The sequence below is a fragment of the Leuresthes tenuis genome, unplaced genomic scaffold, assembly GCF_036924035.1.
Source record: "Leuresthes tenuis unplaced genomic scaffold, fLeuTen1.0.hap1 SCAF_12, whole genome shotgun sequence".
In the NCBI taxonomy this organism is placed as follows: Eukaryota; Metazoa; Chordata; class Actinopteri; order Atheriniformes; family Atherinopsidae; genus Leuresthes; species Leuresthes tenuis.
In genome coordinates, this window is record NW_027325366.1 from 4,620,707 (window position 1) to 4,909,064 (window position 288,358).

The 288,358-nt window shown below is 40.5% G+C and overlaps 4 protein-coding genes, 1 long non-coding RNA gene and 1 pseudogene across 7 annotated transcripts in view; 5 read left to right on the forward strand and 1 right to left on the reverse strand.

Moving 5' to 3' along the window:
* The window catches only part of twist2, a 2,721-nt gene extending 460 nt beyond the window's left edge, over positions 1-2,261 (forward strand). The window contains exons 1-2 of the mRNA XM_072397616.1: positions 1-263; positions 2,001-2,261. The exon at positions 1-263 is cut by the window's left edge and continues 460 nt beyond it. Coding sequence (XP_072253717.1) covers positions 1-230 — 230 coding nt within the window. The 3' untranslated portion in view covers positions 231-263; positions 2,001-2,261. The remainder of the gene's footprint in view (positions 264-2,000) is intronic.
* A 9,901-nt stretch (positions 2,262-12,162) lies between these two features.
* Positions 12,163-140,945, reverse strand: hdac4 (histone deacetylase 4). Of its 3 annotated transcripts, XM_072397852.1 has the most exons (28): positions 140,821-140,945; positions 124,186-124,417; positions 69,514-69,714; positions 69,297-69,442; positions 67,271-67,421; positions 64,302-64,422; positions 63,560-63,678; positions 58,207-58,335; positions 56,482-56,588; positions 55,583-55,702; positions 55,177-55,198; positions 54,985-55,077; positions 53,632-53,849; positions 46,771-47,043; positions 45,045-45,231; positions 44,686-44,819; positions 43,219-43,321; positions 42,186-42,232; positions 39,674-39,781; positions 38,045-38,100; positions 37,853-37,940; positions 35,632-35,751; positions 35,444-35,541; positions 29,479-29,597; positions 27,381-27,514; positions 19,348-19,432; positions 18,454-18,595; positions 12,163-17,758 (listed from the first exon to the last, which is right to left on the reverse strand). In XM_072397852.1, exons 2-28 carry the CDS (start codon positions 124,205-124,207, stop codon positions 17,719-17,721), a joined length of 3,183 nt encoding a protein of 1,060 aa, XP_072253953.1. In that variant the 5' UTR covers positions 124,208-124,417; positions 140,821-140,945; the 3' UTR covers positions 12,163-17,718. The 3 variants fall into 3 exon arrangements, with proteins under 3 accessions (XP_072253953.1, XP_072253951.1, XP_072253952.1); XM_072397850.1 differs by having other exon boundaries at positions 54,985-55,198; XM_072397851.1 differs by lacking the exons at positions 124,186-124,417; positions 140,821-140,945 and adding an exon at positions 75,817-76,071 and having other exon boundaries at positions 54,985-55,198.
* Positions 47,039-48,787, forward strand: LOC140320089 (uncharacterized). Its single transcript, XR_011918007.1, has 3 exons — positions 47,039-47,648; positions 48,390-48,490; positions 48,717-48,787. It is a non-coding gene; the product is annotated as an uncharacterized lncRNA (long non-coding RNA).
* Positions 140,946-189,021: 48,076 nt separating the features above from the next.
* Positions 189,022-200,658, forward strand: LOC140319885 (lactase/phlorizin hydrolase-like). Its single transcript, XM_072397660.1, has 17 exons — positions 189,022-189,643; positions 190,069-190,139; positions 191,847-191,921; positions 192,027-192,120; positions 193,813-193,897; positions 194,028-194,706; positions 194,798-195,446; positions 195,534-197,069; positions 197,189-197,463; positions 197,542-197,832; positions 197,927-198,125; positions 198,299-198,501; positions 198,584-198,690; positions 198,908-199,039; positions 199,208-199,431; positions 199,624-199,860; positions 200,435-200,658. The coding sequence occupies exons 1-17, from the start codon at positions 189,022-189,024 to the stop codon at positions 200,656-200,658; spliced, it is 5,703 nt and encodes a 1,900-aa protein (XP_072253761.1).
* A 5,934-nt stretch (positions 200,659-206,592) lies between these two features.
* LOC140319886 (lactase/phlorizin hydrolase-like) lies at positions 206,593-244,646 on the forward strand. The gene is made up of 20 exons (XM_072397661.1): positions 206,593-207,214; positions 207,639-207,709; positions 208,105-208,179; positions 208,285-208,378; positions 209,161-209,245; positions 209,375-210,053; positions 210,149-210,797; positions 210,885-212,420; positions 212,547-212,821; positions 212,900-212,930; positions 212,972-213,231; positions 213,332-213,530; positions 213,702-213,904; positions 213,987-214,093; positions 214,310-214,441; positions 214,606-214,829; positions 214,915-215,151; positions 215,757-215,887; positions 244,290-244,416; positions 244,501-244,646. The coding sequence occupies exons 1-20, from the start codon at positions 206,593-206,595 to the stop codon at positions 244,644-244,646; spliced, it is 5,883 nt and encodes a 1,960-aa protein (XP_072253762.1).
* Positions 244,647-245,791: 1,145 nt separating this feature from the next.
* LOC140319887 (lactase/phlorizin hydrolase-like) lies at positions 245,792-256,554 on the forward strand (annotated as a pseudogene).
* The last annotated feature ends 31,804 nt before the right edge of the window (positions 256,555-288,358 follow it).

Below are 288,358 nucleotides of genomic sequence, written 5' to 3' on the forward strand. Positions count from 1 at the left end.
CCTTTGCGTCTTTGCGCAAAATCATCCCCACACTGCCGTCGGATAAACTCAGCAAGATTCAGACGCTGAAGCTGGCCTCCAGATACATTGACTTTCTCTGTCAGGTGCTGCAGAGCGACGAGATGGACAGCAAGATGTCCAGCTGCAGCTACGTAGCGCACGAAAGACTCAGTTATGCGTTCTCCGTGTGGAGGATGGAGGGCGCCTGGTCTATGTCAGCGTCTCACTAGCACTCAGGGACCTTCACTCACAATGCCAAAGCGGTGGGTACCACGACCTGAGAAAAACACAACAGGCTCGTTCGACTATTGCTATGCAGGGTCAAGATCTACATTTTTTTATATAAAGATTTCACCAAATCCAGCCAGATATCTTGATTCTTTTTTTGTAAAATGAGAATAGTTATGAGGGGTGGTTTGGCCCCATACTTTGGATTATGAGGGAATGTGGCTAGATGTCGAGGCGATTCTCAAAATGTCCCTACACATCAGGTGTTTACCAAAATTTAAAGGCATGCGCTCAGAAGCATCCCTGACCTGTGCGCGCTGCTGCTGTGTTCGGACTCGTGCAAGTCGAGATCTCACAAACCTCCAGCCAAACAACTGTCTAGTCCAGGACTGTGGTGAAAGATGTAAGCAGGGGAAGCGGTTGGATTAATACAAATAAGGCTGTGGGACACTAACCAGGCGCAAAGAACATGCCTTGTATTTTCTGTCTGTCCCATTTCTGCCCAGAAACGCATTAAATGAGCCACTTGTGACTTATGCGCCGCAGCCTTTCTTAGCAGCATTTGATAATGAGTGTGGTTATACGTTTGGGAGTACTGGGCTGGACCCGAAAACGCAGCTGTAATGCCACCACGGGTGATATATCCACAATAGACTGCTTTCCTGCGTGCAGACCGCTGGAATGGGCTGCTCGACTGGACATGAAAGTTCAAGCCAAAGCAAGACAATTCAAACAAGGGGGCCAGCATTAGCGAGCAGTTGTGATTCGGTTTGGGGGCTTTGCGGGTTCACAGCTTTTTGTTTAAGTTAACTGATAACAGCAGCTTAAAACACCAGAAGTTCAGATGCTGTTATATTTCAAATGAAGTCATTTTAGCAGGTAAGAGACTAAAGAAGAGGCTTGTTTCAGTCACTTTGAGTCTGGTTGTAAAATTTGACAGATTCTCTGACTGAACTGACGCTCAGCTGTGACAAACCACCAGTGTTTAAGAAAATAAATTGTCATGTGAGCTGTTTATTTTAAGGGACTTCAAATAAGACAGTCTGACTGCAGCTCTCCAAGAAGCAGATGACAGTAGGTTATACTTTTCAGTCGAAATAACTAGAATCGGGTTTGTTTAGTTCTCTCGAGCCCGTCTGTAGTCAGCAGACCGCCCAGTAACTGCACATCAGCGAGGCTTTGTTCCTGCTAAACCCAGCCTGCTGCACTGGGACACGAAAAGCTTCATTACAGTCATTTGTTTAAGCACATTCAGCTGAACAGAGTTTTTTTTTCTTTTTTTACTTTCTTACATGAACAGAACATTAATACTTTGGTAGATCAGACAAATTGTTGCGTTGATTCAAAGGCTGTAAAATAGGGGATACAATTCATGCAAAAGGCCTTTGAAAATAAACCTTACAAATCATGGCCTTGGTGGTTTACTCTTGGGCTTTATATTGCCCCGAGGAGTTGGATTTTTATTGTTTTAGGCTTGTCCACTGATCCGCAACCAAATGAAAACCTATGAATTTACTCAGGTGCGTCAAACTAAATGCCAGAAAAAAAGTAGGGGAAAAAGAAGCGTCTTTTTGCGTTTGGCTGCAGCTGTAGAACTCCAGTCAAACACAAAATGTTGCATGCGTCTCCGCAGCCATGTGGTTTTACTCAGCTGGGTGGCTGATAATTGATTCATTAATGACTTCCCGCGTGCGTAAAAAAATACCACCTTCATCCAAAGAAACAATATGCGTCTCATCAATAACGCTTCTCTACCTTTCTTGCTTCCACAGACTGTTTACTTCGACAAAGTTTGGAGACCGAAAGGGATTATTGAAGAACCCATCGACCTCAGAGGCATGGTGGAGAGACGCAATGTGACCCCACATCTACGTGTAAGAGAGTGCAGATGCAGACATCACACTTCTTCTGACTGTCTGGAACTGTGGAGAGAGGAGAACAGAAGACAGAGAGCGCGCATTCACGGCCTTTCCTTCAGCAAAGCCATCGTTTTAATGAGATATATTTAGTTTTTCAAAGACTTTAAGCCAAAGTATGAATATATATGTATAGAGAGAGAGAGAGCGAGAGAGAGAGAGAGAGCGAGAGAGAGCGAGAGAGCGAGAGAGATCTATCTCTCTATATATAGAGATAGAAATATTAATGAATGCGTATTGTACATACTCGTGTAACAATATCCTGTAAAGGGACCAATGCAATTTTAGAGTCTTTCGCTGCATAGATATATTTCACCGACCTTCTTTTGCAAGTCTCCATCAGAGCTCCGTCCAATTTACATTGTTTGTTTTGCTTATTTATTAAAACAGGTATTTTTTGAACGAAATATGCTTCTTTTTTTTACATGTACCCCTAAAACTACCGTGTAGTTCGTCCGAAGTCGTTATAATAAAATAAATTAAATTGAAAAAAAAAGTCAAATTTAGCCAATTATTTAGCTACAACAAGAAAAAACTTTTTTTTTCATAAATGTGTTTTCTTCTTGTTTAATTCTCTGCTGAGTCTCGGGTTCTGCCCTTTTACCCTCCCCTCCTGTCTGTTAAGGAAAGAAAACCCCGGCTCAAAAAAACAGGCCATAAAAACAAAACGACAGCTTCATTAACAGAGGAGGAAATTCGGAACAGTTTTAAACGCAGTCCCATAAAATGTTTGTCGACTCAAATAACGACTAAACATTTTAAATGACGAAGCCTTTGCGCTCCTTAACGAGCAGGGAGCCGCAGATAAGGGCAAAAACTCCGCCTGAAGCGTTCAAAAAAGGGACCTCAAGTAGACGACTGAAGGAATTCCTTTGAATCTTTCCCGCTTACTCTTAATACATTCAAACTGTTTACATGTCGCTTTCCCAGACGTGGTTAGATGAAATCTAAACAGTAAAAGGAGCCCATTGTTAACGCAGGGCTGCAACAGTAAATTGAAGGCTGACCTGCAGTGAGTGTTTTAGCTGAACGGTGCACTGCTCTGCGTCTTTTACTTTACCTTGTTCCTGCAGCAAACCAAGCTCTGATTTAAAATACAGTACTTCTGTTTTAGTCTTGGAATAATTTCAATATGTATTTAAACTCCAGTATCCAGAGTTTAAATACTGACATATAGGATGATAAAAATGAACCAAAGTCATTTGTTTTCTACATGTGCTCAACATCTACTTCAGTGCTGGTCTGTCAGATTTTTTTTAACGGTTTGTGAATGCGGTCTGAGGGGAAACACCTGCAGCCACAGTGGCTTTATCCTCCTGCTGTTTTTGTGTGGATGCTGATGCACTCAGCTCACATTATTCACCCTTTTATGAGAGATAACCCAAGTATGAGCCAGCTCTGTGGTGTGCTGGCTTTATGAGGCAGCTTTATTTTTAAAAATAATCTTAGTGCTGATCGTTGCCTCTGTCTAACTTGCTGCTCACTGGTAGCAAAGGAGGTTCTGTAAAAGAATGGTCATCTCCGTTCAGTTCAAAGCCTTTTTAACTCGATTGATTTATCAGACACAGAAGGTGGTGGGATCTCTGTGACTAATACTAATCTCACTGCTTCAGGAGTGACATGACCCGTCCGTGCATGAAATGAGGGGATCAAGCCCATGTTTATATGTGAATTCACACATGCTTAGGGTGATCCGAAAGAAGGTAAAAACAAGGGTTTTGACAATACCCACTGGCTTGAAATCTGATTTACTGTGTAATCAATATCTGTTTGAGTACTTTCTTGTAGAGAGTTTGTACAATAAATGGCAAAACCCTATCTAAAATCTTTCACAGTTACCTTTTAAAGACGAACAGATGCAATACGGTGCAGTCACTTTTGGCATGGTGGTCTTGGATGCTGCTGGGCAGCCCTTCCTACCAAGGCCGGCATATCCATAGGAGCCCGTTTGATACCCGCTCATTATCCCGGGCCCTCACAGCTGAGCAGCACAGAATCACCCGGGGGCCACTGCTCCAGTGGTGCGAGAGATCCAGATGTTTCCCGTAAAATCCTACGGAAAAAGCTACAAAACTTTAATTTGTAGTAAAAAGGGAATAAAGTAAAGGTTTACACTCTTTGTGCCTCAGACGGTATTTTGTGTTCATCTGGTTCGTTGAAAAAAATTCAAAGGTTAACCATATACCACTTTGGAGGCTGATCTCAGTTTTACTGAACTTTTCCGGTGTGTGTTTGTTTGTGTGTTGGCAAAGCTGAAAGTCAGCTGTGTCCACCACCACTATTATTAAATACACAAAGCCTCAGTCAGGATTCCTCCAGTGTAGGTCTTTCTTATTCTGTCTCCTGTTGTATGTTGTGGAGGATCATGTTATGAAGTCTCATTAAAGCAGATGAAATGAGTTAATTTTGAGTTTGACATGAAAGATCACTGTTTGACAAAGACATGAAGTTTTCAAATCAGTTTGTTAGTGCGCTTGATCATCTTTGTACCTGCAGAATAGAAATCTAAATAAAGATCAAGCATGAATTACAACCAAAGAATGTAATTTCATCTAAATGTTAGTCGCTGATATTTGTTGTATGAAATGAATATATGAAATAGAATAGATGAAAGCCTGACATATATTAGTGAATAGATTTTTTTCAATACAAAGGCTATTTCTCAGAATTGAAAGGGCACATTCAGTTTTACACATGCACCTGAACTCTGCTCAAAAAGCCTAATTGCTGAACATACCGTACTCTCTTTCTCTTTCGTTTCCTTTGAATTGCTTTAAAGTTCTTAAAATCTTCACTGACTGACTGTTTCAACTGGTTCCAGGCTTTCACTGCAACTTTGTGAAGATTACCCTGACAAAAAAACATCTGGATGAACAGCATTTGTTCACAATGGCCAAATTTCCTTAGGACACTCATTGTTACGATGCCAAATTTAACTTAAAAATGTATAGATTGACTAAGAGCCTCCAGCCTAAATACATATCAGTGTCAACCCATCGTCAATAATTCTATGAGAGTCAGAGGCATTGTGCCTGAAGCTTATCTTCCCAGTATTTGAAATATGCTTAAGCTTACAATATGAAGTATTTCCCGTGTTGGAATCCATGACCCTGTGAATGAGCATGAGGACTCATAGCAATAATAAATGTTGTCAGTGTTTATATCTTTATGCTCACACAAGGAAAAGTCTGCTTTTTCTATTTTTTATTTTATTTTTCATCTCTTGAGGCAGTGAATGCTGTATTAACAGGCATCCTCTCATCACCAGACTCTCACTCTTTACTTGAAGGCTCATTTGGGGATTCTTGAGGACTCCAGACAGGACTGGATGATATAGTTGTAAAAGTAGTCCCACTGGACCTAGCATGAGTCCAGGAGTGTGTGTGTGTGTGTGAAAACGTGTTTATTGCTTTCCTAACTGTGTGTGTGTCAACTATCCAGCATTTGATAGCACATGAACAGCATCCCCTGAATGGCAAATTGTACCAGCTCTACAATCCCAAATCCTAAAAAGTTTGGACACTGTAAAAAGTAAAAAGAAAAATAATGCATACATAAAAGTGTCCAGATTCACAGAGCCTATGATGATATTATGAACTGCGGACGATGGAATATTCAAAGTCTTCACATTGAGGAATATCATTGTGAAAGTGTTCCACAAAATGTAGATGTAGTTTTTTGCAGATTGCTGAATCTCTGCCCATTTTTATTTCTGAGAGACTCTGCCTCTCTAAGGTGTTCTTTTTATACTAAATCGAGTTACCGATCTGTTACTAATTAACCTAATTAGTTGCAACACCTTCCTCCAGCTGTTTCTTTTTTTAACTACTTACTTTGCTCCAGCCTTTTTTTGAGAGGCAAAGCTGCCATCAAATTCATGATGAACCAATATTTATCAAGCAATTGCAAAATATCTCACGTTGAACCCCTAATATCTTTTCTGTGTTCTATTGTATATAAAATTATGGGCTATTATATTGGCATTTGTATTAATGTGTGCGAGTGTGTGTGAGAGAGACATATTCCCTTGGTTGAGCATGCTGGGTTTTAGACTGCAGCAAGAGTAATATGAATCATTACATGCCAGAGTGCAAAGACTGCAAATATCTGACATAAGCGCCAATGTTGTGTGAAAAAAAAAAGTGGTTCAGACAAAGGACAGCTGGAAGATGTTATTTTCGTGGAAATGTTTTCAAGGCTTCACTGTTTACAGTGTTCACATATAAACAAGCACCCAAATAAAAGCCATCACAGCCTTATTTACCCCTGCCTGACTTTGAGTTAGGACCGATATTAATGAGTCACTGTTTTCACTTCCTCTGCTAGAGGAGCATAGTTATAGGATGATAAAATGAAATGGCACAATCTACCTGTAGCATGGCTGTGAACCAATCATAAGGTAAACTGTGAGGCAACACCTCGACCTCCTTTCAGTTCCAGCGTACTCTTCACCTTCAGCTGTGAAATTTGATTTGTCTCCAGGCTGGGGGGCTGTATGCTTGTAAGGTAACATGCCAACATGCTTCTCCTCCTCCTTTTCCTCTGTTCATCATTAGCACAAGTGATGATTCCAGGGTCAGCAGAGATCACCAGGTCACACCACCTCAGGGGCCAACTTTCTCATTTATTAACCTGAAGGTTTCACTTCACTCATGGGAGACAGAAAAAAACTGTCAGATAGAAATAAAAGTTGAAACTGAATAGGAAAGGTTATGTTACTTTATACTGGCAGAAAGAAAGAGACTACATATACCACCGGGCAGTGTGAGGCCTTCAAGGAGGTCAGACATTGTTTAATTAAACTCATGCAAAGTGACGAAAGCCCCCTCGTGGCACGGTATGAAACAAACAGCCTTTATACAACCAAATATCAAAATTATTTATTGGCAAAGCATTTATTTTGTTGTTCGATATCTTCAACCCTTAAAAACATGCATGTTGGGTTATCTAAGATTCTTAATCTAAAGTAGTTGTGAGTGGAAGGTGCATCGTTACATCTGAGATAGACTGGTGAACACTCCTCTGGGATGAGCTCAAGCCTCATCTGCAAACCAGTATCAGTAAGAGATACTTTCTTTTACTTTGTGAATCTAACTGGTATTAAGGGGAATTGATGTTCCAGTTATGTGATACACTGAAGCCTGGCAGTTATTGCCTGGTATTGAACCTTTTACTGTGCTCTTGACACGCAAGTTGACAGTGACCTTCTCTTTGTGCTGTGTTTGCAGGCGCTCTCCATTGCCGTGTCTCCCCTTGCCCCTTTAATGTAGGCACACACTGGACAGCAGACTAAACACGTATAGTGGCAAGACAAGTAAATTCAGCCCGGCTATTTAAATATGGATCAAAAGTGCCAACTTGACTAGTGAAACAAACCCATGGAAAAACACCAAACTGCTTCCAACTCTGTGTGCACATTTCCATTGTTTCTAAAGTCACATTCAGGATAAAGTAAGTTGAGGGCAACTGCTGTATTTGTTCTCGTTTTGAGTTGACTAATCCAAGAGTTCATAGCCTTTGCTTGGCTGCACCACCTCTGCATTCCCCCAACATAGATGTTTGCTGGAAATGTTTCTGTTTATGCATGTTTGTGTGTGTTGATGATCTAAATTTGATTCTAATAGCTCTTCTATAATTAGTTTGGCTTGTCATTCAAGCAGCTGGCCAAAGCCTCATCGCCCATTTGCAGTCACTTGAACCTGCAATTAAGATGCGCGGTGATGAGCACAGCTGGGAGGATGAGGCATTTTTATGCATGCGGGTGGCTGGGTAATAACAGAGCTAACTGATAACGACTGACGCTGCAAGAAGATGAGCAGGGCAGCAGAGCTGCCGCAGACCAGAATGTCACAGTGGTAAAAGGAGAAATAAAATAGCCATTTCAGTCCTTTGTTGTGGAGATGAGGCAGCCATCTTGTGGGTTGGACTCCAGGGAAGGGAGGTTGAATTTTATCAACCAGGGTTTCGCCTCTTCTCTGACTGTGCCGGTGGTTGCATGTCACACAGCAGAGATACAGTGAACTAAAGGTGAGCCGGTTAGTCTGTGTGTCATGAGCACCATCATTGGAGCATCTCCAGCCTCAGAGGAACCATAAAGAAGGTATATACCCAGGTTTACTGTCATTCACTTCTGGAGCCCTCAGAGTGCTCTCTTTCAGGCATGTGTAAGATGGTAAATATTATCTGTCCATTTAAACTTATTTCCTCAACAAACTGAAGAACGTGGTTTTCTTCATGGGCCTTTGACGCTGCACGGTGAACCCAGATCGTCATGATTTACAGATTGCGATGACCCTACGAAGCCTGTGGCAGAGGTCTTATTTACACTGTTACGCACTAAATTCAGTGTCTGACTGAAAGCAGTGGAATGTGTGTTTATTTGTTGGGAGCAAAGGCAGGATTGGTTTTGTTTGCTTTTGGACTGTTGTCTCAGAGTTAGCTCCACCATTGACAGGGATTCACTACTGTTTATTTGGACACAAGCTCAGACCTCTGACCTCTCCAAATGGGTGGCTAATCCAGGTCAAAGCTACTGTGGGACCCTTGTTCCCATTCTTGCAAATGATTACTCCCTCTGGACTTCAGGGGAAACACCTTCGATTTTCTCTCATAAACAACTGTTTACAGGTCTTGATGAATATTCTTTACATTAAGAAGTTGTATACACTTTTAGTATCTTAGAGGGACTGGTGGAAAGTGTATACACTGATTATCAATTACTGCTGATCATTATGTTTGAAAATACAAAGAATCTGGGGTTGTGGAGTTGGAGAGGCACGAAATAAACATCCCTCTAGCTTCAGCTCCTCATCTATGACAGAGTGCAGTGGTCTCTAAAGCCCATACTGTCTATAGTAAAGCTGAAATGTAGGTATGGTGTGCAACAAGATTTTAACAAATAAATATTTCTTGTGGAGTTAAGATCTTCACTTCTGCTGCATTGACTTTGACCCTTTCAAAACATCAATGTGTACAGAGACTGGTCAGCTCTGGTAAAACAACAAAACAAATAAAACAAAATAAAGACTAAAATGCCAGATCAAGCAAAAACTTTGACAGAGAGAAGCCATCTTGAAGAAGGAGAAAAAAGTGAGAAAAAAAGTGAGTCATCTACACTTCTTTAGTCAAAGTACAAAGTTATCTACCATAAATATTACACATTTTCTGGTAGGACTGACCTGGACTGAGTGCACTGAGGTCAGTGCTGCCAGTACACTGCGAACACAATTACAAGGCTTATTGAATTGGTCTCGATATAGCTTTTCAACAAAGCAAAAGAACATCTTCTCTAACATTTAAGAATAGACCTTAATCTAAAAAAGTACACCCATCTTTCACTTCTAGGGCTTTACTTTTAAAAAAGGCAAAATGCAGAGGAAGTGTGTGAAAAACTAAGCGCATCCTTGTTCCTTGCTTAGTAGTAAAAAGCTAAATTGCAGCTGATGCCAATCAAATCAACTTGATTAATTGTTCATCAGTAAGTGTGAGCAGATCTATAAAAAACAGATATTTCGTCAGTTTGCTGTTCTGGAGCATTCAGGTGTGCGTTAACACAACACCAAGGAGGAAAGACACCAGCAATTATTGTTGCCCATCAATCTGGGAAGGGCAATAAGGCCATCTCCAAACTATTTCCAGTTCATGATTCTACAGAGAGAAAGACTATTCACAAGTGGAAAATATTTAAGACAGTTGCAAATTTTCCCAGGAGTGGCTGTCCTAGCAAGTTCACCCCAAGGTCACACTATGCAATGCTCAGAGAAACTGCAAAATCCTAAGAGCTACATCTCAGACCACAGGCCTCAGTAACATGTTGGATTTTAAAGTTCATGACAGTACAATTAGGAAAAAAGTGAACAAATATGGCTTGTTTGGAAGGCTTGCAGTCCACAAGACTTCTGGAAAAATGTCCTTTGAACAAACAAGACCAAAGTGACCGAATGTTTGGTCATGATACACAGCAGCACATCTGGAGAAAACGAAACGCAGAATATCAGCACAACCACCTCATACCAGCTGTCTAGCACGGTAGTGGAGGGCTGATGATCTGGGCTTGTTCTGCAGCCAAAGCAACTGGACACCTTGCAGTCATTGAGTCAACCGTGAACTCCTCTGTATACCAAAGTATTCTAGAGTTCAATGTCAGGGAAAATTGCTCCACCATCAACCCTAAATGTGGTTCTACAACATAAATGACGTTTATGCATTTAGCAGATGCTTTTATCCAAAGCACCTTACACTGGAAGCAGGCAGGGTAAGGGAGTCTGGCCTAAGGATACCTACTGGTGGTAGTACCTTTCATGAAGGGGATTTGAACCAAGGTCACCCACATGAAAGGTGGATATCTAACCACTACACTAGCCAGCCAGAAAGTCATCTTCCAGGCTTACCCTTTCGATTAGATTTTTGTAGCAACACAAAATGAAGAAATATCTTTGGCCTTTCAAAAAAAGGACGAAAAAAGTCTGGAACCAGTGTAGACACTTGTGTTCAGTAACTATTATGATTCTTCCATCCAAGCACACTGTCAGTTCCATCTGTTCATGATCAACTTTCGCTGAAGCTGCAAGCACAGCCTTACAATGCTCTTCAAAGCCTTGAACTGTCTTTGCTTACAGTAAATGTCGTGTCTGAGAAGAGCTCAATAAGTCCTCGATAGGATTCAAGTCAGATGAGGAAGGTTGTTAGGCTGTAATTCCATCATCTCTGAGGTCTTTGCTGGAAGCCAAGTGGTAGGGTATTTTGATGCATGTTGTGAGGTATAGATTATCACATTACTATATGTTGCAGAATTCTTCTTGTAGTGCTGCTTGATGAAATGGGCATAAAGACAGCTTTGTGTAATCTTTTGATATTACTTGAAGTGAAGACCTGAAATTTGCCCAGCTGTAACTCGAGAACAGTCCCATTCATTTGCCAAAATCATTCATTATAGTCATTAATCATCATCACAAAGGTAAGCTGTATCTTTAGTGAAAGGGGGATTGTTTCTGATACGAGATCAATACGATGACATGTTTTTAACACTCTGGGGTCTGAGCCGTAATGACTCATGCAATCTGGTCATGCCGGCATGATCATAGACCTCAGAGTGTTAATCTGTGTTTTGCTGAGACCCTCTTTCCTGAAACTAACTTCACACGTAAAAAACGAGCCCCACCCTGAACCTCAAGATGTCTTGTGGCTGCAGCCATGTACAAATATTCCATTCTAATGTTGGGGGGGGGAAATAAAACAGAAATTCAAAGTCAAATGTTGGCTGAGACACTGTTGCTTCAATAGTTTTATCGCAACTCTCAATTGTCCCACAGAATCTGAAAAGTGATTCACTCAGAATCAACCTCAGGTTCTTTTCCAGACTAAGAACTACTAAACACACCATTAAGCACAACATTCACAACTGCCTTCTTTATGTCTCCACCACCTTACATGTGAAAGGGCTCCATATTTTATGACACTGATAAAAGATCATCAAATTCACCTGAGACTGTTTGCCTCTCCGACAGTCCCCGTCTGAGCCCAGCTCTGTTCTCTGTGCTGGTCTCTCCTGATGACACTTCTATGAAACATTTCTTAAGAAGACTTTATCAAACTGTCTTTTCATATCACTTGGGACATTTTTACTTTACCTGGGGTTTTAGTACAGACAAAAATGACCAGATGTCTCTTTCTTTACTTTGCTATTTTGACCGACCTGAGCTGAGAAATAGACACACACAAACACATATTATACACAGTGGCAGGAGAAGACTTCTTAAATTAGTTAAAACCAATAAATTAGGTTTCATTTTCCAGTTTCCACAAATCTTATTCAGTCAATGTGTCTACAACATTATGAAACATTATTTTTCAACAAAGACTTTTAGTTATTGTCTTTCATTTAGATCTTTATTTTACAGTTCAGACTAAACAACAGAATGTTAGTCTCCTAAGATGCAGTAAAAAAGAAAGAGCTAAAAACCTGAATGTTTAGGGTAAGTTAATCATTATAGACATAAACGAGACAGTGCAGACAATATTTTCCAAAACAATACTTTATACTGTTCATGTTAAAGACAACATGTTAGAGCAAAGATTTCCAGAGAAAAATGTACTATTTCTGTAACAATGGCAGCACAAGTCAAAAACAACTGATGAAAAAAAAAAAGAATATGCATTTTATACATATGTAAACCTAGAACTGTTTGTTTCTTAGCCACAGTGGTCAGAGATAACTTGCTTCTTTACTGGAATGGACCGCCATGACAATGACCCGGCATCTGGATGAAGCCCTTTAAAAAGTCCGCATGTGACAAAGAATGAAAATGTCATCCCAAAAAAATTCCATCAAAGTCACATCTTGGCCCAAATTGAAAACAATGCCCATTCTGTTACTGCAGATTACAAAGCGCCCTACTAGTACAGTTTGCTTTTCTACATAAACACAATAAACCTATAGTCTGTGCTAGATTATTTGTTTTTCTAAAATATGCAGTTTATGTATTCCAGGTTTGATGTTTCAGTATGCTACAGGTAAAATGACAACATGGAAAGCACCCAAACTTATCTAAACAAGAAACAAAACCGCAGTGAACGAGACGGTCAGGATACAGTGAAAGTAATGTCCTTCAGTGCTTCATCCCCTATGCTGGTATGTGGCAAGGGACAGACAGACAAACAGACAGGTAGGCAGTGCATGCAGACATACAGACCATGCAGAGAGAAAAGAGGAATGGAGTGAAGACAGGCCACCCAAAGAAACTAACAGCTCTTGGAGCTATGATGGTTTAAATAAAGCAGTTCAACCTCCTAACAAATGGAAATTCTAATAAAATGGAATGTAGCCTTTTTTTTTTCTTCAGGTAACCGGACATTGTTTTAAGACTAACTATGAGGACAGATGGCCAAAGTAGCCAGACTGTGCTACTTTTGGCTGCGTTTGAAAAACCGAAGCATTAAACAGTAGGAAAGCCATAACTGGCAGTGTTGCACAAAGGTTCTGGGAAGGTAGTCCTCAAGTGCATAAACATGTGCAGAGATGTCAGTGTGTCCAACAAGAGACGATGGGCCAGGACAGCCTGATTATAGATGTTTTTTAATGTCCCGTCCTGACATAGCCCTGTATGTATTAGATTTCACACAACAAATAGGTTCAAAATGACAAGAGAAAGTCTGTGTAGGTGCCTAGTAAAAAGAGGAATGTAGACAGAAACACACAAAAAAACAGTGATACCTTACGTTCCTCTGCAGATACGAGCTCTGCTATTTTTGCAATTTATGGTAAAGTATATACATTCATATCAACACATTCTCCCCATTCTTGTGAATCTAGCAAAAAAAAATCTTGACAAAGAAGGCGATTTTAACATGTGACTTTCTATGTGCATTTGCAGGATCCTACATCAATTCTGTTGTTAAAGGCCAGATACATTCTGTCAAAATGTGAAGAGATGCACTTGAGAAAAAAAAAAGAAATCAAACACCAAATATCAGCACATGATATGTAATTATATTCAAGATAGATAGTTGTTTATTCTATAAAATTGTCCACTTAAAATGAAAGCTCGGAAGAGTTTTGGTCTCCTATAAGAAACAAAGTTGTGATGCTGTATAAGTCAAACTGTTCTTTTTTTCTTTAAAATACAGGAAAGTCCTGCTAAACCTCAGGCCACTCTGAAGTCCCAGAAGCATCACTTAAATGCCACGGAGGATGGCTTTGACTATGCATGCAAAATTGACTTAAATTAAAACCCAAGAAAGGCCAAATAAATAAAAAATATTGGTGTGGAATCATTTTCAATCACATCACAGTGATTTCATCGACCTTATTCCAATTCAAATCCAGCCTTCCCTCATTCTTTCGAAGATGTTACACGATAAGGTGGTACACCTTAAAGGAAGAAGAACAAATGTGGAGAAACAAAGTGGAAACTCGACTGATGCAATCCAAGATCAGTGTTTCTCTACAGTTACAGCTAAAAATAAAACATCAAAACGTACAGAACGGTACAGATATGTGCATGAATATGTGAGGCAGAGTAGGGGTCAACTGCACCCCTCCTGTAACAGTGCTGTGGTACCAGTGGGATAAATAATGTAATCGCTGTCAAAAGATACAAGACAGGGTGAAAAAAGCTGCAAAACACTTAACTGTAACCCGGAACAGCAAACGGTGCCTTCAGGACCACGCTAAAAAGGGCTGACCGCAACTTCGACCCATGAAAAGTATCAATTTTTCAATGCCAACTTCAAAACAAGGTCAAAGTATTTCATTATGTATAGATATATATGATATACTCATTTCTTTTATATATAAATCTGTTATGAACAAATAGTAAATACACAATTGTCCATAATTTTACAAAGTAGAAACATTGTCACCCCAACAGTCCCACAAAAACCCTAAATCCAGAGACATATTCAGGTGATGTCCACAAAAAACATCCAAAACCTCTCCTGTTGTGAAGTATGTCAGCTTTACAATGCAACTGAGAAAGAGAGTGGACAGCATGTACAAGACAACAGGTAAATACATTTACAAAAAGGTACAAAAGTAAGTCATGAGAGTCCATAGAGGGGCAACAAAATGAACTGAAAATGTCAAAAAAAACAACAACAACACAAATAGTCACTGATGTGTGTGGCAGGAATCCTCAGGAAATCAGTGTCATATGTACAGTAAACAACAGTTAACACCACAGCACTCTGTTTTCTGTTCACTGGAAGAGGGAAAAAGTGGCAGAGGGTAGTAACACCGACGAGCGAGCACAAGTTGGAAGGATGGTTACAGATTGGATGTCTGCACGTTGGCCACAGTGGTTGCAATCCGATTCCAGTCAGTCACTGAGGCTTTTTAATCAAGCATGCTTACAAAAGTAAAACAGAGCTGGTATCCCCATTTAGTTTAAACTGGTCGAGGGAGATGGTCACCCTTCCTGAGTGGTTCTGCCAGAGGTTTCTTCCTGGGGGGATTGGACTGAAGACAAGTTACGGCGCAATCTTATTTTTGAATTGGCTTTGGGTTAGGGTTAGGTTAACCTAATTTGGACTCATTTGAATTTAATCAATTGGATTATGATTACAATGAATTGGACTCTAATTGGCTTGAACTGGACTGTATCATTGAAGTGTCTTGAGATGACATTTGTTGTAATTTGGCATTACATAAATAAACTGATTTAAAATTTAAGAGAGATTATGGGCTGATACTGTTATCATTTGGCCAGCTGCTAACAGAAAGAGTTTCTATAATCTATTTTCCCTTTAAAAAATATAAACGAGTACTATCTTTGAATGAGTACAAATTAATTCATACAAATGCATGTCAAAAACCTTTATAATAATCCTTTCAATAAAAAGATAATTCTGTAAAGACATAAATATTTCAAAAGACTGTTTTAGCCTGTTAAACCATGACCAAGTTAATGAATTTACAATTTACTTTTACTGCTCAACACAAATTCGTAAATTGTGTCAAAGTCAACATGACATAACCAGAACACAGCAGCAGACAAATATCAGCTTGTTAACTGCCACCGGTTGATGTTATCCTATTTGTTTATAGGCTGATCGCAGTCAAGAAAGTGAATATCAGCAAATACTGATATTAGGCCCATATAAAAAATAAAAAATTAATTGAAGAAATACTTTATCCCAAAGGGAAGTTTGATCAATTATCAATTATACTTTAATCAATTATGTATATATCTGTACATTAATAATTATCTAAACTATTATACTCAAGACTGTAATAAAACTTTTACCTTGTGGATTCTCCAATGTTTAAGGTCCAGTGTTTTGGTTTTAGTGACATCTGGTGGTAAACCTGGAAATTGCAACCAACTACACCCAATCACTCTTTCCAAGTGTGGAAGTGAAACCATGGTGTTCTCTAAAAGTGGAGTCAGTGTTTGGCTTGTCCCAAACTGGGCTACTGTAGTTGCATGGTGGCACGACGTGGGACAAGGAGCCACCATGTCTGTCGATATAAATAGCTTGTTCAATTAAACAAAAACAACTACTGATTCTACAATAAAGATAACCCAACTTTACAGTGCAGGAGATTAGGAAACTTGAAACCCATATGTGCTATTTTAAGTTGCTAATATGCTCAATTCACCTACTGCTAAGATCAAAGAAAATAAGGATTTCAAACGGAAAACCACTTTTAACTTGTGTTCAACAGTTTGGGTCTCACTGTATATTAACAGACAGACATATACACACACCTGTTTCATAGCACCTGCCATTTGGGGAGCAGATGTGCTTAACAAGGGCTTAAAGATGATAAACCAGCTGTAAGAGCCTCTGGAAAATTCCAGGTGGTAAGGGCCTTCTTACCATGGAAACATATTTGTCTTAGAGCAGGCTAGTTAAACAAATTAGCCCATTTCTGATTAATTACATCCTTTAATAATATGCAAAACGTGACACCAATATTACTATCACTGCTAAGTCTTTGCTGTTCTGCACATGTGGAATCATACAAGGCTCGACAACACATGATCATCTTTCACGTTTGGCTCCATCACTGTCTAATTATTAGATAAAGAAGATTCCAGTCTTGTTGCTCTTGTAAAGTGCTCGCTACTTAACTCCTTTCGATGCTCGTGTGATCCACAGACAAATTAAAAAATAAAATAAAATAAAAAAAATCCCTCTTAACTTTCTTCTCAATTGAACCACTTGTGACTGGGAACCTTCCAGGGTGAAAATGAGGGAAAAATGTAAAAGATGGTGGAAAAGACAGTTGGCTGGTTGCAGAAAATTTTACCAAGTTTCTCCAATTTATGTGCCAACAGCTTGCAGGCTTGCTGATGTCTTGCCAGGACAGAAATGTTTGAGGGGTAGGAGAGATGAGGCCTTGAACCAACATCTATGTTTAAGGCTAAATTCTTTAAGTGGAGTTCAACAGAAAATCAACCAGGTTTAAAAAACAGAGAAAAAGGGGGGAAAAGGCACAAATGCTCAGTCTTTTACTGTCAATAGTGCTGGAAACTTGCTGACCTTTGTCATCTGTAACGTTTTAACAATCTGGGAAAAAAATGCAGGAAACAGGACAACTTTGTTTCATTTAAATATTCTGAAAGAGCAGGAATCCATCCTTACTGCAGTGTCACAATCACAATAGCTCTGGTGGTCTTGATGAAAGCGACGAGATGAAGATAAAGCATAGAAAGACAGAATAATATGGAAAGTAGAGGACTGCAGAATGTCTGTGTATGGTTAAGACCGGCAGTCAAAAAGTACATCTGTCTAGTGTTTTAAAAGCACTGGCACTCAAAGGCGGTCACTGTGGGATAATTAACTCAGTCTTCACATATCTGACGTCATCAAGTGCAATGCATTTCAGCTGACTGTGACCCCGTGCACAGCTGATCAGTGAAAGCACCGCTCATCTTTTTCAGCTGTCCGCTGCCTCTGAGGACCACATCTGTCAGCTCTTCTTGTTGCCTCCCATGAAAAGCTGCCATTCTGGTACGGCAGTGGTGAAACGTGGGAGAGGATTCTACTGGTAATTTCAAGCGACTGACTGGATAAGGATGTGGTCAAAGACGAAGACTGGTCTGAGTGGTCAAAGGATAAGCATGTTCCTTTACATTGGAGCTTCTTCTTCCATTGGTTCCTCTTCAGCTCTGAGAAAAAGACGACATCATAAACAAAGACAGAATGTTATTCACTTAGGCTACAAAACTTCAAGTCTTGTTCGAACAGAAATCATTGAACTTTATTAAACCAAAAGTATAAGAGCACAATTGTTCACATAGGCATGTGATGTTTTAGAGCACACTATAAGAGGGTCACAGGTTTAAACATGCATTTTCTTTTTCAATACAATGATGTGGTCTTGCACACCAAAATAGTTGTAATTTTCTAGATATTTATTATATTTCACCATATTGGTGTTCACTTTGCCTGTCTTTGCTGTTTCATATTATACCGGAGCCTCGTCACAGTTTTGGCTGATGAGAGCTGCATGTGGCTGGAATTAGCTGACAGACTGAGTCTTTGAACCCATACAACCAGTTTGGCACTAATTATTCACGGCTTCATCTCTGTCAGTGACTCCATCGCATTATAAGATAAGAAGATGACATGCTTATTCATGTACTTGCAGAGAGTTAAAATAAAAATGCTGCCAATACTTTGGAGGTAGGTAGATATTCTTCATCACCTTTTTGACAGAGAGAGCTCTTTAAAACTAAACTGGCTGCTGGCTTCATATTTACCAATTCAGAGTCAGAAAGCAAACTCCAAAAATGTTACTTTTTTTTTTTTTTTTTTAAACATACAAGAGGGTGATCAGCCAAGTCACTAATGGAAACACCACCTCTTTCCAATGTTCTTGTTGGCGACAGACAATGAGGCCATGGCAGAGACGGTTTCAGCTTCATCAGTGTCACGTTGGAGGGCTTCGCTCAGTGAACATCCGAGTGTGGAGGCAGAGCGCTGCAGTGAGCGCCAGTTTTTACCTGCAAAAGCTTAATTTTAATTAAGTCCAAAACTCAAGGGTTTTCTGGAAAACACACTAAAACATTGTCTCTCTTCCTCTTAAGGAAGCTAAAAAAAAAAGACATGAAACTAAAAGGCATTTGAGAGGTTAAACATTTTTAATTTGTCTTAATATTTGAAAAAAATGATAACAGTTGGAAGGTAAAATGCTAATGCAACACAAGTCTTTCCAGGCTTGAAACACAAACACAATACATATGTCGCACAGCTCATTAGGGGTAAATGGGTTTTGCATGTGAACTTATGAGTGTAGTTATAAGAGACAGTTTGGCAAAAGCTTAATTTACCCTGAGCCCATTAGAACTGGATGCAACACGTCTCTTTCAGGCCTGCTGAGGTGGTTCTGTGCTTTTCACCTCACAACTGATGTGCATAAGAGCATCTTATATCATGTCATTGTTTCCACAATCAATGATGCTTTTATAAAATATCAATGAACAATAACTGCAATATCAGTAACTTAAGTTACGTCAAGTTATGTCAAGTTTCCATCTACTTCAGAAACAGAGAAATAAAGGCTTTGGGGAACTTTACAATTCTTTTTTTTTTTTATTCAGAAAAACCTTAGTTTTAGAATGCTTTTTCAGTGGCCACAATAGGTCCTCAAGGGTTAAGTGATGCAGTTGGACCAAAAAGTTACATGACACAAGGATGGAAAAATGTACATGCTGTCAGCTGGTGTGTCTACTGTAGGTGTAAGTGATAAACTCACCGTGAACTTCGATTACTTTCTCCATAGAGTGCACAGCGTTGGCATTTGGTCTCTGCTGAAGCACCTCGTCTGGAATGGAGTCCAACTGAAACAAACAGAAAACAATACTGAAAGTGTTTCAAATTTTTTCTGGCTTAAATCAGTAGCTCTGTCATTTGTTTCGACAGTAATAGGACCACACCTGTGAAAAAAAAACACATTTCTAACAATATTTAAAGTGCTTGTGCTAAACTTAACTACAATAAGTTGGCACTGATACGAGTGGCAAGGGGCAGATGTCTGCTGGGAACATCGGTTAAAAGCAATAAATCTCACATCACTCAAAATTTTTAAAGGATATAATGGGCGCAGCTACATAAGTGTTTCTATGAATATGTCAGACAGGTGTTAAGAGAAGTTTCTCCAAAGTCTCATTTGACCTCAAGTGAGTCCCTCCTGGTTTAAAGGATCATTTCTGAAATGTGGACCACAACCCACCGTTAAGTCGGTCCAAGAGGTCGGGAACGATCTTGAGCTGCTGACACAATAAAAAAATGTGCCTGCAGATGCACACCTCCTCCCACTCACTGACAGCTTTGCTACTCTTTGACACAAACTACAGTGTGTGCTTTGTTCTGCGTCCCACTCGAAAGACACATGTGAGTGCACAGATGCATATGCTTGGAAACTGCCTGCTCACACAAATGCATGTAGCCACACGCACGCACGCACACACCAGCCTATGAAACTTTCCAAACCACAATTCATGGAAAACATAGCTTTTCCCCAAAGTGCCTTCCCAACCCGGAATGATTCAATTTGCCTCTTTGGACGACTGCTCATACGACACTTTCTCATTTCATTTTGTCAAAAAGACTCATTGAGCTCTACATTCCACCACAGACAACACACATCCCTTCTCTACTCTGTCATAACCCCAGTAGAATAACACACCAACTGAGAACGACGTAAGGAGGGACATTGAAAGAAAGAATTAGAAAGAGTTTGGCTTGACATTTGAGAGCAAAACACCAAAGAGAAAAGGGAAAAAAAACCATTGTCGGTTGGTCTGGCCTAGTCAGGGCTAAACGTTTTCTTTTAATTAAAACAAATAGCATGTGGGAGAGGTCCAAGGGGGCCGAGGGAAAAAGGCATTCTGGGGAGATGGATACTTTAATCCTGCTGTGGCACGACAAACTACATCATGCGCTCAGGAACAGACTGAGGTGCATACACACATACAGTTTAGGCAGCAGTATTACATCTGGTTATCTGCCATCTGACTGACTGTACTCTGGAGCAACTGACAGATGGCACAGTCAGTTTGAAAGACATGACAGATAATGTTTGATGCAAGCAATACATACATTAAAAAGAAAAAATTGAGAGCGAGGCAAACAAAGACAGGAAAGTTTGTAGAATATACAAGTTACACCGCTCTGGGAGATTTTACTATCTGCAGATTAATTGGTGATAGGTTAGGGTGTCAGGATTGGGTATAAAAGGAGCATCCTCCAAAGGCTTAGTTTTTTCAAGGCATGATTTATCATAGCCTACTTTGTGTCAAACTACTCATCAGTAAGTTCCCAAAAATATTTCTCAGTGCAAGATTGCAAACAACTTTGGTTGATCAATATTTAAAGAGATTAATACTCTGAAAAGATTCAGAAAGTCTGGAGAAATTTCAGTGTGTAAAGGCCTGGACAGAAACCAGGGTTAAACGTGCATGACCCTCAAGCCCTTAGCCTGTGAGAGCCACAAGAAATAGTTATGCCACCATGATCAATGCAGCTGCATGGGCTCAGGAATACCTTTAGAAAACATTTTCAGTCAACACAGTCCGGCGCTGCATCCAGAAATGTAACCCGAGACTGTATTACACAAGGAGGAAGCCATCCATCAACTCTGTGCAGAAACGCCTCTGAGTTCTCTGTGCGTGAGGTCATCTTGGATGAATAGAAAAACACCGGACAGTGGAGACATGTTCTGTGGTCAGATGAGTCCACATTTCAGCTGCTTTTAGGAAAAAAAAGTCTCATTCTACATGCAAAGTTGAGAGAAACCATTCAGGCTGTTATCAGCAAAAGGTTCAAATGCCAGCATCTGCAATGGTATAGGAGGGCATCAGTGTCCATGGCATGGGTTTCTTGCATATGTGTGACAGCACTAATGATGCAGAGGTAAATATTGTGATTTTTAAGAGACATACTGCCATCATGGTGATGACTTGTCCAACGGGGTAAGTGGTTATTTCACTAGGATAATCTGTTTATATTTTCGAAATAGAATGGAGTTTGTCAGTGAAGACACTGAAGATGATTTCTTTGAATTTGTGACTGTTAAGTAAACTTTTATACAAAATAAAAATCTACAGATTAAAATATTACTGCATTCAAAAAAATGTACAATACAGCGAAATGGGATATGTACAGACACTTATATTCAACAACTTATCCATGTAGTTCATGAAACGCAATCTCTTTTTCTACACTGTTGAACTATTGTACTAAGAATTTAAATAAATTCATTTGATATGTATCTGTTTAACTGTCCTCTTTTACACTGGCCAGGAAAAGTGAGTGGAAGTGAATTTGAGCTGAATGGACAGTCTGAACGTGGCATAATATTACTTTAAGTAACTTTAGCATCACTCTGTCCCAAAATTTCCAAGACTGGAGAATCAAATCCTTACCATTATCTACTACAACCCAAGCCTATCCCAACCCAGTTTTGCCTGACCTGAGCTAATCCAGCTTGCCTGAGCTCCCAGTCAAAGCAAGGTCAGGGGTTCTCTGGGGTTTCAATGAGTTCACCTCAGAGCAGAGCTGGACAGGGCCAGCTTGTCAGTTTGATTGACAGCCGGGCCTCACACTTATAAACTTTAATGGCTCTTGTCATGGTACCCCAGGGGCCCCCACCCAGCAGGTATGGCAAACACACATGTGCAGACACACACAAGGATATGCAAGTGAACTACGTACAAGCATAAATTTGTCTACAACATCATCCATGGTGACATTTTGTTTTTATTTGAGTATGTAGTCCTGGCTGAGCCATTACTTCTTCATCATGGTAGCATCAGATCTGCTGCAGTCTTTGACAGAGACTGGGAGAAAGATGTTTTTTATGATGGTTTTGACTCATCTCTGAAGAAGTCTACTTCTGTGTGTGTGACACAGCTGTCCAAAGCACACAGCCCTGGCCAACGAAACCGAGACACCGTGGAAAGCCATGAGCTGAGAGTGAGGAATGTGCCCCGGTAAAAACATTCCTGAGGGAAGCTCAAACCAAAACAGTGGAAGGAGGAGGAATTCCACTTGTTCAGCAAAAGAAAAGAGCACAAGACATTCATTGTTTACAGATTTGTCCCTGCGTATATGTTGGTGGTCACTAAAATCGGTTGATTATGTTATGCTAACTGAACAAAGTAATGACGTATATTGTGCAAAGCAGGTGACCTTTTCAGATAAGGGCGGAGGTTTGCCTTGTAGTTGGGGGTGGTGGGGAACAGTCAGGCCCAAAGAGGAACAGGTGAAGTCAAGCGTCTTACTGTAACTAGAGTGTAAACACACACAACAACCTCACTGACAGCTGCTAACAATTAGCATATTAGCTAGTTGTTTATCAAATAATTGCTAACAACCGCGGTCCAGACTTAGCCAACATCTGTTTGCAAGCAATCATCAATTAGTCCTGAGTTCAGAGTTGACTAGTGTAGTCTCGAATGAATCATTCACGAACTATTTAAAAAGAAAGACTTCATGATTACGCAGTACAGCGTAGAGGGGAATAAAAGAGCTTGTAAAGTCCATTTAGCAATTTTCCTCCTTCTCTCTCACAGCTAATTTGAGCTGCTTTCAAAAGGAATCTAAAGCTCTATATAGCAGAATTTGTCCTTAGCTGCCAGTAAACACCCCCCCCCCCCCCCCCCCCCCAAAAAAAAGCTGTATTTCTTACACGAGAACGGCAAAATTCTCAAAGTACAAGCTACACAGGAGGGGAAGAGCAAGTAAGGAACTCAAGTGCAGCAGCTGCCAAAAATTGCTTTTAGTCTGTCACAAACTGACAACAACCGTTATAGCAGGTTTGATCACATAAAATGGATACCTTTGATACCGTAAATAAATTGATACAAGTTACAAGATTTGAATGTTGCAGCATGATGTAATTTTTTTTTATAAAATCCCAAATTCAATATCAATAAGACAATTTACAGTATTTGTCAGTCTAAACTGGTAAAACAAAGAAAAATACATCACTGCATACCTATTATCTAAGTGACTGTAGATACTATAATTGGATCAGAGATTTCTGATCTTGCACTCGGTTCAGGACGCCCCCAGACCATACAAATCCTCAGGCAGTTTGAAGCAGCATAAACAAAAGCACAGCTGACAAGCTAATCCAGCTGTGGTCTAAAACCGGTGCCCACTCAGCCTACACACACATTTTCACAAACTAAAACATATTCTCCAGGAAAAACTCACAAAGTGAACACATTCAAACGGGACACTGCAGACTGTCCATTTGTTGCCCAGATGGCCCTGTTGCCTGGCTGGTGGTTGGTGAGCATACACTTTCCCTTTTATGCCTAAAATCCCCTTACAGTTTTTCAGAGATGCTATCTGAGACCATAACAAGACAAAGGCAGTGTTTAAAAAACCAAAAAAATACACAAGCCTTTATTCTTGTCCCCTCTAGATCAGTCCCTTGCTGACGTTTTCCAGCAACATTCCCTGTCTATTGCAGAGACCTTTGCTGAGATTATGATAGAAGTCTTTCTGCATGTTGCTTTTATCTGATAAGGGACATTTACCCTTTTCCACTCACTGCTATCAGCTATCAAAGCTCCAAACAACTGAAAAATCTGCCTTTGTTCAAACAGCTGACATCACTTGCTGCCAAAGAGCCAGCCAGGCAAATCATGAGAACTCAGGTCAATACATCAATGTTTGTCTTACTCACCACTTTATCAAAGTAATCCAACTACCAAGTGACAGTATTGGACTGTTTTTGTACATCACTGTATATTTCAAATACATTTTTAACAGACCTCCATTAGATTAGTATTCATTCCAAACCTTCCCTGACTTTGAAAACCTGTACAGGTACAGCAGGTAGTGCAGCTGCTTAATAACAATAGTTTCCTCCCTCCCAACTTCAAATGATTGCTCCATTTCCTTTTATTATCTGCTCCCTAGACCCAGGCTGACCCTGCTGAAAGAGGTGTGAGGGTAAGCGTTTTCAGATGTGCATCAGTGAGGGGGCCCTGAGTTAGAGGGGTGCCCTGCAGGGCCGAGGCAATTCACGCCCCCTACCTCCTGCCTATTTTCAAATTCTCAGCTCCCTATGGTACTCATCCAGGGACCTCCTCCAAACTCCTGCCAGCAGGGAAGCCTAGCAGGTGGCCGAAACATAAGAAGCCAAGCCTCTGGTTCACTTCATTATTTGTCTTCAGAGAGGTGTTGTGAGTAAGGAGAGCGCCTTCAAACTACACACAAACTTCTGTGACAGCTAAAAGCATCCACCCTTATGAGGAGTCCATAAATTCCTGATGCCTTACCACATGTCGTGGTGGTGTTAGGCACCAAAGCTCTAAGTTATTGGTGGGTGCAATACAGGTACACATAATTATTAGATTAAAAGTGTTTCTTAGACTCAATAATGCTTCCTTATTAGGATGGGTCTTTCCAAATCACAAGGCTCCTTCCTTGAATTAAAAATAAATAAATAAAGGAACAGTTCTTAAAAGTATGCAGACTTAACAGTAATAGTCCCACTTACACTGCTCACTTAAGTGAGATTTGATGACATGGCATCCAAAAAAAATGCAACCTTTAAAGATCCTTCCTTGACTTTGACAAGCGCCCCAAGTCTATAAATGGCTGGCCCAGTCTCCATTACACTATGTAATGGCCAGGACTAAGACAGGGTTTATTTCAATTGTAGATGTTTGAAACTGACAGTGATGCTCAAGTAGATGGAGTTATGAAAAGTTTTATGCAAGTGGTAGAATCAGAAATGCTATAAACAGAACAGTCAGGTCTACCATCTTCACAACAAGTACAACAAACAAGTAGCTACTCCTCCTAGCTCCTGCTGTCTTCTCCACCAAGCTCATGGTAACTTATTCTCTAGTTTGTGCTAGTTCGTTATTTTATGGGTTCCTCAAAGCATGTGCAAATCATCTGTAAAGCCCCACAGAGCAAGTCGTCAGAATTGGTTAATCCAATCTCATACATTGAACATATGGTCTGTCTGACATCAGCTTCCTGAGACTGGAGGTGGTGCTCTGCACATTCAAAGCAGAGATTCCCGGCTACAGCACTGACGTGGCTAACATTAACATATAGAAAACATCTTATGAACATGTTAACAAGGTCAAGAATTAGATTTTTATTCCAGGTTTTTTTTTTTTTTTTACAAGGGTTAAAAATGCCAGAAAATAATGCCAAATCTTCAGTGTCACTTCAGAGTTCCTGCAAGGTTAATGTTAGCGCAAATTTATTCATGTGAAATAAATGTCATCTTATGTTGTTTAGTGTGTTTTGCTCTAACTCAGAGTTCCACGTGAAACACTGTATTTTTTAAATTTCCTATTAGTTTTTTATTTAACGCTTTCTCTTTTATAACTGTAGACATCTGTAGGAGTGGAACAAAAGACTTAGGGATGCACATATACTACTTTCAACATGGCTGATAGGGTTAGATCAAAACATACTGTGTAGTGCTTCGCCATTTGATAACTTTTGTTCACATATACACAGCAAGTTTTTCAACTTGTATAATAAATCAATGTAATTTCTATCTGAATATTCACTGTTAATGTAGTGTTTACTCACTAAGCTACAGTGGTATTGATGCACGCAGCTATTAAGTCCTATGGAAAGATAGATAAAGACGTAAGAAACGCTACTTTCAAGAACTTGAGAAAAAAGCTGCTCTCGACCAAAACTGGCTTCAAAGTGGGAAACGCTCCTTAATATACATGTGTGTACATATGAACATGAAATGAAAGCAAAAACAATATTTCCAGTCTATAAATGGCCACCAGAGTGTGCTGCTAATGTACAAGAAGGTCACTTTAATTAAAGGAATGCCAAGGCTTTCAAAGTACAACTAGCCACTAATTACATCAAATACTGTATTTCATTCTCTTATCCATCCATCCATCCATTTTCTATACCCGCTTAATCCGTCGGTCGGGTCGCGGGGGGGCTGGAGCCCATCCCAGCTGTCATCGGGCGAGAGGCGGGGTGCACCCTGGACAGGTCGCCAGTCCATCACAGGGCCACACAGAGACAAAGGAGACAAACAACCACACACACTCACACCCACTCCTAAGAACAATTTTAGAGTCATTCATTCACTTATCTCAGATGATAAATGTGACATGATATATTTTGGACACATAAGCTCCAAAAAGGACATTAGCCTCTAAATCAACTGCAGGAGAAGAGTGGGCATAAAAATGGTAGCTGCTCTGTTGTGTGCCACAAATCACAGAGCAGCCATGTTTGTTGAGTTTCACGGCACAGCCCACACACTTCCACAATTACCCCCTTCTGCCTGGAAATCCTCTGCCTCTGACGTGTGTAGTGTGTGAGAGGGTTGATGTCATCTCTTAGTGGCAGGAAAGACGAGGAAAACACAAAGAGGAGGTAGAGCTGGCTCAGATAGAAGAGCACCGCTGTTGCAGCAATGTTTAGTGTTTACAAGTGTTTTCAAGCCTAACTCTATATAACAGGAGCATCAAATTCAATTTAATTCAATGAGTTGAAACTCATTGCCCTCAATTAGTGTGTTCTCACATCATTAATGGAGAGGGTACACAAAATCATCCTGAACAAAAAGTAATCACATTTGTAATTTAGGCACAGATCTTTTGAGACACACTGTTCTCTGTATTTCATTCACTCAGAAACAGGAAGTCTATTCACAAGCTCAAAGTGTCATATGTCTCCAGATGAAGTTAACCTTGACTGCTTTTAACAATATTTCCAGGAGATATTTCGACAGTAATTAATCCCTTGTCCTCTTGCTTAATTTCTTACCTCATTGCCAAGCAGAGCAGAGATGCAGGCTTCAGACGCATCGCATATGGCTGTGAGGTCGTGACCCCCCTCCAAGGCAAGCACCAAGCGACCGCCTGCCAGACCCATCAGCTGCCTGGTCAGGTAGCCAAAGCCTGGACACACAGGAAATGACAACAAAGAGAAGGAGGGGAGAGAGAGCAAAAAGAATGAAATGGGTGAAAACTGCTGTTGAGCCTTTAACTTCCTCTTTGGATATTGATCAAAGCAAAAAAAGAGGGGGGGAAAAAAGGGTTTGAGTATGGATGAAGGCAGGGGTGACTGCATCAGAGAGGAAAAGGGAAACAGAGCGGACTGTGGATTTACTGGGGGCCAAAAAACAAGCCATAATACGAGCCAGGTTTAATTTTAATAAATACGGCTTTGCGTTCAGTCTTGGTCAAAGCCTTTGATGTTTTTTCTCTTAGGAGGAGGGGGGGTTCTAAAATATGCATTCAGCCACACTTTATTTTCTCCTGAATGCTACCCCAACCCCTCTTCCAGCAATCTTTTCTAAACCACCCATATCAGCCCCTTTGACAACCTAGACCACTGCTCTTTTTCAGATCAGCAGAGTGGTTTAAGAAAGGCTCGTTGCTGGCACGCATCGCTCTCTATTTGAATACAAAGTTAGTGGCAGAAAAGACTCGTGGATATGCGTGTGTGTATAGCAACCTTTCCTGCCACCAAATTTTGGATGTCACATTGCAATACATGATACAGATAATCAGCTTTTTATCTGGGCATAGAGCTAATTTGAAAACTTTAATCAACAACCCCAACAAACCTAATAAACCAACACTTATTCACAACAGAACATAAAAAGAAATCAAATGTTCCAAATTAGACATTTTACCATTTCATGAAATATATGAGCTCATTGTGAAATTTATGGCAGCAACAAAAAGTTGAGACAGGGCCATGTTTCCCACTGTGTAGCATCCCCTTTTCTTTTGACAACAGTCTGTAAACATCTGGGACCTGAAGAGACCAGTTGCTGGAAGCAACATTCCTTTCCGATATAGGATTGTAGTTGCTCAACAGTCCTGGGTCTTCTGTGTTGTATTTTGCAATTCATGATGCACCAAATGTATTCAGTTGGTGAAAAGTCCGGACAGCAAGCAGGTCAGTCAAGCACATGGACTCTTCTACTACAAAGCCATGCTGGTAGAATAGAGGTAGTATGAGGTTTAGTGTTGTCTTTCTGAAATATGCAAGTCCTTCCAGAAAAAGAAGGCTGTATGGGAGCATATGCTCTAAAACCAGTATCTGCCCTTCCAGATGTGCGAGTTTCCAGTTCCATGGGTATTAATGCACCCCCATACCATCAGAGATAGACGTATTTTGAGCTTCACATTATTACCGAGACAGATGGTCCCTCTTTTCTTTAGTATGGAGGATGCATTGTTTCCAAGAATAATTTCTAATATTGATTTGTTTGACCATAGACAAATACATGATAGATACCTGCATTTGATGGATGGCATGTGTCGAAGAGAATAATTTCCTGAACAAATTTAGTGACTTCAAAGACAGAATTATATCTGATTTTAATGCAGGGCCACTTGAGGGCCTGAAGATCATGTGCATTCAGTCTTGATTTTTGGCTGTGTCCCTGGCACACAGATGTCTTCAGATTTTCAGAATCTTTTGATGATGTTACATACTGTATATGATGCAGTTTTCATGATTTAACGAACCTCTGCTCATCTCTACTTCTAAGAGACTGCTGTTTTTAGGTGCTCTTTTTAAAAGTCAATCATGTTACTGACCTGTTGCCAATTGACCTAATTATTTCTAACATATTCCTTCAAATGTTTCATTTTAATACCACTTTCATTTCCCAGCCTTTTGTTGAGCCTATCCCAGTTTCTGAGAAATGTTACTACCATCAAATTCAGATTCAGAGTTAATACTTTCCATGAAAGAGTTAAATGTCTCATGTTACATACTGTTATTATTAATATTTAAATTTCACTCAATATCCTATCATTTTATTTGGAATTGGGGATATACAAAAAGATAATATGAGTTAGAAAAAACTGGCATATTCAACTATGAAGGTGTGATCAGTACTTACATTTGGCTGTGACTTTGTATCCTCCCAGGGGTGGGGCATGTCCTTCTACAGCATCAAAGCCAGAGGAAACCAGAACCATGTCTGGGGCAAACTCGTTGGCAATAGGCATCACCACCGTTCTACAGACAGAGAAAAACAATAAAAGTAAAACAATTCTTGCTTCCCTATTTTCTGCATTTAGGCTTTTTATAAAGGCGCCTTTGTATGAAGACAAATAAATGCATGGATTTGGCTTATTGCTTGCTGCCATGCACAGTAAGGCCAGAACGCAGAGAGTTTAGAGATCCAGTAAGTAACTTGACACTGTAATATAAAAAGCTTGGTGATAAGCGGGGTTAAAAATTATATACTGTTTTCCAAGACTTCATGATAACATTATCCGAAAAAATTCCATGTGAATATAAACTGTTGATTTTTTCCCCATGACTGCACTTCCCACAGACAATGTGAAGCTGACTTTCAGGTAAGTAGGTTTGTTTATGTGCCATAAGTAAGGATCCAGCTAACCGAGGCTGTCTTCTTCATGGGGGTACACAGAGTACTAACTTTTCAGAAATAATGCTTTTATTCATGCATTTATGCATACACTGTAGAACTACCCCCTGAAATAATGTCTCAGTTAATAACTACTTGACATAACAAAATGCACAATATATTTGTCCCATATTTGTACTCTGCACATGAAGAAAAACACATTTTTAACAAGTTTCTAGATTATAACATATCTTTAAAAACAATAAAGCAACTTAAAACAGCCACTGAAAAGTCATCATCACAGTGAACACACACCTAAATGTATTTGAAGCGCTATAATTGGTTTCCTTTCTTAAATGAAAGAAGGGGTTTGATTTTGCAGGGAATCTCATTATTTTTGCAGTCCATCTGTCAGAGCACTTTTAATTCAACTGACTTAAATTAGCAAAATTGATCAGATACTTCTTTGGATTTGTAACTTTCAGACTCATGCAAAGGGCATCAACTCAGTCCAAAAACATAGTTTGAAATAAGGGGGAATCTGAGCCGAGTTGGTGCACCAGGGTCAGTAATCCAGTGTATGGATTGAGATTCTTTTATTTATCTTGTTTCTTGGCTTGTTTCTCTCAGTGTGGTCAAGTTTGTTTCTTTTCCCCACCTCCATCAAATTTGACAACTTATCAATAATACTTTTAGCCAGATTAAGACAAATTAAACCAGGCTAAAACAATGGCAGGAGAGTGCTTCTTACAAGATGGCGCTCCTATTCCAACATCCAACCCAGCAATATACCCCCACACTTTTTTTTATATATTCTCAAGTGCGTCAAAGTATGTGGACTTCATAAATTGACATCGAGGAAAACGGAAGGTAGAAAAACTGATGCGGCTACTAATGCTACTGGTAGATGTTAAACTATGGAATTTTAAACATCTTACCCTTTGCAGCAAATCAGTAACTGCACTTCTGTGGAAGTTTGTGGAAGTTTGTCTCTCTCTCAGAGAAAACATCCACCTACTGTGTTTTTAGGAACTGTACAGTATGTGCCAGAGATAATGACCACAAATACCTCTGAAGTGGAAAGTTTGGAAATTTGGAGCCAGCAATACATTTCATGGTCCTTAAGTAAAAAGGAGGAGTGGAAGGACAGATATAATTGCATGGGTGTTGAGGATGGATGCTAATTTTTGCTCTGGGCGGGTGTGGCTTGTGTACAACCTTCATTTGACAACTAGTGAGGACGGAGTGCTTGTGTACAATGTGAAATACACAGAAATCGAATCAACAGTAGGACAGACTGTGTGACGATTCACTGCAAGCTGTGGTTGGAAAATCCAGTGCGGTTTATATGGTGCTCCTCTTGCGGAAAAAAGGATGTGTTTAATTTCAAGAACATTTTTGACAGAAGTAGATAAAATGAGATAAACTAGCTTTAACTTATCGACTTAATTTTATTGGGAGAAAAATAAAAAAACAAAACATAAACTAGATAAACATTTTCACAAGATTTGACAGAACAATTCACTAGAAACTTAGCCAACATTGCAGAAAAGAGTGTGTTTAGCATAATTCAACCTGTATCAGCGCATAAATAGTTGGACTTTCCAGATGGCAAAACAAGCGCCTCTTTCTGATTACTTGTGGGATGTCTGGCTCTACACAAGATTTCTTTTTTTTTTTTCCAAGGTTTCTGGTCTATTTAAGTAAGTTGTGAGGTCTATGAGTGATGGAGTACCGCAGGGTTATGTTGTAGGTCCACTGCACTTCACCGACCTCAGGAACACAGTGCTGGTTTGCTGGCTGTGGGCAAGCAGCTTTCCCTGAACTTTGTAGGCAAAAGGTTTTTCATCTCTTGCTGGCCACCAGATTATACCCCTGAGCTGCGCACCCCCCACCCCCCAACACCACAACACAACACGCCAACGTACACACAGCTGTCTGAGGGAGAGGCGTGAGGTAGCATTAAGAGGTTTTTGGGAGTCCCAGACAGCAACGATACATGGAGTGCATGCGTCACCGTGCTCTAGCGTGCATCTGGCAACATTTCAGGGGAAAACGTCATGCGAAAGAGATCAAGGAGTTTCATTGAGAAAGACAGAGGCTGTCTGGAAAGAGAACATGACATAACTAGAAGGGACAAGACATTAATGAACAGTGGGTGACAACCTGTTTCTGAGACAAACACACAGATATCTAAAATCATCTGCCTGCATAAACCCACTGCCTTGGCCTATTAACATTTGGGCAGTAAAAGACTCACACTAAATAAAGGGAGTCAACCACAGACACAGTTGTGGGCTGACACACAACGCAGAGGGAGACCTTGACTACCAAGGATACTTCAGCCACTCAACCTCCCACAACCCCTTCTCCAACCTTGAACACAGAAAAAAAAAAGTTCTGTTTGTGAAGCCGAATACTGCTGGTGTCATCAGCCCCGGCTCTTACACCATGAAATAATATCCTGACATTCAAAGAAATAAAAAACCACAGTAATCAATTAGCAGACTGGCAAAGAGGGAAGCAAGTGGTTTTGAGATGGAATAAATGGGTGTGAATCAGAGGCTATGCATGCAGAGATGAAAAAGACAGTTTGGTAATTAATGGAGGGGAGAGTTTACGACTGAGCCGTAGGGTATGGGACATCCTGAGCAAAGTGGTTAACAATCTTCAAAACTGCTGGCTGACTTCCAGTCAAATTTTACTGCAAATTAAGTTGCTTTTCAGTTATGGAGAGTCACCTTTTGTTTAGTGTTGTTTGGTTGACCCAGCAACAGGTGCACAAACCCTGGCTCTTACTCAACCCATGTCACCAAGCTTAGATAACCGTTAATACGTCACTGGGTTTGCTTAGTCAATCCCAATGGCTGATTGGTGTTTTCCATGATGTATGATTATTTCCAGGAAGGCTTTAAAGCTGTTACCATCAGAGTTATTTGGCCTCTTCTACCCCTCAAAGGGCCAGGAAGAGGAAATATAGACTCTGCCCTTTAGAGGGATGAATGCTCATCAAACCAGCAAACTAAAGGTTAACCTGCAAAGCTTGAAGGCTTTCCCCCTTCGTTCATAAAAAAGAAGAGGAGAGCAGGAGAAGAGGAAGAATAAGAGAGTGAAAAACTCACACACGCACACTTACACTTCAAAGCCCTGTCATCTGGCTCTGTGCAGAGCTGGTTTGAATTAAATTTAATTCTCCTCCTCTCTCTTCTTTCCAAGTTCATGGCAAGAGGGGAGAGAGAGAGAGAGACCGTGCTTCTGGTTTTCATTAGGGCCAATTTTCTTATCTTTTTTCTCTGTGCTTTCTTGAGGCTCAGACTTGATCCACTGCAAATGCAACGTGGCACAAGCCAGCAGAGGAATGGGAAGGTGCTGGCTGCAAGGCACGCATCAGTCTCCCACAGACGGAGAGGGAGGGAGGAAGCGACCACAATACACAGACAAACAGTGAAACTGAAACACAACAGAGACCCTGTGTATCAGGTGTCTGTATGTGGTTGTACGTGTGCTTTACAGTGATGGACGATAAAAAGGTGAGCATTTGCACTTGTTTTTTTGTGCTAACCATGCATGTTTGAAGGAGGACATGATGCATTTTCATGAGCTTTGTGACAAACAAAAGCATTGTAAAGACATATGATGATCCAGCACCTGTACCTTTCACTTTTTATTAACTAATATACAAGCAAGGAACACACATGTTTAATTATGAGTGAGTGTGATCCATGAGCTGCTAGATAGGTTTGCTGGTGCCCAATGGAGCCTATAAATAGTCAAATACTGCTGAAGCCTAAGGGGATTCATTGCACAAGGATCTATGTTGATAAGCAACCAAACTGCCGTATTTCATCAAATTCTCCCAGAATGCAAACAAGGTCATGCTATTGGGCATAGCACAGCTTGCGACTGATGAATGTCTTACTAGTTGCAACTAAACTAGTCACAAAGTACATAGTTAAATTCTAAGTGCCAGAAACGTCAACCTCTGGTCTCTGGGACTTTGGATTTCAGTCCAAATGAAACTGAACCATTGAGCCATTATGTAAAATATTTGCATGCTTGTGTAGAAGCATGTCAGGTGTCCTAGGTTTTTACCAATGTTTAGATGAGTGCTAAGTGTCAAAGTAATGTTTCTGATCAGAACATTGCAACGTGGCAATAATCAATATTACTCATTTGGTTAATCCCAGACAGAAGAAGTACAATGCAGGCTAAATGTAAGCATATTTTCAATAGCTTGGTGTGCTCTCTCGTCAAACACCTTTGTCTAAAATGGAAAGTTCTAGATTGTATCAGTCTCACCTCTAAATTAAGTTACAAAATGAACTGCAAATGATTCTGATCTCAGCTGATAAAATCCAAACATTATTGAATGTAGATTGTTTTTTCTGTAATATTTTAAGCTCCATACCTCCTATTTTGAATGCAATTCAATAGTAATTATTATCATTGGGTACAATAATTGTGTAGAAAAACATCTAATATCATGGCAGTATTATTCTGTACAGTCTTTTTTGCAGTTGGTGGCCATTTCTCTGAATAATTATCCCCTTTTTGGTTCAAGATGGTATGCGTGACAAGTGCTGCAGCAGCTTGTGTCTTCAGCGATGGATTTTAAACAATGTTTGTAGTATGTGGAAAGAGGAGGCTAAGGGTGAAAGGGAAGAATAAAGAAGAGAGAGGGTGAGTGAGAGCACAAAGGGTTCTGGGGCCCATTAACAGGTTAAGGTGTTCTTCCTGCAGGTTGCGTGTCGAAAGCTGCGATAAGACAGTGGCCTGTCAGATTTGATGTATCATACAAAGGTCAGATGGACACACGGTTTAAAACACGGATTCATCATCAAAGAGCGCTGAAACAAATCCAGACCTGACCCTTTCCAGCTGTATGAATCCAAAATGTGTAAGTGAAATGTTTATGTCTGCACTGAGACATGCCTGTATGTGTGAGTGTGGATTTGAGAGGTTATATGTAGCCGCACTATGAAGACCAAACAGAAATTACAAAGTCATACCTACTCAATAGCTCTTGACAGATCACTTGTCATATCTATAGGCTGTAGCTCAGGAGGAAGAGCAGTCACCCACCAATCGGAAGGTCGGTGGTTCGACTCTGGCTTCCCCGGGCTTCATGTCGAAGCGTCCTTGGGCAAGACACTGAACCCTATGTTGCCCCCCCAGTGTATGAATGTGTGTATGAATGATTAGAAAAGCACGTAGTTATGAATCTTAAGACGTGCTGTATGAATGTGTGTGAGTGGGGTGAATGCGGCATGTAGTGAAGCGCTTTGAGTGGTCAGCTAGACTAGAAAAGCGCTATACAAGTACAAGTCCATTTACCATATCTTGCTGTTTATTTTCACATTAAACGGCTGGCAATCCTTCCTTCCTCTGAGCATTTTTGAGGCAGATATTTAATGTAAAAAGGGACTGCATTTACAGTGTGACTATTCAGTAATGGAATTCTCTGTAAAGCAATAGATAATCACCATCTTACCTGAATGCAGCTAGATACTCTGCATCACCCATGGGAGGTTCCAGTCCTCCAGTAAAGGCCATGTTCACGTTGAAGCCCAAACCTGCTCCGCTGCCCACCTGCAGTACATAAACGCATCATTTGGTATGCTTAAATACAGAGGAAACCAGTGGGCAAGCGAGCACAAAGACAGACTGACTCAGTCTCACCTCATCAGGTGCTCCGCTGCCTGGGAAGAAGTTCCCGTCGTCATAGCGATGCAGAGACAGGTAGAGAACGCTGGGGTCAGTATAGAAAGCCTGCTGGGTACCATTACCATGGTGAACATCCTGAAAACATTAACAATTATTAGGTTAAGGCAACAATAAGAACAAACAAGCATTCAAAACTATTTAACACATAACTTTTCTTTGACTCCAATGATGTAAACAATCGGTTATAAGAGAAGCTGTCTAGTCTCTGATAGGACATCAACCTCTGCAAGTGCATTACGATCAGCTGAATGACGAACAGCGTGAGTTTCACATGGCTAGACACTCGGTCTGTATCTCAGCTGCAGCCTGTTGCAATGTTACAAAACAATGGTCAGCAGGATTCAATAAAACACTCAACTTCAATAGCTGCTCATGTTTGCCAACAACATGACATAAATTAAATGACCTCATTTCTATATTCAAAGAATGCTTTAAAACACAAATCCTAAAAATGTCACTGTTAGCTGGAGGCAAGCCACATGACAATGAGCCTGCGCTCTGTCTGTGACAGAGAGGAAATGAAAAAGCTCTTCAAAGGCTTTTGGAAATGGCCATGACCAGCCAGGGAAGCTGGTGAGGAGCACTGCTCCTGGACATGAGGAAGGCTTTGTCATACCTTCTTATAAATGACTCTTTGAAAAAACGGGGACAGTATCTGACCTGAATAGCAGAGACGAGTCACTTGGTAGCTGTTATATGAAAACATAATTTTGAATCTTTGTACACTTTTACATTTATATGTTATTTAGTTTTATAAAAGGGTTACTTTAAATAGAAGTGAAAATATGCCTATTAGTGATCTGACGTCAATTACTTAAGTTACCAAAGCCGACCCTTCTGGAGTTGGAGAATAGGAAAAGTGTGTGGACTGACCTGCATATCCACTCATTTTTTTTCTTAAAGGCCAAAATTAGTGAACGAGAGAAGGGTTTAGGTATCACAAAAAAAGGGACAAACTGGGACTGTTTACGGAGACAGCGACCACAGAGAATCTTCTTGCAGGTGTAATATCAGCTATCTCAATGTCAGCAGATACTCTATAAAGCTCTTTAAAAAAAGGGAAAAAGCAATACAATTTGGTCTATATTACTAAAATTATATGCCAACATTTTCAAAAATAAATAGAATTTTTAAAAAAATGAGCAGTGTTCACACACTAATGGAGACAGATTAAAAAGAAAGCCTCTTCCTGAGGTCATAGTTTGACTTTGAGAAGTCTCAGTACTGTGTTTTTATGTGAGAACTGGTATACTTTGATGCCAGATTGACAATAAAATCATGAATTATATTTAGTGATTATCTTGATTTAGTTTGAGAGTGGATAAAAAAGGATAAAGTACTTACAGTACTTACAGAAATTAATAGTTTAATTGACTTTGAGTTGTGTACTTTCTCAGTCAGTTCTCATCAAAAAGCTTTAGAATTTTTGTGCTTTTTAGTTTAAATAATGAACCTCGATCGAGCTAATGATAAAATGTCATAATCAAATGTCATTAACAAGTTAAGAGTTTAGCACCGTCGCCTCACAGCGAGAGGGTTCCAGGTTCAACTCCCGGCTGGTTCTTTCTGTGTGGAGTTTGCATGTTCTCCCCGTGTATTCGTGGGTTCTCTCCGGGTTCTCCGGCTTCCTCCCACCGTCCAAAAACATGCATGTTAGGTTAATTAGTGTCTCTAAAATTGTCCTTAGGAGTGAGTGTGAGTGTGTGAGGTTGTTTGTCTCCTTTGTCTCTGTGTGGCCCTGTGATGGACTGGCGACCTGTCCGGGGTGTACCCCGCCTCTCGCCTGATGACCGCTGGGATAGGCTCCAACACCCCCCCGACCCGACCGACAGATTAAGCGGGTGTAGAAAATGGATGAATAGAAATTAAAAGTTTTCTATTATTAGAATTACTGACCAAAGTGTTTGATGCAATGCTCTTTAATAAAAACCTCAGAGTTGTTTGTCCTTTTGTAAGTTTACAAACTCATTCTTTGACACTTAGGCCCCCAAAGCCTGGTTCAGTGGTACTCACTCTGGGTTTCAGACAGAAGATATGTTTGCATACTCTAAACCAAGGATGCCCAAACCTGGACCTTGAGCGCTGCTGTCCTGCAGGTTTTAGATGCTTCCCTGCTTCAACACACCTGATTCAAATCAATGCGTCATAAGCTCCCTGTGTTGCCAGGTAAACTCACCCAGTCCACTATGAGGATTTTGCTGACATTGAGCCTCTGCTGCAAGAGTTTGGCTGCTATGGCAACAGAGTTAAAATAACAGAAGCCCCTGCAAAGTAAAAAATAAAACCTGTCACAAGACAGCTTCAGCTGAAACACTTGAATGATAATGTCCGGTTAATTTTTTTTACATAAATATCTAAAATCACTTACATAGGCGTACTCTCCTCTGCATGGTGTCCAGGTGGTCGAACTACAGCAAAACCATTCTGTCAGGGAAGAAGCATGTTATAGTAAAAACAGATGCTCAGGGTTAATGGGAGTTTTAGAACAATTTCATAGAAATAAAGTTTAATCTCTCGACCATCCCTTCATTCATAAACATTTAAGTCAGTCAATACCAAATAAAAACCTATCCCACTAACTCCTAAAAGAATGTCACAGCATCTTTCTACAGTGGCATCTGAAACTGCACAGACAGCACAAACACATGGAGACAGACGCTGGTTTTGGGTCAGTTGAGGGGAGCTTTGTGAGGGCAGCGCTACCAGCAACAGTTTTGGGAGGCTCCAACTGCAATATGAGGACATTAGATAGATGTTTGGACTGTTGTAGAGCGAGGCAAACTGGACTAATGATGTTGAGTCAGCTGCTGTGGATTAGCAGCCAGTTGGAAGAATACTATGGTGACAACTGCCTCAGCTGATTTGAGGAAACCCACCAAAGAACTCTGCATTATACTGTATGTATGTATGTATGTGTGAAGGATACAAGAGGAGGGGATTGTTTACCTATATGGAGGACACATAACAAATCAAGAGGAGGTGAGAAAAAATTAGAGCAACAGACAGAGAGACAGAAATGTATGTGTGCTCGAGTGTGTGTGTATGTGCCTCAAGTAGATTTATGACATTCTGTTGAGCTCAGAGTTGTTGGTGCAGGTGGACTTTGGTCATTTGGCTATGAGGATCCTCACATGAACATCTGCATGAGTGTAAAAGCGTGTGTGTAAATGCATACATTAGTATTTGCACGTATTTGGATGTATGTATAAAGATTAAGTTAAGGCCATACCTGTGAATGGTAAAGCTGCAGCAAAGAAATAATTCATGTTCAAATTTCATCCTAATGTGTGCTATGCATTTGCTTTTAATTTTAAGTTCTGATAATACCAAATGTTCAAAAGGCTGTGCAGAAAAACAGATCATAGCCACGTGATGTGGGCTGAGTGATATCAATCCCAGCCAAAAACCATGTGGGTATTGGTGTGGCGTGCGTCTGTCTCCCTTTAAGGAATGTCATTAGTCTGCGGTATGTTGGTGTTAAGTTAACGCTAACTGCGTCGACTGCTCTGCAGGTGGCTTTGGTGTAATACTAATAAAAGGAGGCCTGTTAGTGGGGCCTGCTGGCATTTGCAGTGCCTGTGCACTGGGGCTCCCTGCTGGGTTCAAACAGTAAGCAGCCGTTGCCACAGACAAATGAAGAGGAGGGGGTGGTGGGGAGCAAGACATCACAGGGTGGGGATGTCTGTAGGGAAGGTGCAATGACAGAGGGAGGTTTCTCCTTTCCTGACATGTTTGGAGGGGTTGGATGGTGTACAGTACAAGTGCTAAAACAAAACAAACTAGGTACATCTTCATCTACTTGCATTTAGCATCCACCCTGCCTTGATCATGCAGAAGTAGACTGAACTCCAACTCCCAGACTTTTGATCATGGATTCAAGTAATGCATACATTTCCCCACACAAAGACATGACAAACATCAATTTCTTCAGTAAATCCAATCTCCAAAATTATACTGTGGCCCTAACAAACAGCCATGACTAATTTAACAAACCAACCTTCAGCTCTCCTGATGCTACTTTGAAAACCAGCTCCACCACGGAGCCGACGGCCAAACGAGCTGCACTCGATGAATGGACTTCATTCCAAATGGTGTCGCTGTCCACCTGCCAACACACATAAACACAAAAGCAGTCCCAGCTTGTTTATATGACATTTTACAAAGAGAAAAAAAATCTACTTTTTACCATCTTTTCTATTTTCATGCATTAAGGAATATTTGACAGGGTCAGTCACAGAGTTTCAGTGAAACAGAAATCATAAAACTGCGTGAACATTTGAAATCATTTAGTTTGTGCCATTTCAGAGGATCAAAGTCAGGCATTTAAAGCTGGAAAATTAATTGACCGGGAGAAAACAACGCAGAGAACAACGATGAAGCAGTAAGACATATTTAAAGGCTTAATCATGCAGACCTTCTGCATGTTAAACAACTGACTCAGTTCTACTCAGAAGAAAATGAAAATGTGACTTTATATTTTAAAGACAATAAAGGAATAAAGTTGGATATGACTCAACTGTATTCGCAATACATTACTCATCTTCATTTACAGTAGCTTCATATTGAGAAAACTTGTAGGAACAACCTAAAAACTTTGTATTAACTTGCTGATATTCAGTAAGTAAAGAGTCTCAGGTTGGTTGTATGTACAGTACATGATTGCGTTTGCATTTGAGTATACTCAGCCCCAGAGCAACAATTCAGTGGTCAAGCCTGATTAATGCTGAGGCACGGCTGGCCCTCTGCCCCAATCACAACAGTACATCCACACGTGTACACACGCATTCAAGCCAAACAGACCACAATATTCCATTTGATTGATTGTACACAGGGCCGTGCACAGGATAATATACACACCCTCCATCAGGCATGGCAGATACTGTAGGCAGATGGAGCGCGTGATAAACACAGAGAGAAGATGCTGGCAGGGGAAAAGAAGAAAAGGGAAGGTCTGTGTGTCAGTGTGTTTGAACTGTGCACACGTGTGGAGCAATCTATGCCAGAGCTCTGGCGAGCTTTTCTGATGTAAACCCAGGGCTCTACTCTTTCAGATATGGTAACTTCAACCTGCCTGTCAGACAGCCTTTCATCCAAGCTGATGGCCTGTGGGTCAGTCGGCTGGCCGAGTGGAACATCAACGTTAGCCACCCAGTCAGCCTCCTCAGTCCCACAACCAGTCAGTCAAACGCGTTTCAGCCAGCCGCTCTGCTTTCTTCTTGTCTCTAGTGACAGAACGGATCAAGGATGGATGATTACTCCATAATAACATCCACAGAGAAGAAAAAGGGTTCTTTTTAGTTGGGCCAAGAAAGACTTTGTCATGAAATAAAACTGTGGAGGTTTTAACAAACACTAAAAAACTAAAAAAAGAAGGGAGTGAGGCAGCATTAACTGCTGATGAGTGATTAATGGAGCCGAAAGGAAAGAAAGAAAATATTACAGTTTAGTGTCCCAGCAAATGATTGAGCAGGAGAGCAAGTGAATGAGAAACTGAATCATATATACAGTCAGATTAATGAGCCCAAACAGATGCTGTTCTTAAACAGCACGAGGAGACCGAGCAGTTTATCATTTCCCCCGTCAATGTTTGTTTCAGCCGGGAATTGGACGCAAGCTACAGTAGTCAGGAAAAAGTGAAAGGGAAGTGGTGAGTGTTTGCGTGTGTGCATTAGAGGTAGAAAAGAGCGGGAACGTGCTGGTATGACGGAATGATGGTTCTCCACAGGCTGACAGCCTAATTTCAGCCCCTTTCCTCTGTAAGTGTGTGTGTATTTGTGTGCATTTGACTTGTATGTGAGTGTATGACAGGAAGACAACAATTTGGTCTCATTTGCCATTAAAAAGAGCAGAGCAGTGCAGGGCTCAGGCTCCCCCTTTTCCGCTCAAAGGAGCGAGGAGGAGGTGGCTGAATGAGAGATAACCTGGAGGTTTGAGGAGGCCTGACAAACCTTCTTGAACCCCACCATTGAGGGAAAGACAATAAAACAGGCACATTACAGGTGCAAGGCTGCATGTTTGAAAAGTCTGCACTCCCAAATCTAAGCAGCTGTCGAGATTAACAAACATCCCCAAACGCACTGCTTAACATAGAAACACAATCAAACCCTCTGCCACACACACAAACAGAGCTAGAAACATCTGGTTATAATTACGGCGGAAAGGCAAGCAACAGCTTTTGTTGCCTCTGGTCCTTAAGGGGCGGTGTTTGTGTGTGTTTGTTTGGTGGAACAAGAACAAATGGGAGCATTATAGAGGCAGGGGGCAAAGTAAGAGAGCGACGTGGTTGTTATACTACTACCTGATGATGCTGAAACTATGCGTCAGAGTTAAATATTAGCAGTGCCAGAAGGGTATTGATTAAATTAACACAATGTTGTAAAAACGCAAGTCCATTGCAACAGTTTCCGCTGAATTAACCACCGTGACCAACACTAGCAGTTTGGAAGAAATATCATGCAAACAAATTAGAAACACTTTATTTAGGCAATGAATATTTGGGAGTGACCTACCCCTATGCCTCCGCAGGGTAACTTCACAAACATGGGATTGACCAAACCTGAGGGAGAAGGGAGTCAATTGAGAAATCAGAACAAATACAAGACAGAATGAGAAAAAGGGTTACAGAGTGAAGAGGTAACTTTGTGGACTCTCACACACAAATCAGCACATGACCTCTTAAACTGAGCATTTGACTTTCTGACCTTATCTAACAGTGAGAGTACACAGGGGGATGCTTTAATTTGGCTAGGCAAAGAAAAAAAAGATCCCATTGACCTCACAATCAAGCCTCTCCTTGGGGAGAAGCAAGATTTCAGGCCAGAGAGGGCTCTGTTCAGTCACTGAAAATGGAAATCAGTAAACAGACTAATTTGACTGTACTCCTGTCAAAAGAAATCTGTAATCCTGATCAGTTGGAGTTTGAATCACTTTTTGCAATTGCATTATTTTTCTTGTATGTAGTTCCAGCTGTAAACTTCATCTCACAGAGGACTATCTGATAATTCTCCTGTAATATTAAGAAGATGTCATGGCTACATGGGAAAGGAAAACTGAACTCACCACCAGGGTTTGTGCCATTGTTCTTTAAGTATGTACCGTGCACTCACTCAAACACATACACATTTACACAGACTACCTTGGCTACACCTGCACTTTAAGGCCAGATCTAAGTGACTAAGCAGCCTGTGTGACTTCTGGTTTAACAGCTTCAGCAGGTCCTCATCTTATTGTTATACATCCACCACTTTATTAGACTGGACATTTTGTTATGACATGGTTTGAGCATTAAAGCAAATTCCTTTAACAGACACTGCAGATTCATGTTGTTGGAGAAGTTAGCCTTTATAATTTCACAGTTACTGAAGACTCAATGTTGCATGTTTACATGTAAACTGAGCCTGTGCCCAATATGTCATGCCCTGTGAAACATATGCTGCTACTACAGGAAGTTCAACTGCAATTAGTTTTAATGTTAAAACTTCCCTAGTATATTACCATAAACTTGTGGTAAATCTATACGGAAGGTTGGGATACATGTCTTACAGTCTAGTTTCTGCCGCAGTGGGTTAGTTCCATACAGTAAGGCGTGGGTCTCAGAGTGGACTGTTTGTAACTCCTCCAGTGAGGCCTTCCTACCACGGATACACTGGAAGAAAACGAGAAACAGAGTAGAGAGACAGAACTTTTGATGTTCATGTTAAGCAGGGGGTGGTAGAAGTTACAATGTGTGAACTTCAGGATACCAAATAATAAAAAGCAGTGCATGTAAAAATTCCAAATTATATCTGGATGTCAAAGTAATAATGGAAGACTTTCAAAACATCAACATCCAAGTGTGCCGTTTTATGTCCAGATAATGGCTTAACACTGCCCCCTCGTGGTTGTATTAAAACCTGCAACTTTGTCAGTTTCTGACTTTATATCTCAAAAATATTTTCATTTTAAAGCCTCTTATAAGATTTCTATAAAATAAAACATCAACATTTTCTTTCAAACAGTAACAATGATTAATTATGATGCAATGTGCCTGCAATAAAAAGTTAATTTTACATACAGCTCAGCAACATTATATGCCCAAAAAAAAGAGGTCAGTGGACCACCTGAATATATTCAGGTTTTTCCATTAAAAGATTTCTTCTTCCATTATGTTACAGGTGTATTCCAAGATAAAAGTTCCAGGATTCAGCGGGCTCAAATGGTGAGAGAGTGGTTCAGGGAACATGAGACTTGATTTTCACTCATGGCCACCACTGAATCCAGAGCTTAACCCCACTGAGAACCAGAATCAGACTTTAGGTAGCGGTTCAACTCTCCCATCAATAATGCAAGATCTGGGTAAAATGTTAATGCCACTCTGGACAGAAATTAAGTCTTTGATATGCATGCGTTTATCCAAACAGTGGCATGGCAAAAGCTTAAGGTGGTGTATATTCATCATGACAGATTGCACACAGATTTAAGTAAACGCAGTATGTGACTTCTGAGGTTAATTGGCAGCATATGTTTGTTTTGTTTTTTTCCCCCTCCTTTTAATTTCATATAACCAAACTGAACAATTTTGTTTATGTCTATCACAAAAAGAAAATATATATGAATACTTTTGTAATGAACTAAATTACCTTAAATCTATATCATAACAGTTTTTTTTTAAAGTGACATATGTGTGGTCACTGGTGTTTGGCCTGCATGTGTGCTCTCATGCTGTGTGAACTCAGATGTAATCCGAGTCAGTTTGGCGTGCTCAGCTCATTTTGCGCCCTGTGCCATTGTTGCACCTGAGTGTATGAACAGCTTGTGTGATGATGAGATAATTGATCAGGAGTTTTTTGCATTTCCTCCCCCAAAATGAATGATTTTGGAAATGACATTGTTTTTAAATTACACAGCCAGATTATCATCTTAAAGGTGACTTTTGAAGCTGGAAATTATTTGATAAAACAGCAGCAATGTTTGTAGTTTCTTTTTTTTTTCCTGACAAAGGAACATGGGTTCCTACTGCCTTGGCCTTACCTCACAGTGTGCCCTGAGGCCTGTTTCCTGCAGTCGGGACCAGATACTCTGAATGCGGCCAGCATGCTCTGGATGACTAGTGGTGTTACCACAGATACACTGATGTTTCTGCATCAGAGAGTCGTACACTAGACCTGCAAAAGTTACAAACATGCACAAAATGGGTCATTTTACATGGCTGACCACAAGGAAAGGAACAGCTGTACCAAGAAGTCTCCTGTAATCACACTCTGAGACAAGATGTATTTATATGTTGGTGAATCTGTTGAGTAATTCTGCACACACAAGTCAAAAGCACCATCTAATATTTAGCTGCGATAAATGTAAGAATTCAAGTATGAATATGTAATTCAACATACCTGTAGTAAATTGGTGCTTGGCCGGAGGCTCCTGAATGACCATGGGGAAGGAGGCAGAGGCTGGAGATGACTGAGCCCTGGACAGAGGCCGGTGTCCAGCAATACTGACATTTAACCCTGCTGCTTCCATGGAGGCTCGGTAGTTCCTCAACTGGTGGATACGCTGCTGCTCTAACAGCAGCGCCTGCTGCTCTCAGACAAACACACACAGCAATACGTGCTGCATAACAGTTGGACTGCAATATAATGATCATTCCAGAAGATGGCACCAAACCCTTGCATGTTTAAAAGTGCTCTACTAAATTATAGAGTAAACTTCAACAAAATCAGTGTTTCCACTGGATTCATTTTCTGTTATGAAGAGGAAGCAGCAGAAATACAGCTTATGAGTTATTCATGTGAGTCTTCAGTTAATCATATGATGGTTTTACTTAAGGATAGTGTTTATCAATCACATTATTCTCAGCTTCATTAACTTTGTATTGGCTGACTTGTGTGATTACAAAAGAAGCTGCCTGAACCACTTGACAATTATGACCTCATGCTTACAAAAGAGAAAAAAAAGAAAAGGTAGTATGGGCGCCATGGCGACAGTGAGAGGAGTGCCTGATTGAATTTGGCTGAGCAGACAGCAGGGATGGGATGGGCATATGAGGACACAGTGTCCTGACTGTGGGTAAATGTGGCCACAAAAACTGAGTGTGAGCAACATACAGCTAAAGGAGGTACGTTGTTTACATCCATAGACAAATAACGCAAAATTAGAAACCCTGATTACTGTGTAATAGAGCATTTTTCTGTCGGTGTATACTATTTGTATTGAATACTTGCTTAAGTTCTGCTAGAGATTACCTTGAAGAAAGTATTTATCCTAGCCAATTCTAATAAGTTCACTATTCTTCTCTGTTCGTGTGTTTTGTATGACATGGATAAAAAAAATAATGTAGCTATAATTATGTTGGAAAGTGGGCTGATCAGATCGTCGGGAAGACAGGCAGATGGGATGAAGAGGGTACTGTTTCAGCCAATAACTAACAGCTCCATCTGTCACCACCACAGTTACTACAATTGTCTCTGTAAGGGTTTTCTGGTGCAAAATAATCCACCAAAATAACTAGTCACTGTCAGTTTTCACCATCATGCACGGTGATACACAATGAGATAATCATACACGGCTGAACTGGGTGCCACCTTTAAGTGCATAAAGGAATAAAAGCAGACTTTTCTTCTTCCTTCTTAGCTAATTTTACACTGCTGTGGTGAAATCAGATTGGACTTGTGGAATCTGTTCTATAACTGACTCAGATTTTATACCACTTCCATCAACCATTCTTTTTATCTAACAGCTTTTTATCTAACACCCTCTTCAAGCACATTCTTCTGTGTATCTTTTTTCCACCTAACCTGAGGTGTTTGTTTGCTACACAGACATATTTGAGTCTGGCCATGGAAAGTGCTCAGGCTTCAAACACCATGCTCCTCTTGTTGCCTCTGTTGACTGTTGTAACCCTGAAAAATTAACCACATCTGCCATCATAGGATGCTAAATGGTCCAAACTACTGTGCCTTGGCAGCAAACACATAGCCGCAGACCTGGCAGGATGGATTCTCTCCTGACAGATTTTCTCTTCCTTCTCTTTTTTTCCCCTTCATTAATCAATACGCTCATCTACCTCCACTTCAACCTGCCCCTGTCCTTCACCTGCTCCCCAGTCCAAACCCTTACCTGTTTGAACACAAAGTCCTGCTCTGCCTGTCTCTCCCTCTGTTCCCCGTCTTCCTGCTCTTGAGGGTCTGGAGGTTCCTGCTTGATGACCAGCCCCCGCAGCAAACCAGCCTCCTGCACAGAAGTGGAGGAGGATGATGACGAGGATGAGGAGAGTCCCTGGTGCTCTCTGAGCTCCTCTTCTGTCTCTTCTGGGTGACTCTGATGCTGCCTGCCTGCCACTGAGGCACTGGAACCTGCAGCCGAGACCTGATCACCGGGCTTGGACATCATCTGGAGGATAACGAAAAAAAGTAGTCAGGTTAAATATGTGTCAGAGCGTCATCATGGGTGGAGGTCTGATTTAAACATGGTGCACTTTCAGATCGAAACTAAATATTAGGGAATTAACTGAAATAATTTGTTACACAAAATAAAAAAGAAAATGACTCCAGTGAGTAAAAAGAGAACTTCACCTTCAAAAACATGAATGGAAGGGAAAAATCTTTTCAACTGAGAGAACAACTGAGACAGCAACATATGAAGGGAGGCAAACAGCCTCTCTTTAACAACTGTGTGTCCACCAAAGATGTTTTCATTCCAAAAATAACTGAACAGGCAAAGTACAAAAAACAATGTAAAAGACCTTAAGTTTAACCAAACAAAAGCCAACATTAACCAGTCCTTACTTTTTGTACACACAAAGATAAACTGAGCTGTACTCTGAACGCTGAGGCCAGAAATATACTCGCTGTTTGACCACACGCTCATGCAGGTGACTGGTTCCATCATGGGCATAATTGTACACCATGACCTTCACCAGAGTGTTGGACTTGGGAGCACACCAGAGAACTCATTTTTGCAGGGTGGAAACAATGAATATGGCAACAACAGAGGAGGTTAGTCTATGGTTGACGTTTAAATCACAACAGAGAATGTGACAGCTGCAGTATCATCGATAGTTTTAAGGCCCCCAAAAATCAAGGAAGTCAAAAATCAGGTCACATTTGTCCCAACACTGCCTCTAGTGTTCATCTGCATTTTGTATCTTGTGTACATGTAGCACTGATTTCTAAGGACATGCACAACATATTGTCAGCATAAAAATTGGTGGCATGAGGCAGTCTTTATGTGCACCTGAAAGCATAATTAAAAGCATGTATTTCTGGCCTGAGTGGTTATTTTTGACAGAATGCCTATAAGTACAAGTAATTTAAACAGCTAAGGTCATTGTGCCTAAACTAGTCAGAGAAAAGAAAAACTGAGCTAAGCGCACATGGGGAAAGATTGAGGGGCGACTTTTGTAATCTTGTTGTGGCAGCTGTCCCTGTCGCTGTCGTCAAAGACCTCAACCTTGATGTGCAGGTCATGATTGGAGTGGATCACTGCTTGTGCATAGGACACGCGCACACACACACGCACGCATACATCCACACACACACACAGCCACACACACACACACGGCTGGCATAGGGCCCAGGGAACAGTCCATTGACGTCAGAGAACAGGCTCTTGCCTCATCTCAGTCCCTCTTCTCCAAACAAACTCAAAAACACCCAACCAATCCTGCTGCACTGATTCTCCCTCTTCTTTTCTTTCATGTTTTGTTCCTTTCCCTTTTTCTACCCCTTCTTTTTAAGAGGGAATAGTTGCTGGGATATGAACCATGAGAGGGACTAGGCACTAAATAAGCCTGTTAAATCAGCAGGAAGATGAGAGGAGCATACAGTGGAAAGAGAAGGTGATTGTATACACAAACACTTGACACTTGTTGACTCAATGCATCTGCCCCTGTCTTGCATGCAGGAACTTGAATCACAATATTATGTGAGTGTATCACAGTACTGCCTTGGCTGTCGCAAGTAATTAATGGCAGAAAGCAGGTTCAGGCTGGAACTGTTCCAGGAATCTTTCACTTCTTTCTTTGCTGCCAATTTGACTGCTTCAGCCCAATTTTACACTTTCAGGAAGGACCCAGGTTCATTTCTGGCTTGACTAAAATGTGACCACGGAAGTGAAGAAAGGCTGCTGCTGAGTTGTGTTTTACAAGTTTAGTGGGCTAAAAAATGTAAATAAAAATAATATACAAATGAGGAATTGAAGATAAAAGATAAAAAAGTTTGTTACACCGGTACAAATTAAATCTAATGATCACAATCACTATCATAAGTGGAACTAATGGACAAGTTGGGAATTGAATTCCACATCTGTATAATGAAAACTCTGAAGGAATCACAAAGTGGGCACAAGAGTAGTGTCACCAGTTCAGAATCTGACCACTGTGAAATATGGTCAGTCATCTTCAGTTGCTCAGGTTTGGTGCTAAACTAGCCTGAAAAGTGTTTTCAAAGAAACCTCATGATAGAAGAGAAAAGTTAACCATTTTTACATCATCTGGGAGGAAGAAGACGTTACAGTGCCTTGGATGACATTCCCTTACAGAAGCATGAAACTGAGAAAAGCCTCCAAAATGATGCTGCACTTCATTGGAACATCCTGAAAGCCAACACTGCACTGACCAATACACCAGATCATGTTTGTAGACTGGAGTGGCCTTTTTCAAGGCAGGTGAAGAACTAGCAGACCGATTTAGGGCTGATCTCAAATATTTGTGTAAAGATGTCAATAATTGAGTATTTTCTTGGGACATAAAAACATTTTGTAAGGCCAAAGTGATAATCAACTAATACTAACCAGGTAATCCTGGGTTAAAGTGTTCGAGAGAGTAGGAAAAGTGAGAGGATGCAGGGATGCTGACCTTTGACCATCAAAACCTTAAATTTAACCAAAATTATTTTTAAAAATGATTAGAAATATCACGTGTTCACAAAAATTGGATGGGCAGGAGGATGTAAGAGATACGCACAAGTCAGTCAAAAGACTTGTTGTGCAAGAAACAACAACTGCACCAAACATCTAAGAGAATATTAGAAATCCATTTGTGCTCATGAGTCAGCTTTTACCAAGTGATATTTAAAATGATGATCTTGAATTTGCAGTTTCACAGAAAGATTACACATAATAGCATTACATAAAACAGGTAATTTAGGTAAAATTGTAATCTATAACTGAGCTCTTTATATAATACATAAAGTCCACAGGCTTATGCCTATCCTTTATCTCTCAACAGTAACTTCTTCAACTCGTCTCACGTACATCTTCTGAAAAGCATGCTGTGTATGTCTCGTTTAACAGTGAGTTGGTATAAAAAGCAGGCGATGACTCCAGCCTGCCCACACTGCATTTAAGGACACACAAACAGTACTGCGCTGTTGTAACTTCAAGTGTTAGATGCAGATGACCTTGGTGATCCAAACAGAGACTTGGGGCATGTGTTTGGAGGAATTCACCTAACACTGGTAGTAATTCACATTTTCACATGTATGGTTTTCATGTATAGAGATCATTAATGTATTTGTATGCAATGTGTATAATGTATTTAAATCCCAACAAGGATTATCTGAGAGAGGACCAAAGCCAATCTGTGCATCAATTAAAAAACAAAAGGAAAAAAACGCATTTATCTGGTGCCGATGGTCCTTGACCAACATTAAAACATAACAGACTATTTTAAGTAGCAAGTAATATTGAATCAGAATTTGAGGATGACTGCAAGTGTCTGTCATCCAAGATACAATAACGTTTGCTTGGTTACAGAGAGACAGGCCAGGCTCCCAGGAATGTCCTATGAACTTCAACACAGCCAGGCTTTCCGTGAGTTCGCTGCTCAAGAAACGTGAACACTTTTTCAGAGAGAAGAGATATTACAACAGTGATTCTGGGCTTTGTAAACCACATTTTTCTATTTAGGCTCTGTGTACACACATAAAAAGGAGTGTTTTACACATCCTATGCTTATTCAGCACAAAATACTGCTGACACAGGATGGTTGAGCAGGGTGGTGTAAAAATATAGAAATCATTAAGATGCTGCAATTAAGACATTGAGATTGATCAGAGAACGATTGCACAAAGTGGTGAGTTATAGTCTGCCTGCTGTCTGTGTCAAGCTGCACAAAGCTCTTAAACTTCTAACTCAATACTCAAGAAGTGCATTCAACTCAAAATTTTCTTATGATAGCCTAACATGGGAATAATCTTAGTATCAGACCAGATCAAAGTGACTGCCTCAAACCTAATTTATCAAATAGTCTGTAAATTCATTTTAAATTTACCAATTTTTAAATCTGCTTGGTCTAACATCAGATGTATATAACAGATGTTTCAGTCAATAGAGACAAATAAAAAAAAATGGCCAAAGAACTACGTCATACATTAAATGTTTAAAAGATGTCACTGTATTATGGTTTAATTTGGGGATTTGAGTGGCAGCGTTTGATCAATGTTGATTTTCTGTATGTTATTCGATTAGTTGATCAATCAATGTGGTTAATGCCAGACATCATCAGAGATTCAATAGTTCTGCGTGACAATATTTAGCTGTGTTTCAGTCTAAAGTTGCTGTCTGGGATATCATCAGGAACAGCACAAAGCTCTTTACAGACACTTTAATCTGAAACTCTGAACATGAACTGCTCCAGAGCAGCATCAGTTACAGCAGTAATTATCAGGAAAAAATAGTCAACTTTGTGACACTGAAAACTGACTTTCAGGTCAACATAGCTCGCTAAGGCACTGATCTCGATTTCAGCCCCCTGCCCTTTGAGTGCCCGATGAATATCATGGAAAGATTATACTATGTAATACAACCAGTTAAATAGTATCTACTCATGTTCAAGAGCAGCAAGAATACCTATATGTGCATGCAAACAGATGGCGCAAATTGTTGCCAACGATAAACAATTGATTCAACTGCTACAGTCACAGGTAACAACAAAAAACGCTCTGCTGGACCATTTAGCATTTTCTTAATGCACATGATAATAAATAGGAGAATTCTGCTTTGTGCATCTATTTATTATATTTACAATAGAACGTAGAGAACATGTTGAAAGTGAGATATCTTACTTTTTATGAAAATAATCACTCATCTTGATTTTGATAGCAGCAACATGTCTCAAAAAAATTGGGACGGGGGAAACAAAAGTCGGGAAAAGTAAGGCGTACTAAAAAGGAAAAGCTGGAGGAACACATCACAACTAATTAGGTTACCAGTACTAAGCAACAGCTCAGTAACATGATTAGGTATCAAAATAGCATCTTAGAGAAGGTCCAGTAATCTGCAAAAAAAGACTACAATGAGCAAACAAGCAATTTTTTTCCCCTGGAAATCATGGACACTGTGTCTTCTGAACTAAAGAGGACAGGGACCGTTTGCCTTGTTATCAACACTCAGTTCAAAGGCCTACATCTCTGATGACATGGGGGTGCATTAGTGCCAGTGGAACTGGCACCTCTCACATTTGGAATTTTTTAGGGAAGGCCTTGCATATTTCAGCAAGACAATGCTGAGGTGCAAACTGCTGCTATTAAAATAGCATGGACTTGTCCGTATCCGGTCCAGACCTTTCACCAACTGAAAACACCAACTGGTGCATCAATAAACCCAAAATACAACAACCAGGACCGTTGAGCATATAGAATCCTATATCAGAAAAGAATGGGACAAAATTCCTCTCTCAAACTTCCAGCAACTGGTCTCCTCAGTTCCCAGACGTTTACAGACTGTTGTTAAAAGACGAGGGGGTGCTACATCGTGGCTAACATGGTCCTGTCCCAACTTTTTTGAGACCTGCTGCTGCCATAAAATTCAACATGATCTAAAACTTTTTCATGATATTGTAAAATGTCTCACTTTTAACAGTTGCCATGTTTCTGTGTTCTTTTGAGAATGAATTAAATGGATTTATGTGATTTGCAAATTTGGTATTTATTAGAAAAAAAAAGATAAAATAGTCCAACTGTTTTTTAGTCAAGTTTATAACACACAAAATAAATCACTGACTCAAAGCAGACCAAAAGCAAACATTGCATTTTCAACTCCAAACTGCATTGTGTACTAATGTTTATGCTTAGGACCCAACTGAATGCCTGTATGAATGAACCTGAATGCCTTAAATGTCTTAACTAAAATGCCATTTAAATAAAAAGGCCTGTGATTTGACTCAATGAATTAGGGAACAGATCCTTTTATACATGCACAACACACTTTCTAGTATGTGCTCAGAGCAGGAATCTAATTATACTGCTGCTGATTTTAAAAGCATTTTTACATGAATAACAGCATTCAATTTTTTTCGTTTCAATAAAGTAGCTGCGCCTACAACATAAAGCAATGCAAATACCATCATAAAATAGCACATGATTTTATAACAATTATGTCACAAAAGCTATTTTTCTAATTATAAGTTGTATGAGCACAACTTTAAAACTAAATGAAAACAACCTGTTTGCACTCAAGCGTGACTTACTTAGTTGGACCCACAACAACCTGCAGTCGGGAATCAGAGGGACATGGCTGCAGCCAAACAACACCAGAACATTCACCATATTCCTTTAGGAACAAATGCATGTAAAAACACAACCGACCATCTCCATCTCCAGAATGACCCCATAACAAAGCAAGTCCCCACATCACCTAGCACACACACTTCCACAGTGAGTCACATTTCCTGCGTGAGCATATATGGAGGCAGCTCTCTCTCGTGCACAGTTGCTAGGGTGACAGGGAGCAGGAGGGACACAGGAACACAGACGATAAAAACTGGCTAAAAGACTGTTTGAAGGCTGATTCATCCTGCTCTTCCAGATCAGATAGAATTCTTACATGTGAACCACATAAGTCTCGTATAGATGGACAAAAGCATCTATTACTCAAATATACTTTTACATATTTGTACCCATGCACATACATATTCCTGGTTGGTTGCAGCAAGAGTTTAAATATTCCTTTGACACTGTTCGCGTGTGCATTTTGTGGTACCTTGTTCATGATGTGTTGCTGCTGCTGCTGTTGGAAGAGTTGTTTGTGCTTCTCCAGGAACTGCTGGTGCTGCTGTTGGACGACCAACTGCTGCAGGGCCTGAGCCTGTCCACACGGCTGCTGAGGCAGAGGGGCCGACTGGGTTCTCCCCAGGGGACGGTGGCCCCGCACAAGCTTGGAGACAGTGGGTGACGGTAGTGGAAGGCCACCCAAACCAACTGTTGAGTAATTGAAGAAAATCATTGCAAGCATCCGCAGGGGGTTGTCTCTGTTATTAAGTTATTCTTAGTCACTCTTTTTCTATCTATTCACGTGTGTACCCTTTACACCTGCTAAAAATGAAACACTTTTTTCTCATCTAAAAAGTCTGAATATTTTTGTGTGTTTTAAAGACCAAATTCACATAATCCGTAGTTCTTATTGTTACCATCACAATACTAAATGTGCACAGAGGTCCCATCATCATCCCAGGACGTTTTCTTTTAGGCTACGGTTAAAGCCAACTGGAGACTTGACAATGGGCTGCTGTCACTTTTACCAACCCAACATAAACAGTACATTTCAGCTACCTTGTACAGATACAGATTTCCTAACGTTACCCTGGCTTCCTTTCATTGAAATAACATTTACAATAGAAGATTAGATAAGAGAATTTGGGTACTTCTGTATTCATTTCCATTTCACAGCAGTAGGAAAGAATTACTTGGTTCTAAAATCTCTGAAATCCCTGAAGGGGCCTCTGTAGTGCCTTGTGCTGTGCAGGCTGGAGTGATGTGTCCTAAAATCTCTGAAATTCCATTGATGCAATATAATAGAATAATAATAAAGAGAATTACGAGCATTGCAGAAATTAAACAGAATGTAAAATAAATTCACAGAGTTGCTTTGACTTGTTTTGGGGTTACTGGACAGATCACCAGTCAATTACAAAGCCAACAAAGAGACATAAAAGCATGCATAACCATGCACCTACGGACAATTTAGAATTCCCAGTTAACTTTGCACACGTCTTTGGACTGCGGGAGGAAACCGGAGTTAATGGAGAAAATCCACACAGGCACAACTGTGCACTACAAAAAAACTAAACAGTTGCACTAAAATGTGTTAAAATCATCTAGATTCACTGTCTTTCATCAGAAAACCCTTTTCAATCTTCTCTGGTGGGGGGTTTCTCGGTGCATCACTGTCCAAATACTAGAACCTGAACTGTTTGTTCATATTACACAGGGAATCATACAACATATGGTTTTAGTATTTAACTATTGTGATGAGTCATAAGGTAGGAATAACTCAAACCCTAGCTACAGATGGATGAGAAGAAAAGAATGTAATGTAAATATTACGACTACTGACCTATTGGACTGTGGTTTTGCTCCATGAGCACCATGTGTTGAAGAAGAGGGCTGTGACCAGCTGTGCCCCCTCCAACCCCCTCCCTGTCCAGGGCTGAAGATGCCAAGTAGGAAGACAGGTGGGCAGTGGGAAGAAAAGGAGGGGTCAGTGGAATGCCCTGCTGTAACGCAGACAGTGCCAGATGACTCTCACCATCTTGATGTCCTGATACCATCTACAAACAAAGAGATTGAGATGAAGAGAGGGAGAAAACAACAGAAAGGGAGCAAGACGGTCAGAGTGGGAGAAGGGTCAAATGTGACTTGTGGGCAGTGAGATTGAGAAAGATGGGAAGAGACATGAAAAGCCCAAATAAAAATAAAAATCAGTGATAATGTAAACTCTGCAACCTCTACCCACCCTGCCAAAAATAGAACTCAGTGACTGTTTCACTCAGCATCATTCTCCGCTGCAAACAGTCAGTGACAGCAATTGGTCTATTTACGAACAAGCACATACCCTTTACCGGTGGACATTAAATGTTCTTCAAATTATACATGCTTTATCAGTAAGTTTTTATAGTATCAGTGTTTTAATATTGTGTAGTAGGTGTACTCACAGTGCTAGCGGGGCCCGTAGCTGGCAGTCCTAGGGTAATGTTGGGCAGAGAAGGTGAGGTGTAAAGAGACAGCTGGCTAACTGAACCTTCCCTCGCAGCCAGCCTCTGAAGCAGAGAGGTCTAAACACACACATCCACAATGACATTACAGGAAATACACACATAGAACAGTCACCAAGTATACACATTTTTATTAGTAGTACAGAATTTTTCACACTACATCATCCACTTCAACAGACACGCACCCAGAACAGACATAGCATTTGTGAGGGGGACCTCATCTGTCACACCTTTCCTCACTTTGCTCTCTTTTTCCCCCTGTTTAATTTCAAAATTGATTTTATGTACATGTGACATTATTGTGGTTATTAACCTATATTTCCCTGTTCCAACAGATATCCTTTGAATGGCGTTATGGTGTTTTTCCCCCCTCTTTTCCCTCTTTTCTGTCTTCTCAAACCCCAGCTGGTCGAGGTGGATGGCCACCCTTCCTGAGTCTGGTTCTGCCAGAGGTTTCTTCCTGTTAAAAGGGAGTCGTTCCTTTCCACAGTTGCCACAGGCACGCTCAGGACGGGAGATTGGACTGAAGACACATTTCGGTGCAATCTGTTGGTTTCCTTAGCTAGGATATTAATTTTTTGAATTAGCTCTATATGAATTAATTGGATTATGATTACAATGAATTGAATTCCAATTGGCTTGAATTGGACTATATTACTTAAGTGCCTTGAGATGACAATTGTTGTAATCTGGCGCTATATAAATAAAATTGAATTGAATTGAATTGAATTGATCTGGAACAAAATACATTGATAATCTCTACAAGGTGTCCTCTGGTGGGCGTAACAGAAAAAACACCAACAGACACATGCACATATGCCATGATACATGTTGTTTACCTCTCCTGGGCTGCTGGAGATCGGGATTCCATTCTCACTGGGGATGTTACTGGAGCTGTTGTTGGGGGAACTGGGACCTGAGCCGGGTGCACTGTTGCATGCAGACTCTGTCATACACACAACACAGAAAGTAGTCTAAAATATTTACAACAAAGAAAAAATAACTAAAGGAAAAACAAAACAAAAAAAAACATGAAATGCTAACAAGCACCTATCTGCTGGCAAGGACTAAAGAGTGTTTTGCAGTGAAATGTGACTGTGACTTCTATATGCAAAACCTAATCAAAATGAATAATTCAAAGAATTAATTCATTCATACAGGCTAGGCTGAGCAGAAATGGATTAAGACATGAAAATAGAGGTCAGTCCTACAGCAGGATTAATGTGACTGAGAACCTGTGGAATAAGCCGTCAATTAGGTAGTGATCACAGCTCTCACCTATCACTTAGTAATGCTGTGGCCTGAATTATGCATAAAATATGGTCTTATCCATACACAAATATATATGTGGATGTTGTACACTCATCGGCCACTTCATCGGGTACACCCGTACAATTCCTTGTTAACACAAACAGCTAATCAGCCAATCACATGGCCACCACTCAATGCATATAGGCATGTAGAGGTGGTCAAGACAACCTGCTGAAGTTCAAACCGAGCATCAGAATGGGGAAGAACGGGGATTTAAGGGACCTTGAACGTGGCATGGTTGTTGGTGGCAGATGGGCTGGTCTGACGAGTTGCTGATCTGCTGGCATTTTCACCCACAACCATCTCTGGGTTTACAGAGAATGGTCCGAAAAAGTGAAAATATCCAGTGAGCGGCAGTTGTGTGGACAAAAATGCCTTCTTGATGTGAGAGGTCAGAGGAGAATGGGCAGACTGATTCCAGATGATAGGAAGGCAACAGGAACTCAAATAAGTGCTCGTTCCAACCAAGGAATGCAGAATATCATCTCTGAACGCACAACACGTGGAACCTTGAAGAAGATTGGCTACAGCAGCAGAAGACCACACCGGGTGCCACTGCTGTCAGCTAACAACAGGAAACTGAGACTACAGCTCACACAGGCTCACCAAATCTGGACAATAGAAGATTGGAAAAACGTTGCCTGATCTGACGAGTCTCACTTTCAGCTGCGACATTCAGACGGTAGGTTTAGAATTTGACAAAAACAACATGAAAGCATGGATCCATCCTGCCTTGTATCAACGGTTTAGGCTGGTGGTGTAATGATGTGGGGGATATTTTCTCTGAGCATTGTTTAAATGCTGCAGCCTACCTGAGTATTGTTGCTGACCATATCCATCCCTTTATCACCTTCTGATGGATACTTCCAGCAGAATAGTGCAGCATGTCACAAAGCTCATATCATCTCAAACTGGTTTATTGAACACGACAAAGAGTTCACTGGACTCCAACGGCCTCCACAGTCACCAGATCTCAACCCAACAGAGCACCTTTGGGATGTGGTGGAACGGGAGATTCGCATCATAGCCGACAAACCTAACAAATCTGGACCAAAACCTCTGAGGAATGTTTCCAACACCTTGTTTAAAGTATGCCACGAAGAATTAAGGCAGTTCTGAGGGCAACAGGGAGTCCAACCTTTTACTAGCAAGGTGTACCTGATAAAGTAGCCGGTGAGTGAATATGTATATAGATATCTATATATAGATATATATCTATCTAATTGATAAAATTCTGCAAAAGGTGAACTCACCAGCCACGTCTAGGGATCGCTTTTTGGCAGCAGTGATGGGTCCATCTTTCCTGCGGAGCAGAGGACTGCTGCGGCGCTCGGTCACCTTCTGCTTTAGCCGGGAACGAAGCTTCAGGTTCGGCTCAGATGCTGAGAAAGTGCAAACATGTACAGATTTAACAAAGTGCAGAGAACTCAAAACCTAAGAGAAATTCAGTCTATTACTTTGAATGAAGAGAAAGAGTACAGCTCACACGCCTTTACTTCACATAGGCGAGTTGGGAGAGCTAAGCTGTTCCAGATCAAGCATTTGATTTTAAACTGAGACACTAATCCTGAAACTACAAAGGTGTTGCTGGCACCCAATAAATGCTTTAAAAAATAGAGCCCCTCTAAACACTGCTGGATTGTTTGTTAGTGTTTAGTGGTGCTAATGAGTTTGTCCCTATAGGCCACTGTGTATGTGCTGGCCAACAGACTCGGGGGCAGAGGTTAGCCATCTTCCTGTGACAATGGAAAACACCATAGCGACATAGGAGGCAGCCAACTGGCAGCCTTTTTGACCCATTACTTAATGATGCTGCCTCCATACTTTGCTAATGAACATTACCAGATTCCAGACATTTTCAATTACCAAAAAAAAATCGCGTTTGTATGCATTTTGTGTGAGCATGCATGGCCCCATATTTGTTAGTCCAAGTTTGAAAATAGATGTTCTTATTTGCTGTGGCAGGCATTGCATGCATGGTGTCAGGGACAGGACCTGGCCCTTTCTGGGCAATTTTTGCTGTGGTGTCTCACTGCCAGACAATAGCAAACACAAGCAGTTTTATCTCCTCCACCATGGGCTTCCCTCGGCTCATTCAGTTAAAGCTGGATGGTTGACCCACAGCTGACCCAATGCTCGTCCCATGACCTTGTATCAAACAGACTGTGCAATGTTCATTAGCCTCAGAGCAGGCGGCGGGGCATTTTGGTACAGCCAAGTGGAAGCAATTGATTCTTTGCGCACAGTAGTGGTTTATTCAGTATTACAATTATTTTGTGGAATTGGAATCAAAGAGTACTTTTTTGTACTTGTAGAGGTGCAAGTTGTCATCATACGTTTACGTGAGTGGCGATTAGAAAACCTACTGTGAATCTATCTCATCCAAGTATTTTTTCCAATCGTACTGTCAATTCTAAGAGGAACAATGCTGCTGAACTTATGAAGCTCAATTATTTAAAGCAGAGTGTCCTCTAAGTGGAGGGCACTCTTCTAAAGTCTTTGTTAAGAGGGACGAGGTCAGGAAGTGTAAAATACTACGCATTAGATGAAGTGAAGCACTATGGCAGACTGTAGGAGAAGAAGCATTAAAGTTTCATTTTAATCCGCTGAATGTACTATTATTATTAATTTGACATTAACGTATATACGTAATACGACATAACGTATTAATTTGACATTTCAAAATTATCACAGTCATAGTATCATCCGGTTCATTATGATTGATTAGACAAAATATTTCCCTCAAAACAAGTATCAATCCTTCTTTAAGAAATTCTTACAGATTTGTAATACGTTACAAAAAGAACTGGAGTCTACAGCTGATAATAACGGATAAAAGGAGGAAGGATACAGACAAGACATCTAAAAAGAGAGATTGAGATGAGACGGATGATAGGAGGACAGTGAAGGAGAAGTAGGCTGAAGGAAGGCCATGTGCATGCTGGACAACAGTCGCCACGGGAGTTTTCATCTCAGGACGCAGTGACTTTGAAGGGTGTTAATGCCGACAGGGCAAAAGCACACCAGTGTGCACATGTGCAAACACGCTCGCTGTAGAGGGCCCAGACTGGTTTTACTGCTGATACCGGCGTTTTCACTTCAGCCCTTTCTCCCCCCTTCACCTCCATCCGAGCTCTCCTTTCTCTCACTTTCTTTCATTCCCCACTCCTCTCTATTTTGCCGGAATTATTTCCTTTATGGTTTAATCTTTATGGGCACAGTGTGAGCAACCATTGGACAGGGAATACTGGTTCATTATAGCAACGATTACGTTCCTAGTTTAAGATATTTCTGGCACAAAAAAACTTCACATCCTTTCTTCTTCTGAGGTTAAGTAGCAGTGATGATGAATAAGACACACTTACTTAGATGGTCCCAAAATGATTGATGACATGTAAGAGACATGGCTGCGTCGCAACATTCCTGAATCCAAGGTAATTTATTTATGGTATTTAAATGTGAAAAAAGTCTAGTGACAAAAAAAATTGTGGCTTTAAATTTCAGAGACATTATTAAATGTTTTGATTTGCATAAGATGCTGAAGCAAAATATAAATCACTGAATATCTCTCTGCAAGTCATTAAACTAGACAGAATCCAGGTTAAACTTCTGTAAAAGAAAGTTGATAGGGAAACCGATTCTCTGATACAAAATGCATACATTTTCTGCTCTTCTGTTTGACAGACAGAGGTCCCAAGATGCTCAGTCATGCTGGGGGAAGCCGTGCTGCTCTGCCAATGAAAGGGAGGGGGGCAGATTTACTGTATGGAGATCAATAGGGTCGTTTTCTGAAACTCATCAACAGAGCTTCCGAGAAATAATGTACATAAATAGATTAGATGGACAGAAACAAGCAGAGATACAGCTATACAAACTGATGGATTTTTTACATTTCACTTTTCTGTATAACAGGGCATTGTGATTCAAATTACTCTAATATAATGAATCTTCATTTTTTTCCATAACACAATTATCCAACATCAAGCTTTTCAACTGTTTCACTAACAAAGAGCTGGCTGACATGTTCCCTCTTCAGTTAATGAGGCCCTCTCCTGGAGGTGACTTGAGTTTGTTAAAATCAGTGTCCATTATTGGCTGGAAGGTGGGTGATGGTAACCAGAGGACCTTATACAAAATCTGTCAACCTTGGAAACAACAAAACAGGGGTGCTTAGCTATTTAAAGGCTTTTTCAGACACTGGATATATAACATTAATGGCTTCATCAATTGTGTAAGTGACACCATTTAGTCATTCAGACTTAGTTCACTTTTCTATCCTCGGGGCTGCATTCGGGCATTTTGACAAACCGAATGTTCTGGGGATAACTTCTCTGACAACACTGCCAGGTGATCTGTCACAAAGCAGCTCACTCAAAGACAGCAGAGAAAATTCTATTTCCATTCTGCAGCAACAACCACTTTACTCCCAAAGCTGTCCCACCAAACAGGGGTCCAATTGTGCCTGGTTCTGTTGGATTCTGTAGCAGTGACATCAGCAGCTCTTTCTTATGCTTCTCTTCTTCAATAAAGCAGGTGACTAATGACATTTATGGGTAAACATAATACAAATAATGTTAATTACATTAACATTTGCCCTATTTTGCTGGCGTCTCATGTTGCCATGGCAACAAAGGTGAAATGAAACCAGATGAGATGAACATGAAACCAAAAACTGTGGCTACCCTGTTTACATGACAATACTACAAATGGAGTTTTTTTTATATATCTTTACCATGGCCAGATGTTTTAGGGATTGGCCATTTGTTTACAGGGCCCAGAAGGTTCTGCATTTGTCAAAATATCTGTTGTGTGTATGTATATTTGGCATTTCCAACAGAATAGGAATTTTTTTTGTTCCTGTAGCTGGGAGAAGTTCTGACTTCAGGCATAAAGTCGACCCATTCTGTTGTTGTCAGTTCTGTTGCGTTACATACAGTAACTGGAAGTCTAAACTGTCCACACAAGTTCACCAATCAGTGGGTGATTGGTTTTAATTGAGAGCAACAACAAAGATATATCCACATACATCAGGGGAGATGGGATTCCTGAATGACTGCTGTTTAGTGTTCAATATGAAACGTGGTATCTCGTGGAATCTCCGTGTTACAGAGTATGGAAGAAAGAAGGGGGTCAACTTGACAAGTCTGCCTCTGTCATGAAGGCCAAGGAGACTTCCTGTCACAGCACTCAAAGTGGCCCTCTGTGCTCTCAGAGCCATTATAACAAAGCCCCTCACACTTGGACAATGAAGCCCTGTTGTAACACACTGTAAGTCTCAACTCGCTTCACAGAAATAGAAAATGTAACGGGCATTCAGAATTTACGCGGTTAAAAGACCAACGTGGGGAAAAAATGTCATCATGACGTCAGAGGAGTGCACCGCTGGGGCGAGTGTGTCGCTGTCACTCATTTCCTCTTGAACACAGTTCATCTCTCTATGAGCCGGCCTAATCTGACCTGTGTCTGCTCCCTATTGGCACAACAGTTTAAAAGTTGTGTGCCTGCCTGTGTGCACTCAGCCCCTTCTCAGCCTCTCAAAATAATGAGCCAATGACTTCAAAACTCAAACTTCGCTGGAATCATTTTGTTTAAATGTGCACTGTAATATGTACTTTGTGCAACTTAAAGCTCAAACTTTCCGTTAATAAGAACCGTGATTCTGGAAGTCATGCATAGAGTCCCTGAAAGTTTAAACCCACAGTCTGAACCAACATACCAGGAAAAATCATCCCTGCCTGAAATTCATGGCAGGTGGACGAGATCGCAGAGTACACAGAGTTTGGTCTCCAGCTGAGAAAGCGGTCAGCACCAGCAGCAAAAGCTGATGCTAAGCGAATAATCACAGTTTGGCAATTCTTAATATGGATAGATGGAAACAGTCTGACACATCCAAAAAGGAAGAATTGGGATTTTACCAGGCTACCCTGGCACAAAGGTGCTCAAGAGCTGTTTTGTTCAGTACAATGATCTGTGATGTCCATCAAGGAGTGAAAATGTCTTTCATCACTAAAAATGCTGAGGCTGATGATGAAGCAAAAGGCTGACCATATATAACTGAGTAATGTCTAACATTAAACCAGGGACAATTACATTTTACAACGATTCAGAACTCCTCAAGTCTTGTTTGACTGTGTGACAGGCTATCATTCGAACAATCTAGTTTTTCACATTAAACACAACATGATGCGATTACAGTTTTCTTCTATCTCCAGTTTTTATTCTCAGATAAAATGAGCAAAAGCTTCACATCAACCTCAATTTTCTCATCAAATGCTCAGCAGGAAAGTGACTATGCCTTTAAAACGTTTTTACTTGTCTCAAGTTTTATCACTTTCCCATTAAGAGTGGCTCCGTTATTGTCCCCCCTCCCTCATTTACATTAAAACAATTTGAGAGGTCATGAAACAAATTTTGATGAGGTTCCTGATAATCCTCCAGTGGCTGACTCATGGTTCCTACCTCTGATTTATAACGAGCCAATTTTACTTCCAGTTGCTAAAGCAGGAAACAAAGAAGATTAGCGCTCCATTCTCAGCAGGCAAAGAAGAGGAGGAATGCGGATGCAAGGTAGCGGAAAAAAATGTCAAAGCCTTTCATTTTTTTTACCTGTTTTGCGGAGTGGGAAGTCATCTTTTGAGTCGTATGTGCCCAGCATTGGATGGTTGTACGCCAACAGTGCTGTTTGGGGGGGTGAGCTCTGGTCTAAAGAGCTATGCTGAGTTTTTCTACACATAAAAAAAGAAAAATCAATTCAATTCCACAAGCATAATCTGCGATTATTTACTACTGTACCTTCTTTTCTAAACATACTCACCCACATACAAGGGGAAGTGAAAACCACAGATTCTAACTTCCTTGCACGTTAAAAACACAGCAGTGTGAACAACTTTGAGGATGGAGAGAAGAAAGGAAAAAAAGGGACGAAGCAAGTCTGTTTTACTTTAAGACAGTGAAAAGGATGAGAAGAGAGATGAATGGAGAGCATACGTGTAAAAAAGAACTGAGGGGAAGAATAGGGAAATGGGGATAACTGTCATGTAGAGCCACATGTGTCACACCTGCCCATGCAGAAATGTTTGACTGCTTCAATTATTTAAAGCGCAGGAAAGACGCCATTGTTGCTATTTTCTTTTTCCTCCGTTCTGCCCTCTTCAAACATACACACACATCAAACACAGTCCACAAATGTGACATCAGCTACAGACGAGTTCATAACACCACACTGTTTGCCTGTGTAGTATATTTGTACTAACTTCACAATGCTAATCATTAGATGCATTACTCACAGCAGGATTACACTGCATGTAACATCCGAAGCGATAAGTTATTCTGTAGTGGTGACACTCACCCATACCAGTAGCGTGGGTCACTGGGCAGACAGTGGTTTAGGTTTCGCTGAGCCAAGGCTTTCTTCTTGTTCAGGACAAATTCCTGCAGTCGCATCTTTACCTCTGTGCTGGCCACTGCACCTGCAAAGGCACACAGAGAGCAGGGGAACAGTGCGTGAGGTTTTCTGCATAACTCAACTCTGTGCAGACACAAAGAAACCCTTTCTGCCTTTTTTTCTGCTGGAAAATGGTTCTAACTGAATTATTATCTACAGTCTTAACATGGAGATTATCACAATATCCATCCACACTTTGGCAGATGATGAGTGTTTAACCACTGTAAACATAGAGCTCAGTCTTGCATCAGAGTTTCATTGAAATTCCACAGATGGCAGGAGCGCTATGTAACTCAACTCAAAGACACACATCAGGAGTTACAGTCCCATCCTGGTCTCTACTCAATTACCACCCTCATTTCACAGCTATCCAAACAAACCGTCCAGGGAGGGAGACAGAGAAAAGGGTAAAAGTGTGAGGAGAGAAATTATTCTGGGAAAAACGTAAACGGAAAATCGGGACAAACTGCGATTGTATGGTTTTATTAGAGCACGACAGTAGGAGTGATGGGATGCTCAGGCTTTGATCAGGCTTGAGAGAGGAAGTCCTAAATTCACTAAGTGAAAGTGACAACAGCTAATATATGTTCAGTAAATCACAGTGCAGCTGGAAGTGCTGACATCCCAATACGTGTGCTTGCCACTGAAGCAAATAGGCTTTTATGAGACTGCTTTTTATGCAATATAGTGCAGTACTTAATGAAGCTTCCCGTTTACAACTCAATACTCATTCCATAGACATCAAGCTGTGCGCTCACTCTGCCAAAGGACTTTTCTGGTAAAATATAATCTACATAAATGGCCACAAAACAAGCAACTGAATGAAATCTCAGTCATGTATCAATATTAGTGGAGTTTTATTTCTCAATCCAAGTATCCTAAAAGCGCTCTGCAGTTAGATCATCATGAGCCTTGGCAGAGTACAGCTTTGGTTCGGTTGGGTTGTATGTTTGGCCTTGATGATTGCCAATATCTGGGAGTGATATTGAACACATTGCCTGGATACAAAGCTTTATCTAGAACAGGAGACAACGAGGGACAGAATTTTTTACCGTGAAAAAAAGTCCAGTGTAAACTTGGACACAATTTGTTTTTGCTCTGTCTGACCAATACCATTTTTATCAAACGACCCCCACCGCTCAGTCGGTACCTTGTCATCAAAAAAGAGGCAATGATTTCCAAAACAATATAAATAAAGCTGAAATGTTATTATCCTTTAGCCTGGTTTTAACTTTATTGGTTAAATTTTTTTTCTCCCCACAATCAACACAACAGCAGTAAGCAGAAGAAACTGTGAAACCGTGGACATGTGCCTCCTCAGTGTCTGGCTCCTCTAACCTTGTCTTGGCCGTCTCATTGTGATAGTCCCTGTGGTGAATGTGTGAGGTCAGGCTGCTCTGACTGCTGTGCCATAACTGCAGGTGCTGTGACAGAGGAGTTGGAAGGGCCAAGTCTCCCCGACACCTGCTGTGAAAACACAGCAGCGCTTCAACACAGGTACAACAGATGTTAGCATCGTACAGGAAGATGACTGTAGACTCGGTCAAACATGACAGCTTTATCCAGAGCTGGTTATTGAAACCTCTGAATCACTGGCACACAAATCCCTTCGAAGGGCTCACTTTTTATGTACCTCGAAGCATACATTTGGGTGTCTGAAGTTAAAAACTGCAAAGAAAAAAATAAGAATCAATGAAAACAATCCTACAACCTCAGTGCTTTGTTTGGAGTCCCCCACGTTTGAAAATATGGGATTCAGTGAGTGGTTTCGATTTGCAGTGGACATCTATGTCACATTCCCAGCTCAGAGTAGAATTATCCTGCTACTTCATCATTATGTCGATCCACTTCAAATCATCCTGCATCACTGTACATCAGAAGTGGAAAGGCAAAACCTTTTGGTTCTTGCCTTTTACTTTGCAACGGACAACAAATTCTCAACAGCAGCTTTATTGTTCACTTAACTTAGGAAATAGATAGATAAGATAGATAATAGAAAGGTAATAATGCTCTTCCAAGTCTCTGTCTGATATCTTATATACAAATTGAAAATCTGACCTCGAACTGTGACCTCAATAAAAATGTGAATTGCACTATTGGTGGTGCATCCATAATTAAAACCAATTAGTTAACTTTGGTGAAAGGTAGCCAATATAAGCAACTGGTCTTGATGTTAACCACTTAAAAACCTAAACAAAACACAGATGAATACATAACGAAGGAATTACTACATACATTTTGGAGTATAAAGCTGCCAGCTGCCCATTACAACCTGGACCAGTTCATGATGAGAATGTGCCATAAAGTGGAATCAGTACTACTGTCCATGGCTGAACTACAGATGAGGGAATTTTAAGTATTTGAGAATGAAATTGCCAATCGAGTAAATTCATGTGATTCTGGTGGGTGGTAGTCTCAGCTCACTTTGAGGTATATGCTCGTGTGAGTTCTAGGGCTTAACTGTTACGCTCTTTCATAAAGTAATGTGCTTCAATGGTTATTGAGAAGCACTGATCTAAAAAGAGGAAGACCCTGCAGAGGAGAGGGGTGGGTCACTCCAATCCCAACAACCGGTGCGTAAAACTCATGGTCCAAAAAGGAGCTGTTGGACTGTTGTTCTTTGGTATTTTAACCTAAAAGATCATAAACATTTCAGTCAGATCTCCACAAATTTTGTCAGCTTGTCAGTGAAGAAAAAGGAATAATATAGTACGTCTCCTTTTACACTGACTCCAGTGTACTCCGACTACACAATTTTCGTATTTCACAGCCATTAAACCTTATTGTATACAGACTGAACTGTTGCTCGCTCATTACCACATATTTACAGTCCCTTCATATGTTGCTTGCTTGCTACAGTAATTTCTTCTTACTCTCTTGTCCCCTCTCTTTGTTTTTGAGCTGCTGGAGCTTCTGTTCTCGCTGCTGCTTCTCCAGCTGCTGCTCGCGACGTTGCTGCTCCATCTTCCTGTGATGCTCCAACAGCTCTTGTTGATGCTTGAGTGCCAGCAAATCCTGTTGGTGCTGGTGGAAAGAAGAACACATGAAGGAAAAAAATAAGGGCAAAATGTAATGGATGACAGAAAAACAGAAAGAAGCAAGTTTCTTGAAAAGGTTCAAATGTTCAGCCAGGTTTGAGTGCACTTATGACAGTCAAGTTAATGTGGATACAGAGCAGACACACATCTGGGTTATTTTCAGCCCAAACTGATCATCCCTGCTGCCACACTTGCTGTGTGGTCAGAACAACACCAGAGTAAAGCTTTTAGCAGAGTGTCCTGTACAAAACTCACGCACACAGGGTTTACTGGGGCCAAGGTTCCCGTGGAGACAACCAAGCAGCAAAATACTGCCTCCAGATCAAATTACACCACCACACCCACTTTAATGTACACATGCATTTGTTTCCTCCTGCCCTTCACAATGTGCTGAGTACAGTTCTGCTGTAGCTGTATCCAAGGAAGAAGTCTGCCCACCCCTCACAAACAGAGAACCTTGACTTGCCCCGCCCACGTTACCACAAGGGAGGCACTGATCCAGCTTTTTTTATTCCAATACCGATTCCGATATCTGGGTTTTGCATATCGGTCGATACCCGATATCGATCCGATACCTTTGTTGAATTTTCCCTATGTGGAAGGTTTCAGGTTTGACTTAAATATTTGCTAACTAAACTTATCCTAAAATTAAACAAAATAATAGATCTAAATATAAGGAATGAACCATTGTTTATTTGTTAATAAAATGTGTGAACCAGCTGATAATAATGAAAAAGAAATAAAAGCTATAAATAAATAAAACGGAACACTGAAACAGAATAAGTACCTTTTTTTTTCTTTTCAGAAAAGTTTTTACATTGAAAATGTACATTCAACGACTCTGTCCACTGAGCTAAAAGGAAACCTCAAGATAATGAATATCACAATTGAATTTAATTAAAACAACAATAAAAAACAGAAACACTCATTGAAGGGCTGGGCTCTGTGGCGCTGAGCTGGACAGGACCTGCTTGGGCTGGACTGGGCTCAACGGCACAGTGTGAAGCTGTGGTCAGAGCACTTGATTTTCCTTGGCTTTCTGAAAAAGAGTTTGATTTGAGTTTTTGCTACCCAAGCCAGCCTTAGTGAGTAATGCACTTCTGGTCATTTTCACAAAAATAAAACACCCGTTTTCTTTTCTTATAAAGAAAAACGTAAGTATTGAATTTATGCTTTTATTTTATAAACAGGAAGTGAACCTGCTTTCTGTATTAAATTATGCTATAGCGCAGGTAACATCAAGTTTTAAAGCTTTTTCGTGTGAGAAAGTAGCCGTTTATTTCCCCATTGTGCCGCCAGTTTATACAAATAACGCTTGTTTGCACATTTGCTCTGATGTGGTGGGAGAAGTCCAGAGCAGCCGCACCTGTAGCAGAGCAGCCCAGCCCAGGTCTGCTGAGGGGATCTGTGGTCAAAACTTCCCCGTCATACCAGCAGAAGAACACGAGCCGATTAATTTACCTGCAGCTTTTTGGAGGGCTGGATAGCTTCATTTTGGAAGATAAATGTAGGTCTCATAAAAGAACATAAACATCTGTGGCAGCTACGTTAGCTTATTTGAATGAAAAGTGTAAAATGTAAATAGCATCCAACAGTGTGCAGAGAAACAGACAACAAGAACCTAGATTTTCCCGTCAAGGCACAGTAGTTTGTGCAGTCTCTCATATAACCTGTGTGAATCCTCTGTGATTGTTATGTACTTGTTGAGAAGTATTATCAATTTTTTTTTTTATAAAAAAAAAAAAAAAAAAAAATAATGGATCAGCTGTACTTTTCGATAACCGATCCATATATTTTGTCAATATCGGGACCAATGTCCGATCCAAATATCGGATCGATGCATCCCTAGTTACCACCTCACCTTAATATGGTCCTGCAGCTGGGCTTCATGTTGTCTTGACAGTTGTTCATGCTGCCTCTGAAACTCAGCGATCAGAAGCTGCCTCTGGAGCTGCTGCTTGTGTTTTAGAGCCACCAGCTCCTGCTGCAGGTGCTGCTCCTGGTGGCCTGTAGAGGGGTTTTGAAAACAGTGTTATTCAGAGCACAGTCTGGGACAACCAGAGATAATCAACACTTACTCAGGACGGGCCCACGGCCTGCCTCGGACGATGCAGGACAAGCTGTGGAAGGTGCCGGCGTGGGATGAGGTTGGGAAACCAGGCCAAAGGGAGGCTGCTGCTGGTGGTGGTGAGAGTGGTCCACAACGCGCAGGTCCATGGGAAGGATTGATGTTGTTGTGGGGGGTACCTGCGAGGGCAGCGCTGCTGTGCTCACATCCACTAAAAGAAGAGACAATGAATGAGGAAATCATGAATAGATGAAAATACTAAAACAAAATGACTATTTTAACTTCTGTCAAACTGTTATCTTTGGATTTTCTTTTAGATGCAATAAGGGAAATGAAAACAGAATCTTTATGGACTGTTAATTGTTAATTCAAAGTTTAGGGGGGTGGAGGGAAATAAATAACTCTGAAAACAGACGGGTACCAGGACTGGAGTGACATTAAGCGCAAAAGCTGGAAATGTCCAAATAGAAACTTTGAAAAACCTTCAGAAGGTCTCCAGACTGCTCAAGACTCTTTGAAGAGATCACAAAAAAGTTTTTTTGGTTTTTTTTGCATAGCACTGTGGTTAAATATTTTTCTCACAATCTTAAACAGCAAAAACACTTGTTCCTGTTATCAAACTCAGAAAATGTCCACATGTTGGATCAGTCTTGACAGCAGCGCTCAGTATAAGACTTCTTAGTAGTTTTGGCATACTTGGTACGTAAGTCTGTTTCATAGTTGTAATCGCTGGATAAGCATTAGCAAAACACCAAAACGTAAAAGAAGTGTGGTTCACAAAGCAACAGCTAAAGATGGCATCAATCTGTCTTGTAGTGGGACAAAATCATGTAGGATGCCATCCAAATGTAGCTTTTACATAAATCCATACAGCAGAAAGCAGAGAGCAAAAAACATCTGGAAACACAAGTCTTGCTGCAAGAATGTGCAAAGCAAGCTGACTTGTTGTGTATAAAATTGGACTTTGAGTGTGTGTGTGTGTGTGTGTGTGAGTGAGTGTGTGGGAGTAAGCAGCAAAACAGCATTTGTTTTCAAACTGTAATGACCATGCCAGAATCTTTCAATCAAATTTTTTTGATGAAATGATGACAAGAACAAGAAATATAACAGGATATACATGACAAGATACCCAACATCAAAAACCCACATACACACAATACTTTTGCACTGAAACTCTTAAGGTTGGATCTGCTGTAGCATTCTAAAATAAAAAGAACCCATCATGTTGGTTGGGTTAAAATACCTACATAACAGACAATAAAGCTGCACAAACACTGCAGCCATATGACTAAACTGTAAGATTTGCTTGATTAAAAAAAACAGACGTGTTTGTGGTACATTCCCTATGGATGATCCAACCTACAACATTTAATCTGCTTTATAGGAATAATCCTGTAAAACTCTAACAATAAGAGAGAGAAAAAAAGGAGGAAAGGGAATGGTCAACATGCAATATCTAGGACTGGTTCACTAGGATTGTTTCTCTTTAAAAAGCAAGTAAACCAGCAGCTTACACACAGCTGGAAAACCCCACACAATATTAGGAGAACAAGACAAATTAAAGTTTAAAGCCTTGATTTGTAGAACCGTCTGCACGCTACCTCACCTCAAATCCCAACAGGCTTCTTAAATCTACAACTGCTATGGTTCCTGAGTTCTACATGTGAAGGTTTGTGGAAATTTAAGTAATCTATTCATAGATTAAGCTGTTAAAGTAAACCAGATCTGATGGTCAACAAAAAGAACAGGGAGAAGTATAAATCTTAAATTCAAATAAATTCTTGAGCCCCTATGCATCATTTGTTCTTTTCTGATCAATATCTGCTCTGTGCCAAGCCTTCTGCCAGCGATCAATACTCTTAAACCAGTGCAAAACATCCCTGGCCTATCATGGATGTCCTGGCATCCCCAGTGAACAATAAGGTGGCGAATGGAGTGGCAGTGAACTTGCTGAGATAGCCAATGACATGTTTGGTACCAGGCAGGTTTTCAGTGCGGGAGGAAACTTGACACCACCCAAAGGGACAGCAGGGAGAGAAGAAAGGGTGTGGTCAGGTCAGACATGCTGGTGCTTTGCTGATGCATGTCAACGTACTTGTTAGGACTTATCTGAGAAGTGGACATTGGAAGAATCCATTCTCTTACGTTAGGTTGAGCAGGTGAACTTAAAAGGCTTAGAATTCATCCTCCACCTTTCCTGAAATAGTTTTAAGAATTAAGGTTTGCTATAAAACATTCTTCTCAAGGTTTATAAAAATGTCAAGTTAGACAGGCGACAGATGTGCGTCAATCTGCGTTATACAATTCCTGCTCCTCTCACCAACATTAAAAACTTGCCACTTCCAAATTAAAAAACCAACAGAAAGAAAGCTTCATTAGTAGTTGTCACTGATTGTCATTTTCACTTGTCCAAGCAAAGTCACTCCCAGTGAACAGTGTTAAATTCTCAGTGTGCACCTCTTACATTCGCTGTGAACACGTTGCACAAACATGCCCAACAACTGATGAGTCACATATCTAATAGGCAGGAAACATCAAGAATGGACAAACATTTGTTTTCCCATCAGCTGTGAATCCATTTCAAATGAAGTGCCAGTTCCCCTTTATCATCACCCCACAGTGACCGATAAAGCATGGAGCATTCTCTCAGTTTACACCTTCTTTACTCTATTTGGTCCTATATGGACTTAGATCAATTCTAATAAACAGTAAATACACTTAAGAAGTAATTAATGGCATCAACAAAATTTGAATATTTTTACAGATGGTACAATATAAATGGTAACAAAAAGACAGGTTTATTGTTAAAACTAGAGCACATTATCTCTGCTTTAGAATTAACAAAAAAAATGTCACAGCAAATATTACATCATTTTGCCAAATTTGAATCAAACACAAACATTAATAAAGAAAGCAAGAAGATGATTCATAAGACAAAAAGTTGGATTTAGAACCATTGCAAACTAAATCACCAAAACTAGAAAAAGCATTTTTAGGACTGCGTTAAAGCAGTAACTTGAGAAGTTGGACTTCCTGAACAAATAACTTGCAGGTCCCTCGTCCTCCCTCTCTGCTGTGCTTTAGCTTCCAGCTAGTAACCATAGAAACCGTTGAAGGGGCACCAACTGGCATTGGTTAGAAACTCCTCCTGTGGTTCTTGCAAAATTGCATCAGAAGTACCAGAAAGGGAACAGATTTTTTTTCAGAGATTATTTCAGGGCACAGTGCCAGTTCAAGAAAACTGAAAAAAGTCATTTCTTCACAGATATACAGTTCTAACCTCATGCTCAGGCAGTGTGCGCCTCACATGCACAGCAACACATAAAAGCGTGTGTCTTTGGTGTGGAGGTTTATAGAAGTGTGCATCACTCATCTTCTTTTTTCTTTTTAAATAAACAGACACATATTTACTTATATCACCATCTTACATGGAAGGCATGGACCTGGTGACATCAAAATGTGAATTTATAATGTGATGCATAAAAGGGTTTTGTAATTCTTTATCAGTTAGAACTTATTTGTACAAACACCTTGGTTAAGTAACCTGAAGCACTCTCTTTTTAGATTTCCAGTAGGAGAACGAGAAAGGCCCTGTAACCTGCTGCAGTTCTGGAGAAAATGTACAAAGTTATCAACTGACTAAACTTGACTGAAAACAAAAATGTTGAAAAGATTTTGCATGCTTTTGATTATAGTTCCAAAAGACAAAAACAGTTCCAGTTCATTCATTTTACAAAAACAAATCCGGAACACCTTTGCTTGTTTTACTCTGTTAACATGGCTGGTCACTTTCAAACCTTTGATCAATGATTGCCTGCAAGGCTAAAATAAGAAAGACAAGAAGAAAAAAAACAAACTAATTAAAGCTACACAGACTGAGGGGGGGTATCGGTGCAGGCAGCACAGAGAGACAGAGATTGAGAGTAGGAGTGAGGTGGTGTTATCACTGCTCCAACCCACCACTCGAAGGCTACTCCACACTGGTGGGCACATTAAGATTGCACTGCAAGCTGTTGCTGGCTATTGATAACACTCCATCCGATACTTGAACCACAAAGACAATGAAGTGTGTATCTATTGCCATTTAAGTGTTTAGAGCACATGCTTTTGCCTCTGTAGTTTTATTTGCAACAAAGGTTTCAGGGTTGTTAAAGACTCTGAACACTGGTGAAAGATAAAGAGATAGATGTCCCCTCTAATTCTTTTTGCTGCATAATTCTGCTCTGGTCAACTTAGGACAGCACACAGGACACATTTGTGTCACTGATAGTTCCCTGTCAACCTGATATGGCTCCTAGAGGGTCAGAAAACTGTATTAGTTACACTATAACACAAATGCTCAGAATACCAACCTTAAGAGGCATATTTACAGTAAACAAAGCTTTGCTAATGGCAGCAAACACATGTATGGTGACATACAGCAGACAACGGGAGGCAGGCACCAGCGAACAAATTAGCCCAGCTTACAAAGATGGCCCTCTGTGATTGTGGCATGAGGTTGTGGCGCTGTGCCAATGCAAGGAGAGGTGGTTGCACAAGCTCACTCACCATGACAGCACCTGACATGACCAAGCATGGCTGGTCACTTTAGAATAAAGGCATCTGCGTCTTAAAAGAACAGTCTAGTCTTATACAGTGATTTCTATGCAAAGTATGGAGACTTTATGTACCATTCTCACACTATGATCACATATTGTAGATCATATGAAAACTGTGCAAGCTGAAGAACTTCCAACCAAGCAGTTTCTAAATATGAATGTGTTTGAGCACGAGGACCATTAAAGCAACGAAGTGCGGATGTGAGATAAACTTTGTTGATTTTCTGGACAGGAAATTGTGTTTACTTTGAGAAAATCACAGAGTTGTGAGGTTTCCCTAAATTATGCACAATAATGTGAAATCTAGCTGAACTCAAGGGAAATTGGCACAAAAAAAGCCAGAGAAAATGCTCAACCCTTCCTCCTCCCTGTCTCCCTATACTGTCTCGGTTCATCCATCACCATCTCTGACTCAGTCCCTCCCACCGTCCTGTCATCCTCCTCTCAGGCAAAGATTATGGATCACACAGACATAGTTATTTATAGACTAGGATTCCCAAGGGAGTTCCTCGCCCCACTGGGCATCTGTGCACCACAGCTACTAATCACAACCCGAGAAGCGTGCACAACTCAAACATATATATAGCAACACTAAACAGAATATGCGTGATAAAAACAAAGGCACATATTTGTGACATCAGCATAATTCTCAGAGATTAAGAATGAATAGTAATCTCTGACATAATGTCAGCCTGGTGCAGGCCCCACAGATACAGATGCTCACAGAGGAGGGAGGCAAACGCCATGGCGAGTAGTGGGATAGTGGCCAGTGGTTGGTTGGACAGGGAGCAGGGGGAGTGACATGAGATGGTGGGTGAATCACTGATGATAGCCAAGTAATTCAACAATCAGCGTTCATGTGCTGCATAGGCTCTGTGCTTTACTTTAAAACCTGCAAAAAAAAAAGTGTAGTAGTTTGTAGTAGTGTATCTTTGTTTTCTTCAGCTCTTTCTTCACTTTATCCGATAACAAGTCAGCATCGTCAGATTGATGCCAGAAACGTAGCAAGACATTTCAAGTAATGTCTTAGCAAATATATTTTTTTAAATCTAGGTTTGTAATCTACCCTTTGACTGAACTGTCAAAGCTGGAGTCAACTGAGATGAAGTAGAGAACATCATCCAGAGAAAAAAGTCACATGGCAGCAAACTAAACTCTTTTTCCCCTCTGAAAACATACATATGACACAAGGTTTGAGCATATGAACTTACATTTGCATTTTTTTCATATACGGAAGTATAAACAATAGACTGTGTGGAGGGATAGACGCAGCTACACTGCCATCTGCTTCATTCAGTTAAAGGCTGCTCTGGTGCTGAGCGAGTCTCCATACATCAGAACCATTCAATAAATGCTGTCACTACTCAGAGCTGCACACCCACACAGCCAATGTACACACACACAATTCCCTCAAGTAAACATTCATACACCGTGACAAATCCTCCAAGGAAACAGGTGTGCTCTGTAAAACACGTACAGGTCTCTTGGACAGACTAATTTGAAATTTTATCAGTCAACATATGAGCACCAAATAAACTCTGCAAAAGCCGCCATTAGTGTCAACACATGCTTTACAAAGAAAAACAAAAAGAAAAAAAATAACAGTCTCCCAACAAACTCAATACAACTGAGTGAGGATATCGTATAGTATTTCACTATAGGCTATGAAAACTAGTACTGGTACAAAGTAATCCTTGCATAACAAGAGCTCTTACCCATCAGTTGTGCTGTGCTGTCCGGTTGTTGCACGTTTGTATGTGCGCAGAGAAAAATATCTGAGCAAAACGCAGAGAAAGTGTGTTTCCTGTAGCCAAAAGTAAGACTGCCAGCGCAGCTTTAAATTCCACAGCCGCGCAGAGACATAGCAGACGGAGCTGGTTTGCTCAGTGAGAACCAATCTCTCCCTATCTCCGTCTCTCACTCCGTCGCCTCTCTGCTTCTCTCACAGACGTGTTTTGCACTGCCCTCCAGCTGCCACCCTCTCTCTGTTCCTCCATTCATCTGGTCCCCTCCCACTCTCCCTCCCACTCCCAGTGACATCAGAGGGCAGTCTCAGGCATGTTAAGGATTTTACGAGCGTCACTCTCTCTTTACCTCCTAATTCAGCAACCAACAAAGAGGCTGCGTCAGCTTGTTACCACATTCTCGACTAGACTAAAGCTCTGCTTTTGTACACAGCCTCTTCGTGTTGTGACTGAGTAGTGTACTAGTCCACATATAATGTTCTACTTGTTACACATGCTAAACAAAATCTAAAACCATCCTACACAGCAGGAATCCAGCAGCACGGACAGATGTGCAGCTCTGCCTCTCAACTAAAACACTCTTCAGCTGAAGATTCACCCATGAAACAGACATTCATCTCTGTCCACTGTGCTCACAGATTCCTAAACCTCACAAATCTGCAAATAAGGGCTGCACTGTGTATTTCACAAACCTAAACTGATAGAAAGTGGCACAAGGGCTGCATCAAAGCAGTTGACTAAATAATTCTACACAGGAAGGCATGGCGAAGAAACGACGTGACTGAGTAGTGAAACAGATTAACAGTACATGTGGATGCCTGATAAATGAGATTAGGGATGACTTTTGGACTGAATGATGATGATGAACAATTAGGACAGCTGAGGGACTTGCCCATCGTGTCAAATCTGTCCATTCTTAAGAAGTGCTCCTCAGGGGGGAGGCACCTCACATATGTCTCACTATCATGTCAATGGCCAGCTTGATATTCAGCTAGTTAAAAATGAAAAGAGGCACTTGGTGTGTACATGGTGAGCATGCAGCTGAGTAAAGAGTCACACATAATGGCTTCCTGTCACACAAACTCAATAGCTGGAAAAGTCACAGCTGGCAGCAAAGACTCAGATACTCAAAGTGAGCTGCACAATGTAATAATAAGAGATATGGACAATATATGTAAATTAACAGTCTACGATGTGGGGAAAAAAAGGCACAAAGTTAATTTTCTCCTCCCCTTTACACCATGAGGAGCTAAATTCAATTGAGTTCAATAATACAGTATTCACTAGACCAAAAATATAAATTATATTGTTTCAGAATACCTAATAAATCACACAATATCACAATATTACATAAGGCCGTGTGAAGCTCCTCTAACAGTCAATATGAATTTAGATGCTAAACTAAGGCATGAGGTCACAATGAGGAACTCACAAATCACTGAGGTCACAGACATGGCCACAGGTCCTTTTTAATGTTGTTGAGTATCAAAAACTAAAACTTAACTTTTAGTCTAATCCATACAATAACCCAGAGAGCTCATATGAGTTGCTTGTGAAAATATCCCACAGAGCCAAGGGCCCACAGAACTACAGTTAAACATTGTTAAATCAATTCATCACCATGATTATCACCATGAGCCTATCTGATAGACGAATGCCAAGAATGAGACCATCTTTCACTATAACATCCTCAAACTCCACATTGCATTCACTGCTAGTAGTAACCCTGCCAAGTTTGAAGTGCATTAAATGGGTGTAGGGACAGGAAAATATTTAAGAAAAGGAGAAGACGCAGAGATTTTTATTTTAAGTTAAGGAGATAACGTCTTCTCCTGAAATGATAAGTAGCTCACAAACTTTTCTATAATATAGAAATGTGTTATGCTGATTGATTAGTTTGTATAGATGAATTTACCTTAAAACTAAACTAAGTGGCTAAACTGTCGAAGCTTGGCCCTCAGCGAATCCTAACAAAAGGCTCCCAGCTGTGGCTAAATTCCGTTCCATTCTGTGTGCATGTACCCAGTGTCACAGAAATCATATCTGAACTTGTGACGTCATAATGAGGATCTAACAGATGTGTGAGGGCCCAAATGTTGCCTCGTCTTCTGTCATAACGTTGGCTTTCAACAGCAGCGAGTTATGTTCTAACACTAAGCCAAACAAGTGGAGAAAACTCCCAAAATGAGAGCACTTCTCATCAGAACATCATCATCAAACCATCTACTGTTTCTTCACATAGAGCTGGGTTGGGATGTAATGTTTGTAATGCTTATTTTTTACACTTTTTTTCCACTTGTTTTTGCATTTGAACTCTGTAAAATACATTGTGCTACATTCAATTTGTGTGAAAAGTGCCACACAAACAAAGTCTAATAGATTGGTTGATTGAATGAGTTCTTTTGATTTCATACACATGTGAGTACTAAAATCCTACAGTAATGTGTTTGTGCATGTATGTGCAAGTTAGGTTGTCTGATACTGTCTGCATGTTTGCAGGAGCTATTTTTGAAGTTTAGCGTAGAATCCAGGAAGCCAAGTTTTGTTTGATCTGACAACACGCCCACACACCTGGCCGTGATAAAGGTCTATGTTATCAGCTTGTTGTATGGTGTTGACGTCAAAGGCTTAGCGAAGCTTCATGCAGCCACACTGATAACAGCTAATGCCACTGATCCCAAACCACAATGGCATATGCTCACACTCAGAGAGACAAACACATTTTCATTTTTAGAACAGGGAGAATTTCCCCAAGGGAGGACAGTGACCAGACTGTGAAACTGAGCATAGAAATGCCTCATGACCTTTGTACTGAAAATCAATACATGGACATAGGTTGGTGGGCAAGTAAAGACCAGTTGTGGGGAACCGGCAGTTTATCAAGTAAGAAAATAAAAAGTGGGACAGATATGGACAGTTTTGAAGGGGTTTAGGGCAAAAATAGTCATTTATGTACCGTAAATGTAATTTCCACTTGTGACCCGGAATAGAGTGTTCCTCTTTTTTGGTGGAGTTTGAAGGATGAGCTGTGGAGTATTTTATAACAATGTGACTACTACTCGTTGATCCTCAAAGGAAATGGTGCAAGGTATCCCTACAAAATGGAGGCGTATCCAAATGAAAGCATTGAGGTCGGGCCTAAGACTGCTACTGCAGTCAGACCAGCTTTGACAAACCATATATTAGTAATTCATAAGCATTAAAGTAATTTAAGTTAATCTGTTCACAAGTACACGAAAATAACTGCTTTGTAACAAAGAGAAAACTAGTAAGAATGCCAAGCATCCCAAAGTTACAGTGAATCTTGGAAAAAACAAATCATTTTACTGGAATCATCTGGATCTTTACACACAATACTTGCAACCAAAGGATGAACGCAAGGAAGCAAGAAAAGTCTTACAGTGAACTTGATAACAACTTTGGAACAAAGTAGCCAAGCCACAGGAAAGTGCAGCATCTTCAACACTGGTTGTTACATCTCAGTTCTTGGTTGTGCTACGCAATACTGCAAGTCTAAAGACACCGAATTTAAGAACCTCGTGCAGGGACCTAGAGCATATAAGTGATCATTAGGAATGACATAGGAATGAAAGTGTTCTGTGTGAAACCTTGCAGCCTTACAAAGGAGGCTATAGCTACAAGTGAAAGATTTGCAACAGCCATAGAGAGAACAGGCAATAAGTGTGTGTATCGGAGATGAATAGCTTGTGTAGCTATCCGCATTAGAGACAGCATGCACACGTGTGCCTTAAATAATGCATGTGGCATAATGATTGCAAGGCATGCTGAAATACAGTGTGGCAACCAGGCAGACATTACTGATGAATAAGTAATGGACGGCGTCCGGCTCATAATATACACACACATTCATGCATGCGCACAGATTAGCATTAGGCATGCAAGCATACATGAAGCAAAAGCCTGCTCATGCTTGTAGGGGGAGAAGACAGCAAGTCTTATTTTTTTTCTTTATAAAGCTTATGCCCTCATCTCCCCCCTTCTCTTTAAAGTGACAGGGAATAGTGGGAAGGAGGGAGTCTGCTTTTTTCATCCATCTCCTCAGAGAAACCCAGACCAGACTCAACATATGTGAGATATCATGTCGTTTATTATTGATTCGGGTTATTTATAATACACACACTCCCTAATGCTCTTCTATAGACCGAAAAAAAACCTCTACATCTTTCTCTGCCTCCTATCCAGGTAAGGTAGGCTCTTGAGCAATCTCACAATGCAGAAGTTAAATCTAACTCTTAACACAAACAAACAAATCAATAACTTTCTCATTCAAACAATAAAACTGATTTGTGAATTTATTATTTCAAATGAGCTCACAAAGAATATCCTAGTTTCCTTGTTTAATCCAAATATAAAGCACTCCATCAGTACATTTTATGACCAAAACAAATACTTTCTATACACGTACACACACACACACACACGCACATATACATTTATACCGTGCCAGATGGTTCTTTTGACAGGACCAAAAGGATCTGTCGTTAATGTCAAAGTGAACTGAGTTATCACCAGAATACGTTGAGTCTAAAGTATCACTTGCTAAAAGTCAGACATTTTTCTATTTAATTATCCACTCATCTAGAATTTGATGGTAGAAACAGGTTAAAAAAAAGCTTTAGAGCAAAAGTCAGGAAAAGTTAGTGGTACTAAAAAGAAAATGGGTAACAGGAAATATATTGTAGGGTAATGGGTGAAATTTGTGTTATAGAGTGTAAAAAGAGCACCTTAGAGAGGGTGAGTCTCTCAGAGGTAAAGTTAATCTACATATTGTGGAGTAATTTCAAGTTGTAATATTCTCTTCTACAGTACATACTATCAAAAGACTCCAAACATCAATACTGGATGCTCATGATCTCTCTGTCTGTGAACACAGTTCACTGTACCATCCACATACAGGTTAAAGCTTGATCATGCAAAGTAGAAGCTGTATGTGAACATGATCTAGATACACCGTGGTCTTCTCTGGGCCAAAGCACATTTAAAATGGTCTGCAGGAATGTGGAAAACTGTTCTGTCGTTGGTGGAATCATATTTTCAAATTCTTCTTTGGAAATCACAAAAGTTGCGTCTTTTGGTCTAAAGAGAAGAGGGACCATTAGGCTTGGTATCAGTGCTCAGTTAAAAGCATCTCTGCCAGTGGCAAACTCTGCATCTCTGCCAGTTTGGCACATATTGCATTTATTACAACAGTATGGCTTCGTAGTAGAAGAGTTTGGGTTCTGGACTGGCCTACCTGCAGTCCAGACCTTTCACCAACCAAAAACATTTGGTACATCATGAAACGACAGAATACCCAGGACGTCAGATTAAAATGGGACAACATTCCTATCCCAATGGTCCAGTCACTGGTCTCCTCAGTTCCCATCCGCTGGATATATATTCATGTAATGTTTTTTCACATTGTTTAAGCCTGTCTTTCTGTACCACTCGTCAGAGGTTGCATATATCAGCCATGTGTCAGTACTTCTATCAAAGACCTTTTTTTTTTTTTTTTTTTTAAATCAAACACCATCTTAGTTGGAGGTCTGACAAAGTTACATTTTCCATTTATTGTCCAAAATAGGATATAGATTAGAATAAATCTGAAAAAAAATAATTCATTTAAAAAAACATTTCACACCTGCACACAAAAACACGCTAACAATATTTAGATTATCTTTGCTTGAGGCTGTCAATCTGTTTTTTTTAAGTAGCAATGTATTTAAAAAAATATTGATTATTTTATTTCAAATTATTTCAAACATTGCTGAAGGATTCCTTGAAACAGCAAGACATCAAAAACCCTTCTTAAAAACCCACTAAGGAAACAAAATGAGAATATTTAAACCCCTGACTGCAGAGGGGAGCTCCTTTCATTCATATTTTACAGCCTGTCCTTCCATCTCAATGGTAATTCCCACCCTGTCTGCACCAGCTCAAAGCAGACACAGAGCCATTAGCTGTCAGCGATGCTGGGGGATGTCAGCACACCACACGAAAAAATCCTAAGTGGCCCTGCGTGCCATAGCTCAACTCTTTAACTCCTTGTGCAACCTGTCTATTGTGAAACGCAGGTTGTGAAGATGGTTACAGAAGTAAATGGGGAAACCATAAAAAACAAGTCTGTGCATACGCCTTATGAGAAAAGATCACTTCATCCAGATCTGTAAGCACCCAAGTATTTTTTCCTTCGTAACTTTTTCCAAAGCACTTCACTTAGAAAACTCTTAGACAATCACAGACAGCAAATCATTGTATATTTCTTTACTCAAATGAGTCTGTGGTAAAACAGACTCTCACTGAAACCCATGCCATAGCCATTAGACAGGGTCTGTAATAAACTCCTCTTCCCGGACCAAGGAAAGCTAGCCTCTGGTTGTAATGGTGTCATGCCCAGATGCTAAAGAACTCTTGCGAGCAAAAAGCAAAGGTCTGAACCTTGGAGTGGTCATCTATAATAGATAGCATCCAGAAGACTCTTGTAGACCCATATGGTCATGGCAGGGCTTTTAAAAGCCTTTACAGAACTGACCTCTGCATTAGCAGCTGACTTTAACAGGAAGAGAAGGCATGGCTGGTATCCCAAGCTAGCTGTAATGAGAACAATATTACTCTCTGATTAGCAGCAAAATATGTGTTACTGAGACTATAGCCTTCTGATAACATCATCCTTTGGTGTGTACATGTGCAAGTAGTGAGGCATTAGTTCTAAAATGGCTGTGAGGTAACAAAAAGCGAACTGCTGGTCAACTGAGTTAAAATATGTTCGAGACCACAGGCTGAGTTGCTGATGCAAAGATGCTTCAAGACCTGCCTAGAAACGGACTGTATGAAAAAGCTAAAGCTGCTTAATATAATCAGTAACATTAAAATATTTCATGTAAACAAAAAAAATTCCAATTTATCTTTCTTGCTCTGACACCTTTCAACCTAAAACATATGAAAGCAAACAAAGGCAAAGGAACGTTACTGGAACATCACATCCTCTTGACTCGAGTTTCCTTTGTGTGTAACATCTATACCATCTCAGGTGAAAAACAAAAATGAAAGAATTTCTATGTGTTCATGCAAACACACTAGTAAACAATACCTATATTTCCAGACAGCTGTTATGTTTTTGAAAGCTTACCCAGGCAGCCAAAGCAGCAAAACACACAAGGCCATATGCAACATTTATAACCTGGTAAAATCTTCTCCCTATCCACTACATTCTCACAAACTGTCTCACAACCTCCTGTAACTGTCAAGATACCGGTACAGATGCAGACAATGTAGGTTAAAGCATCGCCTGCTCTACTGGAAGACAAAAACAAGCTGGACTGTAGGCACTATGCCATACTTTCTAAGACCTGAATGTGATGAGTGTATCTCTCTTTAAGAGATTTGACAGGAAGGTGACAACCTTCAAGCTATATCTGTAAATTTTATTAGAAACTGGTATCCTGTCTCCTATATTCCTTTTATAACTCAGATTTTTGTGTTTTCTCATAATCTCTTTAGAAAATTGAACCTAGGTAAATTCTTCTATGGACACCGTGAGCCATGTTTAAAAAAAAGGTTCAGTAAGATGAGAGAGCAGAGGAAAGAGCAAAGAGCAGTGGAGCATATTTCAGCCCTGAGAGCAATTTGAAAACATCCCCTGGGCATTTACTCTGATAATGTTATTACTATGTATGCTTATGTGGATGTTTATGAGAGCAATGGTGGCTTGGCCGAAAAGTAGCAGCTGTCCACCAACTCCTGCCTTTACCAAACTGGCACAAGGCAGGGGTATGCATGCCAGGTCAGGGAGTGTTGGGGTGGGAGGTTTGTAGATGGCTCTGGAGGTCCATCTGCAGGTCTAGTAGCAGAGCTGATAGGCATGTAGGCTCCCTGGTGACCACATGTATACAAAACATGTAGTTTTCCATTACAAAAAGTTGTCATTATGAGCTGCGGATCAAGTGTCATTGTAGGGGAGTAGGACCTAAAATAAAATACAAATACAGTCCAATTAAAGAGCAAAAAGTCGTATTCTTTTATAAAATATGCAGTTTGATCGTACAACACAAATGAACTGCAGTGAATCAGGGATTTTCTCTAGTAAGTCTTGAAATTAATGAGAAAAAAATGCTAACATTATGAGCACCAGCTACAGTAAAATAAAAAAATATGGTGGTGTGCAGAAAATTGGGCACTTTATAGCGGATGAGCAAATACAAACACAACAAAATCAATGTCAGAATTGTGAGCAAATATTCGGCCATGTGCAGAGACACAAAATTGTGAGTTCCAGTTAGAAGGGGGGAGGCATCAGGGTCTGGCCAGCAGACAAGAGTCCGGTCATGGTGACCTACGGGGGGGGGGGGGCTCTATCTCTGGCTTCTCAGTACATTTGTTGTCCCCATTTAAGTCCTCTCACATACTGATGTGTCATATTAACTCTTTTCAATTACGAGAAGAAGATTTTGTGAGGACATTTCTTAGGGAGGGGGAGAGTTAGGCATTCGTTTACTTTAGGAATATATCACATGTCCAGAGTGCTCTCAAAGATATACAAACACAGATGTGGGCGTGAGTACAGATATGGAGATGCAGAGTCAGAAAGAATTTGGTACGGTCCAAAAAATGTTTCTCACCACTTTTGAGATTTGCTTTCCAGAGTTTTGAAATGGTTACGGTAATGGTAACACTACGGTAACAATGTTTGCATAATGCACCTTTATTGTGCCCTCTTTTCTGCTTTTTCAGAACCTCTTCTCCTAAAATACTCCTCATTTGCCATGTCCATCCGCCCCCACCCATCTCCATTCATTACATCTACACCTACTCCAGCTCCCTCCCTCTAACCCACTCTCAGGTTTTAAGTGCTCATAGATTATTGACAACTAGAAATAAAGATAAAATAAACTGTTCAGGCATAGGATGGGAGCAGGCTAACAGGTCTGCTGCTTCCCGTGTGAACCGCTCTTCATCTTCTGTCAGCTGGCTTGCAGTCTTTTATTCAGCTAAGCCTATCAGGGCTGTGCAGACAGAATGTGGACATGTGCACAAAGCTTTAAAGCAGAAAAAAACTTTTTAAAAAACTGTCACATTTCTTGCAGATAATGACGGTGCACGTCAAACAGGGACTGATGAAAGGAGCCATAACGAAGCCCTTTTGTGAGCTACAAAAACCACTTGCGCTCGACATTATCTGTCACTTCGGCACTTTCTCCCACTCTGCTCTGCTGTTTCTCCCTCCTCCTTTCTTAATTTGTCTTCCCCTCTCCATCCTCCTCCCTCATATCTTCTCTCACCTTCCCCTCCCTCCTCCTCACTCCCTGCAGCGTCTGTGCTCTGACAGTTATGTGTGAGTGGAGCGTGGGCTGCTGCTAATTTGTGCAGAGTGGGAGAAAGCTGTTTTGGCTCGTGGAGAAAAAAGGCCTGGTTTAGCTTGTGCAGCCGGATGGATGGATGGACGGATGGAGAGACATGCCATGCAAACACACACTCATTTATACAAGTTTGTTTAGTCTAGACTTTGCTCTCCGTCACCTAAAGTCACACACATTCAGATACCATCAGATGCTCAAACCTGTATGGACATCCAAGTGAAACGTGGCTTTGAAAGCTTCTTCCTCTTACAATACCTCATCCTGAGTGCAATTTACTCATCCTAATTAATATGCACTCAAATCTGTTTCCATCAGTCTTCTTCACCATCACCGTCAATGCTCTTCTCTCTCATTTTTAAGTTTCAGCTGCATAAATCATCCACTCAGATTGACACTACTTTTCATTCAAACTTTTTGAAAATTTCACAACCACACAGGCTGGTGACTGTAAGGTCATCAGCACCAGCTGCAGCCGTCTTGTTTGGGTCTGTGTCAGAACGGACTTAACAGCACAGAACACATGCACAGGAAGTGTCACTGTTGCTCTTGGCACCCAGTTAATTAATTCCAACACATCTTTTGAATGTGTTAGTAGACATTGCACCACACTACCTCCTATAAAATGTGCTCCTTTTTTGGCAGGCTTTAAACATTTGGTTATTATTAGGACTGTTTTTCAAGGGAATTTATGTAGAAATATAATCCAGTGATTTGAATATGTACGTACATAGGGTTAATGTAATAAGAGATAAAACTTTCTGGGCTTTGTATTGGGTAAATTTGATGCAGTCTCTCAGCGTTTCTAAGTACAATTGATGTTAAAAAGGCCAAATGCGATTTGTCCTCTAGGTAAGTTTTTTTTTTTTGATGAAACCTTTTCTTAACTATGCTGGCATTTAAAGTCATTTTAAGTGGAAAGAGATTGAGAGCTAGAAACTGTTTTTTTGTTTCTTAAAGATGTTTACTTCAGCTGAAAAATTACTCAAAAAGCACCAACAATATACAGTCAGGGCCTAATGGGATTTTTTTTCTTTTTAAAAATAGATGACCTCACAAAAAATAAAATAATCTGGCATATACAATACATCGCATATTCTAAAATGCAGAAATAGTGAAAATCTAAGTACATCACTACTGTTTCCATAGGAAGGACCTTGTTTGGAAGGGTTACCAGGACAAAGGTTCTTCTCTAAAGAAAAGAGATGAAACTACAGCTTAGGTTTACAAAGTGGCAATGATCTGAAGAAACCACAAGATTTCTGATACATATGTTCTCTGGACACACAAGACCAAAGTGAAGATTTGTTTGGTCATAATGCACAGCAGCATGTTTGGAGGAAACCAAACACAGCATATCAGCACCAAACACCTCATACCAGCTGTCAAGCACGGTGGTGGAGGGCTGATGATCTGGGCTTGTTCTGCAGCCACAGGACCTGGGCACCTTGCAGTCATTGAGTCCACCATGAACTCCTCTGTGCACTGAAGTATTCTAGAGTCAATTGTGAGGCCATCTGTTGGACAGCTATCGCTTGGAAGACACTGGGTCATCATCAGGACAATGATTTCATGTACATCAACAAATCTACAACAGAATGACTGAAAAGAAAATAATCAAAGTGTTTCACAGACTCAGTCAAAGTCCAGACCTCAACCTGATTAAAATGCTGTGCTGGAACCTTAGGAGAGCTGTACACAAACCACTTGCAGCAAATGTCGATGGATGAACCAACACTGTGTGGGCCAAAATTTCCTCAGTTATTTCTTCCAAAGATAGTTCTACAAGCTGTGAATCATTTTCAAAGCTTTCAAAAATCACTGTAATAATCAAAAAGCTTGTCATTTAGTAATATACAGAAGGTCTGCTTATTGATTTCTCCATTCATTCATTCATTAAGGAGGTGTGAATATTCCTTTGCAAATGTTTGGCACTCCCATGGAAAAGTCCCAAAACAAGAAACTTGCACAACAGGGGTCAACTGAAAAAGTGTTTAAGCCAAAAGACAGCAGTCAGAGGTTAATCCCTGATTGTTGACGTTTGTAAAAAGCTCCTCTGTAGCCCACAATTTCTACTAAACACAGAATTACAGTACATCACTACCAAATGAAGCTTCAGATTTACCTCAGCTTCTCAGTGTGCTCACTCACCCACACATTCACTTTTTCTCTGTTTCTCTCTCTTAGCAGGGAGTCACTTAAATGACCTGTGAATGCCAACATCATTCACTTTATTTCAATCTCTATTTAAGATGCAGACTCTTCAAAGGAAGATTTCTGATGTTTGACCGAGGACACGAGCAGGGCCATGAAGGGGGGTTAGATAATGTCAGTTCAACTGCTCAGACTCTTCTCGACACTTACAAAATATTTACAGAAGTGTACATGCATTAATCTTCTTTCAAAGTCCAAGAATGCCTTTTTTCAGCACAGCTTTTTTGGGGGGGAGATGTGTGCAAAACAATTAAACTATTTGACTAAATGCTGCTGCACCCACAAAGAGTCAAGAACATTTGAGGGATAAACTAATCATTGTAATGTACAGCAACGGTAACTTACAGAGCATATAGATTTCAAATACTGTTTGTTACAATATTTGTTAACCATTTTAAGTTGGGTTTAAGCAATAAAACTAAAAGGTTAGGTATTGGACAAGATTGTGATTCTCTTAGCTATTCAACCAAAGCCTCTGCCAGTCTGCTCGGTGAGTGGCGAGTGAGTAAAATAAGCACCTGATCTGGATGCGACTGTAAGTAAGAGAAGAAGATTTAGAACATTCTGTCAATATTTCACATCTAATGCAATAATATAAAATGTAAATATAGTGACAAACCATCTACTGAAAGACTCCTGCTTTTTCTTCCCATGAAAAAAAGGAACTTGTGATGCTTACAACTGAATTTGGGACCAATCGGGTCTCTCCATGAGGACAATAATCTTAAATCCTTAAAATGCCAAAACCTTTAGCACAATGCTGTGTGCACACACTTGTCCATGTGTTTATACCATTACATGCATCACCGCCGCAGGCAGTGAAACGTGCTATTAGCAGACTGAAGCTCAGGTCTTGGCACCTATACGTGTGACATCACTGCTGCATCAGCATTTTCTCTGGCCACATGGGACAAACATACCGCTTGTGGGTTGATGACAGGCTGATGTAGTGTGATCATCCTACCCTCCTGTCAACAAGAACATTAAGATCCAACAAAACTTGCCCGTTTTACACGTAAATGCACGTGTGCACTGACACACAGATTGCTAATTCTGATCCGAGGTTCTTGCTGAATGACACACAGTCATGTGCTAAAAACAACGTGCTATTTAAGCTGGTGGACTTTAATACATGCTTGAGAGTAAATGATAAGTTTCCTCACAAACAGACACTGACAGAATGTATTCCTAAGCTGCACATTAGCAAGCAAAGGCAACCACAATAACCTGATCCCCCACTGAGTGCTGATGTTCTGCTATCACCTGTGCTGCATTACACATGAGGAAACCCAAAGGCAGGACTGGATCAATCACTTAGAACTGGTATAAATGTCATACTGAAACACTCTTTTTTATTCTTAATATTTCCAATTCAAATGATAGGCAACAATGCAAAATAATAATTTGAGCCCCACATATCAAAGTGATTTTTGCACAAGGATGCTACAAGTAGTTTATATATAAATTAAATATAAATCAATGAGTTCACAAAGAAAAGCAAAATGAAGTCTCCATGGCCCCATCTGCCATTTAGATTTGGTCAACCTACAAGTAATCATGGTTCAAATCCGTTCAGGTTGTTCTTTCAGACCTGGATTATTGTAATCAGGAACAGCACCACAAATAAATTCCTGTTCTTCTGACTAGATAAGCAAATAAAAGATCCATTATTCCCATTATCAACTTTGTTACTTGAAGACAGATTAGTCTTGTATTTCCATTTTTTATTGTTGCAAAATAACAATAATGGGAAAAAGTCCAAAAGCTAGAAAACCCCACATGCTCAGTACTTAAGAACTACCGCAGCTTGCAAACTGCTGTGGATTTAGTTAATCAGGATTAATTGCTGCCATCTTTGCGAACGCCCATTGGTAAGAGCAGTTACACTTGGATTAAGATGTTGATGGAATTAGGATTAGTGAAATCTGAGGAAAAATCTGAAAAAACAACTGAAGAAGATTTAAAGGAAGCGTTCACAGGCAAAACGTCAAAGTAGTTTTTCAAAAGGGATCAATGTTTAAGACTGGATTTCTTATCTGGCAGTTGCTAACCTGCTCAAAACTGGCCTGATTGCAGTTGCTTATTATTATCATTATTATCATCATATATTTTCATTATTTTAGATCTAGTTATTCTAAGCACTTAATTTTTAAAGTTAATCTTACCACAGCTGATAAACTGATGCAATCTCAACACCCAAAAATATCATTTATTTAAAATAATTTGGTTCAAGCAACTCAAGGGAAAATTGAGATAAAACCAATTACCTCAGGATTTACAATAATGGGAGTATATTATATACTGTTATACAGACAGACAGGTTCAGCTCTAGCAATCAATTTTTTTTTATTCTTAATTTTTTTTTTAAGTACACCGAGGTTAAATAAAAAGCACCATTTCCAGTTTGAATTAGGAATTCTACTAAATATTCAAAACTAATTTCTTAAATCAGTAATTCATAGATCAACTTAATATATATGTGTGTATTTGCCAGCAACACGCATGAAAACAGTTATGAAACAGGAAAATAAAGAGAGACAGAAAAGCTTAAATACCATACAAGTAACACATTTCTGGAAGAGTCTACAATGAGGAGATGAGTTGTTGACAGGTGAGGGCGTCACGATTGGATATAAAAAGAGCATTCAAAGTGCTAAGAGACATTTTGCACCTTCATGGTGCACTTCTGACTTTTCCACAGGAGAGAACAAAACCAGCACAACTAAGACTAGTCATGCCACCATTATCAAAAGTCAAACTGGCTCAGGACTACCGTGAAAAATACATTTTCACTCAATACAGTCCACCGTTGCATAGAGAAATGCAACCTAAAACTATACGGAGGAAACCATATATCATTGTGCACGTGCTCATCTTCGATGGACGAAAAAACAGTAAACTCATGTTCTGTGGGCAGATGAGTCCAGAACTGGCATCTGATAAGGAAAAAACATCCAGGCTGTTATCAGCAAAAGGTGCAAAAGCCAGCATCCATGATGGCATGGGGGTGCATCAGTGTCCATGGCATGGATGACTTCATACTGAAGGTCATACGTTGGAATTTTGGAGATGTGCTACCATGAAGGTGACTTCTTTTCCCAGACGGTAAGTGGTTGTTTCAGCTGGATAAGGTTGGACCTCATTCTGCATGACTTACAGCAGCGAGGCTTCATAGACGCAATGTGTTTTTGACCTGTCTGCAATCCAGATCTGTCCCTATTGAAAATGTATAGAAAATCAGACAAAAAAAACACAGACTATTGAGCCCCTGAAATCTTGTACACTCAGCAAACTACAACAATTAGTATCTTCAGCTCCCAAATGAGAAAGAGGGAGGAAAAGCAAGGAGATATGACAAACTGTAAACATTCTTCTATCCTAGCCTTTTCTTAGCCTTTTCTCAGTGTGTTGCTGACAAAAAAAAAAAAATCTGGATTTTGAGCTTTTTATCAAGAGTTAAAGAGTTCTTGCTTTTGTGGTTTTCATTTGAATCTTATACCAAATGTGATGGAGTCCAGATAGCAACAGGGAGTACAATGAAATACAAGACAATTACATATAATTTATTGTCAAATTTCCTTAATTTGATATGCCTTGATGCAGCTACATAAATATATTAGTTTTTTGATATTCTAATATCTTAGAACCGGTTGTTTCCAGGAGAATGGTTTGACTTTTGTTTTTACAGAGAATAAACAGAAGTAAACAGCATTGCTCTGGTTGTTTCATGGGAACTTTCAACTCTATTGTTCAAAGCACAAATTGTTGCCATATTTCTGCTCCAACGAAACTTATGTAATCACTCAGCTTGTAAGTGTTGTTACAGTAGAATGTGCACTACAACATTGTCTAAATAATAGGCATTTTTCACAGACCTCAGTACTGTCAAAAATTAAAAACTAAGTGTGGTTTGAAATATCTCCCATCCACAGATCTGATCAGAAGTCTTAAGTTCCTTCATTCATTCAAGTAGAAAGCAGACAGGAGAGAAGAAAACCTAGTGTGGAAGTGAAAAATGACAGACTGCGTCTGCTGTGTCACACATGAAAGAGCAGAAACACATACCCACGCCTACTATGGATTTTGTTTTTCTGGGTTCTGAGGTGCTATTTTCAGCGTTAGCAGACTGCTCCATGATTAATACATGACGGAGGGCGGGGTTGAATAAAACATTCATATCATACACATCAACACACACACCAAATACATGAGAGGAGAGGAGTGGTGAGGAGATGAGAGGGTTAGGGTTTAAAATGTCCCTTTAATAACCATTGGTTGGAGAAAATACATCAGTCACAGTTTAAACCGTATACAAAAGAGAACTTCCCAAAATCCAAAAGTACAACTACAAAAAAGCTCATTTCAAAAGTTCAGAACCAGATACCCGTTCCCTCCCACCAATCACAAAGCCCCTCCCTCAGCCCACACACGACTGCAGGCCTGAAGATTGTCAGTCATGTGAAAATAGGCATATTCAACTCTCAGTCCTGCCTTTACAAGTCCCTTCAAAACTGAAACCGTCTCTACGCTACCAGAGCCCTGAATCTGGTTCTCTCTAGTCAGCCATAGTGGCAATTTTGCAGAACCCAATACAAAGTTCAACAGGCAAAGTTTCTCTGCAGAGTATTTGGGTCCATAGATGAACAAAGGAAAAGAGAAACGCTCTCCAAGGGCCTGAAACTAGAATTTTACAAGCACAAATAAATGTGACAGCCAGGAGCACTAAATGAACAAATGCATGAGTGTTTTATCCTCAAAACAGAAAACACACTCCCTTCCAACCCTAGGATCAATGTGTGCTCTGTATCTGTTTGTAGCTATAGACCCATGCACAATTCTCCCCTGGAGTTCTGCCGTTCATTTTTCAACAGGGTCTGCCAGCTGCCTTTAGGGAAAAAATATGGGCCAAGAAACTCAGTCCAACTCAACTCCCGAGCTTCTGACCAGGTCTTAAAGTTAAGGACCTTGACGCATACTTGCTACAGTTTCTCTATAACTGAAGACCTTCCAGTCGAGGAGTTTTGAGGGATAGCAACCAACCCCCCTTGTCCCTCCACTCCCCTACAGCTGGGTAAACCTTCACAAAGATTCTGACACATTGTGGCAGAGCAGCATGGACCTCCTCCACCACCCTGTGGATCAGCCTGACAGAGGTGAGATTACTCCCTCAGCAGGTCCACAGATGTGGATACATCAGGTCAGCCTCCCTTGGGCTGTCCCACAGAGGGGCAGACAGCAGAGCTTGAGTACCGATGAAGGTGTTGGGGAAAAAAAAGGCTCCTCAAACACCTACATGCCTGATCTCATTGGGTTTTCGTGGGAAAAGTTTGCCATGCCTGAAAGACCAAGCTATAAAATTGAGAGAGTCCAGTAAGATCCATATGCTCAATTTCCAACAGGAAAAGCTGCTTGTGGTAACCGCAGCATCCAACTCTCTTCAACAGCAGACACACTTTTTCAAGCCAGTGGTGACCATAGTCATAAAGGATTCTCTGTACAGTTTGAACCCTGAAACTGGCTATTTTGGATGTGATGTCGATGAGCCCCTGTCCTTCCTCAGACACAGGCAAATAGAGAACAGCTGCCTGAACCCAATGATGGCCAGATCAGAAAAAGTTCAAGATGGCCTTCTGAATGTCCTCTATGATGCCATTTGGTGGAGGCAGAGCAACAAGCTTGTTCCAAAGAGTTGAGGCAACCAAGTTATTAACAACCAGAACCCTCCCCCTATACGACAACTGTGGTAGCAGCCATTTCCATTTAGACGACATTCTCCTTTAATCCCTCCCAGTTTTTCCTTTGGAAACCCTTGGCATATAAAACTTTCTCCTCTGGGCTGAACTCAGGGAAGCCCTTCAGGAGCTTGCCACGGCACTCCAAATCACACTTCCCTAAAAAGGTCTGCATAAAACTCCCAAGCATGATTCCTCAGCTCAACAGTCTGTTGTAATTCCACCAATAATGGCTTCTAATAAAGCCTTCTTCTTCCTCTTCACCATTCTTCCCTGTATTTTTAGTTCAGTGGCTGCGGACAGAGAGCGTCCCAGTTCCAGCACAGCTGCAGACACCTGTGATAGAATGATTTTATGGCGGTATTAATGAATAAAATGGTGAAACAGGCAGTAAAGTTCATGGAAATGTCAAAGTCATGAACAATGTTTATTTAAAAGTAAATTCTTAAAAAGACTCATTGTAATTAGTATTCATAAGAGCTTCATATAGTTGAAAGGGCTCATAACCTAAAAAGTTAAGAATACTGTGTCATAATTCAGTTCATGATCGACTTGTTTAGCCTTAAAATTATAGATTGATTGATTTGTGCATGATTGATTAGTCATATGTGCAGTGAGCAGAATGCCTCATTCTCAGTGAAACTGCTGAGAGAGAACCATCGTTTTTATTCATTTATCCCCTTTTCAGGGTGTAACATTTTGAAAACACCGATGGGGTCAGTGTGATGAGGGTTTGCTGTAAAGGATAGACATAATTCAACCCCCCCATATCTATTACCAATGTGGAAAATACAGTGTGGTAGTGGAGTCACTTCACAGAGAGACTTGCATGTAACTTGAGCTTAACTACTGGTACCAGGGGAGCTGCACTGACAACTCTGCGAAGAGAAGGTCCTGCATCCAACTAATATTGTCCTCCAACCAGAGTCAGAAATGGATTCTTCAGAGCTAGAAGACCTGAAATTAGAAATTACTGGAGCTTTGTACACATTGACGAGAGATGCTTTGGTTGAACTCTGTGAACTCCTAAATATTGCTGGCTCAAAATATGATAAAGTATCAGGTAAAAGTCGCTCATTCCTTAGGTCATAAAACACTTAGAGGAGAGCTGGGTGAACTTGAGGATCGGGGAATGGCAGAGCTGCTGCTTTTGAAAGATAAAATTGTTGCACTGCAAGAGACTGCTCTGAATAGTACACTGAAACATGTCTCTAGAAGCTAGACAGACAAACGAGGTGCAAGAACAGGTCAGTCTGCCTTCAGAAGACGAGAGACTTAAAGAGAGATAGAGACACTCCAGCTAGCTTTAGGATTATCATAACAAGAAAAAACAAGCCAAACCAGTGGAGCCCAAATGCAGTGAGTGGGGAGAATGACACAGCCAAACAAACTTCTCAGCCTTGCCTGCCATTGCAATGGGGCAGAGAATTCAAAATATCTGGGCAGATTGGTGAACCAGGCCTAAAAGACAAACTTACCTTCTCCATCCTAGCACACCAAATTGAGCAGAGCATCAGTAAAGGAGTTCCTGAAATGGAAATAGCTGATGCAGTTATCAGGGCAATAGCACCAGGTCTACAATTGCACAACTACTTGGAAGGCAAAACCAATCTGATTGCCTATACTAGGATTAGGAGGATTCTTAGGTCCTACTACCAAGAGAAGGGATCAACAGAACTGTACAAACAACTAACCTCAGAGGTCCACAAACCTTTTCAATTCCTGTCCTAGATCTAAGGCAAAATCCTTTTTGCTTCACAAGAAGAAGAATCTGGGTAACAATATGATCCTGTTCTTGTGCAGAGTATGTTCCTCCATACGGTCTTGACATCAAGCATCCTAGAAAGGTGGATACCCAGTCTCATCTTGCCACTCTTGTAGGGAGCTGGTGCATGGTTGAATGTTATATACAAGGCTGCAGGATCCAAGGATTATGGGATTAAGGCTCTCAAATGTGTATTGTTGATGAAAAATGGAAAAGGAAACCTTTACCACAGTGAATGGACAAAGTATGCCATATAAGGGGTTCATTGAAGTTACTTTTGGTTTAGCTGCCAAAAGAGCCAACCCCAAAGAACTTATTGTTCCCATGCTAATGATGAAAGATGAAAAGTTTTCACAACCATTTGTAGACTTTAATGCCATTGAGCAAATACTGACAACCAGTGCTATAGAGCAAATGGATTCTACAAGAACAAAGCAGTTGCATGAGGTGCAAAGAGTAGTTTCCCCCTGCCTTGAAAGAGAAAATGTAACAACATTTATTGATCTAGTGACTGCTGAACAATCACATGATTATGTTGTGAGAACAACAAAAGAGAAAGTCATCATACCAAAACACACATCTCTTCACACTGACTGTAAGGTACAGACGCGGCCACTGAAGACAGACACTACTCTTCTTTCTGAGACTGACATAAACCCTTAGTGGACTGAGGGTCTGGAGTTTTGTGAGACTCTGGGAAAACTCAGAAAGGGTGCCCCTGCCTACATTGCTCTGATCATGATATTGAACTGTTAGGAAAAACTGTTGTGTGTGCAGTCGTAGTGGCAACTCATGGTTTTCATTGTTAGACCAAGGGAAGGCCTACCATCAGGGCTTTATGGATGAAGACAGCAGACCTTTGACTGCATAAATTTGTGACACCATGGGGTCTGTACTAATGGATAAGGATTCCATTTGGGATAATGAATGTACCTGCAGCCTTCCAACGCTGTATAGAAGAGTGTCTGGAAGAGGCGTGAGACAACATCTATGTACCCTACCTGAATGACCCTACCTGAATGACACATTGGTGTTCAGTCCTTCATTTGAAGATCATGTGAATGAAAGTGCTCCAGCTGTTAAGGAAGTATGGGATCAAGTTAAAACCCAGCAAGTGTGAATTATTCAAACGTGAGGTTCGCTACTTAGGTAGAATTGTGTCAGCTGATGGTAGCAAAATTGATAACAAAATTGATAATAAAATTAAATAACAGAATGTAATGAACTTCATACCTGATCATGCAGTTAGAGAAAAATCTAAATTACCAGTGAAGAGCACCAAAGCAAAATTCAAAACCCTCAACCCTCGTACGTACACCACCACAGTCACCCGAAACGGAACGGAGAGGAGAGTAGAGAAGAGAAGTTTTGAAATGACAGTATTATATTATAAGAAAGCTGGATAATATACGAGTGTCTGTGTGCTTGTGCGTGTGTGTTAGTCGGGTGATAACAGCAGATGGTAGAAAGATGACACCATGGCTTGATGGGCAAGACACAGGCCAAGTAATCACACACTCAAACACACACAAAGACAGATTTGATAGTCTAAGAGGGAGTTACACATCAGCCATGAGCTCATTTTAAAATGTTCTGTTTGGTCTCATCAATGCCTCTTGCAAAAGTCCCATTCAGACACATATATCAAGAGAAGGAGTGTGATAGAAAATCCAAGTCATGATGTCATGTGTGAGCGTATGGAAATGTGCATGTCTATTTGCATGTGTGCAGGAAACACATCTCATGGAAACCAGGCAGCTGTATAGGTTTCTAGCTATGACCACTGTGACCTATAGTGCCTCAGCAGGAAGACAGCTCAAGCGTTCACTGTCTAAAACACACAATAATGTGAGGAAATCTCCATAGAAACCACAGTAAACAAATATCCAGAGAGTGAAAGGGGGAGAGAAGCACACTCCCACACAGTTTTAGAATGATGTTGTCCTAAACTTAGAGTTACTGATACTACAACTACAGCCAAGTTGCCTGAACATCACATATCTATAACCTGAATACACATGGCGTGGTTAGACAAGCGGTAACAGTGGTGCCTGTTGTTAATATATTTTACAGCATACAAGCCAGGTGACCCAGCTGCCTTTGAGCAGAGCTTTAGAGCTCATAACATGCCTTTTACAGGTAGGTTTTTACATTTATTTTGGGGGTCTGCATACAACTGTTTATATGCTTAAAAAGTGAAGAAAAAAAGACTCCCAAATTCTCTTTAAAGGTCCAGTTTTTTGTTTTGTTTGAGGCAGTGGTTCATTTTTAGTCTTGCTGAGCTCGCCACAAGGATGACATTATGCAAATTAGTTAAATGGTGATATAGAAAGTTTACAAAAGAAAAGTCTGGACTACGGTTTCAGGTTGTTCGTGTTGTGTTTGTGGGACTCTAAGAAACTATCATGACATTTAATTTTCACAAAATGTAACAAATAATAACTTTAATAGGTTGATTTATAAACATCAAATTTAATCAGTCAATTCACTAAAGCCCTATTCCATCTTCAGGCCTGTCTTTTGTGAAAAGATTACATATGTAGCATTTCTCCAAAGGCATCTAGAATCTAGTTTTCAATTAATGTATCAATGGCTTAAATCTGGAGAGCAACACAGGTGACATAATGTAGCCATAGCTAGTGCATGTGTGCACAGTCCACTGGAAAATACATCATTTGTATATCTGCTCTGTAGGCTGGAAAAAAACAAAAAAAAAAACTCAAGTCCACTTCAGACAAGATACTTAATCACACCGTCTCACACCGTCTAAAGTTGTCTAAAGGGCCTAATTGAACAGCCGTGCACTCTACAGTACAGCTATTATCGGCAGTTATGTGATAACAAGTGATAAAGTTCAACAGAAAGGAGACCGAGAGGCTGATTCTGCCAACTCTGTTGTAGACTGTAAAAATAAAAAAGGGGGCATTTGAAACAGTCGGGACTTTCAGTGGGAGATAGAATCGTAAGAGAAATAACGAATTTTACATGATCAGTTTCTTGATCGTATTTCGATGACATGTCATAGTGCTTCAAGATGCACTTTACTGTATGCAGCAATAAATATTATCAAAGTAAGCAATGTCCAGCAGGGTGTAATTGTTGTGTGGAGATGTGCGGCTCGGTTACAGTGGAGAGCACCATGTGATGGATACTTTAATGTATTGACCTATGTGACCTGTGCCATATGCATGCCTCTCAGCCAGAATACAGCAGATTCCCAAGTGATATGAAGGAATATACATATGGCCTCTAAAAATAAATATGTGCTATGAAAAAGTATGTGTGCTTCTGAGCTCAGGCAGGACAGGGATTTGCTCTTTTTCCATGTGTCATATCTCATTTGTAAAGGCCTGGATGCATCGACAGACTTCCTTGTGGATAGACATACGTGATCACCACATGGAAAAGGAAGAGGGGCAGTGCCAAGTTACCGATGGCTGGCAGGACGACAAGTTGGCTCAGAGACTAGCAGGAAGCAGGAGTGCCTGATTCAGTGGATGCACACCCAGTGAATAATGCTGGAGCACCCCTCCACAATGCAAGGAGAGGCACCAGGAATACACGGACATTCATGAAAATGCGCTTAAAGACAATGGAGCAGTGTTAGCAAATCCTATGCAGCTACACACCTTCCTTCTGCTTAACTGTGAAACCGCTTTGTTCCGGGAAACCTCTCTTTCCACCTGACCAGCAGCCCCAAAACTGTGCCAGGCACACCAACCTGTCTGGTTCACTACAACTCAGTGTGGTGTATTCTGAGCCCTCGATATCGGTTTCAAAGCTTCGCTACTTATCCACTCTGCCAACTATGTCATCCTGTCTGCTGAGGCTACACCAAAACTGCCCTTCTGCTACAACCAAACTCTGAGCCAGTCTGAGAGTGTGCCAGCAACGCCAACCTGTCACTGTCTCTCTAAACCACAAGATAATCTGTCTGCCAACCAACATATGAAAAGATTCACTCCACAATCAGACATCCATCATGACTAATTGCTAGAAAAGTAGCCTTAATATGAGCAAGTTTTTTTTTTTAAAGACTAGGTTGCCAGCCTCTGTCCAGTTAGTGCATGTACCAGGTCTCTCTAGGTATTTCAATGGGATTTAGGTCCGGGATCATTTCTGGCCACTTATAAATAGCCACATCACAGGCCACTTTAAAAAGCGTCGTTTTCTTCTCTAAAAGTCAAAGATTCTAAAATCAAACACATTTTACCCTGAAATGCCTTGGCAGTCCTCTGATTTCACTGTTCATTTCATACATTCTCTGTATCAAAGGAATAGTATGACTGAACCACCATTTTCTGTCCTGTTTTACTGTAGGGTGCTCTTTTATCTTATGGGCCTTGATATACTGGCATACCTAAAGAATACTTACATACTTTGGTTTCTTCTGCCCTTGGAACACTTTTACACAGTAAACACTTTTTAGTCTTTACATTTGGTGTGTGTTGGGAGTCTAGCTTACTTACAGTAGAGACTAAAAGCATAATATCTGATTGTGTAGAATATAATAACGGTGAACTTGCAGACTGCAACAAGCTGAAAAAGTCTGCACTGCCAAGTCTGTAAGAGGAACTACAGTAGTTACTAAAAACATGAACGGCCATATGTAGCAACAGTGTCTGGTGTGTTTATTCTGAGCTACTACAGGAAATCTCTGTACGTGTGGCGATGCCTCAAGAAAGCAATGTTTGTCCAGGTAACATTTTATTGAAAGCTGTTCAGTTGTTGATGCCGAATAATAAACCAAGACATTTTTTAAAAAATATCCAAATGGAACAAACATTAAAAAGCCATTTTTGCTGGTAGGATATGGTGAAGAAATTGGTTTAATCAAATATGATCAAATAGGATTTATTTATCTATGATAAATAAATGCTTGGCTGTTATACATGTATTTCTTCTTTGCACAAATGCACCAAATTAAGAGATTAATGGATCAAATGGGACGTACGAATTGTGAATGATATAGAATTTTTCTTTTTCAACTCTGTCTACATAGAGGATTAAACCCTCAAATAATTTCCCATCAATACAATGCCAAAACCCACTTCTTGGCCTTGTGGCCATGTTTACCAAGTACTTTTCCTTTTGTCATTTTAAACCTACAAGACTAATCACAGTCTTTGACTTTATTTTTAATATTTAGCTGCAGGACATTTTTACATTTGTCTGCCAGAGTGCATGTGATTTGTGTGGGTGTTAAAGGGACAAAACATGAAAAATCAGGTGTTTACAGTAATTAAAGGTCGTGTTTGTTTGTGAGAGATGGAAAGCACATTGCTGACATCTTTTCCATTCATCACTATGAAATCAATTGGTATTTTTCCAAATAGCGTTGCTTTGTTTTTAAAGAGAATCAAATGTCTTCTTATCCTAATATTTCAGAAAAGTCAACACATATTTCTGCATGTTTTCTATGCAGTTTAGTGTATGTTTACATGCGCTTTTAATGAGTCATAACATGACTAGAACCCTGCAAAAACTCTCCCACCCCAACTGTCCACTAACAGAGAGGCCAGGACAGCTGATGTATATATGAACAGATGGATTAATAAGATGCATAAAAATATGGAAGGATAGTAGATTTATATTCATGTAAGCATGATCAATATCATACATATTCAGGATTGTTCTAAATATCTGCCAAATTGTACATTATCTGAATCCAAAATGACCAGACTGAGAATACAAGCCATTAAACTATTAATTCATTCAATTGGTTTATCCAAAGTGCAGTCTGGATGTCCAAAATCTGTGAATATTTATACTGTAATCCATCCATCTGCAAACCAGGTCCATTGAATCTCTAAAGGGAGGTGCCCAGGAGGAATAGTCCATCTGATAAGGTGCCTGAGGTTATTGTTGGGACAACAGGATCTACTCTGAGCACTTCCTTGTTAATTCAGTTAATTTACTAGAATAATTACATTCACATACACATTTTCATTAAAATGTCAGAATTCAGGATATCAGGAGGTCAGACGATGTGGTTCTACAGTCCATAGCTTTCTGTGCTGCTCACACACACAAAATTGATGATCACAAACAGAGCCTGTGTGGCCTGGCAGCAGGCAGGCAGCATGCTGTAAGTCCACTGGGAGACGGGAGATCCCTACGACACATAAAACTGATGCTATCTGAGCACGTTTATGAACAGCCTGAAAGTGTGCTAAAAGAAACAGAGACATCTGTACAGGAGTTAAAGGGTCACAGGGCAGAGAGAAGGGCTGTTCTGTCTGGAGTCTACCATGCGATGTCCACATGTGTGTTGCTCTTACATTCATTCTAATTTATACACAGCTGTAGTCTGAGCATTCATGGGTTAAGTTGATATTTAGCTGAACAGTGAAGTGAAACAAAATAATAGAACCCTGCTGTAATAAGACATCACTTTCTATTCTGTGAACTGAAAACAGACACTACAGACATTGTTGCGGTAAAGTAGGGTCTGTGTACGCTCCAGATTGTGTCTCCGGATAAAAGGCATCAGATTGTACATTTCTGAACATTCAATTCATCTTCATCACAGTGATTCCCCTGATTTTGAGCACAACAAGAAGCTAAGAGAAGTTATTTCCATCCTTGATCATAAATCTGGATATCTAAATGTCACAGATCAGCTTTCTGCCTCTGAAACCGGAATATTCTGAAAAATCTCCACTTGTTTTTTTAAAAGTGAAAAGATGGCTTTTTCCTAACATGGATGGTAGAGACTTGATACTTTAAAATATGCTTCATGACGACACTGCTGGTTTTAAATGAAGCAGTAAGGCCACCACGGAGACGACACAAGGTTTGTGCAACAATATTCTAAATTTTGCTCTTCAACAATCTGTAAACGGCCACAAAAACTTCTCTTTTCCAATCTGTTACCTGATACCTTCCAGACAAGGAGTGCATTTGCAAGCATAATTAGACTTTACAAGAAATAAAGCCTTGAAATATTTCACTATGTGTAATGAATCTATATAATATATGAGTTTCACTTTCTGAAATGAGTGACAAAAAAATATTGAACTTTTCTTTTTTTATTCAAATTTTTTGAACTGTACCTGTACTCAGATTTGTTATTTCCCTTTAATTTTGCACAGTTAATAAAGGCTTGGTCTCTCGGCTGAGAGATGGGGAACGTCCTAGACAGGTTGCCAATCCGTAACAGAGGGAACACACAGAGAAACAACCACACACTCACTTAAAATTTAGAGGATAATCAAAACATGCTTGATTTTGGGAACATGAGTGGGAGGAATCCAGAGTACCTGGAGAAAAAAAAAACAGGGACCCCAGCTGAGGTCTGAACTAAAACTTTGTTATAAGACAATAGTGACAACAAACCACCACACCACAGAACTGCAGTTCATCAGACCTTCGGATGAAAATGACACTGCCACTGTAATGCTGACAACAGCATCAGAGATGCAATCATACCACAAATCTCATGTAAAAATATCATGAAGAAAGGCTTAAAACTTATGCAGAAAAGCAAGTCTCATGCCAGATCTTTGACAAATCACACTATAAGCCCAATTTATACCAAGCAGACATTTAATTATACATTCAATTATTCATATTAAAGTACAATCATGTTATAGCTCAACTAGGCCATTTATTTAGACAAAAAATGTGTACCACTATAAAAGCACAGGAGGGCAATCTATTTAATGACGGACTCTGCTACATCAGGTGGCAACGCGTCCCCTTTCAGTGACCCGTTAAGAAAAGGACCGAAACAGTGATAGAAAATTTTTTTTTTAAAATCTAGCTGGTGGCAAGTGTAGAATGCCAAGGTCAGTCTGAGCCCAGGTGAGCGTATACATGTGGGACTAATTCAACTGCCAGTTATCTGGGTGCGTTAGTCAGGTTAAGAAGTTTGATTTAGGAAGACTTCAGATGGACTAACTTTTAAAAGTTAGGTTGGATTAATACAGTAATTTAATTTTACGTTATTGTATTTTACATGTCAGATACATGTACTGGCTGCTAATCAAATTAGAATTTGACTTAGCCATCACCCGCATTCAGATAAGCAATCATCAAAAACCTGTGAAACTTTTATGTACAAAAGACGAGGACTCATCAGATAGACACCGGCCGCTACATGAGGCATTGTTTGAAAAAGATTCAAAATCAAATGTAACCTGAGGAACTAATCTTCCTAATCTAAGTAAAAGTAAAACCTGCTCTCCACTTTTGGCAATAACAAACTTCAATAAAAAGACTTTCCTGTAAGACGGTGAGAAAAAACAATCCGCTGGTTGCTGTAATCTCAGTTTAAGACATATGGGGGGGGGGGTATGAGAAACACAAAGAAAAATATTCCAAGAAACATTGTGACACAGTAACGCAAATAGTCAAGACATATATTGTTCATTAAAGCCATGACGTCTGATCCAAGTAGATGATCCCACTGTGTAAAAGCCTCGGGAGACGTTTGCACAAGCATTTAGAGGCGGGTTTAGAAGCTGACGCTCCACATCTCCCACGAATAAGAGGTTTTATGGCCTGTGATGCTGAGCACGAGACTGTGGCCAAGGTGGATAGATAGAAATAAGTTTACTTGTACTTTATTGGGTTCATGGGTGCATTAAAACTCCTACAATCTGGCACATCATCACAAAATGTCTTCACGTTCAAAGTTGAGAGGAGAAGCCACAAACTCTTATTCTTGTCCATTGATTCCGTTGTAGTTCTAAGGTATGTCTCTTCATCCACCTCAATGTCTCCAATCAGTTGCTGTCCCACACTAACAAAATACTTCCCAAAGGAGCAGGAAAAAGCATCAAAGGCATTCCTCCAGTTTATCTGGGAGCCCCCATAAATCCCAAAGTTCCCTCTCATCTCCATTGTTTTTAGCACAAATCCTTCCTTTTGTGTGTGAAAGTCTGTCGCAGCTCTTCAACTCTTTCTGCACTTATCTCAGCCAATTCCCTTCCTCTTTTGAATGAAGCACTATAATGTGACTCTAAAGAGGTCCATACAGAGTGAAGAAACATCCTGATCTAGTTTTTGATTTGCCTTTGCACAACCTTAAAAAGCCTTATGAGATTTTATAGATGACAGGAATTAAAGACTTTAAAACATACATTGACAGACACATTTACAATTCTGTGGACAACTTACACATAGAAGACAGTAAAAGGGTGCAAATATACTACAATGATAATGTAAAGAGCCAACCAATCCAAATAATTCATGTAAAGTACTCGTATATAATGGTCATTTACTGCTGTGAGGAAACTGAGCTGAGAAGCTCTGCCTGAAGTGGACTGAGCTTGAATGACACTGTGATAAAAAGATAACATACTGTGCTATGACATTTTATTCTAATTACAGAGGCATTACAAACAGATCTTATCTCTCTTTTTTTTATATTAGTTACTGTACACTTGTGTCATCTTAGGTAATGTTGAGCAACAAACAATAAAAGGGAGCTTACTTAGATGTGCCAAGTTTAAAGCTGTTGTGAGCCACCAGAAGTAGCCTCCAATTTCTCCTCTTTCATTCCTGGAAAGAGGAATGAGAGGCGCAGCACCCACTTCAGTGGGTCAGCAGAAATAATCCAAACACATCAGCTTTACACACCTAACATAAGGAGGAGGAAGACGTCGTCTTCATGTCAGTTTTTCTAAGCTGGGAGTAGAAGAGGAAGGAAGGAGAAAGAGGAGGACAAAAAATAAGGTTGGGGGGGGTCAAATGGGAGAAAGTGGAGGAGGGAAGGGTTTGGAACGTGACAGGAGAGGGAAAAATTAATCACTTAAAAGGATGTTAAGTTTTAGAGCTGCCTAAAGTGCAAGTACAGAGACAACTACTACAACACCGAAAGTTCCATGAACTATAAACCAAGGAGAAACGTATTAAAAGATGAATATAAAAACAGATTTTTTTCATAGGATAAAGTCAGCACATTCCAGTAATTAGGAAGGAATTTCTTACATGTGGCTCTCTCTGACGTCAATCGTGTACCTTCCCAGAGTTTGCCTTCTCTTCTCTGGCACTCAGAGTGTTTAGTGTTAGGCTGCTCTTGGCGCACCTCCTGGAGTCGGGTGCTAGGAGAGGTTCAGGAGGGAGGGCGGGTGGGATTTTTTGCTTGTAAATAGAAAAGTAAGCAAGGATGAGCATAGTAACCAAAGTTCAAATATTTGGCTCTCCTGTGTGGCGCTGTGTGTGTATGATGCCACAAAAACACATTATGTTGCAGCTGTTATTGCACATTAGATCAGTTCTTTATTGCACTCAAAAAAAGCTGTTGAAGAATCTGTTGGTGCGGCTCTTAATAAACCTACAGTGCCACCCTGATGGCAGGAGGGTGAAAAGGACCTTTCATTATTTTTGTGGCTTTCTACAGGCATTGGGCTCTATGTCTGTGAGATAATGAAACCGCGTCCTTATCATGTCCTCAGCTGGTTTATTCCCTCTCTCCTGTCACAGTACAGCCTGTGAACCACACCAGGATATCATGAGTGACGATGCTCTCAACAGAACATTTACAAAAACAGCAAGAGTTTTTGGAACAGGTGACCAGAGAAAAACAAAATGGACAAGAAAAACCACATTGTGAAGCGCTAAGCCACTGCGCCTGTCCATGCTGCAACCAACAGCACAGAACATAAACCAGTCAATGTCACAGAAGATGAGAATCTACTCACTGAAGAGCTAAAACAAAAACATTAATATGCGATAGTTCAACACAGTTTCACTGAACAGTAACGATGCATCTGTGTTTTTTTCTTTCATTCTTATACATGGTCATGAAAAAGGTAAAGCCTTGGAGCATGTTTCAGCATCAGATTGACACAGATCAAACAACAGAGCCAACATAAGAGACCTGTACTGGAGTGAAGATTTATAGCTATGTAACATGGGTCTGCATCATTCTACAGTTTAGAGATCCTCAAAGCCCCAGCTGACTGCAGGGAACTGAAAGCAGCTGTCAGTGCTTACTTCATCCAACTCCTGTTTTGTGAGTGCTGGATCACTAATAAATGCTGGAAAAACGCAAACTATATGCAACAAATAAAAGAAGAGGGCAGACACTATGAGTTACTGACTTCCAGTATTAAACTGTGTCAATACAACAAGTGACAAAGCTCTTAGAATGGAAAACCCGCTGCAGGCAGAAACCTGCTTGGTGTGTTGGCACTAGAAGCAAACCCGATTTAATTAGAGCTTCATATGTTTAACATTCTTTACCCACAGAGTTTTCATCAAAGCAGAATGCTGTGAAAACATACACAAAGCTGCCCAATTACAGTTCTTACAGTCTGCATTAATGTTACATTTCTGGGAAGGTGCGAGTCAGGCCGCCTGAAAGCGAGAGCGAAGGGTAGGTGATTGCGTCATCGCCTCCACAAACATGACAAGGACACCTCCCGTCTATCTCAGTACTTTGTTGCTTTAGTATGAGGCTTCCATTTAGTTTTGGTTTGAGTAACATTTAGGTTAGATTTATCAAACTCAAACACAAAGGGGTTGAGTTTTGGCATCAGATACCATGTGCTTGTGTTAACCGTTAAATACCAGGTGGTTAAGTTTAGGCACTTGAAAATCAAAGTTTAATCATTAAATCTAGGTGGTGAGGTTTAGGTATTAAAAAATTTAAGTGGTTGGATTTAGGCCTTACAGACCAATCGGCTGACTTAAGCAATTAAAAACTAGGTAGTTAGATTTATGTGTCACGTCACGTTTTGAGTTCTGTTTTGTTTCGTCTTGTTTTCGGGTTTTAGGTTAATTTCTCTTGTCATGTTTTTCCCCTTTCACGTTAGTTTCACTCAAGTCACCTGTTTTTGTTCACAGCTGCACTCCATCACCAATCCCCTCCCCACAGTATTTAGTTTCCAGGTTTCCCTCTGTTCAAGGCGGAATCCTTACCTTACCTCACCTCACTTTCCATGGTTCAAGTCACGTCTGCTCAGGTCAGGTTTTGCTTCCAAGTCATAGTCTAGTCTTGTTTATTTATTCCATAGCCACAGTCTTGTCTTGTTTTGTTTTTCTGCAGTCCTAGATTTTTTAAATCCGGCTCAGCCGTGCTTTTTGTTCTTTGTTTTTGTAATAAATCAAGTTCTGCTTTAAGTTCTGCATCTGGGTCCTCCCTTCCACACCACGCTTCATGACATTATGCATTAAGAAAAGAGTAGGTTTAGAGGTCTAAACTAAGAGGTTAGGTAGACATTAAAAATCAGTTGGCTATGTTTGGGCATTAAAAACAAAGTGATTAGGCTAAGGCATTACAAACAGTGGTAGAGTTTACCTTTAAATCTAGGTCGTTACATTTAGCTAATAAAAACTGGATTGTTAGTTTAGCCGCTAAAACCTACAAGGCCAGGGTTAAGAAAATATAATAGATTGTTGCATCTCCTTTTCCCCGCTGATCGTGTGATGATTCCTGCTTTACTACAGACGGCAAAAACATGGCTCAGGCTCCAAGCTGAAACCTCCAACAGGGATAATTCTATCAGTTTTAAAATGATGCACAATGTCAACGACAAATGAAAAATGAATTTAGAAAGTGGATGCATGGTGGTTTAGCAGTTAGCACTGTTGGCCCACAGAGAGAAGGGTTTGGATGTTGGCTGGGACGTCTCTGTGAGGGGTTTACATGTTTTCCCCTCTGGATACTCTATTTTTCTCCCAAAGCCTAAAAACATGTATATAATTGGTGCTTCTAAACTGACTGTAGGGGTAAGTGTGCGTGTGTGTGTGCATGCTAAGACCAGACGCCTAAAGAGTGAAAATCAGGTAATTAAATAAAGGGGTGGTGGCACATTGAGGGGGCAGCCAAAGAAAACGGGTGAAAGGCGTTTGTACCTGTTGGAGGACAGTGAAGGAAGTAATGGTGACATTATTCTCTGGCCATTACATTGGGCAATCAAAACTTGTCTACTGCCATTCTATGCTAAGAAAGGTAAAAAATACATTTAAAAAAGAAAATTAGAAAACAGTAAAAGCTCAGGGCAAGGTGAAGATTAGGTTTAGAGTAAATATCTATCTTTAGAATAAGTTTTAAATCTATAAATAACATTTTAAAATGCCTGTTCATTGTTTAAAGTTATGGCAGCAAAAAAAAAAACAACAACTTGTGTAGTAAAAAAAAAAAACAACAAAAAAAAACAAAACAAACAAAAAAAAAACTGGTCGAACAACAAATTAGATTGATTGGCAACAGGTCAGTAACAGGACTGCTACACAAAAAAGGTTGAGTGTCTGACTGCGGTTAAGATGAGGAGGGGTTCGTCATTGTTTCTTTGTGTTCGCTGCTCATTAGCAAGCAGCGAATATGGCAAGTCACGATGGTGAAAACAAACATTCCAACAGCAGTTGCCATCTGTGTGGCTGCTGAAACAGAGACAATAACTGAACTGAAATCATTGTGTAAACGTATGGGTGTTTATGTGTGCGTTTAGGCCCAGCATTCATCAGCACTTCTTATAAACCACACCAAGGGATTATTCATAATAACACTGACTCACTTGGGTTTTAGCAGAGGTTTACTGTGGGATTACAAAGCACTCTCTTTCTGAGTGGATGCTGTTGTCATTCTGGTTATCAATATTCATATTGGGCCCTATCTTATACAGGAGGCTTATTTGCACAAGCATCTGATATCACAGCACACTTAAACTGTACACAAGGATGTGACAAACAACCTTCTAAAAAAAGATTTGTTATTCATCTACCCTTTACCAATTAAGGGTAGATTACAACTTTACCAGGTAAGTTGACAACAAATTCTCATTTGCAACGATGACCAGCAGCAAATGGCAAATTATACAAACAACAATCATCGCACAAATAAAACAATTAAAAACATGAAGGCCATTCTCACACACAATATATTCATTTCATTTAACAAAGAAATCCCAAGAGCAAATCAGAAGCAGGAAGCTATCCTTCGTAATGAGTTATTGAAGGTAGAATATGGGATGTACGTACAGAGCTTTAGCATTTTTAAACTGATTCCAGTCGTTAGGGGCTGCAAACTTGAGGAGGAATGGACAAAGAGGTGCAGACTTTTGAAGTGATGGTGGTGATGAAGTTACTACAGCATAAGTTGTGATTGTCGCTGGAAATGTTGAGTCGTGAGCAAAGGTATAGAGATGTTTTTCCAATGATAGTTTTAGAAAATAACTGGTACCAATGGCACAACCTGCAGGAATGGAGTGATGGCAAGTTAACAAATGAGTACAGATTGCTATGAGTGTTGAAAGGGGCACCAGTAAACGGTAAATGGACTTGTACTTGTATAGCGCTTTTATAGTCTAACTGACCACTCAAAGCGCTTTACTACATGCCGCATTCACCCCACTCACACACACTCATACAGCACGTCTTAAGATGCACATAACTACGTGCTTTTTCTAATCATTCATACCCTGATGGATACATCAGGAGGCAACGTGGGGTTCAGTGTCTTGCCCAAGGACTCTTCGACATGTAGCCCGGGGAAGCCAGAGTCTAACCACCGACCTTCCGATTGGTGGGCGACTGCTCTTCCTCCTGAGCTACAGCCGCCCCAGAGTAACAAAACGGATTGCAGTATGATTGAATGAATCATTTTGACCAGCATGTGCTTTGTGGAATGAGAAGCCAATTTTGATTTGACTTTAGAGAATCAATCCCTGAAATAATAATTTGAGCAAACAACCAAGAAGCTGTAAAATGATTCCAAATAAAATAAAAACTAAATAAAAATATTCATGAAATTAAGAGCCTTAAAATGGCTCAATAGTTTATAAAACAACCACCGATACTGTTGCCATCAGTGGGCTATTATAAAGTCCTTCACTGACGACAGACTGTCCTCATATTCATCGTCTCTCTCAACCAAATGTCTGTGAGAACAAGCCAACTGTGGGGATACTTACTTTGGGCTTAGTTTATTTGTTTCCCCCCCATATCTCTACGTGCCCAGTGCAGGTTTGCTTAAGCTCTGTCGCTGAATATGTGTGGATTCATAGTTCCCATGCCATCTGATGTCAACAGGCTCCTTCAGTGACAGTAATCCACCCCTAAAACTCCCCAAAATCAGATAACAAAGGTAACAAACGAAGGGACAGAAAGTGCTGTTTAGAACTCAAGAAATCCCTTCACTGATGCAACTCCCAAATCACTTATTTAGTACTCCATGCTTCCTTTTCTATACCTATAAAAAAATTATAATGGAAAATAAACAACCAAAAGCTGAATGATCATAATTAAGTGCTCAGCAGCATATTACATAAAGTTTCAGAGTCAGCTGAAATGTTAAGCTGGGAACAAAAATGGTAACATGTTATGTCGGTGCTCATCTGTGAGAAAATTAACTGATATCAGTGATGAAACTACTGATAACATTTTTATGTTTATATGAAAACAGGAGATCTTTTGTGTCTAAATAAAATAACAGAGACAAGACGATCTGTAGCCAAGGCATCGAATCACACTCCTTTACTGTTTAAAAGACAACTTATCTAAACAGAAACCCCCAAGGTCAGTCTCTTTATTTCTCCCCACAAGTAAGCCATCCATTAGGAGCTCATCTTTCCTTAAACTGCTGGCATATTTGAGGAGGCAGTGCTGGGGAGGGCTGTGCTGAGATGACAGAACTGTCAACATGGGCCTCAGACGAGGCAAAGCACTGCCATTACTTTCATGCTAGAGGATGGGTTAATTATAAGATTTGGTTTCTAATATGGAGCCTTTCAGAGGAAGTGCAGAGCTTATACCCGGTAATTAGACATAAATCGTTTCACCGAAGCAAATGTGGGGATGTGGGGGAAGGGTGGTTTGAGTAAGCTCATGTTTAGTCTTTAGCAAAGAGGAGAATGCATCAACTCCTGGTAAAATAAAAGTTTTTGACAGTGTATGCATTAAAAGACAACACAATATGACCACAAAAGTATATCCCAGTGCATCGTGAATACTTACTGTACAAGCATCTCAAAGTGTATGTTATTAGTGTAACGCTTAGCAATGCAGTGCAGCCTGTGAAGCTACACACATGGTAACATTGTGCAGGATTTCTTTTCATCCTCCACATTGGTATCAGTCAAAAATATTTTGATTCTGGTGTCAGTCATATTACTTGCTATTCGGTGTGATAATTACCCAGACTGAGAATTTCTAAAGATTTTCTGAAGAAATCAAATCACATGCAACAATAACAAAGATATATATATATATATATATATATATAAAAGATCATTTTAAAACACTGTTTCTATAATTATTACCATGTTTATATCTAATGGCTTGAATAAATTAACCCGTTAGAATTTTTATTTTCTTACAATGAAGTAATTCTTTCCATTTGTGTAGTGGGTCCTTTTACATGGGAAAACTGCCAATTTACAGGTTAAAAGCCATGGGGAGGAAGAGAAAGTTCAGCGAGAGATGAAGAATCTGGTGAACTTAGTGGTGGTGGATGCTGCTTTTGGAAGTCTGAGGGAACACATTTGATAAATTGGGGGTCATCATTATTATGCAATGCAGGAACAGTCAATGGTGTGTAAATCGAAGAAGCAAAAACATTAAGAGACTAAGTGAATTCAGGATGGGTGAAAGCTCAAGGACACTAGTGTGGCTTTTCCGTGATGGAAATTGCTGAAGAGGAAAAAAGCTTTGAGAGTGATGAAGAAGTTGCTAATTTTCTCCTTAGGTAATGTAGAACACTGATATTTGATATAGATGCAGTCTGTAGCTGGATAGCTGGATGGACTGAATTTGATTGAACTGCAATCTGTAGTTTGACCACTGGATATCAGATATTGCTACACATAGTTACTTTAAACTAAAACACAACTCATAGCTCCAAAAAGATTGTGCTCTGGTAGCATCCTCAGTACTCTTTTTCAGATCAGTCATCTCTTTTTTTTCTTCTTTAAAGCAAAGTGTGTACTTGTTTAGGTATAAAAAAAAAATGTAAAAAGCCACGGTAGAGGCCTGAGTACAAGCACGTCAAGCCTTCAAAAGTAGCTCAGAGTTCACGCCATGTGGGAACGACTTCCATATCCATGGAGTGTGGCAGCGCGCCATCGGAAATATTTCACTCACAGTGAGTATTTTTGGACAAATAAATAACTTCTCCAGTGAGCGTTTCACCTGTGGACGGGCTCTGCTGTCTTGAAGTTAAGTTGGTTGCACACAGATATGTCATCACTAGATCAATATTGTGCTCTCTAGCCTTGGTGCACTTGGTGTACCAGGATATAAACGAGGTCCCCATAAGCTGCCTGTTCTGGCTGCAGTGATGCTTAAGCTCACAGCGGACATTCCAGAGAATAGAACAAGGACTGCTGTCACCTATTGTAGTCCAACCCAGTGGAGATGTAGTCTGTCCATGGTATGAGAGAATCACCGGGGAGGGAACTCATTGACAACAGCAACCCGGTTGGAGTGCAGAAACAGACACATCAGATAGAACAAGACTGGGCTAGTTGTTTGTCCGTGACTGAAGTTTCAAAATTAAGTATCTAAACACTCTACAGCACATAAAGAAAATAAATATGTGGCAATTAAAGCTGATATTATGGCAGAATGCAACATTTAAAAAAAAAAAGCATCTTAACATGCAAATACTCTGCTGTGATGACAGTAGGATGATACACAGACAATGCAATGTTAGAATGAGTCATGCTCATCAAATAACATCTGAACAGCAGTGAATAAAGGCCTCTGGAACACTCCCTAATGTATTAACAGTATGACTAAGTATGCCACAGTCGCAGGCTTTGACCACTGAATTTTGAAGCACCATTTCATGAGGTATCAACCCTGATAGCCTCCTTCACATTAAAGGTTAAAATAGGCCTGTGCTTGCCCTGTATAGAGACACCAGAAGCATAACATCATATGCTAATAGACACACACACGCACGCACACACACATACAACAATTTGTTGCCTACAGTTGGCTCAGTCCCTACATCCATTTTCTCTCTCTAATTACAATTAAGAGAGTCACGCTTGTTTTCATGCAGTATAAGCACACCAGGGCAAAGCTGACAATGGTTCATTTGTTTGTTGTGGTCATGATGACGAAGGGGTCTTCAATAGCAGGGGCCCTGTGTCAAGCCTGTTCTTTGTCAGTGGAGATGAAAGGTCATATCTGCACATAAAGTGGTGTCTGTTGAAACATTAACAGGGTGACCCAATCCTTGAACAAAACAACCTCAAGGATGCAAACATACAGCACCAGTCAGGATTATCTTATTGCATCAAGTGAAGACAACTGAGTACGAATATTGCTGTGACTATGATCTACATAAGATACAGCTAGCTTTGTGCTAACAAACAATTGTTGACAAAAACCATTCATATCCACCTACGGATGCTCATCAAATCAGTCCGAGCAGCATACAACACAGAAGGTGCTTGTACAGCTAAGGAACTCAGCTTAAAGTGAAAGATGCTCTGATGTACAACTTCATTTTACTTTGTTTGAGGTTTCAGAGTTAAAGCAAGCAGCAGAGTTTGGACACAATAATTGTGTCATACATGAAAATACATTCATGAACGTCCCCTAAAAAGCTAAACAAAAAACAGCTAAATTCCCTGCAAAAACCTCCAGGAAACCCTTTTCAATTCTAAGGTTATACAGATCAGGGCATGAAAAAAAAGTCTATTTAGCGCCGTTTATTTCACCCAGTCATTATTACAGTACTATGCCAAAATGAGCGTAAAAAAACCCAATGATTTAATAGCTTGTGGAACTACCTTTAGCAGCTATTTTGATCCAGTCTGCTTTATCAACATTATCATAAGTAGATCATTATCCAAGCATGTTAAGCTAAGAGCAAGTTCACCTTTTTTATACCAAAACATGCAAGTTGAGAGTTTTCTTATTTTGCCTTGTGAATGCATTCATTATAAAAGCCCTGTATCATGTACATGCGTCTGCCATGGTTGCCATGACAATGTTAATTCAACTACCACTAGCATTTAGCAGAAATCAGTTAGACCGCATCCACATTTAAAACAAGACAAAACGTGGTAAAGAAACCTGGTGGCTTTATGGTGAAAACTAGCAACACCAGAGCAGCATCAGATCTAATGTCTGAGCGTGTATTCTGATGCCATTTGTTTGTGTGTTTTGGTATGAAACTACTATGCGTCCTGTGTAAACAGAAAGGGAAGGGGACCCCTTTAGATCTGTGTTTGCAACAAATGTCCTCTGTTTACTTGATACAATAAACTTGTGAGAGTGGAAAACTCTGGAAAGCGTGGATAACTGGTGTCTATTAATACCGTCTATAAATATACTGAAAGCATTATTATTTCCCTGCAATTAGTCATGGACTATGGGTTTAGTGAGAGAGGATATTCAGGTTGGCGTGACAGCGGACGATGCAGAGGAGAGGAGGAGATGGATGATTGGCTGTGGTGACCCCAAACAAACCTTTCCAGATGAAAAACCTCTTTGCAGTGTCCATAATTTCTATACTTTTGCAATACATATAGTCTGATCTATCTGCTTTCAACCACTGTGGACTAGTTGCCCTAATTTCTCACACTTTTTTGGTCATTGAGAGAAACTATTATTGGCTACCTAAGTAATCAATTAGCAACATTCAGGACTCGTTGCTGTTTGCTTGTCATTCGATATCATCTTCCTGCTTCAGCAAGCCTAATCTCAAGTTAAACAATTTAGGCAGGACTGGTCATGTTTTTTTAATTTCTCCTGTGCATTTTCCATGATTCAGCCTGAATTGCTTTCAGAGAAGCTCTAGAACATACAGGTAGATGCCTTCACAATCACCTGGATATACCCAACAGACCACAGCTTATGCGACTGACACCTGTGTGTCTGAGAAGGTAGTCAAGAGTATAGGAGCACCACAGGGGACCGGTGTTTGCATGTATTACATGAGAGTGAAATGCCTGCTGTGTGGCTAGTCAATGCACAGACACTCGTTAGAGTGTTAGCTCAATGACAGCGAGCCTGATAGATGCAGGCACAAAGATGCAATCACAATTTGAGTAAACCATCACAGATATTTCAGCGCTGCAGTGTGAGCTAGGCAAAAGATCAGTTAAAAGGCCCTTAAACTCCCAAAGTGATTGTAATTTCAAGTTTACCATCTCACCCAGCTGTACTTTGAAGTTCAATATTACATTTTAGCTTCATCTACCTTCGTGACGGCTATAACATGCCAATAGAAATCTAATTACAATTAACTTTGATGACGAGCTTATGACAATAAAAGGTCACAATGAGCCACAGCTTCTATTTCAGTAGCGTTCTTCGCACTACCTCGTTCATCTTGTCAACACCAAGTCTACAGCATGCCAATGCACATTCATTTATCTATAAAAGGCCACTGCCTCTAAAGCTGGAAAAATGAGCTTTCTATGCGTTGTTAATGGATGTAAGAGAGTTCAGGTAATTTACAATGTGGGAGGATGACAAATCCAATTTTCATGCAGTTTGACTGATTGAAAGGGCTGCTGAACCCAGTGAGCTCGCATACATTTTTACAGCCTTCGAGTGCATCACTCCATGTGGACTGCTGGGAAAGGTGGTCCAACAACACACATTCCAGGGCAGTTGTTCCAAACCTGAGGTCAGACCCAAGGTTGTCAGAGGCTTTCACTGCCCCGAGGCTGAGAGGTTGTCAAAATCAGATTTTCAGATGTTGCACAAAATTCTTATAATAAATGCAATGGATTATCAAAAGTCTGTGTGAGGATAAGGGACATCAAACACTGCTGTTTGAAATTGCAGCAACATTTAAAAGAATTACTGAAAGTCCACAATCAACAACTGTGAGCACAATGCTCCACATGTTTTATTGCAAAATACTGGAAAAATGTCAGAGGAGATGCAAAACAATTTCCACCCGAGTCTTTTCACATCCATTTATTTGGCATATATACAAAATTCAGGAGGAAATTAAGTCCCTTTATATCCATTATAGATAAGTACTTATCAAATGAAGAACCGTGGCTTAAGAAGTTTCCAGCCTCAATTATGTGGAATACCTCAGCTCATTAAATCAGCTAACTCACATTAAACTGTGACTCGGCAGCTACTCCGTTTCATGGGCTGTTTTCCCATCCAGCACAACACACCTATCGCAAAGAGTCTTCAGCTCCGTTAAAAGAAGAAAACAAAAAGACTGTCACAGGCTGTCACAGACTGCAAGCTACCAGTCTGATGTTAAAAAAATTTTTTAATGACCCTGTCACCTCCATCTCCGAAAGAACCAAGTGATCTACCCTCACTGTTTATGTTTTCATTTTTGTTTCTGTTTAAAAGTTCAGAGGTCTTTACAGCTCAGTCACTGAGGCTAAATATACCTGAAACACATACGTGGCATTTAGCAAACAACCACCCACTCGTTTATTTTTCATATCCAAAACAGCAAGCATGTTTATGCAAAACACTGATAATGTCGCCTTCTCACCGTGGGTCAAACAACATTGACACAACGGTTTCAGACATCTCACTTTTTCTGCCTTTTATGTTTCCAACTTATTTTAAAATGTACAATCTACAGAGTTCTCCCAAATGACTTTGTGGAGTGGGAAAACAAGTTTGCTGAAATAATCCAGCTACATAACCATTCAGAAGTCAGTTATTGCACCTGTGGGAGCAATGGCAGATTTAAGTCTTCTTGGTAGCTTGGCTCAGGTTTCCTTTGGAGGTTTCTGTCATTCCTCTGAACAGAAATGTTCAAGCTTAACCAAGTTAGATTTAACATCAGGGAACGGCCCTGTTCAGGTCTCTCAAACAAAGTGCCACTGGGTTTACATGAAGACTCTGGGTAGGTAACATGATTTTACTCAAACCCATTTCAAATACTGATTACAGCTTATCAGCCAAAATATTTGCAGTTTACACAAATGGGAGCTCAGTCCTGCAACGGTGTGCTTACACACATCACTGCATCACAATATTGGCCACTGATTCATGGTACCAATGCACACAGTTGAAATGTATACCTTTACTCCAGCCTGAGATCATTCACGTGCTAATAAAGTCACAGGAATGCTCTCCATTTTTCTGCACCTGTCTAACTATATATCCTGGTCAGTCTCCCAGCCTCAGTCACAGGAAAAAAACATCCTAAGCGACTGACACTGCCATCACCATAATTAACTGTAGAGGTATACTAATGAGAGTCTGCATGCTCTCCCTGCGTATGCGTAGGTTCTCTCCAGGTACTCCGGCTTCCTCCCACCGTCTCAAAACATGCATGTTAGGTTAATTAGTGTCTCTAAAATTGTTCTTAGGAGTGAGTGTGAGTGTGTGAGGTTGTTTGTCTCTGTGTGGCCCTGTGATGGACTGGCGACCTGTCCAGGATGAACCCCGCCTCTCACCTGATGAGCGCTGGGATAGGCTCCATCCATTTTAAAAAAAAATTAAAAAATAAGACCCAATCGCATCTGGTTTTGAGAGCACTGGAAAAAGTGTTTCGTCAGCATTCAGTCCCCTATCTAATGAAATTTACTGACAGTAACATCTCACACAAAGGGTCTAAAACTGACAGCAACAACTCATGAACAACAGGAGAAAAGATAATTGGCAGCTCACCCTAAGTTTTGCTGTGTGGGCTGATTTCTGCCGTCCAACCAAGAATAATTAATTAGCTTAGAATATCCCAGAAAAACAAGCTTCTCTGAAATCGTTGTCAAACACAGTCAACATGATATGGTTTATTCCCTCATATCGTAGCTTACAGGTTTGTCCCATGGGAGGCTACAGTAGGAACCAACTCTTGGTCTGCATCTGCTGCAGCCCAGAACAGGACACGCAGAATAGTGCTGGCAATGGGGAAGGATTTAATCTGCTTGTTTCAGCGGGTGCTTTCAAAACGATCTGTTCAAACACACTACTGTGAAGTGAAAAAACGCTCTATGATAAAGACCTGACTGGTGGAGTGCTTATGCTGTAGGGTTCTCCCTATTTAGCATTTAGTATGATCAAGAAATGTGGAAAAGAAAACAAAAAAGTCTGAAACATCAGCAATGTAGCAAAGAGGCAAAGTGAAATTGCAAAAAAACAAAAAAAACCCAAAAACAAAACCATACATACTTAATTCTATTGAAGAAATATATTCCTATTTATTTATACTAAAAAAGGTGAAACACACAAAGTCATATGGTCTCTCTTATTAGTTTCTAAACAAACACTGCAAGCTCAAGCCTGGTTTTTGACCATTTCATTGCAATCTTTCTATGATATTTACTATGACTCCAAACTTTTTCAAAAGGGCCCTTCAAATTACACACATTCACACATGCAGGCTGCCAAGGGCAGACACAGGAGTCTACTCTTGGCAACTGAGCTAATGCGGTGGAGCAGTAGGGGTTCAGAAAAGCCCTGATGAGCAGAAGGCTCAGAGAGGCAGACATAATGTGTTCACTTAAACAACACCAATTTCCCCAGCTGAATCCCAATGCTAAAGCCAAAAACTGCAGGTTCAAACTCCTCAATATCACAAAAGTCTTGTAATATACTATTTGCGGTGGATAAGACTTGTCTTTTCCCACAAACTGAATTACACCAGTAAACTGCAGTTACGTAGTAATGATTGCAAAAATCAAAAGTCAAGTACCATTTGGAACAGATTGCTCTGCAATGCTGCTTAGCAAAAGCAATAATTGAAAAGGGTTAGGATCAGGCACAGAGCGTGTTTAATCATGATCTTTTCAGCAGGCCAGAAGTAGAAAAGATCCACTCTAAAGAAGAGCCCTTAAAGTGATGGAGCCAGGCACCGCACCCCACTACTGCCTGATGGTGCTGTGAACATGAACAGAGGTGTCTAACAGAGGCCAGGCATACGTGAACAAGAGTAGGCAGTGAGTGAGCCTGAAAAATACCATGCTCTCGTCTTCCATGTCACAAGCAAAACTTAGTAAAGGCGCATTACAGATTGTTTTAGGAGTATTACAAAGAGCAAGTCAGGAAAACTAATAATTTCACCCTTTCCCACCTTCTAAAACATATCCAATGAGTCAGACTTTAATAAGGCTGGAAGATGGATACTTTTTCTTTGTTCAAAGAAGGCTAGAGCCTGCATCTCCAAATCACCAAACTGGTATTGTAAGAACAAACGTGCAACTTTAAGGGCCGTTTCAACACACTGCCGCATGCAGCAGAGTTTTTTAAGGCTTCTGTTTCAGGGCTTATACTCGGATTAATGCCTGGAAAAGTTCATTCTGCCCTGAGAGACCCTGGGTGAACTGAGCCCTTCCAAACAGGGATTGTGTAACTGCTGGGAAATTTTGATTTCGTTTGGTTCATAGAGGCAGGAGGATTACATTCTCTGAGACCCACCTGACCTGGCTCTCTATTCTTTGCTGTCCCCTGCTGAACTCACACAGCTGACTACACCTTTTAACCAGATGGGAAATACAGCAGTGCAGGGATTCTCTTTTCTTATTTTATTAAAGTTGTTTGCTAAGCAGCGCTCTCAAGCAATGGGATCATTTTGTCTCCAATTCATGCTGAAGGCTTGGCAGCAGATGTGAGGTCTTATGGTTTAATCCTCAAGGTCTTGATCTCCCCACCTACAACAAAATCAACATCTTTACTAATCTGATACTAGTTGTAAGTGGAGCTTTATGATGCTATAGCAGAATAACAGTCTAAGGCCTCAGCAGCCACAGCGATAGGCCCTTACATGGTTTTTTTTAACATAGCAAAGTTGCATATTCTGCAACGATCACGGTTCATTTCTTAAAGAACACTTCACAGTAGTTTGAAAATGTTAATTCAGTTCTGAGCTTTTCTTCCTGCTGAAGCAAAGCTTTAAATGCTTTAGAAATTCCTCTAAACTCCACATTGCACACTTGTTTCGTCTGAGAATGTGATTACTTGAATGGGATCTTCTGAAAATTTGTTGAGAGGAAGACGATAACGAAGCTGTAATGCAATTTCTCATCAGCAAATTTCATTGTTTTCAAACTATAAAAGAAAAAGAAAGAAATACCTCTTTTTAGACTAGATTAACTAGTTCCAATCCAGCTCTCCAGAAATATTTCACATAGCCAAGGACAAATTAAAATGATAATATCCCTGCACTACTCAAATGCAGACAGGAGAAAGTGCTAGAGCTCTTTGGAGTGCAGTGACTGCAGAGCAAAGCACAGATCAAATGAGCAATGTCACTCATTTTAAATCTATAATAACTTCTGAATAATATGCTCCTCTCAACTTCACTCCGCCTTTTGTCCTGCTCAGCCTCAGTCATAACTTTCAAAAACGTTCAGACTAAAATTTTTCCTTATCATACTGGCCTCTGTAAATAAGAAGCCATCAGTGTGGGCCAGCAGGTGTTAAGCTCCCTTTTTTGAAGATTATGCTACACTTTACAGTAGCCTGGCTCTGACGGTAGGCACTCTCCACTAATCTGCCACTGCAAGCTTTTGATAGCTCCCGTTGTGAGTCTTCATACTGATAAAGACAGAGAGAAAAAGAAAATACAGTCACAGAAATCACACTGACAGAGGAGAATGAAGGGCGAGTTAAGGAATTAGGTGTAGCGGCATTCTAAAAAGAGGCGTTTAAACTGTTCAGCAGCTGACTGAATACTTCAGGCTGAAACTTCACTGAAGGAAATAACTGACCTGAAAACCCTAAATTTATTTCCTATTTTGACAGAAAATAGTGTGCTCACCAGCATCATCAGTTCATAACTGCAAACATATGGACAAAAAAATGCCTGAATCACACGACTTCAGAATACTGACAAGAAGAAAACAAATCCAGAACTATTTCTGCAGCTAAAGAACATACACTAACTCTGTGTGTTCCCTTCGCATGTCTCCCATGATCATAAGAAAGAAAAACTGTTTCCCTGTGTTCTTGTCTGGCATCGGCTTATCACACTCCTGCAACACTTCTGAGGTACTTAACGTGGAGTCCTTCCTCAGTCACGTCTCTCCTCCCTGATACAGAAGAGTCTCTGGGATAAAATCTACACAACATGCTGAGGTAGTCTGAAAGCATTGTAAAAAAATATAGAAATACAGTTAAAATACAAATTATTCCCAACCATCTGCCATGCATCAGTTAAAAAAAAAAAAAAAGGTGCACATTACTAGCCACATCTCATTTCCTTATATGTAGCTTCCATGGAACCAAACCTTCTTGTAAGCTTTTAAAGCAGTTTTGAGCAACAGTTCTTCTGTCCCTCTGAAGTTCCAAAGTTTTTCTTTCTGAACATTGGTGGCTTTTTCATTAACATTCAGTTAAGCCCTAGTACCTGACCATTTTTAAGGAAATATGTGTTTTCATTTCTTAATTCATTTAACACTGACCTCGAAAGCATTGAAGTGTAAAAAGTCAACTAACTCAAGGTATAAACCAGTGTTGTGTGTACACATAACAGACAACGTTGTGAAGAACCAATTCTAAGTCTTTAGGCACTTTGTTACCAACGCCCTGTAAAAAGGACACATTGTTTGTTCCCATTTCTTTAGCTGCATCTAAGAAAATGGCAAAGATAACAGTTTGATGGACATGACATAGCATTTTGTACTAAAATGTAACACAGAAAGAGCTAATAGCTGAAAACTTGGTATATCTCAGCACGCAGTATGTCCTTTTGAGGAAACAAAAGTGTCGGCAAATGCCATCCCAAAAAACTATCTGCAGCAGATGAATAACATCTGCAACTGATGTCCCTAAGAAGTAGAAAAAAATCCAGCAAAGAGGAAAATAAGAGATGTATCTGGACCTGATCCATCGACGGTTCCCGGAAGCCTCATCAGAAATGGTCTCCACGGAAGGGTGGCTGTCAAGAAGCCATTCTTAAGGAAAGGAAACAGGGAGAAAAGGCTGAGCTGTGCCAAATGACACAAGAAGTGGACTGAAAATCAGTGGCAACAGGTCTTATGGAGGGATGAATCCTCCCCAGAGCCCGGACCTCAACATTATTGAAGCAGTGTGGGATCATCTGACAGAGAACGGAACAAAAGGCAGCCCACATCCAAAGAAGAGCTTTGGGATGTCCTTCAAGAAGCCTGGAGAACTATTCCTGAAGACTCCTTAAAGAAATGACAGAAAGCTTGTCTCGGAGGGTTCAGGCTGTGTTGGAGAATAAAGGAGCTCAGACCAGAACTCTGTTTTGATTTCATTTACATTCATGCTTAATCATGTTTTAATACATCACCCTAACCATTTCCCTGAATCAATCAATTCCTTATTCACACAGACTGATGGTGTGAAAAAGTGTGAATTAATATCAGAGATTTATGAAATGCGTATGAAAAGAGCATGAGCTGATTTATTTACAGGACAGAATAGGAAGAAGTTAACAACACAGAGGAAGAGGGGAAATCTATCTGTGTCAGAATCCTCATGGGAAAAGGAGTTTCCTTTACCTCACTTTTCAAACACACACAAGCAGGAATAAAAATGCTGGCATATTCTGTACAAGCTGCCTGCTTAAAGCAACTATATCATCATGGACAACACAAACGTAAGATGTTGGGTGATTCCAGGAAGGTATACCAGGACAAGACAATGCAATACCTATGGAACACAAGCTTTCGCTTTTTTGTCTTTGGTTTAAGTATAGAAGCCCTGGAACATTTTTAACAAGACCACCTGTAGCAGACAGCCCCTCTCTGCTTGAGTTCCAGACCAGGAAGTTGCTGTGTATGGCGATTTATTGATGCAAGATCCCCCTTAGCCAGGACAGGCCACAGAGTACTGCCGTTGGAGAGAGGAGAAGAGGGAAGGGAGGGCAGGGGACAGAAGGGAGGGTCCTCTGGGGATGAGAGTTTTTTTCTGCGTTCAAGCTCTGGTTCCAAGGCCATAAACCCAGTTCCAAAGACGCCAAGTACCATGTCAACAAGGCAGTCTCTGCCACCCAAGTTTAAGACACACAAAGAACTCTTCAGTGCTGTGAAATGGTGGTTTCAGAATAGGAAATGATGATCTGTCATAAGTGGAAAAGGGCTTAGTAATCCTGCACAGACTGGAAGGCGACAAGGAGAAAATAAACCACTAACAGAAAAGAAAAAGTGAGAGCTACATTTCTTATTTCCAAGCTCCCAAAAGCAAAACGTTAGTTGGAAAATTTTGTTTGAACAATATTTCAACAAAATTATACTTTACAGATAATATTTTACAAGAAGTATGTTTACCTGGGGTTATATCCTGCTTATCCACTGGAACAGACTGACAACGACTCAAAGGGCTTCTTCGTTATTGGAAGAAATAACATACTAATATCACAGCGCTGTGATTACAATAACAAATATGGTTGAAGGTTGGAGCCACTTTTTTCCATTGCCTTAACGGTGGAATTCATAGTTATTTTATAAAGTTTAACTAACCAGCACAAACTGATTAGTTAATCTCCAAAGTCAAGACTGAAGCCAATCAAGTTATTTCAGCCACTTTCCAACTTGAAAATGAGAACATTTCTGAGAACTAAGAAGAATCAGAATATGGAGGTGATTAAAACAGGAATGGAAAATATAGCCAACACTAATATTACACTTCTGTAAGATGTAATGGAAAAGAGGATCGTGAGGACAGAAGTCACAGACATTAGAGTGTGCTGGGGTCCACCGCTATGTGACGTCAAACACCCACTCTGATGCAAACGCTCTTGGCTAAGACACAGTTCAAAAGAAAGAAAGGTGATGCCAGTAACCTACATCGTGCCTCACAGGGCCATTAGCTGCACAAGTAAAAAACGGCTGTGACATTAATCTGATGAACGCGACCACGACAACCAAACCATGAAGAGGAGGGAGGATACCACTTGTCCATTTTAGTCTGAGGAAGAGGAAAATTCTGATCTCTGCCATGGTTAAGATCAGGAGAAAGTTAATAAATAGCTGTAATGAGCAGTGATTTTCTTTTCTATGGTTGTCACTGGTCAAGGTGAAGCACTGTACCTTGCAAAGTGTGAATACAGAGACAAACATTGAAACCATGTCCCCTAAAGAGACAATGTGTTGCACACAGAAAGCAGCTAAACTGCCACGTAATTTAAAATACTGTACTGCATTTTTAATGCAAAGGAGGAAGACATATTATACAACAGAGTGCCTTGAGAATACAAATACTGATGGAAACTTTCTATCCAAGAAGCCATTATATTCTGCATGTAAAAGAGTATCCTTATCTGCACCGCTTATGCTTTTCAAAAGAGAGTAGAGGAGAAAATGTAGTTAGCTTGAGTGGCTGAGGTTAAGCAAACATCCCCATCATAAACCCCGGACCAAATGTTAACAGTGTAGACATTTTCATATCAAAGCTAATAAATAACCGCAGAAAACTGAGTTCCTGCTAAATAGAAAATAAATAAATAAAAAAAGGACAGACATCTTACCTTGTCGACTGTGAGAGTTCATTGTTTTGGTTGGGGGTGCAGACTTGACAGCGAAGGAGAGTAGATCCCTGGTGGTGTCAGTGCACCTCTACGCTGGATGTAATGACCATCATGTGCAACCCTGTCCCACCATGGATGGACAGAGGGGGGTTGTTTCTCAGGGCGTCATCCCACCGAGCCGCAGCTGGAGGCCTCTGAAGAGTGTTAGAACCTTTTCTGCCAGAAAATCAGGCTGTGAGAAGACACATGGAAGGGTTTTTATGAATATGGGATATTCCGTACAGAGACTTGAAACTCTATAACAAGTCATTATTCAATGAGTGTAAAGCAAACAAATTATTCTACATCATGAATATACCATTAGAGCGACATTCCTCACTGTGCTGAGATAAACTACCATTCCAGTTCCATTCTGAGCCCTGAGGGAACGGGCAGGAAAATAAATCTGCATGTCAAGATCCTTCCATGACTCCTGTATTTAACCATAAATCTTGTCTACCCGCAACGTTGATCCAACTTAAATCTCCCGCATAAATGTCTTAAGTTTACCAAAAGCAGGCTTTTACAGAAATGTTCTGGTCTCACAGATATGATGCAAGTTGTTTGTGCACACTAGTGGTGAGCTGGGTTGTGGCTACTTCAGGACAAGCAGTCAGTACAAACAACACAAAATCATTCACATGACCCATTTGTCAGTTGAGATTCAGTTTGCTGCTATATTTCAGAATTCAATCAATGATGATCATCATCATCCTGACCTAGACACAATAAAACAGGCCCAAACCATTATACTATCACTGCTTTGTGTCAAAGATGGAGCAAACTTAGGCGGAAAAGTGGCGTTTTTCTTCAACAAAGTGTTAAGGACCAAAAAGTTCTATTTCTAACTAATATTAAAGAGTAGGAGCATCAGAAAGTGCTGGAGGTCACAACTTTATAACCCCAAAAAAAGCCATCAACATCACTTTTGGTAGAGACGTAATTGGACATTGAGCTGGTGAGACAACTTTGACAACAAAGCAGTTGTTGATGCAGAATGGTACGAGAATTTTCTCAGGTGTCTTTGCAGGTATAAGGCAAGCATTAACCACTTGTACTGTGTGTATATTGTAAAACAGACCTTGGTACAATAGGTTTTGTATACATTACAATAATGCGCATCATAATGTACGTGCATGTTGGATATATCATTGTAATAATAAACCTTGTGTGCATTTTACTTTGTGTATCGACTGTGAAAACAAGCTTGCAGCAGAACCTCTGGTGTTCTGTTAGTATCATGCGTGAATCCCTGCGTGTGCAGGGAGGTTCTTCGTTATTCTTTTTAACAGTACTGTGTTGATGGGAACTTTATTTAGAATGCAACAGAAACAAACTACAGATATAATCACATGTACATGTGGACAAAGCCTAAGACTTTGAGAACTTCTGTTCTTTCATAAAACAAGCCATTCATTCCCCTGACTATCAACTCATTAAGAGAAAACATCCCAAGACTAAAAGGTTCACATACTTCTGCTACTCTAATATAGCTTTATGTTCCTTGAACAAATTATGTGTTTTGTTTTTCTATTTTTGCCTTTGAACAATAATCTATTTAATTGTATTTTTTTGATCTAGACAGAAGTTGTATGAAAAATCTGGATATGTTTTAGGTCATACTCAGAGAAATGCAGAGAGTGCTGACAAACCTCCAAGCATTACTGTTTTCATATTAAATTAATGTACTGCTTGGTCTAATAGCTACATCAGCTATCAAAATGCACTAAATTTAAAGAGTTTTAGCACTTTTGTTTTCCACAGCCATGAAACTTACTTTTTACTTCCAAAGCTTGAAAGGTCAGCTTGGGAAATCAGTGCCTAAGGATAAGACTCTTGCCTGAGATAGATCCCTAAATTAAATCCAAACAGAGGCTTCTTGAAGGCTTAGACATCTGTTATTGACTTTCAGTAAATAGCAGAAGAAAGAGATGAAGTAAACTTTTCAATCTGTCTTGTGTATGTTCTACGCAATAAAAACTGCAAGAAGTAAATAAACACTGACACACAGAAACACACACACACACACACACACACACACACAGACAGATGCTTCTGGCTATTCAATCCCTAACAGCAGAAACTACACTCCCAGTTCTCACATCTCACACATGACAATGAGCTAGTTAACAGCCAATCCTGAAGAGGCTGCAGTCAAGCGCATTCGACTGTTCTGCTCTTCATTTCCAAAACAAAACACATGCAATCTTTCGGCTGACCCCCATTACTTTAAATTGTTGAACTAAATCATTACCAAACATAGAAGTGCACAGCAGATGCAAGGCCAAATGCAAACTTCAATGGAGCACATTACTGGAGGCATTCTCTGAGGACTTAATTCACTTATTAAGAATTTGATTGAATAAAAGTCACCTAAGTATATGGAGGCTCAGCTTATAAATTAGTGGGAATTTGTGAAAAGAACACAATTAAGCATTTTGTTGAAAGAACAATCACAATCATCGAGTTTTGAACACTTAAATCTATCATAGAACTCCAGTTATGCTTCTTCAGCTGATGCAATTTCCAGCATGAATTTAAAAAGAGAAATTTGAATGCCGCTTCTCACAGAATCCTTCAGGCCAGAGGCAAGATGAGAGCAGATTCATTTGTCTGATATGGGTGTATATTTCATCACATCTATACCAACAACCCATCTGATGACCAGGAGGTACACTGCGCTGTTTGATGATGGATTTGCTGAGGCAGAAGGTGTCAGAAGTCCTTGGTGTGCCAGCTGGAGGGCAATGATGATATTCTAAGATGAAGCCGCCCATTTTTGTCAAATGAGCTGTCGCCCACTTGAGGATCTAGACTGTGCTTTTGCAGCTTGTTGCACTCTAACAGCCGTGACCTCTGGCTTTTTGGTCCTCGCACAGTCCCTTTCTGCAACACAGAATGTGCAGCTCAAAAGTTACATTTTACTAACCCCATCTCCTTTTTAAAAAAGGTGAAATGATAGCCGTGTAAGTTGTACTCGTCCTTCCACACAATATTCCTTTTTTTAAAAAAAAAAAACCCATCTTACTGCAGATTTTATAACTACACTGTGGCATCATACATTTGGCATCATTTTCACAGACAACTTAGATTAAATGGGATATTCTTTTTTGTCCCTTTTGAGCAGTAAAGTTGGACTCTGGATATGTTTCATTATGCTTGATGGAAAATAGCTCTTATGACCTCTTAATGGGACTTTATTTCCCTAGCACTTTGAGCACTGTCGGGAGTAATCCAACTGGCATAAAAATAACATGTGGTTGGACAGCAAGCAGTAAACAACAATTAAGAAAACTCTTGCATGGCTCATGAAATGAATCACTGAAAGTGCACGTGTGCCATAAAGACTGCCTCAGCCTTGATCGAGTATGAATTATTCAGCTGGTCGAAGGACTGACTTGCTCCTGATTTTTCTTTATTGTTGGCAAAAAGGAGCGATATTGGCTTAGAAAAACTCCATGGATGTAAAAAGGAGTAGCCAAGTGGCAGAAGTGAGTGAGTGTGAACAACGCTGAAAACAGAAAGCGACATGGCATTAAAGGATCTGCAGCAACACAATATTCCCTGCTGCTTGTCGTAGTGAGCACTGTCAGCTATAACCCAACATATCACACGAATCAGCTGTTGTACGTATGGATAGAAGACAACAAACAGGTATCAAGTGGCACAGGGGGATCACTCTTCCTGTGGATACGGAGTTCTGACAGTCAGGGGACAGTTGTGTGCTGAGCATGACCGAGCAGCAGGTCAAACACATGTCAACATGAAAAGTCCAGCTTAACACGTAGTTTAACGCAGATCAACTATCACCAAGAATTACAGTGATCAGTGGTTATCATGATTTGCCAGAAGATATTCTGTTACACTTAACAGTGAACGCAGAGGAGACACTAAAAGTGAAATCCTGACATATTGTTATCATTTTGAAGAGGCATTGGAAGATGTGGAGTGATTTGTTGCCTTCCTCAGTACTAAATGGCTGCTTAAAGTTTATTGTGTGCATGTTTAAAGTTAAATTTGCATTTTCTTTTATCATCTACTATCATACCAAGAAAACCACCATCATGAACTCTTTCAATGTCCACACCATCTACCACTACATGTCATTTAGTACTCAATTTACAATTAACAAACAACATCTTTCTAATTTTATGATAGTTTTTGTTAAACTACCTTTTTAATTTGCACATTTTTGAAGTAGCAATGCCTCATAACCCCTTTAAATGTCATCCAGATAGTACGAATTGAATATTTTGGTACCTTACAGATTTCACTTATATAAAGAACAAATTGTTTTGGATCCAATACTGACTCCTGAGGGTCATCACAAGCAATGAGAAAGCATGGCCACAAATACTCTTTGTTTTCTGTCTTCTTAGTAACTTCTCATCCAGTGCAATACTACCTGACCCCTGATGTTCCAGTTTATTGAATTATATGTCATGATTAATAGCTTCAAAAGCCTTTTAATAAAAAGGTCAATGAAGACTCTAACTGCATACTGTTTGTGATCAATAGCATTTATAACTTTCTCAACTGAATCCATTAATATCTCTGATGTTGAGCCGTTAGATCTGAATACCTATCAATTGTCAAAAAGTAATATATGTTGATCTAAGAATTTGTCTAATGTGTTATTGAACAGTTTTTCTTGAATTTCAGAGAACTGAGACACGGTGCAGCTGGACGCCACGATCTGAAGTGGTGTCTGTGCCCCGTTTCGTACAACAGCACGGCTTGATTTTCATTTTGTTCAGAAATGTATCACACAACCGTGTATCACACACGGTTGAGCTTTTTTGTTTGTTTCCTGGAGCATTGAACACTTGGACACTTTTTAAAATCACACAATGATGTAAATATTCTTAAAAATGTATTGCATGCATTGTCAACATAAAATTTCCTGGTTTTGGGTTAGTAAGTCATTCCTTAATGTTGTATTGGTCTGCATTCGCTGCCGAACTCTCGCTCCAGGTTCTGCTTATGTTTCAACTGTGCCTCCTTGTCGCCCATCTTGCTCTGGCGGTCTGAATAGAGCCCTCACCTTCAATATTACTGGTGGTTTGCAGATAAGCATAACTGGAAGTGGATGCAACCACACACAGGCTGATGGAAGAGTCCATTTCAGCTGGCTCAATGATTCACCTGCTAAGGATTTGAATGCACAATTATCGAGCCATTTCACGGTGTTTGAATCACAAAGTATTTTACAAGCACATATGGAAAAACTTTATTAATACAAGCAGTGAACAATATAAATTGCCTTTGGATTTAATGCTTTCTGGGAACACAGACAAATGTCCTTGATATGAAAAGTCTCTCTTTCTTTTCATAGATTTGGACTTGCCAGTGTCTTAAGTCACAGCTGATTGCTTGAACTCGTTGCATCACAAAGTTAAATAAGAATGAAAACATCCAACGTGGTTCCACAATTTATCTGTACTGCCAGTTGGAAGACTTTATATACCACATGCATCTTAGCCCATCTACTTTGTCCTTTCCGTTAAGTTTGTTAAATCCTAAAGTGTGTAAGATTTCCACTCTAATGACATTAGTTATTCTGAAAATCCCTCGCTGCTGATATCTGACTTCAACTGCCATGTAGCCTGACATTGCACTGTTTTTAGTATCATTCCACATACAATTTAGAGGAAGACAGCAATGTAATCTTATGACTGTTGACAGAAACTACAACTGTTTACAAAAACTGCAGTTTTTCCCACAGGAAAATCACCAATTAAAGAAGGGAGACTATAATTCTGTGCATCATAATGCATTTTATCATTTAGAATTTTCCACACTTCTACCAGCTAAATGCCTTTCTCTGCAACCTAATGTAGAGGCAGTAGTGAAGCTTAAATATCATCTATTAACAGCAAAAAAGCTGTAAAGAGATGTGGGCTATAAGCAACATATGCATAGAAACTGTTGATTTCTCTAGAAAAGAACATTAAACATCTCCTAATTGATAAGTTATGAATTAAACTTCCTGAGAAGTTTCATCTCTATAATGAAAGTCAACTTTCCCTTCACAGAGTCCATGGGCTCTGTGAATGATGATCTCTGAGTATTATGAAAAACAAATGTTAATGCCCATGTCTGATGAGGTTCATGGACAAACCTCCCATTCAGTTGCCCTGGTAACGAAACTATTCTGAGTCAAAGAAAAATCAAGAGGTGGCGTCTTTCCATAAAGTCAAGCCAAGCACTTTGAACAATACGAGAGAAGCCTACTCCACTTCCCCTTCTTTATTACTCACACTCTTTTGAAATGGACTTTTTAACCTTTGAATCTTCCCAGCCTTCTTAAAGCCCCAGCCAACTTTCAACTTTCAATATTCCAGTTTTTAAGCATCATTTCCAAATATGTCCCCTTTCTTTGGAATAAGTGTCCATAAGCTTCTCTGCAACTACATGAAAAGCAACTTTTAACATAAGCATTCAACTTTCCCTTTAAAATCAGTCAAAATCCATTCTGATCATCCTGTTTGACTAAACAGTTAACCAACAACAGCGACTGAAATCAGACTGAAGCTGCTAAAGTTCCATAATAAATGGGCATGTGCAGGGATCAGATAGAAGGGATTTTTTTAAAAGTTAAAGTTAAATTCTCTAGTGATGCTTTAATGAGAAAAGCTAGAGAATTTTTCTGACAGCAGCTTTAGAGCACTTTATTGGCAACTTTTTGCCAGGTATTCTAGAGTCAACACCCTGCATTGAGTATAGTAAGAAAAGGATTAAAAAGGTATGACTGCTAGCACCAAACACTGCACATACATTAAGAGAACCATGCACGCCCAAGTAAAAATGTCTGCCCCATTTTCCTAAAGACCTACGCTGTGTTCAAAGTTAGAACCAGGTTCTGGCACAGCACAAACCATTTCAAATGGATTTATTACCAGTGACATGAGGCACAACAGGGTGCTGAACATGAGAAAATGATTCAACTCATGGTGTGAACACAGTGATCTACCATTCATCCCACTTCAACTCACTGGCGCTTTCTCTATAGTTACAAGCCAACGAGTCTCTATTCCTGCTTTGAATATTCCTTCTCTGCGTGCGTGTATTGCATCGCTTGTGGAAATCAGACTTTTTGTCTTTTACTAACTTGCATAACAGTAATGCCAAAGAAAAAGTAAAAAGATAAATAAATAAATAAATAAATAACCTGTATGACTTAGTCATGCTTTCTTAATCCAAGGAAACAAAGAAAGAAAGAAAAAGGTTCTGTTAATATAGTTGGTTGGTTTAGATGACTGTCAGCAGTAACAAATCCCATCAACTATCATTCAAACTGTATCACAGTCTACTAAAACACTGTAATCAAGGTAAAGACAAATCCATGGAAAGAGAATCACAACAGACAACGAAGATAGTAGAATATCCTGGATGGTGATGCAAAGACCCTGCCAATTATTTACAAATTTCTGCTGGGTGACAGGGTCCTGCCACCCTATTTGCCCCACAGCACAGCAGTGGCACTGACAGAACCCATTAGAAACTATTCGTGTGATAACATTAACAAACTGTCCACAAACAAGCAAGTGTCCCCAGTCCCAGCTTGTGCTGAACAACAGGAAGAAGCTGGACCAAACACAGTGGAAACTACCTAAATGAGCTTATTAATTAGATTACGATGGGCAAAACATTGGAAAAGCAAAAGAAAAGAAGATCAACAAACTTTGAGAAAATGGTGATATATCTTCCACAAGTATGTGGTACAGTCCAGCTGGGCTTGTGTGCCAAATGTTGTCATCTGAAGGTAGCACAAGGCTCCTGGGGATGACCATGTACCCAGAAATATATTGTGAATAATCTCTTTCTATGCATGTACAGGATCATTTTCCCAATTTTCTCTCTAACAATAATCAAGAGCATATTCAAACTTTTATTTTAATCCAGCCAATTCTTTTTAAAAACTTTTACATTCTCTTTTAAAGGAACAGTGTGTAATATTTATGGTGATTTATTAACAGAAATGGAATATAATACATACATAACTTAGTGCTTATTAGTGCTATATAGCCACACTATGAAACGAGTTGTTCCATTTTTATTACTTTAGATTTCACCTTTTTATTTACATATAATCGCGGTCTGCTCTACACAAAGGCTTACCCGGAAAGACACCACTTGCGTCGCCACATTGATTACAGTGGCCTAGAAGGGACAAAGGCTGACGCAAGCGCGATTCGCAGCTACTTTGCAGACGAAGAAGCCGGATGTGACGTTGTAGAAGAAGAGGAAGAAGAAGACGAGGAAGCGGCCGGAATATATTTTGGAAGTTTTTAATTTTGGGAAGTTATCTGAATAGACATGGCGGACCACACTTATTGTTCTGTAAAACAAACCTCTGAAGACCACGAGTCGTAATCAAAGAAACGAGAACACGACGAGTCCAAAAGGATTAGAGACAGAAGAAGGGGTAAAACGCGAGTAAATGTCGACGTTGCCTTTCCTAAATGGAGGTCGCTGATGGGGGAGAAAGGCTTTAAAAGTGACAGCGAAGTTGCCTCTTTTCTGCTGGAAAGGTAATTCAGCTCAGTGTTACTAATGTAAATAATACATGTTGGCTGTAGCCTGTGCATGTTATGGAGATCAGCTGATCTGATAAAACAAACTGTTGATTCACGTGAGTTTATGCACCAAAACTACTAAAAACTACTCGACGTCATGTTACGGAGATCATTTTCAATCAGCGGCTGTGTTCATCCTGCCTCTCCCTCGCCTCGCCTCGCCTCGCCCTGCCTGCTCCAGCAGCTCTGCCTTCTCGTCCTCTCCCTCTCTCCCTTACCTTTCACTCGATGGAGAAGACATCGTGACACATTTGAGTGATGGATGTGTTGGGTAGTGTGTGCGTCAGGCCACCGTAGTTTCTCTGAAGTGTTGTGTTCAACGCACAATCGGAAATGACAGAATCTGACGAAAAGCAGATCTTACACACTGATCCTTTAAAACACATTAGGTTAAAGTGTCTTCTCCCTCGATCACTAGTTTCCTTCATCAACCAAGTGTTTCTGCACATCTAGTCTTATAATTCAACTGTGCTCAAAATAAAAATTGATAACTGGTTAAACAGTCTTCTTTTGTTTTCACACAGATAAATCTTAAAATAAGTTTCTCCATGTTACTGCAGACGGAGTCATTGTGCTAAAGTCCAACACAAAATAGATTAACTGGTTTTGGTTCAGTTCGCTATAACCGATTCCAGAATTGTGGTACAATATGTGGTTAATGCATGTAAAAGCAACGTCTATAATCCGATCATAGGTTGGTACCCCGGTTTCATATTAATTTCCTTTCCATCTTCACTGTCAAATAAGACAAAAAATGGCAGAAAATGGGTTTGCAAAAATCACACTTTCCCCAGAATATCACTTTAACCCTTTTAAAATGTCTGTTAAAATACACACAGTAAGCAATGTGAGCGCTGTTCTCTTAAAAAGCATTTCATATTGCACTAATCACTATAGCTGTAAAAGTGGACAAATGAAAGAAGACACAATAACATTTTTGGACTTCTAACAAATATAGTGCTGTTTGTGTCATTTATCATTTATAAAAGAAATCCTGGATGAATTTGTCTTTAGAAAAAAATTTGTGAATAAAAACAGAAAGACAAGCTGAGATCAATGAGAATTTTAAGTGATCCGAGATATACCCCATCCAATTCTTTAAAGTGCAATTAATCTGATTATTATTATGTGGATTGGAAATATCAAGTTAGATATATCTGCTGTCCCAAGTTCAGATGCTCTCTAATTTAAAAAAAAAAAAGGTCTGTAAACATGGCTTCCCAGTGAAAATGTCTAGCTGTACATATAGGAAAAAAAAAAAGAAATTTAAACATTTTTCAACTTGTATAAAAATCTAACTTTTATACAACAAGAAAAAAATCTCAACATTCCTTACAAATTGTTATTTTTGCCACTAAATTAACTAGTTTGGAAATTGGTAGATTTCTCAAACATATATTGCAAAACTAAGTCACCTTTAAACTAAAAACAAGTACTTTAAAAATCAAATAGGAAGCACATGAATTGATTAAAAAATGCAAACTTATAGATAGACACTATATGTTGAATGGAAATGTTTTTTTAGTATGTTTCCATCTAACTAGGAGGGGGGGGGGGTCTTAGGCAACAACTTAGAGCAGTTTTGATGTCTTCATCTGAAATGATAACTTTAAGGGGGCCCCTGCATATTCATTTTACTTTCTATGTCAATCTAGTTTTAGATTAGAAGTCAACCACAACCAATGGAATTTCTTGCCATCTTTACTAGTCAAACACAAAGGCACGTCACAGTTTTGCATGGAGGCTCAAAGCATGAACTCAAGCTAGCGTCAGTGCGCAATGCAAACATTTTCAGTTCGGTCTTTAAACATTACATCACCAGAGTAGCATTCTTTACAACCAGAAAATCCCAAACACATAATGTACATCAATTTCAAATGTAATCGTTATATCAAATGACTGAACAGACATAACCTTCTATGTAGTTTATTTTTATATAGCTTGTTAGATCTTCATTTGTAAGTTGCTTTGGATAAAAGCGTGTGCTAAATGCATTAACAAACTGTAGTGATGAAGCCACATGTCAGTTTTCTCCATCGGTCTGTGCATTTTCTCAGAGTGGTTGCAGGTGACCTTGAAAGGCCTCCTAAACTGCAGCACTGACACAATATTTTCACACACATCAGCATCCATTTATCTTTTCATTCAGTTTTTTCTCTTTTCCATTTTTTTTTTCTTTGCTATTTCTTGTTTGCATTTTCTTTACACCCCCATAAATTTGAAGACCATTCTAAGTTTGAGCAGATATTGGAAACCTGACATAACTTATCTTTAAAAGAAATTCAACTAAGAATGTTTTAATCCTAAAATATCAGCATGATATTGTTGTTGGTTCTAACATGGCATCATAAACGCATTTGACTTAAGATAACTGCTGCTCTGTCTGAAGCTGTTTTTTAATTAAACCAAAGTCAGCTTCCAATAACGTTGGAGGGTAGTATCAGCCATCATTGCTCAAAATACCATCCAAACCTTTGTTTTGGCAAAAGTGCAAATCTGAAACATGAGGATGTTACTTAAGTTGATGGAAGGTGTTTCAACCACAAATGGATTTTCTTAAAGGGATAAATTTCCTGAAAAAAAAACTGTCTCAATTACATTTATGACTCAATTTTGTTACTTAACTGTGAAGTTAAAACTAAAATTAGTAACTTTTTAAACATACTGTTGGGTAGAGTGGCGTGCTTCACTAGCCAAGCCACTAACACTGTTTTGCCTCCAATTACAACCTCTCGTAGCGACTCAGGGGTGTATCAGTAGCAGACCAGCTTCAACCCTTCATGCTGCCTCTGTACTTTCACATATGACATCAGTGTGCAATGAAGGCACATCATTCCTGGCTTAAAAGGTATGTGTACAATGGTGTAAAAAAAGACAGGTATTGATATTTGTCACTCCATAATCATTAGCCTGTTTGCAGTAGAGCTGTAAGATACATTGCAAATTCTATAAATAGCATAGCCTCAAGACAGGAAACATGAAGAGATTTACACATTAGTTACAAAAGAACTCCTGGAATGAACACTGCAGACCGCAGTCATGTGAACACTTCCTCTGTGCGATGGATACAGCAAGATCACCACAAAGGAAAAAACTAAACTGTTTCACTAACACCAGTTATTGTAGATTCAATGTCTCTTCTGTCTATATAGCATTATTATCTAATGAACCCTTGACAAAGCAGGCCTTCATCGCCTAGGTCTCTGAAATAAATTATTCCATACGACTAATAATTCTGTCACGCCTGCTGAGGAAACGTGACGACCTGCCAGCCTGATCCTCATCACCTTAATACCCAGCTGCTGGTACATAAGGATGAACACTTCCTCCTACACGGCGCCAGATTGTTGTGCAGCCAACTGTGGCAACGCACACAGGCCAGGTTTGTCAGCTCCCTTGTCTGTTCGACCCAGCATTGAAACCTGTTTGTCCTCTCACCCACAGTCTCCAACCTCTCCTAGTAGCACCCCGGATTGCCTGGACCCTTTCCCTTGTCTGTCTGACCTGGATTGCCTGGAATCCCTTTTGTTCGGAAAACATAATAAAAGGTAATCTGTTTATTCTACTGCTCAGTCTCAGAGTCCATCCCTGCCTGAACTGTGAAAAATTGCAGCTTGGCACCACTCCAAGGTCTTAAAATAAGTGCTTACACTTTTTGAGACAACAAAACCCACAATTTGCTGCTTCAGTTTTTTCCCCCCTACATATCAAAACTCAAAAGGATAATTCAATCATTTCTCATACTGTAATGAAAAGCCACTCATATCATCATCCAACAACTAAATATGACCAGATGATGCCTCTGTAGAGTTCCAGGCCTGTTTGAAGTGATGGATAATCACAGGTGATAAGACCTCAAATACATTTCCTGCTTTATTCAAACCTTCTCAATCTCAAATATATAGCAGGAGTGCAGAATGTAAATGAAAAACTGCAATCACTGTTGAGACAAACACAATACATCAAACGCTGAAACTAAGACTTGTTAATGTTCCCTTTTAAAAAGATATATCGTATTTTGCGCACTATAAGGCTCACCTGATTATAAAGCGCACCCTCAATTATGGGGTCCATTTCTGTACTGAACCCATACATAAGGCACACCTGATTATAAGGCGTACGTATTACATAATGTTCTCTGATTGGTTTATTGCTGCCAGCACACGTAGTGCATGTATTACATCTCTGTGTCAGCGGGAAAAGGTCACAGTCAAGAACGACATCGGTCGTTTTTACACTTATAAACTTATAAACTGCACATCGGCCTGCATCACCCATCTCAGACTGGGACATGGGAAAAAGCATTAATGATGACACGATTCAATCGCCAAGTACGAGCTCGATACAATCTTTGCCCCATTCAGAGTGAATGGCAGGGATCTGCCTGACCCAGTTGACATTCAATGCACGAGAGCGAAGAGGCGCCGCAAAAGTGAACGTGGCGGTGAGCGGCACGAAGGGAGTGATGCGGAGGGGGATTAATGCCTCGATGAATGCTCGGCGCTCCCCGCGGTAAATTCAAAATGGCGGTATCAGTGACAGATTTTGGAATCCGGTGCACACATAAAGCGCACTGGATTATATGGCGCACAGCCGATTTTTGTGAAAATTTAAGGCTTTTAGGTGCACCTTATGGTGCGGAAAATACAGTATTCCCAAAATGCCATGTTTAATACTCTCAAAAATCACTCTTCTTTTAAACAACACTCTGTATGATCACAAGAACTGAGGAGACCAATTGCTACGCTAGGATTTCAGCTACTCAACATTTGAAACAATTCCTTTCAAAAAGCCCCAAATGCTTTGTGTAGGAGACCTGACAGAGCTGCAGACAAGCCAATTTAACAACTGGCCATTTCATTACACTTTACACTGTGTAAATTAGGGCTCCAATGACTACAAGTCTGTAAGACCACAGTACTAACAGGCAACATTAGATACCAAGCACTCTTCCTCTAACAGTCATCAAAATAAATGTTTAAAACAATAAAAATTATAGCACTAAGCCTTTACATTGGACATTCTGCAATGCTTGTTTGCTGAACCCAGGATATACCATGCCAAAGATATCCCTGACCTGGTCTGTCATCAACAGTGCACAGCAGAGGTGGACGTTATTGGCCTCCTGACTCCACCCACCCACCCATCCATCCATCCATCCTCGATGCTCTCCCCATGCTTAAAAGTGGAGTCTCCCAAGGCTCGGGGCTGTCTGCCCCTACCAACGCCTCTCATCATTTCCCCCCACTATCAGACCAGGCTTTTGAACACAGGCTTACCCCATTGAAACTACTCTCTGAGGCATCACTATCTACCAGACAACCACACTCTCGACAGCCTGCTCTAAAGACTCAAGGAACCACCATTGGGGTGAATATAAAAACCAGGTATGAGGGCCAAACCCTTGACTTCTGGTCTCAGACTGTCCCTCAGAGCCTCAAGCTAGATTTATACTCTTCCAGAACATCGACGATGTAGACGTGATGTTTTCATTGAGCATTCGAAGTTCTGCGTCGAGGGAACACGTTGCTCTGCAATGCCGGTAGGTGTGTGTTTGTGTGCTTTCAGGGGTTATAGCCGAATCCTTGCTTTTTCTTCCGGTCACAGTTAACAACAGTAAACAATGGCAACCGAGGTGGAGCAGCTGTGTTTGCAGTTGGAGCTCAATATTGAAGAACAAATGCTTATATTGCAAATGTTGAAGTGCAGGCGACAGAGAAGACATTCGCCGGGGTGTTCTGTACAACCGGCCGAGGCTGAACGGGTGAATTTACAACACTGGTAGTGAATTCACTGGTGTGAATTTACAACCTGGATGAAGACAAATGTTATGTAGGAAAAAACGTTGCCCTTTGGAGGAAAAACAAAAGTGCTATAATACTGCATATCTGCAATATGGAGTCACACAGCTGAGTAAATTTCCTCAACAGCTCTAGTTGTAATGCATGCACAAAGTGCTGTGGCAAGATGTCCTGAAAATCTCGTTCAGCATTAATGACGTCCTAACAGAAGTACAGATTACCCATGAATGCATCCTTTTGCCATCAGAGATGCTGGCTTGTGAGCGGTGCACTGATAATAGATCAGACGGTCCTTCTTCTCTTCAGTCTCGTGGACATGGTGTTCATGATTTTCACAAGAGCAGAACATTTTGATCTATCAGACCTCGGGAAAGTTTTCCACTTCACAGATCTTAAAGGAGTTCTCTCTTGTGGCGGAGTTTCAACTTGCATTTGGGGATGCCCAGACTAACTGTGTTCTCTTGCAATGGTTTTCATTAGAGCCCCTGAGGCGATAATCTCTACAGATCCATGTATCTTTTTATTGCGTGCTGATAACAATCATTTTTCATTCAAGACAAATTTCTTAGGATATTTCCAGGGTACTTTCCTCTTCACATATACACACACATACATCAATATATATACACATACCTGTGAAGCTCTAGTGAACTCCATGCCCAAGAGAGTTAAGGCAGTGCTGGAAAATAATGGTTGCCACACAAAATATTGACACTTTGGGCACAATGTGGACATTTTCACTTTGGGGTGTACTCACTTTTGTTGCCAGTGGTTTAGACATTAATGGCTGTGTGTTCAATTAGTTTGAGGGGACAGTAAATTTGCACAAATTGTTATACAAGCTGTACACTGACTACTTTACATTGCACCAAAGTATCATATCTTCAGTGTTGTCCCATGAAAAGATATGAAATATTTACAAAAATGTGAGGGGTGTACTCACTTTTGTGAGATACTGTACATACATACACACAATTTCATATATAAATATATGTGTGTGCGTATAGTGTAATCTGCCATATGAGCCTGCCATTAAGTATCGTCTATGACAACATTTTATTTTTATTTTTTTCTAAAAGAAAAAAACACACAGCCTTGCACATGGTTATTAATACCTCTGTTTTTACTCCTTAATGTTCTTTCTGGGATTCTCTTTTCACAGCTTCTTTAATGTCACTTGAATTCCTTTTACAATATTTTGTTTCCCTAGTTTAATCTTTTCTGAAATATGCTGCAGAGATAACATAAAATGTATGTTATTTTCTTTTAAATAACGATTAAATAGCTAAGTTAAATAATTCAGTATGTTATCCTATTTTTTGATCAAATACATAATTTCCAATGATTTCACTCGGGTTTTATATAATCTACCCAAACCTTTTTTTTTTTAATAGCGACCTGTGTCACATCTGCTCTTAGCAGAAGAAAACTCAAACACTTTCTGACGGGCTGCTCTGACCTTGTTCCTTTGGGGCCTTGACTTTACAGCATACGCCTGGAGTCGCTTCCAGCTTGTAATGCTGAGGGAATACTTTCCACAAGTTATAGATTTACGGAGTCTACACCGAGCAGAGACCCTTCCCTGCCGCTGCTCCCCTGTGCTTACAAGTTTCCACCCAAAGCTGTGGACGAGCAGCCCCGCTCAGACCTCCCTCCAACAAATCACTTTCTCCTCACACAAATATTCCACAAGAACGCACGTGCGGTCTGCGTTTATTGAACAGAGGTGTGTGAAGAAAAATCTTCACAGCTTCTGTAAACGTGTGGCGTAGTTTACGAGTGTTACAGGGTGGCAGAATTCCCGGCAACCTTTCACACTTGTAAGGGGAACAGTGCAGTGACGTGGGGCGTTGTAATGCAACACAACTCACGACAGGGAACCGACAACTGAAAAATAAAAGTATAGTTCGTTCACTGTCCATGAAATAGATTTTCTTCAACGTTTCTGATTGGGTTAACACGATATAGCTAACTGTGGTTTTAAAAGTTTAACAATGTTGTCAGACATGTAGAAACTTCAAACTGGTAACAACGTCTGTATTGCGCAACACTTGAATCTTCCTTCTGCTCTATAAAAAGTACCACACAAACTTTGAAGACGCCAAGTAAGCCAGCGAATAGGAACTCAGTTGAATTCCGATGACAGAAAGCGCAACAAGCTCCAGAATGAACACAGAGAGCACTGCTTTAGAAAGGTAGAGAAACAAAGACACAACCTGAGGTGGGTACGCACGGGCGCGAATGCTGCTTTTCTTCAACTCTCCTAAAGCATCCACGGTGCGGGGTTTTAGGACCCGTTGGAACTGTATAACAATCATTCAGCCAGTACTCCGCCATACTGATTTAATCACGTGCCGAACCTCCTCTATTTCCGCAGGAGGCGGGGTCTGCAGGCCAGGGTGATCGACAGCTGAGAGAAAGTTCAGACGATATCAACACGAAGACTGAAATCAGTCATTCTGACGTCGATGCTATTTAAAAAGTCAACAGGTAACACGCTGTTGTAACCATTTGAGTTATCTTCCTCCACACTAGAAGCTGCATGTGGTGGAGTTGTTCAGATGACAAATTAAAACTGTACAAAATGTATCCAACTTAACTTTGCATCTGCTGTTATGGCAGAATATAAAGGTCATAAAGAGTCAAATCTTCAGTTTAAGAGAAAAGTTAAAACAATAAAAAACAATAATTTTGTCCAACTTCTTTACAATGGTGCTTCAGTTACTTGAGTTTTGCAGGCTTTTGTTTATACATGCCTTTCTTAAGATCATTTCAGTATTTCAATCAGGTTGAGGTCTGGACAGAACAACACTTCTTTTCTTTTTCAAACGTTGTAGATCTGCTGCTGTGTTTTGGATCTTTGTGCTGTTGATGACCCAGTTTCAGCAACGATTTAGCTGTGGGACAGATGGCCTCACATTTGACTCTAGAATACTTCAGTGCACAGAGGAGTTCATGGTGGATAACAATGACTGCAAGGTGCCCAGGTCCTGTGGCTGCAGAACAAGCCCAGACCATCAGCCCTCCACCACCGTGCTTGACAGTTGGTATGAGGTGTTTGTGCTGATATGCTGCGTTTGGTTTTCTGTTAATATGGTGCTGTGCATTATGGTCAGATATCTCCACTTTGTTCTCATGTTCTCAATAGATATTTCTCCAGAAGGCTTGTTTGTTCAGATGCAACTTTACAAACATAAGCCGTGCAATCGTGTTCTTTTTACAGAGAAAAAGCTCTTTCTGATTACACTCTCATGAACTTCAACATTTAACATACTAACGAAGTCTGAGATTAAGCTCTATGATTTTTTGTTTTTCAGTTTCTCCATGTATTCCATGGTGTTACTAAAGGATGAACTGGCTGGGGCATCCACTTTTGCGAAGATTTGTAACTTTTTTGAGTGTTTTCCATTTGTGAATAATATTTCTCACTTTAGAATGATGTGGCCCATATAGTTTGGAAATGGCATTATAACCCCTCCCAGATTGATGTTGAGCAAAAATAGCTTCCCTAAGATCAATGCTGTCTTTCCCCCATGGCATTGTGTTAACACACACTTGAATGCTCAAGACCAGCAAACTGCTACCTGTCCTCTGACTTTTTCATTTTTTGCTTAGTTATTGCTAAATTAATAATGATGTGGTATAATAGGGCATACATTGTTAATCTCAGGGTGATTTGACCTTATTTTAACACCTGGCAAAGGCCAGATAATTATTTATGGGTCCCGATACAGAAAACTTTAGAATTGAAACAGGGTGTACTTTCTTTTTTCCACGATTATACAGTGTAAATTAACTGTCCTCCCTACCACGTTTCCATTAGTAATTCACAATGTTCACCACACCCACACTGACAGTGTACTATTTGTGTAATTGTGCAAACTCAGTCAGCCTAACCTTCTTCCTTTTCAGTTTGTGGTTTCCAAGGTAATATTTGCCTGGATGATGTTTCAAAACCATGGACAACATGTGTTAACTTGTCATTTCATTTTCGGATTTAATACTAGGTGGAGAGAAAAAAACGGTTGATTTTCCATTTGAGAAAAGAAAGTCTTGTGTTCATTATGTAGTTTTGCATCACGATTGGTTGAAAATATTATAATCATCCCTGTGGAAGGAATCTTCCCACTGGAAGCATGATATCCTTTAAAAAAAACAAAGCTGCAGAAAGATTTTAGGAAAAAATTAATGCAATAATTATACTTCCATATTTGTCAGTGAATTAATCCTAACTTTTACACTTACACTTGCACTTTTACATGTGGAGTGAGAACATTGTGGATGGTTTAAAATGTAAATTGCCTCCTGCCCAATGGCAGCTGGGATATGCTTCAGTCCCCTTGCGACCCTAAATTAGATTAAGGATAGAAAATGGATGAAAAGATGGAGGTTTGAGATGTGGATAAATAAATTACTTTCAAGCACTTTCATCCAGATTACTGGTATTTGAGATCCATGTGTGATAGTTATTGTAGGACTAACCGAGCTAAAGAATATTTGACATATAATTTGACACAAACAATGACACATTTAATTATACAAACTAAATTAATTATACCCCAAAAAATTAAAATTTTATGTTGCTCAGAAGAGGAATCAGGGTTTCTTGGCTTAAAACCTTTTACCTGTGTCACAAGACTATTTGGTCAGGTTTAAGTTAACAGTTTTACCTACAAGCTAAGCAGTAAACATCTCCTCAGTTTTCTGGGTTTGTTTTCTGGGCTTGTCAAGCTATGCATCACAAACAATATCAGCTGAGAAGAATTAGCTTATTATAGCCTTTAGTTGAGGTCTATAATAATAAAAAAAGAGAAAAATACCCTTAGCATTGAAAAGGGATTCTGTTGTGTCTGTGACAAGCTAGGGATAAGTTGCAAATATAAATATTGTGTATAGAAGTAAACAGAATGTAAAGGTGTGGAACTATGATTTAATGTATCTTTAGATGGAAATCTAACCTTAATCTCAACCCTCTTTCACATACTGGTTGCACTTTATAGGCAACAAAAGAAAAGTTTCCTTTTTAACCTCCTCGTAATTCACACATGCCAAACAGAGGAAGCTTGCCCTGCATCACATCAAGCATGTGTTGTTTGCCCTCGTGTAATCAGCTGAGTCATGACAGCACTGCAGTGGCAAGTTCTGTAATGCCAGTTTAACGCACACACGAGCAGGCCCATTTCATCTCTGTTACTACTTGCTGGCTCAGCGGAGGTTCAACATCAACTCCTGTTCTACTATGGGGCGCCAAATGTAAAATTTGAGTGAAGACGTTATAGTTTACAAATGATTATTTAACTCAATTTCCTTATTTTTAGCATAGTATATATCTAAATGTTAAATCTAATATTATATATACATCTAAATGTTAAATCTAAATCTTATTTCTAAATGCAAATTGACCTTACTCCCTGCCATATCCTCGTTAGATTTTGCTTTTAGATTTAACATTTAGGTTTAGATATAATATAAGATTTAACATTTAGATGTACTCTTTAAATTTTACCTGCTCTATACATGTTTACAAGTACGTTTACAGTGTTATTTTAGGTTCATTTTAATATGAGGAAATTGAGATAAATATTCAAAATTTGTAAACCATAACTTCTTAAATCAATTTTTACATTTGGTACCCATATTTTACCACTGTACTTTCACACAGGACTGATGCGCTTTGAAGGTGCAACAGTCCAGGCATAGTAGATGTGAAAAAGGGCTCACAGACAATGGCTTTTACGTTTGTACCATTGCTGATAACAATTGTGCTTGGAAAGAAAATTAAGTCACTTTACTCAAGCTCTCCAGTTTACATCAAACAAGTGGGTTTTATTTTCTGTGGTTTTCTAAATTTTCAAACATTTTTTAAATTATAGTAATCAATAGGCAGTAACTAGGCCCCTGAAGAAAGTGTGAAAACAACTTTAAATAGGTTAATGAAATAAAATAACTTTGCCTCATGAAACACCGTTCATCTACTTTTTATAGTGTTGGACATGATCAAGGCAGAACCTATGAAGGCTTCATCCGTTTAAACTTTGAAACTTGCTAATATACACAGGCTGACAAAGACATTTGACAAATTGAGGCTTTATTGTCTCAGGAAATAGAGTGGTCATCCACCAACCTAAAGATTTTAATCCTACACTGTCCCAGATCCTCACTTATAACTCACTTTGGGTAAAACATCAGCTAAATGAATAGATGTAACTGTAATGATGCCTGACAGGTATGTGGTCATCCAGGAGTGCACACTTTGTGCTCAAAGTCTGTGTTACAAAGTACTTATGTAAGTACTTAAATAAGAGTAGACTATATCACCGTCACACTGTGAAAAAGGCAGTATCGGAAGTTTTTAAATCAATGGTTATAACAGAACACTCATGTGCCTTCATAGCAAGGATTGTTTTTGTTTGTGAATGCGGGTTTACATGATGAGTTTACATGATGAGATTAACTGGATTATAGCTATAGTTGGGTTATACTCCTTATCTGAGGGTAATTATCCTTTGTTATATGGCGGTGAATGAATCGAATCACTGGCACAAAGCATGTCATACCACAGTAGATAAGTGCCGCTGTACCCATTTAAACTATCGCTAATAGAGCCACTTCCTGTTGACGTCTTCACCAAAAACAACAACCAAACTAAGGCATTCAGAAAGATGGCGAACGCAGAGCGAGATGAAGCTGCGTCCCTCTACATTTGTGATGAGCTGGTTATGGCACAAACGTGATGCACAACGGCGCACTTTCCATCGCGTTGTTTGTTTGTTTCTGATGGCAGCAACAACAGTAATATCGTCTCCTTCGACTTGACGATCGCGGGAAAAAATCTCGAGCATGCGCAGAACGCTCGATCCGATCCGATTGCCCACTTAACGGGCATGTAGACGGCAGCATGCCCGGAGTCTTAATTCGATCGCAAGTAACCCGATCCGATTTCTTGTCGGATTAAGCTTGTTACATGATCTGAATAACTCAAGCTTATTGTAATTTAGCCATTAATCCGATCTGATAGTCCGCATGTAACCACATGACTGATGTTTTCATCCAGTGTCAAACTTGAGAGAACACCTGATGCTGCTATAAATGTAGCAGTAGTACGACTGGGATTACATAGACACTGGCACTCTAGCTTTTAAGAGTGTATGTTCATCTGAAAGAAAATGGAACAACTCAACCTAGTGGAGCTGTTCTCTGAAGAAAAACATTGACAGCATAATAAGTATCCACTCAAACAGGCCTGCTCTCATTAGCCAGTGAGGAAAGCTAAAGACGGGACAGCTCAACCTGGTCACACTCTCCACTGACGACATAATAAGCACTGTCAAAAACTTGTCTATGACAGTATAAAACGGGTGCAGGCCACATCTACAGTTTATCTGCTGAAATTGAAGCACATTTCACTCACACATGGCACCACACTAAGCATTTCATAAATAGCCAGCACTAAGTCAGTTTAGGATGATAGTCTTGTCAGTTAGTTTTGTCATTCAACATTACCGCATTTACACCACTCCTGCCACCATTCGGTATTATACAAACTTGTATTAGGTGACAAGGCACCTCCTCAGGGCTTTTAGGAGAATCTGTGTGGTTTAATGACCTTTGTGCCTGTCAGACTATGAATTATGTTGATGGCTATTTGCAAAATTTAGAGACTCTCCTCAAATTAACTTTCAGTGAGTTTGATCATAAAACCGCTTTCAGTGAGCCTAATCTCACCCAGAATGCCCCCTAGTTTATCTCTGGTGGGTGTCTCTTTCTCAAAGTTCTGCAGAGGATGGATATTTATGTTTCTGTAGATTTAATGAGCACAGACAATTCAAAAGATGTTGTAATCTTGTGTAAGTGAGAGATTCTCCTCTCACGAGAGACTGCTTTTTTGTCCTTAGTTGTTGGCCTACTCCAGCATCTCCTGATTCCATCCTATTCTGTTCTCTGCTCAAATCTGATCTACTGCTTCATCTGATTTTTTTTTCATCTTTTTTTTTCATTTTTTTTTCATCTTCAACTAGATGAGTTAGCTTGTGAAGGTCTTGAGTCTAATTTTCACGGACTAAACAGATGACAGTGGCTGTTCTCTTTCTATAGACTGGAAAGTACAGATGTATTGATGGTTACATTTCACTTAGGGGATGGTCGGATTTTATTCATGTTAGTTCACTGTCAAGGTTCCAATTCAATTCAATTCAGTTTTATTTATATAGCGCCAAATTACAACAGATGTCATCTCAAGGCACTTCAATGATACAGTCCAATTCAATCCAACTGGTGTTCAATTAATTGTAATCATAATCTAATCAAATCCTCTTAATTAAATTCAAAATTAGTCCAATTCATTCATACAGAGCCAAAGTGAGGAAAGGTGTGACATAAGAGGCCCCCGAGCAGTCTAGGCCTATAGCAGCTTAAAAAGGTGTCATTTTTATGGCACCAAAAGATCATCAAGTTCACATGTGCTTTCACCCCTGTTAACACATCTTTTTCAGAAACAAGCCAATAATGTAATATAGTAGTACTGGAGTAACAACAAGAGTAAGGAGATGACTGGTGTTTTGTAGAAAACACACCTTATCCTTAGCACAGCTGTGGGTTTACAGTATTACAGAACATAACAGTTCCACCAGAAAACATTCTGCAAACAAAGTAATGGTGTAACAATAATTCTAATCTTTCAAATAGTAACAGCACCAGCTCCTTAGAAGTTGGTGTACATCTTAATTACATAAGCCATTAGAGTTAGTAACTGCTAACAGTTTCTTCAGTCCAGCATTGATCTGGGTCAAGTTGTTAAATCAGTCTGATGAAAAATGTTGCTGCACATAGAGTCTTTAGCTAACTCTTACCGGAACGTTGCCCATATAGTTTATCCACTGAGTTCTTATTACCACTGAGGCTGATGGTAGATGCCAAATGTACAGCTGACAAGACATTTACAGAAGAAGCTACCTCCATCGGTCTAGCATATGTGAAGCTTTGTATATCCTCTTAAGAACAGAAAAAAATATTTCTCCATAATATGTCACCTGGAAGTCAGAATAAAGACACAAAAAACAGAGGTGAAAAAAAAACTTCAAAAGTTGGACTCAAATATAAGTCTGATGGTTGGGAATTAGGTGTTTATCACTTTCCCACCCTTTTACTTTAAATTGATTCATTTTAACTGATGATAACAAAGCACTATAGACTGATGTTTTCTCACTGCCCTTAGTATTGGCACAGCCAGCACGTCACTTACTGCCACTGAAGGATAATTGGCAGCTATAGAGCATTTCCCTGTGCATTAGAAAGGGACAGTGGGGTAACCCAAGAAGCAAAGGGCTCTAAAAGAAATTACTGCAGATGCTAACTTTGAATGTTTATATATATATCTTCCCATTAAAAATCAGAGCAGGTGGGAGGTCTTTCAGTAGTATAGAACATCTGGGAAAAGTCAATCCTTAAAAAGGTGGGCTGAGTTTCCAAATTGCTGAAGGAGGTCTTAAAGCAAGAGCAGTTTTGTTGCTCTTTGGCTCACCCTACAGTTCAGGGAAGAAACATTACTATCATAAACACAAATCTCTGTGTGAGCTCTGCATATGTACAGCCATGCACATGATTTTTATTTTTTTTGTTATGCTGAAGAGGCCACAAAGACGTCATCAAAAGCCCACAAAAATGTCAAGTGACCATAAATCAAAACAGAGTGGTGGTGGGTTGGAAACCAAAGCGATGACCTGTGGTATCTCTGCCCCCAAGCGCTTCAAGGCAGTTTCATGCTAGGGAATGTGCTCACAGAAGCAGCTTGTAGGCTAAAATGCTGTCAACAACTCTCCAGAAATGCCATTATAAGCCCTTCAACATACCCGCTTCATTATATCTAGATGCTTTTCTTCCCAACATTGAGAGTTAATTGTATTTGAGCACCCGAGTCACCCAAGATCTTCAGGAAATACCTACTGTATGCCCTCGTTGTAATATTGCTTTGACAGCAGTGGATGGATTTCCTGCACGTTACAGCAGGAAGATCAATTCTTCCAGAGCAATGATGGCAGAGTATTCTCCTGAGAGCAAAGCATTATCTTTTAGGAGCTAAGCGAACATTGGAACATTCACACAATGTAAGGTAATGCAATTGAAAATGGGGAAAAAAAAGGCTGGGGCATGCAAATGTGGCACATGTGATAATAAACAGGGAAAATTGCTGGTACTGTGATAAACTACTATGCAGAGAAAAGGGTTTTACATGTATCCTTCTGGAATAATCTAATAATATTGCTATTTGCCATTATCTTATCTAATTGTAAGATTTCAGCCACCCACTGAAGAAGGGGAAAAAGCTAAAAGGGCGTGTATGTACAATGAACTAACTTGATTAAGGTTTTAGCCCTCTCTGTAGGCTCATTGAATTAACCAACTGGTCCAGTAATCAGACCCAGCAAATTTTTGTCCAAGATGATGAAATACAAGATTTCTGACTTTTAATGGTTCAACATTTTGCAAGGTCTGCAAATGTATTACATTAACTGTTATTGTGGGAGTGAGAAACTAGAATACAATAAGGAATTTATTTTATTGCCTTCTCGTGCCATACATGCTTGACATATAAAATAACGTGGAAAAAAATGATGAAGAAGCTTGTGTATAAAAAGATTTTTTTTGGGAAGATCTGACTGTGTCTGGGTTACATACATGGAAGTATGTGAATTGGAAGTTAGTGAGCATAACAGTCAAGGCGGAAAGAACATAACTGTCATATATTATCAAATGAAATCTTATGGAAAGACTTTCACACTACAAAGTCATACTGAGACATATTGGAAGATAAAAAGCTAATGGTGAAAAAAGGGGAACATTTGTAAATATTTAAGTGTAATTTCTTAAATGCCTATGGCTCCCCTAATGTGTTCAGATCAAACATTAAGACTTGCGAAGGTTTGGCCACTTGCTAGTGTATTTGCAGCATGTCCCAGCAAGCTATTCATTCTACTGGGGGCGGGGGGTGCCTCCATAGATGTCACTCACCTTAGCAATATTTGTTTCCCTCCTCAGCAATGAATGAGATAACTTCTGCTAACGGAAAAAACACTATCATGTCAAGTTTATTCTAGTCCTTAGCTGCTTTGTGGTATAGTAAAAATGATAAATGAAATCAACTGACAGATGCATATACATATTTTTATAACTTACCTGCTAGTACTTCGGATCCATCAAAGATAATGTTGCCACCAACACAGTTTATTTTGTAGTTTAGTCAGAACCTACAATAAGAACCATTTAGTTAAGTGATTAATGAAGGTTGGTAGTGTTTTGTTTAGTCTTTTATGCTTTACAGTTTCCTAACTGAATTAAATTACCCAGAAGTGTATAAGTGGCTACAAAGATAGGAGCTGGTTGAATTCTCTAATTGCTAAGAAAATTACCTTTATTTCTTCCTTTCTCATTTCCTTTAACATTGCACACAATGAAACATCTTTTCCAAAAGAAAGGGGAAGATGCCTCCCCACAATTCATTCTGTAAGCTGGATTCAAATCAGTTCCCAGTTATTTTCATACAATTGGGATTTATGCATGGCAGAAAGATTTGTTGGCATGGCAGAGTAGAACTAGGAAAAAGGAAAAGGCTGTGGCAAATGAAGAGTGAGATGGGTCTTGAACTTTGGGTCTATTGCTTGGGAGTTGTCGGACAAACACCTCAGTCTGCACCCTCCCTTCTTCCTTACAAGAATTTGTGGCCAAATCAGTGTCTACATCAGGGGTGTCAAACTTAAATACAAAGTGGGCCAAAATATCTACAATTGAGTAAGTTTTTCCTTCTTTTCAGTTATAAGGATGAACCTTTTCATATGGAAACAAACTTAAGTTCCGCTTAAACATTGAATCTGGAACATTGTGGGTCCTGGTTGATGCGCCAACTCACCAGCAGAGCATTTGTAGTATTAGTGGTAGTACCGGAGTAATGTAGTAGTACCGGTGGGCCAGCCATCGTAGACATATCTCGCGGGTCAAATGTAATTACACTGCCTGAGTTTGACATCTACGGTCTACATCATCCCATAGCAAGATTTAGCAAGATGTGGAACGTCCATTCCATTCAGTGTGGAGACATTCAATATTGACATTGTCACATAATGAGACATAAGCTGTGGCTTTGAATTTATAAAAAAGGAAATGAGCCAGGTAAACAGTTATTATACAACATTTGAATCTCTTTGACTCTATGCAGCAGCATCTATCATATAATCTGGAGTGAGATTAAGTTGTGCCTGGATATACAGATTTTTTTTGTTTGTTTGTTTAGTTCTAGGACTGGCGACCTGTCCAAGGTGTACCCCGCCTCTCGCCTGATGACCGCTGGGCTAGGCTCCAGCCCCCCCTGCGACCCGACCGACAGATTAAGCGGGTATAGAAAATGGATGGATGTTTAATCCCACTGCACTGTCCTCAAAACAACAACAAAGGGCAGATAGTTTCAGATATTTCAGTATTTCACAAATCACTCAAAAACACAACAAGATGTTAAACAAATATCAACCAACAATTGAAAATTATAGGACGTGTGGAGGTCACCTTTAATTGTATGTATTATATCATAGCTTTTCATCTGCAGCAGATTTAAGGGATAACCAACAGAGCTATAGTGAAGCTTGCTATACTGAACATGTTATCTGCAATTTAAGGTGCAGCAAGTGGATAAGGAGGATTAACAGTATCCAAGAGACAAAACACCAGCCAATCCTCTTAAAACAAGCCTGACATGGTTACAGTTGTTCAAACGTGTACATTTTCTGTGACTCCATGTGGGTCTCCTGACAATAAGGATTGTTGTGATTATGCCTGCCTGTATCTTTTCTCTTGATATATTCCATCCTTTCCATCCTTAAAACATCAACAAGCTCTGAATTTAAGCATGTCTTCATGACTATTGAGTAATGTACAAGCTTTACGAACCAGACCTAAAGTTAAAACACCGTGATGAGGTGACATCTCTGACTGGACTGTTAACAAACATTTTGCTTTATTAGGAATGCAGATAATCAATTAATCACTTAACCTTCCAGCAAATCCTTTTTTTCTTCATAAAAACAATGCAGTTACTGTCCAACTTTTCACCTGGTCTTTAGTCTTAGTTTTTAAAAAATGTTTTTATCCTATTCTTATCTTAAAAAAAACAATGATTTGTTTGGTTACCTGCAAAGAACTTGAAACAAAAAGGTAGTTGCCCAGAATTTACATGCATATTAAAATGCCGACACAAAAATGCTCAATCTCCACACAGGGCAATCCCCACACTAAATGTGAGCAGCATTACTGAGGTAACAGGGGATTATTTTCAATTACATAAGAAGGAGCGTGCGCTTAAATCTGCTGGATAAAGAGTCACATTGTGCTGGTTGTGATACTGGGTTATACTGTACAAAATTTGGGTGGAAAGGATTGCTCTGCATGAGATCACTGATGTGTATTGTTTGTTAAAAAAGACTTTAGAGAGTATTTGTGTCTACACAGAAATTGTGAAAACACAATCCAAAATCCAAACCACAATCTTTCTCTTAACTTCCCCTTATCTACCACCTAATTTTAACCAATTAGTTTAGCTGCCCAAAAATATTAAAGGGGAACTTTTTAAACCTAGACCGTATTTCTGGCATGAAATACGCTTATCTACTCACCGAGAACAGTTTGGCGAAAGTTGGCATCCTTCGAAAGCTATTTAGAAAACTCACGATCAGCGTATATCGATATAACGGAGTTAACGGGGCAGGGACGATGCGGCCTCTAAATAAGGCATTATCCGTCTTTATTTCATCAATACTTTAAGAAGACTGCGCCATCAAGTGGATGATAAATGTAAAGCAGGTGGTGATTGAAATGACAATGTCGTCCACAATAATAGTAATTTATATAATTTTATTTATTATATTTAATATATATGCTATTTATTGTCTGTTCTTGTAGCTGTGCTACAGTAACTTCCCTATGGGATTAATTAGGTATTTCTATTCTGTTTCACACAATTATTGTGTGCATGTCTTATTAGGATTAAATGCTTATTAGGTCAAATGGTCCTGGACAGGAGAAAATATCCTCTTTCGAGCTGACTCCATAATAAAAAGGCAGCTAGCTACGAACAATTAGTTAGTACTATAAGGTTCTAAATCCACACAATGTGAGGGTAGATCCATTGCGTTTTACTGGTGCTTTTATTTCGAATTACGCTCAAAGCCTTCCTGAACCGGTCAAGTGGTACGGCCAGTTCACGAGGTCTCGAACGTCACCACATAAAGTACGTCATCAACACACGCCTCGATACTCGCTTCACAATATACATCGTAAATTACTCGAGACTAGTGATGGGATACTCGATTCCTTTTTACTGATTCGAGTTTGCATGAGTCACTCACCAAAGTGAATCAGGTTTACGAGTCTCTTGAGTCACTAGAGTCAGTCACCCTGAGTGTGCGCCACGGAATGTACAAACAAGTTCCAAACCTTTGAATTTGAAAATTGTGAAAATCTGTGAAAATAGATAACTCTCCAAGGTGATAGATTTATTTTTCTTTCTTTCTCTCTAAATTAATGCAAATAACCCAAACAGCCAATAAATTAACATTCAGTGCGAAACAGTGAAAAATTATAAAATGTAATAAAATGTGCAAAATAGAACATTTAAATAACCCACTAGTGCAAAAATAATAATATTCTAACAATAAACAGTGCCCCATTAGCATAAAATAATTATGTACAGAATGAACGAATTCCCGCTTCCTTCAAAATGAGGCCGAGAGGGAGAGAGAGCGAGTGAGCGATGAGCTGCCTGTGAACTGCGAGTCGGGTATGAATCATGAGTCCTGAGTCGTGCCGAGCAGCAACTTTCTACGAGCTGGGAGGGAGAGCGAGTGAGCTGTCAACCGCGAGTCCGGTATGCTGAGTTCTGAATCGTGTGGAGCAGAGAGTGAATTTCTCGGGTAAGGGAGGGGCTTACACGTTTACGCAATTACAGCAGTGTTTCTCAGTTCCGGTCCTCATGACCCACTGCCCTGCATGTTTTCGATGTTTCCCTCCTCCACCACACCTGATTCAAATGAATGGCTCCTTATCAGGCCACTGCAGAGCTTGATGATGAGTTTTAATATGGCCAGGACCTTGATGCTCTCATGTGTATGATAACTATTACATGTAGATACTTACAACATTAGAATGAGGTTCAGCTGCAGGTAAATGCTGAGGCAAGTCCACTGGGAGAAAACCAGCATTTTTGAAAAAAACCCCAAAAAAACCCCATATAAAACCATTTAAAAGTGAAACAGAGAAGTGAAAAGCATGTAGTAAGGTTTGTGTATGTACACTCCCGCCCGCTCCTGCAACGTGTGTTACACTCCCGCCAGCTCCCGCAACGTGTGTCACACTCCCGCCCGCTCCCGCAACGTGTTTCACACTCCCGCCCGCTCCCGCAACGTGTGTCACACTCCCGCCAGCTCCCGCAACGTGTGTTACACTCCCGCAACGTGTGTCACACTCCCGCCCGCACCCGCAACGTGTGTCACACTCCCGCCCGCTCCCGCAACGTGTGTCACACTCCCGCACCGTGTGTCACACTTCCGCCCGCACCCGCAACGTGTGTCACACTCCCGCCAGCTCCCGCAACGTGTGTCACACTCCCGCCAGCTCCCGCAACGTGTGTCACACTCCCGCCCGCTCCCGCAACGTGTGTCACACTCCCGCCCGCTCCCGCAACGTGTGTCACACTCCCGCCAGCTCCCGCAACGTGTGTCACACTCCCGCCCGCACCCGCAACGTGTGTCACACTCCCGCACCGTGTGTCACACTCCCGCCAGCTCCCGCAACGTGTGTCACACTCCCGCCCGCTCCCGCAACGTGTGTCACACTCCCGCACCGTGTGTCACACTCCCGCCCGCACCCGCAACGTGTGTCACACTCCCGTCAGCTCCCGCAACGTGTGTCACACTCCCGCCCGCTCCCGCAACGTGTGTCACACTCCCGCACCGTGTGTCACACTCCCGCCCGCACCCGCAACGTGTGTCACACTCCCGTCAGCTCCCGCAACGTGTGTTACTCTCCCGCCCGCTCCCGCAACGTGTGTCACACTCCCGCCAGCTCCCGCAACGTGTGTCACACTCCCGCCCGCTCCCGCAACGTGTGTCACACTCCCGCACCGTGTGTCACACTCCCGCCCGCACCCGCAACGTGTGTCACACTCCCGTCAGCTCCCGCAACGTGTGTCACACTCCCGCCCGCTCCCGCAACGTGTGTCACACTCCCGCCCGCTCCCGCAACGTGTGTCACACTCCCGCCCGCTCCCGCAACGTGTGTCACACTCCCGCCAGCTCCCGCAACGTGTGTCACACTCCCGCCAGCTCCCGCAACGTGTGTCACACTCCCGCCCGCTCCCGCAACGTGTGTCACACTCCCGCAACGTGTGTTACACTCCTGCCCGCTCCCGCAACGTGTGTCACACTCCCGCCAGCTCCCGCAACGTGTGTCACACTCCCGCCCGCACCCGCAACGTGTGTTACACTCCCGCCAGCTCCCGCAACGTGTGTTACACTCCCGCCCGCAACGTGTGTCACACTCCCGCAACGTGTGTTACACTCCCGCCCGCTCCCGCAACGTGTGTCACACTCCCGCCAGCTCCCGCAACGTGTGTCACACTCCCGCCCGCTCCCGCAACGTGTGTCACACTCCCGCCCGCTCCCGCAACGCGTGTCACACTCCCGCCCGCTCCCGCAACGTGTTTCACACTCCCGCAACGTGTGTCACACTCCCGCCAGCTCCCGCAACGTGTGTCACACTCCCGCCCGCTCCCGCAACGTGTGTCACACTCCCGCAACGTGTGTTACACTCCTGCCCGCTCCCGCAACGTGTGTCACACTCCCGCCAGCTCCCGCAACGTGTGTCACACTCCCGCCCGCACCCGCAACGTGTGTTACACTCCCGCCCGCACCCGCAACGTGTGTCACACTCCCGCAACGTGTGTTACACTCCCGCCCGCTCCCGCAACGTGTGTCACACTCCCGCCAGCTCCCGCAACGTGTGTCACACTCCCGCCCGCTCTCGCAACGTGTGTCACACTCCCGCCCGCTCCCGCAACGCGTGTCACACTCCCGCCCGCTCCCGCAACGTGTTTCACACTCCCGCAACGTGTGTCACACTCCCGCCAGCTCCCGCAACGTGTGTCACACTCCCGCCCGCTCCCGCAACGTGTGTCACACTCCCGCCAGCTCCCGCAACGTGTGTCACACTCCCGCCCGCTCCCGCAACGTGTGTCACACTCCCGCAACGTGTGTTACACTCCTGCCCGCTCCCGCAACGTGTGTCACACTCCTGCCCGCTCCCGCAACGTGTGTCACACTCCCGCCAGCTCCCGCAACGTGTGTTACACTCCCGCCAGCTCCCGCAACGTGTGTTACACTCCCGCCCGCACCCGCAACGTGTGTCACACTCCCGCAACGTGTGTTACACTCCCGCCCGCTCCCGCAACGTGTGTCACACTCCCGCACCGTGTGTCACACTCCCGCAACGTGTGTTACACTCCCGCCCGCACCCGCAACGTGTGTCACACTCCCGCACCGTGTGTCACACTCCCGCCCGCTCCCGCAACGTGTGTCACGCTCCGGCCCGCTCTCGCAACGTGTGTCACGCTCCCGCAACGTGTGTCACACTCCCGCACCGTGTGTCACACTCCCGCCCGCTCTCGCAACGTGTGTCACGCTCCCGCAACGTGTGTCACGCTCCCGCAACGTGTGTCACGCTCCCGCAACGTGTGTTACGCTCCCGCAACGTGTGTTACACTCCCGCCCACTCCCGCAACGTGTGTTACACTCCCGCCCAAACCGTGTGTCACACTCCCGCCCGCTCTCGCAACGTGTGTTACACTCCTGCAACGTGTGTTACACTCCCGCCACGTGTGTTACACTCCTGCCCGCTCCCGCAACGTGTGTCACACTCCCGCCCGCTCCCGCAACGTGTGTCACACTCCCGCCCGCTCCCGCAACGTGTGTCACACTCCCGCAACGTGTGTTACACTCCCGCCCGCTCCCGCACCGTGTGTCCACTCCCGCCCGCACCCGCAAAACTTTGAGAATTTATGTCCGCACAATAATAGAAATGCATTGATTTTGTGTCTTCTCCCGTCCCGCAGGAGAAAACACGTAATTTTATAGGCTATTAATAAAGAGATTCATGGACAATTGAGAATCTTCTCCAAATGTCAGACTTGCCTTGCTTTGACTTTGTGCTATAAAGACCTTCTTTGAGCTTCCTTTCCACATCATTTATTGACATCCTGTCGCTGGGATACATCCCGACAGTGTTGCCAGGTGGCAAATGTCGTATTATTGTACTAGAGGCATAAAATTATCGTATTTTGAGGTCTATTGAGTCGCTGGAACTATAGCGTCTAACAGGCACTCACGGCTTTGCATCAGCAGTTGCGTTTGGCTAAATGTCCCCGTAAACTATGACGAGTGGGAACTAATGAGCCAAATTATGAGGCCTGGAGGCCACCGACTGTTAGGAACTTCTGAGGCAAATGCATGCACGTGACTTGTAGCTCACATAGAAAAGCACGATTGGCTTGAAACTTGTCACATGGAAATGGAAATGCCTTCAGGGTTCACAAAAAAATCCGACAGACTGTTGCGACAGGCTGATTACATCCGATTACAACCACACATTCACAGAATGGTCAAATTATTGTATATGTGGCCTTTTTTGGGATTATTGATCGTAAATCGTACACAGGGCAAAATTATCATACAAATACAATAATTATCGTACACGATTTCTCTTTTTTTTTTAGCCGCCCGTGCCCACCCGCAGCAAGGTTCATACCACCCGCTCCCGCGAGATTTGAATTAAACAACGCCGGGTCACGCGGGACCCAATCCCAATGCAGCCCTCTAATGTAGGGCTACGTTCTGCATAATCTCTCCTGGTGGTTTTTCATGCGGCCTGGTGGTGTCATTTTCCCCAGTGGTGACATCTACTGCTTGGGAAGAGAACTGCAGTGAGCATGTCCAGCATGTCTGAAGCGCCAGTAAACAGTACACAGTTTTGACACTTTGTTGATGTCACAGTATCCTCACGCAATGACCATTGAACTTAATTGAAGGATTATACATATGGAAACTAAACTGCTTGCAAATTTTTCTCTCCAGCTCATCCCTTTTCAAATGTATGATTTCCACATCCTATGCTGGGTTACAAAAACTGTGAGCTTTAAAATCAGCCAAAAGGAAACTACAACTGCATGCTCTTAACAGAGCCTAAAGCAATTGTTTTCAATTTTTGCAGGTGTTTGACCTGGAAACAAAGAAAACAATTCTGTTTTGATCCAACATAATTTGAGTCAACTTTTTTCAACTGTTCGAAAGTCCAACGGGTTGTCAGATTATTTTTTTTCTCACTTGTCTTTGCATAGCCCAACTTTGAAGTGATTGTTCTGATGTTGGCCCTGATACAGATTCAGGAATTTCGGAGTTGTTTTTTTTATTTTATTAAGCCTTGGCAGAGCTATTGAGCTGCTCTTGTTTCATATGTAGTGGATTTCAGCATGTTTATAGATAATTGTGTCACATGTCTGTAAAATGTTTAGTGGACTGGAACTGGCTTCCAAAATGTTTGCAACGTCTTAATTGTTGTCTCTGTCAATAGGTAATTATTCACGTGTCAAACTGTACATTTCTCATACCTCACTCTGACCAGAAACAAAGAACAAAGAAGATTTTGTATGCTGTTATTCTAACTGCCAAAAAAGTGTGTCATAAAAGATATGACTCTTTATATGAAGAAAAACTTCAGTAAATCACTATTAATGATGTCTAACTGCCTTGTGGGTTTGCCTTTAAAAATAAGGGCCACTCAAATACTCCACTCATGTTCCACCTTAACCACTAATCGCATAAGAGTTTCAGTGAACTTGAGAATGAGTTAACAAGTTAATGTGAAATAATCTGCATATCCCCAATGCTGATATTTGGCACGTAAGATTTTGTTTCCCATGACTACCATTTTAGATCAATTAAGCACACAAATAACAACAACATGGTGATGGGAATGCCGATATTTTTCAAGGCTTGGCCACAAACAAAGATACAATTTGCAACATGATATTGATGAAGCTACACAAATTAAAGGACTGAGGGATTACTAAAGATATTACAGTTTATCCTGAGAGTGACATAAATGTCTACATCATAATGTCATCCAGTAGATCAGGCAATCAAACAATGAAGGTACACAACATAGAATGCCTACAAACAATTCATACAACAAATAAACAGCTAAATGATAATTCTCTCGTGATCAAGTAATATAAAATCATGCTTTCATACATCTAAAAAATAGAGCCTACCAACTCAGCTTCAAACAAAACCTTGACTCAGCTGCTCCCAGGTGTGTCAACGCAGGAAGAAAGGCCCAAATGAGCCTTCCTGCTCCTTTTATAAACTCCACCCCATTCGCCTGCTCTTAGTGCTAGACTTCTTGTTCCTCCGTTCCACATCTATAAAGCTCAAAATCACAACAAATTTTTTTTCAACCCTGTTCTAATCTTGGTAAACAGAGTTTTATTTTGGACCATGAATGATTTGGAATGTGTGTCAGCATCTCCTTCAACACATCACTTTTTAACCATATTTTATCTGATCTATAATGTGCTCTTTGATTTGCTATAACAACCACTTACTGTGGTTTTGTTACCAGTAATGCACTATATAGGATTGTGCTCATTGTTGCATCTTGTAATTAAAAGCACTGGATAAACCTTTTTACTTCTGAAGCAGTTTTTATAAATGAGGTCTTTCAATCGGAAACTTTTGTCGTTTCTGTTTGCTTGAATATTGAAAGCTCTGTTTAAATATACACCCTGCGGAGAACACCATATTTTTCAATTTTGATTTTATCTTATAAAAAGCATCTTTCCTAGATAAACTGTTTGCATGATAAACCAATTTGTATTTTTCCTTCCACTCTAAAGTCAATCCCTGCCCAAATATCCACCGGGCCTCTCACTCCACATTGCAGAGGCTGTCATTGGTCATGCTGAGGATCAGAGTTTCCTCGTGGTCTTTGCATTTGTTTGCATCATGATCAAGCTCATCATAGGTCCAGCATGCTCCTGTGGGTTTTTGCACACCTGGTATGGCTCTCTATTGGCCCCTCAAGGCCAATATAGATGTCACCCCCCTGAAGTCACTTATTTTCACTTCCTTCATTCTTTGTGTGATGTTTATGATTGTATTCACAGTCTCTGGCTCTCCCTCTGAGGCCTTTGTTCTGCTTGCAGTGCTCTCCAGATTGCATCTCAAAAGGAATTAAATTCAGTTCCAAATGCTCTGTGGTTCAACATCCAATCACTGCTGGATAAATGTTCAAAATGTCCTTTGTGGTGTGAGACTCCAAACTGTACACACTGCTTCAGTGTCACTCAAAATCAACAATTTCCCCACAGTCTCTTCATAAGAAGCTTGTTCTGCTCCCTCATTGATTCTGACCAGCTCTGTAAGGTCGAGCGTCCGCCACGGCACATCAAGTCCTCGGGTTGAAATGAAAATGTAGGCCTGATATTTTATATCTGGCAGAGTGTATATTTCTCAATATAAAATAAGTATTTTACTCAACTACTTGTTTTAGTAGTTGCAATAAACTTGTACAATTTGATTTACCAAGTTAAGTTAAATGTTCAACCTGTTACAGATGGATTAATCTACCTTTTCCAATCAAAGTTGGACCTCTAATAATTTCAAATGTTCTCCTTTTCTCAGTTTGTTAATCTAGTTGAGTGGCATCTCTAACTGTAAACACTGTTTTTATTATTATTTCACTCATTTTATTCAATATTTTACTGTTTAATTGAATTGATATTTATTTGCAGGCTTAGAAGCTGCTAATAATATTCATATTTTGTTAATCTTGTATAGCTCTCTGATCTACTGTGGCTGTTTTTAAATGCTACATAAAAATAAAGCTCAACTTGTTATGACTCAGACTCACTGCAGCCATCTTTAAAGTTTCTGAGTTTTCCTCTTTAAGAAAGCCATTGGTGATATCAGATTAATTGTTTCATAGATCTGCTGTAGTTAAATAGTTTAATGAGATCAAATATAAATACTGATGATGCATATTAACTCAATTGGTAAAAACTCCTTTTACAGGTTGTCACAAATTTAATGACTTCTTTATCTAAGCTGTTAAAGATTTTTGAATTATCATTTATAATAATTTTTTTATGATATAGCTAATATAAATGCTGTAATCTCTGAATATGATATCAGTTCCTTTAAGATTAGGGTTAATCAATCCGATGGAATAAAAGCCATCAATGTGTTAAATTCTACATTTTCTGCTTATGTTTCTGGTAAAACGTGATGTTGCAAAAGAGCTAACTTCAAATTTAGAAAAAGTGTAAGCTTAACTTGGTGATTAAAAACCATCTGCACCTGAATGTTAGAATGAAAGGTGATCTCACTGAGCAAGAAGCAGAGCATAAATATTTAGACTTCTAAACTCTGAGAAATTTTTTAAAGTCATGTTGAAATTATCTCAAACAATAAAGACTAACCCTCACTGCTTTAAGATGATAAGAAACTGTTTGATAGTCTGACCCTGCCGTTTTTGAATCCTGATATTTAAACATGTCAAATGGTTTCACTGTCTCGTCTCAGACCTGCTTCAGGTGCAAATGATGAAGTCTCAGACAGTTTTTCTGTGGAAGAAGCAAATATTTTAATACTCTCCTTGTTCATTTGGAATATTCTGAACTTTAACTCTTTAAGAGAGCTGTTAAATCTTATTTCAGCAACAAACTTGTACAAGCATCTAGTTTTAAACGTGTTCTTAACGGGATTTATTTCTGGACATTTTGTTGCTTATCACTTCACTGTGATACTTGCATTTAAAAAGGTGTTTTCAGATTATTCATGTATGTTGGCATCTCTCCTGGTCAAATACATTTTTAAATAAATTGATAAGAATTTTTCTAATAAAAACTTAAACTTATACTAAATAACTATATGTAACTCTGGTGCTCTTAAAGTACAGGCCAATGATCTCTCAGAATCTGTACATAAACATATTGTTTGGACTGTCCTCACTCTTAGGGCTGAATGAGAGAAGAAGGAAGCAGGGTTGAGATGAGATCATCTTTGGGTGAGAGCATTTATGACAAAGCTAAAGACAACAGAACAAAATCATATTTAACTGGGAACATTATGGAGCAGCATGGTGAATTTCACTGTCCATGAAGGCATTTTATCCTTCTCCCCTTCCTCCTCCTTTGTTGATCTTGTGTTCAGGTTCAAACCAGGCTCCATGATCCAGCAGAAAACAACCATGTTTGACTCCAGTTTAAATCTGCCCCTTCTTCTGTGACAATTCTTCTTGTCTTAGTAAGGTGGATTACAACTCTTTGTGGTACATAGCACCTACTACTAAGGAAGTGTCAAAATACAATCTCAGACTGGACATATGGAGAAATAAGGTTAAATAAAAGCTTAATTTTTATATTCTAGAAACCTAAGACACTACAACAACATGATTATAAAAATGTGATTAGAATAATGACATTTGCGGTCACATTTCAGACCCACTCAACAGACTGAAAGAAACAACTTCCACTTACCTTTATTTTACTTACACAGACCTTCTTTTAAATTTTCATTCAGACCCAAAAATACATTCAAACAACCATTACACTTTTTTTTCAGTATTAGCAACCCAGCTCTGTTAACCCATTTATCACTTACAAAAATCCCTCTTAACTTCTGCACTCTACTACTTGAAGAACTCCTTCAAAAGAGTCTCTCCACTCACTCAAACCCCACACTAACACGTCAGCTTAAAAAAGCTCCAACTTTTGACCTTCATTCACCTACATCAGCTTTCTTTACTAGCATTACCTGCTTCACAGACATCTCACAAGCTGCTGTTTGCCCAGTTATTGTCTTAATTCAAACATTCAGCACCTCTATGCTCAACACTTTCCCTGAATCTTTTCAGCAGCCCCCCTGCGCAGAGGAAATAAGAGACTACGAGCCAAGCCCAACACCCTCTCCTGTGTTCTTTAATTTGGGGAAAACCCACGAGGACTGTCACACTGTACACCAACCAGCAAACATCTGCCTCTTTAATGATTAGGAAAAAAATACCAACCTGCCGGCTTTGATGATTGATCTCAGCTGGCGGGGCACAGAGGACAAACTCAGTGGGGCTCCAGATGTTGGGGTAACCTTTATGTTGTGGAGAAAAGAGTTGTCGGACTCACCTTTGCAGCCTCTTATGGCGAATTTATTAATCAGAACAACATCTAAAACATTTGCGTGGCAGTATAGCCTACACAGAAATTCCAAACAACAGTTTGTGAGATCCTCGTCTCAACACGGAACATTCTGATCCCAAACGATATGTGGTGCGAGCAGTGTCAAGGCCCTGCTCTCCCCCACATGACATCTCAGAAACTTCTTCTAAGAAGGGGGGTCCAGATTTATTTTGTCAAATTATAAAGCGCTTAAACTCAAAGTAGAACTGACACAAGTCATGTTGACTTAGTTCCAGTCCCTTTACTTCCAGTACAGTAAGTGTAAGCAATAATACATACTGCTGGGAGAGAAAACTAACAATAACAAGGATCAAACAATTTAAACTATAATTATCTGACTATAATTATTCAGGTTTGGACAGATCTCGAAAAACATCCACAGGAAGCAGCCGGGACAGTGAACAGTATGAGTTGGTTGGTGACTCATTTGGAGCCAAGTGGCAGATTTGAAATAAAAGATCTTCATGAAACCCAGCTGAACTTTTTTCACTTTTGCATTTTATCTGGGGCCTATCCCAGCTGCCACTGGGAGAGTTACATGGTGTACTCTGGATAGGTCGCTAGTCCATCACAGGGCCACAAAGACACAAACAGCCATGCTTTCACTCACTTTGAGGGCCAATTTAGGATCACAATCAATCTTAACATGCATGTTTTTGGATGGTGGTAGGAGGCATCCAGACAGAACCAACACATGCACAGGGAGAACAAGCAAACTCCAGAAATAAAGACCCCAGCTGGGATTTCAACCAGGAACACTCTTGCTGGCACCAACTGTGCAGCTCCTCCCGCCTCACCTAATTTTATTGGATTTATTTACTTCTACTATATGTGAGAAAATCTGATATTTTGTGAAATGACTGTTTGCAGGAAAGCAGAAATTTGCAACAGATTCATAAACCCTCAGAATAATCACTATAAAAGGGAAAGGTGAATGAGTGGCAGTGAGCAAGTAAATTCAGAGAGTGTTCCTTCAGCAACTGGTCTAAGACAAAAGAAAATATAATCTTTTAGACCAAGCCAAAGTCCTTTTCTTAAAAAAAAAAAAAAATGCTTTATATTTCTTCTTCCATGCATTATGAGACATCTGAATGGCATGGGGCCACTCTTGTTGTCTGAACTAATACAGCCTCACTCTAGCCAGAGCACAGAGTTCTATGAAACAATTGCTCACAGACCTCAGAACTGTGATATTCCCAGATCCAGGCTCAAAACCAGAAGTGACAGAGGCTTTTAGTCCTGGTTGAGTGGGATGATTTGACAATATGTTATTGTAGATTATATTTGTGACTTGGTGTCAGTAATTATTGATTATTTCTAAACTTGTACAACTTTTAGAGCACTTGCCTTGTACACTGTTTAGCCATCAAGTGCATTTTTATAGTCTTTTTAGTCTTAAAAGGTTTTGTCTTGAAATATAATCATTTCTGAATTTAAGATAAATTTCCAATCAATGGAAGAGCACAATCAAAGAAACATATAACGCAGGTATGTAGTATTTACCTTATATCTGTATTCCACATCATAAGCTGCAAGAACTGATCAAATCACCAGGGGCCTCATGTACAAAGACTTGCGTGAATTTCCTACTGAAACATGGCGTACGCTCAAACCAAAATGCCCTCCAACGTACAAAAATATCCGGATGTATCAATGTGTGCGCACGCATGAATTCAAGCACATTTCTTTTGTACATCCCAATCAACGTGGAATTGAGCGCACGTGTCGGAGTACCCGACTCCTCCCTGTCCACACCCCTACTTGAATATGCAAATCATATTTAAATGAGCCCTGCACCTGCGATTCCCCTCTCTGCAGAAAATAAAGAATAAAGAATGCGTAAAACGGAAAAAAGAACAACTTAATGGAAAGTGAGATGGAGGTGCTACTTTCTGAAGTGGAGGCCCGCAAAAATGTGCTCTTTGGCACGCTGGCCTACGATATAAGCAGCAAACGTAAGAGGAGTGGGTGGGAGAGCGTGAACGAGGCCTTTAATGCTGAGGAGTTGAACAGAGAGGCGACACAACTATGGGTGACACTGCTCTCCCAAGGGTGGTGGGAGCTCATCTGGGTGACTCTGATTACCCCCAAGGTAAATACCTACATTTGTGTAACTCACAACAAACATGTTCATACAGTAATCTAGAGCAGAAGTGCACCGGGGAAAAGGTGAGACTCATTGAGACATTTCACACTTTATGCATGGGATTATTAACATGTGCACACAGAGATGATCAGGGGCTTGTTAGAAAGATCTTAAGCTGTTGTTCAACCAGCAAAAAAACAGCAAGTTACTAACTTTAACCACCAACTATGATGCTGTGAAGACGGGATAGAAATTTTCTGCGCACATGCTCAATGCACTTCATGGGGAATAATATTAGGACAATTACACCAATAAAGTTACTCACCAAGAAGCCACCCGTCGCGCTAGTGATGTGTCGGTCGCGAACGATTCGTTCGATATTAACTAATCTTTTATATGACTCGGGAGTAACGAGTAGTCTCAGTGAGTGATTCGTTCGTTTTCACGCAGCACCCTTCCTCCCCATATGACAGGCGGCTGCTGCATAAACTCAGTCAGCACGACAGGAAACAGAAATGATTAATTCATTTCCATGCAGTACCCTCTCTCGCCACATGGCAGGCGGCAGCTGCATAAGCTCAGTCAGCAGGACAGGAAACGGTTTTGATTCGTTCACGAGTCAACTCCTCGGGTTACGGCTCCTCGCACAGGAAACGGTTTTGATTCGTTCACAACTGAACTGCTGGCGGCTAAAAACACTGAGATCGGGATGTAGCCTAGCGACAGGATGTCAATAAATGATGTGGAAAGGAAGCTCAAAGAAGGTCTTTACAGCACAAAGACAAAGACAGTTTCTCAATTGTCCGTGAATCTCTTTATTAATAGCCTATAAAATGACGTGTTTTCTCCTGCGGGACGGGAGAAGACACAAAATCAATGCATTTCTTTTATTGTGCGGACATAAATTCTCAAAGTTTTGCGGCTGCGGCCGGGAGTGTAACACACACGTTGCGGTGGTAATGGTCAGAAATTCAGCGGGAGTGGGGTGAAGAAAACAGTCCCGCACAGGACTCTACTGTAGACAGAGAAACGAAGGAGGAAATGAATGATGTCTGATTTGTGATGTTCATTCATTTGTCATGAAATCATAATTAATTAGTGGTCTTTGGTTCTTGTAGATATGTATAATGTTGTGTGTAAATAGATAAATGATAATGTAATAATGTGAATAGATACTTTTGAAAATGATATCAACATATTGATTTTGTGTTATACTCTACCATAAAATAATATAATAATAATAATAAGACACAATAAATGCACTATTTAACATTTTAGGGACCTTATTGTTACTTTTTTCTCACTTAATTGTGTTACTAATTGTCAAAATCAATGTGAGTTTTACATTCACTTGTTTTCTACCAGCTGTCACGTGACAGGGCTGAACGATCGTTCAGTGACAGCTACCGAGTCAGTGTCGGGCTTTAAACAACAATGGCAGGGAGGATACAGACACAAGTCACCTTATTGTGTATTTGCTTTCCCAGGTTTTCACATGGTTTGAATTGTTTGTGGCATTTTGTATATTGTACTTTATCAGCTCAGCTGAAGCAAACTATGTTTCCTTCAGTGTTAAGTGTTTAGAACCGTGGCCGTTTTGTGCAACGCCCACAGTGCCACCTGCTGGAAAAATGAACGAAATGATTCGTTCAAAGATTCGTTCAATTTACTGTTCGAGAGTTAAAAATCCGATTCAGCCAAAAGACTCAAAGTTCCCAACACTACGTCGCGCACAGTGCCAGCTTGTAGTCTGTTCCCAACAATGCTGTTACTCAGAATGTATGAGTCGTGCGTTGAACCAGGCCACCTCGCCACAATGTTAGTTAAGTGCGTTTGCGCATCACAAATTATCTGTACATTGATGGAATGGAATTGCTTGTTGACATACACAAATTAATCCTGTGATGGCGCTCTTATAGCAATGTGTGTGCAGTCGATAGTTCCGATTACATTAGGAAAACCGGCTGTCGCTGCAAATTGCGCTTTCATGTTGGCCTGTTCAGCTGCCTTGTGGGAATTTGATATACCTGGCTGAGATGCGGATAATCCCGTCCCACACGGCTGGCATGGCTCGGCTCGGCTCGGCTCGGCTCGGCTCGGCTCGGCTCGGCTCGGCTCGGCTCAGGGTCGACTGGCACAGTCCCGATCGGTCGGCCAGCTCCCTTTGTGGTCATCACCTGTATGGGAACAGGCAGCGCGTGGCTCCTCGCTGTGTTGCGCTCCAACGCTGGCCGCAGCTCTGCGCATAGCTCCAGGAGGATTGCCGTCGGGAACCTAAAACGGCTGATGAGCCACTTGTTCTCATGTTCCAACAAATCATGCCTGTCTCTAAATACACGCTCTCTCCTTATTGCACCATTTGCTATGTCTTCCAACACCGCTAAAGCAGCCATTGTTTTTAATAGTATGCATTGCACTGGGGCAATGCATACTATTATTATTGTATGTACTACAATAATAATAATAATAACAATAATAATATTGTACCATTACTATTGGCGGCTGTAGCTCACGAGGAAGAGCAGTCGCCCACCAATCGGAAGGTCAGCGGTTCGACTCTGGCTTCCCCAGGATACATGTCAAAGCGTACTTGGGCAAGACACTGAACCCCACGTTGCCCCCCCAGTGTATCATTGGGGGTATGAATGTGTGTGAATGCTTAGAAAGCACGTAGTTATATCTTAAGACGTGCTGTGTGAGTGGGGTGAATGCGGCATGTAGTGAAGCGCTTTGAGTGGTCAGCTAGACTAGAAAAGCGCTATACAAGTCCATTTACCACCACTTTGCGCATACTTTTATATTCACTCTAACTGTAATTGCAGACACATGGGTGTGTTAATTGTTTATCAGTGATAATTGTTCATGTGTCTCAGATATGCACATCGCTCATTCTGAGGACAAATTGTGTCATTTATTCATTATAGCAGTTTCCCAACATCACCTGTAAGTGTCGCCAAAGAAACAAACACCGCACATTTCCACGGTCATTTCGCTCTTGATACATCTGATCGTTGACGTGAAAAAGTGTGTACACCACTTTTTTGTGCGTACCCTTTGCCCCAGGTGAGGCTGGAGGTCCCCCAGTGTTTATTGGGTTGTTTCGCAAAGTGAGGAAACAGTAGCACAGGTTCTGCTCAGCTGGGTGAGTGAGCCTGGTGGGAGATTGGAAGACTACATCCAATCATGGTGTGGTTGTTGCAGATTGTTTCCTGGAGACCAGTGGCACAGGAGACTGCCAGACCTAATTAGGACTTTCAGAAAATCAACACAAGCAGAAGTTATTCAAATTCTTTTTCAAAGAAAAACTGCACTGGTGTGCAGTTTTTCTTACAGAAATGTTAAAACTTACAGAAATGTTAAGTTTTACTTTTTAAAAGATCATATTATAGCCTGACAATTGATTGCAAGGTGTTTGCTATTCATTGAAGTAATTACTTTGTGCTGAGAAAAATTAAATCAGAGATTTGCAACAAAGTTATAATGTTCTGAGAATTGGTAAACAAAGACTTTCTGAAAAATCGTTGTATCCATCAGTTGGGTTGCATCAGGTGAGGGGCACGGTACACCCTGGACAGGTTGCCAGTCCATCACAGGGCCACACAACCACACACACTCACTCTTAAGGGCAGTTTATTGTCAATGAACCTAACATGGATGTTTTTGGACGGTGGGAGGAAGCTGGAGTACCTGGAGAGAACCCATATAGGAGCAGAACATGCAAAATCCACACAGAAAGGCCCCAGCTGGGAGCTGAACCTGGAACCTTCTTGCTGTGAAGCGACAGTGCTAACCACCACACTACCGTGCAGACCAGCTCTAGATCTAATCTAAAAACCGAGTAAATTACAAAGATTGAGCAGAAAATAAACAACAAAAAAGTAACAAAAACAGACTGTTGTAACTCTTTTTTCTGGGGGCGTTGCTAGACATATAACTTTACTGGGGCACAGACCCATCATTACTCAGTCACCTGATTTTAGTGTGAAAGCCTGATGTGAGTATACATTTTGTACTGCAATATTCCTGCTGTTGTCAGCTGCTGATGATATTCAACAGGTGAGGGTAAAAAATTCTAAGGATTTTTGGGGTCTGTAGTAGGCATTATTTGCAAGTAGCTTGACAGGAAAAGGTTCAGAGACTATCCAGCACCCCTAAGCTATGAATATTTATGAAAAAAAATTCAAGATATATTACCAACACTGAAAAAAATGGGGTATAAAAGTAATACTGATTGGATAACACAAAAACGTTGCTTCACTGGAATGTGGTCTCTCATCTGTTTCACCTGCTCCGTGTTGTTTTGTTCTGGCCTTTTTTCACTTCTTTAAATTTGTAACATTGTTTAAACATCTTGCTCAGTCATCTGAAATATTTGAGATATTCTCTTGCAGTGAAGTGGGAGAAATAGAAGCTATCTTAGAATCATAATCATCTCTGTTCACCTTCTCACCTGGCTGCTCCTCCTCTCTTTCCTCCACCTCGTTATCCTCACTTCCCTGTGTGCGCTCATCCAGAAAGAAAACATAAAAACTAAACAGATGTTAAAGTCTAATCAGATCTAAACTGTTCGATATGAATCTATGAAACTGTTCTAAATTTATATGGAAAGGTTTAGCTACACATGAGCCACCCATCAGTGTCACCTAATTTCAGCTGGTAGCTCTGTTACTTATTCAAGGAATTGTGCCATGATGCTGCAGTCAAACATCCTCCGTCATGAACTGCAACCCAACTGTCTCTCTCTGCCACACCCCCTGATGTTGGTCTGAAGTTGCACACCACAGATGCCCACACTGCAGCGCACAGACAAATCCACAGCTTCACTGTGCATTTCACGCTACAAAGCATGCTACATGCTGATAGACATTAGTGTGCGCTACTGCTGTGTTCAACGATGCATAATGCTGTACAGACAGATACCTTTGTTGTTGACTTTAGCTTGTGTTAAATCAAACCGCCTTGTTTGATGTTGTGAATTTGTAGCCGTCCTTGATACTATATGGCCAGCTTGTTAAAACATCTATGTGATATCATATTGGGGCACAGCTGATCAATGCTGGAGAATGTGCCTGGTGACATCTTTGTGTTTCTCTTTCCATTCCTTAAAATTAAGTTTTATAATCAAAATAGGCCCTAAACTCACTGCGGCCTTCAGTGAACATTTGTGAGCTCTATTTAGGCTGCAGAAAAACATCCAACTGCATAACAGCTTCTTTGTGCATCCTGCTGCTTCACGTTTGAAGTGCTACATACACGCAGGCCAATCAAGATGGTCAAGATGGACTGGCAAAGCCAAATAACAAACCTGGCTTTAAAATGTTATAACAGATTATACCACCATGGATGTCTGACCCAAATTTTCCCTCCAAGGAATGCAGGGATTACTGGACAGGGTTCACATACGCACATCTTGTAAGTGTACAACACTGGTGTGTTCAGAGGAAATAGCAGTAGACACAACGGGATCCCTCTTTTCAATTTCCTGCTCCAGTTTCCATTCCTGCTTTTTTCGTGCAGGGACCTGTAAAGTGGGATTCACAAAGGAAGAATGCAACATTTAGAAGATAGGGCACCACAGAGTTCAAAACGAGGAAATTAATTCTGTCAAAGGCAATAGTTGGGATAATGATCTCAATAAAAGCATGCAGTGATTTCCAACATTGTTAGTGTGATTCCTCTGGATACTGAACTCCTATCACAGCAGTGTTCTCTAACTGCTTTCAAGCATTCAACCAGCCTGTTTGCCAAAGAGTCATTTACTCATTTGTTGTCCAGGTTACACATATTTTAAGCACACACTGCATAAAATGCTGAGATATGCATAGATCTTTGGGAATCACCAAACCAATTGTTGATGCAAATATATTATCTTTCTGTCTTGGCTTTATTTCAATCCAACAAAATAAATGGGAAAAATGTTGTCTTTGCCACTGGCAAGTAGTAACTAAGTGTCTAAAGATACAATTTAAAGTTGTCTGTTACGTGTAGACTCAGCACTGGTTCATCACGTGAGTGGGGTGCCTTTTTTATGCTTTAATAGAATAGAATAAGTACTTTTTTCATCCCCCAGTGGGGGAAATTCAAATTTGTCAAGTAGCTAAAAAAAAAGATAAATATTTACAATGATTGTATATTAGACAACAACAATAATAATAATAACAATAAATTACTAAATAAATAAATACATTTGAGAAGAACATGTCAGCAGTCACTGTTAAAAAGCCTTATGGCTGTGGGGACAAAGGACCTCCTGAACCTCTCAGTCCTGCAGCGCAGTGAGATACTGCAGCTGCTCCTGTGTCCTGCCAGGATGCTGTGGAGAGGATGTCTATTATTATCCAAAACATAATATAATTTCCTCCTCATCCGTTGCTCCACCACAGCACTGAGAGGGTCTAGCTTTTTTTTTTTTTACAGTTTTTGTCTGTAGTGCACCTCACCCAGCAGACAACAGCATAGAACAGTGCACTCTCAATGATAATGTGATAAAACATGCATATTATCAGGAGCGCACATAACTTTTTCAGTGAGTTACTCAGGTGAGTAGCAGGAGATGTTTGGTACTCACCCCACATGTAGCGTGATCTTAAAAAGTGCAGTCTTCCTCACTGTCCTCGTCAGTGTCGCCCCCACTGTCCTCTGCTTCAGCTTCCTGCATGGTAGATGATGATGCTGCAGATGCACCTCCCTGTCCTTGGTTGAGCGTCCGATTAGCTGTCTCCATCCACAGGTCAACAGCTTGCTTTCGGTCAAATGTCTCTGTGGTCTGCTTTGACAGGTGAATGTGCATCAGGGCTGAGAGACGAGCATGTGAGAGACGATATCTGTACTTGGTTTTTATTATGTTGAGATGTGAGAATCCCCTCTCACAAGATGCACTGCTTAAAGGCAGTGTAAGAGACAGCCTATCCACGTTGTTGATGTTGGAGTAAGCATCTGGGTTACTTGTATTTACTATTTGGACCAAGTCATACACACAATAGGCTCCAAGGCATTTTGCTGCTTGCTTTAAGCGCATCCATTCTGTCACAGTCGTGTCTTTATCAAGTTGCAAGGTGGCCTCATATTTCTACAAACTGTGCTACAAATGCTACAAACTGTTGTGTTTCCAAAACTGTGGAGGTCTTGCATTTCCAGAGGCCATGTTGAAGGATCAAATACTAAGAAATGATCACATAACCTGAGGGAGTCATATCTGATTTCAAACTCTTGAATTAACCCCCTGACTAAGTTTGTCTTGTCTCTGTCAGCATCAGCATTAGAAACTGTGAGTACTCAGTGGCCTTCACCATCAAGCAGAAGAATGCACTGTCCAATGGCCACCATGAGTTCATCCTTACATTCTCCAATGTAATGGTCTTCAAAATGTTGCCAATGTCAAGCATGTTTGACAGAAAGCACTGAAAACGCTCTCTGCAGATATGCTGCAAGTCACTGTTATCACTGGTAGCCAGTTACATTTTAATGGCTGGCATCAGTCTTGATATTTTTAAGTATTTCATGCCTCCATGCAGACCATCTGATATTATGAAACTTACCTAGTTTGACAAAGGAGATCACATTTTCTTCACACAGCTTCTTCTGTGCAGCCGTTTTTTTTTGTTTTTTTTTTGCACCACCTTTTTGTAAATAACTGCAGCAGCTTGACCATAGAGCGATTAAATGTCTCACAGTAAGGAACGTTGCGATCAGCTGATTTTGTGCAATTCTCTAGTGTGTGTGCGGTGCACAAATCGTCCACAAGGGAGTCTCCAATCGCAACAAGTTGCCAGAGTTTTGGAACAACGCCGTTGTACTCTCCGACGTTGACAGCAGCCCCGTCTGTGCACACAGCGACTAACTTTGTTGTCCAGTCATCCAAGTCTGTGTCCTGGAAAAGTCTGTTATGGCCTGCGCGGTTTGGTCAGCACCCAGTTCAATTAGTCCAATAAAGTCCTAGGTAAATTCTCCGTTGCTGGACACAGATACAATGTAAACGATTCCCTGCTCAGTTTTTGTGATGTCCTCAGATCCATCAAAAAGCAGCCCCAAAAATTCAGCATCCTGCAACTTGGCTCGTAACTCCCGCTGATGGTACGAGCAATGCTCTGAATGATTTGTGTGCCCCCTTCACGTGAATGATATGCACCTGCAACATTTCTCCAAACCGCTTCAGTAAAGGAATATCCTCAGAGTATGAAGACATGGGACGTGCATGTTTAGCTTTCTGGAAGGCGAGGAGAAAAATGTTAAACAGAGCTTTCTGCTGCTCTTCATTCAGTTATTTCTTCTCGGCTAGCTTGTTTATTAGCTATGACTTGCGCCACATTCGTGTGATCCTTGCTCTTTTCATGTTTATCAAATAAAGGATGGTTGAAATTGTTTGAGCCTTTATAAAACACACCTGTTTTGTTGGCTAGATGTGGATGTTAGCGACAAATTCTACGCCACATTTCAGTGCACTTATCATTAGCTTCAAGCCACTGCACATCTTGGAGCCACTTATCCGGAAAAAAAGTCTTATTTTCTTCTTCTCTGGCTCGAATTGGCGTTTCTTTGTAGGTGGTGAAACACCAATTAAGCTGTTTAATGTTTTTTTTTTTTTTTACATATCTGACAGTAGTTGACAAGCTATCAAGCAACATGTGTGTTAGATTAGATCATTACAACAGGCGGGTAGTAACTCAAGTGGCATTATGCATTTCTGATTTTTGCCACGCATTCATACCTGCGTACCAGTTATGTGCACCCCTGCCGTCTCAGGAAGAAGAGACGACTCTGGTCCCTCCTGTACACTGTTTCTATGTTGGCAGTTTATTATCCAGCACCACCCCCAGGTGTTTGCAGGTCTGGACAGTCTCTAACTCCCCTCCATCAATGCAGACTGACTGTTATGGGGTTTTAGATGTCCTGAAGTCCACCACCAGCTCCTTGGTCTTGGTAGTGTTCAGGAGCAAACAGTTCTTTTTAATCCAGCCATAAAAGGACTCCACAACGTCCCTGTACTCCTTCTCCTGTCCACCACGCACACATGCCACAACAGCTGTATCATCAGAATACTTCTGTATGTGGCAGGACTCTGAGTTGTACCTGTAGTTCGATGTGTACAGGGTGAAAAGAAAAGAAGCCAAAACAGTACCCTGCAGAGCCCCAATACTGCATTCCAGTGTTCCAGAAACACATCTCCCCATCCTGACATACTGTGGTCTGGCAGTCAGATAGTCTATAATCCATGATGTCAGGGAGGGGGCCACACCCACACCTAGAAGCTTATCTTTCAGTATGGGAGGCATGTTGAAGACACTGGAGAAGTCAAAGAACATGATTCTCACATATGAACCAGGCACATCCAGATAAGCATATGTCCGATGCAGCATGTACAGAATCGTGTCTTCCACTCCTATGTGTTTCTGGTAGGCAAACTGGAGGGGATCCTCAGCAACCTGCAATCTCATTCAGCTCCGCCGGTTGCCCTTATTTGGGCACCGGTATGAGACAAGAAGTTTTCCACAACAATGGGATTTTTTCCATCTGAAGGCTCACATTGAGGTGCCTATGAAGAGGGACTGCTAGTTGACCAGCACAGTCCCTCAGAAGCCTTGGACAGACTCCATCTGGGCCTGCAGCCCTCGATTGAAGTCTCCTGAGCTCATCTCCAACCTCCTTCATAGTTAGACACAGAAGTTGTAGCAGAGGAATGGCAACAGGAGTGATGTTGCTATCAATTATAGAGATGGATTAGGGGTGCAGCTGGACAGAGGAGGCCAGGCGGTGGGAGCTGCCACAGATGTGAAGGTGCAGCTGGGCTCAGGATGCCTGATGCTGGAAGCTGCCGCAAAGGTGGATGTTTAGCTGGACTCAGGAGGTCTAATGGTGGAAGCTGCCGCAGAGGTGGTGTGGCTGGTTTCAGGAGGCCTGGCGTTGGAAGCTGCCGTAGAGGTGGATGTGCAGTTAGGCTCAGGATGCCTGGTGGTGGAAGCTGCCGAAGTGGTGAAGGTACAGCTGGACAGAAGAAGCCTGTTGGTGAGAGTTGGAGGTGGAGAGGTGCAGTCAGGCGGAGGAGGAGGCTTGGTGATGCGAGTTGCCATTGAGGTGGAAGTACAGCTGGGCAGTGAAAGCAGTATAAAGGAATTAGCTGTGGGGGTGGAGGGAGCAGCGGCAGAGGTGGAAAACACAGCACTATCAAACCTGTATTGGTTAAAAGTATTAAAAGTTAAAAGTAATAAGTTGATAAGTCAGTGTCACGCAACTTGACAAATAAAAAAAAAAAATCACACTCCCCTGAATATAGTCAGGAAAAAGGATAGTACTGAAAATGAGTAAAAAGGCAGGAAATACCCCCCCCCCCCCCCCCCCCCAAAAAAAAATGTTAAAGCCCAGAAAAGTATTGTTCAAGACCATTAAAAGTTTGACTCCAATGAAGCAAAATATAAAAAAAATTAGGCAATTAAAGTGCCTCATATCCGGAGAGATCCAACGGTATACAAGATTACATATCTGCCACATATCCAAAATATTTCTGGGAATATACGGGAAGATCTAATCTATAACAGATCCTAGTATAGGATACCCTCTAGTGTTGGATATCTTCTGAATACATACATCAACTTCCGTCCTGCTCAAAAATACCTAACATTCAATCATTTTTAGGATTTTATCCCTTTAAATGACAGTTTAATTATTTCTAATGAATTATTTCCTAAAAACACAGAAAACATTAAAAATTTTCTACAGAATGAATATTTTACAGATGGGGCTTTGGTGGTAACTGGAGTCTTGAATATGTCAAAGATTAGCAACTAATTTGATTTGATATCATTAGCGTATTTGTAGGTACTACAAACTGAAGTTTGAAACTACAAAGTTTCAGTGCTACTTTGAAAGACAAAGACCCACCAGTCCCAGCAAACTAGTCACTCACCCACCCCAGCAAAACAGGAGAAGGGCCTTTTGAAGCGGCTCACCTCTAACAATCCTCCCACCACACAGATGCCTCTCTCTGTCATGTCTCTTTTATTGTGTTTGCTCACCCCAAGACAAATTCCTTGTATGTGCAAACTTACTTGGCAATAAAGACCCATTCTGATTCTAAAATTGCTTATTTGTCAGAGATGCTGAACAAAAATAATGAAAATAACTTGAAGTAGCCAGTCAACTTCTAAGTCATAAGCTTTGTTTATTAAAATATTGAAAATATGGCTGGTTACGTTATTTTTCAGAGAGACAACAAATCTTACTCTAAAATCATTAAAAAAAAGGAGGGGGGGGGTAATTCAGTAATGTTTCATTAATCAGTAATGTTTGAACAACAATGCTTACACTTTCCTACTTCTTGAAAACCTAACCTTAGTCTTGGTATAGGCACAACGGCCAATGATTCTTTTCTGTGTATGCTTTTCAGTAGGTTGCATAGAAAAATAGTTCAAAACCTACTTCCCAAACAGAACACAAATCACTTTGACTGTAATAATATCATTCACTGTGTTGTTTGAACCATTTAATATTGCGGACGCCGCATCGATCCGCCAATCAATCTCCTGTTCCATTTATCCGTCACTCGTGAACAAGACTCTGAGATACTTGAACTCCTCCACATGGGGAAGGATCTTATTCCAGACCTGACGGAGTCCAACCTTCACAGAAAACATGTCCGACTTACTGCCAGGAATGAGGACCAAACTCTGACACCAGTCATACAGAGACCGAACCCGATGTCCACGTGATGCTGCAGAGGCGTGTCAACCAAGACAGCCCTACAACATCCAGAACCCTGAGAAACTCAGGACGGACCTCATACACCCCTGGGGCATTGCCACCGAGGAGCTTTTTGACCACCTCGGCAACCTCAGCTGGTTTCCGCCACGACAGGCACCGACCACCTTATGGCCACAGCTCCGGTCAGCTGCCTCAACAATGGAGGCACGGAACATGGCCCGTTCGGACTCAATGGCCCCCACCTCTCCTGGAACATGGTTGAAGCTCTGCCAGAGGTGGGAGTTAAAGCTCCTTCTGACAGGGGATTCCGCCAGACGTTCCCAGAAGCCCCTGACAATATGTTTGGGCCTGCCAGGTCTGATTGGTATCCTCCCCTACCAGCGGAGCTCACCAGGTGGTGATCAGTTGACAGCTCCGCCCCTCTCTTCACCGAGTGTTCAGGACATACGGTTGCAAGTCCGACGATACAACCACAAAGTCGATCATCGAACTGCGGCCTAGGGTGTCCTGGTGCCAAGTGCACATATGGACACCCTTATGCCTGAACATGGTGTTCGTTATGGACAGTCCATGACGAGCACAGAAGTCCAACAACAGAACACCACTCTGATTCAGATCGGGGGCACCGTTCCCTGTTTGGTGCGTAAATGATGCAAATGTGCTGCATAAACGCATGTGGTGCCTTGCACATTTGCGCATAAGCGCAGCAAGAGTGGCTCCACTCAAACAGTTCTCAATCCCCCGACTCTAGCTGACGGCAGCAGTCGTTGTAGTGAATATAGACAAGATGTTATGTCAAGAACATCAAGTTCCACTGCAACCATCTAGCTTCTGGATAGAACAAAACCGTGCTCAGATATATTGACAGCGAAACTGCTCAATTCCAAACTTTTGTTGCAAACACAGTCACACTGATTTGAGAAGCCACCAAGCCTTCTCAATGGAACTACTTTGGAACAGCAGAAAATCCTGCATATCAAACTTTTGGCCTCAAGTCAAAGTTGGGACAGTATGGAAAAATGCAAAACAACGACAGAACGGAAATCCCTTACTTTGGATGATCTGATTGCCGCAGAAAAGGAGATAATTATGTTCAGCCAAAGGCAGATTTTGGAAAAGAAATCAAAGCTCTGCAAAAAGGCAGACAAGTCAGTTGCAACAGTAGACTGTTCAAACTAGATCCAACACTTCAAGATGGCACTTTGAGAGTCGGAGGAACACTCAACAAGTCGGCAATGCCAGAAAACGTCTAACATTCAGTGGTACTCAGTAGATAAGCACAGTAGAGTCGGTACACTGATTTTGAGAGACATACACCAAAGAACAAGACAAAGAATGCCAGAAATGGTCAAGACCAAGGAGAAACTTCATTGCCGGAGATGTCGTGTTACTAGTGGACAGCTCTTCTCCTTGCAATTCCTGGCTTATGGGAAGTGTAATTGAAACATTACAAGATTCCAGCAGAATGGTGCAAAGAGTGAAGATTAAAAACCAAGGCCAACATCTTGGAAAGACTTGTCAATCAACTGCGCTTGTTAGAAGAAGCAGTGTCAGGAGAGACAACTGAGTGAAAATAAGAAAGAATTATAAGAAGCCAGTTTAAGTTGGACTGTTCAGAAACATTGTGTCAGTTACCAGGAGACTCAGGACACAGGTGCAGGGTCGTGTGGGTTGTAAGAAGGTTTTTATTATTTAAAAGGCAGCACACAGAACACAGGAATGCAGGGCGATCTCCTGGCAGCGCAAAAGGAAAAGGCTATGAAAAAACCTAAGCGCTCTTCTCTGTAACCTAGCGCAGGAAGAGCGCAGCTATGAAAGGTACAAACATAAAACTCTCCAACTGGGAGGAAAACAGAAAGGCTATGAACATTAAACAAAACAAAGTCACGCTCTCTTAACGAGGTGGAGTAAAACAAAGAAACACTCTGACCAAACAGAGGCTCTATAACGATGAACTTAAAACTCTCCTTTAACGGAGGTGACTATGAAAAGTTACAACAAAAACACTCCTTGCAAGCGGAGGAAAAACAAAGCTATGAAACTTACCGTGTTCAATAAATAAACTAAGGCTAGGGGTAAGAATAACTTACAAAACAAGAAAGCACTGCAGGAGGATCGCTCACTGCAGGCTCGTGGAACTGTGGATCGTGGCACAAAGGGCTGGTAATGATGCTCAAGTGGTGAGACAACATACTGACGCAAGACAAGGGAAATGCAGACTATTTGAACATGAGGGACCAAGGGGAACAGGTGGAAACACTTGGGAATCAGGGAAGACAATGAGATGCTTGACACGGGAGGAAGGGCAAGATACCTGAAACGAGAGGAGACAGTTAGTGATTGCCAAAATAAAACAGGAAATGACGAGACAAGACATGGAACAGAAAATAAACCGTGACATATTGAAAGTAATTTGAATGTTTAAGTTTACAATTGCTTAGTCTTCCTGCCTAACCAATTAGGAGCCATGTAATGTAAGGACATGTTGAGAAACAAAGATTTAAGTTAAAAAAGTAAAAAATAGATAAATGATGATAATTTTATTGTAATTCATAGAGGCTGTTAGTTTAAGATATACAATTGGTAATGTGTAAAAGGTTGAAAAAAAATTCCTATGATGTGATGTCACTGTATAATGTTAACTATGGTAACTGACTGTGTTTCGAGTCAGAACATGGGGGAAGGAACTCAGTATTTTGACCATGCGTCAGACCTTGTAATTTACTTTGTTTTAAGTAAACATTTTAAAAGACAAAGGAAGTTGTAATGTCTCGTCACTGGCGTGGCAAAAGAGTGTTTTTTTCGACTGACTTTAGAAGTGGTACAGTAAAGAAAGAAGAGCCAAACGGAGTGCCATTACACACGCTTAACCCCAGAGGAGCGAGAATGTCGTTTTCAAGTGCATGAGTGCTTTTATTGTGGGAAATTAGGACACGTCTTAGAGTGCCAGAAACATCTGTCAAGTTTAAAAGGGGGTGCTAGTCAGTAGTCATGGGGGTATTGATGAGCAGGATTTCCACCAGTAACTCCCCTCCCTTGCAGTTCACCGTTCCTGCCACTTTTTCACATCTAGCTATTCATCTCTCTTTGTCTGCCTTTATTGACTCAGTAGTTGAGGCTTGTTTTGTTGATCAGCAGTTAATTCATAAATCAGGGATACCAGTAGTTCCCCTTGAGCAACCACTGATGGTTCGAGCCCTGGATGGCAAGGTTCTCGCTGAAGTTACCTTATCGACTGTTCCCATTAAGCTAATAATCTCAGGAAATCATCTTCTCCTACAAATCCCAGAGTGTCCAAAAAAGAGATCAATACTAAAGATGTGGATTTTTGCTAATTCCTAGTTGATTTTGCTGATAGGTCGGTGTAAAAATGTATACCATACACCTGCAACATCACCAAAAAAGATACACCTAAAAACAAATAAATAATTATTTGTGATAATAATAATAATAATGATTTAGTCTGTGTAGTGGTGTGTAAAAGAGCCTCTACTTCGCTAATTATGTTAATAAAAGTAACACCAACTTTGACTTCTGTTTATAAGGTTGCCAAGGGAAACAGACAAAACACCACCCAACAACCATATATTAGTCTAACCCTTTTACAGATGGTGTGTTAATGAAACATTTTTTTGCACATCTGGATTCAAATAAATAAAAATAAATAAAAAATTCTGCTTCATTTAATTTCAAGCCTCTGTATAATTTGATTTACAGAATTGAAAAAATATATAATAATAGATTTTCTCTTTTGTTCTTTTTTTGTTTCAAGTAAACAAAAATGTATATCTCTGATAATTTTGTTTACATAAAAATTTGTGCTTTAAAAAAGTAACGCCTAGTACAGTCTTCTGATCTGAGCAGCAGAGGATGGTTCTAACAGCCCTGGCTGGAAATATTCCTAAAGTATCACATGGTTATTATTGGAATGAAAATATTCCTCCTCCATTTCCAGCTTCCCATCCCACACAACCCTTTTAACACTGATTTTTTTTTCCTGAACTTGTATTGAAATACTGTTTCTCAGCCTCCAACATTTCTCAACATGTTTTTTTTACATGTAATTTAAGTACTTATTATATGTTAAACCAGAATAAAACTGGCAAAAAATATGCGCACTAAACAGACACAGTTAAAATGTACAGCAACAACAAATAACTCTTTGGTATCAGCAATACTCTTTATCAGAGTAACTGTTCCATCACAGGTTCGCACAGCAGAGGGTGCTGGGAGCAAGGATGGCATGCAGCAGTTTGCAATCACCATTACTCTCCCTTTATTACACAGAGGGGAGACTCTCACACAGCAAGCATTTGATTAAAGCAACATTAGAGCATCAGTTTTCATCTCCGTCTATCTACAGAATGGAGAGGTTGTACCCGGCAACAGATGTGCTGCATGATTATGCTTCTTTGTGCACATCAGCTTGTCAAAGACATGATGAAGAACTTGGAGTCTTTAGAAGACAATGGTTTAAAGTGACATCTGCTGGGATATTATAGGTTTATAAAAGCATGACTTTTCATGTGGTCTTCAGTACAGTGGCATGCAAGTTTGAACAGTTTGGTTAATATATCTGTTAGTGGTTTTTGCAGGGTAAAATCAGGAATTTAACCCTAAAACATTTGTGATTAGTACAGTCGAAGTCTCACCATAAATGTGGAAAACATACTTTTGTCCTTTTCATACAGTGTGAAATGGTACTTGACATGAAAGGAATCACAATACTCTGATTTATGTCATTTTCTAACTGTTGTACAAGTACAATGATTCTAACCCTAATCTTATTTACTTATCATTGACAGGTGAGAACACAGCAGAATAGTAAGGAATCATGAGTTGGAGGGAAGTCGAAAAGTACCATGACTGTTGAAAACATTGTGAATGATGAGTCTGGATCCAGCGATCTGTTGAAATAAAGTGTCACAAAGGCTCATGATCTTGTAGGATTTCTAGACCTTGTGAAGTATGGAGCAGAGTCTTGACTGTTGTGGCTTGTCACATAGACCCATCATCCACTCCTCCCTACAGATGAGCATTTGTGGCCAAGTAAACACTAATGAGATGTGAAAAGTAGCTGTTACCACACTGGAACAGATATGGAAACATTGAACATCAACATGCTGATGAATCAAAACTTAAGCTGTATCTATGTATGGGACAGAGAATAAAAACATGGTTACTGTAAGATATTTGAACATTTAATCCAAGACTTTGCCGTTTTGCTTTGTGGACCAATGTGGCATTTTGTCACGAGAATCAGGTTGATTGGTAAATTCTGAGTTTAGTATCTAAGTTTAAAGTAGAATAACGTTTTCTAGAATTATTGAGTGCCAGCATTGGGCAAACGTGAAGAAAAAACCTTCTGGTAGAAGTCATTTTAAGACGGCCAGACCTAAAGAACAATTTAGTAGGCTCTTGATTGGAGTGCAGGATGCTACTGTTCCACTATTAATATACATTGACTGAAGAAACAGAAAACCTTTACTGCTTCTCCGCCACAAAATGGAGCATCAAAAGTTTGCAAATTAATATCTAAACATTTCCATCCATCCATTTTTTTTATACCCGCTTAATCCGTCGGCCGGGTCGTGGGGGGGCTGGACCTATTCTAAACATTTCAGACATACAATCTATTTGGAATCAAGTCTTGTAGACCATTGGAGCAAAAATAAAACAAATTAAAATTAGTTCTGATAAGTACAGAGGAATAAAAAAAAGATGACAAATTTCCCTCAAGGAGCACCTCTTACACTATTAAGAATGGGGGAGAACTGTAAATAATCAGGCTTTGTTGCTGTCAGTGGTACAATGAGCTTCTATCCACAGTGGATTTACTGTCACAGTTCCATAGCTTATAGAAACACTGAAATTATGAAGTTGAATTTGTGTGCTGTTAAATAAATTCCATATACTGTATATAACTCTACCTCATATAAATGTTTTGTGCAGTATCTCGTACATGTTTGTGTAACACAGATATCGGCAGATGCTCACACACGTGCAAGTTATTAAACTTTTAAATAAGTTAATCAACTTGACCTAAAAACATTTGACAAAATAATGAGTGACTATGTTTTCCTCCAGTCTGACTCATACCCCATCCTGACAGTCTCTGGGGTTTCAGGTATTGACCAGACCCCTAGCTGATCAGAGCTGCCTAGGAGCAAGCAGAACAGACACCCACTGTGATTTCATGCGCACATCCTGTTGAGAAGGCAGGTCACCCTGGAGATAAGACGTAGGTAGCCCAGCAGGTTGGAGCAGCAGAGCTGTGTGTTTGTGCTGATAGTCCTTATTTGTGTGGATAGTGTTATTGAGCTGGCTTATTCAAGCCATGATGGTTAGACCAAAGGTCACTGGTGGAGCTTAAAGCCTGTAGGTGTTTGAATGAGTCATTGAAGGTAATGGTTTAAATCCCCTAAAGATATCATAATTTTCTACTCTTATCTTACATTTCAGTGAAGTACATAAATATTTATTAACAGTGTTCAACTGCTTTACTGCAACAGCACAGTCACAGTCTGTGTTCAAGTCTCCCCTGAAAATAACTAACTGGCGCCCCCCAGAGGTAATTAATATACATCACCAAACCCTTTATTTCTCTAAATAAATGTTTGACTCAGTGAAGCAGTAATGACCACATTAATAAGAGAAATGGTGTAATGATTGTATTAATCCAAAACTTTATTCAGCAAAGAGAGAAAGGCACACACCATGAGTTTCTCACACTCAAAGGTGTGTTAAAAGCTTCCACATCATATAATGTGATACATTATTTGTATCATATTCAGTGATACATGTTGCAGTCATGATAAGAAGAAACTCGGTCATCCATTTCAAATTCAGTCAGTTATAGTTAAGTGCCTTGAAATGTTGTTTTTCTCAAACTAACTCAAAAATAAACTAAATTAAATAAAGAATTTCCCATTCCTTTGTTCAAGACTTCTGACAATTAACAGCATTCTCATATACAAGCTACTTGTTATAAAACTTTGAAACACAAAATTTCATACAATTCAACTCTACCATGATGTTCTATTGACTATATAAAAAAGGAAAATTATCTTGAGATTTGTTTATCCAATAAAGAGTGCCCTAATTTTCAGTGGGGCATGAAAAAGGTCCTTTCCAACATTGAACTAAAGACATATTTTGCTTACATGTTGAAATCATTTTCATTGTATTTCCTTTTAGTCATATTATTTGCATGTTTTAGTTAATTTGTGTGTGCTAGATTAAAGTCAGCAGAGCAGAACAGCCTTTAACCTAAGCACCACAAAATGAAACTCACCTCCTCATTAGAAGTCACAAGACTTCTGGAAATAAGTTTTGTGAATTTTTAGAGATTTTTAGAGATTATTTTTCCAGGCTTTAAAACATTTCCTGCTTTTATCTCCCCTGTCTCCAATTACACTAAACAACTGTTTTTTAACTGGTATTGTTACTGCAAAGCCAATATGACTTCTGAGGCAGAATTTGGTCAGCTGTGTGTACAAAGTTCATGAATGTGGTCACAGTGGGCGCACCTGCAGCTGTTGAAAATGTCTTTAATGTTGACAGTGAAGTTGACATTTTGCATCCTGAGTCTAGCCTATCAAAAATCAATATTAGGTTTTATATATATATATGTGTGTGTGTGTATGTATATATGTATATGGGTTGAAAAAGCATGATGAAGGCAGAAAAAAGTTTTTCAAAAGTACTTTTGAAACTAAATTCCTAAGTGGATGGAATTGATGATTTAGGTACCCCCAGAGGTTTCAATATGCGTGAGAGTAAGACGAAAGGGTTTAAAGGTCCTATGGTCCTATTTGTTTTGGATATCTTCAAGAAAATTGAAATTTTTTCTTTTTTAAATTGAACATGGTAAAGTTTTCATGGTTTTGTCCACTATATCTCACGGATGAAATGTATAAACAAGGCCAAGTAGGAAGCTGGCTTTGCAGAAAGACTGAAGCTAAAAGTCAAGGTTGTTTTAATACTTAAACAGCACAAGTCTGAACTTCAAGCAGCGGGTGTAGCAGTTTCTGATGTCTGCGTTTTGTTGGCATTAGGCATGAACGCATTAGTCCATCAGTGGTATAAAGAGTAAAAAGACAGCTAAGGAGCCTAACTGTTCTTTGTGTTAAAAAGTAATACTCGTTATCAAAACCAGAAGTATCCATTTGTTGCTTCTACAGCCACTCAGAAACACGGAGTTACTCTTACAGGCAACCATTTGCATTTTCCAGCATCTGTTTATTTCACGTGTTGGGGACAAAGAACAACAATTGGCAACCTAGCCTTAAGTGACAATTGAGGAGTGAGTAAGCAGCATGACCTTTTCTGATTCCTGAAGTAGATATTTTCTGCTTGAGGTGGCATTTTACCACACTTCATATTTCTGCACTATTAACACAAGATTATCCAAAATATATATCTAGCACGAGGAACTAAAATATGACATAATCTGTGACGCTGCACACTTGCAGGTAATGAGCAGATTTACCAAACAGACATCTGGCTGTAATCTTTGTTGTGGCGGTTTGTCACACTGATCACTTTCATATTTTGGACCCAATTTTGACTCAAACATGTATGACTGGATTTAAGTGGATGTTCATGCTCGAAAAACACGAGGTTGCTATTCTGAGTTTTGATGAGTACAAACCTATTCTAGAAATAGCTTTGAATAAGAATGAAATGTCTTATTTAATGACATAAATAATCATGGCATGTCCACTTAAACAAATGGCTATTTTCATCAAAGCCTGTCACAAAAAGTTCAGTAAAAAATCAAGACATTATGTCACCTTGTTAAAAAAGGCTTAACATGTCTCCTTTACAATTGTTTATCACTGCTGTTCGACACAAAGGCTGTTAATGAATATGAACAGTGGAAAGCTCTGGGTGGAAAAAAGATAACTATTAACCAGTATTGGAGGCATAAAACTTTTTTTCGGTGGTGACCATGACCTCCATGTGGCACAACATTATGCATTGTTGTTTTCCAGCATGCAACACTACGGTGTATAGTTATTTATTCATTCATTAAGTCGTTCTTATTTAAAAATGCAAGCTTTATTGCCATGGAGAAAGACACCATGTTTAAATAAAGAGCAGCTTCTAATGTTAAGCTCATGAGAACATTTTACATTTAGAATACACAAAATAATCTGCTCATTTATTTATTTACAAGTTTAGTTATTTGTTTGTCTATTAACCCAATTGAACACCTGGGTATATTTTTATTGTATTTTTAGTTTGGTGTCTAAATTAATTCTATTCAATTAAAGAATTCAGTTTCATTCAATTCAATTCATTCAATTCAATTCAAGTGCCACACAAATAAATTTGAATTGATTATATAATAAAACAGGAGTTTCAGGATCCAACTCTCGTTCTATAATTACATAACAAGCCTCTGAGGACCCTCACTGTTCGTTGTGTGGCGTGTTCACAGATTGCCCTTGGCTCCGCCCTGTCATGAACGTCTAGTTTTGAAGATTGTCAGGACCATGAACCATTTGACTGAGACGTCATGTGGCAACAAATGTGTGTTACATAAAGAACAAAGGTGACTTATGTTCTCAAGGGAACAGAATGGATTATCACAAGTTAAAATTGTTGTGGCTAATTTCTTTCTTTTTTGTTTTTAATAGGTGACTGGTTCAGTGAGCATGATTACATTAGGTCAGGTGACAAAATCTCCCCAAATCTTTTATTACAATATATGCCAGCTTCACATCGGAAACGTAATGTATGGATGAACATGTGTGTTCAAAAACTGCTGCATCATGCTGCAGGTGTGGGCAAATGTGTTAAAAAACTGCTGCGTCATGCTGCAGGTGTGGGCAAATGTGTTCAAAAACTGCTGCATCATGCTGCAGGTGTGGGCAAATGTGTTCAAAAACTGCTGCATCATGCTGCAGCTGTGGGCAAATGTGTTCAAAAACTGCTGCATCATGCTGCAGGTGTGGGCAAATGTGTTCAAAAACTGCTGCGTCATGCTGCAGCTGTGGGCAAATGTGTTCAAAAACTGCTGCATCATGCTGCAGGTGTGGGCAAATGTGTTCAAAAACTGCTGCGTCATGCTGCAGCTGTGGGCAAATGTGTTCAAAAATTGCTGCACAAGGCTACTGAACACAGAGTAGACTACTAAGTTGCATTAAATGAGTGGGCCTGTACACTTATACATTCATAACTAAGCATGGTTATCATGTGGGATGTGGGACCTGTGCCATGTGTATCGCATGCTCATGCACACACACACACATACGCACTTTTTCTTTGCTCTTCCTCTTTCCCTGTCCCGGTTCAGCACTATTACTTGTTAAGTTTTGTAACAAAAATGAATAAATAAGCAGTTTATGGGCATCAAGGGGAGCTTTACATTCATAAAGCTTCGCTTGGCAAAGCAAATTTGTTTAGCATAAACGGTATTCAGATTACAATTCTGCTGCCATAACGCTGGACAGGACAAGGGGAAATTTTTTTTAAATTATTTTTTGCTTTAAGGTGTAAATCATGTAACAAAATAAGATTACAGCTGGCTGAGCAAGCGTCTCATGTACAAAGACCGAAGCTCATCGAAGCAGCCAGCCTGGATTTGTCTTGGGTACCTTGCTGCATGTCATCCTCTCTCTCAGCCCACATTTCCATTCAAGCAACCTTCAAATAAAGGCCCCTATTACTGAAATAAATCCAGGGTAATGTGGTTATTCTTTTTTTTTTGTTAAACCATTTATTTTTGTAGCTTTTCTTCAGATTTTTGTCAGCAATAGACCCCATATTTTCCTGTCTTCTTTAGAATGAGTGACACCTTTTCCCACTATTAGATAATTCAGATAACCTTCCTTAACATAACGTTTGACGTGGTAAAGAGTCATAAAAAAGTGTTATCTAATTCAAAGTGTTTCCTTAATTACTATACAGCTTGTCAACATGGATAGCGGCAGAGGACAAAATAAAACTTTAATGAATAAAAATAATTAACTTGAAATAAATAATGATGATAATAATTAAATAAATAATAACTTCAACTTAAAACAGAAAGTAATAATTATATACTTATCTATGCACTTTTGGACCTTTAGCTTTTTAAGATTATAGTAAATATAATTGTAATTTTCTAAATAAATAAATGCTAGTTATGTTCTCATTTCATGTATGTTACTTTCACTGTACGACTACAACTTTTCCCTTTCCAGTAATGTTTTACAAGCTCTGCATGTGTTAAGATAAAGACAAGTAAATCTCCCACCTCTCCCACGAAACAATTTCTGGTAAAGGCTGGTGGACACTAAAACAAGCTGGGCATACAACTCAAACCTTTGTAGCCATTTCTAACTGTCATGTTTTGATCTCAAAGAATCTGTTACTGTTGATAACTTCCAGTAACAGATGACTGGATATTTAAGTCCAGTGAGTTTTTTTAATTTAATATGCACTGTGCTTCTTGACTCCTGTTATCTTTTACTTGTTCTGTTGATGGTCATCCCAAAGAATTTCAAATTTACAAATTTAATCAGTTATCATTTTACTCTTTGCCTTTCTTACGGTATAAGAATATTCAGATAATCTTCCTTATCAGGACCTTTGACATGTGGTAAAGAGTTATGAAAACCGTTATCTCATTAAAGCTTTTCCTTAATGACTACACAGCTAGTAAACAGAGATATCTGTGGAATTTAAGAGCTGATGCTGTGAATCAAGCACTGCCAAGAAAGAAAAAAATTAGAATAAATAAAAATCAAACAAAACAAAAGTCATTATTGTGCCGCTAAGTAAATCAACCAGCGTGAATGAGTTTGTCATGATTTTAAGGAGCAACCATTTAATTTTAATGTGGTTAATTATTTATTATTTAAACATTTTATGCTGCTGCACTCATTTGGTACTTGATGCCTTGAAAACAGTTTTTGATTAAAAGTTCTATAATTAATATAATTTTAGTAGAAATTGTATTTTTCATTTGTGTGACATACTTCATTTACATACTTCAGTTGATCTTGAAATGATGAGGAAAAATACAGCTGCAGGGAGACAAGTGTAAACACAATTGTAAAAGGTTTTTTTTCCCTTCGGGTAAAACTGACACAGCACATTCCAAGTTCTTCAGATCTAAGTATAAGATAGAGATGCAGTTGTAACTTTCATGAGGCCAGAGTGTTTATAATCATACCACACAGCTGCAGTAAAACTGTTTAACCTCCAATAAACAGATGTGATATTGATCTTTTTTGCGTAACAGTTTTATGAGAGCTGAACATCATCGCTTTAAAAAGCTTCGCAGCCAGTGGAAAACATCAGTGCATGCTTTTACATGCCACAATGAAGAAACTGTTGTGGACTGTGTGTCTGCACATTCTGTGTCTGTACAGTGGTGGTTGGAGCGGGGTGAATGGACAGGAGGACTTTATGCTTCTTGAAGGTCCTCTGACAGAGCAGTTGGTCAAACACTCTGATAGGGGGGGAAATGATGCCTTTGACTGCAGTCGTCCCATACCTGCTGGTTCTAAACTGTACTTTGAGCATCTCCAGAGTATCGGGGTGACTCACTTCAAAGTTCCTCTATCATGGGCTCAACTCCTCCCCGTAGGACACCCCAGCCAGCCACAGCAAGCTGTGGTCAAATGTTATCAGATCCTGCTGCAGCAGCTGCTGGATGTGGGCCTTCAGCCTCTAGTCATCCTTCATGGATCGACAGTTCCACAATCTCTGAGATCAAGGTTTGGAGGCTGGGAGAGCCAGGGGCTGTTAGAAGCCTTTCAGCAGTATGCTGAGTTTGCCTTCCAGGAATTTGGAGGACTGGCACACTCATGGGTGACACTGAGTGACTTGGATGAAGTTTGGCATGATGGGCAGGCAGCTAATGCTCCCACTCCTCTGCAAAATATCCTTAAGCTCAACAGGAACATTCATCAGATATACCATCAACACTTTCCAGGAAAAGGTGAGCTAAATCAAGTAATTGATCATCTGATGTTGTCATGAAGCATTTGTTTGTACTTTTAAACTGTTGGATAGAACCTGTATTGTTATTATCAGGTATCTAAAGTATTGTTTGAATATTAAGCTGTTAAATATATTGCCTTTATGTGAGATTTTTAATATCTCCTTAAAAATTAAATTCATGGCAAATTGATAGTGAAATCCTTCACCATTATGTGTATCGCACAGACTACACATATATGTCATCATTGCCTTTTTCAATAATGAATCCATGTGATATTAGTATGGTAATATTGCATATATTGAACTGCACAGGTAAACCCATACTAATATTTTTTTCAAAGCAGTCAGGTTTGATATTAGATTATAAGCACATTTCTGAAATGATGTCATGTAAAAGTATCTGTCATTCCTTTGTATTTCCAGGGAGACGTCTATCACTGGGGCTGAAAGCAACAGATGCTGCAACACTTTCCCACATTAAAGCTTCAACAAGTGTAAGCATCAGCTGCTACTTTCATTATTTATGTTTAGATGCCAGTGAAATCTGTTATGTCTAACATGAGAAAAACAATTCTGAAAGCAATGGCTCAATATAGAAATACTGGGTTATTTGCTTTCGACAGTGTATTCAAGAGCAAATTTGCCAAATCTGTTCCTAATCTACACAAAGAAAGTTAAACATTTTGGCAGATGTGAATTAAGAGGTGATTAACTTTTACATTGATCCAAATCTGGTTCTGGATACAGGATTTTTGTGTAGAAGTATGTTGTCAGATTGTTCTTTTCGTCTAAGTTATTTTATTTTAAAGCCAGAATAAAGCAGAGATAAAAATCCATTTTGAGAAAAAAACCATATTTCATGAAAATATATTTTTAACCACCTTGCCAAACAACTGGAGAGTACAGTAGAAATGAGCATTGTTCTCTGCTTTGTCACACCATGAAGGCAAGTTCACATGGACCCAAACTGACAAACCTCAGATCAGCTCAAGTTCACCGCACTTATGGGACAAACAGGGTAGAAATTAAACAGAATTACTCAGATGTGAAATCATGAATACATTGAGAATGTTGAATATTTAGGTCACATTCTAGCTATGGACTAAGTTTCCAAAGTCTTTACACTGTACAACTTTGACTCTCATGATGTGGCCATCTCCTACCAACAATGTGGTTGAACTGTTGGCAACTTAAGGATGCCACAAGAGGAGGAAGTGTGTCAGTCTGGCTGCGTTCAACTATAGCAGTAGTTAATCCGTTTATTCCAATTGCGTTTGGTGAAGTTTGTAAAACTACCAGGTCAAACATAAGGCATGTCATTGTGGTGATCACCCAGTATTCAATGACTGTAGTTATTCCTCTAACTTTGGTTCATGGTTCCTGTTTGATTAGGTTTGTTTAACTCTAACCTTTCCTTTGCCGTGAAATTCATCCATGATGTGTTACTCACACACAGTTTGTGTAACACCAGTTGGTACATACATACAACTGTGGTGTGACACTGACATGGACTTTCATTTCATTTCACAGAGCATAGATCTGATTCTCTGAGTTGGGGTGTAGTTCCCCAACATCTGCAGTGCTGCATTTAAACTTTGCTCTTTACTAACTTAATCAAGTTCCCCATCATCTCCACATTCCTCAGTGATGAACAGCACAAGTTCAGCAACCAGGAACATATAACTCTGTGATGAAAGCAGAACAGTTAGCTAGCTTGTTGTTAGATCCACCATCAGAGGACATTGTTGGCTACTCTGAGGTTCGTCCAATGGAGCAGTCTTATGTTTAGTTTTAAGTTTTAAGGCCAGAGTAAACTTAGGCTTGCCTTTATGCTCAGTCCGCTACATCATGGAGAACTACTTACAGACCCACCTAAAAACACCAAACAGAATAATAAATTCAGCTCAGCAATTCAAAACAAAATAGTCATCAGTCTTTTAACATGTTTTCAAAAACTTATCCAAAATATATGTTAGACATTTCTGAATGAGCTTTCCTCTGACGTTTAAAGCTATACAGTGACTCTTTTAGTAGAAGCAAAAATCTACAAATAATCTACAGTGTTGGTAAAAGAAAGGAATACTGAAATAGCTTGATAGGATTGTATTTGCTCTACTTATTGAAAACAGGATGCCCCTAACAAATAAAAAGAAAAGAAAGAGTCTGATAACATTCTGTATTGTATCTGTTGTTCTGAACAGTTGGACTTCTTGTCAGTGCACATTGAATACAACTGTGCCTCATCAAACTTGGCACAGGAGCTGAGGAGCTTACAGGTACTGTAAATATTTCAGTTATTATGATTATTAATTGTAACATTCAACTTTATGTTTCACACGCCCACCACACTGCAGTCACATGCATATTATGTTTTATTGTAGATATCCACTGGGAACTTGCCTGTCCTGATCTACAAGATGAATGTTCATGATTGTTCTCACAGTAATCACCAGGTTCTTGGAGATTTACTCCATGGTGAGTGCCATTTCACATTTCTTTACTCTCTGATATAACTTTCCTTACATGATAGTTTTAGTTTGTAATGAATACCAAGAAAACAAGGAACACAGAAACTGGAAGTGCTGCTACTTCTAGTTACAGCACTAAGCAAAAGTCTTGAGCCACACCTCAGTACTTTATAATTTGCTTCCAAGCAGCCACACTTTATTTATCTGTGCAGCTCAAGTCAGCTTTATTTATTTAAAGCTTTTCAAGTATTTTAAGAGCAACCAAGATGTAATGAAATAAATAAAAACAGAACAAAAACATAGAGTTAAAGATTAAACTATTGTCAACATTCTTGAAAATATTCTACAAATAGTAGATAACAAGGATATAACAAGCAGACCAACACTTTGGGGGCAAAGAGCTCTTGTGGGTTCTGCAATAAAGACTTTGTATGTGATAAGACCCAACAACTCTCCAGGCTTTCTAAAGATCTTTCAAAGTTTTTCTTTGGACGCTTGCTGCTTTGTTATTTTCAGTCCAGTAAAGTATCTGAACATTTTCAGAGGAATGTGTTCTTTGGTTTATGAAGCCAGTTAACATTCAAGAATTAAAAAAGAATACGCCTAAACCATGGGTTGAACCAGTGTTGTATTTTAACATTTTAGGCAGTTTCTTTCTAGCAGCTTTTTGCAAAAACAAGTCATTTCTTCCCATTCCTTTGGCAGCATAAAAGAAAATCCTGAAAATAACAGTTTGACGGTGATAACAAAGTATTTGTGTTCCAAGTGATTCCCAAAGAACTGTTAGCAAAATCTGGCATATCTCAGCGAGGTCCTAAAAATCTGAGGAAACTAAACAAATCGAGGATGTAAGCAGCAGGCCTAAAATCAAACGATCTATAGCAAATTAAACTAATCTGAGAGGGATAAATAAGGAATAAGAATTAATCCAGTGAAGACCTGACATGGGACCTGAGAGACACATCTGGCTCTCCAGTTGATCCATTGACTGTTCACTGAAAACTCATCTGAAATGGTGTACATGGAGGGATGGCGAACGTATGCCAAAAGACATAAGAACTGGACTGAAAATCATTGGCAATAGCTCTTACAGAGTGATGAATCTTTCCCATAACCTAGCCTTTCCCATAACCTGAATAGTCTCCAGGTGCTATTCCTGAAGACTATCAGAAAATACTTTTTTTTCTTAATGATAAATGTGGCTCTCGTGGTATAATAACCACCAAATATTGTCCACAGCTGAAACTCTTGATTATGTCCATGACACTAATTAGAATTATTATAACATATAAAGAAAACAAGAGGTAGCCGAACTTATGATTGTCAATTAAGTTGAGGACTGCAATATTGCAAATTATACAGTATGATACGGACAAAAAATAAGATTTTTGGAAATGTTGAAGGTGAAAAGAATATATTATTCTTGTACTGGCCAGTAAAGTTTCACAAAGAAACTCTGGTGCAAGATAGACAACAGCCTTTGGACTTGCTTGGTACAGTTTGTCCTAAAATAAAAACATATTATTCAGACAGATGAAGTATGTGAAAGACTTTTTGAATATGACGGTTTAGGTGAAAATTAAAGTGGATATCTTGCAGGCTTATGCTTTAAATAAGTATTGGCATTGTATTTTGTATGTAGATATTTCCACATATCATTCTGCAGCAATAAAATACTGAATCTGTCTTGAACATTTAGTCCTTAAGGACAACGGCTTGAATATCATGGGATGTGACATGAAGGACGTGTTAGGCAAGCTGGATGTGCAGGATGCTCCAGCCAGGTAAGATTGAATGTCACTATGTCATATATAAGTATATATATGTGTATGTATGTATGAATATAAACATCAATATATTCATGCTTATAGCCTTTTTTAATCCATCTATGTTCACTGTTGTGTTTTTCAAAAGTTCGGGTATTCCAGATTTCAAAAGGATGACAGGCTTAAGCAATAGCTATCAGAAGATCGGGCAGAAGTTTGAGGCCCAAACCACAGAAGAACGAGACCTTGTCCTTGCTGAATCATTCCCTTCTGACTTCCAGTGGGCTACCTCTACAGAGTCTTTCAAGGTTGAAGGCGGCTGGTTAGAGGGCGGGAAAGGAGAGACCATTTGGGATCGCTTTGGTCATGATGGCCTAGCCTTTGAAAATCAGACAGCTGACCTAGCTTGTGATAGTTACAATAAGGTGGTATATGATCTTTACCTCCTGCGAGGTCTGCAAGTCAAAACTTACCAGTTTTCCATCTCCTGGGCCCGTATTTTCCCCACAGGCCACAGAGGAAGCCAATTAGAGCAAGGGGCTCTCTACTATGACAAACTGATCAATGCTCTCATTGAATATGGTATACAACCTGTTGCTACTCTCTACCACTGGGATCTGCCCCAGGCCCTCCAGAACAGTGGTGGATGGACCAACCCTGCAATTGTTGAAGCTTTCAAGGACTATGCAGACTTCTGCTTCTCCAGGTTTGGAGACAGGGTCAAGACCTGGAACACATTCAGTAGCCCCTGGGTTGTGAGCCATGCTGGGTATGGCACTGGGGAGCACCCCCCTGGAGTAAAGGATTACGCAGTTGCTTCCTTTCAGGTGAAAGTCATGTTATCATCGGCTAATAATTAAACAGTGTTTAATTGTTGCCCCGGGGCATTTAACTTATCATTTGTTTATACCTTTTCAGGTCACTCACAATATACTCAAGTCCCATGCAGAGGCTTGGCATGTCTACAATGACAAGTACAGGAACACACAGGGAGGAAAAGTGGGCATTGCATTAAACTCTGACTGGGCTGAGCCCATGAACAAATCCAGACCTGAAGATGTGGCCGCTGCAGATCGCTACCTACAGTTAATGCTAGGGTGGTTTGCTCATCCTATATTTGTAAATGGAGATTATCCTGCTTCACTTAAAACTCAGATTGAGAAGAAAAAAAATGAGTGTCCCAGTTCTGTGCCAGCAGTACTTCCAGCTTTTACTGCTGAGGAGAGCAAGCGGATACAAGGAACTGCTGACTTTTTTGGTTTAAATCATTATACTTCCCGTTTAGTTAACAGCAGTAAAGGTGGGTGCAACCCTGGTCCTGTGGAAGTGGGAGACTTCCAGGCCCATGTGGACCCCACCTGGCCTTCTACAGCCTCTGACTGGATTTATTCGGTGCCTTGGGGCCTTCGTTCTCTTCTAAAGTACATTTCAACAGAATACTTGAATACTACAAAAGTGCCTATCTACATAACTGGGAATGGGATGCCAACAGAGTACAGTGGGGACAGCCTCAACGACACCAGCAGAGTGGAATACATGAGGGGTTACATCAGTGAAACCCTGCAAGGTCAGTGTTTGTTATTTCTTTGATAAGAGACCACAGACTGGAAAGAATTCACAATTTGATGCATTCTTTTATGAATCCATTCTCTAGCCATAACCATGGATGGAGTGGATGTGCAGCGATTCACGGTGCAGTCACTCATGGATGGATTTGAAGGAAACCAAGGCTACAGTCAAAGATTTGGTCTTCACCACGTTAACTTCGAAGATCCAGGCAGACCGAGAACCCCAAAGCAATCTGCATACTTCTTCTCTCAGGTTATCAAGCAAAATGGTTTTGGATCAAGCAAACACAATGGTCTTAAAGGCTTAGAAATACCATTTACTCGCCGTTCCATCACTCTGCCACCCTCAGAGGTTCCATCTAAATCAAAGGTCGTCTGGGAAAAATTCTCTCGTCAGTCAAAATTTGACACACAAATGTATCACTATGGTACTTTTCCACAAGACTTCAGCTGGGGAGTTTCATCTTCGGCTTACCAGATTGAAGGTGGCTGGAATGCTGATGGAAAGGGACCCAGTGTCTGGGATACATTCACTCAGACAACTGATATAGTTTTAGATAGTGCTAATGGAAATGTAGCTTGTGACAGTTACAACAGACTCGAGGAAGACTTCTACATGCTGCGAGCGCTGAGAGTAAAGTCATACAGATTCTCTTTGTCTTGGTCCAGGATCTTTCCTGATGGTCGGCGTACCTCCCTGAACCAGAAAGGTGTTGACTATTATAACAAACTTATTGATGGCCTCTTGGCACATAATATCACCCCCATGGTGACACTTTATCACTGGGACCTTCCTCAAGCTTTGCAAGACCTTGGTGGCTGGGACAATGTACAGATGATTGACATCTTTAATGACTTTTGTGATTTCTGTTTTGCCACATTTGGCAACAGAGTAAAATTCTGGATTACTTTCAATCAGCCACATACAATTGCATGGTTAGGATATGGACTTGGACAGATCCCGCCAAATGTTATGGATCCAGGAACTGCGCCTTACAAAGTTGCACACAACCTAATTAAAGCTCACGCCACGGCCTACCATACTTATGATGACAAGTATCGCAGCTCCCAAAGTGGTCTAGTATCCATTGCTCTCAATGCTGACTGGGCTGAACCTAAAGATGTCAATGTTCCCCGTGACATTGTGGCTGCCGACCGTGCGCTGCAGTTCCAACTGGGTTGGTTTGCACACCCTATTTTCAAGAACGGCGACTACCCTGATGCAATGAAATGGCAAGTTCGCCAAAAATGTGAACTTCAAGGTCAGTCAGACTCAAGACTCCCATCCTTCACTGAAGAGGAAAAGAACTTCATCAAGGGAACTGCTGACGTGTTCTGTCTCAATCACCACACCACAAAGATAGTTAGTCATATTACAGGCCCGCTTTCTCCCGAGTCCTATCAACATGACTGGGACTTTTTAGAAGAGGAGCTGATTGAATTACCTACTACAACTCTTGCAAAACAGAGAGCAGTATCGTGGGGAATGAGAAGACTCCTCAACTGGATCAAGGAGGAATATGGAGATCCAGACATTTACATCACTGAGAATGGGGCGGCTGTAATGTATGATACAGACAGAGTATTTCATTACAAGACCTATATTGATGAGGCTTTAAAAGGTACACTGATATAAACAGATTTGAGATATTACATTTTCAAGTTCACAGTTCACTGTGAGATTCACTTGTGATTGTTTTTCGCCTTGACCACTTATTTGTGTTTGTGTATTTAATAACAGCTTATGAACTTGATGGAGTGAGGCTGAAAGGCTACATAGCGACATCTCTAATGGATTCTTTTGAGTGGTTATATGGCTACAGATCTGGGTTTGGGTTTGGGCTGCACCAAGTGGATTTCAACAACCCAAATCGGCCAAGAACGCCCAGGTATTCGGCTCATGTCTACCACCAAATCATGAAGGATAATGGCTTCCCTGAAACATATGATGAGAAGATGATTTATGGACAGTTTCCGAAGGATTTCATTTGGAGTAGTGCAACAGCATCATATCAGGTAAGTGTTCGGTTGATACGTCTTCATTAAGCTATCAGAGAATTGTACAAATGCACTGTTTTCATTTACATTTTTTAGGTTGAAGGAGCATGGAGAGCAGATGGCAAAGGTCTCAATATCTGGGATCAGTTCTCCCACACGCCTAATAAGCTGTTAAATCATGACACTGGAGACATTGCCTGTGACAGTTATAATAAATTAGAAGAGGATATTGCTATATTGAAGCAGCTCAAGGTGTCCCATTACCGTTTCTCCATATCCTGGGCGAGGGTACTTCCTGATGGTACCACTAGTCACATTAATGAGGCTGGACTCAACTACTATAACAGATTGGTGGATGCACTGGTTGCTGTAAACATCCAGCCTCAAGTAAGTCTTTTTTTTTTTTAGTTTCTCAAATAATATCTAAAATGGGAAGTCTGTAAATTATGTAAACTTTTTATTTCCATTTAATTTTTGTCAGGTTACTCTGTACCACTGGGACCTTCCACAAGCTCTTCAAGAAACTGGGGGCTGGCTCAATGAGACTATTGTGGCCAGATTCAGGGATTATGCTGACGTAATCTTTGGCAGTCTTGGCGACAGAGTAAAACTTTGGATCACCTTTAACGAACCATACATTATAACGGTGCTAGGTCATGTGAGTGGAGCCCATGCCCCAGGTAGGACACTGTCAAGGAAATGAAAATTGTGGCGAGGATAAGGATTTACATTTGTTTCAGTTTGGGGTGTTTACAACCAAAATGTAAATATAGATTTTTGTCAATGTGATTTCTGAGCCCAATCGGATAATAACATACAACTAAAAAAGATAATTCACTCTGTATGATTGCAGGAGATTCATCACGGCCTGACCTTCATCCCTACATTGTCGGTCACAACATTATGAAATCTCACGCTGAGGCCTATCATGTGTACAATGACAAGTATCGAGCCAAACAGAATGGAATGATCTCCATCACTGTCAACTCTGACTGGGCAGAACCCAGAAACCCCAATAAGCAGGAGGATGTAGATGCTGCGCGACGTGTTGTGCAGGTATGCCAAATCCTCATACGTTTTGCACGAAACATGTTGCACTATTTTCACTGACGGCTGCTGTGTCTCTCTCTGTGTGCAGTGGTATCTCGGCTGGTTTGCCCATCCAATATTTATTGGAGATTACAATGAAATGTTTAAGAGAATCATTCGAGAGCGCAGTCTTGCTGCTGGTTTACCAAAGTCCAGGTATTAACATTAAAACTTAAAAGGAGAATATTATGAGTCACATAAGAGATTCAATGGAAACATATAGACACAGTAGTAAGTAAACTTATGATTGTCTGTATTCCTCTTGATGATCTCTGTGCAGATACTTTTTAAGTTTGCACAAATGGTTTCTGCTGCTTTGCATTTCCATTTCCATAAGTCCATTGTTTCTTAATTTGCACTTTAAACACTGCAGGCTTCCTGAGTTTACACCTGAGGAGATCAAGCGAATTAATGGGACCTATGATTATTTTGGACTCAATCATTACTGCTCTGTTCTGGCATTCAATGTGGACCATGGAAACAATCAACATCTTGAAGCAGACAAGTAAGCAAATGTCATCTTTTGTGATTCTTTTTTAAAAATTCTATTCGAAGGTCAGAGAACTAGCCCAGTAAAGTTAGAAACTATATATTCATGCTATTCTTTGAAAAAAATCCTTCTTTGTGTTATGAAATATTTGAGTTTAAAATCTCCACTTTTTCACTGTCACAGGGGTGCCGGGGTAATTTCAGATCGCACCTGGTTGGAAACGGGCTCTTCGTGGCTGAGAATGACACCTTTTGGCCTTCGCAGATTACTGAGATTCATTAAAGAGGAGTTTGGAAATCCCCCAATCATCATCACTGAGAATGGTGTCTCAGAACGGGGGCCTGTTGATCTGAATGATCCTCACAGAATTTACTACTATAAACACTATATCAACCAGGTGTTGAAAGGTATTAAAGCAATTTCATCAACAATAATAAAGCATTTAAGAGCAGGATATTCAAGAAAACATCAAGTAAATATAAAGTTTAACATTTTTTGTCAATTCTTCACTTTCTAAAAAAAATCAAACCAAGAAACAAAAAAAACAATAATTGATTCAGTGTATTTTCATTTCTAAAAGAGTTATTTTGTTTTTCCAGCTTACTTGCTAGATGGTGTGGACATCCGTGGCTACACAGCTTGGTCACTGATGGACAACCTGGAGTGGGCTGTTGGCTATTCAGAGAGATTTGGCCTTTTTTATGTCAATCATTCTGACCCCAATCTGCCTCGAGTGGCCAAGAATTCTGTGTCCTTCTACAACAGCATCATCAGCTGCAACGGATTCCCTGACCCTGCTTTAGGACCCCATGACTGCTTGAACCCCGATCCTGAAGGTAAACTTATTCAATGTGGCTCACATACTTGTTTTGACTCAAGAACTGCTTGAGAGGTTGAAAAATCTGACAACGAGTGCATCTGAAGCTCATTAATTAATAAGTTTTGTTGTATGTTGATGTTAATACAACTTAATTGCACTAATAAGGTCAAGAACTTGAAAGCCGACTTGACTACTTTGAGTCTTGTGGTTATTGTGAGATTGATATGCAACCTCCCTTACAATAAACTGACTATTGGAAGTAGAAGAGTGTTAACAAGTGAGTCATAGAGGAACATGTTCGTACACAAGGCCCAGCAAGCAGTTTCCTCTTGTCTCCAGAGTTTGTGTTAAGCTAAGTTATCTGTCATCTGCTGAAGCCATCTACGTTCTAAGAAAAGTGCAATATTGCTATAAAAGCTTTGCAAGGAAGCAAATACCGTTTTTATTCACAAACTGTTCAAAATACAGTGTGAAATAAGTCATTTGGATGTTAAAAGCCTTACCACAATCAATAAGACCGCTATGGCGCATGTCTCTGCGTTTTCTTTCTGCAGCAACAAGCGCAGCAACAAGCGCAGCAACAAGCGCAGCAACAAGTGCAGCAACGAGCACACCGGTCACAGACAACGCTGTGAAGTTCCTGGGTATGAAGCTCTCTATCAGTGACGCAGAGACTGGGCTTACCACCACATTTGCTCTGTTGATTGCTGCAGTGTTTGGAGTAATATGTTTATCCGTTTGGTTCTTTGCAAGGAAAAAAAGTTCTAAGAGAAATAAGGATGTTGACGTGGTAAATATGGAGAGGAAATTGTAACTGAAAATGCATTGTGGTTTCCTCAAGATAAATAGATGAACATTTAACTGCATTCTCCAAAAGTCTAAATTTAACCTTTTGCAGATTTGTTTGTCATTCCTTTTAAAGGGATTTTATTTTTTCATTTACTCATTTTTGTTGTAATGGTGGAGTTATGACAACTTCTCATGAGTAGTTGTGTCTCAGTTAACAGAGGTCAGAGCTCCCAAAGTTTGGAGAATCACGGATGAATTCTGGCAGAGGAGCCATGCTATTGTTTCCATCTAAAACTTCACAAATGCTTTCTATTTTTCAAGTCTTTCCAAAAATAATTCCCAACAGTGAGTGATCTAGTCTAGTCTGACATCTCCTGATGTACTTAACTCATCAGTAGCAGGATACACCAGGCATGAAATATTTTGATTTGGTCCAGATTGAGGAAAATGTTTTCTTTTCTGTGTAGCTGATAGATCATCTCCCTGATTCTACATACTGTGAATGCTCTAAATGCTGTCTATGGCAGGAAATACACTACTACTACTACTCAAAAGTACTTCACACAACCACATTATAAAAACAAAACAAAACAAAACATCTGGAATATACCTTTAACTAGAACTGTATGTTAAAGATGTCTCGGAATTTAAAAGCAAAAAAAAAGCTTTTTAGTTAAGCCCTGTATTCAGTCACATTTACCTGTTATTGCAATGATACAAAACAACATTATGTTAATTTATTCTTGTGTCTGTTCAATGCATCATTTCACTTGCAACCAAATTTCTGCATCTTCTCTCCATGAGGATTCACAGTTTATGACAGATGTCAGGTATGAACCGTGAAATATTATATGTTTAAGTATTGTATTAGCTTCACTTGCAGGACAACGAAAACAAAGACATTGTACCACACAATGTAGCCGACAGGCTTTGACTTGCAAAAGTATGAAACCTTGTGGATGTGTCCTCAGACAGTCTTGTTTATTTATTGTACAGCTAATAAATGCAAATGCCTGCAGGGGGTAAAAATTGATCTCTCCACAAGTATGATTACAAACCACATTCCTTATGTAGAAATGATGATTAGAAAACCAGCACTGTAATGAATAATGTTAAAGCACTGTGAGATGACTTTTGTGAATTATTTGTATGTTTAAATTAAATTTTTTAAAAAAAGTCCTTTTCTCAGTGTCTCATCAATTAAATGCTTTTACTTTTCCCAAATATGAATTCTGTAACCGACAATGGCCATTAACTAAGTGAATCCTGTCAGAACAGCCACCATTATGAACAGCTCAGCAACTGACCACAGCATCTGATGTCATAAATCCAAGAGAAATAATTGGCAACTTAAGTCATACATCATAGTTAATTCAGCAATGTCTGATTATGGTTAACCACAGCTTGCTGGGGGGAGGACTTTCATTTGCTGAACTAACTGTAGTGGCACTTATATTTGATTCAAGAACATATGAAGTGTGTCTAAAACCAGGAAGTGATGAGATGTCGAGGTAGTTTTGCAGCAAGGTGCATCACCTGCTCATTGGTCATAGTGCCTGACTGAAACATAGCCTGGTGTTGGGCAACATGTTTGAGGCAAGATGAATAAATTGGAGTCAATGTATTGCCTAAATGCAATGACCACCTGAAAGGGGAAATGAAACACTTTTATTCAGTAGCTTTTATTCAAAGAATAGGGTTTGCTTTCATATCGTTTGACTTTTACAAAGTTAAAATCATCATATCATTTTATATCATTTTCATGCTCTAAAATGGCATGTAGCTTGTTAGTAAACCTGTGTAAAACTGTGACATCCTCCAATCAAAATGAGCGACTTTGTAACCAAAGAACAAAGCAAAAGTTGTTCATTCGATATTTGTTTAGGGTTATAATTATTCAGATTTGATTTAGATTTGAAGATCGTTTGTCAACTAATGTTGAAAAAATGTCATTAAATCAGCACTGAATAAGGATTACATTTTGACAGTTAAAATGTTAGTATTTGATCCATTCTTTCTCAATATGCTGTGCCCAGTCTACAACTATTTCAACAGAAGAGAACTGCATGAGGCCATTTAAGAATTATCATTTAAAGAAGTGGTGGTTAGCACCGTCGCCTAACAGCGAGAGCGTTCCAGGCTCGATCTCCACCTGACGCCTTTCTGTGTGGAGTCTGCATGTTCTCCCCGTGTATGTGTGGGTTCTCTCCAGGTACTCCGACTTCCTCCCACCATCCAAAAACATGCACGTTAGGTGCATTGGTGTCTCTAAAATTGTCCTTCTGCGTGAGTGTGAGCATGTTTGGTTGTTTGTCTTGTTTGTCTCTGTGTGGCCCTGTGATGGACTGAAGACCACCCGACCGATGGATTAAATGGGTACAGAAAATGGATGGATGGATATCTGAACGAATGAAAGGGGTACCAAAAACAAAAATCTTCCAACTTCCCCATAAGCATAAGTACACAGTAAACCGGAAAGTTTTTTTTTTAAATGAAAGGGTATAAAATAGGGTATAAAATACATTTCTAATCCAATATTGAGCTAGTTTGTACCTTTCAATTTTAATTAAAAAAACAAACATATTACATAACAGGTATACACCTTGCATTATGTGATATATACATATGATGATGCTCAATATGATGAAAGTATTGGACATGCCCGTATATTGGATAAGTAAAAGTATATGTACATATAAACATGCAGCATCCTCTCTGTGATCATATATGTGAGCTGTATTCTAACAGGAGATATCGCAGTCATTGCGAACATCATCAGTTCAACTTATCCATCTATCATCTGCCGCTTATCCGGGGGTCGGGTCGCGGGGGCAGCAGCTTGAGCAGAGAAACCCAGACGTCCCTGTCAACTTATATTGAAATCAAATAATTACTTTTATGAGTGGTTTGAGTAGTTGAAGGTCTGAATGTTGATTTTACTGGTGTCCAGCCTAAAAGATTATTTTTCATCCTCACAAATTTGATCAGTTATGATTTTTTTTTTTTTATGTAACAGTTAAAACTTTCCTACAGACATTAGAATGAGAGAGAACATTACCTTTACCCGGCATTAGATAATTCAGATTATCTTCCTTATCAGGACCTTTGACATGTGGTAAAGAGTTATGAAAACCGTTATCTCATTAAAGCATTTCCTTAATGACTACACAGCTTGAAAACAGAGATATCTGTAGAATTTAAGAGCTGATGCTGTGAATCAAGCACTGCCAAGAAAGAAAACAATTAGAATTTAAAAAAAAAATTAAAAAAGAAGTTATTATTGTGCCGATAAGTAAACCAGTAAACCTGCTTTAAGGAGCAAGCATTTCATTTTAATATGGTTAATTCTTTCTTTTCTGCTTTAAGGTGGAAATCTTTCTGCAAAACAGGATTTATAGAGAGATGCTCTATAGCTCAATTGGCTGTGCAGATCATTTTAGCCGTTCCTAACATTCATACGTTGATCTCAAAGAATCTGGTATCGTTGATCCATAAGTATTGACTGGAAATTTAAGTCCTGACAAGTGTCAAGGAAGAGAAACATTTCAGCAGACTTAATTTGCTATCATATGATAAAATATAGATCTTATTGGGTTTTTCTTCTTTACTGTATCATGCTTAACATGATTAGAATTCATGTCCATCCATCCATTTTCTATACCTGCTTAATCCGTCAGTCGGGTCGCGGGGGGGCTGGAGCCTATCCCAGCAGTCATCGGGCGAGAGGCGGGGTAGACCCCGGACAGGTCACCAGTCCATCACAGGGCCACACAGAGACAAACGAGATAAACAACCGCACTCGTTCACACTCACTTCTAAGGACAATTTAGAGACACTAATTAACCTAACATGCATGTTTTTGGACGGTGGGAGGAAGCTGGAGAACCCGGAGAGAACCCACACATACACGGGGAGAACATGCAAACTCCCCACAGAAAGGCCCCAGGCGGGAGTTGAACATGGAACGCTCTTGCTGTGAGGCGACGGTGCTGACCTAAAATTCATGTCTAGGAAGAGAAACATTTCAGCAGACTTTGGACCCCTCTAGTGGAAATGCGACAGATCCGCAGATTAAATAATATTTTCCGTCCTTGAAAATGTCTCTGACCATTTAAAATATTATAAATCTAATTATTGATCCTATCTTTTCCAAACTACTTTGTACCTTTAAATTCCAGTGGTGTCATATACAAAAAAAAATTATAAATTGATTTCAAAACACAAGAGAAATATAATTTGTTATAAGTTATATGACATGCACCATATAACTTAATTGTATGATATATTATAGATATTTTTCTTTGTATTTTTCTTCTTTACTCTATCATGATGATTAGAATTATTAGACAAGTCCAGGCATTGGATTTGTGTGAGATGTCTTTTAATAGGAGGTATTTACCTGCTTTTGCCTGCATTTGTTTTACATCTTGAGATGCAGTCATATTGAACTTAATAAATTCAACTCAAATTTCAATCAAATAATTGCTTTCATGTTTGCCAATGTTTTGAGTAGTTGAGTGTCACAGATGTTCAGATTTTTACTGGTGTACCCCTAAGGATTCTTTTCCATCTGCACTAATTTAATGCAGTTATAATTTTACTCCTTCACACAGACATGAGAGCACATTATATTTTCCAGTATTAGATAATGATGATAATCCTTATCATGACCTTTGACATGTGTTAAAGAGTTATGAAAACCCTTATCTCAATCAAAGCATTTCCTTCACTGCGTCACAGCTAGTAAACATGAATTGCTGCAGGGGACAAATGCAAACTTTCCAAAAAATGTCATAACAAGTCAAAGTAAGTCTATTTATTTATCTAGCCACTGTGGGTCCATCAGTTACATAAAAAAATATTCTGAGAGAACTTTTGTCTACTATTTACATGTTTCCAATGAGCTGAAACAAATACATTTAAAAATATAAAAAAACTGAAATAAGATAAAAGCTGTAAGTCATTATCTTTCCTCCAGATAAACTGATCAGCATAAATTAGTATGGCTTGATGTTATGGTACAACTATATAATTATTTGAGTATGGAGATATTATATTAAATTTAACTGTTTTTGCTTTGAAATAATTAAAAATAAGAGACGGAATGAGGAGCAAGAAACAAAACTGAAATAAGACAAGACTACTTGATCAAAGTAAAAGTAATAAAGACAAAACATGAGAGTAACTAAAAAATAAACAACTAGAATGATTCAAACTAAAGAAACCTGATAACGGACCGATAACTAAAGACAAACAAACTGAGCTAAAACAAAGTAACAAAGAACAAGAACAGAGAGCAACCAAGAGGGAATTATGACCAAAAAGACAAATCAAGATTAGAGAAAAACAAACAGCAAGAAATCCTAATAACAACAAATTACTAAATAACACAAAACACATAAAACCTAAAAGATTAAACCGAAGTAAAGAAATCCAAGAAATCTTTTACTTGTTATTCCCTCATACCCAGGTGTACGTTTCTCTTAATGTTTAGCCTTTATCCAGTTCAACAGTTCTGCATTCAGGTCGACTGAGTGATGCTCTCTCAACATTTTATGCTGCTGCACTCATTTGGTACTTGATGCCTTGAAGACAGTTTTTTATTAAAAGTTCTGTAATTAAAATTATTTTAGTAGAAATTGTATTTTTCATTTGTGTGACATACTTCATTTACATACTTCTTGGAATGTGCAGTGTCAGTATTTCCCTTCGGGTAAAACTGACACAGCACATTCCAAGTTCTTCAGATCTAAGTATAAGATAGAGATGCAGTTGTAACTTTCATGAGGCCAGAGTGTTTATAATCATACCACACAGCTGCAGTAAAACTGTTTAACCTCCAATAAACAGATGTGATATTGATCTTTTTTGCGTAACAGTTTTATGAGAGCTGAACATCATCGCTTTAAAAAGCTTCGCAGCCAGTGGAAAACATCAGTGCATGCTTTTACATGCCACAATGAAGAAACTGTTGTGGACTGTGTGTCTGCACATTCTGTGTCTGTACAGTGGTGGTTGGAGCGGGGTGAATGGACAGGAGGACTTTATGCTTCTTGAAGGTCCTCTGACAGAGCAGTTGGTTAAACACTCTGATAGGGGGGGAAATGATGCCTTTGACTGCAGTCATCCCATACCTGCTGGTTCTAAACTGTACTTTGAGCATCTCCAGAGTATCGGGGTGACTCACTTCAAAGTTCCTCTATCATGGGCTCAACTCCTTCCCGTAGGCCACCCCAGCCAGCCACAGCAAGCTGTGGTCAAATGTTATCAGATCCTGCTGCAGCAGCTGCTGGATGTGGGCCTTCAGCCTCTAGTCATCCTTCATGGATCGACAGTTCCACAATCTCTGAGATCAAGGTTTGGAGGCTGGGAGAGCCAGGGGCTGTTAGAAGCCTTTCAGCAGTATGCTGAGTTTGCCTTCCAGGAATTTGGAGGACTGGCACACTCATGGGTGACACTGAGTGACTTGGATGAAGTTTGGCATGATGGGCAGGCAGCTAATGCTCCCACTCCTCTGCAAAATATCCTTAAGCTCAACAGGAACATTCATCAGATCTACCATCAACACTTTCCAGGAAAAGGTGAGCTAAATCAAGTAATTGATCATCTGATGTTGTCATGAAGCATTTGTTTGTACTTTTAAACTGTTGGATAGAACCTGTATTGTTATTATCAGGTATCTAAAGCATTGTTTGAATTTTAAGCTGTTAAATATATTGCCTTTATGTGAGATTTTTAATATCTCCTTTAAAATTAAATTCATAGCAAATTGATAGTGAAATCCTTCACCATTATGTGTATCGCACAGACTACACATATATGTCATCATTGCCTTTTTCAATAATGAATCCATGTGATATTAGTATGGTAATATTGCATATATTGAACTGCACAGGTAAACCCATACTAATATTTTTTCAAAGCAGTCAGGTTTGATATTAGATTATAAGCACATTTCTGAAATGATGTCATGTAAAAGTATCTGTCATTCCTTTGTATTTCCAGGGAGACGTCTATCACTGGGGCTGAAAGCAACAGATGCTGCAACACTTTCCCACATTAAAGCTTCAACAAGTGTAAGCATCAGCTGCTACTTTCATTATTTATGTTTAGATGCCAGTGAAATCTGTTATGTCTAACATGAGAAAAACAATTCTGAAAGCAATGGCTCAATATAGAAATACTGGGTTATTTGCTTTCGACAGTGTATTCAAGAGCAAATTTGCCAAATCTGTTCCTAATCTACACCAAGAAAGTTAAACATTTTGGTAGATGTGAAATAAGAGGTGATTAACTTTTAGTAGAAGCAAAAATCTAAAGATAATCTACAGTGTTGGTAAAAGAAAGGAATACTGAAATAGCTTGATAGGATTGTATTTGCTCTACTTATTGAAAACAGGATGCCCCTAACAAACAAAAAGAAAAGAAAGAGTCTGATAACATTCTGTATTGTATCTGTTGTTCTGAACAGTTGGACTTCTTGTCAGTGCACATTGAATACAACTGTGCCTCATCAAACTTGGCACAGGAGTTGAGGAGCTTACAGGTACTGTAAATATTTCAGTTATTATGATTATTAATTGTAACATTCAACTTTATGTTTCACACGCCCACCACACTGCAGTCACATGCATATTATGTTATATTGCAGACATCCACTGGGAACTTGCCTGTCCTGATCTACAAGATGAATGTTCATGATTGTTCTCATAGTAATCACCAGGTTCTTGGAGATTTACTCCATGGTGAGTGCCATTTCACATTTCTTTACTCTCTGATATAACTTTCCTTACATGATAGTTTTCATTAGTAATGAATACCAAGAAAACAAGGAACACAGATACTGGAAGTGCTGCTACTTCTAGTGACAGCATAACCCAGACCTGAACATTATTAAAGCATTGCGACATCATCTTTACTGAGGATTTAACAAAAGGCTGCCAAAATGCAAAGAGAAGGTTTGAAATGTTCTTCAAGACGGCTGGGGAGCTATTCCTGAAGACTTTAGATTAAAGAAAATTTTTGTTTCCTTAATGGTAAATGTGGCTCTCGTGGTATAATAACCACCAAATATTGTCCACAGCTAAAACTCTTAATTATGTCCATGACATTAATTAGAATCATTATAACAAAAAATTATAATAAAAAAGAAATATCCAAACATTATGATTGTCAATTAAGTTGTGAACTGCAATATTGCAAATTATACAGTATGATACGGACAAAAAATAAAATTTTTGGAAATGGTGAAGGTGAACAGAGTAAATTTTTCTTGTACTGGCCAGTAAAGTTTATAGACAACAGCCTTTGGACTTGTTTGGTACTAAAAAGATATTATTCAAACAGATATTAGAGCTGAAGTGTGAGAAAGACTTTTTGAATATGATGTTTTAGGTGAAGATTAAAGTGGATGTCTTTCAGGCTTATGCTTTAAATAAAACATAGTATTGGCATTATATTTTGTATGTAGATATTTCCAGATATCATTCTGCAGAAATTAAATACTGAATCTGTTTTGAACATTTAGTCCTTAAGGACAACGGCTTGAATATCATGGGATGTGACATGAAGGACGTGTTAAGCAAGCTGGATGTGCAGGATGCTCCAGCCAGGTAAGATTCACCTCACTATGTCATATATCAAAATATATATATGTATGTATGACTAGAAACATTAATATATTCGTGTTTATAGCATTTTTTAATCTATCTATCTATGTTCACTGTTGTGTTTTTCAAAAGTTCGGGTATAGCAGATTTCAAAAGGATGACAGGCTTCAGCAATAGTTATCAGAAGATCAGGCAGATGTTTGAGGCCCAAACCACAGAAGAACGAGACCTTGTCCTTGCTGAATCATTCCCTTCTGACTTCCAGTGGGCTACCTCTACAGAGTCTTTCAAGGTTGAAGGCGGCTGGTTAGAGGGCGGGAAAGGAGAGACCATTTGGGATCGCTTTGGTCATGATGGCCTAGCCTTTGAAAATCAGACAGCTGATCTAGCTTGTGATAGTTATAATAAGGTGGTATATGATCTTTACCTCCTGCGAGGTCTGCAAGTCAAAACTTACCAGTTTTCCATCTCCAGGGCCCGTATTTTCCCCACAGGCCACAGAGGAAGCCAATCAGAGAAAGGGGCTCTCTACTATGACAAACTAATCAATGCTCTCATTGAATATGGTATACAACCTGTTGCTACTCTCTACCACTGGGATCTGCCCCAGGCCCTCCAGAACAGTGGTGGATGGACCAACCCTGCAATTGTTGAAGCTTTCAAGGACTATGCAGACTTCTGCTTCTCCAGGTTTGGGGAAAGGGTCAAGACCTGGAACACGTTCAGTAGCCCCTGGGTTGTGAGCCATGCTGGGTATGGCACTGGGGAGCACCCCCCTGGAGTAAAGGATCATGCAGTTGCTTCCTATCAGGTGAAAGTCATGTTATCATCGGCTAATAATTAAACAGTGTTTAATTGTTGCTCCGGGTCATTTAACTTATCTTATATTTGTTTATACCTTTTCAGGTCACTCACAATATACTCAAGTCCCATGCAGAGGCTTGGCATGTCTACAATGACAAGTACAGGAACACACAGGGAGGAAAAGTGGGCATTGCATTAAACTCTGACTGGGCTGAGCCCATGAACAAATCCAGACCTGAAGATGTGGCCGCTGCAGATCGCTACCTGCAGTTTATGCTAGGGTGGTTTGCTCATCCTATATTTGTAAATGGAGATTATCCTGCTTCACTTAAAACTCAGATTGAGAAGAAAAAAAACGAGTGTCCCAGCTCTGTGCCAGCAATACTTCCAGCTTTTACTGCTGAGGAGAGCAAGCGGATACAAGGAACTGCTGACTTTTTTGGTTTAAACCATTATACTTCCCGTTTAGTTAACAGCAGTAAAGGTGGGTGCAACCCTGGTCCTATGGAAGTGGGAGACTTCCAGGCCCATGTGGACCCCACCTGGCCTTCTACAGCCTCTGACTGGATTTATTCGGTGCCTTGGGGCCTTCGTTCTCTTCTAAAGTACATTTCAACAGAATACTTGAATACTACAAAAGTGCCTATCTACATAACTGGGAATGGGATGCCAACAGAGTACAGTGGGGACAGCCTCAACGACACCAGCAGAGTGGAATACATGAGGGGTTACATCAGTGAAACCCTGCAAGGTCAGTGTTTGTTATTTCTTTGATAAGAGACCACAGACTGGAAAGAATTCACAATTTGATGCATTCTTTTATGAATCCATTCTCTAGCCATAACCATGGATGGAGTGGATGTGCGGCGATTCACGGTGCAGTCACTCATGGATGGATTTGAAGGAAAACAAGGCTACAGTCAAAGATTTGGTCTTCACCACGTTAACTTCCAAAATGGAGGCAGATCGAGAACCCCAAAGCAATCTGCATACTTCTTCTCTCAGGTTATCAAGCAAAATGGTTTTGGATCAAGCAAATACAATGGTCTTAGAGGCTTAGAAATACCATTTACTCGCCGTTCCATCACTCTGCCACCCTCAGAGGTTCCATCTAAATCAAAGGTCATCTGGGAAAAATTCTCTCGTCAGTCGAAATTTGACACACAAATGTACCACTATGGTACTTTTCCACAAGACTTCAGCTGGGGAGTTTCATCTTCGGCTTACCAGATTGAAGGTGGCTGGAATGCTGATGGAAAGGGACCCAGTGTCTGGGATACATTCACTCAGAAACCCGGCAATACTCCTGATAATGCTACTGGAAATGTAGCTTGTGACAGTTACAACAGACTCGAGGAAGACTTCTACATGCTGCGAGCGCTGAGAGTAAAGTCATACAGATTCTCTTTGTCTTGGTCCAGGATCTTTCCTGATGGTCGGCGTACCTCCCTGAACCAGAAAGGTGTTGACTATTATAACAAACTTATTGATGGCCTCTTGGCACATAATATCACCCCCATGGTGACACTTTATCACTGGGACCTTCCTCAAGCTTTGCAAGACCTTGGTGGCTGGGACAATGTACAGATGATTGACATCTTTAATGACTTTTGTGATTTCTGTTTTGCCACATTTGGCAACAGAGTAAAATTCTGGATTACTTTCAATCAGCCACATACAATTGCATGGTTAGGCTATGGACTTGGACAGATCCCGCCAAATGTTATGGATCCAGGAACTGCGCCTTACAAAGTTGCACACAACCTAATTAAAGCTCACGCCACGGCCTACCATACTTATGATGACAAGTATCGCAGCTCCCAAAGTGGTCTAGTATCCATTGCTCTCAATGCTGACTGGGCTGAACCTAAAGATGTCAATGTTCCCCGTGACATTGTGGCTGCCGACCGTGCGCTGCAGTTCCAACTGGGTTGGTTTGCACACCCTATTTTCAAGAACGGCGACTACCCTGATGCAATGAAATGGCAAGTTCGCCAAAAATGTGAACTTCAAGGTCAGTCAGACTCAAGACTCCCATCCTTCACTGAAGAGGAAAAGAACTTCATCAAGGGAACTGCTGACGTGTTCTGTCTCAATCACCACACCACAAAGACAGTTAGTCATATTACAGGCCCGCTTTCTCCCGAGTCCTATCAACATGACTGGGACTTTTTAGAAGAGGAGCTGATTGAATTACCTACTACATCCGTCCCAAACCAGAGAGCTGTATCATGGGGCATGAGAAGACTTCTCAACTGGATCAAGGAGGAATATGGAGATCCAGACATTTACATCACTGAGAATGGAGCGGCTGTAATGTATGACGCCGAAAGAGTATTTCATTACAAGACCTATATTGATGAGGCTTTAAAAGGTACACTGGTATAACTAGATTTGGGATATTACATTCTCAAGTTCACAGTTCACAGTTCACTGTGAGGTTCACTTGTGATTGTTTTTCGCCTTGACCACTTATTTGTGTTTGTGTATTTAATAACAGCTTATGAACTTGATGGAGTGAGGTTGAAAGGCTACATAGCGACATCTCTAATGGATTCTTTTGAGTGGTTATATGGCTACAGATCTGGGTTTGGGTTTGGGCTGCACCAAGTGGATTTCAACAACCCAAATCGGCCAAGAACGCCCAGGTATTCGGCTCATGTCTACCACCAAATCATGAAGGATAATGGCTTCCCTGAAACATATGATGAGAAGATGATTTATGGACAGTTTCCAAAGGATTTCATTTGGAGTAGTGCAACAGCATCATATCAGGTAAGTGTTCGGTTGATACGTCTTCATTAAGCTATCAGAGAATTATACAAATGCATTGTTTTCATTTACATTTTTTAGGTTGAAGGAGCATGGAGAGCAGATGGCAAAGGTCTCAATATCTGGGATCAGTTCTCCCACACGATGGCAAAGGTCTCAATATCTGGGATCAGTTCTCCCACACGCCTAATAAGCTGTTAAATCATGACACTGGAGACATTGCCTGTGACAGTTATAATAAATTAGAAGAGGATATTGCTATATTGAAGCAGCTCAAGGTGTCCCATTACCGTTTCTCCATATCCTGGGCGAGGGTACTTCCTGATGGTACCACTAGTCACATTAATGAGGCTGGACTCAACTACTATAACAGATTGGTGGATGCACTGGTTGCTGTAAACATCCAGCCTCAAGTAAGTTTTTTTTTTTTTTTTTTTTAGTTTCTCAAATAATATCTAAAATGGGAAGTCTGTAAATTATGTAAACTTTTTATTTCTATTTAATTTTTGTCAGGTTACTCTGTACCACTGGGACCTTCCACAAGCTCTTCAAGAAACTGGGGGCTGGCTCAATGAGACTATTGTGGCTAGATTCAGGGATTATGCTGATGTAATCTTTGGCAGTCTTGGCGACAGAGTAAAACTTTGGATCACCTTTAATGAACCATACATAATGGCAGTGCTAGGTTATGTGACTGCAGTCCATGCCCCAGGTAGGAGACTGTCAAGGAAATCAAAATTGTGGCCAGGATAAGGATTTAAATTTGTTTCAGTGAGGAGTGTTTACAACCAAAATGTAAATATATTTTTTTGCCAGTGTGATTTCTGGGCCCAATCGGATAATAACATACAACTAAAAAAAATCATTCACTGTATGATTCCAGGAGATTCCTCACGGCCTGACCTTCATGCCTATATTGTTGGACACAACATTATCAAATCTCACGCTGAGGCCTATCATGTGTACAATGACAAGTATCGAGCCAAACAGAATGGAATGATCTCCATCACTGTCAACTCTGACTGGGCAGAACCCAGAAACCCCAATAAGCAGGAGGATATTGATGCTGCACGACATGTTCTGCGGGTATTTCTAATCCTCATACGTTTTGCACGAAACATGTTGCACTATTTTCTTTAATGGCTGCTGTGTCTCTCTCTATGTGCAGTGGTATCTCGGCTGGTTTGCCCATCCAATATTTAAAGGAGATTACGATGAAATGTTTAAGAGAATCATTCGAGAGCGCAGTCTTGCTGGTGGTTTACCAAAGTCCAGGTATTAACATTAAAACATAAAAGGAGAATATTGTGAGTCACATAAGAGATTCAATGGAAACATATAGACACAGTAGTAAGTAAACTTATGATTGTCTGTATTCCTCTTGATGATCTCTGTGCAGATACATTTTAATTTTGCACATGGTTTATGCTGCTTTGCATTTACATTTTCCTTAAGTTCATTGTTTCTTAAGGTGCACTTTAAACACTGCAGGCTTCCTGAGTTTACACCTGAGGAGATCAAGAGAATTAATGGGACCTATGATTATTTTGGACTCAATCATTATTGCTCTTACCTGGCATTCTATGTGGACCATGGAAACACTCAACATCTTTTGGCCGACAGGTAAGCAAATGCCATCTTTGGTGAAAGCAGTATTTTTTTTTTAATTCTACTTGAAAGTCAGTAAATTTAGAACCTATATATTCATGGTATTCTCTGAAAAAAAAAATCCTTCTTTGTGGTATGAAATATTTGAGTTTAAAATCTCCACTTTTTCACTGTCACAGGGGTGGTGAGGTAACTTCCGATCGCACCTGGTTGGAAACAGGCTCTTCATGGCTGAGAATCACACCTTTTGGCCTTCGCAGATTACTGAGGTTCATTAAAGAGGAGTTTGGAAATCCCCCAATCATCATCACTGAGAATGGTGTCTCAGAACGGGGGCCTGTTGATCTGAATGATCCTCACAGAATTTACTACTATAAACACTATATCAACCAGGTGTTGAAAGGTATTAAAGCAATTTCATGAAAAATAAAGCATTTCAGAGCAGGATATTCAAGAAAACATCATTTACAGTTATTTTGTTTTTCCAGCTTACTTGCTAGATGGTGTGGACATCCGTGGCTACACAGCTTGGTCACTGATGGACAACCTGGAGTGGGCTGTTGGCTATTCAGAGAGATTTGGCCTTTTTTATGTCAATCATTCTGACCCCAATCGGCCTCGAGTGGCCAAAAATTCTGTGTCCTTCTACAACAGCATCATCAGCTGCAACGGATTCCCTGACCCTGCTTTAGGACCCCATGACTGCTTGAACCCCGATCCTGAAGGTAAACTTATTCAATGTGGCTCACATACTTGTTTTGACTCAAGAACTGCTGAAAGGTTCAAAAATCTGACAACGAGTGCCTCTAAAGTTCATTAATTAATAAGTTTTGTTGTATGTTAATACAACTTAATTGCACTAATAAAGTCAAAAACCTGAAAGCCGACTTCCTACTTGGAGTCTTGTGATGATTGTAAGATTGATGTGCAACCTCCCTCATAATAAACTGACAACTGGATTGAAGAGTGTTAATAAGTGCAACCTCCCTTACAATAAACTGACTATTGGAAGTAGAAGAGTGTTAACAAGTGAGTCATAGAGGAACATGTTTGTACACAAGGCCCAGCAAGCAGTTTCCTCTTGTCTCCAGAGTTTGTGTTAAGCTAAGTTATCTGTCATCTGCTGAAGCCATCTACGTTCTAAGAAAAGTGCAATATTGCTATAAAAGCTTTGCAAGGAAGCAAATACCTTTTGTATTCACAAACTGTTCAAAATACAATGTGGAATAAATCATTTGGATGTTAAAAGCCTTACCACAATCAATAAGACCGCTATGGCGCATGTCTCTGCGTTTTCTTTCTGCAGCAACAAGCACAGCAACAAGCGCAGCAACAAGTGCAGCAACGAGCACACCGGTCACAGACAACGCTGTGAAGTTCCTGGGTATGAAGCTCTCTATCAGTGACGCAGAGACTGGGCTTACCACCACATTTGCTCTGCTGATTGTTGCAGTGTTTGGAGTAATATGTTTATCCGTTTGGTTCTTTGCAAGGAAAAAAAGTTCTAAGAGAAATAAGGATGTTGACGTGGTAAATATGGAGAGGAAATTGTAACTGAAAATGCATTGTGGTTTCCTCAAGATAAATAGATGAACATTTAACTGCATTCTCCAAAAGTCTAAATTTAACCTTTTGCAGATTTGTTTGTCATGCCTTTTAAAGGGATTTTATTTTTTCATTTACTCATTTTTGTTGTAATGGTGGAGTTATGACAACTTCTCATGAGTAGTTGTGTATTAACTTACCAGTTAACAGAAGTCAGAGCACTCAAAGTTTGGAGAATCACGGATGAATTCTGGCAGAGGAGCCATGCTAACAGCTAACAGAATGGAGCCACTGACCCGCAATTGTTTCCATCTAAAACTTCACAAATGCTTTCTATTTTTCAAGTCTTTCCAAAAGTAATTCCCAACAGTGAGTGATCCAGTCTAGTCTGACATCTCTTGATGTATTTAACTCATCAGTAGCAGGATACACCAGGCATGAAATATTTTGATTTGGTCCAGATTGAGGAAAATGTTTCCATGGCACTCTTTTCTGTGTAGCTGATAGATCATCTCCCTGATTCTACATACTGTGAATGCTCTAAATGCTGTCTATGGCAGGAAATACACTACTACTACTACTCAAAAGTACTTCACACAACCCCATTAAAAAGAAAACGAAAAAAAACCATCTGGAATATACCTTTAACTAGAACTGTATGTTAAAGATGTCTCAGAATTTGAAAATCTCATTCATGATCCATTTTTTTTTCATATTCCATTCTCACTGCATCATCCAAATAAACCACAGGGGATTTCATGGCCTGTCTGTTATTAATATAAACAGTGTTTCCAGTATTTTGAATTCAATAATACCAATATTGTCACAGTTGGCTATAGAAGTTTATGTAATGTCACAGTTTGTTTAATCATGGTTTCAGTTATGTTCTAGTTCTGTTTCTCCCCTGCCACCTCAGTTCACTCAAGTCACCTGGTTAATTGTTCACAGCTGCACCTCATTCACTGATCACTCCCTCCACAGTATTTAGTCTTCTGGTTTCCTTTCAGTCACTGCAGAATCCTTACCTCACTATCCCTTCATGCTTCCACGTCATGTCGAGTCACAGAAAGATAAGTCTGGTTTTGCTTCATAGTCCTGTTCCTTTGTTTTTTCACAGTCATAGTCTTGTTTCATAGTTAAGTATTTTTGATCCGGCTCTGCCGCGCTTTATGTTTTTGCCTTGTCTTGTTTTTTGGAATAAACCTTGTTTTGGAAGTTAAAGAACTGCATCTGGGTCCCTTCTCGCACCACTCACCGTGACAGATATTTATTCTCTACGGAGTCCAAAATGAAACAATTCTTTGGTTAGTTTAGGAAATGTCCATTACAGTAAACCCCTTTATTCAGTCACATTTATCTGTTATTGCAATGATACAAAACAACATTATGTTAATTTATTCTTGTGTCTGTTCAATTCATCATTTCACTTGCAACCAAATTTCTGCATCTTCTCTCCATGAGGATTCACAGTTTATGACAGATGTCAGGTATGAACCGTGAAATATTATAGGTTTAAGTATTGTATTAGCTTCACTTGCAGGACAACGAAAACAAAGACATTGTACCACACAATGTAGCCGACAGGCTGTGACTTGCAGAAGTATGAAACCTTGTGGATGTGTCCTCAGACAGTCTTGTTTATTTATTGTACAGCTAATAAATGCAAATGCCTACAGAGGGTAAAAATTGATCTCTCCAAGTATGATTACAAACCAAATTCCTTATGTAGAAATGATGATTAGAAAACCAGTACTGTAATGAATAATGTTAAAGCACTGTGAGATGACTTTTGTGAATTATTTGTATGTTTAAATGAAATTTTTTTTAAAAAGTCCTTTTCTCAGTGTCTCATCAATTAAATGTTTTTACTTTTCCCAAATATGAATTCTGTAACCGACAATGGCCATTAACTAAGTGAATCCTGTCAGAACAGCCACCATTATGAACAGCTCAGCAACTGACCACAGCATCTGATGTCATAAATCCAAGAGAGATATTAGGCAACTTAAGTCATACATCATAGTTAATTCAGCAATGTCTGATTATGGTTAACCACAGCTTGCTGGGGGGAGGACTTTCATTTGCTGAACTAACTGTAGTGGCACTTATATTGGCTTCTAGTTCTACAGTGAGGAACCTTGGAGTTATTTTTGACCAGAATTTATCATTCGACGCACATATAAAACTGGTTTCTAGGACTGCCTTCTTTCACCTTCGTAATATTGCTAAAATCAGGAACATCCTGTCTCAGGGTGATGCAGAGAAACTAGTTCATGCATTTGTTACTTCAAGATTGGACTACTGTAATTCCTTATTATTGGGCTGTCCCACATATTCTCTGAAAAGCCTCCAGCTGATCCAAAATGCTGCAGCCAGAGTTCTGATGAGAACTAACAGGAGAGATCATGTTTCTCCAGTTTTAGCTTCTCTTCATTGGCTCCCTGTTAAATTCAGAATAGAATTTAAGATTCTTCTTCTCACATATAAAGTTCTTAATGACCGAGCTCCATATCTTAAAGATTTAATTGTAAGGTATTTTCCTAACAGAGCATTTCACTCCCAAACTGCAGGTTTACTTGTTGTTCCCAGAGTTTCTAAAAGTATAATGGGAGGTAGAGCCTTCAGTTATCAGGCCCCTCTCTTGTGGAATAAGCTGCCAGTAAATGTCCGGGAAGCAGACACCCTTTCCACTTATAAGATTAGGCTTAAAACTTTCCTTTTCGATAAAGCTTATAGTTAGGGATGGCTCAGGTAATCCTGAAACATCCCATAGTTAAGCTGCTATAGGCTTAGACTGCTGGGGGACCTCATCTGTCACACCTTTCCTCACTTTGCTCTCTTTTTCCCCTGTTTAATTTCACAATTGATTTTATGTACATGTGACGTTATTGTGGTTATTAACGTATGTTTCCCTGTTCCAACAGATATCCTTTGAATGGCGTTATGGTGTTTTTCCCCCCTCTTTTCCCCCTTTTCTGTCTTCTCAAACCCCAGCTGGTCGAGGCGGATGGCCACCCTTCCTGAGTCTGGTTCTGCCAGAGGTTTCTTCCTGGTTCTGGTTCTTCCAGAGGTTTCTTCCTGTTAAAAGGGAGTCGTTCCTTTCCACAGTTGCCACAGGCACGCTCAGGACGGGAGATTGGACTGAAGACACGTTTCGGTGCAATCTGTTGGTTTCCTTAGCTAGGATATTATTTTTTTGAATTGGCTCTATATGAATTAATTGGATTATGATTACAATTAATTGAATTCCAATTGGCTTGAATTGGACTATATTACTTAAGTGCCTTGAGATGACAATTGTTGTAATCTGGCGCTATATAAATAAAATTGAATTGAATTGAATTTTGATTCAAGAACATATGAAGTGTGTCTAAAACCAGGAAGTGATGGGATGTCGAGGTGGTTTTCTAGCAAGGTGCATCACCTGCTCATTGGTCATAGTGCCTGACTGAAACATAGCCTGGTGTTGGGCAACATGTTTGAGGCAAGATGAATAAATTGGAGTCAATGTATTGCTTAAATGCATACAAAAGCTCAATGACCACCTGAAAGGGGAAATTAAACACTTTTATTCAGTAGCTTTTATTCAAAGAATAGGGTTTGCTTTCATATCGCACCAGGATGCAGAGCTGACTTTTACAAAGTTAAAAATTAGGGAAAGATTATCATTTTCATGCTTTGACTCTAAAATGGCATGTAGCTTGTTAGTAAGCCAAACTGTGACATCCTCCAATCACAATGAGCGACTTTGTAACCAAAGAACAAAGCAAAAGTTAATTTGATATTCATAATTATTTAGATTTGAAGATCGATTGTGAACTAATGTTTTCATAGGTTGATTGTTAAATGTTTTTATTAAATCAGCACTGAATAAGGATTACATTTTGACAGTTAAAATGGTAGTATTTGATCCATCCTGTCTCAATATGCTGTGCCCAGTCTACAACCATTTCAATAGAAGAGAACTATGTGAGGCCATTTAAGAAAGGGCATGGGCCTGATACATTGTAATCTTAGTGTAATTTTCTATCAAGAAAGGATCATGATCTAATCTATAAGGTGTTAATTCTCTTGAGTGTTTATAATGTAAGATAACAAAACCCTACAGAAGTTCAATTTAGTGTTATATAGCACCAAATTACAACAATGTCATCTCAAGGCACTTAAATAATATAGTCCAATTCAAGCCAATTGGAATTCAATTCATTGTAATCATAATCCAATCAAATCCAATTAAATCATTTAAAATTCATCCAATTCATTCACGTAGAGCCAATTCAAAAACAATATTCTAGCTAAGGAATCCAACAGACTGCACCGAAACTTCTTTTCAGTCCAATCTCCCGTCCTGAGCGTGCCTGAGGCGACTGTGGAAAGGAACGACTCCCTTTTAACAGGAAGAAACCTCTGGCAGAACCAAACTCAGGAAGGGTGGCCATCCGCCTCGACCAGCTGGGGTTTGAGAAGACAGAAAAGAGAGAAAAGTGGGGGGAAAAACACCATAACGCCATTCAAAGGATATCTGTTGGAACAGGGAAACACAAGTTAATAACCACAATAATGTCACATGTACAAAATATCATTTGAGAAATTAAACAGGGGGAAAAGAGAGCAAAGATAGGAAAGGTGTGACAGATGAGGTCCCTCAGCAGTCTAAGCCTATAGCAGCTTAACTATGGGATGTTTCAGGGTCACCTGAGCCATCCCTAACTATAAGCTTTATCAAAAAGGAAAGTTTTAAGCCTAATCTTAAAAGTGGAAAGGGTGTCTGCTTCCCGGACATTTACTGGACATTTACTTTATTCCACAAGAGAGGGGCCTGATAACTGAAGGCTCTACCTCCCATTCTACTTTTAGAAACTCTGGGAACAACAAGTAAACCTGCAGTTTGGGCGCAAAGGCAACAGTGCTGAAAAGAAACCTGGGATAATTCTTATTCTCTTCTATCAATGACTAATGAAAAGCAGTTCTAGCTTTACGAACGGCTTTCTTATGCGTTATTAAACTATCTTTCCAGAGTAATTGAGACTCTTCTAAATTAGAGGAACGCCACTGTCTCTCCAGCTTTCTTGCTTTAAAGGAGCTGTGAATTATACCAAGGAGCCGACCTTTTGTGAAAGATTACCTTCCTTTTCAGAGGGGCAACATTGTCCAGTGTTGTACGCATTGAAACTATAGTGCTGTCAACAAGAGAGTCAAGTTCTACTGGAGTAAAATTTAGGTAGGCATCCTCTGTCATATCTGCACATGGCAGTGAAGAAAAGGATGAATTAACTCTTTAAAACTGAGTACAGCGTTCTCTGATAGACACCTTCTATATGTAGAATTCTTCTCAGAAGTCATATAGTCAAGTAATGTAAATTCAAAAGTTATCAAAAAATGGTCAAAGAAGACAGGATTTTGAGGGAACACTTAACTGTTCACTCTCAATGCCATAAGTCAGCACAAGGTCAAGGGTATGATTAAGGCAGTGAGTAGGTCTGTGAACACTTTGAGAAAATCCAATAGAGTCTAATATAGAATTAAAGTTAATATTTAGGCTGTCATTTTCAACATCTACTTGAATATTAAAGTCACCCACTACAATGACTTTATCTGTACTCGGCACTAACTGTGATAAAAACTCTGAGAATTCAGACAGAAGCTCAGAATAAGGGCCAAGTGGACGATACACAACAACAAACACGAGGTTTTTGTGATTTCCTCTTTGGGTGGGAAAAACTGAGAATCAGCGTTTCAAACTAATCTTGGGTCTCGGACTGATTAGTAACCCTGATCTGAAAATAGCTGCCACTCTTCCTCCTCTGCCTGTGGTTCGAGGAACATGAACATTTAAATAGTCAGAGGGAGTTGATTCATTAATGCTAACATGATCCTCCTGCTGCAGCCAGGTTTCTGTAAGACAAAATATGTATTAATCAGATGATCACAGATCACAAATCATTCACTAACAGAGACTTCTAAAGGAGAGATCTAATACCACATTTAATAGTTTGTTTTTGTTCAGTTAAAATTTTTGTTTTAAATTTTTTTTGCACAAGGGGATTTGCTCCTTTTGTGTTTATTGATTGCGCAGAAGCGCAGATTCTGATCAGTAGCCAGTGGATGAGGGAGGGAGTGAGGGTTTACAGGTTTTACAAGAGGTGAGCCAAGTATTGTAACTTTTTAAATGATCCCCTGGCTAACAGCTCCACTTGTTCACAGGCAATAACAGACGCTGGTCAGTAATAATAACAGTGACACTGTTTAAAACAGCATGTGAATACCAGTAAGAGTGAAGATTTTTTGTCAGTTTTGAAAGACCCGTTTGTTAAAGATTAAGTTTTTATTGTCCATACTATAGAAATTGCTTTTTGTTGCTTAGTGCTGAGTTTATGAAGTAAACTGATGGACATTGGATTGCCCCAGGACCCAACATCCTTTGACATTGAGGAGTTTTGGGGAAGAATATCCTTAGAAAAGAACAAAGACATTTTTTGCACACAAAATGACTTGCTCATTGTTAAGTTAAAAGGGAAACAAGTAATAGAGGTCCTTGGTTCCTTTTTTCCAAAGGTGACTGGCTTGAACCAATTTGGGAGGCTCATTCAAATGTTGATGCCGAGAAGGTATTTTCAATGGTCAGTCTGAACAAAACCTCAACCCAAAACAGCTTGTCTTTGGACAGGACATTGGCCTCTGTCATGACCCTGAAAATGGCTGGACTTCAACTGAACTGTTTTAAGTGGAAGCCAGCAACACAAATGATGAAAGACTCCAAAAAGGCAACAAACACTCTTGCCTGCATTCAAAACTTGAGCCCTGACACAATTAGTAATGTGTAAAAGGTAAAAAAAAAAACAACTCCAAACTACGGCACGCCACGTCATTTTTTATGGCCTTCCAAAATATGTCTGTAATGTATTCCATCCCTCCCGCACCGCACTTCAATTTTATTTCTCCCTGTTCATTCTCTATGGTGACTCCTAACAAGTACATATGTCATTCCTTTTTTGGCCACTGGTAGGTTAAGTCGCTGCATTTTTCAGAGATGCACTCTGGCGTTTTCATCGAATGCTACAAATGTAATAACAAAAGCATTTTTTTCCTCTTATGGCCGCTGTATTTAGAATCCTATGTCGTCACAAAACGTTCACGATGCTCTCACCTTAGTATTGTGTCAAGAATAACCTCCTGCTCATCAACACGCATTAAACAAATAGCTAAACATGCATCCTCGCTTGAACGTGTGGCTGCACAGAAGAAAAGGCAGCAGCTTTAGCTTGAAATGACCAGACTTACAGTTGCAAGGGAAGAACTTGAGCTGGAGACTGCATTAGCTGAAAGCAGTGCAAAAACAATGCTGCTCAAATAATATGAGAACCCAGGCACAAAAGCTACAAGGTGGGAACATGAAGCAAACATCAACCAGGCAGAATGAACTTTCACGAACCACCATAAACGCTGCACAATGTGACTCCACAAGATTTGAACTATAATGCACCAACCAGAGTTGAGGACATAATAAAAGCCTTGCAAAATCATTTTGCAATCACTGAACTGCTAGTTAAACAACAAACAATCTCAGCTACCAGTGAAGGATATTACTGTCTTCAGAGGTGATGCACTACAATACAAATCATTCAGAGTACTCAATAGAACAAAAAACAGACAATGATCAAGACAGATTGTATTTTTTAGAACAGTTTACAGCCGGTGAACCCAAGAGTTAGTCTGCAGCTGTGCTCACATGCCGCCCAGCAAAGGCTACTACGAAGCAGTCTGCTTCATAAAAACTATGGGGATGAACTACAGATCGCCAGTGCATACATCAATTCGGCATTAAAATGGCCGCTGATCTAGTCAGATAACGGAAAGGCATTGAGTACTTAAGTAATGTTTTTGGTTGGAGGTCGCAACTCTATGGAGGTCATAGACTTCTTATACGAGATGGACAATCCTACTAACCAACGAACAGTGGTGTCTAAACTACCCTACAAAATTAGAGAACGCTGGCATGCTGAAGCTTTTGATTTGGGGAGTTACATAGATCGCCAAGCTAAAGTAATGCTCGAGCCTCTCTTTGGTAATATACCAGACAGTCACTCAGTCACCACTGGAAAAACTGAACACGAAGAAAGGTATCCCTTGTAGCCAAATTATATATCGCCGGCACACAAGGCACCAACAATATATATTTATAGTGGACACACGTAGCGTGATGTGATAAGATATAAGGATTTATCCGAAAGTTCTCACTATCTGAATAAGCCTTATTTAACCTCGTTTTAGGGCACCACCTTCTTACGATCTTACGATCTTACGATTCTGGTATGTTAATTTAATAATCAATTATTAATTAATAACTAATAAATTCCAGTCTCATATAGTTGCTACTCGTGAATTCTCGTTTTGTTAGACTCACACATACGTAAAGAACACATACACAAAATCCGGTTGATTTTATATAGGTATATATATATGAAACATTTATTAAAATGATATGACCAAAGACATGAACCTTAAGACAACAGGAGAAATGCTTTGAATATGGATGATTATATAAGAAACACTTAGTGAATTGAAAAGAACTAAGGGGAGGGGATGGATGGATACCGGAATCATTCAAATAGTCGAGCTTTGTTACTATTTGAATTTAAAGGCTAACAGCTTGGATTAATGTATCATTTTAACAGCAAATTCTCTCGACACCCACCGCATACCGTCTGAAATGTAAGAACAGGGCAGATCTTACGGTTAGGTCAGCTCCGAACCACAGGTGATCGCCAGCGGGTTCCACTGGGTCTCTCTCGGTTCCGCGTCTCGCGGCCTTCGTTGTGGTTGACTTTCGGGGACTGGACCGGTCGCTCTCCTGCGCCGGAGAATAAGCCTTCCTTCTGGTAGCTTGAAGACAAGCGGGGTAGTGTGTCTGAATTCACCGCAAATAATGATAAAACTGTCCAAAGGTCGAGTTGGGTTTGGTTGCTGACCAACTCTGATGAGGTGAAATTAAATTCACCAAAGGTTGACAAAAAGGTTGACAAGCTGAAAGCTGGCTCCTTTTTGGTGTTTAAAACGTGCTATAGAGAGGAGACAGGATGACGGACGAACAAAAACGCAAAATGTATCTTTCTGCTACATTCTTCTCTTTCTGTCTTTGTTCGGACCTTCTTCTTCCATCTCATCTTCCTCTCCTGCCATTTTCAAAGACTCTCCGCCAGACTCTCATTCCATCAATTAGAGCTCAATATGGGTGATTCTCACGAAACTGTCCTAACCTTTGCAAAAACAAATTTAGGTCAATTTACTATTTAGTGTAACCACAATCAATACGAATAAGAATCAATACAATACAATACAATAATCAAATACAATAATCAAACAATCAATAACTTTTCAACCCTCCTTTATACATGTTTTGTCCAAATCTCTAACCCTAACCCTTATACAACATTATAGAATACCACTGGTCTTGACACAAGTATATTTCTAATATGGTAACACTTTACCGGGGGCTCACACCAAAAGCGTCGTGAGCGGCTGTGGTTGCCCGCTGCTTCTGCTTCTTCTTCTGCCAGAAGCGGTCAGAGAAGCCGGAAGCGGCCAAAGGGGCGTGGCTTATATGTATATCAACTAGCAGATAATAAGCCATCCATACATTGGTTCCCTCTTTCACCATGGATCGTACTCTGGGCAGCCTTCTTAGTGTTTCTTTGTGTTTGCGCTCTGCCGTTTTCCGCTTTTTTTCCACCTTCGGAATCCAGATCGGTCCCAATTGGCTGTCGTCCCGTCGCTGCTCATTTGCATAAAGTTGGGCCTTTCTCAACTTTTGAAGCTCACGAAGCTCACAACGTGCCGCTCACAACGCCGGCCGCTCATCGACGCCAGCTTACATTGAAAATGAATGGCAGCTGGCCGCTCACGCCGCTTTTGGTGTGAGCCCCCGGTTACAATAAGGGTCCCTTGTGTTTCTTATGTAATACACAATAATTGCTAATATTTAGTATTAGTAATTGCTAATAGGAGTTCGCCCAACCGGTCTACATGTGTTTTGTGGACTTGGAGAAGGCGTTCGACCATGTCCCTCTGGGAGTCCTGTGGGGGGTGCTCCGGGAATATGGAGTGCCGGACCCCTTGATAGGGTCTGTTTGGCCTCTGTATGACCGGTGTCAGAGTTTGGTCCACATTGCCGGCAGTAAGTCGGATACGTTTCCGTTGAGGGTTGGACTCCGTCAGGGCTGCCCTTTGTCACCGATTCTGTTCCTAACTTATGGACAGAATTTCTAGGCGCAGCCAGGGTGTTGAGGGTGTCCGATTTGGCAACCTCAGAATCGGGTCTCTGCTTTTTGCAGATGATGTGGTTCTGTTAGCGTCGTCGGGCCGTGACCTTCAGCTCTCACTGGAGCGATTCGCAGCCGAGTGTGAAGCGGCTGGGATGAGAATCAGCACCTCCAAATCCGAGACTATGGTTCTCAACCGGAAAAGGGTGGAATGCCCTCTCCGGGTCGGGAATGAGATCCTTCCCCAAGTGGAGGAGTTCAAGTATCTCGGGGTCTTGTTCACAGTGAGGGACGAATGGAACATGAGATTGACGGGCGGATCGGTGCGGCGTCTACAGTGTTGCGGGCCCGAAAGAACAAGATCGCGAATACAAGCGGCCGAAATGGGTTTCCTCCGCAGGGTGTCTGGGCTCTCCCTTAGAGACAGGATGAGAAGCTCAGTCATCCGGGAGGGGCTCGGAGTAGAACCGCTGCTCCTCCGCATTGAGAGGAGCCAGATGAGGTGGCTCGGGCATCTGGTTAGGATGCCTCCTGGACGCCTCCCTGGTGAGGTGTTCCGGGCACTTCCGGGAAGACCCAGGACACGTTGGAGAGACTAGGTCTAGGTCCCCCCGGAAGAGCTGGAGGAAGTGGCCGGGGACAGAGACGTCTGGGTTTCTCCGTTAAAGCTGCTGCCCCTGCGACCCGACCCCCGGATAAGCGGTAGATGATGGATGAATGGAATTGCTAATATATCTGTAAACAGTTAGTTAATGCTTCATAATGTACTAACTAATGTTAATTAAGGGACCCTGTAATTTTTTATGAATTTTTAAAGGAAAAAAAAAATGTATTAGCTAAAATGGCTACAGCTAGCTAGGTAGTTAGTAGATATGAGAAGGAATGCTGCTACAGTACAGTATAACCCCTTGATAACGAACCACACAATTTGTAGCCATGATTACACATACATAATTCATTACCGTAACACTTCATTTAATTACCGTAACAGCCTTGCATATGTTACGGTAATGAATGCAGAGCGTTACGGTAATGAATGGCAGTTCCATGTTGATAGTATTAATTAGCATAGCTAGCATGACTGGGCAGAAATATTTTCACTAACAGTTTGGCTCTATATAAGTTACTTTTCCACAGAATATAAAATAATTATCTACAAAACTATTTTAAATATACCCTGTTACAGTAATGAACAGTAGTAGTGTGCCAAAGGGTGTATATAATTACAATTTTTAAAATATCTACTGGAAGAACTTGAAAGATGATCTTACCTAGTAGCCATTTTGAAACTTCTCTTCCACACAAGGCATCATGGGATAAAAAAAAAAACAATTTATTGGAACACAGGGATTTTAATGGAGCCAAATATCATTGTTACGGAAATGAATTGTTCATGCTCCGGACACATGTATTTTGCCCAGAAAATAATTATTCACAAATACTTGGCCCAAAATGATAACACTGCTAGTTAAAGGGTATAACCCCAACCATTTTTTCTATTTATATGTATATTAAATTATGGGGATGTATTGTGATAAATTTTGGGTTTAAGATCAAAAATAAAAGCCCGGACACGTTACGGTAATGAATTGTAAGGTTGAAATGTTGTCATAAAATATAGAGTAATCCATCAAATGCAATGACAACAGTAGTCCTACAATTAGTACATACCATAGTTTTATATATAAAACAAAAGTTTGATTGTTTTAGTCGTTTAGGCTATCAAATCCTTACAGACACGTCAAAATGCAATTTCGTGAGAATCACCCATATTCTCTTACAATATTCCGTCCATATCCTGTTCAAGAACTGATGCGATAACTGGGCAATGACCTATGCCATGACTGGGCAATAACCTATGCCATGACTGGGCAAAAACTGACTTTTCCTCGCGGTTTCCGGAGTTTGATTCGCAGAGGCGGGGCATGGCGTAGGCCTACGCTACACTTTCAGCCAATGGTATGCCTGAAACTGTTGTGACGTCTGCCTGGGCGTATTTTGTAAGGCGACCTGCAAGGAGAATTCGACTCCTGCATTCCTCCGTCTCATAAACATTTGTTCAGAGGATTCTAAAACACCATAACTTGTTAAGATATCTATAGAGTTATAAAGTATGAATAACGAACCAACCAATGTTATTTTCCTGTGTTAACCACGGAATACAATAAGAAACAGCTGATTATTGGTTAATAGTTGCATTATTTCATATAAATGTCACATGTCATATGCAAGTTGTTGACTTAGTTTGGGATTCTATTCAGTATTACGGACCACTCGGGGGCAATGTGGCTCCATAAGCTGATTAGTAATTTTCCAAAATAATAATATCTTCCGTATTGTTCCACGTACGATCATGAAAAGGGTATTAAAATGCAGCTTGTGATATCACTGAGAACATGAAAGAACTTGTACAAAGATACAAAGCACATTTAATACAGTTTCAAGATTCAGTTAAAAAGTGATTCTAGGTGAGATCCTTTTGAGAGGTCCATGCAGCGGCTGTCTCTGGCTTGAATCAGAGTCAGGGCAAACGGTCACCATTATTTACTTTGAACCATATATGGTGGGAGGGGTCCTGTTCTGGTTTTCCCCAATACTCTCCTGAAAGGGTCCGTTGTTTGTTCAGCTTAGTTAGCACTAAGCTATTAATGCATTTATCTAAATTCATGGCACAGGTCTGTGGAAAGAGGGGCTGAGAAAACTCCCCCAAAAATGCTTTTGTGGGCAAAGGTTGTTGTAAATTTCTCTTCTTTGATGTAGAAATCCCCCATCTGCTATTTCCACACTGACCATCCCCACAAAAGAATGTTGCAGTCATTTAAAATCTTAAGTTTGTTTTAAATTCCACACTTGAGTTCGCTACACCCTTCAGTGGAAGCAGTTTTGCCACCAATGTTTCAGTTGAAAACCAACGGCCTCCAGGATCATATGTGAAACCAGCAAACTCAAGCAAGACAGGGTTTGCCTTTGAGAAGCCATGTTTGTACTGCCAGCAATCTCACACCCGAGCTATATATAGCCAATAACTAATAACACATGGAGTTCTTGAAATTAAAGGGCCTGTGTTTTGGATGCTTAAACCCTGGCCATCTCAGCTAATTCTGCAAAAGAAGAATAGAGTGTAAAGAATGTGCATTAAGGCACCCAGACATTCTACATACACCAAAAAGGGAAGTTTCTGTCTCACCTGACAAGAGTGATGGTGGCCTCAGAAACAAAGAAAGTTCTGTTTCACCTGAGAAGGCTTATGGTGCTCATGAAGAAGAAGTATTATGTGCTCAAGTTTCTATCACTCAAGAATCTTGTAGCCTCAAGTATGTGGAAACATTTGTTTTCATGGATCCAGGAAGTACAGCAATGTTCTGCACTGGAGACCTGCAAAAGAAACTGAACATTAAAGGGAAACCAACACAAATACTTCTCAGCTCCATGTGTCAAAACAAACCTGAAGAACAGAAACTCATGAAAAGCCATGTTATATCGGACCTGGAAGTGTGCGGATTGGAGGACAATAGGTATATTCAGTTACCTAAAGTGTACACTCACAGCAACATACCTGTTCACACTGACAACATACCAAAGCAATCAGATAAAGAAAAGTGGCCTTACCTCAAAGAAGTACGCTTGCCAGAAATAGAAGCAGACGTAGGCTCATTTATTGGAGCAAACTGTCCAAAGGCAATGGGGCCAAGGCGCATCATCAACAGTAGATGGAGGACTGTATGTGGTGAAGACTTATGTTGGCTGGGTTGTGAATGGACCCATATGAAAAGAACTGGATGACACAAAGAGTAAACCACCTCAATGTTCAGTGAACAGGATCTCTGTGATGGAAATTGAGAAGTTTCTGGTCCAACAATACAATGTTGATTTCCCAGAGTGTAACTATGACGACAAAGAAGAGTTGTCACAAGAAGACAAACAATTCATGCAGTCTGTGCGGGAAACAGCAACTCTAGAGAATGGATATTACAGCATTGGATTGCCACTCAGGAACAGAAGGCTTTAAATGCCTAATAATCGTTGTGTGGCAGAACAGTGCATAGCCACTCTGCTCAGAAAGTTCAAGATGAATCCTGGGTTCTATGAAGAGTACAAAGCCTTCATGGACACCATTATTGACAAAGGCTACACTGTTCAAGTTCCAGCACATCAGCTGAGCCATGATGACAACAGGGTATTCTACATACCACAGCACCCTAAAAAGTTGTCGCCCACGTCATCAAAATATGATAAATATCCTGCCATGTTGCACAGAACTATCAATAGCAAACTACGTGTGAAGTTAGCTGACTGTCACAGAGCAAATAAGCTGTGCTGCAGCAGCGCGCGTCGATGATGTCATCCCAGTAGAAGAGTGTGTAGAAAGCCGCTATGAGCTAACAGTGCAATAGTACAGTCATTCATTGGTCTTAAAGTATTGGTGAAATAAAGACAGATAATGCCTTATTTAGAGGATGCATCGTCTAAGCCCCGTTCACTCCTTTATATGGATCTAGCCAACTTTCAAACTGTTCTCGGTGAGTAGATAAACATATTTCATGCCAGAAATAAGATTGAGGTTTAAAAATTCTGGAGTTCCCCTTTAAGACTCAACCCAGCATGCCACCAGGCATCTTCAGCAAAGATGACACATGCACAAGAAAGTGATGGAAGCAAGTCCATCCCTAATCTGTTAAAAAAAGTTTTAAATGTTGATTTAAAGAGATGAAAATATGGTTTTGTATCTAAAAGCGATTCTAATGATAAAAGCTGATTAAAATGTATTGTAAATTGAATTCAAGTTTATGATTCAACCAGACTTGATAAGACTATAATATGGCCATATTAATCTGTAAACATACTCAGATATGCATGTGTACAAGTTGAGTTTCAAAGCTGTTGCAATAAGGGTTTTGTCTTCATACAGGCTGGGTCGAGATATACCCCAGGGCAGACAATCAGACGCTTGACACGGGAGGAAGGGCAAGATACCTGAAACGAGAGGGGAAAGTTAGTGATTTCAAAATAAAACAGGAAATGACGAGACAAGACATGAAACAGAATGTAAATTGTGACAGAAGACATTTTCCTTCTCTTAATTGACACTCAAGACAACATTACAACGCTGACAGTAAAAAACTTAGGGTGCACCCAAGATTTTCTTTTTTAAAATTTTTTTAAATTTCTTCTTCTTGCCCAAGAGGTTCAGAAACTGTGAACACAGATTGTCTGTGATAGAACCATTTGGTTTATTGATTGTTGTTACCGGTTATAATCTGTCATCAGTGTTGTTGTTACAGTGTTGTTGAATATTTGATCATACATAGTGCTCTCTTCAACTCGTCTGTCTCCTTGCAAGGTCATTTCCAAATGACCCGACCACTGTTCCACTCAAGTTACCCCTACCATGAGAGTACACTCCATTTTCCACATTTCTCAGGTCAAACACGTTGCAACCTCTCCATCAATCCATTCTTCATTCTGCTTTGCTACTGCTGTCTTACACTGGTTTTCCCTTCCTTTGGATCAACACCTAAGAGGTTTGTTCCGGGTCACAGGAAAATACTCAAGGTTATGCTCAAATTTCTCGTGAGCCACTGATGTATTCATAAGGGAAACTCACATTCCCGTGATCACCTTGACCCATCAGCAATATTACTAATCATCCATCCATCTTCTATACCGTCAATCCGTTAATCGGGTAGCGGGTGGGCTGGAGCCTATCCCAGCAGTCATTGGGCGAAAGGCGGGGTACACCCTGGACAGGTCGCCAGTCCATCACAGATTACTAATCATATGTAGAAATAAACTTTTTAAATAAACTTTTTACTCACCTCTCCCTCTCAGTCTCTTTTTGGATCCTTCCTACCTGTAAATTTCAACAATAACTTTATGACCACCTGTCTAGCATATAGTGTGCTCTCCTCATCCTTCCAAAAGCGCTCTGACCAGTCAAGGCGTGGTCAAAAAACACCTGAAGGTGTTCTGGAACTCAGTGCTGTACCTGACTGGCTGTGGGGGGTGATTGGTCACTCGTGATAAATCATGTGAGTCCCAGCATGCAGGTTACTCATTGCATTGGAAAAGTATGGCTCGTTCTTTTTCTGTTTATGCTCATAATGTTATGGCTGACCACTCTATAGTAACAAATTTGGTATGCACATTCTGCTCTTAATGTATATTTAAAAATTTAACATGAAATGTTCATCTCATGCAATGGTAATAATTTTTACAAAATTCTAAAATAGTGTTAATTTCATCCGGTGGCTATAAACATAACCCTGAATGAATGACTGTGACTGCTACAAAGTGTAAACTCACTTTTTCACCTTCAATGTGAGGGGATGAATTTGTTGTGTTCATATGTTGTTTCTACAAATCTCTGCGTGTCCAAAAAAGAGATCAGTACAAAGAAAAATTGCTAACTCACAGTTGATTTTGCTGATAGGTTAGTGTAAAACATAATGTATACCATGCACCTGCAACATCACCAAAAAAGATACACCTAAAAACAAATAAATAATTATTTGTAATATTAATAATTAGAATGATTTAGTCTGTGTAGTGGTGTATAAAAGAACCACTACTTTGCTAATTATGTTAATAAAAGTAACACCAACTTTGACTTCTGTATATAAGGTTGCCAAGGGAAACAGACAAAACACCACCCAACAACCATATATTAGTCTAACCCTTTTACAGATGGTGTGTTAATGAAACATTTTTTTGCACATTTGGATTCAAATAAAAAATCCTGCTTCATTTCATTTCAAGCCTCTGTGTAATTTGATTTACAGAATCGAAAAAATATATTGACAGATTTTCTCTTTCATTCTTTTCTTTTGTGTCAAGTAAACAAAAATGTATATCTCTGATCATTTTGGATACATGCAAAATTGTGCTTTAAAAAAGTAACGCCTAGTACTGTCTTCTGATCTGAGCAGCATAGGATGGTTCTAACAGCCCTGGCTGGAAATATTCCTAAAGTATCACATGGTTATTATTGGAATGAAAATATTCCTCCTCCATTTCCAGCTTCCCATCCCACACAACCCTTTTAACACTGATTTTTTTTTCCTGAACTTGTATTGAAATACTGTTTCTCAGCCTCGAACATTTCTAAAAAAATGCTTGTTTTTTTAACATGTAATTTAAGCACTTATTATATGTTAAACCAGAATAAAACTTGCAAAAAATATGAGCACTAAACAGACACAGTTAAAATGTACAGCAACAACAAATAACTCTTTGGTATCAGCAATACTCTTTATCAGAGTAACTGTTCCATCACAGGTTCGCACAGCAGAGGGTGCTGGGAGCAAGGATGGCATGCAGCAGTTTGCAATCACCATCACTCTCCCTTTATTACACAGAGGGGAGACTCTCACACAGCAAGCATTTGATTAAAGCAACATTAGAGCATCAGTTTTCATCTCCGTCTATCTACAGAATGGAGAGGTTGTACCCGGCAACAGATGTGCTGCATGATTATGCTTCTTTGTGCACATCAGCTTGTCAAAGACATGATGAAGAACTTGGAGTCTTTAGAAGACAATGGTTTAAAGTGACATCTGCTGGGATATTATAGGTTTATAAAAGCATGACTTTTCATGTGGTCTTCAGTACAGTGGCATGCAAGTTTGAACAGTTTGGTTAATATATCTGTTAGTGGTTTTTGCAGGGTAAAATCAGGAATTTAACCCTAAAACATTTGTGATTAGTACAGTCGAAGTCTCACCATAAATGTGGAAAACATACTTTTGTCCTTTTCATACAGTGTGAAATGGTACTTGACATGAAAGGAATCACAATACTCTGATTTATGTCATTTTCTAACTGTTGTACAAGTACAATAATTCTAACCCTAATCTTATTTACTTATCATTGACAGGTGAGAACACAGCAGAATAGTAAGGAATCATGAGTTGGAGGGAAGTCGAAAAGTACCATGACTGTTGAAAACATTGTGAATGATGAGTCTGGATCCAGCGATCTGTTGAAATAAAGTGTCACAAAGGCTCATGATCTTGTAGGATTTCTAGACCTTGTGAAGTATGGAGCAGAGTCTTGACTGTTGTGGATTGTCACATAGACCCATCATCCACTCCTCCCTACAGATGAGCATTTGTGGCCAAGTAAACACTAATGAGATGTGAAAAGTAGCTGTAACCACACTGGAACAGATATGGAAACATTGAACATCAACATGCTGATGAATCAAAACTTAAGCTGTATCTATGTATAGGACAGAGTATAAAAACATGGTTACTGTAAGATATTTTAACATTTAATCCAAGACTTTGCCGTTTTGCTTTGTGGACCAATGTGGCATTTTGTCACGAGAATCAGGTTGATTGGTAAATTCTGAGTTTAGTATCTAAGTTTAAAGTAGTATAACGTTTTCTAGATTTATTGAGTGCCAGCATTGGGCGAACGTGAAGAAAAAACCTTCTGGTAGAAGTAATTTTTTTTTTCCCTTGTCCTATCCAGCATTATGGCAGCTGAATTGTATCTGACTACCTTTTATGCCAAACAGATTTGCTTTGCCAAGGGAAGCTTTATAAATGCAAAGCTCCCCTTGATGCCCATCAACTGCCCATTTATTTATTTTTGTTTACAATCTATAACATGTAATAGAGCCGAACCGGACCGGGGGACAAGGAAAGAAGAAGAGGAAACAGAACAAAAATAGAAACAAAAACCAGACAACCAGCTGCTACACCTGTAAAAACTAAACAGACGACAATCCATGGTATCAGTTGCGAATCCAGCCTTAGCGCCTCCAGGAGCACCTAAAAGCAGGCAAGCAGAGAAAAAACAAACACACAAACAAACATAAACAAGCACAAGAAGCGGTAATGACATACAACACAACTGTGGATAGATGACCTGAAACCACAGGATAACACATCAACTGCTTAGCCAGCATGCTACTGGACTAATGAATGTGTGTTTGTGTGTGTGTGCGTGTGTGTGTGTGTGTGTGTGTGTGTGTGTGTGTGTGCGTGAACATGCAATACCCATGGCACAGGACCTATGTGATAACCATGCTTCATTATGAGTGTATAAGTGTACAGAGCCACAATCCACAGCCCCCCCAGCAATCAGAAACAGGCAGAGAGGGCCACAAGACCCCAGCCCCCACAGAGCACAGAACCCAGGAAGCCCACCGCAGGGACAACCACGCATCCACCCAGAAGACCGCAGAGGAAGCCCCCGGACAGAACCCCCATAAGCATAGGGCAGAGGCCCCCCGGGAACCTGGGGCAACGGCCCACCTACCCCGCCAGGCCCCAGCCGCCCAGACATGGGCCATGCACCCGGGCCGGGGCCCAGGAGCCCGAGTGCCCCTAAACCCCCCGGTAGAGGCCCCACCAGATATCCGAGAGGGTCAAGCGCCCCAGATAGCCACACAGTGGGCCAGCACCTGCCCCAGCACCCCTGGCCAAGTGCCCTGGGAGTCAAGACGTGCCCACAGGTGGGTGAAGTTGCGAGCAGAGGGGAGAGGCAACGCCCCCCCATCGGGAGCAGCACAAGCAGGCCAGATGACAGCAAGTCCCAGACCCAGGCCCAGTCATCACCACACACACTTGCATGTCCCATACATCCGCACATGCCCTCCCTCCCTCAACTGGCACATGGGGCACACCAGGGGGCCAGCAGTCCCCCAGCCACCACAGACCCCGAACCAGCAGAATAATTCATCCTCCTGGCCCCTCCCGCCCCGGGCAGCAACCAGGAAACAGGGGTGTGGGAAGACCCCTCCCCTCACCCTTCCGGCTCTTCAATGTTTTCTAATAGTGAGACGCCCAACCAGACGCCCGGAGCCACAGAGTCCCCCTCAGCACACACCCAACTGCCCAGAGGGACAGGACAGCAACCTACCACCACCACTATGTGATAAAGCCAATCAGTGGGGACCAGAGAGAGTGAAATTCAGTTAATTGATGTTTTGAGGTGGCACACATTGTTTCCATGCTAATATAATCTAAAAGAACATTTCTAAACTGGTTAATACACAGATTGTTCTTCACTTTCCAGTTCATGAGAATAGTTTTCTTTGCGATACATAACACTGTGAGGACCATGTGTGCTGAGTTAATTTCCACGTTGATGTTGTCTAAGTCACCCAGTATGCACAGTGTGGGGCATGCAGGGATGCTACACTTTAGCCATGTTGATAGGTCCTCAGAGACTTCAAACCAGAACTTCTGGACAGGGGCACAAAACCACAAATCATCAGGTGTGTTGTCTGTGCAATGTGAGCAGATGTTTGAGTGTGTCAGACCCATCCTGAATATCCTTTGTCCTGTATAATGTGTTCTATGAAGAATTTTGTATTGTATGAGCTGCTAATTAGGATTCCGAGTCATTCTGAAGGTGTTCAAACATATTTGTGGCCAGAAGCGCTTTGAGTGGTCAGCTAGACTAGAAAAGCGCTATACAAGTACAAGTCCATTTACCATTTACCAAGCTATGACTAGAACTGATGGATAAATCTGCCTCCCATTTTGAGGATGGTAGAGACATTGTGTCATCTATCTTAGACAATAATTTATATATTTTTGATAGTAGTTTTGAGTTGCAGATGCTTAGAAATTCTGCTACCCTAATCGGGAGTTGTAAGTCTGGTGGATATATTTCTTTGTTATTATAGACTTGAGTTGTTGGTATTCTAGGAATTTATTGCTGCCTATCTCATGTTGTGATATGAGCTCATCAAATGAAATAAAATTTCCATTTCCATTTTCCATTATTCCTTTGATCTTCCACAGAATAAAGTTTAGCATTTTTTGTTTTACAGGATGTCAGGGTTGTTCCAGATGGGTGTCCCACCAGGCTGTCAGAGAGGTGCTGATGTTAATGCTTTTGAAACATTTGTGATTTTTTACGTTTTGACTAATAAGCGGCAGGTCGGAGATTTCCAGATTATCACACAATGCTTGTTCTATATTTATCCATGATTCATCTAGTGGGCTAGGTTTAAACCATTTTGATATATATTGTAACCTATTGGCTAGGAAATATGCTGAAAATTAGGTAAATCTAATCCACCACTTTCCTTGGTCTTCTGTAGGGTTTTTAAACTAATACGTGGTGGTTTGTTTTTCCACAGAAATTTGGAGATACATTAATCTAATGACTTAAACCAAGTAGAAGATGGTTTTATGGAGATCATTGAGAACAAATAGTTAACTTTTGGTAGTATTATCATTTTAATGGTTGCAACTCTCCCCATAAGTGATATAGGTAATAACTTCCAACAAGTGAGATCCTCTACTGTCTTTAAAAGTTGCACATAATTTAGCTTTGTTAGCCTGAGAGCCTGGAGGAAATGTTTATGCCTAAATATCTAATATTTCCTGACTGTAAAGTGATCGCAGGTATATTCTGGACCCTGCAGTTAATGGGCAGACAAGTTGATAGAGTAATCCGAAAGTGCTGAGAATTTATTTATGAGTGTGATCGTGTGAGTGAGAGACGTTTGAGAGTTCTGAAGGAAAAGTAATACATAATCAGCATAAAGACTTATTTTATGCTCAATATGTTAGAGTTGGATGCCTTTAATATTTTTATCTTGTCTGATAGCAGCTGCTAAAGATTAGATGAAAATAGCAAAAAGTGAGGGGGAAAGTGGGCAACCCTGTCTTGTACCTCTCTGCAGACTGAAGCTTGGAGAGGTTTGATCATTTGTCCTGACACATGCATTTGGGGAGCTATATAATATCCTTATCCAGTTGATGAAGTCTGACCCAAACCAGAATTTGTTTAATGCTGCAAATAAAAATTTCCAGTTCACTCGATCAAATGCTTTTTCTGCATCTAGAGAGACGATTGTGGTTTCCAAGTTGTTGATGGTACAATAGTCTATGAGATTAATTAGCCTGCGCGTGTTAGTGGATGAGTGTCTCCCCTTTATAAAACCTGTCTGGTTGGAATTATTTTTTCTATTCTTTTGGCGAGGGCTTTACAAATTATTTTGAGGTCTGCATTTATTAGAGATATTGGGCGGTAGCTAGATGGAAGTATGGGGTCTTTTCCTGGTTTCTGTAGCAGGATAATGTTAGCAGAGTTCATGTGTGGGGGTAATCTGCCATTCTGCTTAACTTGTAATGCCATTTTGTAAAATGTAGGTGCTAAAACAGTCCAAAATTCTTTGTAGAACTCGATGGAAAACCATCTGGTCTTGGGGCTTTGTTACTTGGCATATGTTGAAGGGCTTCATGGAGTTCTCCTATTGAAAGAGGTGAATCCAGAGCCATGGCCTGTTCGGGTTGTATTTTTGGAAGGTTGATGTTACTAAGAAACTGATCTATGTTACTGTCTGATGGATCATTTTGTAATGAATATGAGGTTTTATAGAAGTCCCTGAAACATTGTTGATTACATCAGGGTCATGGGTGACATTTCCTGTTGAGTCTTTAACAGAAGTGATTGTTGTTTTCTCCTTGTTTCTCCATAGTTGATTTGCTAGGAACCTTCCAGATTTATTGCCATGCTCAAAGTTCTCCAAGCGAAGTCTTAGCTTTTTTTAGTTTATTTAGTATGCGTTCATCTTTGGAGGTACTGGAGACAGCTTCCAATGATTTAATCCTGAGTTCTAAATCTGATATCCTTGAACTTTCCCTCTTTTTCTTATTTGATGAAAAAGAGATTATTTTGCCTCTCATAACTGCTTTCCCGACTTCCCAGAGAATACAAGCTGACATTCCTGGCAGGTCATTGTTTTCTAAATATACAGAACATTCCCTTTTGAAATAATTAATAAAATCAGGCTTTTAGTAAAGATGTATTAAATCTCCAATTTCTAGCTGGTGGTGTAGCTCTCTTATTCTTCAGTGTGATAGAAACTGGGGCGTGATCACTGATAGTGATGGGGTGGATTTTGGTGTCTGAAATATCCCTCATCAAGGAACTGCTAACTAAGAAATAATCTATTCTTGAATATGAGTGGTGTACTGGTGAGAAGAAGGTGTATTCTCTAAGAGTGGGGTGGTGGGAGCGCCAAGCATCACAAAGACCAAAATCATTCATATACAATATTTGTGGACTGCCAGTTCCGCTGACTTCCTGTAGTACTGCGCCCGTCTACTCCTGAGTCAAATACCATGTTAAAGTCCCTTCCTATGATGAGTGTGTTATCTGAGTGATCAGAGAGTGAAGTGAAAAAGGAGCGAAAAAATGAGGGGTCATCAACATTTGGACCATATATATTTGCAATGCATAAATTCATATTTTGAGTAGATAAAATAACTATTAGAAATCTACATTCTGGATCTATAACTATGTTGTTTACCGTGAAATTTACTCTTCTACTTATCAGAATGGCTACACCTTTTTGTCTGGAGTTGTAACAGGCTGAGTACACATGAGGAAACTGTGCTGTGGTGAGAACATCAGCTGCAGTCTTTGATAAATGAATCTCCTGTAATAACACAATGTCTACCTGTAGATCCTTCAATCTATTGGAGATTTTTAATCTCTTCTCTCTGGACCCAGCTCCATGCACATTCCATGAAATAAACCTTAGCATGGACATGCTCAGACTAACGCAGTGAGTGCTGGATGCTTGCTAAAAGCATCCCATGCGTGTGTACATATATGTGCATGAACCTGACATTGTTTGTGTTTCTGTTCATCAGTATGGGCTTGCTACAATGTGTACGCGCGCTGTCGATGCTGTGTGGAACTTGATTATGTGCTCTGCTCAAAACTCTATGTGCGCCGTGCTTGTTAACATTACTTATTAAGGTGGAAACGCAGCGGGTTGGGGAAGAAAGACAAAATAGCAAAACAGTGCAAAAGAGTTGAAGTGTGAGATAGAAAAAAGAAAAAAACAAACAAGACAAACTCAAATAAACAAATATGACCTGCTTACATCCTATGCTGGTGAGACTGGCGGTGAGCTATATATTTTGCTTTGACAGATAACTGTGATTAGGACAGACTATTTCAGAGTTACTTATATACCATCTACAGTGAAATTATTTATACAAGTTAATGAATTCTGATCACCTGGGGTTTAGAAGAGCCAAGGAGTGGTTTCCTGGTCGCGGTACAGCTGCCCGTTGATGAAGTTGAATTTGTGTGCTGTTAAATAAATTCCATATGCTGTATATAACTCTACCTCATATAAATGTTTTGTGCAGTATCTCGTACATGTTTGTGTAACACAGATATCGGCAGATGTTCACACACGTGCAAGTTATTAAACTTTTAAATAAGTTAATCAACTTGACCTAAAAACATTTGACAAAATAATGAGTGACTATGTTTTCCTCCAGTCTGACTCATACCCCATCCTGACAGTCTCTGGGGTTTCAGGTATTGACCAGACCCCTAGCTGATCAGAGCTACCAAGGAGCAAGCAGAACAGACACCCACTGTGATTTCATGCGCACATCCTGTTGAGAAGGCAGGTCACCCTGGAGATAAGATGTAGGTAGCCCAGCAGGTTGGAGCAGCAGAGCTGTGTGTTTGTGCTGATAGTCCTTATTTGTGTGGATAGTGTTATTGAGCTGGCTTATTCAAGCCATGATGGTTAGACCAAAGGTCACTGGTGGAGCTTAAAGCCTGTAGGTGTTTGAATGAGTCATTGAAGGTAATGGTTTAAATCCCCTAAAGATATCATAATTTTCTACTCTTATCTTACATTTCAGTGAAGTACGTAAATATTTATTAACAGTGTTCAACTGCTTTACTGCAACAGCACAGTCACAGTCTGTGTTCAAGTCTCCCCTGAAAATAACTAACTGGCGCCCCCCAGAGGTAATTAATATACATCACCAAACCCTTTATTTCTCTAAATAAATGTTTGACTCAGTGAAGCAGTAATGACCACATTAATAAGAGAAATGGTGTAATGATTGTATTAATCCAAAACTTTATTCAGCAAAGAGAGAAAGGCACACACCATGAGTTTCTCACACTCAAAGGTGTGTTAAAAGCTTCCACATCATATAATGTGATACATTATTTGTATCATATTCAGTGATACATGTTGCAGTCATGATAAGAAGAAACTCGGTCATCCATTTCAAATTCAGTCAGTTATAGTTAAGTGCCTTGAAATGTTGTTTTTCTCAAACTAACTAAAAAATAAACTAAATTAAATAAAGAATTTCCCATTCCTTTGTTCAAGACTTCTGACAATTAACAGCATTCTCATATACAAGCTACTTGTTATAAAACTTTGAAACACAAAATTTCATACAATTCAACTCTACCATGATGTTCTATTGACTATATAAAAAAGGAAAATTATCTTTGTTTATCCAATAAAGAGTGCCCTAATTTTCAGTGGGGCATGAAAAAGGTCCTTTCCAACATTGAACTAAAGACATATTTTGCTTACATGTTGAAATCATTTTCATTGTATTTCCTTTTAGTCATATTATTTGCATGTTTTAGTTAATTTGTGTGTGCTAGATTAAAGTCAGCAGAGCAGAACAGCCTTTAACCTAAGCACCAGAAAATGAAACTCACCTCCTCATTAGAAGTCACAAGACTTCTGGAAATAAGTTTTGTGAATTTTTAGAGATTTTTAGAGATTATTTTTCCAGGCTTTAAAACATTTCCTGCTTTTATCTCCCCTGTCTCCAATTACACTAAACAACTGTTTTTTAACTGGTATTGTTACTGCAAAGCCAAATACTTGTATGACTTCTGAGGCAGAATTTGGTCAGCTGTGTGTACAAAGTTCATGAATGTGGTCACAGTGGGCGCACCTGCAGCTGTTGAAAATGTCTTTAATGTTGACAGTGAAGTTGACATTTTGCATCCTGAGTCTAGCCTATCAAAAATCAATACTAGGTTTTATATATATATATGTGTGTGTGTGTATGTATATATGTATATGGGCTGAAAAAGCATGATGAAGGCAGAAAAAAGTTTTTCAAAAGTACTTTTGAAACTAAATTCCTAAGTGGATGGAATTGATGATTTAGGTACCCCCAGAGGTTTCAATATGCGTGAGAGTAAGACGAAAGGGTTTAAAGGTCCTATGGTCCTATTTGTTTTGGATATCTTCAAGAAAATTGAAATTTTTTCTTTTTTAAATTGAACATGGTAAAGTTTTCATGGTTTTGTCCACTATATCTCACGGATGAAATGTATAAACAAGGCCAAGTAGGAAGCTGGCTTTGCAGAAAGACTGAAGCTAAAAGTCAAGGTTGTTTTAATACTTAAACAGCACAAGTCTGAACTTCAAGCAGCGGGTGTAGCAGTTTCTGATGTCTGCGTTTTGTTGGCATTAGGCATGAACGCGTTAGTCCATCAGTGGTATAAAGAGTAAAAAGACAGCTAAGGAGCCTAACTGTTCTTTGTGTTAAAAAGTAATACTCGTTATCAAAACCAGAAGTATCCATTTGTTGCTTCTACAGCCACTCAGAAACATGGAGTTACTCTTACAGGCAACCATTTGCATTTTCCAGCATCTGTTTATTTCACGTGTTGGGGACAAAGAACAACAATTGGCAACCTAGCCTTAAGTGACAATTGAGGAGTGAGTAAGCAGCATGACCTTTTCTGATTCCTGAAGTAGATATTTTCTGCTTGAGGTGGCATTTTACCACACTTCCTATTTCTGCACTATTAACACAAGATTATCCAAAATATATATCTAGCACGAGGAACTAAAATATGACATAATCTGTGACGCTGCACACTTGCAGGTAATGAGCAGATTTACCAAACAGACATCTGGCTGTAATCTTTGTTGTGGCGGTTTGTCACACTGATCACTTTCATATTTTGGACCCAATTTTGACTCAAACATGTATGACTGGATTTAAGTGGATGTTCATGCTCGAAAAACACGAGGTTGCTATTCTGAGTTTTGATGAGTACAAACCTATTCTAGAAATAGCTTTGAATAAGAATGAAATGTCTTATTCAATGACATGAATAATCATGGCATGTCCACTTAAACAAATGGCTATTTTCATCAAAGCCTGTCACAAAAAGTTCAGTAAAAAATCAAGACATTATGTCACCTTGTTAAAAAAGGCTTAACATGTCTCCTTTACAATTGATTATCACTGCTGTTCGACACAAAGGCTGTTAATGAATATGAACAGTGGAAAGCTCTGGGTGGAAAAAAGATAACTATTAACCAGTATTGGAGGCATAAAACTTTTTTTCGGTGGTGACCATGACCTTCCATGTGGCACAACATTATGCATTGTTGTTTTCCAGCATGCAACACTACGGTGTATAGTTATTTATTCATTAATTAAGTCGTTCTTATTTAAAAATGCAAGCTTTATTGCCATGGAGAAAGACACCATGTTTAAATAAAGAGCAGCTTCTAATGTTAAGCTCATGAGAACATTTTACATTTAGAATACACAAAATAATCTGCTCATTTATTTATTTACAAGTTTAGTTATTTGTTTGTCTATTAACCCAATTGAACACCTGGGTATATTTTTATTGTATTTTTAGTTTGGTGTCTAAATTAATTCTATTCAATTAAAGAATTCAGTTTCATTCAATTCAATTCATTCAATTCAATTCAAGTGCCACACAAATAAATTTGAATTGATTATATAATAAAACAGGAGTTTCAGGATCCAACTCTCGTTCTATAATTACATAACAAGCCTCTGAGGACCCTCACTGTTCGTTGTGTGGCGTGGTCACAGATTGCCCTTGGCTCCGCCCTGTCATGAACATCTAGTTTTGAAGATTGTCAGGACCATGAACCATTTGACTGAGACGTCATGTGGCAACAAATGTGTGTTACATAAAGAACAAAGGTGACTTATGTTCTCAAGGGAACAGAATGGATTATCACAAGTTAAAATTGTTGTGGCTATTTTCTTTCTTTTTTGTTTTTAATAGGTGACTGGTTCAGTGAGCATGATTACATTAGGTCAGGTGACAAAATCTCCCCAAATCTTTTATGGATGGACATGTGTGTTCAAAAACTGCTGCATCATGCTGCCAGGTGTGGGCATGTGTGTTCAAAAACTGCTGCATCATGCTGCCAGGTGTGGGCATGTGTGTTCAAAAACTGCTGCATCATGCTGCAGGTGTGGGCAAATGTGTTAAAAAACTGCTGCATCATGCTGCAGGTGTGGGCAAATGTGTTCAAAAACTGCTGCGTCATGCTGCAGGTGTGGGCAAATGTGTTCAAAAACTGCTGCATCATGCTGCAGGTGTGGGCATGTGTGTTCAAAAACTGCTGCATCATGCTGCCAGGTGTGGGCATGTGTGTTCAAAAACTGCTGCATCATGCTGCAGGTGTGGGCAAATGTGTTCAAAAACTGCTGCATCATGCTGCAGGTGTGGGCAAATGTGTTCAAAAACTGCTGCGTCATGCTGCAGGTGTGGGCAAATGTGTTCAAAAACTGCTGCGTCATGCTGCAGGTGTGGGCAAATGTGTTCAAAAACTGCTGCACAAGGCTACTGAACACAGAGTAGACTACTAAGTTGCATTAAATGAGTGGGCCTGTACACTTATACATTCATAACTAAGCATGGTTATCATGTGCCATGTGTATCGCATGCAACAATTTCTGGTAAAGGCTGGTGGACACTAAAACAAGCTGGGCATACAACTCAAACCTTTGTAGCCATTTCTAACTGTCATGTTTTGATCTCAAAGAATCTGCTACTGTTGATAACTTCCAGTAACAGATGACTGGATATTTAAGTCCAGTGAGTTTTTTTAATTTAATATGCACTGTGCTTCTTGACTCCTGTTATCTTTTACTTGTTCTGTTGATGGTCATCCCAAAGAATTTCAAATTTACAAATTTAATCAGTTATCATTTTACTCTTTACCTTTATTACGGTGTAAGAATATTCAGATAATCTTCCTTATCAGGACCTTTGACATGTGGTAAAGAGTTATGAAAACCGTTATCTCATTAAAGCTTTTCCTTAATGACTACACAGCTAGTAAACAGAGATATCTGTGGAATTTAAGAGCTGATGCTGTGAATCAAGCACTGCCAAGAAAGAAAAAAATTAGAATAAATAAAAATCAAACAAAACAAAAGTCATTATTGTGCCGCTAAGTAAATCAACCAGCGTGAATGAGTTTGTCATGATTTTAAGGAGCAACCATTTAATTTTAATGTGGTTAATTATTTGTTATTTATTATTTAAACATTTTATGCTGCTGCACTCATTTGGTACTTGATGCCTTGAAAACAGTTTTTGATTAAAAGTTCTGTAATTAATATAATTTTAGTAGAAATTGTATTTTTCATTTGTGTGACATACTTCATTTACATACTTCAGTTGATCTTGAAATGATGAGGAAAAATACAGCTGCAGGGAGACAAGTGTAAACACAATTGTAAAAGGTTTTTTTTCCCTTCGGGTAAAACTGACACAGCACATTCCAAGTTCTTCAGATCTAAGTATAAGATAGAGATGCAGTTGTAACTTTCATGAGGCCAGAGTGTTTATAATCATACCACACAGCTGCAGTAAAACTGTTTAACCTTCAATAAACAGATGTGATATTGATCTTTTTTGCGTAACAGTTTTATGAGAGCTGAACATCATCGCTTTAAAAAGCTTCGCAGCCAGTGGAAAACATCAGTGCATGCTTTTACATGCCACAATGAAGAAACTGTTGTGGACTGTGTGTCTGCACATTCTGTGTCTGTACAGTGGTGGTTGGAGCGGGGTGAATGGACAGGAGGACTTTATGCTTCTTGAAGGTCCTCTGACAGAGCAGTTGGTCAAACACTCTGATATGGGGGGAAATGATGCCTTTGACTGCAGTCGTCCCATACCTGCTGGTTCTAAACTGTACTTTGAGCATCTCCAGAGTATCGGGGTGACTCACTTCAAAGTTCCTCTATCATGGGCTCAACTCCTCCCCGTAGGCCACCCCAGCCAGCCACAGCAAGCTGTGGTCAAATGTTATCAGATCCTGCTGCAGCAGCTGCTGGATGTGGGCCTTCAGCCTCTAGTCATCCTTCATGGATCAACAGTTCCACAATCTCTGAGATCAAGGTTTGGAGGCTGGGAGAGCCAGGGGCTGTTAGAAGCCTTTCAGCAGTATGCTGAGTTTGCCTTCCAGGAATTTGGAGGACTGGCACACTCATGGGTGACACTGAGTGACTTGGATGAAGTTTGGCATGATGGGCAGGCAGCTAATGCTCCCACTCCTCTGCAAAATATCCTTAAGCTCAACAGGAACATTCATCAGATATACCATCAACACTTTCCAGGAAAAGGTGAGCTAAATCAAGTAATTGATCATCTGATGTTGTCATGAAGCATTTGTTTGTACTTTTAAACTGTTGGATAGAACCTGTATTGTTATTATCAGGTATCAAAAGCATTGTTTGAATATTAAGCTGTTAAATATATTGCCTTTATGTGAGATTTTTAATATCTCCTTTAAAATTAAATTCATAGCAAATTGATAGTGAAATCCTTCACCATTATGTGTATCGCACAGACTACACATATATGTCATCATTGCCTTTTTCAATAATGAATCCATGTGATATTAGTATGGTAATATTGCATATATTGAACTGCACAGGTAAACCCATACTAATATTTTTTTCAAAGCAGTCAGGTTTGATATTAGATTATAAGCACATTTCTGAAATGATGTCATGTAAAAGTATCTGTCATTCCTTTGTATTTCCAGGGAGACGTCTATCACTGGGGCTGAAAGCAACAGATGCTGCAACACTTTCCCACATTAAAGCTTCAACAAGTGTAAGCATCAGCTGCTACTTTCATTATTTATGTTTAGATGCCAGTGAAATCTGTTATGTCTAACATGAGAAAAACAATTCTGAAAGCAATGGCTCACAATAGAAATGCTGGGTTATTTGCTTTCGGCAATGTATTCAAGAGCAAATTTGCCAAATCTGTTCCTAATCTACACCAAGAAAGTTAAACATTTTGGCAGATGTGAAATAAGAGGTGATTAACTTTTACATTGATCCAAATCTGGTTCTGGATACAGAATTTTTGTGTAGAAGTATGTTGTCAGATTGTTCTTTTCGTCTAAGTTATTTTATTTTAAAGCCAGAACAAAGCAGAGATAAAAATGGTTTGTTTGAGAAACAAACCATATTTCATGAGAAGCATGAACAGCACAAGTTCAGCTAATTCTGACACACCAGGAACATATAATTCTGTGATGAAAACGGAACAGTTAGCTAGCTTGTTGTTAGATCCACCATCAGAGGACATTGTTGGCTACTCTGAGGTTCGTCCAATGGAGCAGTCTTATGTTTAGTTTTAAGTTTTAAGGCCAGAGTAAAGTTTTAAGCTTGCCTTTATGATCAGTCCACTACATCATGGAGAACTACTTACAGACCCACCTAAAAACACCAAACAGAATAATAAATTCAGCTCAGCAATTCAAAACAAAATAGTCATCAGTCTTTTAACATGTTTTCAAAAACTTATCCAAAATATATGTTAGACATTTCTGAATGAGCTTTCCTCTGACGTTTAAAGCTATACAGTGACTTTTTTAGTAGAAGCAAAAATCTACAAATAATCTACAGTGTTGGTAAAAGAAAGGAATACTGAAATAGCTTGATAGGATTGTATTTGCTCTACTTATTGAAAACGGGATGCCCCTAACAAATAAAAAGAAAAGAAAGAGTCTGATAACATTCTGTATTGTATCTGTTGTTCTGAACAGTTGGACTTCTTGTCAGTGCACATTGAATACAACTGTGCCTCATCAAACTTGGCACAGGAGCTGAGGAGCTTACAGGTACTGTAAATATTTCAGTTATTATGATTATTAATTGTAACATTCAACTTTATGTTTCACACGCCCACCACACTGCAGTCACATGCATATTATGTTATATTGTAGATATCCACTGGGAACTTGCCTGTCCTGATCTACAAGATGAATGTTCATGATTGTTCTCACAATCACCAGGTTCTTGGAGATTTACTCCATGGTGAGTGCAATTTCACATTTCTTTACTCTCTGATATAACTTTCCTTACATGATAGTTTTAGTTCGTAATGAATACCAAGAAAACAAGGAACACAGAAACTGGCAGTGCTGCTACTTCTAGTTACATCACTGAGCAAAAGTCTTGAAACACACCTCAGTACAAAGCTTTTCAAGTATTTTAAGAGCAACCAAGATGAAATTAAATAAATGAATGAATAAGGAACAAAAACAAGTAAAACAGAGAGTAAATATTAAACTATTTTCAACCTTCTTTAGAATATTTTACAAATAGCAATAGAATATTGTTATTAACAGTTAAAAGACCAAAAGTCAGAATTCAAACCTAAATAAAAAGGCAGTAAAAGCCCTTTCAAAGAGGTACGTTTTCAGCTTAGTCTTAAAAGCAGAAAGGGAGCTGGAATTGGAACCTCTGAGGGTGGCAGATCCAATTGGGAGCTGTTTCCAATGGAGAGGAGCCTAAAAGGTAAAGGTTCTGCCTCCCATTCTGGTCTCTGAAATTCAGGAGACAAGAACTTGAATGGAAATCATTGGCAATAGCCTTACAGAGTGATGAATGAATCTTTCCCATAACCCAGACCTGAACATTCTGATATAACTTTCCTTACATGATAGTTTTCATTAGTAATGAATACCAAGAAAACAAGGAACACAGAAACTGGAAGTGCTGCTACTTCTAGTAACAGCATAACCCAGACCTGAACATTATTAAAGCATTGCGACATCATCTTTTCTGAGAATTTAACAAAAGGCTGCCAAAATGCAAAGAGAAGGTTTGAAATGTTCTTCAAGACGGCTGGGGAGCTATTCCTGAAGACTTTAGATTAAAGAAAATTTTTGTTTCCTTAATGGTAAATGTGGCTCTCGTGGTATAATAACCACCAAATATTGTCCACAGCTAAAACTCTTGATTATGTCCATGACACTAATTAGAGTCATTATAACATATGAAGAAAACAAGAAGTATCCGAACATTATGATTGTCAATTAAGTTGTGAACTGCAATATTGCAAATTATACAGTATGATACGGACAAAAAATAAGATTTTTGGAAATGTTGGAGGTTAACAGAGTAAATTATTCTTGTACTGACCAGTAAAGTTTCACAAAGAAACTCAGGTGCAAGATAGACAACAGCCTTTGGAGTTGCTTGGTACTAAAAAGATATTATTCAAACAGATATTAGAGCTGAAGTGTGAGAATGACTTTTTGAATATGATGTTTTAGGTGAAGATTAAAGTGGATGTCTTTCAGGCTTATGCTTTAAATAAAACATAGTATTGGCATTATATTTTGTATGTAGATATTTCCAGATATCATTCTGCAGCAATTAAATACTGAATCTGTCTTGAACATTTAGTCCTTAAGGACAACGGCTTGAATATCATGGGATGTGACATGAAGGACGTGTTAAGCAAGCTGGATGTGCAGGATGCTCCAGCCAGGTAAGATTGTCATATATCAATATATATATACATGTATGTATGAATATAAACATTAATATATTCATGCTTATAGCCGTTTTTAATCCATCTATGTTCACTGTTCTGTTTTTCAAAAGTTCAGGTATTCCAAATTTCAAAAGGATAACAGGCTTCAGCAATAGTTATCAGAAGATCGGGCAGAAGTTTGAGGCCCAAACCACAGAAGAACGAGACCTTGTCCTCGCTGAATCATTCCCTTCTGACTTCCAGTGGGCTACCTCTACAGAGTCTTTCAAGGTTGAAGGCGGCTGGTTAGAGGGCGGGAAAGGAGAGACCATTTGGGATCGCTTTGGTCATGATGGCCTAGCCTTTGAAAATCAGACAGCTGACCTAGCTTGTGATAGTTACAATAAGGTGGTATATGATCTTTACCTCCTGCGAGGTCTGCAAGTCAAAACTTACCAGTTTTCCATCTCCTGGGCCCGTATTTTCCCCACAGGCCACAGAGGAAGCCAATTAGAGCAAGGGGCTCTATACTATGACAAACTGATCAATGCTCTCATTGAATATGGTATACAACCTGTTGCTACTCTCTACCACTGGGATCTGCCCCAGGCCCTCCAGGACAGTGGTGGATGGACTAACTCTGCAATTGTTGAAGCTTTCAAGGACTATGCAGACTTCTGCTTCTCCAGGTTTGGAGACAGGGTCAAGACCTGGAACACATTCAGTAGCCCCTGGGTTGTGAGCCATGCTGGGTATGGCACTGGGGAGCACCCCCCTGGAGTAAAGGATTACGCAGTTGCTTCCTTTCAGGTGAAAGTCATGTTATCATCGGCTAATAATTAAACAGTGTTTAATTGTTGCCCCGGGGCATTTAACTTATCATTTGTTTATACCTTTTCAGGTCACTCACAATATACTCAAGTCCCATGCAGAGGCTTGGCATGTCTACAATGACAAGTACAGGAACACACAGGGAGGAAAAGTGGGCATTGCATTAAACTCTGACTGGGCTGAGCCCATGAACAAATCCAGACCTGAAGATGTGGCCGCTGCAGATCGCTACCTACAGTTAATGCTAGGGTGGTTTGCTCATCCTATATTTGTAAATGGAGATTATCCTGCTTCACTTAAAACTCAGATTGAGAAGAAAAAAAATGAGTGTCCCAGTTCTGTGCCAGCAGTACTTCCAGCTTTTACTGCTGAGGAGAGCAAGCGGATACAAGGAACTGCTGACTTTTTTGGTTTAAATCATTATACTTCCCGTTTAGTTAACAGCAGTAAAGGTGGGTGCAACCCTGGTCCTGTGGAAGTGGGAGACTTCCAGGCCCATGTGGACCCCACCTGGCCTTCTACAGCCTCTGACTGGATTTATTCGGTGCCTTGGGGCCTTCGTTCTCTTCTAAAGTACATTTCAACAGAATACTTGAATACTACAAAAGTGCCTATCTACATAACTGGGAATGGGATGCCAACAGAGTACAGTGAGGACACCCTCAACGACACCAGTAGAGTGGAGTACATGAGGGGTTACATCAGTGAAACCCTGCAAGGTCAGTGTTTGTTATTTCTTTGATAAGAGACCACAGACTGGAAAGAATTCACAATTTGATGCATTCTTTTATGAATCCATTCTCTAGCCATAACCATGGATGGAGTGGATGTGCGGCGATTCACGGTGCAGTCACTCATGGATGGATTTGAAGGAAACCAAGGCTACAGTCAAAGATTTGGTCTTCACCATGTTAACTTCGAAGATCCAGGCAGACCGAGAACCCCAAAGCAATCTGCATACTTCTTCTCTCAGGTTATCAAGCAAAATGGTTTTGGATCAAGCAAACACAATGGTCTTAAAGGCTTAGAAATACCATTTACTCGCCGTTCCATCACTCTGCCACCCTCAGAGGTTCCATCTAAATCAAAGGTCGTCTGGGAAAAATTCTCTCGTCAGTCAAAATTTGACACACAAATGTATCACTATGGTACTTTTCCACAAGACTTCAGCTGGGGAGTTTCATCTTCGGCTTACCAGATTGAAGGTGGCTGGAATGCTGATGGAAAGGGACCCAGTGTCTGGGATACATTCACTCAGAAACCCGGCAATACTCCTGATAATGCTACTGGAAATGTAGCTTGTGACAGTTACAACAGACTCGAGGAAGACTTCTACATGCTGCGTGCGCTGAGAGTAAAGTCATACAGATTCTCTTTGTCTTGGTCCAGGATCTTTCCTGATGGCCGGCGTACCTCCCTGAACCAGAAAGGTGTTGACTATTATAACAAACTTATTGATGGCCTCTTGGCACATAATATCACCCCCATGGTGACACTTTATCACTGGGACCTTCCTCAAGCTTTGCAAGACCTTGGTGGCTGGGACAATGTACAGATGATTGACATCTTTAATGACTTTTGTGATTTCTGTTTTGCCACATTTGGCAACAGAGTCAAATTCTGGATTACTTTCAATCAGCCACATACAATTGCATGGTTAGGATATGGACTTGGACAGATCCCGCCAAATGTTATGAATCCAGGAACTGCGCCTTACAAAGTTGCACACAACCTAATTAAAGCTCACGCCACGGCCTACCATACTTATGATGACAAGTATCGCAGCTCCCAAAGTGGTCTAGTATCCATTGCTCTCAATGCTGACTGGGCTGAACCTAAAGATGTCAATGTTCCCCGTGACATTGTGGCTGCCGACCGTGCGCTGCAGTTCCAACTGGGTTGGTTTGCACACCCTATTTTCAAGAACGGCGACTACCCTGATGCAATGAAATGGCAAGTTCGCCAAAAAATGTGAACTTCAAGGTCAGTCAGACTCAAGACTCCCATCCTTCACTGAAGAGGAAAAGAACTTCATCAAGGGAACTGCTGACGTGTTCTGTCTCAATCACCACACCACAAAGATAGTTAGTCATATTACGGGCCTGCTTTCCCCTGAGTCCTATCAACATGATTGGGACTTTTTAGAAGAGGAACTGATTGAATTACCTACTACATCCCTCCCAAACCAGAGAGCTGTATCATGGGGCATGAGAAGACTCCTCAACTGGATCAAGGAGGAATATGGAGATCCAGACATTTACATCACTGAGAATGGGGCGGCTGTAATGTATGATACCGACAGAGTATTTCATTACAAGACCTATATTGATGAGGCTTTAAAAGGTACACTGATATAAACAGATTTGAGATATTACATTTTCAAGTTCACAGTTCACTGTGAGGTTCACTTGTGATTGTTTTTCGCCTTGACCACTTATTTGTATTTTTGTATTTAATAACAGCTTATGAACTTGATGGAGTGAGGCTGAAAGGCTACATAGCGACATCTCTAATGGATTCTTTTGAGTGGTTATATGGCTACAGATCTGGGTTTGGGTTTGGGCTGCACCAAGTGGATTTCAACAACCCAAATCGGCCAAGAACGCCCAGGTATTCGGCTCATGTCTACCACCAAATCATGAAGGATAATGGCTTCCCTGAAACATATGATGAGAAGATGATTTATGGACAGTTTCCAAAGGATTTCATTTGGAGTAGTGCAACAGCATCATATCAGGTAAGTGTTTGGTTGATACGTCTTCATTAAGCTATTAGAGAATTGTACAAATGCATTGTTTTCATTTACATTTTTTAGGTTGAAGGAGCATGGAGAGCAGATGGCAAAGGTCTCAATATCTGGGATCAGTTCTCCCACACGCCTAATAAGCTGTTAAATCATGACACTGGAGACATTGCCTGTGACAGTTATAATAAATTAGAAGAGGATATTGCTATATTGAAGCAGCTCAAGGTGTCCCATTACCGTTTCTCCATATCCTGGGCGAGGGTACTTCCTGATGGTACCACTAGTCACATTAATGAGGCTGGACTCAACTACTATAACAGATTGGTGGATGCACTGGTTGCTGTAAACATCCAGCCTCAAGTAAGTCTAATTCTGTTTAGTTTCTTAAATAATATCTAGAATGGAAAGTTGGTAAATTGTGTAAACCTTTTATTTTTATTTCATTTTTGTCAGGTTACTCTGTACCACTGGGACCTTCCACAAGCTCTTCAAGAAACTGGGGGCTGGCTCAATGAGACTATTGTGGCCAGATTCAGGGATTATGCTGACGTAATCTTTGGCAGCCTTGGTGACAGAGTAAAACTTTGGATCACCTTTAATGAACCATACATAATAACAGTGCTAGGTCATGTGACTGGAGCCCACGCCCCAGGTAGGACACTGTCAAGGAAATGAAAATTGTGGCCAGGATAAGGATTTAAATTTGTTTCAGTGAGGAGTGTTTACAACCAAAATGTAAATATAGATTTTTGTCAATGTGATTTCTGAGCCCAATCGGATAATAACATACAACTAAAAAAGATCATTCACTCTGTATGATTGCAGGAGATTCATCACGGCCTGACCTTCATCCCTACATTGCCGGTCACAACATTATCAAATCTCACGCTGAGGCCTATCATGTGTACAATGACAAGTATCGAGCTAAACAGAATGGAATGATCTCCATCACTGTCAACTCTGACTGGGCAGAACCCAGAAACCCCAATAAGCAGGAGGATGTAGATGCTGCGCGACGTGTTGTGCAGGTATGCCAAATCCTCATACGTTTTGCACGAAACATGTTGCACTATTTTCACTGATGGCTGCTGTGTCTCTCTCTGTGTGCAGTGGTATCTCGGCTGGTTTGCCCATCCAATATTTAATGGAGATTACAATGAAATGTTTAAGAGAATCATTCGAGAGCGCAGTCTTGCTGGTGGTTTACCAAAGTCCAGGTATTAACATTAAAACATAAAAGGAGAATATTGTGAGTCACATAAGAGATTCAATGGAAACATATAGACACAGTAGTTAGTAAACTAATGATTGTCTGTATTCCTCTTGATGATCTCTGTGCAGATACTTTTTAATTTTGCACAAATGGTTTATGCTGCTTTGCACTTCCATTTCCATAAGTCCATTGTTTCTTAATTTGCACTTTAAACACTGCAGGCTTCCTGAGTTTACACCTGAGGAGATCAAGCGAATTAATGGGACCTATGATTATTTTGGACTCAATCATTACTGCTCTGTTCTGGCATTCAATGTGGACCATGGAAACAATCAACATCTTGAAGCAGACAAGTAAGCAAATGCCATCTTTGGGGAAAGCGGTATTTTTTTTTAATTCCATTCTAAAGTCAGAAAACTTGCCCAGTAAATTTAGAACCTATATATTAATGGTATTCTCTGAAAAAAAATCCTTCTTTGTGGTATGAAATATTTGAGTTTAAAATCTCCACTTTTTCACAGGGGTGCTGTGGTAATTTCAGATCGCACCTGGTTGGAAACGGGCTCTTCGTGGCTGAGAATGACACCTTTTGGCCTTCGCAGATTACTGAGATTCATTAAAGAGGAGTTTGGAAATCCCCCAATCATCATCACTGAGAATGGTGTCTCAGAACGGGGACCTGTTGATCTGAATGATCCTCACAGAATTTACTACTATAAACACTATATCAACCAGGTGTTGAAAGGTATTAAAGCAATTTCATCAAAAATAATAAAGCATTTAAGAGCAGGACATTCAGGAAAACATAAAGTAAACATAAAGTTTAACGTTTTTTGTCAATTCTTCACTTTCTAAAAAAAATCAAACCAAGAAACAAAAAAAAACAATAATTGATTCAGTGTATTTTCATTTCTAAAAGAGTTATTTTGTTTTTCCAGCTTACTTGCTAGATGGTGTGGACATCCGTGGCTACACAGCTTGGTCACTGATGGACAACCTGGAGTGGGCTGTTGGCTATTCAGAGAGATTTGGCCTTTTTTATGTCAATCATTCTGACCCCAATCTGCCTCGAGTGGCCAAGAATTCTGTGTCCTTCTACAACAGCATCATCAGCTGCAACGGATTCCCTGACCCTGCTTTAGGACCCCATGACTGCTTGAACCCCGATCCTGCAGGTAAACTTATTCAATGTGGCTCACATACTTGTTTTGACTCAAGAACTGCTTGAGAGGTTGAAAAATCTGACAACGAGTGCATCTGAAGCTCATTAATTAATAAGTTTTGTTGTATGTTAATACAACTTAATTGCACTAATAAGGTCAAGAACCTGAAAGCCGACTTGACTACTTTGAGTCTCGCGGTTATTGTGAGATTGATATGCAACCTCTCTTATAATAAACTGACTATTGGAAGTTGAAGAGTGTTAACAAGTGAGTCATAGGCCCAGCAAGCAGTTTCCTCTTGTCTCCAGAGTTTGTGTTAAGCTAAGTTATCTGTTATCTGCTGATGCCATCTACGTTCTAAGAAAAGTGCAATATTGCTATAAAAGCTTTGCAAGGAAGCAAATACCTTTTTTATTCACAAACTGTTCAAAATACAGTGTGAAATAAGTCATTTGGATTTTAACACAATCAATAAGACCGCTATGGCGCATGTCTCTGCGTTTTCTTTCTGCAGCAACAAGCACAGCAACAAGCGCAGCAACAAGTGCAGCAACGAGCACACCGGTCACAGACAACGCTGTGAAGTTCCTGGGTATGAAGCTCTCTATCAGTGACGCAGAGACTGGGCTTACCACCACATTTGCTCTGTTGATTGCTGCAGTGTTTGGAGTAATATGTTTATCCGTTTTGTTCTTTGTAAGGAAAAAAAGTTCTAAGAGAAATAAGGATGTTGACATGGTAAATATGGAGAGGAAATTGTAACTGAAAATGCATTGTGGTTTCCTCAAGATAAATAGATGAACATTTAACTGCATTCTCCAAAAGTCTAAATTTAACCTTTAGCACATTTGTTTGTCATTCCTTTTAAAGGGATTATATTTTTCTATAAATTCATTTTTGGTGTAATTATGAGGTTATGACAAGTTCTCATGAGTAGTTGTGTATTAACTTACCAGTTAACAGAGGTCAGAGCACTCAAAGTTTGGAGAATCATGGATGAATTCTGGCAGAGGAGCCATGCTAACAGCTAACAGAATGGAGCCACTGACCCGCAATTGTTTCCATCTAAAACTTCACAAATGCTTTCTATTTTTCAAGTCTTTCCAAAAGTAATTCCCAACAGTGAGTGATCCAGTCTAGTCTGACATCTCCTGATGTACTTAACTCATCAGTAGCAGGATACACCAGGCATGAAATATTTTTATTTGGTCCAGATTGAGGAAAATGTTACCATGGCACTCTTTTCTGTGTAGCTGATAGATAATCTCCCTGATTCTACAAACTGTGAATGTTCTAAATGCTGTCTATGGCAGGTAATACACTACTACTACTACTCAAAAGTACTTCACACAACCACATAAAAAAATAATAAAAAAAAAACATCTGGAATATACCTTTAACTAGAACTGTATGTTAAAGATGTCTCAGAATTTGAAAGCAAAAAAAAGCTTTTTAGTTAAGCCCTGTATTCAGTTTCATTTACCTGTTATTGCAATGATACTAAACAACACCATGTTCATTTGTTATTGTGTCATTTCAATTAATCATTTCACTTGCAACCAAATTTCTGCATCTTCTCTCCATGAGGATTCACAGTTTATGACAGATGTCAGGTATGAACCGTGAAATATTATATGTTTACGTATTGTATTAGCTTCACTTGCAGGACAACGAAAACAAAGACATTGTACCACACAATGTAGCCGACAGGCTGTGACTTGCAGAAGTATGAAACCTTGTGGATGAAACAAGTCAAGGTGTATGAAACCTTGTCTTGTTTATTTATTGTATAGCTAATCAATGCAAATGCCTGCAGGGGGTAAAAATTTATCTCTCTCCAAGTATGATTACAAACCAAATTCCTTACATGGAAATGATGATTAGAAACCAGCACTGTAATGAATAATGTTAAAGCACTGTGAGATGACATTTGTGTATTATTTGAATGTTTAAATGAAATACTAATAAAAAAAATCCTGTTCTCAATGGCTCATCATGTTAACCACAGCTTGCTGGGGGGAGGACTTTCATGTGTTGAACCAGCTATAGTGGCACTTTTATTTTATTCCCTGTACAAAGAACATACGAAGTGTGTTTAAAACCAGGAAGTGATGGGATGTCTACGTGGTTTTCCATCAAGGTGCATCGTCTGCTCATTGGTCATAGTGCCCAAATGAAACATAGCCTGATGTTGTGCATCATGTTTGAGGCAAATGCAGCCATCCACAGGGCCTCGTCTTCATGATTAGTGAATTAGAGTCAATATATTGGTTAATCCCAAAAAGTTATGGTTTTTTTTAGATCAGTATAATAGTTGATGTACAGGACCAGTCAAGTCCAAGCCTTCTTCCTGTGAGTTTTGTTTCATAAAGTCTGGGATGTAAACTGTGCTACACCTTCTATTTGTAAAGAAGTAACTGTGCACTTTAAGGAAAAGGGCCAAGTGAGGCCCTAATTGGTGTAAGGTACACGCCATCCTGACGTCTCTCTCCACCTACAACCCACTTGGAAGCTCTAATAATTATCTCCATCGCCATTGTAAATGTTAATCGGGAAATCGTACACCCTGTCATAACACCTAGTTCTAGCCTCTGACAACCTGTTGTGAAACCTGCTGTACTTAGGCACATTCTAATATCCTGAAAACATGTTCTTACTAAGTTAACAACTACTATAGGCACTCTAAAACAATCAAACAATTTCCAAATAAGTCTGTGTGGCACTTAACCAAATGCATTTACTAAATCCAAAATTATAACATGCAAGTCTTTCTTTTGACTCTTGGCTGTGTGAATCTGATGCCAAATCATGCTTGTGTGCTCTAAACACCCTGCGAAACCTGGTATTCCTGCCTTCTGCACAGTAGTATCTATTAAACTATTATTTTCTAAATAACTAGCTAATCTCTGTGCAACTACACTAAAGAAAATCTTCCCCTCTACATTTAGGAGAGAGATCATCCGGAGAGACTCTCCTTTAGAATAAGAACGCCTCCTGCCTTACACCATGCTCTAGGAATAAATTGTTTCTTCCAAACTATTCTTAATTGCCTCCACAAATCTTTCAGATATCAGGTGCACTTTTACATATCCAGTAGGGGACTCCATTTGGCCCTGGGGCCGATGAAGCCTTTGCACGCCTGACTACCTCCTCAACCTCTTTCCACCTGGGGGGTCTAACATCCATGTTATGAGCTATCTCTCCTAATAGTGGTATGTCAGGTGGAAGGCCTGCTACTCTACACTGCTCAAGATCTGAATATGTATTTTTTGGATACTCTTCCACCTCTGACTTTGTTGCTTTTAGCTGCCCTCCCTTTTCCTGGTTAAACAACCCTTTAACAAACTTGAACGTGTCCCTGTAAAATGCAGTCCTTACATATTCTATCTTCTATTCAGCCCTTCTAAGAATTGCTAGCCTGCTTCTCAATTCTTCCTGCAAAACATTAATTCCCTCCCTCTCTTCCTCTGTAGCTCTTTTCCACTGCTTTCTTAAATTTCTTCTTCTCCCTCTTTCTATCTTGCACCCCAAATCATTCTACACCATAGGAGTAAATTATAACTCCCATCTTCTCTAGTCTGTCGCTTGCATTTACTCCTAACCTACTTAATATTACTGACAAATCTTTATTGACTACCTCCCATTCTTTGTTGCTATTTGCCCAAGGCCACTTAACTCTGGCTTTCTGCTCCATATTTCTCTGGCCTATTCACCTCAGTATCAGCTGCATCCCTTCTTAGAACTCCATCCTCCACCTCCATAGCTATGTTATTGATATACTTTAGACTGTGTTTTTTTCTACCTGCCGCTGGACTTCAGCCGACTTACTCAATTGACTTCTTAAAACTGATCGATGTGGCCACACTCCCTTCTTTTACCACACATCTCTTTCTTCCCTGATGCATTTAAAGGCCACTTACTGATGTTACTTTCTGCCAGGACAAACCTGGAGCTTATTTCCCTCTAGCCTATCACTTTTATTTTCTCCAGCTATACTCTCTATCCTTCACTGAGTCACATCTCCGCCTCATAGTCATGTTCGTTCCAGTGTCGGTTGCCATGTAGTCTGCCTAAGAGTCCTCTTCCGCCCCTGCTCTCGCTGACCCTTGGGGTATTCTCCTTAATTTACTTGTTGCTTTATCCTCAAAGAACATCTATCATTATCCCTACTTCATCATTATCATGTTAGCCCGATTCTTTCATTGGAAGCCCAAGAACAAGCTGGAGATATCTTAAGTTAAACAAAGTATCTATTAGTGGTCACTCGTAAAGTATGGCAGCGCTGGAGTGACAGAGCTCTTGCAGGAAATCCGTCAGACCCCCGATATCCGAAAACATTTCATATTTATGTTCCCCTTTATCTCACAAAGGTCATACTTACACTCGACAGAGTTTAATTGGCCAGTTTTTAGTGACATGAACAGACCAATCACCGTCTTCATCATATTCTTTTGACCCCAGAAAGGTTCGACTCTGTCACGGACCTGCACACACAGGACACAGGTGCAGGGTCTTTTCAAAGCAAGAGTGTTTATTTGTAATAAACAAGTCAAGGATGTGCTAAGCAAGGGGCTGTGAAAATCCTAAAGCACTCTCATGTTAGAGGAGGGTGCAGCTATGAAAATGATCAAAACAAAAACTCTCTTCACTCGAGGAGGAAAACAGAAAACTATGAAAGATTATAATTAAACTGTACACAGTCTACTAAAGAGGTGGAACAAACAAATGACACTCTCGAGAAAACGGAGGCAATATGAAACTTTACAAAACCAAAATCATTCATTGATGGAGGAACAAAACGGACTATGAAAACTTATCGTGGGCTAAACTATGACTATGGAAAAATTACAAAATAAGGATTGCTCTGTAGGAGGATCGCACGACTACAGGCTCAAGGATTCAAGACTATGGATTCTGTTGTACAAGGCGCTAGAGTGAAGAACGTGGCAAGTTACGACACACTGGCACAAAACAAGGGAGACGCAGACTGTTTGAACACATGAGGAGCCATGGGGAACAAGTGGAAACACTTTGGAATCAGGGAAGACAATCAGACGCTTGATACAGGAGGAAGGGCAAGATACCTGAAACGAGAGGGAGGCACCGTCAGCAAAGAAGAACCCACTTATACACAATCGGCACAACTATTGCAGAAAAACCTGTGATTTCCCTTGTGGATACTGAGTTTCCTTCTATTCCTAATACACCAACATCTATGCCGTCCAAACCCCCTGCACCTAAGAAAATTAAGTCAAGTTAATCTCTGGATATGAAGGACAGGGGCATAGTGCAACAAATATCCAACCCCTAAACACCAGACTGGATAGTCTGGAAAAAAACATGGAGAAACTGATTACTGTCAATACACTGAAGAATGAGGGGCTCAAAAAGACATTTCACCTGTGCTGAGATTCGGGAGGTAAAGGGAAAGGAAATAATATTAAGTGCAAGGCACTATTTCTCTTTGCCAAGAAGCACAACACTGAATTTTGTTTTACCCAAAAGTCCCATTCAGTGCCCGACGATGGAAAATATTGGAGATCCCAATGGGGTAATGAGTTGTGGCAAGCTAATGGATCTGAACATGTATGTGTCACCACTTTAAAGCTTATTTTTTCAAGGGTCCTTGTTACCAACTACTTGTGATTCCTTAGGCCATTTTATCCTCCAAGTGGTAAACGTTGAAAACTTCATATTGGTAATCGTTAACATTTATGGCTATAACTCGCACAGTGATAATGATACGCTGCTAGAAGCATTAGAAAAGCATATTCCAAACGCTTCTAATAACTTTCCTATCTCAGATATTGTAGTTGGGGGAGATTTTAACATGATACTTGATCACAATCTGGATTGTTGGCCTCCACGCAATCCTGTTGCAGTTAATGGAAATCTGAAAGTCTTTATGCAGAAATTTAATTTAATTGATGTGTGAAGACATAAACATCGTAATACCATTGCCTTTACATGAAGTAATAAAAATGCCATCAGGAAATCTTGTCCAGACTTCTGGTTAGTCTGCACCTCTTCTGGCACTGTTACTCCACCGCCACCTTCTGGAAAGAAGTTATATAGTTTTATCAAGCAGAGGATTGATTAAGACTTTTCTTTAGATTCGAGCAATGTGCTTTCTGGAGTTCACAATGTTGTGGGCATGAAACAGAAAGAACTGTATATTACAAATTTAATAATCATTTTAGGGAAATATAATATACATAGGGCGAAATTCAGTCACTCAAACCCCTGTTTTCCAGCATTCCAAGAAGAGACAAAGCAATACATCCAGAGCATCTGTGACTCAGACAACAGAAAAGCTATTAAAACGTATGAGTTGTTCCTATTATTTAATGTTTTTATTTAAATAATCTGACAATATCTTTTATTATTTAAATAAAAGCTGTCACCTTATCGTGGTGGGGGAGTTTGCGTGCCCCAATGAGTCTGGGAGCTATGTTGCCCGGGGCTTCAAGCCCCTGGTAGGGTCACCCAAGGCAAACAGATCCTACATGAGGGACCAGACAAAGAAAAGCTCAAAAGACTCCCTATGATGAACAAAAAATTTGGACCTCGTGATCCCTTGCCCGGATATGGGACACCGGGGGTGGGGCCCGGCAGCGGGCGCCTGGTGGTCGGGCCTGTGCCCATGGGGCTCGGTCGGGCATAGCCCGAAATGATGACGTGGGTCCCCCTTCCTCACCACCCGTGGGAGGGGCCAAGGGGGTCGGGTGCTATGTGAGCTGGGTAGGAGCCGAAGGCGGAGGCCTTGGCGGTCTGATCCTCGGCTACTGAAGCTCTTGGGACGTGGAATGTCACCTCTCTGTTGGGGAAGGAGCCGGAGCTGGTGCGCGAGGCTGAGCGGTTCCGGCTAGATATAGTCGGACTCACCTCGACGCACGGCTTGGGCTCTGGAACCAGTCCTCTTGAGAGGGGTTGGACTCTCTTCCACTCTGGAGTTGCCCGTGGTGAGAGGCGCAGAGCAGGTGTGGGCCAGTACATTGGGGTTTACCCCAGTGAACGAGAGGGTAGCCTCCCTCCGCCTTCGGGTGGGGGCACGAGTCCTGACTGTTGTTTGTGCCTATGCGCCAAACAGCAGTTCAGAGTACCCACCCTTTTTGGAGTCTCTGGGGGAGGCACTGGAGAATGCTCCTACCGGAGACTCCCTCGTTCTGCTGGGGGACTTCAATGCTCACGTGGGCAATGACAGTGAGACCTGGAGGGGTGTGATTGGGAGGAACGGCCCCCCCGATCTGAATCAGAGTGGTGTTATGTTGTTGGACTTCTGTGCCAGTCATAGACTGTCCATAACGAACACCATGTTCAGACATAAGGGTGTCCATATGTGCACTTGGCACCAGGACACCCTTGGCCGCAGTTCGATGATCGACTTTGTGGTTGTATCATCGGACTTGCGGCCGTATGTCCTGGACACTCGGGTGAAGAGAGGGGCGGAGCTGTCAACTGATCACCACCTGGTGGTGAGTTGGCTCTGCTGGTGGGGGAGGATACCGATCAGACCTGGCAGGCCCAAACGTATTGTGAGGGTCTGCTGGGAGCGTTTGTCAGAATCCCCCGTCAGAAGGAGCTTTAACTCCCACCTCCGGCAGAGCTTCAACCATATCCCGGGGGAGGTGGGGGACATTGAGTCCGAATGGGCCATGTTCCGTGACTCCATTGCCGAGGCAGCTGATCGGAGTTGTGGCCGTAAGGTGGTCGGTGCCTGTCGTGGCGGCAACCTTCGAACCTGCTGGTGGACACCAGTGGTGAGGGAAGCCGTCAAGCTGAAGAAGGAGTCCTATCGGGCCTTTTTGGCCAGTGGGACCCTGGAAGCAGCTGATAGGTACCGACAGGCCAGACGGGCTGCGGCTTCGGCGGTTGCTGAGGCAAAAACTCGGGCCTGGGAGGAGTTCGGTGAGACCATGGAGAACGATTTCCGGACGGCCTCGAAGAGATTCTGGTCCACCATCCGGCGTCTCAGGGGGGGGAAGCGGCTCACAGTCAACACTGTTTACAGTGGGGACGGGGCTTTGCTGACCTCAACTAGGGATGTTGTGAGTCGGTGGGGGGAGTACTTCGAGGAACTCCTCAATCCTACCAACACGTGCTCGGAAGAGGCAGAGTCGGAGAGCTCGGAGACGGGGCCTCCCATTTCTGGGGCTGAGGTTGCCGAGGTGGTCAAAAAGCTCCTCGGTGGTAAGGCCCCAGGGGTGGATGAGGTCCGTCCTGAGTTTCTCAAGGCTCTGGATGTTGTAGGGCTGTCTTGGCTGACACGCCTCTGCCGCATCGCGTGGACATCGGGGACAGTGCCTCTGGACTCGCAGATTGGGGTGGTGGTCCCCCTCTTTAAAAAGGGGGACCGGAGGGTGTGTTCCAACTATAGGGGTATCACACTCCTCAGCCTTCCTGGTAAGGTCTATTCGGGGGTATTGGAGAGGAGGATCCGTCGGATAATCGAGCCTCGGATTCAGGAGATGCAGTGTGGCTCTATACCCTCGGCAGGATCCTGGAGGGTGGACTCCGTCAGGGCTGCCCTTTGTCACCGATTCTGCTCCTAACTTTTATGGACAGAATTTCTAGGCGGAGCCAGGGCGTTGAGGGTGTCCGATTTGGCGACCTCAGAATCGGGTCTCTGCTTTTTGCAGATGATGTGGTTCTGTTAGCGTCGTCAGGCCGTGACCTTCAGCTCTCACTGGAGCGATTCGCAGCCGAGTGTGAAGCGGCTGGGATGAGAATCAGCACCTCCAAATCCGAGACTATGGTTCTCAGCCGGAAAAGGGTGGAATGCTCTCTCCGGGTCGGGAATGAGGTCCTTCCGCAAGTGGAGGAGTTCAAGTATCTCGGGGTCTTGTTCACGAGTGAGGGACGAATGGAGCGGGAGATTGACGGGCAGATCGGTACGGCTCTGCACCGACCCGTCGTTGTGAAGAGGGAGCTGAGCCAGAAGGCGAAGCTCTCTACTTACTGGTCAATCTACGTTCCCATCCTCACCTATGGTCACGAGTTGTGGGTAGTGACCGAAAGAACAAGATCGCGAATACAAGCAGCCGAAATGGGTTTCCTCCGCAGGGTGTCTGGGCTCTCCCTTAGAGATAGGGTGAGAAGCTCAGTCATCCGGGAGGGGCTCGGAGTAGAACCGCTGGTCCTCCGCATTGAGAGGAGTCAGATGAGGTGGCTCGGGCATCTGGTTAGGATGCCCCCTGGGCGCCTCCCTGGGGAGGTGTTCCGGGCACGTCCCACTGGGAGGAGACCCTGGGGGAGACCCAGGACACGTTGTGGAGACTATGTCTCTCGGCTGGCCTGGGAACGCCTCGGGGTCCCCCCGGAAGAGCTAGAGGAAGTGGCCGGGGACAGAGACGTCTGGGTTTCTCTGCTCAAGCTGCTGCCCCCACGACTCGACCCCCGGATAAGCTGCAGATGATGGATGGATGGATAATAAAAAAAAAAAAAAAAACGGAACCAGAGCTAGGCAAGCTGCGACTCCGCATATATCAGCGGTTCCAAGCGTTTTTCTTGCCAACACTGCTCCCTGGTTAACAAGATGGATGAGATTATTGTTAAACTTAAGAGACACTGCTGTCCAGACCTAGAGTTTTTACTACTGAAATGCAGACCTTTTTATGTGTCCAGAGAAATCACTCAAATGTTTGAGCTGCTGTGTATGTCCACCCGTGGGCTAATGCTAATGTGACAAAGAGTGGTGCTTATGGGATTTGTGGGTAATTTAAAACGACAACTATGCAGCCTGGGGACTTACATCCCGACTTTTTGCAGCTTTTGCGACTTTGCAACTTTGCTTTGCGGTAAGACGTATAGCAGCACTTCATGTTGCCTTGTGTGTGCACTGTGACATTTCTTGCTCCTCTTGAACAACTAATAATTGTTAATTATTTCTCCCTATAATTTACACATCTTGCATAGTTAACTCTATCGCATACTTGTTATATTCTAACTCTCACTCTTACAGATCTTTAGTCTTTATTTTTCACTTTTTAGCAGTGTGTCAGGTTCTCTAGCTTAGCATGGCTACCAGTTCTCTTCCTCCATCTCCTGCTTTCACTTGCTCCATGTGTCAGATGTTTAGTTACTCCTCTGCCTCCTTTAGTTATAATGGAGTTATAACATGTAACAAATGCAGTCTTTTTGTAGTTTTGGAGGCAAGGTTATCTGAATTGGAAGCTCGGCTCTGCACTGTTGAAAACCACCCGATAGCGAGCCAGGCGCCTTTAGCCAGTGCTGAGCCAACTAGCCTAGCCAGTTCTATTAGTCGTCTCCTAGCAGATCCCAAGCAACCGGGACCTCAGAGTGGCTGGGTAACTGTGAGGAAGAAGAGTCATAGTCCTAAAGTCAAGCCCGTGGTTCACCATCAACCTGTCATCAAATAGATTTTCCCCACTCAGCGACACACCCGCTGAGGACAAAACCCTGGTAATTGGCAGCTCTATAGTCAGAAACGTGGCATTAGCAACACCAGCGACCATAGTCAAATGTATTCCAGGGGCCAGAGCGGGCGACATAAAATCCTATTTAAAACTGCTGGCTAAGGATAAGCCTAAATACAATAAAATAGTTATTCACGTTGGAGGTCACTAAAATTAATGTTGCATCGGTGTGTATTGTTTGCCAAAACAATGTCAGACACCATAGTTTTCTCTGGACCCCTGCCAAATCTGACCAGCGATGACCTGTTTAGTCACATGTCCTCATTCAATCATTGGTTGTCTCGATGGTGTCCAGCAAACAACGTGAACTACATAGATAATTGGCAATCTTTCTGGAGAAAACCTGGTCTGATGAGGAGAGACAGCATCCATCCCACTTTGGAAGAAGCCGCTCTCATTTCTAGAAATATGGACAAATTGTTGTAAGAGATAATAAAGGATACCTTCGATCAAACTCTTTTTGACAGGTGACCTTTGACCTCTTATCGATCAATCAAATTAATATGACAGGTGACCTTTGTTTGACATCCGTTTGCTGACATCTGGGGATATGACTTTTGACCTCTTATCGATCGATCAAGCTATTTTGACGTGTGACCTTTGTTTGACATAGATCAGCCATCTGTTGAGGAGGCCTTTGACATCTAAGGAAGGGGGAGTTTATGGCTAGGGTTAAGAATGATTACAGCTAAGGTCACGAGGTTGTGAGAAATATATTAGTTGAATGTTTAAATAAGAGAAAGGGTTAGGGTTAATAGAAAAGGTTAAGTTGTAGAAGCGGTCAACATTTTAACAGCTTCAAAGACCGGTCCCTGTAAGGTAAAGATGAGAAAATAATTAGATGTGTGGGGGGTATTGTTCGACCCCAGGTGTGAGGGCCAATGGGTGGACAGGGGAGGGGTTTCGCGTAAAGGATAAAAACCCTGAGACAGTCAGTGTGTAGAGAACGACTTTGGGGTGAAAGATAGCTGATTCAAGATGCCCAGGACAAGAAGCAGAGTGAGTGTAGAGGAGAAATCTACGCAGGCACCGGAGAGGATGTGTGCTCTGCGGTCTCTCATTTGTGAGACTCCGGTAACGATATTTGAAGATCAGCCCTTGATACCAAATGCTCCCAAGAAAAGGATGGTGTTTCTGTGCAGAACGCAGCAACCGCCGCCCGTGTCTCTACAGGAAGAATGGTCACTGGAGCCTTATGGACTGCGGGGAAGATGGGGCTATGTGTTCATGTATGAAACAGGTGACCTCTGTCTGTATCAGCTTGAAGAGGGTGGTGAGAAGCAGGGACCTCTGACCACTGTGGGTATGCTAACTTCCAACGACTGGGGAGTGTTGAAACTAGTGATACCGCGTCATATAGAAGGAGGTAAGGGCTCGGCTGAGGAGGTGTTAACAGTGAAAGAAGAACCCGAAGAAATCCCAGCAGCATCTGCAGCCAAACGTCCGAGACTGAAGAGTCCGAGACTGAAGAGTCATCTGGATGATGCAGAGCTGGCCAAAACAAGGATGGTTTTCACTGCTGTGTGGCAATCGAAAACAGGCGTTACAGGCCGTTGGTTCTTCCGTGCAAGCCACCAGAAATCTAATGAGAATGAAGAGGGGGATCTTTTTGTTCTTGAGTGTTATAACTCTGACTGTGGTGTGTTTAGGACGCTGTGAGCAATACCTCATGCAGCCTGGGTGGAGAAGATGAATGATATAGCGGATCGAGTTTCCATGCTGTTCCGCAGTTGCCAGAACTGGGGTGAGATTCTAGCAGTCAAGAAAACCCTGGCTGTGTAGACCTCCCTCCACTGAGCACCCTCCTCCTCAACCTCAATAACCACACCCCCTTCAGGTTTATAAGGACACACTCCAGCACAGGTCATACACCGATCAACACGAGAAACAGGATGAGAACTAGCGTCCAGAAGACATTGTGCGAGGAGATCACTGACCGCGATCTGGAGAATGCTTCTCCATCGCTATTGATGCATACAGGGAGCCCTTCTGCAACATCCACATCGCCGCAGTTTGGATCACCAGACAGCGACAGATACTACCTGGAGCCGTATCACCCTCCTTCACCAGCGACTTCGTCTGAGTCTTTCTTTTCCTCCAACTCCTCCTCTTCTCTCGAGATCGAGTTCTCAAATTCGGTGCCTGATGACTGCTGCTTAACGCTCTACCCGATAGGATCCACCGTGGCCGTAACAATGGAGGAAGCTAAATCTAACGAAATGGAGGACTCTCAGATTCTACCAGGCCAGGGGCCTGCAGATACTCAGGATGGGGGGGCAGAGGGCGAGGACGAATTTGATGGATGGGTCCCCTCAGGTTTTATCAAAGTTGTGAAAACTGCAGTGATACACCTCTTGAATGAGACCATCAAGAAATTTATGATTGAATCATGCTACGGGTGTAGTGTCGATCACCCTAGTTTACGCCAACATCAGTGCAAGGATGTCCTCGAGCACGACTTTTTTCATGACCATTACTACACTCTGATGCAGAGACTTTATAATCAACGATTCATTGCTTCCATTCAACATCTTCTAACTGCGCATAACATTTGTGAAGATGATGCCAGAGTCAGGGCTGTGGCAGAGGCTTACTTGTACGAACTAACTCTGGTGAAACAAATCAACACTTCTATACATGATATGTACGAGCAGTTGATTGGAGAAGATGTAAAGAAATTGCAGCAGCTTCAAACCATGACAAAGTTCTGGGAGGGTTAAAAGAAGGGTGTAACATTCCTTCTTTCCATCAGCTGGCTGTGTTTAGACTAATATTGTAATCATGTGATGTTGTTATATTATTTAACTTTTCTTAAATCCTATATTACTAGCATTCCTGCTTTTCGTGATCATGTGTGTGTGTGTGTGTATTATCACACATTAGAGAAAAAATAAAAGGTTGAAATATACTTGCGTTTTGTGTTTTCTGTCATTACAAGCCGGAGTTTGTATAAGGTGAGATGGCTGAAACAAGATTAATGAAAAAGGTTTTCTACGATCCTATCCACCCAGGTAGTTTTGGGGGAGTAGAGGTTGCGTAAAGCTGTACAGGACGAAACGGATAAGAAAGTCGCGTGCGAAAAAGTGCAAGACTTCTTATCAGAGCAAGATGCATATACTCTACATAAACCTGCAAGAATACATTTTCCGAGAAACAGAGTTTTTGTCACCAGCCCCTTAAAACAATTCCAAGCAGATCTCTGCGACATGCAGGCCTTGGCTGAGTACAATGACGGGTATAATTATCTGTTAACCGTCATTGACGTGTTTTCAAAAAAGGCTTACGTTCGCACTATGAAAAGAAAAACAGCCGCAGAGGTGGTAAAGGCTTTTGAATCTGTTTTTAGAGAAAGCGAGACTAAAAAACTTCAAACTGATGCGGGGAAAGAATTTTTTAACAAAAAATTTAAGGCATTATTAGAGAACCACGGAGTTGTGCATTTTGCTACGCCGAGCGAGGTAAAGGCATCTGTGATTGAGAGGTTTAACCGCACGTTAAAAACCAGGATGTGGAGATATTTTACTGCTAATAACACACGTCGATACCTCGACGTCCTGCAAGATAATGGGCCCCCTCCATGGGGATATTTTTTTCTGCAAAAGGCTCCTGCTGAACTCTGTGGATATGAAAGTTAAACTAACCAGAGCCAGTGAGGCTTTCTATCTCATGGGAACCAGAGACTCGACTTTCCGATTAATGATATTAGGAGCCTCTCTTTTTATCAAAAAAGTTTCCGTCTCCCCCGCTGTTCGTTTAGGCCACACATCGGCCTTAATGAGAGGAAACGCTCTCTACCCACTGTCACGAGTGAATGTAAAAACATACTCCATCTCTGAAAATTCGAGGATATGTAATCAGGAGAATCTCTTTTTGGGAGCGATGCCTAAATATATTGTTTTAGGTATGGTGCACCACGAGGCATTCACGGGAAGAAGGGACTTGTCATTCTTCAACTTTAAATATATGGATATAGAGTATCTAGCTCTTTGTCAGGATGGTAAACAAGTTCCCGCCAAGGCGTTCCAGCCTCAGTTCAACCAAGGCATTTCAGTCCGGGAATTTTACAATTTGTTTACAGCGACCAGTCGTCATTTAAAAGATCTCCCTCTGAGTATCACACGTGAAGAATTTAACAACGGTTACTCGCTGTTTATCTTTAATCTCAATCCTGGTGAGGATAGCGACACCTTGTCACCTGTTTCTAATGGGAATTTAAGACTGGAGATGAGGTTTAGGGTACCGTTACCTCCCACCACAACCCTCATTGTCTAAGCATGTTACGATTCCATTTTGGAGATCAACTTGAGAAGACAGGTGCTGGTGGACTATTATTAAAAGAGTAAGCATGAATAACCACCAACTGGAGAGCCTGTTGCACCATCTACTGGGAGACCTATTTTGTGGCGTGTGGGCTAGTGACCAACTCCCCTTGCTCACACAAACGTTTACAAAGCCAGCTTACTTTATTGTGAACACACATCCTTCTCACATGCCTGGGGAGCACTGGCTAGCTCTGACTCTGGAAGAGAACGGTCAAGCCAGCTTTTTCTACTCTTACGGGCTACCGCCAGATTTCTCTCACTACCCCTCAGACATTGTGTCATTTCTGAAAGACCGATCCCTGAAGATAACGTACCATAATCGCCAACTTCAGAACACCTTGTCCACCGTGTGCGGTCAGCAGTGCGTTTATTACCTCTGCCACCGGGCGTGCGGAATGTCTCTGCAACAAGTATTATCCTCCTACAGTGATGATGTTCTTAAAAATGATGTGATGGTATCTAACTTTGTGAAAAATATCAGAGATGCATCAGAAAGCACAGTGCTACCTCATTTCATCACGGAGCCTGTTCTTTACAGATGTTCAAAGAGTGCTACAAATTGTGAATGCATGAAAGTGATGACTCTGTAGACTCTGAAAATTGGAATCAATAAAAATTTTTATTGAGAACAAATGACAGTATCATTTTATTAATTTCTTACAGAAATTTATGGTGAAAAGGTAACCCAGCGCGGAGGTTTTATCTTTTTATGCAAACTATGTTCATCTGCAGCCTCGTCTCGCTCACCATGTCCAGATCTTAAAAAATGTGGGGAGAGGGTTATCTTCTTCTTCGGTTTTACAGATGGTATTTTCTCCATTCCACTCGGCTCTGTTTTGAGACGACGGTATTGTTCACGGACTTGCGGATTATTCACAGAGGATAAAGGTATGTTCAGTTCATTCAGGACATTGAGAAAACTTGTCCAGCCTGTTGGTTGCATGGTTTGGGCTTTTCTTTTAAAAGGGAGCAGAAGGATTTAAAGTAAATCAACCAAATGTGATCCTCTCACAACCTGCCCCTGATAAACTAATTCTCCTCTGGTGGTCCAGCCATTTCTCTCAGATAATTTCCTCAAGATGTAGTCACCATTTCTGCGATCGCGCATTGGAAGGATTCATAATACCTCACTCGCCGTTGCATCCAATTCCAGCTGATCGGGCTCGTGAACACGGTCCGTCTCACGGGAATCTGATTCAGGTATTGGATCATTAAGACTGTTTTGCTGAAGAGTCACAGTCATCCGTGGCTCCTCCATCTGACCTTGCTTGATTAGGGTGAGGTATCTTTGCAGCAGGGCGTTGTATTTCTTAATTTTTTCATAAGAGGTCATTCCTGGCTCGTCGAGTATCGCTCTCATTTTATTATCCAAATCATCCTCCGCCGTCTGTCTGATAGAAGTCTCTGACTGACTCAAGTGTTTGAACTGATGAGGTGAGATGAGAAACATCTTTTGTGCCGTCCTGAGCGACATCTTATCTTCTAACGATTCCGGCCACTAGATCCCCAATTACGGGTGCAAGAGCCGTTAGGATGGGGAGAATAAACCCACCTCCTTGACTTTTGAGAGCCAGCTGCTTACGTTTTAAACCGGTTCTCTTATCAGCCAGCAGTCTGATAACTTTCTTTTGCTTTTTCAAACTCCGATACTGGGGAGGGGATAGCTTAATGTTACCCTTTAAAATATTCAGAGCAATCTCACACAAAGCTTTAAGAAAGTCGGGTGAACAATGGCCGAGAATGTCCTTACGTTTCTGAGGTGTGGCGTGGTACAGAGCTCTGAGTAACGGAGCATTCCTTTTTATACGGGCTGACATGATAAATTACTATGCTTTCGGAACATAGACAACTGGCCACTGACTAGGAAGTAAACCCGTTCTCAGTCTGTATTGTTCTGGGCATGAGTGGGTCAGGTCGACGATTAAATACCCGTGCGGCTCTCTGGTGGCGTCCTCAAAGCTCTCCAGGAAGATAGCTTTCTCTGAGGGGAAGATTTGACGGGCTAGTATATTCACCTGCAATCTGTCTCTGGGATTCTTAAACAGCACCAGGTAGTTACTGTTCAGGCTGATGGTGCGACTGTATTTCCCTTGATGAAATACATTTTGAGTCAACATCATGACACTCATATTTCTGTGATGTCTGTACTGTGTGAAAATTTTTACCACTTCAGGATGGTCTGAAGCCTGAAAAATAACGTCGTCCAGAATAACCAAGTGCTTACGATCAGGAGGGAACAGATTTTCATCTTCAAAAGAATGAGGCAATCCTTCCACAAATTTGATGTTTTTATTCAGCCGCTGCAGTTCAGTGTACAATGGTTGGAAAGAGGTATAAATCCAAACAATATTATCAGGTACATCATCCATCACATGGTTACATTTTTTTAAAACACTTTTAACAAAAAACGATTTCCCACATCCGCTGGGCCCCACAACCAGACATGAAAAAGGAGTCATTAGTCTGGGGTCAAAATCAATCTCCTTCATATCAGAAAATTGCGACATTTTTTATTTATTTTTTTTTTCCCTCTTAATCACCTTAATACCTTAATAACCGAAAGGCAGAGTTGTACCGTCAGGAAAAAGGCGTCTCTTGTCATACACCACCTGGAACCTTTTCAGGAATGTCACATTTTTTAACAGAAACCCCTTTTTATCTCTTCTGATGGTACGCTGAGGGGTCTCGATCACCGTTTCTCTGGAGCCAGCCAAGTATCCCTCCACTAACTCTTTGACGCTGTCAAAGTTGACCTTCTCGCTGCATTCATGCGTCTGAGTGATGCCTTTAACGCGCATCAATACTTTTTTCTGATTTCTGGTCTGGTAGGCGTAACTCTTGGGTCCTGCTGCAACAAATTCCTGAATTGTGTCACCCCCCAGCTCATCGGTCAAATCCCCCAGATAGTTTCCCAGTTTCAGAGGAGTCTCACCTTTTTTCACCACATAGATCAGACTGTCTGTGTCTATGTAGAGAATTGTGTCCTGCATTACTTCCAGACAGCTGTACAGTTTTAAACGTGCATATGCGGTGGTAAATGCTGCAATGAATACATTGTTTACCTTGTTGGGAGGAGCGATGCACCGTTTGTTGTAAGTCCACTGCAACATGCACATGTCAGGGTTTAGAAAGTGGAAGTAGGCTATCTTGTATTTACCCGAGAACATGAAATTAAAAAATTAATTCGGGTCTGTGATGATGGTGGTCTGATGGAGGTCGTTCCTCGAATTTCCCCCAGAAACTGTTCAGACACAGTTTAGCCACCTGTCTTTTAGCAGGGTTCACCTCTATTTTGCTGGTATCCAGCTGAACACCTTGATGGAGTTTGTAATCTCTGACGTACCTCAGCTTACTCTCCTCATCAAGTGCATCTGCGGGATATCCTGAAGCCTCTTGTTTACCCTTAAGAAATGTGTGTATGTAGTCTACAAAGATTGAGCTACTGGTCCTGTCAAAGTGCCACACCTCAGTGATTTTAGCAAGACGATAACCAAGCTTTAACGCCTTGCTAAACTCCACACTCACCCACACACCTGTTAGTGCTCTCTCCTCATCGCTGTGGTTGCATGCACCTGGCTGGTTATTCAATTCAGCACAGGTGTGACAGAGAGTGAATACAAGTTTTCCATGAGATGACTTGTAAGGTAAAACTGGGAAAACAGCCCACGCGGAGGATAAACAACAGCTCTCATGAAACCAAAGTAGCTGTCAGGGTCATCAAAATCTTTGCAAATAATTCTGGAATGGCCGAGAGGGTAAGGAAAGCTGCAATTTACATAGGGGTAAAGAGATGTAAAGTCAGTTTCATCTACCCCCGCACTGTACCTCAACCTGAGTGCGCAGGTCCGACCACCGTACAGTGCTTGTCTGGGAGAGCGTCTGGGGGCGTTAAAGCTCTTGAGAAATTCAATCACCTCCGGATGGGACTTTTTCATCTCAGTCCACTCGTGCTCCCACATGATATGCAGACGAAGACCATACACTGACTGAAGCACTCTCTCTCTCTCACGGGTCTCTGCATAAAACTGTTCAAATGGCGCCTTCCTCAGCGGACATGTGTCCTGAGGCAGATGGCAGACGGGAAAAAAAGAAACCTTTGGTATGATCACTGAAACCTAATGTTTTCGGCATCATACTCAGTTTCATAGCCAGGAATGACAGACTATCGATGAATCTCAAACCATAATCACAGTCTGTAAAACAGAGAATTTTACTCCCCTGTGTGATGAGAGAGGGCTTCATACCTAGTTGCACCATGACGTTAAGGATTAGATAGCCATCATGTCCTCGTCCGTTGTGAGCAATAAACGTGTATCCACGGTAGCGTGGTCTCCTGAAATGGAGGAGGAATTTCCTGACACAATCCAATCCGTAGGCAGACCACTTGACACCTTTCAGCGTTTTTGCACAGACCAGAAAGGGGACATGCACATCGTTCTGACCGACTAAGGATTCAAAATCATAAAATATCAGTTTTTCGTCAAGCCGTTCGTCAGCGCTGCTAGGCTGGATGTAGCACTGGTGTCCACTGAAAGTTGCTGTAGAACCGGGGTTCAGTTTCTCACCACAGATTGTACATTTTAAACCTTCACACACGTGGGGGGTTTTTACCTTAGTCATCGCAACGCAATAAAATCTCTTACACGTCGGACACCTTTTAATCAGATCACAATCACTCACTTGCATTCTGGCTCGGGGTCTCTCACGAGGTTCTTTGTGTCTGTTGAAGCACGACGAGTTACGACAGCTTCTGTTGCAATCGCCACAAAATACAGGACTCAGCTCTTGATTTGTACATGACGAGTCGCAACACACAGGACAGTAACCAGGACAGTAGTGTGAGTGTGGCTCATTGTAATTGGTGTAGCAGTGCTCGCAAATGTACCTCGACCCTATAAATCCTTTGAGGTTCTTTATTCCATAGTAATGGTTTTGGAGTAATAACAGAAAGAGAGGGCTTGATCGATCTCTGAAAGCAGTCTCAAATTTACACAGAGCTAGATCACCCTTGGTTCTGTGAAACACCACAATTTTTCTGTTTAGGATTTTTTCAAATTTTCCAACATCACTGAAAGATACAGGCGTCTGATCAGTCAGCCCTGCCAGACGCTGCCACTCTCTCGCCTGGGCCGAAGCCTGACTATCGGTAAATTTGGAGCCGGAGACGTGCGCGAGACTGATGGCGAAGCAGAGCTGATTGTCACAGTTATCTGTAATGTACAAGTGACGTTTTTTCTTATGGATTAATTCGCATTCTAAGGTTTTTGAAGCCTTCCGTTTGGCGCCCCCTGTAGGGTTTCTTACTACCTGGAGGACTAACTCCAGGTTAGTGTCAGAGGCAATCTCTGCGTTCGATTGAGTTAACTCGTCTAAAAAGTCCAGAAAGGCTTTCAGGATTACATCAGACTCGTTTGTGACAGAAACGGTAATGTGTTGAGAAATACTCTCACCTACTAATTCTAACTGGACGACATCATTACATCTGGCGAGTGATCGCGCTGTTTCTGCCACTTCAATAAGATTGCTCATAACAGCTGAAGTGAACTCAGCGATGTTGGGCATTATATCAGGGCACGGACGCGGTATTGTGACGGGACGTCTTATTTCAAGACAATTGAAACGTTCACGCTCAATCGGTGGAGGTGTATCTCTCTGATTCTGTTCAGGGACGGCTACATTCTCCTGATTCAAGCCCCCAATCGGTGGAGGTGTATCTCTCTGATTCTGTTCAGGGATGGCTACATTCTCCTGATTCAAGCCCCCAATCGGTGGAGGTGTATCTCTCTGATTCTGTTCAAGGACGGCTACATTCTCCTGATTCAAGCCCCCAATCGGTGGAGGTGTATCTCTCTGATTCTGTTCAGGGACGGCTACATTCTCCTGATTCAAGCCCCTACCATGCTGCCGAGTTTGTTCTGCTGCAGCTGGAGAAGGTAAAGAAATAAGATTTGGTGAGACAGTATCTGATGCTGAAGTTTGAGAAGCACTATTCGCTGAGGCTGTATCTAGTGATGTGACACAAGGAGCTGGATTTGGTGAGATTTGGTGACTCATTTTGCAAACTCAGGGTGGGTGGCGGAGGCCCGTTTAAATTCAGGATTGATGATTCTAATTCGTGTAACACGTCAATTTCATCATTTTCATCTTCTTCAATATTCGTAGGAGATGACTGATAATCGACATTAAGGAGCGCATACTCCAGCGGTGTAAAGTAATTCCACACATGAACCGGTATGGGAATGTTTTCCAAATTTCCCACAGCCTCGGATATTACAGCATAGCTCTGCCTGCTTGATTATCCATCTTTACACAGAATTGAGAATGGCTAAGAGGGGTTAAGATATCTACTTATATATATACACACATTTACTTTACTTCGAAATCACCTTCAAGTCACGGTTAATTTTCTGTATAAGAATCTTGCTACTTCTCATGAATGCCCGAGCTCTTGATTTTTCACGTCGGAGGGTAGCGTTTCTTTTCCTCCACAGACGAGGGTCGGGCCGAATTGTAGGACTTATCCGTTCTATCGACAGGTCGGCGTCTGTGGATGAAGGAGAAATAACCATAAAAGTATTTTAAATATACCTGGTTCCGTGATTGTGAATGTTTTACAAATAAATAAATAAATAATAAAATAATAATAATAATAATAATAATAATAATAATAACACATTTTTAAAAAAAAAGTAGAGAAAGAAACTGTACCTCTCATTAACCCTCGGACAAGCGACAGTCTGTTGCGCACTCTACTGCATCGTCGATTCTTCACCACGGACCTCACAGGAACTATAACATCAGATTCTGTCAAATTGAAACACAGTTTAATAGCATAAAAATAGATAAATAAATAAAAAACCTTGCTTAAGTATACACTATGTGAAATTTGCATAGATGTTACCATGTAATGCTCCCGTTGAATGCAGCACGGAAAAGTGGACAGAGCAGTAATAATATATCAACTGGCTTGTTTTACAGGCACTTCACATGAGTTCTATTGAAAAAGGCTGCGCTCTTTTAACCACTACTCCTCCCACCCTCACTCTCTCCCTATGCGTCACATCCGTGTTGATGACGTATGACGCTTACACGCACACGTGAGAAAACAAAAACAAAGAGTGATGACCGGTCCGGGACCGGTCTTTGAAGCTGTTAAAATGTTGACCGCTTCTACAACTTAACCTTTTCTATTAACCCTAACCCTTTCTCTTATTTAAACATTCAACTAATATATTTCTCACAACCTCCTGACTTTAGCTGTAATCATTCTTAACTGAACAAAAACATCAAACTATTAAATGTGGTTTGCTGAATATTAGATCTCTCCTTTCGAAGTCTCTGTGAGTGAATGACTTGATCTGTGATCATCATATTGATATATTTTGTCTTACAGAAACCTGGCTGCAGCAGGAGGATCATGTTAGCATTAATGAATCAACTCCCTCTGACTATTTAAATGTTCATGTTCCTCGAAACACAGGCAGAGGAGGAGGAGTGGCAGCTATCTTCAGATCAGGGTTACTAATCAGTCCAAGACCCAAGATTAGTTTTAGCTCTTTTGAAACTCTGATTCTCAGTTTTTCCCACTCAAATTGGAAATCACAAAAACCTCTTCTACTTGTTGTTGTGTATCGAGAGTGAACAGTTAACAGTGTTCCCTCAAAATCCTGTCTTGTCAGACCATTTTTTGATAAATTTTGAATTCACATTACTTGACTATATGGCTTCTGAGAGGAATTTTACATATAGAAGGTGTCTATCAGAGCATGCTATAACCAGTTTTAAAGAGTTGATTTTATCATCCTTTTCTTCACTGTCATGTGCAGATATGACAGAGGATGCCTACCTAAATTTTACTCCAGTAGAACTTGACTCTCTTGTTGACAGCACTATAGTTTCAATGCGTACAAAACTGGACAATGTTGCCCCTCTGAAAAGGAAGGTAATCAGTCAGAAGAGGTTGGCTCCTTGGTATAATTCACAGCTGCGTTCTTTAAAGCAGACTGCAAGAAAGCTGGAGAGACAGTGGCGTTCCTCTAATTTAGAAGAGTCTCAATTCGTCTGGAAAGATAGTTTAATAACGTATAAGAAAGCCCTTTGTAAAGCTAGAACTGCTTATTATTCATCATTGATAGAAGAGAATAAGAATAATCCCAGGTTTCTTTTCAGCACTGTTGCCAGGCTGATAAAGAGTCTGAGCTCTGTTGAGCCATGTATTCCTTTAACTTTCAGTAGTGATGATTTCATGAGATTCTTTATCAATAAAATTGTTTCTATCAGAGAGAAGATTGATGGAATCCTTCCCACTATTATCACTGATGTATTATCAAGTGCAGCAGTTTTAGAAGTATCTGTAGAACCTGATTTGTATTTAGATGGCTTCTGCCCAGTTGATCTCTCTGAGCTAACAACAGCAATAGTCTCTTCTAAGCCATCAACTTGTATTTTAGACCAAATCACAACAAGACTGTTCAAGGAGGTTTTCCCCTTAAGGCGAGACATTACAGGTGAATAGGGTAACATTTTAAAATAATAGATATCACCATGAAACTTCCTCTGTTGATTACTTACACAAGTATGAAAAAAAATGTATTACAAGTTTTTTAAATTTGTATGTTTGATTATGCCAATGAGGCATTATCTAATTAAGTAAGCCCAAATGTGCATACATTTCCAGTAGATAGATCTGACCATATGATAAAGCCAGGTGCAAAATTCTTTTTTCATTTTGTTTACACACAAGATGAAAAAAAAATTGCAGGAGGATTTTAGGATATCTGCTTTCATTACCTAGAAAATCAAAATATACTCTTAATAGCCTTAAAAAAAAACTTTTTGACATATTTTTTTATTATAATGTCACATAAATCTGGCCAGGAATGATTTATTAAGAAATCCATCTGTAAATATCTTCAGAATACTGCTAAGTGTAGAACTGGAAAGTTTGGTATGAGATAGTTTGGTATGAGATATTGGCTGAGATATTGATACTGGAAAAATACAAAAAACTGATTTTGAGAAAACGGCATTTAAAGATTTAAATAGGGGAATTTATAACATTTGTATTGGAAACAATTGCTCAAAAACAGAATAAATGCTCAGGCCATTAGTAATAATGATATAGAATAATAGAACAATATTAATATAGAATACAAGCTCATATAAATTGATTATTTAATAACATGGCAGGCATGTAAGGCCTACAACTGCTACAACTCAAATAACTAACATAGGCGTATCATGCAAGAAGTCGCCAACAAAAGTTGATAAACAGTATAAACACAGTAGATGTCACATCTTTCTAATTCTCCATTCCAGCACCATATGTAGTTCCCTCTGACATCTCTTGCTGGTGTCTTTTCACTTTCTTGGCTGTGCTCACAAGTTTCCTTTTTCTTTTCGCGCTTGTGGACTGAATGGCGTTTGCTTTGGCCACCCTTAGCAGGTCAGCCTGCTTGATGGTATTAACTGTAATAAGTGTGCTCTCCAGCCATAAGTTTGCCTTCACATTGAGCATAGCTGAGGCCCCCTCATTAAGATAGCCATGCTTGCTGCTGCCTCAACCCTGTTCTTACCTACAAAAACAGTTTTGGGGCAGCGGGCCCATATTACAGAATTGAGGCACTCGTTTGCATTTTGTGTGCCACCATGCTGCATTCTTTGCAGCAAGCTGTCGCTTGACATGTGGTGATAAATTGGGAGAAGTTTCTGGCCCACTTTGCGGCATAGGTCATTTGCAGCATGTCCTGTGTGGCTGTCGGGGGTCTCACCGTTGTCTTCTGCCCTCCGATACCAACACCAAGATGGATTGCACCTAGTATGCAATGGTGTTTCATCTGTTGACATGCAGTGGAGAAGGCCTGCCCATATCTCTGCTTTCATTGAATCCAGTGACCCTTGGTTGTTTAAAATTGCCCCCCTGTAAAAATTTTGCAGTGCTTTGCATTTGTTTGCGGTCAGTTTCCCCAAACCCTTCCCACCCAATTTGCGTTCCGCACTAAATTTTGTGAGCGCTGTGCCCATTCGCTTGTGAGCATGATTTATACATTCCAGCTTTACAATGTCATGATCTGGCCCACATATGTTTTGCTGCCTCCTGCTCCATTGCTTTACTGGACCCTGTGAAATTCTTTGCACAGTCAGTGTGCATCTCCCCCCAGCTATCAAATTCCTCCACAGTAATCTTCCCCTCATTCTTGGCACCTTGCTTTAGGACACAAGCATGGCAGTATGTGGATAAGACCTCAAAATCAATGACCAGTCCTGTGAGAATGTCTATACAAATACCAATCCCATAACGGGAAGTGAAGCCTCTTTTTTGCCAGGTGCCATCAAAAGATACACCGATGTTAACTACAGCATCAGCATCCTCCCTCAACAACTCTGCCAACTCTGGATCGACATCTGTGTACGCCTGCCTGATCTGCTCCCTGGCCTTGTGTAGTGATTCAAATCCTCTCTCAATTTCTGCCACTAAAAAAAAGCATAAATTAAATGAAAATATAAAAATGTTTTGTATATTATGTCAATAACTGTTCCTTTTCTTTAGTTTATTGATACAGTACATATGATTACACTTGAGTGGCAAACCCCCAATTTCTTTTGGAAAAGACCTCCAAAATCAACATCCCTGTTTCCATAGCCTCCCAGTCACTCTCTTGTCATGCCTCTGGTATGTTTTCAGGTGAAGGGAAGGGATCCCCAACACCTTGCTGACCTTCCTCAGTGCAGCATATCCCATCCCTAATTCATGGGCCAAAAGCACCATGCGGACATTAACGTCAAATGCGACATCACCTCTCGTCTCGCTTTGCAGCCGTGTGGATGTATAAACGCTTCGTCTATACTGACTCTCTCCTTTGCAATTACTGCACTCTAAAAGCAGACTATAAAGCCATGGTTAACTGGATCAATGTTAATAAATAGATCCGATGCAGCACAATTAGGGCACAAGAGATCGCGTATCAACTCATTGAGACGTGCTACATGTATGATAAGCCACTGTTGTGTCGCACAATCAGTGGCACTGTCATTAACTCCCTCTTGGTTTTCTAACGACAGTTTACGGTCAGAAGTGCTGCTACCTGATGGCTTATCAGCTACTTGAATGGGTTTCCTTGAATTGCACCTTGCAAAGCGCAATTGTTGCTTTCTTTTCTTTGAAAGGGGCATTTTCAGAGATACCACGAAAAGCTAAACACGGAAGTGTCAGAGTCCACCACGTGATGCATCTGAGCGAATCACGTTAGCAGAAACGAACAGTAGCCAATGAGATTTCGCCATTAGCTATAAATCCGCCTTTAGACATTCCCGATTGGTTATTGGTAGAAAGGAAGTGCAGTTATTTGGGTTACATATCATTGTGCAGGGGAGTCAGAGCTTTACAACGATACCGGCCATGACAGACTTCAGTAAATAGACGAAGCTCGGTATGTCGGGTTGGAACGCTAACTTCTTGGTAAATTCGGGGGAAACGTACTGCCGCGAGGAAAGAAAGTGTAATAAGATAAACATTTTAATGTATGTTTTCAACATTTTCTTTATAGCAGGTTGAAAGAACACACATTGAATGAGTAAACTAGCCCAAAATCTCAAAAGTGACCACTGCATGAAAAATCACTGTTTTTGCCTGCCGTGTCTCGCCTTAATTGATGCTTCCATATTGGATTTGATCAATCTGTCTTTGTTGACAGGACGTACCTCAGACTTTTAAAGTTGCTGTAATTAAACCTTTACTTTAAAAAACTACTCTTGATTCAGAAGTGTTGGCTAATTATCAACCTATATCCAATCTCCCTTTTTTGTCTATAAAATTGTTGCAGCTCAACTTTGTAATCATTTACGTACAAATAATCTGTTTGAAGAGTTTCAGTCAGGATTCAGAGTTGTTCTGAATCCTCGTTGTTCACCAGTTTCCCCCCCCCTGTTTAATTTCTCAAATGATATTATGTACATGTGACATTATTGTGGTTATTAACCTGTGTTTCCCTGTTCTAACATTTATCCTTTGAATGGTGTTATGGTGTTTTCTCCCCCTCTTTTCTGTCTTCTCAAACCCCTTCTCAAACTTCCTGAATCTGGTTCTGCCAGAGGTTTCTTCCTGTTAAAAGGGAGTCGTTCCTTTCCACAGTCACCTCAGGCACGCTCAGGACGGGTGATTGGACTGAAGACAAGTTTTGGTGCAATCTGTTGGTTTCCTTAGCTAGGATATTGTTTTTGAATTGACTCTATTTGAATGAATTGGATTATTTTTAAATTAATTAACTGGATTTCATTGGCGTATGATTGTAATGAATTTAATTCTAATTGGCTTGAATTGGACTACCATATTTTGCGCACTATAAGGCTCACCTGATTATAAAGCGCACCCTCAATTATGGGATCCATTTCTGTACTTAACCCATTCATAAAGCGCACCTGCATGCAATAAGGTGCATGCTGAAACATAGTCTAAAAAAAAAAGGTCACGGAAGCAAAACAGTTTTTTTTAACTTTATTCTAGTAACTACTATTATTCTACTATTTAACAATACTCACATTATGTTTTATCATTCCTCTGTCACAAATCCATCAAAATCCTCATCTTCTGTGTCTGAATTGAACAGCTGGGCAATTTCACCATTATATACGCCAGGTTCACTCTCATCATCGTCTCGCCAGGTGGCTGTTCAGCAATAATGCAGGTGTCCGTCGAATATACATGGATGTGTATATATGTATGATTTTGAATGTTTTGGATGACAGCGCAAGTGCAAAAAAGTAAGACAACTACACCGAAAGACGTTGTTTTAGCTTTCACGCTGTCTGTAGTTGTCCAGCGCGCAAGCACATCTCGCTGGTTACGAGCGCTGAACAGGCACGCGCGCTCTTTGTCGCGTGTGCAGCGCGGAGCGGCAAGGAGACGCAGGGCAAACAGTATCTGACGGGGAAACGTGGTTCGACGGAACACCTGCTTTCGCAAAAGCTCGGACAACAGTTAAAGTAGATACCTGAGCCCAGGCATCTACAATGCATTCACATATGGCGTAACTCACCCGGCGCTGCCTCCCCGTCTTAGTGAAAGTGTGTTCGCCGTCTGTCATCCATCGCTCCCAAGCCGCTCGCAACTTCACTTTGAACGCCCTGTTTACACCAATGGAGCGGTTGGGGTTCTTTTGTTAGTCCTCCCGGAATGATGGCAAGCTCCGAATTAGTTTTCTTGACTTGGTTTTTCACAGTAGCAGTGAGATGTGCGCACATGGAGTCGCAGATCAACAGGGGCGGTGATGCGTGGAAAAAACCATCTGGTCTCTTTACATACACGCGTGTATGTAACCTCTTAAAAATTACCATGGGTGGTAATTTCTCACCGTTACCATGGCAACCAAGAACAACAGTGAAAGCCGACTTCTCATGGCCTGTGGTGTGTATGGATACCGTGCTGGTCCCCTTCTTCTCCACAGTATGGTTCATGGGGATGTCAAAGGTGAGGGGGACCTCATCCATGTTGGTGATGTGATTGGGCTGGATCTTTTTTTCAGTTAGCTTGTTTATGCAGTAGGTGCGGAAGATGGCCAGCTCTTCTTTGTAATCCGCTGGCAGTTGCTTCGCCACGGGTAGTCCTCGTGTGGACAGAGCTGATGCCTTTTCATAAAACGAAAGCACCAAGATGGACCTCCGTCAAAGTTTTCCATGTTCATGTCTTCTGCTATCACTTTTGCCTTCAGCCAAAGGAGAACAAACACCCAGAGGGCTTCTTCATCATCGACTTTAACAACACAATCTTAAAGACTGTGCTTCCCAAATTTGACAAGACATTAAACAAGAATGGGCAGAACATTAGACCAGGTCTACACTAACATTTCGGGAGCCTACAAAGCCTTCCCCTCACCTCGGACACTCAGACCATCTTTCCCTGTTCCTGACACCAGCTTACAACCCCCTTATTTGCAGGTCTAAGGCACAGTACAAGCCAGTGTAGTGCTGGACTGAGGAGGCCACACTGTCCTTGAAGGGCTCTTTTGAGGACGTCACATGGGAGCTCTATGAGCACCCAGACATTGAGTTCCACACATCCTCTGTGCTGTCATCAACATTTTATGCATGAACAGTGTAACTACAAGAAAACAGGTGACAATATTCCCCAACCAAAAAACCCCGGTTTAACACCAATATCAGAGCACTTCTCCAGGCCAGGGGTTCAGCACTAAGATTGAGAGACAGGGAGGCCTACAGGAAGGTTAGAGCGGACCTTAACAGAGGCACCAAGGCTGCTAAAACAAAGTACAAAAAGCAGATAGAGGCCAATTTCAAGGAATACAACCCCCGCTTCATGTGGAAAGGCATCCAGAAGAACATTACAGACTACAAACAGTGCCACAACCCTGCCCCCCCCCACCCATGAACTTTAACGATAATGAAAGGCTCTCCTTTAACGGAGGCGACTATGAATGGTAACAACGAAAAATCACTCCTTGCAAACGGAGGAAGAAACAAAGCTATGAAACTTACCATGTCGAATGAATACACTAAAGCTATGGGTAAGAATAAATTACAACACAAGATAGCACTGCAAGAGGATCGCTCACTGCAGGCTCGTGGAACTGTGGCTGTGGCTGAAGGAACAAGACAAAGGGCTGGTAATGATGCTCATGTGGTGAGACAACATACTGGCACAAGACAAGGGAAACGCAGACTATTTGAACACATGAGGGACCAAGGGGAACAGGTGGAAAAACTTTGGAATCAAGGAAGACAATGAGACGCTTGACACGGGAGGAAGGGCAAGATACCTGAAACGAGAGGAGACAGTTAGTGCTTTCAAAATAAAACAGGAAATGACGAGACAAGACATGGAACCGAATATAAACCGTGACATCTATAACAAGGCACAACGTATTTACCAAGCTAAAAAAACTGTCTGTGATCAAGATTTATCCCTGAAAGAACTTAAAATTAATATTAGGAACTTAAAATATAATAAGTCAACAGGAAATTATGGACTTACCAGTGAATTTTATATGGTATTTCAAGATCACATTTCTGAATTTTTATTACATGTTTTTAAGGAAGCCATAGAAGTTGGTAAGCCCCCTGCAACAATGTGCCAAGGCTTAATTACCTTGATACTTAAACCCCATTAAGGAGAGAGATTAAAGTTATGTCGAGACACAGTTATAGATGATTGTCAGTCTGGTTTTATGCAAGGTAGACACACCAGCAACAATATTCGACTGATCTTATCATGTGATGGCGCTTTTAGAACAATGTGTGTGCAGTCCATAGTTCCGCTTACATTAAGAAACCTGGCTCTCGCTTAAAATTGCGCTTCAATGTTGGCCTGTGGTATTGTATGGAAATTTGATATACCTGGCTGAGATGCAGATAATTCCATCCCACTCGGTTGGCATGGCTCGGCTCAGGATTGGCCGGCTCCCTCTGGAATGCCCCGGTTTCTAGAAAACCCAGTGTGCACAACACCTGTGGGCACAAGCAGCGCATGTCTCCTCACTGTTGCACTCCATCACCGGCCACAGCTCTGCACACAGTTCCAGGAGGATTGCCCTCAAAACGGCTGATGCCATTTGTCATCATGTGCCAGTAAATCCTCTCTATCTCTGAACACACACTCTCTACCAACGGCACCATTTGCAATGTCTTCCAATTGTTTTTAATGGTATGCACTGCATCACTTTCCGCATGCTTTTATATCCACTAGTGTAATTGCAGACACATGGGTTTGTTAAAGGGGAACTCTGGTATTTTTAAAGCTAGACCTTATTTCTGGCATGAAATACGTTTATCTACTCACCGAGAACAGTTTTGCGAAAGTCAGCGTCCTTCGAAAGCTATTTAGAAAACTCGCGATCAGCGTATGTCCATATAACGGAGTTGATGAGGCAGGGACGATGCGGCCTCTAAATAAGGCATTATCTGCATTTATTTTACCAATACTGAAAGAAGAATGAACGAACGCGCATTGGTGCTGTTATGTGGCTACTTGCAGCTATAGGAGAGCTAACGGAGGGATTTATACACAGGCACTCTACTGGGACTACTTCATCCACACGCCCCCCATGAACACAGTTTATTGACTCCTTTCTCTGTGACAGTCGGCTAACTTCACACAGAGTTTGCTACTGCTAGTTTTGTGCAACATGGCAGGGTATTTATCAGATTTTGACAAGTGAAAGACGACTTTGAGTAAGATGGACGTTCTTACCGGAGTGAATGCATATTGATGAAGTGGTCCCAGAAGAGGTGTGTGTAGAATTCCCTGAAGCCAGCCCTGAAGTTGGCGTGAGGAACTGCACATTTCCACAGTCATTTCGCTCTTGATACATCTAATCATTGCCGTGAAAAAAGCCTTTTGTACATGAGGCCCCTGCTCACCCTAGATACATGTGACGCAAAACGCTGTCAGAACCGTCAGACTCGAGTTTGCCCCCTCCCGATTAATTGATTTTTAGTCGAAATTTCAGGGTTTCAGTCGACCAAGAATTTCTTTGGTTGATTACAGCCCTAGTGAGAAATGTGGGAATTCTCAGTTTAGAAGAAGGAATTGTGCATTTGAAATTACACTTGCCTAAACCTACAGATACCCTGTAAAATAGAATAATAAAAAAAAAAAGAAAAGAATTATGGTTAGACAGTGTATTGGTCATATACAGTATTACTTAGCTAAACAATTTTTTTTTTTTCACTACAGAACACAAGGAGAGGAAGTTTGCAGTGGAGAGAAGGGGAGTATTCTGGGAAGCTCAGTTAAGTAAAAACCGAAAATATACGGAGGTATGATGATGGGTTTCCCAATGGGATTCCATGATCCATCTTGGATCAACATGGGAATCTCATTTCCACCTATTCAGCCATGGGAAGAAACAGCGTGGAGGGTGGACCCATTGTTACATTTGTCAGTGGTAAGTTAATGTTGCTATGGTTCAAAGTGAAGATTGTCCTCTCTACATAACCTGAAAAAAGGGTGCCAAAGTTTAAAAAAAAAAATGAACCTGTCTTAATATGTGTGCTTACTTTCCTTGCTAGGTGGGTAAATACTTTCCAACAAATGTTTTTCAGTATACATGATGAATAATAAGCTTACAATATTATTGGTGGTAAAGTCAAGTCAAAATATGAGCCCTATTTTAAGCCAACTCTTGATTTACATTTTTAATGGAATTACAACAGTTTTGTCACCATTTTATCATGTACAAAATGCTTATTTACACAACTTTCCTTGTATCTGAGACACTAACACTACAACACAGTAATGTCATGATGTTAACCATAGTTGAAATACTCTCTGGCAGTGGTTCCTACTTTTAAGTACCCTTAAACTGACACAAATTAGACCACAAACACCTGTCTGATAATATGTTCTTGTACATGTTTTAGTACACAAAGTCTATTAAACATTAACCAACGTTTCATATGGATGGAATATAGTAAAATATTAATTAGTATTTTTTGCAAACCCCATTGCGTGAACCACAGCTCTACACAACACACCCTATATTGTTATGCTGACAGTGTCATAACCTGATCATAACAAAAAGTGCTCTTGAGTATTAAGCAGTTTGCCATTAAATCTGTTTGTTTGCATTCTTCCTTTGTTCTCTAGCTACGGTATGAGGCAACCCGTAAACTTAAACCCGGAAAATTAACCTCCAGTGCTGACCAAGAGGGTATCAGTCTGCCCTCAAAAATATCAGGATGATCCAGATGATTCAGATCCAGATGATTGTCATCATCAGCAAGGTGACATCTGTTTGCTTTGAACTATTTTGAAGTGACCAGATTTTTCAGTTGTGTCATGTAAATCAAATGTCAGATTTCAGTTTCTCTCTCTCTCTTTCTGTATACCCAGAAGTCAAAGTCTCTCACAAGGAAAGACCCTGGAGAGGAATTCCTTGCATGTACGGTGATTAATCGCCCTCAGTCATTCATCATGATATAAGTCTGCCAAAGACAGTGGCTGAATAAAAGCGGGAGATCCAAGACCTGAAAGAAGAGAATGCTAATTTGAGGGAGTTGCTTGTCCAAGGTATCACTTCTTAAGAGTTATTTAACAATTAGAAAACCAAAAATACTTTAAAAAG

Bases quoted from the DNA above. Each gene is read 5' to 3' on its own strand.
- LOC140319885 (XM_072397660.1), top strand. From the start codon at position 189,022: ATGAAGAAACTGTTGTGGACTGTGTGTCTGCACATTCTGTGTCTGTAC. The intron at 191,922-192,026 runs GTACTGTAAATA...GTTTTATTGTAG, and splicing joins AGGAGCTGAGGAGCTTACAG to ATATCCACTGGGAACTTGCC. The intron at 199,432-199,623 runs GTATTAAAGCAA...TTGTTTTTCCAG, and splicing joins TATCAACCAGGTGTTGAAAG to CTTACTTGCTAGATGGTGTG.
- hdac4 (XM_072397850.1), bottom strand. From the start codon at position 124,207: ATGAACTCTCACAGTCGACAAG. The intron at 67,422-69,296 runs GTGAGGTGGTAA...TCTTTCCACCAG, and splicing joins AGCTGCAGGACCATATTAAG to CACCAACAGGATTTGCTGGC. The intron at 18,596-19,347 runs GTGAGTTTATCA...AAGCTTTTGCAG, and splicing joins GAAAGTAATCGAAGTTCACG to GTAAAAACTGGCGCTCACTG.
- LOC140319886 (XM_072397661.1), top strand. From the start codon at position 206,593: ATGAAGAAACTGTTGTGGACTGTGTGTCTGCACATTCTGTGTCTGTAC. The intron at 207,215-207,638 runs GTGAGCTAAATC...TTGTATTTCCAG, and splicing joins TCAACACTTTCCAGGAAAAG to GGAGACGTCTATCACTGGGG. The intron at 215,888-244,289 runs GTAATATGTTTA...ATCATGCTGCAG, and splicing joins TGATTGTTGCAGTGTTTGGA to GTGTGGGCAAATGTGTTCAA.